A 207480-nucleotide genomic window follows, 5' to 3' on the forward strand; every position below is an offset into this window, starting at 1 on the left:
GCAGCCTGATATACACTTGGCACATGTGTTGTACTTTTGAACAGCTGATGACACCTCTAAATTTATAGTATACATTTGGCCATGACCACATCATTGAAGAGCCCGGGTATTGATCCTCCAGGACCTTGAAATTGTTGAAGCAGCCACGGGAAAGTTATTTCTCTTCTATTGCTTAACTCGCTAACTCTGTCTTTTGCAGCTGGTGGAGAACAAAAAACAGATTTGTTTGCCTGGATGTGAATTTAACGTGTCACAGTAATACTTGTGAAAGCTAGTCTGCTTATCAGATCCATTCATTTTGAAGCTATTTTAAATTTGTTAGCTGTGAAGTTGGGACTACCTGACATTATATGAATTTCATTAAAAAAAACTATTTTTATCATTTTGTGTGTGTGTTTGCGAAGTGTGTGAAGTCCTGGACAGCACCCTCCACTTTGGAGAAATCAGTCGAGACAAGGTTTCAAAAAGAAGTCTGTAAAAAGTAAAAATAACCCCCCTGCTGTGGCCCAGAAAGCATTGCATCTGCCTTATATGGGGAATCAGCATGTAAACAGGCTGTCAGTCACGTACTGGGAAGTCTGCTTTGTTGATGTTGCTGGTCTCTACTCCACACGGATACACACTTCAAACAGTCCAAGAACACGGGTAAGCAGATAGTTCTATCTTTTATGACAGCTGTATTTTTCCCAAACATGAAGTGGAACCTTGATCCTCCCTCTGGGAGACAGCGCCACTGTTTCAGGAACATTTGTAAATAGAAAATTAACATAATAATAAAATAATATTAGCCGAGAGTCAAAAGCACAGTCAGAACTGTTCGGATGAAGAAGAATTTGTTGTGCACAAAATCATAAGAAAAGGAAGTTTAGCAAGAAAACAGACTGAAATTAAATCTAAGGAGTAGTGGACGTGCTGTACTTGGGACATTATTTCCTGATACATTCTGAAATCCAAAATTAGCCATTTATCCTGGGACTAAATGTGTCCAGATGTTGTTGAATGTGCAGATTAAAAACAACAGATTGTTCTTAAGCCTGCTTGTCGTGAGTCATGCGGGGATAGTAACCTCTGAAAGTCTTTCGTTAGAACCATTTAACCTGCAGGACTGTCTGGAGGCACCTGTGACATCCTTTGCTACCTTGGATGAAAACTTTTGGTGACCCCGATTTCGTAACAGTGGAGAAAACTTGTCAAACAGTCAAAAATTATGACTGTCATCTCCAAAAGGCAGTCTGGGAAATATCAGGTGGAGAAACCGGCTGCGCTGACCGCAACGGTGACGGGAAATTTTCAGAAGAGCTGATTGTTTTTCAAAGCCAGTAGCCAGATGATAATGCACTGTCCAGCAGCTGTGGATAGATAAACAGGGCTGGTTGTCAGAACTATAATGGCACAAAGTAATATGGAAATCAATACATTCAATTTTCTTGGGTTATATTCGATCACCTGAATTTTAAAGGTGTCCAAACACTTGACAGACTATCACGTTTGGATAGACTATAGCAGTAACGCTCATGAAATCAAGGACAGATGAATTAACCCCTGCCAGCAACACTAAAATTGAAGCCTAAAAGGTATTTTTTCCAATAACTATGTAGTTAGAGGAATGAGAGATACAGTGCAGATTGTCTTTTTAGAGTTGTTGAAGTTGCCATAAAGGTAGATTTCAAACTACTAACTAAAAATCTATCAGTAATTGCTCTAAAAAGTCAGTACTGATCTAGTCGACTGACCGACTTTGGCATATGTAGGACAAAAAAGAATTTGGTATCAAGCTGATGTATTAATGTGAAATATATTTGACATACGCTTGATATAGACAGATTTTTGGCAGCAGAATATTACTGCTGATAATCTGCAGGCAGTGGTGAGGTGCCAGTAGCCGACTGAGGGTTAGAGCTCATCGTGTCTTTGTGTTTGTTTGATGCCAGGACTGAAGGGATAAATCTAAGTCTGGAATGCACAAATCAGTTGCAGCTCCAAGGTGCTCTTGAGCGAGGCTGTCGCACATCTGAGAAAGCTCTTCAGCTGTGGACAGATCCAGCTCCTGCTGCACTGGACAGCCTCCAGGTGTGGAAGTGTGGGAGTGGGAACACTCCTAAAACCGAGCCCACTGCTGTCACTGGAAGTCTAAAAATAACACTCTTGGCAAAAATAATCACTTCTCTCCTGTTATGTAAAGTCCTTTGAAAGTGATGATAAATATTTGCGTTTATCTGGTAGATTAAGTGTCTCTGCACTTAATTTTCATTGTCATCATGTTCTGTCTTGCCTTCATGAGCACACAGAGCCTTTATGTCCAGCTGAAAAGTAATTATAAAATCTCTTACGCTAGGAAAATAGTTTCCTCCTTTTTTTTTTTTTAAAATCCCTAGAGTGGTGCAGCTCTGCAGCCTTACATGGTGAAATACCAGACTGCTCTAACCCAAGACTAGCAAGACAGAAAGATTCAGAGGGAAAGAAACAACTTGACTCGAGATATTAAAACAGAAAACCCAGCAGGGCAGAGAAAACAGACAGAGCTGCTGCTGCTACCAGTCAGAATCAGAGATTTGCTCTTCAGAGACGCAAAAAGAAAATACTGCACTTAAAACTTTTTTTGTGGTTAAACCTGTAATGAACACACCTGGGCCTTTCTCTAGCAGTCTAAGGTTTTACACTCACTCAAAATTCTCGCTGCACACATACAAAGAAAATATATTTGAGTAGAAGCTTCTGTGTTCCCCAGAGGATGAGCTTCTTGTATTATAGATTTTTTTTCATAAACTGTAAAATGAATTTTAATGCTCTGAAGGACACCCACAGGTCCTGAGTGTTGGATCTGAATGACAGCAGCTCAAAGACAACAACAACATATGCAAGTTTTGACACTTGGCAGCCATCTTGAAATGTAACCTGGCAATTAATTATGAGATATTTTGAAGCATTTTCCAAATTAACAACAGCATGTGTAGAATCCGTCACGGGTCTAACACATAGAGACAGACAGACATTCACACTCACGTTTGCACCTTCCAGAGACTTCAGTGGAGGCGCTTGTGGTTAAACCTGTAATGAACACACTTGTCCTTGAGCAGATCTCATCACCACTGCAGTTATTTCTGTTACATTCTGCTAGCCACCAAAATCAAATAAAGGGCGACAGGTATGCCCATACCTTGCACTTAGGCAAAATACAGCCCACTGGTTGGAGCTATGGACTATTTTAATCCAGGCGAAGATCCCCTAAAAAAGGAAAAAACAAAACAAAACCCAACAATATCCAGAAGACAACAGAAAGTCAGTACCAGGCCTCAGTCACACAGGTAAGAGACTAATCCGAGACCCCCTGCTCAATATTTCCTGATTGTTTGATAAGAGAAATTGGTGATAAAGAGGTATTTAGTGGTGCCCTAAGAATCTCTTTGCAATTGCTTTAGTTGCTTGCAAATTGCTGCAGATTTGTCTGCAAACACTTGTCAACTATTCACAGTGGTAAAACTTTGAAAGTTGCAACTCAAACCAGAAACAGAGATTGTCTCTCTTCGGAGTACAAGTTGCGCTTTTTGATTAAAGTGTTGGTTTCTGTTGTAAAGCACAACATTTGCTTTCAAGGCTAACAGTCTCAATTTCTGGTTTGTCTCACACTTTTCATTGTTTCACTATCACTTGGCGTCTTCCCTGCAAACTTCGGGTACCCACAGCAATCTGCCGCTGATCAAAGTAATGAAAAAAGAGGTTTTAGGTCCAGCGGCTTCTTTGAAAATTTGCTACATTAACAATTAATGATTTCATATGATAATAGTCAGCAACCCCAAACCCCCACTGTCCAATGCACAAGTTTTACCTGCTGACCAGAGATTTCCAGGCAGTCTGAGACCAGTCCTCGGGTCAGTAAACCTAAACGGTAGTAACCAGACTGAAAAGCAACGCACATTTCGGTGCTTTTTTTCCCCCTGAGATGTCACACACTTTGAATTCTAGCCAATCATTTTACGTTTCCGAGGATAGTAGGCGGGTCCAGGTACGTACGTTCTTTTGGAGCACAGCTACAGATTAAAAATACCCAAGGCGAAGCGGTCAAAAGTCTGGCTGTACTTCACAGCAAAAGATGCAAACTCAGCAGCCTGCAACAAGTGCTTTAAGGTGATACTGTGCAAAGGAGGTAACTCCTCGAATCTGACGAAACGCCTGGCGACGCATAGCATTTTTTTAAAAGCCGAGAAATGTACCGTATCTGATAGCTTGCTGCAAGACCTCACACCGTGCCCATCTACTACGGGTGGGTTGCCTGTTATCGGACCCGGAGTTAGCAACATCCCCCAAGAACCCGAAGAGGAGAGTCCTGGCCCCTAGCCCTGCCAGTGTAGCAGAAATGATGATGGATGATGACGGCAGCAGCAGCCGTTCTTCTCTGCGTGAGTCGCTTAATGTTGTTCGTGTGTAATTTACGTTGAGTAGGCTAACCATGTTATTAAATTAAAGCCAAAAAGGCTAAAATGACCAAAGAAAAAGTGGAAAACAGCTAAACATGAGAGGGTTTAAGTTTGTGTTTTTTCCATTGTTTAAGCACTGCTTCCAGCCAAGAGTGATACCATATATGTCCTATAGCTGCAGAAAAGGCTAACATTGTTACCTTTTTACAAAAAAACAGCTAAACATGAGAGGTTTTTGGACAAAGTTTGTGTTGTCCATTCTTTAAGCACCGGTTCGAGCACCATTTAACCACCAGTACTGTTTCAAAAGTACCGGTTTAGCACCGGAATCGGATAAAACCTAAACGATACCCATCCCTAAGTAAACCTGGGCATGAATAACTGCAGTGAACATGAACAGCAGCAATGTTTGTAGGGTTATTGACGTTGGGCTAGCTGGCATACAATGGTCTGCTACCTGGTGTCCTGCTACAGAGCTATAGTTAGGACAATATAAACACATTAGCAGAGCAAAGATGGAGGACGAATGGGAAGTCAATGGGAAGGTTCTGAGGGGCAGAGACGAGTGGCAGGAAAAAGATGCTAAAAACAGACCAAACTTCAGTCAACTTCATCTGCGATGATCCATCTGTCACACCAGGTGAGTCACTAGTACATGAAAAATTCATATACATATTGAGCTATAGGACCCAGAAGCACGGCTGATATGTCATCACTTAACAAGCGGATGGTCCATGTCATCCAAGAGTGACCACTTCTTGATGTGCACAACAAAGCTCCAGTTACTCACTCATCTCACAGCTACTTCACACATAATAACCACACATTGTTGAAAACAAGTATGTAAGTGGAATTCCTGAAAGACTGCACACACAGTGGTTTGTGGATGTTAGCCGAACTGGGAGGATGATGAAATGACTGTGCTGTGAAGTTTGTACTGGAACCAGGAGAAGAATTCTATAACATGCTGTGGATAAGTCTATAATATATACTTATATACTTCATAGAATAAGTATTGCCTAAGCATTCACTAACAAAAGGCAGCTGCCTTTCATCATAGAGCTAATATACATGCTAACTGATTACATATTAGCAGATTTTCCTAGCATTCATTAGGCTTTCAAAACGTTCTTTGTTATTCTGTCAATAAAGTTGTCCTAATTATGCATATTGATGTATGGATGCATGCATAGATGGGCAAATAGAGGATAACAGAGGGTGAGAGCATTTTAGGGGTGAAGAGGGATGGTTTACCCCATCAGCTGTGTTTACACTGGAAGACTTAATGCAGCTGTTGGCGGCTTCACACACATTCTCTCGCTCTTTCTTTCTTCCTGCTCTCTGTTCTCCAGATATAGCCAGCTATGCGGAGAAGCCCACAACTAGCTTTTCGTCAGAGGCCCTGTCTAAGAGCAGGCTTTATCTGATATGGGCTTCTGAGGAACAATGCTAACAACTGACACACAGCAACAGCTCTCTTCTCTGACTCACTCTAACGACATTAACATGTTTCTGAAGCCAAGATTAGATTTCGAAAAATCACATTTAGAAACTCAGGTGGGTTAAAGAGATCCTTGGGTGGTGTTGGGAAAGTTTTCTTGAGCATTTGCAGACAATATATACTCGAATCCTTCGTCACCAGTGGGGCTAAATATGTGAAATGCCTTGCTTTCAATAGCGGATGAAGTACACCTCAAAGATCTTGAAAGGACTGCCAAGCTCAGGTTTTAGCCAAGTTAAAATTAATCATCAATCCTTTACTGAGCAGGGTTGCAAAGCATGTCCTGGCATTTCTCACACAGCGATTCCTTCATCAGTATTCACGCTAACGCACTCAGCCTAATGTGATTACAAGACTGCTCCAAATGCACAGACCACACACACCTTGGTCTCATCTAATTTTAATGACTTGTTTGGATCTTTAATGTCTGCAATTAAGACATGCAGTGATTTTGATATTTAAATGGCAGTGGGAGATGCATGTTTGGGTGAGTGTGACTGTGTGTAGGTGCTGATGTCACATGTTATATATATGAGCTGTCAGCTGAACAGCAAAAAAACTGCGTCATTTAAATACACTTGATCCAGTAGTTTCTTTACATTTTAGTGGTTGTAGAAGGTGCAAGGCAACACAGTTGCTGAATGTGTGACATGATCGGTCCTGACATGAAGGAAGGGAAAGCCTGTTTGAGCCTGTAGGGAAACATGTCAGCCTGAATGATCAACAAATGACACATACAGGAAAGTTCCTGTGATGCATTGATTGTGAAATTCTGAGCTAATGCTGTTGTTAGGAATTGCAATTTGTTCACTGTCAATGCTAATATATTTTCTGAGTATTTAGTATGTTTTTGTTGATCTCTATTCCTCTCTTTGTTATTATTATTATTATTATTATTATTATTATTATTATTATTCCATCTTAATAATTAATATCTGTTGGAAAAAACTCATGTTCAGACCGAATATCTGTGGAAGTTCTGTGTGGAATTTGATACTGATGTTACAGCAGTACACCCTATATCAGTTCTAAAGTTTTACATATCAGGACATAATAAAACATTATCTGGTCCTTTCCTTGAAATGAGATAAATACAACCTGAGATGAACAACAACACCCCTACTGGTTCCATAGGAACTAGGAGGGTGAGCGTTAGTGAATTTCCCATAATGCATTGTGCCACATCTGGCAAATGTCAAACATAGCATATGAGCACAAACACCTCATACCAACCAAATATTCCAGAGTCAAACTGAGATCATCTGCCCAACAAACAAAGCTTTGTCAAAACTGAGTCATGCAAGAGGACAGTGATACCAAGCACAGCAGCAAATCTACAATGAAAGAAAAGAAAAGAATGAAGGTAAAGTCCAGACCTCAACCCAGTTGAAATGCTGTGTGTGATGTTAAGAGAGCTCAATGAAATGAGGCAACAATGTAAAGAAGAGTCTGCTGAAAGTTAAAGACCTGGTAAGAACTAACTAATGTTTTGTCTCTTGATATGTAAAACCTTAGAAGTTGGGTTATTTTTTCCCCCATTAGGCAAGGCAAGTTCATTTATATAGCACAATTCAACAACAAGGTGATTCAAAGTGTTTTACAGAGACATTAAAGAACAAAAACAAATAAAAAGCATGATTTAAAATTGATTAAAAAACAGTAGATAAAATCAGAACAGTAGATAAAATCAGTAGTTAAAATGTAAGTTTTGAAATTTAAGCTTAAAAGTGTGGATTTGGTGTTTTATTCAAATGCAGCTGAGAACAGGTGAGTCTTCAACCTGGATTTAAATAAACTGAGTGTTTCAGCTGATCTGAGGCTTTCTGGGAGTTTGTTCCAGATATAAGGAGCATAAAAGCTGAATGCAGCTTCTCCGTGTCTGGTTCTGACTCTGGGAACTGATAAAAAGCCGGATCCAGATGACCTGAGGGATCTGGAAGGTTCATACTGGGTCAGGAGGTCACTGATGTATTTTGGTCCTAAACCATTCAGAGCTTTATAGACCAGCATCAGAACTTTAAAGTCTATCCTCTGACGGACAGGCAGCCAGTGTAAGGACCTCAGAGCTGGACTGATGTGGTCCACTTTTTTGGTCTTAGTGAGGACTCGAGCAGCAGAGTTCTGAATGAGCTGTAGTTGTCTGACTGATTTTTTAGGTAGACCTGTAAAGATGCTGTTACAGTAATCAAGCCTACTAAAAATGAATGATGAATGGACTAGTTTTTCCAGGTCCTGTTGAGACATCAGATCTTTTATCCTTGAAATATTCTTGAGGTGATAGTAAGCTGACTTTGTTATTGTCTTAATGTGTTTTTCTAAGTTTAGGTCTGCATCCATCACTACACCCAAATTTCCCGCATGGTTGGTGGTTTTTAGGTGTATAGATTGAAGTTCTCTGGTGACCATTAATAATGTTTTGTATTTTTTAACTATATATTTATATATTTAAACTCTAAGTTTCACTCTGAGTTCTTGGCTGGCAAAGTTTAATCTCTTAGCTTTCTTAAAGAGTAATTTTACTCATGGCCTTATAGGCTTATGCCAGCGGGTGTACTAGTGTAGCACATGTCCCACAGTTAAACATGTGTTCAACCCTACCCTGAACCATGAGTGCACAAGGCGTCAAAGACCCCACAGGGTAAATCCTGCAGACGCCATGTTTTTGTAGCCAAAAGCACTGATGTGAGATTGATGTTAGATTTCAGTGATTTTTGATTTGGTTCTTTTGACCTTTTCCAGAGTGTGACTCAGAACATTTGGCTGGAGACACCATAGTGTACATCTTAATCTCATAACTCTCTCAGCCTGCTGAGGCATCCTCAAGCAAAACACTGAATCCTTCACATCCCAGGGATACTGCACCGCTTAGATAAAGAGTTTCCTCCTCAGGGATCAAAAGTCCCACTGAAGAGCTACTAAACTCAGATACCAGTGGTGTCAGTGTTAAATTACTGTGAATCAAAAGCTCCCGATCTACTTAAATCAGTCGTTTAAAACTAGACTAGCCATCATCCATCCCTATGACCCAATATAAAAAATACACTCAGTCTGAAGTATCTATCTGTCACATTGCCTTATATAATCAACAAAGCCACCTCATCTAGCCAACTAAAATAAATCAGACACACTCAACCTGCTAAGAATGACACACCACAAATCCATCAGTGACAATAGCTGGCATCCTGCAGCCATACAAATCCGGCCCACCTAAAGTGACTCAAATGACTTCTAACCGTTGATGGACCAAAAAGGCCAAAAGTAACCACAGCAGGCTACTGTTGTAGCACTAATCTGGCGCACTCATGGTCGGGCATCATACTTTTCAATAAACCTCATAAAATAAATGCTGCCAGGTCTCCCGATATAAATACCCCACAAATCCGCAGCACCTGATCGGCGCTGTCCCCTCTGTCACGTATCCAAAATAATGGTAAATGGCCTGCATTTGTATAGCGCTTTACTAGTCCCTAAGGACCCCAAAGCGCTTTACACTACATTCAGTCATTCACCCATTCACACACACATTCACACACTGGCAATGGCAAGCTACATTGTAGCCACAGCTGCCCTGGGGCGCACTGACAGAGGCGAGGCTGCCAGACACTGGCGCCACCGGGCCCTCTGACCACCACCAGTAGGCAAACATGGGGTTAGTATCTTGCCCAAGGATAATCACTCAAATCCAGTGAGTCCAAAGGACGGCATTCCCTGGAGATACCCGCGGACAATCGCTTAAATTCAGAATGTCCTGGGACACTCGTTCCTCTAAAAATAACGCAAATCCAGTACACTGGAGTTTTGTGCGCACTTGTCAGGCATCTGAAAATGGAAACCCAGATTGGCCTACTGTATCCACTCTGATATCAGGACTGCAGTTTGGATTTTATACAAAGCGCTCGTCTGTGTCTGAAACACAGAAGTGAATTCATCTTCATATTTTAAGCTGGGACACTTTAGTGACTGTTCCTTTCTTACTCCACACATTCGCCCCTGCTCTGTTTATCCCTCCACAAACACACGGCTGTTTTAAGATTTGTCTCATAATCTCCTCTCAGCAATGCCAATAAAACCTAAAATTATCCCACTTTTTGCTTCTCTTTGAGCGCCTCGCGAGGGAAGTTGAGAGCTAAATGGTGGAGGAGCTGCTTAGATTACAAGGGAAAAATAGGAAAGATGATGACTAAACAATCATGTACCACCAGAATACAGACCTTCTTCGTGGCTTCACTTTTCTTGTGTGCTCATACATTAAACAGTGTTTATCTTTGTTGCAGACAAATGGGATTCGGGGCCAAAAACAAGGCTTGTAGTTTATATTTCCAGAAAACACAGAAAGGAAGCGACAGCTACTTTTCAGAATGGGACCCTCATTTCGGCAGGAGTGCACTGAGTCACAGAAACTAGTGAAAGCGCTGATGTCACCACTGATGTTGTTGTTGTTACTGTTGCTAATGTTACTTGGCACTAAAATCTCCTCTATCAGTCTGCCTCCTCGTCCTCCTCTCTTCTCTTCCTTTTTTAGGGAACAATCAAAGATTTTGCAGACATGGTATAAGTTTCTTAAGCACTGGTTTTAGGTAAGACCTGCAAACATCCTTGATATTACAATGACGTGATTCAGTTTAATTTAGTTTTATTTATATAGCAATAAATAAGAAAAAAAAAAAGTCAAATCGAGGTGCTTTATATTGTAAGATATATACCGTAGAATAATACAGAAAAAACTCCAACAGTTAGATGAGCAAGCACTTGGCGACAGTGGAGGGTGAAACTCAATTTTAACAGGAAGAAACCTCCAGCAGAACCAGGCTTCAAGAGGGGCGGCCATCTGCCTCAATGCATTGGTGGTTAGGGGAAGGAGACAGGACAATAGACACGCTGTCGCAGACAGAGAGAGATTATTAATAATTAATGATTCAATGCGGAGCGATTTAATAAACACACAGAGAGTGAAGAGGAAACACTCAGTATGTCAGATGTCTTCTGTGTTTTTAGGTGCTTAGCTATTGCTATTCTTTTTAGGTGAAAGAATAGCAATAAGCTAGCAATAAGCTATCCCCACACCCACCTGTGTGAGTCTGAAACCCAACAAGCAGCAAGCTGAGGGAAAAAGATGCATCTTGACATGTAGTTAATTGACCCAATAGTTCAACAAAAGAAGTCTCTGATCCAGTTTTGAAAAAAAAATCTATTATTACCAGTGATTACAGGTAGTACGTGCCATACTTCCCACAAGCATAACTAAATGTCCTTATCACTGGGCGTCATTAGCGCTCTGTGGGTGTTGTTTCCACTGGTACAATATCGTGTCTTCACATGGAGTCTATAAAAAGACTCTACAAAGGCCTCTTCAAAAGTATAGCAGACCTGACTGAACAGCTCTCTGACAGGGGTTCTCTGAAAAGACTGTCTTTTACTTTCATGCTAATGAAGTGATGCATGATACGTACGAGCCCGCTGAAGCAGAGGCTTAGCTGTGTGGCAGGAAATGTGGGCTGACTCTTCAAACCTCCCCGGCGACTCCCTGCACTCTAAAGCCTCACACTGCACATGTGATGTGCATGACGGATTTATATTTCACTTAATATCACAGGGATCTCTGCTGTTTAGGTCACACGCTCAGAGTATGTGCTTGTCGAAGGTCATGCACCTCTGGGACTCTGGGATCCACTTAAAAAAGGGGCCCAGGTGCTGCAGTTTAAATGTTCTCTTTAGTTTTAGGACAGTCTGTTCATCCCCCCCCCCCCCCATGATCCAAAAGTGATGACCACTCTGGTTTGACGCAGAACAGATGAAATAAATGATTGGCTGCGGTTATTTAAAGTATTTTCATATGATGATGAACTCATCCGAAATGCTCTGATTGGCTGTTGCAATCAATGTAGTGGATTGCGATTGGATGCTGGGGTGTCTAAAGGGGTTTGTGTCCATCTGATGTACAGACGTGTTGGACCGGAGCAGCGGAAAAATAACTGATCTATTTATAAAGGCCCATTTAACGGCAGAGGGTCATCTGTGCCCCTCAGAGGAAACGAGTCAGTCTGTCTCCATCACAAGATCACATCAGGACTCGTGGAAAGAAGAGAAAAGCTGTGTTTCAAGTTGACAACAAATCAATTTTAACCACATATTAAACTGGGAATAATATAACCAGAAGCTGTTTTTACCTAAACCTCTGTTCTTCTTTTATATAAGCAAAACATTTCTACCGTTAAAAGCCTTGCAGAATAATAGATTTAAGAGTCATTAAATCGTTTAAAGTCTCTGGGTTTTAAAAATGCAGAATTTTCCTGTCCGATTTTGCACAGTGCAGGCATTACGGGGTCAAAAGTGTACAAGGAAACCTCTGTGGTTCCAAAGACTGAAACAACCACACACTGACACAAAGTGACAACATGAAACAAAAGCTTGTAAATGTTATTAATATGATTTAAGCCTACTGGTTTCTCATTGTGAGAAGTGGACGCGGTTTTACACCAATTTATTCAGCTACTCACATAAATCCTGTTTGTGTAAATGTATAATTTATCCAGTATTAAAATCATAATACCTTATAGGTTCTTCATGTTTTCAGCAGCTGTTTGTACTGCATGCATGTGTAATGTAATGGCGCCACCCTGTGGACAACTGCGGCACTGTTAGAGCATCACTCTTTAGAGCTTTGTGTATTCTTATTAAAAGCTTTGTTGTCTTTACAGTTATGAGGAAAGATATTAAGTTCTTATGTTGCAAAGCATCAGCAGTAACCGAGCATTTGTCAAACTGTGAGTGTTTTTATGTCATCTTCAAAGCTACATTAATATTAACAGTCACACAGTGGAACAGCTGTGGAAACTGAAAACAGTGCAGGATGCTCAGCTGGCACCTTTTCTACTAGATCAGTAAACAAACCTGGGAAGATTTTTACAACTGCACATATTTTTTCTCAAGCTAGAAAAAGTTTGACAACCGCTGACCTAATTTAAGGTCTTTTCTTTTTGTTTTGTTTTGTTTTCATGGTATTTTTGATAAGCGATACGTGATATTGCTGTTGCTTCTTGTGGTTTTGGCTGACACAATGAGCTGTGCAAATGTTCACAAACGGTGACCCATCATGTTGAATTCACGTTATGTGAAAACATTTTAATCTGATAAATAGTTATGGAGATAAAAGTACTTCTAAAACTCTAAATGCTACTTAAAAAATACTTCAAACAGCAGGATTCAGTATTGGAAAAAAAACCATCAAAAGCAAAAACTGATGACATTTAACCTTGGACCCATTTCCTGTGATGCATGTTCAGTAATAGCTTTTCAAGATGTTATCAACTGACCAAATGTGATGTGCATATGCAGTTTACTACATAGGACGGACTGCTTTTTCTCCTGAGGTCTCGATACAAACTCAAAGGTTGTGTAACTGAGTGAACTTAGACACTGGAGACCAACTTCTTCTTCATTTTGCCTTCCATGCCAACTGATATACTTGAAATTTGGGGATAATTGTATTGCACAAGGCACTGGAAATAATGGTTTTAGGATTGCAACAGTCATTTTGTCAAATCCTGCTTAACGTTTCTGCAAAAAGCAGTTTTGTTCCCACACCAGCTGCATGTAAACACAGTTAAACGAAGTAACAAGTTTAAGTACAAAAAACAAAACCAAAAACAAACTGTCAGTGCTCTGTGATGTGAAACCCACACACTGAAACCAGTATATACAGGTACCTGTTAACCACAAGTGAGAAGTGACATTTTTTACCAAGTAATACTTTTCTACTCAAACGACTACAGGAAGGATTCTCACAGTATGCACACAGAGATGTTTATTTGTCTTAAATACACATAAAATACATCTGATCATAACTGGAAAAAGTCCTGACATTCCTAACATGCTCAAAAAAAGGAAATGACAAGATAATCATGTTTCACTGATATGGCTCAGAACAGGTAGTTATCAAAGAGCTGCAAGAACTGGTATAATGTAGTCGCTTCCTTTGTTATGTGTTTTGAGATAATTGTAGCCTGCACACTGTAAACTACATTACAGTAGTTAAGTATAAAAGAAATAATAGCATGTATGACCTTTTCTAAGTTAGAATGAGACCGGAATTAACACAGTTGACATACCTGTCAAAGCTGAATAAAAGAGGACTGAAGAATTTTAAAGCACCTGTGGTGGTCTGTGGCTTGACAAACCTGAGAGCTAACAGGTGTCTAACCTAGATTTCCCCTTGGTTTGCAGACATTTTTGGGTACAAACCCCAGATTAAAGGAAACATCAACGGTGCTGGGCAGAGAATGTGTAACTACAATTATTTTAGTTTTAGAAAATGTATTAGGTCTTATTATCATAGTAGGCCAGACAAAACCTAATATGAGAGCCATCACTAGTGATGTAGGGTTGTGCATTGTCCGTGTAGCAAAGAACATCCATGCTATATCAGCACAGAATTTGTCCAAAGTGCAGCATGTAGATCATAAATAAAAGTGGACCCAAAATAGACCCCTGTGGAACTCCACAAGAAGTAGCAGCACAGGAACATGAGGCATGAGGCACCACATCACTGATGCCAGCACTGCTTCTCAGACATGTGAAGAAAATATTTTGGTCCACAGTATCAAAGGCTGAACTGAAGTCAAGAAAAATGAAAACAGAGAAGAACCCAGAGTCAGCAGCAAGCAGCAAACCTTTTGAGACCTTGACCTGAGAGTTTTCAGACCTACAATGAGAGCAAAGATCTGCTTTCTATTCATCAAATGAGTCTGCTAAGTCAGCGGTACCCAACCTTTTTTGGACCATGGACTGGTTTATGTCCAACAATATTTTCACGGACAAGCCTTTAAGGTGTTGCGGATAAATACAACAACTAAAAACAGTACCGGTACCAGTAAAAGGAAGATTTATTCATAACACATGGGAAAAGACCCATGTGTCCCATAACAATAAAATCTGATAAAACCATAAATTTCACACTCGAGCCTCAACTCTCGCGGCCCGGTACCAAACTACTCATGGACCGGTACCGGTCCGTTGGCCGGGGATTGTGGACCGCTGCGCCAAGTGACAACAATCTTTTTTGAGATTTCTGGATAAAAATCAAATCTTGAACATAAACTCAGGGGATCGAGAGAGGGTTTCTTCAAAAAGGTAGACTGATATTTCAAATAGGAAAATCCCAGATCACAGAAAGTAGTTTATAATAATTAAAATATCAGAACCAGCTGTCCAGAACACACCTTTTAAAAACCAAGCAGTGCTACAGTTTGACAGGCAGGTGGAAGAATTAGAAAGCGTCATAGCATCTTCCAAGGTTTCTCTGAACTGATTTAAGATTTGGCTTTGTTGACTCAGCCTCAAACTTGGGATGGAATTCTGGAATTTTGTGATTAAATTAATCACTTTCACACTTTACTATGGAAGGACCAACGACTGATTTTTATTGATGGATAGCCTTGGTTAGCGATGAACTGTGACAGACTGATGTTCCTCGCTTCCCTAGTTATGGCAGAAGCAATTAATTTGCCCTTTTGCACTTCCTCTTGGCCTTTCTGCATTTCCTCTTCAAAATTCTTAATTCCTCATTGACATTCCTCCAGAATGGGGATATCAAAACCAAAATGCTTGTTAAATGATTGTTAAACGTGCTTACAAGCTCGTCTGTGGTGAAGTTGTGTTCGCTGTTGCTGAGATAAATGCAACATAACATAAATGTAACTCGAATTTAGTGAACAGGAGCAAATCATTGCAGATGATTTTGGGGTTTTGAGAAATAACTGGAATCTGGAAAGAGTGACATCATCCACACACACATCAGGAGATCACCAACTCAAATGTGTTCCCATCTTCATGGCCGAACATGCTTCCCCTGTTGCGTCTGATTAATAGACTCTAAAGGTTCGATGAAATCAGAGCCAGATTCAGATGATGAAAGGAAACACAGATTGGCATTGAAATCTCTGAATAAGCACTGTCATAGTTTGTCATGATAAACCTGATCTGAAAATCCCCGCAGCAAACCAGAAGTCATCTGTATATTTACGTTTTTTAAAAAAACAACAACAACAACAATGCATTCAAATGAGTTTGTCACACAGTGGAAAATTGTGTTTTTATGTTTTGTTGTTTTGGACCATACTGTGTATTGGTACATAGTGTTGATTTTATTTGCATGATTTTATTGTGATATTTATATTGCATGGTTTTATCCTGATATTTATATTGAGTATTTTAGTGTTGTTGCATAATATTCTTTTAATCCACTGTGGACTGGCTGTGCATGGGACAAATTAGCTGATAGGGATCACATGCTGAGGCATGGGTGTGTCCAGAGGTGGCCTATCAGCTGTGTAAAGACCTTTTAAAAGCAGGCTAGCTGAGCACTGGAGGAGGAATGCTAGACGGCCAACGTGACATGGCGACCCAGTCCTGACAGCAAGGAACAGTAGGAGACAACGCGTGTGATTGGCAGCAGAGTCTCCACTGTCGTTTACTGGTTGCAGCTGGGTTGGTAGAGGGTTGCCATGGCTATAAGCCAGGGCCACTTCTGGGACCATTGTTCTGGCCTCCAGTTGTTATTTTACCTGGCACCAACGCAAGGGGAGCTGTGGTGGCATCGCATGACAGATTCGGGTGCAGAACGCAAGCTGGGCTGGGATGTGATGGGCCCAGTGGAAGGGCAAGAGGATGGGAGGCTCCTCCTCGTCTGCCAAAGACAAGGCTGGAGTGGACTCTGCTCTAAAGAAGGAATTCCTGGCCTGCTGGTGGACCCATAATGAACATGTGGCATAATTATATCAGGGGGGTTTAGTGAATGTAGAAAATGGTAGTTTTATGGGTTTTATTTAGTAGATTTTAAGCGTGTTTTTATTTGTGCTTTCTGGCTGGGAAATAAACTGTTTCCGATCAGACCTGCTTCATCTCTGTGCCCTTGGTATCTGACTCGCTTGCTCCCCCTTGGATTTTAAAGAATCTTTCTTTTTAGCATGACATTCTGGCGGGACCGCTTTAGTGTCTGCGTGTTACAAGTATACAACAAAACACGTAAAAATACAGGATGGCAACATCCTTGCAGCTAGGAAAACAATCTGTGGATGCTTCGTGATTGCACTGAACTTCTTTGCATTTGCCAAGTAGTTGCAGTGAAAAAGTGGCCGCTCAGAGGTTGAGTGTGCAGTACAATCTCTGTATGAACACTTTTGATTGCAAGGCAATTGTAAGTCACAATTCACAATTGTGACTTGGTTCCAACCTAATACCAAGTAAGCACCACTTGCCACCTCCAACATCTTACTGCACATGCTAAAGGATCTGAGCTTCTCCAAGAAACAGTCCTGTCGCCCACTTCTTGTACACAACATCACTGTTGGTCCTTGAATCAAGTTTGTCATTTGTGAGTAAAAGTTAACAATAAGTACCTGTAGCTGGCCACTGTTTCCAGATCCTCACCCGTGGTATTAATGGGCTTTGTTTTTTTCCTCCAGTAGTTAACCACCATCTGTTTACCTCGTTGACATTCAGAAGTAGGTGACTGCAACCACCACAGTGTCATCAGAGAACTTCTGCAGGTGGCGTGTGCTAGTGTTATGCCGGAAATTTGAGGTTTACAGACTAAACGAGAATGAGACCAGTACCATCCTCTGTGATGCCCCAGTAAAGCTAACTAACCACACCAGACAGGGAAGCCCACATTTGTACAAACTGAGGCCTCTCTCACTGACAGTTAGTAACCCAGGAGACAGTAGATGTGGTGACACCAATCCTGAGCAGTAAAAGTGGTTAGATGGTACATAAGGCAGTAGAAACACCCCCAAAACAAGTTCCTCACAATGGCACCAGCAACATGCAGGTGAGAGTGAGCACAGGTAAATAACAGCATCATCCACCCCCATAAGATGCTGGTAAGCAAACTGATGGGACACCAAACTGACCTTAAATTTAAAAACAAAATTCCATAACTTTATTTAACATATTAAAACACTTTTTTAGTTTATAACATCATAATGGGATATTCAATTTCATCTCTAGTTTCATTTCATTTACTTTCCTTACAGAGTGATAATTAAAAAACTAAATTTATCACCCAAATTAGGACAGGACAGGACCTCTTGAACATCTCTAACTGGAGATCACAGATTATATTTAAATATATTTGCTGAGGCAAGAAAACTTAAAAAGCACAGTCTTTGTTCTAAGTGTCACATTTGCTTTGTTCTTTATCTATGAAAGCAGACAAGGCCTCTTGTATCACGCACATGTGATGATGCCATGCTCTGACAGGAAACAGCCTCTAAAATGGAAAGCGGCTGTTAGCTGAATGTGATGAGAATGGTGAAGAAGAAGATGGCTTCTGCTGCCACCATCGCTGTGGTTCTGCTCTGCTGCTTCATCACTGCCTCCACAGGTACGCTACACTTCATCTCTGTATGCTGTCAGGTGTAGTTTTTGCAGACTGAATAATGTTTTAACACATCACAGACACTTGATCTGTTGCTATGTAGCATGCAGTGTTTTATTACTGCACTGCATGAGTAATTCTACTTATTTTTAAAATATCAGTCTTTACATAAAGACATTCGATTCCATAAAAAATACATTTACATGTTGAGTAACATAATCCATGTAGTTTATAGTCAACCACACACAGTGTTCCTCTGCTTCACCTCCATGTGTGGAATCTATAAGTCATGAACTGCATCACTTCACTTCTTCTTAGTTTTACTTTGAATGTTTTGATTATGCAGCTGTAAAACTTTGGCATTTTTCAGGAAACACATTTTCATGCAGGAGTTACAGGGAAGTGGTAATGGTCGTTGGCAGGCATTCAGAGGCCTCAATGGTTCGCACTGTTGAGTACCACTTGTGGTTAAGATCATTAAGGGGCGGGTTAAGAAGAACAAACTGAAGTCATGTTTAGCTTACGTTTAAATGAGCATGGTGGTCAGAAGAGAAACAACAATAAGATGCTGCTGAAACAGCAAGGTTTGACTTTGTATGTCTTCATTATTTTATTACATAAGATGGAAAATAATCCAAAGTGTAAAACAAAATAAACCGAGTTGTTAATTTAGCCACACTTGACTGCTGTTGGCAATCATTCTCTTTTTCTCGTGTTTTAAAGTTAAGCTCGATAATAAGTTGAGATGTTTACAAAACACTCAGAGCCTCGACCCACTGATTAAAAATATGAAATATGTTTAAGAATCATAATTCTGCTATTATAAATGTGTTTACTGATTTTTATTAGTTCTTAATGTTGTGTTCATTAATTGTCACCACACACAAAATGAAAAAGAACAAAAACATTCATATATTTTGGCTGAACTTTGCACTGGAAAACCCAAAACGAAAAACAAAACGAATAAAACAAAATACACCCACAAACAAGCATTGGATAATTAAACAATCAAACCCTGGGACAATTGTATGTTCTTTATAGGACTGTTTTGTTGTTGAACTCTGAGCCTTCAAATAATCCACAAATTGTGGGGGTTTTTTCCCACAGAATGAAAACATTTGTATGATCAAATGATTTATGGATGGTAAACAGTTGGCAGAAAAAGACAAGACGCTGACACGAGTAGGCAAAGACGTGGTAAACGCCCATTTCTCTTGCAATATTTCTAACACCATCGGCTCTGAGATCAGTCTGCCTGTTCAACAAATCTGCTATAAGCCCGGTAAGTATTACTTAATTACTATCAGCTGTACAAATGTTCAAATTTGCCTTTTTCAAATCTTCATGAACTGAAGTAGTCATTGTATTGAGCTCATATCATATTAAGATTCTTTTCTTCTTCTCTTGTTTTATTCCTGAAGTTTTTCCCTGAAACAATGACAGAAATCTGGCTTTTACTGGGTTGTGGAGCAGGTATGTTGTGTCTTCTGTGTAATCCTTACATTTTAACATGTGTGGCATTGCTGAAATGCAGAGCAATTAAGCTTGAAGCAATGAACACAGGATTCAAATACATAAACTCTTTACTTTACATGTCTAATACAATTTATTTTCATCCTCATCAGTTACTCTTCTGATCATCCTAATTGTCATCGTTTGTTGTGTCAGCACCAGACCAAAAGAGCATGTGCTGCCAAACGGTGAGAATTTATTTGTTTATTTTTAGTTATTTTAAAACCACTGCATATAATATGTTAGTTACTTAAGAAGCTTCATTTCAGTCTAATCTTCTGAAAGGTTACTTGTGGAGCTCCCCAAGGTGCAGTGCTAGGACCACTATATTTATATTTAGACTTAAGGTAGCAGGTTAAAACATTTCAGACTGCAGATGATTTAAATATATTTTGAAAATATTGTTAAATTATGGACGAGGCATCTAAACCTGATCTTTCAAAAGACCCATGCTGCAAATGGAAGCAATGCTCTTACTTATTCAAAATGATAACACTTAAATGGAAGGTTTATTTTTTTAAAATTTTACTGACATAATGATTGAGCGGCCTAAAACTGCAGGGTCACATAGCTACAGAAATCACCTCTGTCGTGTCACATAGGATGGGTGGGGGTGTCGGGGTCTGATCCAAATTCCACATGAACCATGTAACTCCAGCACACCACAACATTGTCTTAGTTGTGTATGTTTACTGCAAAGGAGATCAAATTATTTTTATTTATCCTTTTTAAAAAAAAATCCTTTTGTGTTTAGTTGACACAACCCCATCAAAGCCATTTTCTCAGTAATACCAACACTTTAAGAGATGATGATATATTTGTTGCTGATTTTGTACCACTGGACATAATATAAAATAAATCTAATATAAGATTCGTATAACCAAAGTTCAGACGATGTGCAGACGCTTGCAGTGATTAAAAACTGCACGGGGAAGTCATAAGTCACATTTATAGTAGTAGAACGTGTGGGCCGCCTCCCAAAACCTCTTCAGTGATTCCCTTTAAAAATGTCAAACCTAAAATGACACAACTGTATATTTCTGGATTTATAATTCATTTATTATTACAGAGGGTTCTGCTGCTGACACACAGTCTGGCAATGCGTCCAATCAAAGGCTCTGGACCTTCATGAAGATATATATGAATCTCCAGTAAGTGTTCCTCAACCTCACCCCCACCTACCTCAGGCTCCTTCTCCATCAGAGAGGTGATGCTCTGGGTATTTAAAGCCAGTGTTACCAGCCGGAGATCGGACCAGAGCCTCCACCCCAAACTGCTGCTGAACACCTGCAATAGCTCCTGTTGGTGGTCGGTCCACCAGAGATTAATTTTAATAATAATTTCTAATTTAACAGTCATTTTATTTTTTTAATACAAATTTTTGAATATGATGGCACATAAAGGTCTTTAAATGTATGAAATGTGTATGTATGTCTGTAAATTATTGAGTGACCTGTACAGTGATTGATTTACATCTTAAGATGTATGTTTTATCTTTGTTTTAATTAAGTTAAATTAAGTTAAATCATTGTTACTTTTTCTGACATTAAACATAAGTAAACAAGTAATAAAACACAGATTTAGATTTTTTTTAATGCAAAAAAAATTGGATAATTACAAGTGTGCCTAATTTAGCAGTTTCTGTCTATTTTAAAATGTAAACTGTGACGTGTATATAAATAAAATGAATGGGTACACACAAAATCCAAATAAGATTTTGAAATCCATAATAATCTATTTTAAGCAGGAATAAATAACAAGTTAATGTTTCAACTCATTGTTGGGTGTCTTCCTCTCTTGTACTCGCATGTATTAGAATTGTTACATAGGACATTTTTGTCAGCCTCAAAAAGGCAGTTTCGGAGGTGCTTTCTCGCTTACGGCCATACCACCCTGAACACACCCGATCTCGTCTGATCTCGGAAGCTAAGCAGGGTCGGGCCTGGTCAGTACTTGGATGGGAGACCGCCTGGGAATACCAGGTGCTGTAAGCTTTTGCACTTACACACAAACTGCAGAGGGCAAAACCTCAATAACAATCATTAGTGCTCAGCTGGTATTCTTCATGATAACATTTTCTGCATCAACGTCCAAAACAGGGGTAGTTTGAGCTCTGACTCACGTTCAGCTTATCTCAATAACCCATTAATCTTGCTTCATGGGACACCCCGAATCTCCTGAAATTAAGAATACACACTTTACTGGCCACATTACACTCACAGAGGTGTTTATTTTCAATTATTTAAAATAAAATACACTTTCAATTTTACAAAATAACGGTGGAATATTCATTTTCTTTGCTTTTGACAGTGAAAGGAAAAACACCAACAAAAAGGACGCTGTAGCAGTAACAAGAAAAATCAGTTTGTATTATCAGATTTTAAGAAGAAGTCATTTCAGAAAAACATACATTTATATTTTATGTCTAAATTACAAATTATCACCCAAATTAGGACAGTTTGTATTTGAGTTTTCGGTTACCTCTTGAACATCTCTAACTGGAGATTATATTTAAATATATTTGCTGAAGCAAGAAAACTAAAAAAGCAAAGTCTTTGTTCTAAGTGTCACACTTACTTTGTTCTTTATCTGTGAAAGTAGACGAGGCCTCTTGGATCACTTCCCTTCAAAACCATACGTGCGCACGCACGTAAACATGATGATACCATGCTCTGACAGGAAACAGCCTCTAAAATGGAAAGCGGCTGTTAGCTGAATGTGATGACAACAGTGAAGAAGAAGATGGCTTCTGCTGCCACCATCGCCGTGTTTCTGCTCTGCTGCTTCATCACTGCCTCCACAGGTATGCTACACTTCATCTCTGTATGCTGTCAGGTGTAGTTTTTGGTGAACTGTATAAGCAATTAGCTTTAAAATCCAAAGTTTATGGCTTTAATTTCAAATGTTAAGTGTCAAAATTCAAATGTTTTTGAAAGATAAAATCATTTATCAGTGTTTAGCTGCACACAATTTTTTAACACATCACAGACACTTGATCTGTTGCTATGTAGCATGCAGTCCTTTTTTTCTGTACGAAGCTCCCACTAAAAAGCTCCTACGTAAAAATGCCTTCATTTAGTTGTAGTTGATGAACTAAAGCATAAATATAATTATCTTATTTAAAAACTTAGATTCAATTTCATCTCGTTAATTGTTTGTTATTCTGCGCTGTCATTTACCATCATTAAGAGTTTGTTTCGTACTTATGAAATGCAAATTTGGCTTCATTCCTCAATAGAGGACTCAGAAACTGAACAGTGCTGACTAAAAAGAAAAACTAGTTTGTCTTCACTGGACTGGACTTAATTAAAGTTATCACTGTCTTTACATAAAGACTTTCGAATTAAAAAAAAAATCATTTAAATGATGAGTAACAAAATCCACGTAGGTTGAAGTCAACCACACACAGAGTGGGGCGTAGCGCTGCAGCGCTTCACCCCCATCTGTGGAATCTATAAGTCATAAACTGCATCACTTCACTTCTTCTTAGTTTTACATTGAATGTTTTGATTATTTCAGCACTATTTACAGGAATAAGTGATCTTCACACGATGTCAGTGATGCCTTTTGACAGTTTTCTTTGCAGGTCATGCATCATGTTGACTGGTTGTGTTTGAATTTTACAATCTTTACAATTTTTACAAAAAAAAAGAGAAAAAGACATTCTCATATGACAGTTATAAAGATAAATGCATTTTTGTCTTTTCTGCAACTGTAAAGTTGTGAGAGGCATTTTTTAGGAAAGGCATGCAAGAGTCACAGGGAAGTGGTAACGGTCACGGGCAGACGCTCAGAGCTCTCTGGGTTAGAGTCTTGAGAACCGCTTGTGGTTAAGATGGAGAGAAACAGAAAACTTATGGTTAAAATTTTAAAAGATAATGCCTTTTCTCTTCCTTTTTTGCTACATGAAAGGTGTGGGGCAATTACCCACGAGTCACTTTGTGACTGCCTCTGAACAAAGGCACTCAACCAGCTTTGACTAGCGTCTCAAAATTAGTGATAACAAGAAGCTTATTTTCTTGTTATCACTTTGGAAAATATTAATGTTGTGACTCTTGAGCAGACGACTGATATAACCTCTGATTTCCTGTGGGTTCCCCTAATAGAAAATGAAACTGTCAAGTTGTTCAGTGATTGCAAAATCCATTTTACTGAGTACGTCTAATTGTCTTCTCGGTGTCTCATAATCATGAAGAAATGCCATGTGCCTTTAAAAAATATTATCTGGTGCTCCCAACTGACGACAAACTAAAGTTAGGTTTAGTTTATGTTTAAATGTGCACAGTGGTCTGAAGAGAAACAACAGGATATGAGATAACAATCATTGAGCCTCAGTGATCTGTCCTATCATAGACATTTGTCAGCTACACAGCGAGTGTATAAACTTGTTGTAGCGCACGCACAAATGTAGCAGATTAAAAGAACTCAACCTACGCAGAGATCAATCTAAAAACGTGATCATCTTCTACAGTAGTCGACTTTTATTGGGAAGACCAAAAAAGACAAAAACCTTATTCTGAAATATCAGCTGATTGTCAGTGATTTATCAAATTAAAACAACGTATCGAACATCTCCTGATGGGTTTTTAGTAATTTCTTACAAAAAAGCCACTCAGAGACATTTGGATATGCAGGAAATGTGTTTGATGCTGTGCACAAAGTCATTAGTTTTGGTATATTTATGTTTACAGCCTGCTAATGTCCCCTCTAAGTTAGAAATATTTTACAATTTGCAAACAGAATGTAAATGTTAGTGCCTGATACTTTCTTTGTGCATTGTGATCTCTTTACAGCTACTTTGGAAATTTGTAATGTCCTTCAAATGTTATAAATTGACATACAATCATTCAGAGCCTTTCTAACATGGCTAATCTCTTTCTTCATCTTTCTGTTTCAAAGGCTCTCAGGATGATTGTGTGTACGCTGCAACAGGATCAAGCTTTACTGTGCCACTTAGATATAAGTTGAAGGAATCAGATAACCTGAGATGGTTCAAGGACACAAGAATAATCTTTTATCGCAGACAGAAACAGGTGATCACAGGGAAAAATGATGATGTTGATTCAACTGGATCACTAAAGCTAAAACAACTCACCAAAGACAAGTCAGGACGATACAAACCAGAGGTTTACACAGAGGGAATAAATGCGGGGGATTTACCAAGTGTGCATTTGTGTGTATTAGGTAAGTAACAACACATTATACATACATTCATTTTGGTAATACAAATGTACTTTATAGCAAGTGTTCTGTCTGTTTCTATGTTAGTCACACATTTAACCCACAGAAAACTGCTGGTTTATTGATATACTAAAGTTACTGTCTAATTTTGTCATGCAGTCTTATTACTTTTTTAATGTATTATCAGCAGTTCATATAATGTTGATATAATCAAATTTTCTTTACTCAGACCGTGTGCAGAAGCCCAATGTGACGATGACGTGTACAGGCGATAAGACAAGAGTCAGTTTTACTTGCAGTGTTGGTCAGGTGAGGACAATATTTCATGTTTTATTGATATTTCCATGTAGTGAGTCCCTCAAATAACTTATAATTAAGCTGCTGAAGAATCTGTGGACAAAGGTCTCATTTCACCTCCACTGAAACCAAGCAGTTGAACTGTGTTGACTGTAAAATGCAGCTGAAACAGCAAGATTTATGTGCACATATTATTTTAATATATAAAATGGGATACAGCTAATCTGATTTCAGCTGCATTCGGCTTCTGTTGGCAATCATTCTCTTTGCCTCATGTTTTAAAGTTTGATTAATTAAGTTGATTTTAGTTTTTTACAAAAGACACAAAGACAACGACCCACTGATTAAAATGCTGAAATGTATTTAAGAATTTGTCTGTCAAATTATTAATTCCACAGTTAATTGTACAGAGTCACCACACACACAAAAAGAAAAATACTCTTATATTCTGAGCCGTGCACTGGAAAAACAAGAAAAACAAAATGAAACAAAAAACTACACACACACACACACACACACACACACACACACACACACACACACACACACTCTAAGCCTTCAACTAATCTACTAATTGTGTTTTCTCCCACAGAATGAGAAGATTGAATGGTTTAAGGATGGTAAACAGTTGGCAGAAAAAGGGAAGACGGTGACGAGAGTAGCCAAAGACGTGGCAAACGCCCATTTCTCTTGCAATGTTTCTAACACCATCGGCTCTGAGATCAGTCTGCCTGTTCAACAAATCTGCTATAAGCCTTGTAAGTATTACTTGCTGTCGACTCTGCAAACGTTTAAATTTGCCTTTTTCCAAATGTTCATGAGCTCATATCATAATAAGATTCTTTTCTTCTTCTCTTGTTTTATTCCTGAAGTTTTCTCTGAAACAATATTTGGAATTAGCATCTGGGTTTTAGTGGGTGGTGGAGCAGGTATGTTGTGTCTTCTGTGTAATCCTTACATTTTAACATGTGTGGCATTGCTGAAATGCAGAGCAATTAAGCTTGAAGCAATGAACACAGGATTCAAATACATAAACTCTTTACTTTACATGTCTAATACAATTTATTTTCATCCTCATCAGGTATTGTTCTGATTTTGATCCTAATTGTCATCGTTTGTTGTATCCGGATCAGACGAAAAAAGCATGTGCGACTAAACGGTGAGATTTTATTTTTATTTTTTTAGTTATTTTAAAACCACTGCATATAATCTGTTAGTTACTTAAGAAGCTTCATTTCAGTCTAAACTTCTGAAAGGTTACTTGTGGAGCTCCCCAAGGTGCAGTGCTAGGACTACTATATTTATATTTAGACTTAAGTTAATGTAATGGTAGCAGGTTAAAGACATTTCAAACTGCAGATCACTCAAATATATTTTGAAAATCTTGTTAAATTGTGGACGAGGCATCTAAACCTGATCTTTCAAAAAAGCCATGCTGCAAATGCAAGCAATGCTCTTACTTATTTAAGATGATAACACTTAACTGGAGCCTTTTTAAAAATTTTACTGACATAATGATTTAGCGGCCTAAAACTGCAGGGTCACATGCAGTCTGATCCAAACTCCACATGAACCATGTAACTCCGGCACACCACAACGTTGTCTTAGTTGTGTATGTTTACTGCAAAGGAGATCAACTTATTTTTATTTATCCTTTTATTTATCCTTTTGTGTTTAGTTGACACAACCCCATCAAAGCCTTTTTCTCAGTAATAGCAGGTTTTACCTTTTTTCTTACCAACACTTTAACAGAGGATGGTGTTTCTCCAGGTCTGATTTGTAATCTATGCTTATTTTAACAGATGAGAGGGAGCTTTATTTGCAGTGGAGCAATCAAGAACAGGAACAGCCTGATTATTATGAACACCGCTACCTGCAGCAACTACCTGGCAATACCAGCAATATGGCTGAAAACAGCAACTCGCCGAGCAACATCCCGAAACCTGGCATCTGTACACACTGTGGCCTGAAGAGAGACGACTTGAAATAATGCAATCACCAGCATCCAGCCTCAGCTATAAGTCATTTATGTTTTTCAGCTTCGTGTTAAATGGATAAACTGGCTGCACACAACAAATTGGCAGATTAAAGGAAATGACCTCAAATACACAGTCTGAATAAATAATAATGAGCATGTGGTTGACATGAAGTGACTAAACCAGATGTACGAACCTTAATCTGAAATACCAGCTGATTATCAATAATTTATTGAACTAAAACACCATCAAAACATCTCCAGACTTTGTTGTTTTGTAAGTAGATTTTAAAAAAAAGTTACCCAGAGAAAGTGGGACAGACAGGAAGTCGGACTGTTTACATCTTCTGTAGTAACTCAGGCCGTACAATGTGGGCGCCTTTGTAAAGAATGACTGTTTAATCTTTGTGTCAGTACATTAAGAGCTTTCTGCTCTCTTTGCTCCTTGTTTTGAAGGAAAATATGCTCTTCTCGGTGGGAAGGGTTCATGCTGTATATTTGCTGTGAGAGTGAAAGTTCAGGACTTGCGTATTTTCATGTGTTTTTTCTTCTTTCAGATTTAAAGATTCCCACAACTGTGCACTGGACAATATATTTGTTGCTGCTTCTGTACCACATGCTGGATGTATATAAAATCCATATAATCAAAGTTCAGATCATGTGCAGATGCTTGCAGTGATTAAAAAGTGCACGGGGAAGTCATAAGTCACATTTATAGTAGTAGAACGTGTGGGCCGACTCCCAAAACCCTTCCAGTGATTCCCTTCACTGTAAAACATCAAACTCCATGTGCATGTGAATTGTAAAATGTCACAACTGTGTTTGTAGTAGCCTATGTGCATGTGCATGTGTAATGTAATGATGCCACCTTGTGGACATCTGCATATACTGACAGCGTATCACTGTTTATGACTTGATGCATTGCTCAATGATCCAGGTAAGGAAATCCCAAAAAGTTGATTCTGTTCATCTGGACGTAGCGTTGTCAGTGGGAGAAACGTTTCGTCACTCATCCAAGTGACTTGTTACATTTGATCCAGTTTAAATAAAAAATTGAGACAGAAAACAGATTGAGACTCAGAGTTTGCTGCACATAGAGAGAGGATGAGTGCTTCAGGATTAAAGGATGAAAGGATGTGGACAGAGTAGTTGGACAGTACACTACAGGACACACATCATGGAAAAGAGGGATTTGAATTGAACAGACAGCTCAGATTAGACTTCATGGATCTACAGGTTGATCTACGTATACATGAAGTATGAATTCCTCACTCACTGTCTTACTTATCTGAGGAGGGGAAGGGTCTGTCAGCTAATAACAGTCACACTTATTTGATTTCAGTTAGTGTTGCAACTCAAAGTGTTTAGGAAGCACGGGCACATAATGAGGCTAACTTTCTGTCCTACAATACACACTAGAATAACTGTAAATGTCTCTCAGATTTCCAGGTTTTAATAAATAATGTCTGTGTATTTGTTTTGAATATATCATGATTAAACACATAGATAGACAGTTGTACTAGCTGATATTTTGGGTTTTATACACCAAAATATAAGAATACATTATAAACTTATATCAAATCACTGTGCAGACTCTGTGCTCTCGGCCACTTTGACTCTGTCCTGTAATAAATTACTATCTTTTAATAATGATACATTTACTACTTTATCACAGCTAAGTGCTGAAACTACTAATTACTAAATAACTTTATTTTGTACTTTCACATCAAACTGATAACAATAATAATAATTTCGGATAACTTTATCATTTATGGTGGACTTCTTTCCATGGCTACTGTTACCGATAAAATAACTGTTTCACTGGTTTCTCTTGCCTCACACTAAAACGCTAACACAAATGTTAGAAATTTGATTATTTATTTTGTTGGGCTGATTATCATGCGGAATACAAATTTAATAGCATAGAGTAATGTTGAGAGACTGAGTGAACACCCGCGCCCTCTGCAGTTTGTGTGTGGAAGTGCAAAAGCTTACAGCACCTGGTATTCCCAGGCGGTCTCCCATCCAAGTACTGACCAGGCCCGACCCTGCTTAGCTTCCGAGATCAGACGAGATCGGGCGTGTTCAGGGTGGTATGGCCGTAAGCGAGAGCATAACTACATAAAAGACCTTTTATAGCTGGCAAATGTCACACACTTTGATATATATTATTGTGCTAAGCTTCATAGTGTGTGAATGTGTGTGTGAATGGGTGGATGACTGGATGTGTAAAGCGCTTTGGGGTCCTTAGGGACTAGTAAAGCGCTATACAAATACAGGCCATTTACCATATGTTACAGCGAAACATGCAAACCTTAACTGCAGCTTCAAATTTGAGCTGCAAAAACGCTTTTCCAGCAGTAATATCACGATAAGAAGACATGTTCAGTGTTAAAGTGACAGAGGACGATTTGGAAGTCAAACATTTTTGTCGCTTTTTCTAGACTTTCACTTATATATAGAACATAAAAATGTAAGTGCGTACGTGTGTGTGTCATCACAGCATGTTTAAAAAGGCTGTTTCTGTGCTCTTCCCTCGCTTACGGCCATACCACCCTGAACGCGCCCGATCTCGTCTGATCTCGGAAGCTAAGCAGGGTCGGGCCTGGTCAGTACTTGGATGGGAGACCGCCTGGGAATACCAGGTGCTGTAAGCTTTTGCACTTCGACACGCAAACTGCAGAGGGCGCTGATGCTCACTTCCTCAACACCACTTACATCACACCCATTCACATCACATGTTAACATGAGGTGGAACGAAATTATGTACTTTATCTATGAGAGCAGACGAGGCCTCTTCCCTTCAAAACCACACATGCCCACTCACATAAACATGATGATGCCATGCTCTGACAGGAAACAGCCTCTAAAATGGAAAGCGGCTGTTAGTTTAATGTGATGAGAACGGTGAAGAAGATGGCTTCTGCTGCCACCATCGCTGTTTCTGCTCTGCTGCTTCATCACTGCCTCCACAGGTACGCTACACTTCATCTCTGTATGCTGTCAGGTGTAGTTTTGTTGTATTTGAGGGAGTTTTAAATGAGCGATCAGGTTGACATTTCAAAGTTCATGTAGATGCAGTAAATGAGATAAAACGTCAAACAATTGTGCTTCTTTTAAAAAACGGATCATTATATTTACAAATTACAAGTATCATTCACCCAAAAGTGACCCACCAAATAAACTGTAGTAATCCTGTACTACACAAAGAATGAAAGTGTTCATTATTGGACTAAATGAGTAACTCTAATTATTTGAAACATCACACTGCCTCATCATAGTTCTTGTGATTACAGTCACTTGTCTCCCTGTCAAGCAAAAACGTTTATATGCAATCTTCACGTGATGTATTGTTGTCTGTCATCGCTGATGCTTTTTTGACTGTTTTCTTGGTGAGACCATGCATTACTTGGGCTTCATGAAATTAAGCACATTCCCACATGACAGTTATAAAGATAAATACTTTAATTCTTTTCTGCACATGTAAAGTTATGAAAGGGATTTTCCAGAAAACAACATTTCATGCTAAATGAAAGGTTTAGAGCAAGTGGCTCTGAAAAAAGACACCCAACCAGTTTTGAGTAGTGTGTCAGAATGAACGTAGAGGCTTACTTTCTTATTATTACTGAGGAAAATAATCATAAGATGATTGATTTCCTGTTCCCTTGACAGAAAGTGAAACTCTGATAAAGCGACTTAGTGATTGCAAAATTCATTTTACTGAGAACTGTTTTTGCACATTTGGTATATTTGTTTTCTTAGCAATGTCATGATGATTGTCGTGATCTCAAAAAGTTCCAGTCAATCTAAAAGTAGTCAGCTTCTAAAGTAGTCGACATTATTGAGAAGAATGTGAAATATCAGCTGATTGTCAATGATTTATCAAATTAAAACACGATATAACATCTCTATGGAGATTTTGGAAATTCTCACAAAGATATTTGTACATGCAGAAAATGTGTTTACATGCTGTGTACTAACTCAAGCTATGCAATGTGGACACCTTTGCAAAGCAGCGTTGCTCATGCACACAGAAATTAAATGTTAGTGTCTGACACTTTTTATCTGCATCGTGATTTCTTGGCAGCTACTTTGGAAATTTGTAAGAAGTCTGTAGATGGAACAAAGTTTAGGTACAGCCCTGAATTTAGTATGAATAACACAATGTCCTTCAAATGTTATAAATTGACATACAATCGTTCAGAGCCTTTCTAACATGGCTAATCTCATCTTTCTGTTTCAAAGGCTCTCAGGATGATTGTGTGTACGCTGCAACAGGCTCAAACTTCACTGTGTCACTTAAATATAAGTTAAAGGCATCAGAGAGCCTGAGATGGTTCAAGGACACAAGGATAATCTTTCATCGCAGACAGAAACAGGTGACCACAGGGGAAAATGATGATGCTGATTCAACTGGATGAAGACGAGTCAGGACGATACAGACCAGAGATTCACAGCACAGAGGGAATAAATGTGGGGGGAAATTTACCGAGTGTGCATTTGTGTGTATCAGGTAAGTAACAACACATTATACATACATTTATTCTGGTAATACAAATGTACTTTATAGCAAATGTTCTGCCTGTTTCTATGTTAGTCACACATTTAACCCACAGAAAACTGCTGGTTTATTAATGTACTAAAGTTACTGTCTAGCTTTCCCATACAGCATTATTATTATTTTTAATGTATTATCAAGATTATTTCTTGACGGGCGACCGTGGATCAGGGAGGTTGGGAAGCTCATCTGTAACCGGAAGGTCGCCGGTTCGATTCCCGGGCTCTCTGTCCTGGCCGTTGTGTCCTTGGGCAAGACACTTTACCCTACCGCCTACTGGTGGTGGCCAGAGGGGCCGATGGTGCGATATGGCAGCCTGGCTTCTGTCAGTCAATAAGACAAATGTCAGTTTTACTTGCAGTGTAAAAAGTTAGCATAACTCACACTCCTAGTTGTTTAATGTTTGTGGGACCATGAGTTGACTTGTTTTGTTTGATTTCTTGACAGTATATCATTATTATTAATAACGATGCAGGTTGGACATCTGGTGTTGGATTATGCTAAAAATTATATCTGGGCTTCGCAATATTTTATGCTGCTTGTTTAAATTGTGTCACTTACGGTGTGTCGATATAAGCAAATTGGTTAAACGTTTTGAATAATTCAGAAGAACTATATTTTAAATAAAAGCACCACCAACAACCAATTTAAACAACATGAATTAAATGAAAGGTTTTAAAATGAGCAGGGTAGGGATTCTACAAAGCTCAAAGGTCCCATGTACTGAATCTCATCTGCCTCCACTATCTCTGCTCCTTGTAGGTTCACACCTGCCTCCCACACATTCATTTCTGATGTAGATAGACTCCACAAAGTAGTTCAGACAGATTTAAACCTGCTCTGCTGATGTAATGACTGTCTTAAGACAAGATTAAAAATAAAATACCATTATTAGTTACACAAATAGCAGTGGCATTAGCATAGATTAGCTGACATCAAATACACTTGGAGCTTTGAGATCAGTTGCTCCCGATGCATTCACCTCAGTGTGAATGTTAGATAGAAAGCACTTAGAAATAGAAAAAAGTGCTTTTTCTGTGCTGTTTAAAGCACTATATAAGAATGTGTCAGTTTACCATTGAGCTGTCTACAGTATATTGACTACAAAGGAGATCTAATTCTTTCTATTTATCCTTGTGTAGCTGACACAATCCTGTCTGAAAACATTAGGAGATGACCGGTGATTCTCCAGGTCTGATCTTTCATCTGTCCTTATTTTAACAGATTTGAGGGAGCTTTATTTGCAGTGGACTGATGAAGAACAGGAAAAGCCTCGTTGTTATGAGCATCGCTACCAGCAGCAGCCAGCTGTCAACACCAACAAAGAGGCTGAAAACAGCAGCGTCCCACAACCTGGCACCTGGGCACACTGTGATCTGAAGAGACATAACAGAAAATAACATTATCATCACCGTCTGGCCTTAGTGATGAAGTCATGTGATCTGTGCAGGATGCCTATAATATGTTATAATTAAAAAAAATTTAAACAGAGAGCCGTTTCTGCCGCATATATTAAAATAAACTGATATTTCATTCATTATTACCGTAATATTACCGTAAGGACCAGAATTTGTACCATGTACATGTGTATGGAATGGTGCCACCTTGTGGACATCTGCAAATACTGACAGAGTCACTGTTCATGTTTCTGAATATCAGCGATAACCAACTAATTAGGCCTACCATAAATAAAAACAGGGAAGAGGATGAAAAAAAAAACAATTTACAATTTAAACAAAATTGAAGGAATGAATCAGAATTTGCCCACGGCTGAGACAGTTGGTCAGACCTAGAATCTTTGTGTGGTGTGTCACAAGTGGCAGAAAAAAAGAGGAACGATGCTGATGAGAACTTGTACTTTAAAAAACAAACAAACAAACAAACAAACAAACACAGAAGAGAGCTTGGACAAAAAGCAACTAAAAAACTTTTTTATTTTTTTAATTAATGAATTAAAACCTTCACATTTAGACAGAGACATTGTTACTCTGCTTCCTCTTATTTTATAAGCAGAATTGGCTTCATTCATTCACTCATTCAATCATATGACTTTTATTCACTTACTTCCACTTTTGTTCATTTTAACCAGCATGTTTTGTGTTTTTGTCTGAAGGCGGCATGTATGACATGACCTGCTGCCAGGTTAATAAACTGCTATCAGTGGAAAACGAGGACTCCGCAGTGGAATATGTAATCAATAGTTGCCAGAGTGACACTGCTTCTTTCATAAGAAATATCCAAACTTTTATACAGCTGTCTGAATGGCCAGATGTTTTTTTTTAAATTTATACTTCAGTATGTTTATGAAGGCATTTTGAAAACATGCCACCACGATGATCCCAAACAGATCCTGGAAATGACAGTTCAGGAGGCGGATCGGGTCCGCAGTCGCTTCCGCTTTGATAATCACAGTTCCCAGGATCACACCGCCTCCACCCTGAGTCAGAAGAAATCTTTTTAATTCATGATTTTTTTCTTTTTTTTTAATGGATCACATGGACTTTATTAATCATCATCTGCTGTCTGATAGCCTCACTGCAACTTAGGCTTCGTCCACATCCACACTGCTTTGGGTGGGTCTAAACTTTGTGATCACAGAATCATTGTTTTCTAATACGCGCGTGTAAGAAATCGATGCAAATCTATCAACGTTATGTGTGCTGTGAACCCCGAAGACGAACGCGGTCAGTATCCATGATTGCTTTGATAAAGAGGAGCTAAAGAGAGAGTGGGTGAGCTGGGCTGACTTATAACTGCGGAAAGGGAGAGAGAGCGAGAGAGCTGCGCAGTAAATTCCTTCCTTTAAATAAAAGACATTTCAGCTCTAACCACAGTCTGGTCTATTGTTCAATTAGTTCAATTGTTTTTTTGTTTTTTTTTTACTTTCACTTTCTATTTACTGTGTTCGGTGACGTCATCCTCACTCTCTATAGCCAGAAATTGAGGCAATATTCCTGTTTGAATATAATATGTTGGTAACCAAAAGGGAAACTTAAGAACATGCTAGACAGTCTGGATTGCATCAGTTGGCTCAACAATTTCCCGAAAACACATCTGCTTTGTTTGCAGCTGTTTTTGTTTGTTTGATACATTTTGTTCATTTTTGCTCACTTTTGTATTTTTTCACGTCGTTAGAAGGCCTTTGGATATTCATCTACCCCTGATTTGGACTGAGTAACTGTTTGGACCTGAATGTGATGAGAAGAGTGAAGAAGATGTCTTCTTCTTCCATTATCACCGCTGTGTTTCTGCTCTGCTGCTTAGCCAACGGCTCCACAGGTACAAATACAATTTAATGAATCTCATTATTAATTCCTCAGGCTTTATTAAAGGAAAAGTTCATTTTAACTTTTTAAATCGTTCTTTAAGATGCCACTTGTGATTGGCCAGATGTTCTATGTGATTTAGTGATCGTGCAGTTTTATTTCTTTTTCAATTTCTTTTTTTTCTTTATGAGGCTGTCAGTGGAAATGTGCTTTACCATCAAAAAACCTAGAATTTAGCAATAATTACTGAACTAAAGTATCTCTGCTGTCACTGAAGCTTTGCAAAATCCTCTTGGAGGATTGCCTTTTCACATCTCTGATGCAGCGTGATGGCTTTGCCCTTGCTGTTCTTAGGCTCACCACATCCAGCCATGGTTTCTGATTGGCCCGGACAGTGACAGTCCTGGTCTCTGTGACATCACTGATGCACTTTGAAATGTAGGCAATGACAGTTTGTCTGTGAAGGTTCTCAGTCATCTGGGTAATTGCAGTCTAAGGAGCTGGGAAAGAAAAATTTCTTCAAGTTTCTTGAAGACGTTTCACCTCATATGAGAAGCTTCTTCAGTTCTAAGACCAATTGGTGGAGAGTCCCAGATTTAAGCCCTTTGGGGGAGACCCTCAAGAGGGTCATGGACCCCCTATTGATCCCCTACCTAATCACATGATCCAAGGTGTGAAAACAGGTGTAGGTGACGGCCAAGGTTTTGGGTGAGCTCATTGTGAAACCTGGCCCCACCCTATCATGTGATTTCCTGAGGTTAGATGGCCCAGGATGTGAGTGGGCGTTAAGGTGCCTGGGAAGGGATCTCAAAACTGGATCATAGATGGCAGACAGTTGGTGTCGTAAACCCCCGCCTCTGTTCAAAGATGGTCGCTCACAGTGGACATAAATGGCTTCTTTCACTCCTTTCAAACCATCTGTCTTCTCTGTCCAAAATGTGAACATTGGCATGCTCAAAAGAGTGACCTTTGACCTTTAGATGCAGATGGACAGCAGAGTCTTGTCCCGTGGAGGTGGCTCTTCTATGTTGATCCAGCTTGTTGTCCAGGGAGAGCACGTTGGACAGTACGATGGGGGAAATAGCAGGTTTGTGTGAATTAGCTGCTAGCCTACTCCGGATGCCTCCACACTTACCCGTCTTCTTCCTCTTGCACTGCCTGACACGTTCCATCTGTGTGCGAGATCTAGTAGCAGGGCTCGCTGAATGTAGGTGCCTCCGAAGCAGTCCGCAGTCCCTCAGTGTAATTCATAGCTCTTCCGTGATTAATAAAGTCAGTTTGCTTTTCTTGATTTTGAGAAGGAGCTCATGACAGTGTGGGCCTTGTTTCACAAGAAAAAGAGCAAAACAAAGACACTGTTTTGTCGGGACAGAGAGCAGCCGCCCTGTGTGTCCATGTCGGGATAAGATGGTGAAAGATGAACCTTTAGGCCCTCCCTCGATTCAGAGATGGTCTTTCCCTTTTCACGTAAATGGCCTCCTTGACGCCGTGCTCAAACCAGCGTTCCTCCCTGTCCAGGATGTGAACATCCTCATGCTTGAAAGAGTGTCCACTGGCCTGTAGCTGTAAATAGACTGCAGAGTCCGGCCTAACGAGGTAGTTCTTCTGTGTTGTGCCATCCTCTTTGCCAGAGGTTGTTTGGTTTCTCCGATGTATAAATCCTGGCAATCCTCCTGGCACTCAACAGCGTACACTATGTTACTCTGTTTGTGTCGGGGGACCTGATCCTTGGGTGGACCAATTTTTGGTGCAGCGTGTTTTGGGATTTGAAACCCACAAAGATTCAGTGTTTAGAAAAAATGCGTCTCAACTGCTCCGACACTCCTGACACATACAGGATCACTACGAGTCTTCGCTTAGGCAGCGTTCGTCCTTCTCTCCTGGATTGCCTGGAGCTTTCTGGTTGGGGAAACCTACAGTCAGCTGAGACCAGTGTTGGGCAAGTTACTTTGAAAAAGTAATTATAGTTACTAGTTACTACTTCAAAAAAGTAACTGAGTTAGTAACTGAGTTACATGATTCTAAAAGTAATTAATTACTTGAAAAGTAACGATTGCGTTACTTTAAAAAAATGTTTAACCCTCTGGGGTCCAGCTTATAATTGTCCATTTTTAGCTACTTTTCATTTTTGATCAAAAACCAGACAAAAAACATAAAATCAGAGTAGAAAAAGTTATATTTTTTACTGTAACAACCACAAACATGTTTATTGAATCATATTTCATAACTTTAAATGCAAATAAAAATTGTCAATTTTAAAATCATATGCACAAGTTTTGCAAACAACAAAGTTATTTGCATCCATTTAACTTTTACCCTTTTTAAAATAACCATTTCAAATTATTTACATAACCATCAGCTGTTCTGCATTCAATAAGTGTTCCCACACCATATAGAAGAACTCCAAAAAAAAGCCTGATACCTGCAGGTCTGACAGCAGCAGGTGTATCACTCCTGATAGCAGTCGCCTCATTGTTCTGACACACAACACAAAACTCTCTCTCGCTCACTCTCTCACTCACTCGATTGTTTTATAGCTGTTTGTGGTTGTGTAGTTTGTAATGCTGTTAGTCCCATCACTGGGACTGAAGAAGTCACTTGGATGAGTGACGAAACATTTCTCCCAAACAAAACGTTACGTCCAGTTGAACAGAATTAACTTTTTGGGATTACCTGGATGCACTTTTGTTTCTTCTTGACACCAGGTTTTCATTCACCTTTTAAACATTAAAAAAAAAACACCAAGAAGTAATAAAAATAATAATTTCCTTCAAATTTGATGAATTGACATGTAGTTGTTGAGAGCTTTTCTAGCATGACTATTCTTCATTTCTTTATCTTTCAGGCTCTCAGGATGATTGTGTTTATGCTGCAACAGGATCAAACTTCACTGTGCCACTTAGATATGAGCTGAAGGAATCAGATAGCCTGAAATGGATCAAGGAGGCAAGTCTAATCTTTTATCGCAGACAGAAACAGGTGATCATGGGGAAAAATGATGATGTTGATTCAACTGGATCACTAAAGCTGACACAACTCACCAAAGACAAGTCAGGACGATACAGACCAGAGGTTCACAACACAGAGGGAATAAATGTGGGGGGAGATTTACAGAGTGTGCATTTGTGTGTATTAGGTAAGTAAAACACATTATATGTGTATTTATTGTGTTTGTACTACTTCTATCACAACAAGCAAGTGTGCTAAGCTGTCTTAGTCATACTTTGTCATTAAGAGTATTTGGTTTTATTATGACGCCACTTTTCAGTCTTATTAATCAACAGTGTTGGTTATTGTAGAAAAGCATTATCAGCAGTAGTTTATATAATGTTGATATAAAGAAATTTTCTGTACTCAGACCGTGTGCAGAAGCCCAAAGTAACAGTGATGTGTACAGGCGACAAGACAAAAGTCTCTTTTACTTGCAATGTTATTAAGGTGAGTACAATATTTATTGTTTCAGGTGCAATTAAGTTAGAGTACTCTACCAATAACTGACTCATAATTAAGCTGTTGAAGAATCTGTAGTTTGCAGTGTGCATTTCCTCAGATGTTGTTTCAGTGAGGCTTGGGTCTCTATGTATGTATTATTTAATTATATAGGCTGGAAAATTACCCAAAATGTATGAAAAGATTATTATATTTCTAATTTTGGCGAAGTTTAACTTTTTATGTTAGACTTAAAATCGGAACCTTCCAATAAATCCACTAATTGTCTGTTTGTCTACAGAGTGAAAATAATTTTCAGATCAAATGGTTTATGGGTGATAAACCTGTGGCAGAAAAAGAGACTGGCAAGGAGCTGACAAGGCCAGTCAAAGACGTGCTAAATGATGGTTTCTCTTGCAATGTTTCTAACCCCGTCAGCTCTGAGATCAGTCAGCCTGTTCAACAAGACTGCATTAAGCCCTGTAAGTAGTCAAGTCAGTGACACTGGGTTGTGCAAGTATGATGTGCTATCACGTGTCACCTGTCAGTCATCTCCAAATAAATACATTTCTGCTCCTGTTGTTTTAAGCTGATCACAGTGGCATCTGGATCGCTGTGGGTATGTTTCACATCTTATATGAAATGTGGAGGAATTAAACTTCACACAATCATTTGTCTATTTCTAGTCCCACTTTAACATGTCAAACACAATTTGCTGTTATTCTTCACCATCAGGCATTTGTATTTGTTTGGTGGTAATCCTTGTTGTCGTCATTTGCTGTGTCCAGTCCAGACGGAAAAAGCGGATTAAAAAAATCCGTAAGATTTCTTTTCAAAAATGTCGTCTCCTTTTTATTTTGTTGCTGGGTTGTTTTGGCTGGTGTTTGGTGGCAGGGCGTATACTTCACTGAAAGCTCAATAACGTTTCTTCCTTGAGTATTGAGACAATAAGTTCATTTTTCTTTAGGTTTAGCCATTGTAATGAATTTCACAGTGCAGTATTGACATTAGGATTAAACAAACCAGGCTGAGCATGTGATGCTGGATTAGGCTACAGATGACACAAATTATTGTGTCAAAGAAGGAAATTAAGTTTTTAATGTTTTGAGCAGTTTCTTATCTTTTACTACATGGTCAGAAATCATCACGTGTTGCTGAAATGACCTTTTTTGTGACTGGGTGGTCTGTGGTCTGGATTTGATTTCCTTTTTATTTTTTATTTATTTTTTTAAATCTGAGTGACACCTCCAACATGTGTTGAGCTTTTACATTTTGTTGATTGCAAAGCAGATGAAGTTTGATTCTAGCTCATCTTTGTTTAGCTGGCAACACCACATCAAAGCCAGGGTCTTAGTATGAGCAGGTTTTGCGAGAAATGATGAGAGATGATTGTGATGTGAAGACACAGGATGTCTTTTGTCCTGTTTCCCTCCTCTCACCCTAACCGGTGGCGGCTGATGGCTCCTCCTCCCTGAGCTGGTGGTTTCTTCCTTAAAGGGAGTTTTTCCTTCTCACTGTCACTAAAGCTCTTACTCATAGGGGGTCATATGATTGTTGGGGTTTTCTGTTTCTTTGGATTACTGTAAGGTCTTGACAATATAAAGTGTCTCGCATCAACTATTGTTGTGATTTGGCGCAGTATTGACACAACTGAACTGAGCTGATTCTCCCTCTGACCTGTCGTCTATGCTTATTTTAACAGAGGAGGAGGAGCTTCGTTTGCAGATCACTCAGGAACAGCAGCAACATCAGCAGCAGCTGTAGTGAGCTGGCCTGCAACACTCAAATAACTGATCACCACCATCACGACCAGCAGCATCCCAGAACCTCTGAGTGAGACAACAGAAAAAATACAATCATTATCCAGCCTCAGTGCTGAGATGAAACGGTGTGTTTAGGACCCCTCGTTTGTTTACACTGACTGTATAAACTGGGTTAAATGTGCACACAATAATGGAGCAGGTTAATAAACCCATATAGACGATCAGTCTAAACAAGTGCTAATCAGTATTTGATCAACATTGATGGACTCATTTTTATTAAAGACTCATGTGTTACAGTGTTTTTAAAAGATGTGGAAAAACTAGATTATTCTTGGAATACTGTCGTCTACTTGTCTGTGTGGAAAAGCTTGTTCTTGTAAAAATGTGATGACACTTATATTTTGACTTTTTTAACATTTTTTCTACTTTTGTTTTTCCTGTAGGTTTTTTAAAATGTTACCTTTAAACAGTTGTAATTTAGCATAGCATAGCATGGCCATCTCTGTAGTCCTCTTGCTTGTGAACTCTGGGATTTGTATTACAACCAAAGTATCTCAAAGCCATGGCAGTCCTTTACTGTTTCTGTTTTAAACTGCTTGAAAGGGACTGACTTGTATTTTCAGACCTATGAATTCTGCCATAAACATCTGTTTGAAATGTTTTGTGTTCCTCTTCTGTTTGACAAAAAGTTCTGCTTCTATTTTTTTAATCAGTAATACTCTAATGTGAATAATAAGCATGGCCTTCCTTATGAACGCATCAACAGTTCATGTCCTCGGATAGTTTTGCCACGTGTGGAAAAAGTGTATAATTATATTTGGATATATTTTTGCAAAAGGCTGTGATTTTTCCTGCTGAAGTATTTCTTCAGCTTTCCAAGGATTTACCCATGAACTCCTGCAGCTAGATGGTACCAGAAGGTATATTTTGCTATCTGATCACATGGTTGTATAACATATTGACACTGGTCTCACTTCTGCCCTTGGATTCTGTTATTCGTGTTTTTTGTTTATCATTACTGATAAAATAAAGTATTTTACTCTTTTCTCTCGCCTCACAGTTCATTATTTCAAAACCACTACCAGGTGAAGAAAAGTGAAACAGTATTCTCTCCCGAGAAAGCAGCAGCGCCCTCTGCAGTTTGTGTGTTGAAGTGAAAAAGCTTACAGGACTGCAAGTACTGACGAGGACCAACCCTGCTCAGCTTCCAGGATCAGGCGTGTTCAGGGTGGTATGGCCATAAACGAGAGGACAGTGCAGAAACTGCCTTTTTATATGTGCTGTGATGACACACACATGCTTATATTCTTATGTTCTATATATAAGTGAAAGTCTCCAAAAGACAAAAATGTTTGACCTACAAATCGTCCTAACACACTGTGTGCTCTCTGTCAATTTAACACTGCTGAAATAAACGAACGTGTTCTTAAGGTGATGTTACTGCGGGAAAAGCAATTTTGCAGCTCAAATTTGAAGCTGCAGCTAATAAAGAAGGTTTGCATGTTTTTGTTGTAACATATGCAGTTTAGCACAATAATATATATATAGGCTTTTTATGTAGTGGCTCTCTCGCTTAGGGCCATACCACCCTGAACACACCCGACCTTCAGGAGCAGGACTACACCTTGACACCTCCCCTTCCTGTTCTGTATATATATTAACCCCCTCCTTTAAGTAACCTTTCAAATTCAACCAGTACCTCCAAAACTGATACATCACCTTTATTTGTTATGGAATCAATCAGTAGTCCCTGTACCTTACTCAAATGAAGCAAACTAGCCAGCCTGGTAACCCGTCTGCATCATCCAGCTTAAGTGAAACTCACCCTTAAGCCTTTAGCTGTCAGCAATTATCTCCTGCCTAAAAATTCCCAGCATGCTTCACCGCCAGAGCCTCTGTTCAGACCCCGACCAAGTCACTACCTGATTCAGGTTCCCTCACTCTTTCATCAAGTTTTCTCATCATCTGCACTTTCTTCTGATCTCTTTTCCTGGCGTTCCTTTTTCATGTTTGTTGGCACATTCAATAATGCTGGCACTTCATTCAGTGCAATCCCTGACAACCTGATTGAGGTCACGAGCCGCTCGTCATCTTAAGCCTGCCTACCAGTTAGAGTCTTCGACCTTTGTAGCAGACAGTCATCAGTGCTTCTTGGGGATGGGCCATCAGTCTCCTCTGAGGGCTTCTCCATACTGCAGCCTCAGTTCCTGCTCAGGCATCTGCCATTACCAACTAGAAACGCTGTCAAACCTGAATGAGGATGAGGTGTCAGCTGGTGAATTCTAGTGTTAGCCACATTGAGCTGCTGTGGGCAACAAGTTTCTTTTTCTCATATATATATATATTTAAAAGGTTCAAATCATGCATTTTAACATGTCTATACAAACAGGATTTTTGATGTTTGTGTTCCCACACCACCATGCAAACAGGTATAGAAGAAACCAGTTTAATGCAACAAAAACAGGAATACTGCTGTAAAACCATACAGAGGAGTTTTCTCTAGCACAAACAACTTCTGTGTATTTCCCCCTTCTTATCAGGCGTTCAGTTTCTGCAGTAAGTGTTAAACCACACATGAGAAGTGGCATGTTATTGACGACAAACTTGTTTTTTTCTTTTTAAAAACAAACAGCTGCAGGGTACAGTACACACACAGTCCCAGAGAGCCGTTTTTGTCTTAAATGCACATAAAACATTTGGTTGCACTCACACACATCTATATTTCACTCCAGTTAAATTCATTTACCAGTCTTATCATGTTTAACATCAATCTTTCATCTGGGTCCTCTTCCATCACTGCTGACAGCAGGACAAAAACAGTTCTTCGTGCTTGTGTTTTCATTTTGTTCGTTTGTTTCGTTTTTATGTTTTTAGCAGTTTTGAACTTCAACATCAGAGTGAAACCAAGATGCCGCCTTATTAGGCAGAGAGGGTCTAACAAAACAGACTGTTGTGTTCCATTAATGTTAGAGTCTGAGGTAAAATGTATGAACCAAAAGTGTTTTTTCTTACCTTTCATCCTGCCAAACCTTCAGAGGTAAGATATATTTTAATCTTCTCATCATTATAGTTTTGGCCTTTTTAACTGCAGGTGTTCTATTGTACAGAAATGCTGATGTAATAAAGATTACATAACTTTTTCATGTAATACTCATGGAAGTTTTCATTCTCGCTCATTTTTTATATGTAAAGCATCTAAATTACTAAATCCATTTTTACTGGTCTATGGAGGAACAGCATGAGCAGTGGCAGAACTACAGAATGACCTCCAGCAGGACGCTGGTGTGAATGTCTCTGATCAAACAATCAGAAACAGACTTTATGAGGGTGGTCTGAGGGCCCAGTGTCCTCTAGTGGGTCCTGTGCTCAGTGCTCAGCCATAAAGAACATTATGCTGCCTGTTACATTGTTCAGTATGACCAAGTTTGGAGGTGGGTCAAAGATGGTCTGTGGAGCCATATTCATTGAGGGACTGACCTCTACAGCCTAGGCAATGGTACCCTTACTGCCATTAGATATCAGGATGAAATCCTTGGATCCACAGACTGTAGTTGGTCCCGAGTTCCTCCTGGTGCACAACAGTGCACATCCTCATCCTGCAAGCTGTATGCAGACAGTTGATCTGCATACAGTGGGTAAAATGAGTCTTGAACAAGTCACAAATTTTCTAAGTAAATATTATATTTCTATATTTCTAATGGTGCTATTGACATGAAATTAATTCAATTATTAGTCAATCAATTATTAATAAAAAAATAAATTTAAATAAAAGCATCTTAAATTGTTATTTTATCAGATACATTGTCCTCACAGGTGTCAGCATTAGTATCCACAGGCCCTAAAATCTTTGATTGATTGATCCAGTCTTATGACATTTGAGCACATTCCAGTAATCTTCCACGAAGTGAGCAGCTGTTGCTGTCCCTCTTTTCATGCTTTGCTTTTGCTCTTAGAGCTTTCTGGCACTGACACAGTATTCATCTCACAGGCAACGATAATTTGCATCTTGATTAAGTTGGACTGATAAGCTACACTAATATCTTTCTTCAGGGTTAAGTTCAACTCCAGCTGCAGCCTCTGGGCCACTTTACTGTCGGCTATATTGCAATTAGATATTTGTTTTCTTTATTGTAACCAAAGTCATAATGCTCTGCTAGCTGATAGAGATTTCTGACAAAGGCTTTTACACTCTCACCATGTCGTTGGGAACTTTGATGGAAATTCACACGTTCATGAATCGTGTTGTTCTTCTTTAACATTTTGTAGGAATTATCGTTTGCATATCGCCGTCCTCTTGGTTGAGTTTAGCAGCAACTCAGAAGTGGGATAAACGTTGCCTCCAGACCAGCCATTGCGCTGGTTTAGTGAAGTCAAACAAATCAGGTGCATTAACCTTTGCCATTATCACTGCTTGCATCTTCTCCCTTCTGCTTCTACACCTTTGGTGGGCAACTTCTTCTGACACCGTGCCATGAAAAGTCACGGGAACTGCACAAAAACTGCACTAAAACTTTATTACTCTCAGAATCCATAGCCATTCATTCTCACTACAGATGTAATACCTTGTGTAAACTAGGGACAGCTACACTTACAGACCAGATTGTAAACAACACATCACAGCAGTGTCCTGTTTCAACTGAAAACAATGAGGAAACAACAAATAATATTCAACAAATAAAATCAGTTTGTACATTCAGGTTTATGAAAACAATTTAATTCAAAACAACAGTCATTTGTATTTTATAGCAATTTAGCATTTGATTTCAAGGTTCAAGGTTCTTTATTTGTCATATGCATAGTTATACAAGTATAAAACACAGTGAAATGTAGCCTGACACGCTCCTCGACATGTGCAAAAATTGGGGGGGGGGGGGGTGTAGAGGAAGAACATATATATATATATATATATATATATATATATATATATATATATATATATATATATATATATATATATATATATATATATATATATATATATATATATATATATATATATATATATATATACACATACAGTATATACACTGGGTGAATGTGCAGTAGTAGCAGCAAGCAGGTGAATTCTGTACATTAATATGAATAGACATCTGACTATTTTACAGGATAGACAATATGAACATATTTAAAATTAAAGGAATTGAAATGTACATTGTGCCTTGGTTTAGAGTGTCTGGAAGAGAGTCCTGTCTCAGTCAATTATAGATGATGTGAGCGGGCGGGTGTGTGTGTTTAGGGCACGGATGGCTTGGGGATAGAAGCTCCTCTTGAGTCTCTCTGTCCTTGCCCGGAAGATGCGGAACCTTCTACCAGATTGCAGAAGTTGGAACAGTTTGTTGCCAGGATGGGACGGGTCCTTCAGTATCTGCGCTGCTCTAGTCCGGCATCTCCTGGTGTAGGTGTCCTGAAGCGGGGGGAGAGCAATCCTGCAGCAGCATTCTGCTGTACGGATCACTCTCTGGAGAGCTTTTTGGTCCTTCACACAGCTGTTCCCAAACCACGATGTCATGTTCTGTGTGAGGATGCTCTCCACAGCGCCTGTATAGAAAATCCTGAGGATCTTTGGAGAGACCCTGAACTTCCTCAGTTGTCGTAGGTGATACAGGCGCTGCCTAGCCTTTTTGGTCTGGACCTGAATGTGGGCAGCCCATGTCAGGTCTGAGGAGATGTGGACACCAAGATACTTGAAGGACTGCACCCTCTCCACTGGAGCTCCATTGATGATAATGGGCTTGTAGTCTCTGTGCTGACCCCTTCTGAAGTCCACCACCAGCTCCTTGGTCTTGCTGACGTTCAGCTGGAGGTGGTTGTCCTGGCACCACGATGCCAGATTCTTCACTTCATCCATGTAGGCCACCTCATCGTTGTTGGAGATGGCACCCAACACCACTGTGTCGTCAGCAAACTTCACAATGGTGTTGGAGCCATGGGTGGCCACACAATCTGAAGTGTAGAGGGAGTAGAGCAGTGGCGAGAGGACACATCCCTGAGGTGCTCCTGTGTTGATGGTGATGCTGTTGGAGAAGCACCTGCCCACCCTCACCACCTGAGTTCTGCCAGTGAGGAAGTCCAACACCCATGCACACAGACGGCTGTTAAGTCCCAGATCCCTCAGCTTTGTGAACAGTCTGCAGGGCACTATTGTGTTAAACGCTGAACTGTAATCAACAAACAGCATTCGCACATAGTTACCCGTTTCTTGTCCACGTGGCTGAGAGTGGTGTGTAGGACGTGGGCGATGGCATCCTCTGTGGATCTGTTGGATCTGTAGGCGAACTGCAGCGGATCTGTGGTGTCTGGGATGGAGGAGGAGATGATGTTCTTCAGCAGCCTCTCAAACACCTTCATTACTACCGAGGTCAGTGCAACTGGCCGGTAATCGTTCAGGGATGAGGGTTTGCTGTTCTTGGGCACAGGGATGATGGTGGATCTTTTGAAGCATGTGGGGACCACAGACTTCGCCAGGGACTCGTTGAAGATGGAAGTGAACACACCTGCTAGCTGGTCAGCACAGCAGCGCAGCAGACGGCCGGTGATGCCGTCTGGCCCCGCCGCTTTCCTTGTGTTCACTCTGGTTACTATTGAAAATATTTTGGTTATATTTATGTATGTTCTCTGAAGCAAAAAGCCAAAACAAGATGCACAGTCTGTGTTCTGGGTGTGAGATCTGCTTGCTTGGTTTATGAAAGTAGATGAGGCCTCTTGGGTCACTTCCTTTTAAAACCATACATGCACATGCCTACACTTGAACACACACACACACACACACACACACACACACACACACACACACACACACACACACACACGACACTGTTGTGCTTTTACAGGAAATAACACCGACACTGGAAAGTGCTCTTTTGAGCTAAGAGTGATGGAAATAGTGAAGAACATGGTTTCTGCTGCCACCTTCGCTGTGTTTTTGCTCTGCTGCTGCTTCATTGCTTCCTCAGGTATAGTACAATTTACGGTACAATTTTGTTGTTCTTTTTGGTTTATGTTTTAGCTTTAAATTCCAAACTTGCTGGTTATGATATTTTTAAGGCAAAATTAATTAACATGTCATCTTCCAACTTTATAATTCTTCAAGACTTAACAGAGGCGAGATCTGACTCCATATTTATATTTATATTTACATGTTTCAGTACTATGTCATATACAGTATTGGGCAAGTCACTTTGAAAAAGTAATTAATTATAGTTATTAGTTACTTCTTTTAAAAAAAAAGTAACGGAGTTAGTAACTGAGCTACATGATTCTAAAAGTAATTAATTACTTGAAAAGTAACTATTGCATTACTTTTTTTTAAAGTTTAACCCTCTGGGGTCCAGGGTATAATTGGTCATTTTTAGCTTCTTTTGATGTTTCCTCTACATTTCACCTTTAAAAAACTGTTTATTTGCCTTGTTTGGTATCATTCTTTTCAGCACAGCCTCACATGTCTGAATCTACAGTTATGTTTTCATTTTGAAATATTGTATTAACACAGTTGATCTAAAATCAGACAAAAAGCAAACATGTTTATTGAATCATATTTCATAACTTTAAATGCTAATATAAATTGCCAATTTTAAAATCATGTGCACAAGTTTTGCAAACATTAAAGTTATTTACATCCATTTACCTTTTACCCTTTTTAAAATAACCATTTCAAATTATTTACATAACAATCAGGTGTTCTCCATTCAGTAAGATGCCACGGCGTTGTAACGATAGAAATAGTAATTAGTTTCATACCCTGGAGGACGGGGCTGTGGCTCCCCACACTCCCTAGCAGATCGTTACAGGGAGAAACCTTTGGAATGCAAGCATGCTGATCCACACAGGTATGCACACAGGTGTACACACGGGTATTCACAGACGCGGGCTACAGCTTTCTTGGCTGCTGCCTCAAAGCACATTGTGCGCTGTCTATCTTGCGTGCTGCACAATATCGTTTATTATTTAGTATCTACTGATATCTACTGCTAGCTAGTTTATTGTGATGGTGCTGTTTTTTTTATTATGTTGCTCTTTGTTGTTTGCTTTCTCTTCTGTTTTTTTTCTCCATACAGGTGACCCAGGTGTTTTTTTTTTTGTTTGTTTGTTTTTTTTTTCTTTCTTCCCCCCTTCTCACCGTCTCTTCTCCCCTTTGGTTTTCTTTCTCTCCCTCTCTTTCTTTCATTCTTTCTCCCTGTCCTATCCCCCAGTCATGTCTGTCCCGTTTGTAGCAACTGAAAATAAAATAAATTCACAATTATAATAAAGGTCAATCAAATGGACCAATATGGCAAGGCCATGATGATCCACTTGGTAAAATAAATCCGCTTGGCATCTTTCTTGGCCATAAGACAACAATTCTGATGGCTAAAGATCCAAACGGGACACACACACAAAAGAAAAAAAAAAAAAAAAAAGTAATTAGTTAGATTACTCGTTACTGAAAAAAGTAACGCCAATACTTGAACGCCGTTATTCCCATCGCTGGACATATATACATATTTATATATGTACATATATATACTGTATGCTCTTCATTCTTGTTACAGTTGACCACAACATATTACTCAAACGACTGGAGAACTGGGCAGGTCTTTCAGGAACTGTACTAAACTGGTTCAAAACATACTTAGAAAACAGGAAATACTTTGTATCAATAGGTAACTTCACATCTGAGCAGACAAGTATCACATGTGGAGTTCCCCAAGGTTCCATCTTGGGACCCCTTCTGTTTAACATTTACATGCTCCCACTGGCACAGATTATAAAGAACAACAAAATAAACTATCACAGCTATGCAGATGACACACAAATATATATCACAATGTCACCAGGAGACCAAGGCCCTGTACAGGCTCTTGGTAAATGCATTGAGGAAATTAATGACTGGTTGTGCCACAATTTTCTCGAGCTAAACAAAAACAAAACTGAGGTAATAGTCTTTGGCGCCAAAGAAAAACGATTACAGGTCACCAGAGAACTTCAATCTATACACCTAAAAACCACAAACCAGGCGAGAAATTTGGGTGTAGTGATGGATGCAGACCTAAACTTAGAAAAACACATTAAGACAATAACAAAATCAGCTTACTATCACCTCAAGAATATTTCAAGGATAAAAGATCTGATGTCTCAACAGGACCTGGAAAAACTAGTCCATGCATTCATCTTTAGTAGGCTTGATTACTGTAACAGCATCTTTACAGGTCTACCTAAAAAAATCAGTCAGACAACTACAGCTCATTCAGAACTCTGCTGCTCGAGTCCTCACTAAGACCAAAAAAGTGGACCACATCAGTCCAGCTCTGAGGTCTTTACACTGGCTGCCTGTCCGTCAGAGGATAGACTTTAAAGTTCTGATGCTGGTCTATAAAGCTCTGAATGGTTTAGGACCAAAATACATCAGTGACCTCCTAACCCAGTATGAACCTTCCAGATCCCTCAGGTCATCTGGATCCGGTCTTTTATCAGTTCCCAGAGTCAGAACCAGACACGGAGAAGCTGCATTCAGCTTTTATGCTCCTTATATCTGGAACAAACTCCCAGAAAGCCTCAGATCAGCTGAAACACTCAGTTTATTTAAATCCAGGTTGAAGACTCACCTATTCTCAGCTGCATTTGAATAAAGAACCAAATCCACACTTTTAAGCTTAAATTTCAAAACTTACATTTAACTACTGATTTTATCTACTGTTCTGATTTTATCTGTTCTGATTTTATATACTGTTTTGTTTGTTTTTTAATTAGTTTGTTTGTTTGCTTAAATCATGCTTTTTATTTGTTTTTGTTTCTAATGTCTCTGTAAAGCACTTTGAATCACCTTGTTGTTGAATTGTGCTATACAAATAAACTTGCCTTGTTCTAATTTTTTCATCTGATTTTTTTTTACCTTCTTTTCTGTTTCAAAGGCTCTCAGGATGATTGTGTTTATGCTGCAACAGGATCAAGCTTTACTGTGCCACTTAGATATGAGTTGAAGGAATCAGGTACACTGAAATGGTTCAAGGACACAAGTCTAATCTTTTATCGCAGACAGAAACAGGTGATCATAGGGAAAAATTATGATGTTGATTCAACTGGATCACTAAAGCTGACACAACTCACCAAAGACAAGTCAGGACGATACATCCCAGAGGTTACCAATGAAGATGGACTAAATGTGGGGGGAAACTTACAGAGTGTGCGTTTGTGTGTATTAGGTAAGGAAAATAACATCATATGTGTATTTATTGTGTTTGTACTACTTCTATCACAACAAGCAAGTGTGCTAAGCTGTCTTAGTCATACTTTGTCATTAAGAGTGTTTGGTTTTATTATGACGTCACTTTTCAGTCTTATTAATCAACAGTGTTGGTTATTGTAGAAAAGCATTATCAGCAGTAGTTTATATAATGTTGATATAAAGAAATTTTCTGTACTCAGACCGTGTGCAGAAGCCCAAAGTAACAGTGATGTGTGCAGGTGACAAGACAAAAGTCTCTTTTACTTGCAATGTTATTAAGGTGAGTACAATATTTATTGTTTCAGGTACAATTAAGTTAGAGTACTCTACCAATAACTGACTCATAACTAAGCTGTTGAAGAATCTGTAGACAAAGGCCTCATTTTTCCTCCACTGAAACCAAGCATGATTTGAAGCGTGCTGTCTACAAGCATTTACTCAGAGATGTTGTTTCAGTGAGGCTTGGGTCTCTCTTTATCTATTATTTAATTATATAGGCTGGGAAATTACCAAAAATGTATGAAAAGATTATTATATTTCTAATTTTAGCCAGGTTGAGTTTTTTATGTTAGACTTCAATTCTAAACCTTCATCTAATCAACAAATTGTGTTTTCTCCTACAGGATGAGAAGGTCGAATGGTTTATGGATGGTAAACAGTTGGCAGAAAAAGGGAAGATGGTGTCGAGAGTAGCCAAAGACGTGCTAAATGCCAATTTTTATTGTAGTGCTTCTAACCGTGTCAGCTCACAGATCAGTCAGCCTGTTCAACAAGAATGCTATAAGCTTGGTAAGTATTATTTACCATCAGCTGTACAAATGTTCAAATGTGCCTTTTCCAAATATTCATGAACTGAAGTAGTCATTGTATTGAGCTCACATGCTAACATGATACTTTTCTTTTCCTTTTATTTTAAAGCTTTTCCTGAAACACTCTTTGGAATTATAAAAAATATCTGCTGATTGTCAATGATTTTTTCAGTTTAGAAGTTGTATCATATTGTACATTATATTTTTTTGGATAGAGAGATTCAAGTAAATTTTGTGTCCCAGTTTTTTCCTGTTTCTGTTATATCGTTTTAACTCTTTTTTAAGTTTTTGCAGCATTTTCTATTTAATCAGAATCAGAATACTTTTTGGTTACAGTTGCTGCAAAACAATGAGAACACTAACAGACTAAACTAAATTAAATAATACAGTGTATTACAGAGTTTTAAAAAAATATAAGAAATAGCTCTAATATATACAAATAGCTCATTTATAAATATCCAGAATATTGCAGAGCTTAAATATATATGACTGACATTTTACTCTAAACTGTAAAACTTGTTTTTTTGTGCTATGTGCCAATGGGTAGAGCTATTGCACTGTGACTGTTATTAGATGGAGGAGATGTACAGGGCGATATCCACAGGCAGGAGTGATTTCCTGAGTTGTGAAGTGGTGCATTTGGGTAATCTAAGTCTGTTTTTGAATGTGCTCCTGTGACTGGCCAGTAAGTCAAGGAGTGCATCCAGCATTGTCCTTATCTTGCCGACACCACCTGGGAGTCCAGCTCAATACCCACAGCATTACTGAGCTTATGGATCAGATTAGTTTTTTTTAACATGGTTTTAACACAATCACCAAAAACAAAACAAAAACCCCACAAAGATTTTGTCTTATCAAAATCAAAACTTTGAGAAATTGTTTGTATTGTACATATATTATTTTTGCACTTATATTCAAATGTTTAATTTAATTTAATTTAATTATAATAATTTATTAATGATTTATTAATAATTTATTAATTATTATTCTGTCAACTATAATTTATTCTAAAGAAAGACAAACAACATAAATTGCTTAACAAAGATGAGTTGAAAGAAAATCTGAAGGACAAGCTAACAAAAAGCTGAAGTTGTGGTAAACACGCCCATTGCTTGCAGTGTTTCTGCAATCAGCCAGTTTATCACAAATGCTTAAAGCCCTGTGAATATTATGTGGTGTCAACTGTCTGTTGATGGCTAAAATGGCCATTTTATTATACATATCTAATAAATACATTTTTCTACTTGTATTGTTTTGAAGCTTTCCCTGAGGTATGTGACATTTATGTCTGTATTCCAGTGCGCGCTGGAGCAGGTATGTTATGTTACAGTCTTGTTGAACTAAAACACATTTACTATTTTTCACATGCGTACAATTACAAATAAAGTACAATTTTATTCCTCTCTTTCACTGTCAGGTATTCTTCTGTTGGTGATCTTCATTTTCATTGTTTGCTGTATCCAGAAAAAAGCAAACATAATAAAGGGTAAGATTATTATTATTATCATGCTTAATTTTAGTATTATTATTATTACGAGCAAACTCCGGCCTGTGGCACTTTGCATGAAAACACAGACATGTGAAAATATTGTGTTATTGTAATCTCCATTATTACACTGCACATAGTGAGATGTTAAAAAAAAGGCTGTTTATAAAAAAACAAACAAATCACTAATAAAAACAGATGTATTGTTCATGCCACTGCACTACAAATTGTTTGTTAAAATTTATTTACAAACACAACACAATGCAGACTAAGATCAAACTCATAATCACAAAGCAGGTTGAACATGTGGTGTTAGATTTTACTAGACAAATTACTGTGTCAAAGAAAAGAAATAGTTTGGCCTTTGCAATATTTTATGCTGGTTGTTTACACCATCCCCTGCTGAATCACTACATTATCTCAGTGGAGGGGTTTGGGTTTCTCAGGGATCCCAGGGGCTACGTTGTCTTTTGCTTTTACCCCCATGGCAAAGTGGTCCTGGGTGAGGGACAGACAAAGAGTGGTTCAAAAGCCCCTATCAGCAGAAGATCCAGTTCACCTTGGCTGGGATAGGGTTACTGTGATGGCCAAACCCATGGCCACACTCTAAAGTCAGTAACTCTTGTGCATTTTCATTTCTTCCTTTGAACACAGTAACACACGTTTGTGTTGATTGGTTTGGATACATTTGTTCTGTTTGTAAGCGTACACATTTAGTTTACTTATGTATTCATACCAGTTCATTACTTAGTTTTATTTTTGACAAACCTTTGTTTCTTCTTACCTGCCATGATCCCGGGGAGTTGCCAGACAAAAAGTGGTGGGCAGGGTTTGAAACTATTAAATGCAAAGAGGGATAATTGGACCGCACCACCACTTCCTGCTGAAGGGGAGAATCTGTGTTTTCTTTCAATAAAAACAAAGTAGTTGTACTTAATTAAATATTTGAGTTTAGGGTTCAGTAGTTTTGATTTTCTTCTTTGGTGTTTAGTTTATTATGATTGTGTTTTGTTTAGTTACCTCTCATGTCTCATAGTGGTCTGATCAGCCATTATATATAACCTTGTGTGACATTTCATGTTTAGGTCAGTTATATTTGTTTGGGCAGTCAGTTGGTTTGTTAAGTTTGCAGGTCTTTGCCTGAGTTCAGTTTTGTTTCTTTGACCTTTTTCTATGAGATCAACATTTATGACTTTTGTAAATATAATTTTGGGAGGTTAAATAAATGAAAACCCTATTTTTCTAATAATTCCTGTCACTCCTGCTTTCTTCAACTCGGTACATGTGGACCCTCCTGTAGGCCCACCACCTGCAGGAGGTGTCATAGGGGAGTGTGTGCTGGGTGGCGGTGTGTGCAAACCACAGTTTGTCCATAACAAACACCATTTTTGAACATAAGGGTGTCCATAAGTGCACGTGGCACCAGGACACCTAGGCCCCAGGTCGGTGATCTATAAATCCATGAGTTATTTTATAATTGCATCATCAGCTCTGCTGCCGCATGTTCTGGACACTCAGGTGAAGAGAGGTGCTGAGCTTTCAACTGATCACCACCTGGTGATGAGTTGGATCAGGTGGTGGGGGAGGTTGCTGGACAGACCTGGGATGCCAAAACACATAGTGAGGGTGCACTGGGTGATGGCCTCTAGCTTGGGGCAGTTTGCAGTTCAGTGTGAAGCGACAGGAATAAGAATCAGCACCTCCAAATCTGAGGCCATGGTCCTCAGCCGGAAAAGGGTGGAGTGCCAACTCCGGGACAGGGACAACTTACTGCCCCAACTGGAGGACTTTAAGTATCTCAGGGTCTTGTTCACAAATGAGGAGAGAAGGGAGCAGAAGAGCAACAGATGGATTGGTGCTGCAGTGATGCAGACGCTGTACCGATCCATTGTGGTGAAGAGAGAGCTGAGCTCTCAACTTACCGGTTGATGTCCCTTTGTCCCTACTCTCACCTATGGTCACAAGCTTTGGTGAGGAGTTTAGCCATCCAGGAGGGGCTCACAGTAGAGTTGCTTCTTCTCCACATCAAAAGGAGCCAACAGAGTTGGTTTGGGAATCTGTCCCAATATGTCCCAATACTATCAAACTGGGACGAGGCCTTGGGGTAGACCCAGAACACGCTGGAGAGATCATATCTTTCCCCTGACCTGGGAATGCCTTGTTATTCCCTCGGATAAGCAGGAGGAGGTGGCCGTGGAGAGGGAGGTCTGGGCTGCTTTGCTTAGGCTGCTGCCCCCACGACCCGGCCCTGGATAAGCTGAAGAAGACAGATGAATGAATGGATAGTTTACACTATATTTTTTACTATGTAGAAATATATAAACACAACGACGGAAAAAAAAACTATCAATGACCATTTAATTTAACATCTATTAAACAAACGTTTAGTGTAAATCCTCAGTTCTCTCTATCTTTGTTCTTGGGGGGTTAAACAGTGACACTTATGTGAACTATTGAATGAATAAGTGTCTTTCTGGAGAGTTTTCATTGCTCCATTTAAACGGCACCCCCTCGCCCCAACCTTCAGAGGCTATAACCAGCTCTTCACAGTTGATGAGCCTTTTGTGTCTCGTATTTAACATTAGTGACACAAAGCAATCCAAACTCACAAAGCCTGCAAACAGCACCACAGTGTCCATTCTCTGCACTGTTTCTCTAATTCAGATTCCATGTTTTTGCATGTGTCCTTGTTTAGCTGACCCAATATTATCAAATCTATGATGCTATTCATAGCAGGCTTTGCTTTTTACCTAAAGTAGTGAGAGATGGTTGTAATTCTGCAAGTCTGACATGTAATCTTGTGTTAACAGACAAAGTTGAGCTTCCATTGAAGAAGCATCATCATCATAAGCAGCTGGTTGGTAGCGTCCCGGAGCCTGACTTCTGTGCAGACTGTGGTCTGGAGGGAGACAACAGGATATAATGTAATCATTATTCAACATTCAGACTGTTTTGTTTTTCCGTCTTTCATTTTTTTTTCTTCCCGCCAAGTTCATCTTGGCTGTTAGAGCAACCGTTCAAGACTCATGCAGCATGGCTGATGTAATCTTTTTATGATTTTTTTTTCTTTCTGTCTGATTCAAAGATTCCCAGGATGTTTTTGACCTGTATGGTGCAACAGGCAGTATCTTTATTGTTTCTCTGAAACCAAGCTGGGCAAAAAATTGACCTTAAAATGGAAACACAATGATGAGAAAGTCTTTTCACAAAGAAAAGTGAAGGACATGGCATATCCAAACCAACAAGCCTGAAGACAAACAACTTGGGAAACTTTGTTTCAATGAATATGGAAAATTAGAAAAAGAAAATATGACCATATGTTTATTTGTTGTGGGTAGCTAACAACAGAGTAGATTTATTGTGGTTATACAATAAACATCACATTTCTCTTTGAATTTCTCTTTGTGTCAGTCTCAACCATAGATTACAGTGTGCAGTCACCTAAACACTTTTCAGCCTTATCAGATTAGTGTTTTCATATATATGGCATCAATGTGAACATGAATGTATTTTATGTTTTTATGTTTTTGATTTTTAATCTACTCATTAAAAAAAGTGTTACACCTTTGTCATCAGTCTTTATTTAATGCATCATCAGCATTTCTTCATATAATATAATATTAATGTATAAACATTATATAGAGATAATACGATCTCAGATTATGTGCAGAACTCTGTAGTGATGAAGAATTGCACAATAAACGTGATGTGTCTATACCCTGCCACCCACTGGTCGTTTAATGTTACTGTAGATGTATGACGTGTGTCATTGTAATTATTGTTATTTAACCCTGTCATGCATGAATTATGATAACCTCAGTTAGGATATTTTTTCTTAAATCCCTGTAGAACTGCAATCACATAAGTTAGCGCAATATTTTTTTTTGCATATCAAACCGGAGGACTTGTACTTACATCTTATGCCATCAGTTTGTCCTAGGTCACGGTTTCCTTCCACACATATCTTTGCAAAAATTGCATAAAAAGCACTTACATCTTTTTATAGTTGCAGTTCAAGCAATATTTAAAAAAAGACCTGTCAGCAGATTTGGGCTGTAATTAAAAAACAACAACAGAGAACATTTTCTGCATAGATGTCCAAACAGGAGTACTTACACATTTCAGTGACAACATGATGCAGAGTTTGAGCTCTGACTCAGGTTCAGCTTATCTCAATAACCCATTAATCTTGCTTCATGGGACACCCCGAATCTCCGGATATTAACAATGCATACCTTATTTGCCACACGACACTCACAGAAGTGTTTCTCACTTATTTGAAATAAAATACACGTTTAATTTTACAAAATAATGACGGGATATTAATTTTCTTATGCAATTTAATTTAATTTACTTTCCTCTGACAGTGAAAGAAAAAACGAAAAGGACCCTGTAGCGGCAACAACAAAAATCAGTTTGTATTATCAGATTTTAAGAAGAAGTCATTTTGGAAAAACATACATTTATATTTTATGTCTAAATTATTAATAATCACCCAAATTAGGACAGTTCTTGCTTACCTCTTCAACATCTCCGACTATATAATCACAGATTATATTTATATATATTATTTGCTGAAGCAAGTCTTTGTTCTAAGTGTCACATTTGCTTTGTTCTTTATCTATGAGAGCAGACGAGGCCTCTTCTCTTCAAAACCATACCTGCACACTCACAGTGTATTTGTTTTCTTTGCAATGTCATGATGATTGTCGTGATCTCAAAAAGTTCCAGTCAATCTAAAAGTAGTCAGCTTCTAAAGTAGTCGACATTATTGAGAAGAATGTGAAATATCAGCTGATTGTCAATGATTTATCAAATTAAAACACGATATAACATCTCTATGGAGATTTTGAAAATTCTCACAAAGATATTTGTACATGCAGAAAATGTGTTTACATGCTGTGTACTAACTCAAGCTATGCTATGTGGACACCTTTGCAAAGCAGCGTTGCTCATGCACACAGAAATTAAATGTTAGTGTCTGACACTTTTTATCTGCATCGTGATTTCTTGGCAGCTACTTTGGAGCTAATTTGTAAGAGGTCTGTAGATGGAACAAAGTTTAGGTACAGCCCTGAATTTAGTATGAATAACACAATGTCCTTCAAATTTTATAAATTGACATACAGTCGTTCAGAGCCTTTCTAACATGGCTAATCTCATCTTTCTGTTTCAAAGGCTCTCAGGATGATTGTGTGTACGCTGCAACAGGCTCAAACTTCACTGTGTCACTTAAATATAAGTTAAAGTAATCAGAGAGCCTGAGATGGTTCAAGGACACAAGGATAATCTTTCATCGCAGACAGAAAAAGGTGATCAGAGGGAAAAATGATGATGCTGATTCAACTGGATGAAGACGAGTCAGGACGATACAGACCAGAGATTCACAGCACAGAGGGAATAAATGTGGGGGGAAATTTACCGAGTGTGCATTTGTGTGTATTGGGTAAGTAACAACACATTATACATACATTCATTCTGGTAATACAAATGTACTTTATAGCAAATGTTCTGTCTGTTTCTATGTTAGTCACACATTTAACCCACAGAAAACTGCTGGTTTATTAATGTACCAAAGTTACTGTCTAGTTTTGCCATACAGCATTATCATTATTTTTTTAATGTATTATCAAGATTATCTCTTATAATGTTGACATGATCACATTTTCTTTACTCAGACTGTGTGCAGACACCCACTGTGAGGATGACGTGTACAGTCAATAAGACAAATGTCAGTTTTACTTGTGTTTGTCAGCTGAGGACAATATTTCATGTTTTATTGATATTTCATATAGAGAGTTCTTCAAATAACTGACTCATAATTAAGCTGCTGAAAACTCTGTGGACAAAGGTCTTCACTTCTCCACTGAAACCAAGCATGAGTTGAACTGTGTTGACTGTACGATGCTGCTAAAACAGCAAGATTTGGGTTTGTATGTATTTATTATTTTATTATATAAATTGGAAAATAATCCAGAGTGTAAGAAAAGATTAACTGATGTTTTGCACTGGCTGCTTTGGGCAATTATTCTCTTTTCTTGTTAGGGTCACGATTAGTCGATCATGTTTTCAAAAGATTAATTCTGCAGTTATTAATGTTTTCACTCATTTTTGTTAATTCTTTAATGTTGAGTTTATTGCCTAAAGTTCCCTCCAAATAAAAACTCATACATATTTATATTTTTTCAACAAAAAAAAGCCCTGAGAAATTGTTTGCTGAACCTTGCACTGGAAAAAAAAATTCTCACACACATGTGCACACATACATCCACAGATACATAAAATCTATGGATAACAGAACACTCAAACCCTTCTATTACAGGACTTTTATTTTTTACTGGATTTTTGATGTTATTCTTGAAGTCTAAACTTTCAACTAATCCAGAAATTATATTTTCGTGCACAGAATGAGAACAACTTTACGATCAAATGGTTTATGGATGATAAAAAGCTGGCAGAAAAAGAGATGATGCTGACGAGAGTAGCCAAAGATGTGCTAAATGCTCGCTTCTCTTGCAAATGTCTAACCCCGTCGAGGGTCACTGTACTTGTTGTTATGCTTAAATTACTTATATTTGTAGTACGTGAAACACATTTAAAACTTTTTTTGAATAATTGCAGATAATTCAAATGCATTTTGTGATAAGATCTCTTAAGAAAATCTCTTAAGTTATGGACATAGCATCTAAATCTGCTCTTTAAAGAAAAAATGCAAATGCAAGCAGCACTTATTCATTTAAAATGATCTCATTTAACTTCACTTGAACCTTTTTTTAAATTTACTTTTTTTTTTTAAAGTTCATTAAAAAGTTTGCTTGGGTGTATTTGATCTGTAAATAAGAGTGGAGTCAGAATAACGTATTTTCATTTAATATTTTAATTTGTTTAACTAATTAAACATTACATTAAGAGAAGGGGACTCTTCTGTCTGTCCTTATTTTAACAGATTTGAGGGAGCTTTATTTGCAGTGGACTGATGAAGAACAGGAAAAGCCTCGTTATTATGAGCATCGCTACCAGCAGCAGCCAGCTGTCAACACCAACAAAGAGGCTGAAAACAGCAGCGTCCCACAACCTGGCACCTGGGCACACTGTGATCTGAAGAGACACAACAGAAAATAACATTATCATCACCGTCTGGCCTTAGTGATGAAGTCATGTGATCTGTGCAGGATGCCTATAATATGTTATAATTAACCCTCCTGTTATGTTGGTTTCCAGGAACACCAATTATGCTCCTGGGTTAATTTTAACTTAGGCAAATTGACTCATCCAAAAGTGTCAGAAACACTGGCATTGATTATTTTACAATTTTCTTTTATAATTTTGATTTTATTTTTTCGTTTTCTGTAGTGATGCAGATGACATGTGACATCTCTTCTGTTCTGGGTCAGTCAACATAACAGGGTTAATTTAAAATCCAAAGGACTGAGAAGCACTTAGAACTGGGTAGTTTTGTATCATGGGCAGGGTTCTTCCTGGCTTGGCATGAACATATGAATAATAGGTAAAGTAAAATTACGGAAAAAGCGGTTCTGGTAGCTAAACGTCCAGACTGTCCTGTAATTATAAAAATATAATTTGTGTTAATTATAAGAAAGTGTATTTTTTTGCTTTTCTTTATTAAAAAAACAAACAGAAAAAACAGAAACTTTTCTGTCATTTCTTACTTTATTACTTCCATGTAGCATGAATGGAAAATTTGTGAAACGTATGAAAATTCAGTTAAAAGTCCAAAATTTATGCCCTCCTTCACAATTTCCAAAACTATCCAGCGCAGTGGGGCCAGATTGGAGTCTTTTGTCGGCCGAGGTGTGGAGGTGGTGAGTGACAGGAGAATGGCGGCTAAGCTGTCATCCCTGTTGGACAACATCTCCCACCCAATGCAGCAGACTGTGACAGCACTGAGCAGCTCCTTCAGTGGGAGACTGCGGCACCCACGGTGTGGGACGGAGAGATTTCGCAGGTCTTTCCTCCCCACTGCTGTCAGACTCCACAACAAAGACTTTAACTGAACAAACACACACATCCACACATGTGCAATAACACTAAGTGCAATAATCCTTTCTGGCATCGTTGTATTTTTACTCAGTTGTATATAGCATTCGTATTCTATTATCTTATTGTATATTTTTATTCTATTTTATTCTACTGTATATAGTATATTATTTTATTCTATTCTGTACAGTTGTGTACTGTATTTATTCTTATTGTATTCTAATTTTTGCGTCATAACTTTTGCACTGTCCACTTCCTGCTGTGACAAAACAAATTTCCCACGTGTGGGACTAATAAAGGTTATCTTATCTTATCTTATCTTATCTTATCTTATTATAGCCGCGGGCCTTACGTTTGACATCCCTGGTTTAGAGAATTTAATGAACATATCTATCAGATTTGACAACAAGGCTGCCAGACTCAGGCCAAGTTAGAGTCTTTAAACCCTTTATTCACAGTTTCTCAAACACTGGTAGGAGACACCCAAGTCACGTGACCACTACTAATTGAGGCTTTGGCGTATTTTGCGCCAGTTTGGACACTTGACTGCTGTTGCCTGGACTGAAACAAACCTGATGACACGTCAAACTCCCAAAACCTTTAAAGTCCTCAGCAGCAGCAACAAGCAGATTGTAGGCTGTGAAGTCAGTGAAACCCACAGTACCCACAGTACAGTGATGGACGATGCGCTTTTAATCCACAACTTTCAATATTGGCAGAAAAAAGAGGAACAAGGCTGGTGAGAACTTTGAAAAAAAAAAATCATACAAAAAGCGGCAAAAATCTCATTTTTGATTAAAACCTTTAGACAATCGAGACCTTGTTACTCTACTTCCCCTTATTCATCTTATTTTTTATAAGCAGAATTAGCTACAATCATCTATTCACAAGTCCAATCGTGTGACTTTTATTCACTTACTTCCGTTTTTATTCTTTATAAACAGCATGTTTTGTGTTTTTGTCTTTAGACGGCATGTATGACATAATCTGCTGCCAGGTTAATAAATTGCTATCACTGCAAAACGAGGAATCCGCGGTGGAATATGTAATCAATAATCAATAGTTGCCAGGATCACACCGCTTCTTTCACAAGGATTATTTTGAAAACACGCCACCACGATGATCCCAAACAGATCCTGGAAATGACCGGTTCTGGGGGCGGATCGGGTCCGCATCGCTTCAGGTTTCATGATCACAGTTCCCAGGATCACACCGCCTCCTCCCTGATTCAGAAGACACCATCTGATTGGTATGTAGATTCACGTTTATCATCATCATCTTTTTACTTTATGATTCTTTTATGGATCACATGGACTTTATTAATCATCATCTGCTGTCTGATAGCCTCACTGCAACTTAAGCCTCGTCCACATCCACACTGCTTTGGGTGGGTCTAAACTTTGTGATCACAGAATCATTGTTTTTAATACGCGCGTGTAAGAAATCGATGCAAATCTATCAACGTTATGTGTGCTGTGAACCCCGAAGACGAACGCGGTCAGTATCCATGATTGTTTCGATAAAGAGGAGCTAAAGAGAGAGTGGGTGAGCTGGGCTGACTTATAACAGCGGAAAGAGAGAGAGAGCGAGAGATTCCTCTACTTTAAATAATAAATAAATAATATTAAATACAAGAGACATTTTCAGCTCTAACCACAGTCTGGTCTATTGTTCTTTGTTTTTTTACTTTCACTTTCTGTTTGCTGTGTTCGGTGACGTCATCCTCACTCTCTATAGCCAGAAATTGAAGCAATATTCCTGTTGGAATATATTTTATTGATAACCAAAAGGGAAACTTAAGAATATGCTAGACAGTCTGGATTGCATCAGGTGGCTGGACATCTGCCAGCTTTCTGCTTTGTTTGCAGCTGTTTTTGTTTCTGTTTCATGTTTTTTGTTCATTTTTTTGTTCTGTTGTATTTTTTCACGTCATTAGAAGGCCTATTATGTGGGATGGATATTCATGTATCCCTGATTTGGACTGAGTAACTGTTTGGACCTGAATGTGATGAGAAGAGTGAAGAAGATGTCTTCTTCTTCCATTATCACCGCTGTGTTTCTGCTCTGCTGCTTAGCCAACGGCTCCACAGGTACAAACACAATTTAATGAATCTCATTATTAATTCCTCAGGCTTTATTAAAGAAAAAGTTCATTTTAACTTTTCAAATCGTTCTTTAAGATGCCACTTGTGATTGGCCAGATGTTCTATGTGATTTAGTGATCGTGCAGTTTTATTTCTATATTTCTTTTTTTCTTTTTGAGGCTCTCGGTGGAAATGCATTTTACCATCAGAAAAACCTAGAATTTAGCAATAATTACTGAACTAAAACATCCAAAAAGTTTTTACTGGTCCTTTACTGGGGGTAAAACTCCACGAAAATGTTGTATTTTACAGTCAATTTAAAGGCTGATTTTGATATTTTTTGGTAGTGGCGCTGAAATGGGAGCGGCAAATGAACTCAAGGAGTCGGAATGATACATGAAAATGAAGATTTCCTTATTCTCCATGAAAATATTAACATTGTGCCTCATAACAAGATGACAGATGTAACTGCTAATGTCCTTTGATTTCCTTCACACAAAATGAAATTGTTAAAGTTGTTCAGCAACTGAAAAATTCCAGAAGGTTGATTCTGTTCATCTGGACGTAGCGTTTTCAGTGGGAGAAACGTTTCATCACTCATCCAAGTTACTTCTTCAGTCTCAGATTTGTTACGACCGAGAGGACCAGGCTGTGTGTGTGGACTCAAGTGCAGACACAAAGGAAGGCAAACTGATGTGAATACAGTGCTTTATTTACAGTGACTACTTTAATTACAATGCAGGGAAAATATGTAGGCTATGAACTGTGAACTAAGAAACCTATGAACTGTTAACTGTGAAGTCTAAGACTATGAAACATTAAACTCCAGCTGTGTGCTATGACTAGATACAAGAGTCCATGAACAGATCCTGGGAAGGGGGGGGGGGGGGGGGGGAAGGAGCAGTAGGTGCACAGAGTCACTATAATTCAATTCAATTTCTTTATTGTCCCACAAGCAGGATAAAAAATAAACAGAACAATAATATAAAATAATAATGACAATAATAGTGATAGAAAGTCCAAGGACAGTTATTTGCCATTGAGGAGACAAGACGCAGTAGGGATAAAAGAGACCTGGAGTCTTTTAGTCTTCCTCACAGGTACTTTAAAACGGCGGCCGGAAGGCAACAACTCAAACTCACTGTGAAGTGGATGGTTCAAACAATTAATAATAGAATGAGCCTTTCTAAGCACATTTCTATTGTAAATGGCCAAAAGTCCATCTTGCCAGCGCCCTGAAATTTTGCTAGCAGTTTTTACCAGAAGTCCGAACCGATTCTTATTCTTCACCGTCAGGTTACCAAACCAGGCAGCGATACAAAAGGACATCACAGATTTGATAAAACTTCTATAAAACAAAGACAACATCTGAGATGAGACATTAAAAGATCTCATTTTCCTTAAAAAGAACAGTCTTTGTTGAACTTTTTTAGTAGTGGCATCAGCATGAGATTCAAAACACAGTTTATGGTCAAGTACCACACCTAGATATTTATAACTCTCAACGATCCCAATATCGGCAGTTTTAATGATAGTGGGTGATGAGCTATAAGAGGACTTCCTAAAATCAATAATCATGTCTTTAGTTTTTGACACATTAAGTGAAAGGAAGGACTCATCACACCAATTCGCAAAATCATCTACAACCTGTCCATGGCCTGACTCGTCCACCACTAGAAGACTGACGATCACTGTGTCGTCACCAAACTTCAGGATGTGTCTGTTTGTGAAATTGCTGCGACACTCATTTGTGTACAGAATGAACAGAAGGGGAGAGAGGCAGCAACCCTGGGGTGATCCAGTAGAGGAGGAGATCACATCAGAAAATACATGATTCACCCTCACACATTGTGACCTATTAGTCAGAAAGTCTGTCACCCAGCCGACCAGACTAGTGTCAAGCTTGAAATGATTGTAAAGCCTGTCAGCAAGTAAGAAGGGTTGAATTGTATTAAATGCAGATGAAAAGTCAGCAAATAATAATCTTGCAAGGGTGTGAGGGGCCTCAAGATGCTCATACAAGAGAAGCAGGAGTGTGACAGCAGCATCCTCCACACCTCTCCCTGAACTGGAAGGGGTCAAGATGGTGTTCAACATGCATTAAAATCTCCTTCTTAATTATCTTCTCAAATGTCTTCATCACTAAAGAAGTCAGAGCCACGGGCCTAAAATCATTCAGTGCCTTAGGAGAACTGCCCTTAGCAACAGGAACAATGACAGCATGTTTCCAAATCTTAGGTACTGTCTGTAGCTCTAAAGAAAGTGAGAAGATATAGTGAAAAATCCCACTCAGCTGATCAGCACAAGTTCTCAGTACCTGTCCACAGATGTTGTCAGGTCCAGGACTCTTGCTTTTAGTGTGTCTAAAGAGATTAGCCCCCTCTCATCAATACAAATTGATGGGGGAGTGATGGTCTTTTCCTTCAGTGTGCTGGTCTGCCTAGAACAGTCAAAGTTCTCAGAACGAAGGTAAAAACTGTTAAGACTGTCTGCCAGATGTTTGTCAGAGGTAAACCCCTCTAAGGTAATATTACTTTTACCTTTCGTCTGTAGCCCTGCCATTGTTTTCATACCAAGCCAAGCTCTTTGGAGGTTGTTACTGCTGAGTTCTGCCTCAGTCTTATTTCTATACCTCATCTTGGCGATCTTTATTACAGCCCTCACGTCCTTCCTCAATATTCTCATAGTGGGAACGTCTCCCTCGTTAAAAGCAATTTTCCTTTTAAGAATCAGATCCTTAATATCTTTAGAGAGCCACGGTTTGTTATTAGGGAAAGTCTTAAATTCTCTGACTGGAACCACAGAGTCTTTGCAAAAAGAGATGTAGCTACACACCACATCGCTGAGTGCATCCAAATCAGAAGTGCTCTCTTGAAACACAGACCAGTCAGTGCAATCAAAATGGACAATGGAGATTGGACATTGGCCAGAATCATAGAAGGCAGAGGAACACGATTCTTCCTCCAAGTTTTCTTACACGCTGACGCACGCCGCCTTTCTTTCCGCGTTTTCTCAAGCAGCGGGGCTTTCCAAAATTAGTCTTTGACCGGGCAAATAAATCCTCACCAAGAATCACATCTGTCCGAGCATTAGAAGAGTCGTACATAGACAAACAGGACCACTGTAATCCAAGTAGTTCCTCACGTGTATAAGTGATTGTCAGTGAGAGCGAATGACTCCAGGTGAATATCGGCAACAACAATAAAACTAAGGTGTAGAAGATCTCCATCTCGGCAAAAAAAACTTCATAAAAAGTTAAAACCACGGTTAAGAACAGAGTTAAAACAAAGTTAAAAAGAAAAAGAAAACGCCAGTAAACACCTGCTGCAGGTCGCCACAAGAGCAGCGCCCCCTCACCACAGTGAGTCCTCTCCAGAGTGTGAGGCGTGTGAGGCTGAACCCTCTGCCACTTCTGATGGTGTGAACGTGGAAATAGAAGAGATAGACAATCAGTGGAATTCCAGTGAATCACGGCTGGTTGATTAAACTATCATTGTAATGGCTTACGCGTTGCAGGCTAAGGGGGACTAGGGAGGAGAGTGTCCAAAGGGTCCGGGTGAGTAGTGGTCCAGAGAGAGTCCAACAGTCCTGGCAGGCAAGAGAGGTGCCACGATGAAGGGAGTGAAACTAGATAGCTGAAAACCTGCATCCAGGCAGAGATGCGTATTGTTCCAACTTGTGAAGCCAGATGACCAGGCGGATAACTATGACAGAAAGAAAAGACTGTGAGTAGAAATAAAAAAGTTACGGTATCTCACAAGAGCTTGCGGCCTAGCACTAACGCGAGTTAGCTGAAGGTCTGGCAGAGGTCTGTTGGGAGTGCTGGTTTTAAATGCCGGTGACTTGATTGCAGTCAGGTGTGAAGGCTGATTGGAGTTTCCACCTGAAGGCGGAGCCCAGCAGAGTGGAAAAACTCCGCACTTACCCGGACCATGACATGGTTACTGCAGGTTTCACCAACCTTATAAGCAGTAAAGTTGCACAATAACTGAAACTAGCACCACTGAATGAACAATGGGCTGTGAGGTCAGTTCCTTGATCATTAATCAAAGTCAAAGTCAAGTCAAAGTCAGCTTTACTGTCAAAGACCATATATTTACAGTCATATTTTGAAATGACTGTAAATATATGCCCCCATGGCCCTCAGTGTACACTAAAACATCTTTTATACACCACAATTCAAAACTACACAATTATATAAACAGCGGTGTCCAACACAATCCTAGTGATTGTGGGCAAGTTCATGTGCAAGTGGGGGTGGGGCAGTCAGGGAACAGGTGATGGGGGAGGTTCAGAGTTTTGTATGTCTGGGGAATGGGGGGGTTCAGAGGGGAGAGGTGAATGCAGGTCTGGAGTTCATGTGTGTGAGAGCAGGGAGATAATTCAGCATCCTGACAGCCTGACAGGCGAAGCTCTCTCTCTCAGTCTGCTCGTTCTAGCCTGGAGGCTCTTCAGTCTCTTTCCTGATGGCAGAAAACTGAAGAAGCTGTTGGACGGTTGAGTGGAGTCACCTGTAATGCAGAGGGCTTTCCTGATGAGGCAGGTGCAGTAGATGTTCTGGAGGGAGGGAAGAGAAGAGAAGTACCAATGATCCTCTCCGCTTGCTTCGGCAAGAGCCATACCACACAGTGATGCAGCTGGTGACGATACTCTCAACTGTGCCTCTGTAGAAGGTGCTCATAATGGGGGTTGAGGCTCTTGCTCTCCTCAGTTTGCAGAGGAAGTAGACTCGCTGTTGGGCTTTGCTGACCTGTGACGCAGTGTTTTTTGACCAGGAGAGATCTTCTGAGATGTGCACACCCAGGAACTTGGTGCTGCTTACACTCTCCACAGCAGCACCATTGATGGTTAGTGGGGTGTGCAGGGAGTGAGTTCTCCTGAAGTCTATGATGATCTCCTTAGTCTTCTCCACATTCAAGGAGAGGTTGTTGTTGCTGCACCACTTGGCCAGATGGATAACTTCACTCCTGTAGTAGGTGTCATCACTGTTGCTGATGTGACCTGCCACAGTTGTGTCATCTGCAAACTTGATGAAAAGTATATGAAACGTACCTACTCCAGATGCCTCCACACTTACCTCTCTTCTGTTTCCTCTCGAACCGCCTGAGACTTTTCCACTATGGGCGAGATCTAGTAGCAGGGGTTGCTGATGGTAGATGCCTCTGAAGCAGTCTGCAGTTCCTCAGTGTAATTCGTAGCTCTTCCATGATTGAAAAGTTCGTGGATTTGCTTCTCTTGATTATGAAAAAAAAGCATGCAACTGTATGAACATTGTGTAAAACAAGAAAAAGAGCAAAAAAAACACGGGGATACTGTTTTGTCAGGAGAGAGAGCAGTCGCTGTGTGCGTCCACGCTGCCATCTTGATACGAATTAATATGCAAATTCTCATGACCACTTGTCAACAACCACTGATCAATGGCCATGAGTACCATTCACAGAGAGTTGGGAATGAAATACATTTCAACTCCTGTTGTTTTATTCTGAAGCTGATCCAAGTGGCGTCTGGATTCCTGTGGTGGTGTGTATACCACCGCAGCATTGCCTGTGGGCCGTAGTTCAGCAACTGAAAAATGTTTTTTGCATATTTGTCTTGTCTTGACACCAGGTTTTCATTCACCTTTTTAAAGATAAAACATGTAATAATTAAAAATAATAATTTCCTTCAGATTTGATGAACTGACACGTGGCTGTTGAGAGCTTTTCTAGCATGACTGTTCTTAATTTGTCATGAAATTCCTCTTTATTTCTTTGTCTTTCAGGCTCTCAGGATGATTGTGTGTACGCTGCAACAGGATCAAGCTTAACTGTGCCACTTAGCTATGAGTTGAAGGAATCAGAGAGCCTTAGATGGTTCAAGGACACAAGAATAATCTTTAATCGCAGACAGAAACAGGTGATCATGGGGAAAAATTATGCTGTTGATTCAACTGGATCACTAAAGCTGACACAACTCACCAAAGACAAGTCAGGACGATACAGACCAGTGGTTACCAGTGAAGATGGAATAAATGTGGGAGATTTACAGAGTGTGCGTTTGTGTGTATTAGGTAAGTAACAACATATTATACATACATTTTTCTGGTTATGTAAATATGCAAATATATTTCATAACAAGTGTGTTGATGGATCAGAAGCTGTTTAATTTTTACATTTTTGTCAACAGAAAATGTTTGATATTAATATAAAGTCACTGTTCAGTTTGGTTTTGCAAGTTTTATTTATTTATTTTTATTAATACATCATTAGCAGAAGTTCATATAATGTTATTTATTACATTTTATTACCTCAGACCGTGTGCAGAAGCCCAGCGTGACGATGACGTGTACAGACTCTGACTCAGTCAGCTTTACTTGCAATGCTGGTCAGGTGAGGACAATATTTAATATTTTATTGATATCTCATGTTCCTCAAATAGCTACTTATAATTAAGCTGTTGAAGAATCTGTAGACAAAGGCCTCATTTCTCCTCTGCTGAAACCTGCTGAACAAGGGTGGATCTAGAGAAATTTTCTTAAGGTGGCATGGAAATCAAATGGGATGGCAAAATCAAAGTATTAAAAAACAAAACAAACAAAAAAAACGTGTTTGCAGGTGTTACATGTGGTTAAAATGATTCAAATGCAGTAAGTATACACATCTCGTATAAATATAGTCTATAACAGGGGTTCTTAACCTTTTTTACCTCGGGGCCCAACTTATCCACTACAAAGTGGCCCGAGGCCCATTCAGATAATAACACTGTATTGAAAACAATTGATGTTGCTTTTAGTTTGATTTATATGTAATAACTAAATCAAATCAACTTCATTTTAACAGTTAAAATCTTGTCAAATAAACATGATGATGACATGATGCAATGTAATAATCACAAAGACATTCATTCATTATGTGTATGCGAACCTGCAATAAAAACAAAATGCCAAACAGGTTAACGATTCATGCACCAAATCAAACTGCAAATAGAAATTGAAAGGCTCAAGTCAGGGTTAATAACACACAAACATAATAATTAATAATTGAGTTTTACTACAGCTAAAGAGATAAGAAAAGAGGGGGAAATAGAAATTGGATAAATAATGTAGTGATAAAATAAATACATTCAAAATAATTTTCTAATGAAATAAATAAATAAACCGTTATAAAATTTAAGTAAAGTGCAAATGAAAATATAGTCTCGTGTACTGAGAGACTGTGCAGTGGAACTCACTGATGTCTTCACAGACATCTTCAACATATCACTCATCCAGGCTGTCGTCCCCACATGTTTTAAAGCCACCACAATCATTCCGGTTCCAAAAAAGTCATCTCCCTCCTGCTTTAATGACTATCGTCATGTTGCACTTACTCCCATCCTGATGAAGTGCTTCGAACGACTAGTCATGCAACATATCAAGTCTGTCCTGCCCCCCTCCCTGGATCCCTTCCAGTTTGCGTATCGGCCCAACCGCTCAACCGATGATGCCATCTCCACTCCACTCCACTCAGCACTCACACACCTGGACAAAAAAGACTCATATGTTCGAATGCTGTTCATAGATTTCAGTTCAGCATTCAACACTATAATCCCCCAACAGCTCACTCAAAAACTGGTCCAGCTGGGGCTCAACACCTCACTGTGCAACTGGCTGTTGGATTTCCTCACCGGAAGACCTCAAGCAGTACGGGTCGGCAGTAATACATCCAGCACCATCATTTTAAACACGGGGGCCCCGCAGGGATGTGTGCTGAGCCCCCTCCTCTTCACTCTGCTGACCCATGACTGCACTCCATCATATAGCTCCAACCTCTTCATCAAGTTTGCGGACGACACAACGGTGGTGGGTCTCATTAGCAACAGGGATGAGACCGGCTACAGAAGTGAGGTGAGACGCCTGGCCACGTGGTGTGCTGACAACAATCTCTCTCTGAATGTGGAGAAGACGAAGGAGATTGTCGTGGACTTCAGGAGAATGCACACCCAACATGCTCCTCTGACCATTGACTGTGGAGAGAGTGAGCAGCACCAAGTTCTTGGGTGTGCACATCACACAGGATCTCTCCTGGACGTACAACACCACAGCACTGGCCAAGAAATCACAGCAGCGTCTCTTCTTTCTCCGCAAACTAAGAAGAGCAGGAGCACCAGCCCCCATCATGTACACTTTCTACAGAGGCACCATCGAGAGCATCCTGTCGAGCTGCATCACTGTGTGGTTTGGAGCCTGCAATGCGTCCTGTAATAGAACCCTCCAACGCATAGTGAGGGCTGCAGAGAGGATCATTGGTGTCTCTCTCCCCTCCCTCCAGGACATTTACAGCACCCGTCTCACTAAAAAAGCCCTTTGCATAGCGGCTGATCCCACGCACCCAATGCAAAGCTTCTTCAAGCTGCTGCCGTCAGGGAGGAGACTGCGGAGTCTCCAGGCCAGGACCAGCAGACTGAAGGACAGCTTCATCCATCAGGCTGTCAGGAAGCTTAACTCCCTCCCGATTCTGCCCCCTCTCCCCTCTTCTCCTCCATGGTCTCACTGAACTCTGTCACACACACACACACACACACACACACACACACACACACACACACTCTCTCTGACTCACTCACTGGCCTGCACCAGTTACCAGTCACTTTGTGGAGCATTGGACTGCCATTACCTCATAAGACTTTGTTGTTACACTATCTCTTACCGTATATTACTAAATCTCCATTTGCACTATTTGCTTATTTGCACTACTCTGCCTGGTTTACACTCAATGTCATTTACCCTTACTTGAATATTGTATATTGTATATTGCATAGCTTTCTTGTTATACGTAAAATTGTATTGTATTTATTTAAATTTTTACTTTTTAATTATTTTATTTGCATTTTTTAATCACTCTCTTATATTTAAATGTTCATTTGCTATTTCATCTAGGGTTTGAGAGTAACGAAATTTCTATTCTCTGTATGTCCTGTACATGTGGCAGAATTGACAAATAAAGTTGACTTGACTTGACTTGATAATCTGTGAGTGAATTTGAAAGTTGCTTCAGCAGTAAACCTTTTTTCATTGGCAGAACCAGAAGTTACTCTTTATATTTGAGACAAATGAGCAACAACAAACAAGCTGCAACTCCCCTTTTATGCTCACCTCTTAATGAGACACTTGAGCCTGCCTCTGAGACACGGTCAGATGCAGTCTGGGTGGAATAGGGGAAAGGCTCCCTCTCAGAGTAGCTTCCAGTGTTGCTCTGAGTCTGTTTCAGGCTTTGGTCTTGGTTGTGGCCACAATAGAAAATCCCGATTCACACAGATATGTAGTTGTGAATGGGAGAAGGAGTTTCACAGCTCTCAGTGCCAGACACAGGTACTCCTTTGAGACAGCAATCCAGAAGGAGCCCCGGCCCAGTTTGCCCCACTGCAACTTTAAAGTGGTGTCGGTGGAAAGTTCCCGAATCTGGGATTCCAGATGTGAGGGCAAAGCAACATCATTTTAAATGGGATCCACTGGAAATGGGTCCAAAATCCACATGTCCTTCTCTGGGATCCTCAGGGAAACATTCATCAAATTTCTCTGTCAGTGGTGAAAGGTGCTGACAGACAGAGTCACTGATCTTCACCTGAGGGGATTTTTCCAAGATGTGAGACAAAAGTGGAAACATGTCCATCCTCTTTTCCTGGGCCCTCTTAGTCCACAAAGCAAGTTTACTCTTGAAAGCTTCAACTTTGTCTGTAACAAACGACATGCTGCTGTTTCTCCCTTGAAGTGAGATGTTCAGCTGGTTCAGCAGTGAAAAAATGTCACAGAGGTAGGAAAGCTTTGAATTGGCATAATAATGTGCAAGAGGAGATGTTCTCTGCGTAGGAAAAGACCTCATTCCTTAGTTCAAACAAATGCTTGAGGACCAGTCCTCTTGAAAGCCATCTCACCTCACTGCGGTAGAGCAGCTGGACATGATCTGCTTCCATGTCCTCACAAAGCTTGGCAAAACATCTGGAGTTCACAGCATTATTTTTAGTGAAATTGAGAGTTTTCACACTTACATCCATCACCTCGTGGAACTCTGGTGACATCTCTGTTGCTGCTGCTGCAGGGCTTTCACAGTGGAGAAAACAGTGGGTCCGTTTAGCTTCTGGTGCACGGTCAAGAATCTGCCTAATGAAGCTGTGGTGCCTGCAAGTCCTTGAAGCTGCACCATTACTGTACACCCCAACACAGTTCTGCCAGTCCAGGTCGTTCTCAGTGAAACATTCCTGAGCCGTGGCTCGAGTTGGTAGCAGCATGCAAACTGCTGTCCCAGTGATAACAAACACCAGCAGCAATGCACCATTCGTGACATCAGCGGGCTCCTCTAGTTGCAAAGAGAAAAATGGACTACTTTTTATTCTTTCCAGAAGCTGATGCTGTATGTCTAAGGCCATGTCCGCTAAATGGTGGCTCACATTGTTGTTAGAGTGGGATGGTCAGTAGCTTCTTTGCAGCAGCCTCTCCGATCATCTCATGGCACATATGTACAGCGGCAGGCAAAATCAACTCCTCCGCTTTAGTGAAAGACTTTTTACTCTGTGCCACAAGTCTGGACACGAGGTAGCTAGCTTATAAAGCACATTTAGATTCACCAGTCAGTGACTGATCTCTGTTTAATGTTTTAGCTGAGTTTGTGCTTCTGAGAGGAACCACTCTCTTTTACTCGCCTTGATAATTGGAGCATTTGAAATGGACTCAAAGTCCTCTAAACATCTGTTTATAGAGACTTCCTTATCCTGGTAGAGATTTAACTCTGGTGCTGATGAAAGCACTTAGATGTGGTTATGAATTTTGGTTGTCAAACTGCCATTTCTTTCTTTTTGTAATGAGGGGAAGAAGTGACAATATTTACACAGATTATAAAAAGCATGAAAAAGAAAGGAAAAGCAGAGTGTGAGGGAAAGAGATGGAAAAGACTGTTGTCCATATTTTCTTCCACAGAAAGACAACACTGTGAGATTTGAATGGACTAGTGCGGAGACACAGCTGGAGGAAACAGGGGAGATCCTAATAAAAAGAGCTGTAGATGTGGTAAACACCCCTGTGGTTTGCCGTGTTTCTAACCCCATCAGCTTTGCCATCAGTGACCCTGTTATACAAAACTGCTTCACGCCCAGTAAGTATCATGTGCTATCACCTGTCCATTTTTATTTCACTCATCTCCAAATGAAATACATTTCAACTCCTGTTGTTTTATTCTGAAGCTGATCCAAGTGGCGTCTGGATTCCTGTGGTGGTGTGTATACCACCGCAGCATTGCCTGTGGGCCGTAGTTCAGCAACTGAAAAATGTTTTTTGCATATTTGTCTTGTCTTGACACCAGGTTTTCATTCACCTTTTTAAAGATAAAACATGTAATAATTAAAAATAATAATTTCCTTCAGATTTGATGAACTGACACGTGGCTGTTGAGAGCTTTTCTAGCATGACTGTTCTTAATTTGTCATGAAATTCCTCTTTATTTCTTTGTCTTTCAGGCTCTCAGGATGATTGTGTGTACGCTGCAACAGGATCAAGCTTAACTGTGCCACTTAGATATGAGTTGAAGGAATCAGATAACCTGAAATGGCTCAAGGACACAAGTGTAATCTTTTATCGCAGACAGAAACTGGTGATCATGGGGAAAAATGATGCTGTTGATTCAACTGGATCACTAAAGCTGACACAACTCACCAAAGACAAGTCAGGACGATACAGACCAGTGGTTACCAGTGAAGATGGAATAAATGTGGGAGCTTTACCAAGTGTGCGTTTGTGTGTATTAGGTAAGTAACAACATATTATACATACATTTTTCTGGTTATGTAAATATGCAAATATATTTCATAACAAGTGTGTTGATGGATCAGAAGCTGTTTAATTTTTACATTTTTGTCAACAGAAAATGTTTGATATTAATATAAAGTCACTGTTCAGTTTGGTTTGCAAGTTTTATTTATTTATTTTTATTAATACATCATTAGCAGAAGTTCATATAATGTTATTTATTACATTTTATTACCTCAGACCGTGTGCAGAAGCCCAGCGTGACGATGACGTGTACAGACTCTGACTCAGTCAGCTTTACTTGCAATGCTGGTCAGGTGAGGACAACTATGAGTCTGTTTCATTTACATTTCAGGTTTCAGGTCAGAATATTTTTCAAAGAGTTGAACCAATAATTGTGAGTTTGGAGACAAAGTTTTCGTTATTTCAGCCTCGCTGAGCTGCTGTGAGCAGCTGTTCTGTTTTATATGAGGAGGTTATAAAATTGTTTAGACATCTTGATCCTCCAGAAGATTCAACTCCACTTACTGATAAAGACACTGAAATGTGCTTAAAATGTCTATGAAACCACTAGCTCTATCGTCAGCAATACTTTTACTCATGTTTCTTTATTTTTTGTTGTATTTTCTGAGTTCAGACACACAGAGTCAGTATGTAAATCATCAGATCCTAAGAACATTCACACAGAAACTGCTGAATCCACAAGGTTTGGATTGGCGTTTCTTCATACTACACATATGTTACTTAAACCTAATCTCTGTTTAATGTTTTAGCTGAGTTTGTGCTTCTGAGAGGAACCACTCTCTTTTACTCGCCTTGATAATTGGAGCATTTGAAATGCACTCAAAGTCCTCTAAACATCTGTTTATAGAGACTTCCTTATCCTGGTAGAGATTTAACTCTGGTGCTGATGAAAGCACTTAGATGTGGTTATGAATTTTGGTTGTCAAACTGCCATTTCTTTCTTTTTGTAATGAGGGGAAGAAGTGACAATATTTACACAGATTATAAAAAGCATGAAAAAGAAAGGAAAAGCAGAGTGTGAGGGAAAGAGATGGAAAAGACTGTTGTCCATATTTTCTTCCACAGAAAGACAACACTGTGAGATTTGAATGGACTAGTGCGGAGACACAGCTGGAAGAAACAGGGGAGATCCTAATAAAAAGAGCTGTAGATGTGGTAAACACCCCTGTGGTTTGCTGTGTTTCTAACCCCATCAGCTTAGCCATCAGTGACCCTGTTATACAAAACTGCTTCACGCCCAGTAAGTATCATGTGCTATCACCTGTCCATTTTTATTTCACTCATCTCCAAATGAAATACATTTCAACTCCTGTTGTTTTATTCTGAAGCTGATCCAAGTGGCGTCTGGATTCCTGTGGGTATATTTCATATCTTATATGAAATGAGGAGCAATTAAACTTCACACAATGAACTAATTTTTTTTCTATTTCTAGTCCCACTTAAAATGCCAAATACAATTTGCTGTCATTCTTCACCATCAGATATTTGTATTTTTTTTGTGGTAATCCTTGTTGTTGTCATTTGTTGTTTCCAGACCATACAGAAAAAGCTGATTCTTTTTACCTAGAAATGCAGCCAAGGCGCAAGGTTTTAATAAAAATGTCAAACTATTTACAGAACAATCAGGTGTTCTGCATCAAATAAGATGCCACACAAATTATTTGTGCCTCTCCAAAAAATAATTTCTTTCCACTATAAGCTAAAGGAGAATATCACAATCCTGATGCCTGCAGGCCTCACAGCAGGGGTGTATCACTCCTGCTGTTATCCACCTGGAGACAGCGTTTACACTGTAATCTGCCTTTGGTGGCTTTTTGGCTGTGACATTCAGCCTTATTGTTCTGACACACAAAACAAAATTTTTTGTGACTGGGTGGTCTGGGTTTGATTTCTTTTTTTTTTTTTAAATCTGAGTGACACCTACCCTATGTGTTCAGGTTTTAGAGTTTGTTGATTGGAAAGCAGATGAAGTTCGATTCTGGCTCATCCCTGTTTAGCTGACAGCACCACGCCAAAGCCAGCGTCTTAGTAATGGCAGATTTTGCCAGAAATGTTGAAAGTTGATTGTGATGTGAAGACACAGGATGTGTTTTGTCCTGTTTTCCTCCTTTCACACCAGGGTCGGGGCAGATGACCACTTCTCGCTGAGCTGGAGGTTTTTTCCTGTTAAGAGCTTTTCCTTCTCACTGTCACTAAAGCTCTTACTCATAGGGGGTCATATGATTGTTGGGGTTTTCTCTGTTTCTTTGGATTAGTGTAGGGTCTTTAAAATATAAAGTGTCTCGCAGCAACTATTGTTGTGATTTGGCGCCGTATTGACACAACTGAACTGAGCTCATTCTCCCTGTTGTCTATGCTTATTTTAACAGAGGAGGAGGAGCTTCGTTTGCAGATCCCTCAGTAACAGCAGCAACATCAGCAGCAGCTGTAGTGAGCTGGCCTGCAACACTCAAATAACTGATCTCCACCATCATGACCAGCAGCATCCCAGAACCTCTGAGTGAGACAACAGAAAAAATACAATCATTATCCAGCCTCAGTGATGAGATGAAACAGTGTGTTTAGTGTGTTTACACTGACTGTATAAACTGGGTTAAATGTGCACACAATAATGGAGCAGGTTAAAGGAAATGAATCCATACAGGCAATCTAATCTAAATCTAAACAAGTGCTAATCAGTATTTGATCAACATTAATGGACTAATGACTCATGTGTTACAGTGTTTTTAAAAGATACATTATTAAAACTACATTATTCTTGGAATACTGTCGTCTACCTTATTTTCCGCACTATAAGGCACACTTAAAATCCTTTAGTTTTCTCAAAAATCGACAGCATACCTTATAATCCGGTGCACCTTATGAATGAATTCTGGTTGTGCTTACTGACCTTGAACTGATTTTATGTGGTACATGGCGCTCAAAAATCTGTCAAAAAAAGTTTTAGTACGAAGCTATGAAGCTGCACTGCTTGATGGATTGTCGGAGCATTTCGGCTACCATAGCCGGGAGCCTCGCAGAGTAGTCTGGGTCCAAAACTCCGCTTCAGGTCCCAAAGTCAAACGAACACTGCGGCATCACTGAGAGTTAAAAACTGTCTAAATTCTTTCATCTTTAATAAAATGATCAGCGTTGCTGCTCTACCAGTTGTAACAATTAAGTTTGACATCCAGGCATCCATGAAAACAGAATTTATTAAATTTAACAGAGTTAGAAGTTAGCAGGAAGTTAACTCGCTGGTTTCCACCTAAACATGATATACCATGTTCTGAAAAAATGAAAACGTACAGCTCTGCTATCACTTCCAACATAAATGAATTCAGAAAACTACATGTCAAACAGTTTAATATCTATTATTGTGCTAAACGTCACATGTTACAACGAAAACATGCAAACCTTCGTTATTAACTGCAGCTTCAACATTGAGCTGCAAAAATGCTTTTCCCGCGGTAACATTTCGACAATAACCTGTTAGTTTATTACTAGGGGTGCAACGATATTCGTATCGATATTGAACCGTTCGATACAGTGCTTTCGGTTCGGTACACATATGTATCGAACAATACAAAATTTGTAATTTATTTTATCAACTTTCCTTCTGAAGATGCTGTCTGTGTTGAGCGCTCAGTGAATCTGCGTTCGACTACTCCGCCTAGGCTGCACTGTCGAGCGCAGATCCACTGAGCGCTCAACACAGACAGCATAGTCAGAAGGAAGAGCGCAGGGCAAGCTAGCAAGACAGAAGTTAAGCTCTCCTTGCAACATGGACCTCCCCCACCCTCATTCAGATCTGGTGTTTGGAATTATTTTGGTTTTCATGTGACGTATGACCCTGAAGGTAAGCGAGTCATGGACTAAAGTAAAACAGTATGTTGGATGTGCCATGCAATGCTTAATTACATGGGTGGGAACTAGTGTGTTAGCGCAGTTAGCTCGTTAACGTGTTGGCCGTCTAGCCCCATGCACGGGGCGATCGGCGGTAGCTCGTTAACGGAGATTTGCCGTGTTGTGGCGTTAAGGTCATTTCAACGAGATTAACCTGAAAGCACTAGTGGGAACACAATGAATATGACTGCACATTTACACCGACATCATCCTAGTGCAAAGACAAAAACAACAACCATGCTACTAACTTTACCCGAGTCATTTAGACAGCCGTTAGCACATGATTCTCCTTATGGGGACCTGATATGTTTAATATGCTGCTGAGAATATAGCCCAGAAGAAGCGGATAGTATAGCTTTTATTTTGGAAAGAGACATTTCTCTGTAATAAACTCTCTTTTCCAAAGATGAGTGATTCCTCAATCAGATACAGGGCTCGCAATATCGCTAGCCCGACGTCCTGGAGCTAGCGATTTTTCCAGTCGGGCTACCAAAATCTATCTCTTCCCTGCCCGTCGGGCTATTGTAGGAAGGAAAAATATATGTCAATGCTTTTGCATTCTTTCGGAAATGTAGCTGGGTAATTATGTCATTGGCATGGGTGAGCCACTGTCAATATGTGACATATTGAAATCGCGTTTGAATTTGCGCTTGTTTTTTGCTTTCACTTTGCAATCTCGCGAACTGTGTATAGAGAGCGACAGCACTGATCTGTGAGTGATGATAATTTGTGCACCAATTCCTCTGACATCGTCTTATCAATCGTTAGCTTACTATGCAAACATGACAAGTGAAATCTCCCGCAGCAAGCTTAAACATGTGAGAGGTTGATTGCGCAGAGAATCGCTGAGCTTATGTGAGTGCGTGTGTAAAACCAGCAGGATTTATATTTTAGTTCTGCTGAGCCAAATAAGACAGGTCAGGGTGAAGAAGTGACAGCCAAAGAAAAGCTTACCACAAAACGGAAAAGTTATGACAAATGAGACTATAAGGCAAAAAGAAAGTGCAGCTTTATGGTTTCATGGACAAAATAATTTCTGTGGCTGCAATATGACGAGCTAAATAACCAGGGGTGCACATAAGTGGTCCGCAGGTGCGCATTCGCTGTCAAAATAAAAAACACGCACAAGGGTTAGGGTTAAATTTAAAAACTGTACTTTTGAGTTAAAATATATATTTATAATTTTAATAAATGACAAATTAAAAAGGCATGAACATCTTTTTTGTATCGAAAATATATCGAACCGTGACACCAAAGTATTGAACCGAACCGAACCGTGAATTTTGTGTATCGTTGCACCCCTATTTATTACGGCACAGTGTTAAATGGTAAATGGTAAATGGCCTGCATTTGTATAGCGCTTTACTTAGTCCCTAAGGACCCCAAAGCGCTTTACACTACAATGTAGCCACAGCTGCCCTGGGGCGCACTGACAGAGGCGAGTGAAGTTAAAGTGATAGAGAGCACACAGTGTCTTTTGTGGTTCTGGCAACATCTCCTTGCAATATCAAATGGCAACATCTTCTATAATCAACTGTCCTGCTTGATCATGATCAGATCTACAGCTGCTAGTTTTGTAGGTTTTCATTGTGTTAGGTGATGCTCCTTTAAGTGACCTTCCAAATTCAACCAGTACCTCCAAAACTGATACATCACCTTTATTTGTTATGGAATCAATCAGTAGTCACTGTACCTTACTCAAATGAAGCAAACTAGCCAGCCTGGTAACCCGTCTGCATCTTCCAGTTTAATTTCAACTCACCCTTAAGCCTTTAGCTGTCAGCAATTATCTCCTGCCTAAAAATTCCCAGCATGCTTCACCGCCAGACCCTCTGTTCAGACCCCGACCAAGTCACTACCTGATTCAGGTTCCCTCACTCTTTCATCAAGTTTTCTCATCATCTGCACTTTCTTCTGATCTCTTTTCCTGGCGTTCCTTTTTCATGTTTGTTGGCACATTCAATAATGCTGGCACTTCATTCAGTGCAATCCCTGACAACCTGATTGAGGTCACGAGCCGCTCGTCATCTTAAGCCTGCCTACCAGTTAGAGTCTTCGACCTTTGTAACAGACAGTCATCAGTGCTTCTTGGGGATGGGCCATCAGTCTCCTCTGAGGGCTTCTCCAAACTGCAGCCTCAGTTCCTGCTCAGGCATCTGCCATTACCAACTAGAAACGCTGTCAAACCTGAATGAGGATGAGGTGTCAGCTGGTGAATTCTAGTGTTAGCCACATTGAGCTGCTGTGGGCAACAAGTTTCTTTTTTCCATATTTTTAGTTCATAGAGTTATTTGATCATGAGAAGGCTATAATAAAGTCAAATGATGCTTTTTCCAGAGATGGTTGTCATAGTGCTGCAGCTGCACAAACAAGGTTGTGAAATTGTCACTTACTGCCTCACTTTAAGGGTTACATGATTATATATATATATATTTATTGATTTATTGATTTATTGATTTATTTTTTTTTCAGGTTCAAATCATGCATTTTAACATGTCTATACAAACAGGATTTTTGATGTTTATGTTCCCACACCAGCTGCATACAAACAGGTATAGAAGAAAAATATACCCTTACCCCCCCAGGCGTTCAGTATCTGCAGTGAGTGTTAAACCACACATGAGAAGTGGCATATTATAGACCACATACACACATAGTCCTAGAGAGCCTTTTTCTCTTAAACACTCATAAAACATTTTGTTGCACTCACTACCATCTTTGCTCACAGCAGGACAAAAACAGTTCTTTGTGGCTGTTTTAATTTTGTGTAGTTGTCGTTTTAATCAGTTTTAAGGTTACACGTCAGAGTGAAACCGAGATGTCGCCTATTAGGTCTAACAAAGGAGACTGTTGTGTTCCATTATTGTTATAGTGTCGGGTAACACATAAACCAAAAGGGTTTTTTCCTACCTTTCATTGTGCCAAACCTTCAGAGATAAGCTATAAATCTTCTCATCATTATAGTTTTGGCCTTTTTAACTGCAGGTGTTCTATTGTACAGAAATGCTGATGTAATAAAAATTACATAACTTTTTCATGTAATGCTCATTGAAGTTTTCATCCTCGCTCATTCTTAATATCTACAAAATCCACTAGTACTGCTCTGGTATCTGCTCCTTTGTGTAAGGAGGAACAGGATGAACAGTGCCAGAGCTACGATATGACCTCCAGGAGAACACTGGTGTGAATGTCCAAATAATCTGAAACACACTTCATGAGAGTGGCTTAAGGGCCTGCTGTCCTCTGGTGGGTCCTGTGCTCAATGCTCAACACCATTGCGTTCAACTGGAATTTGCCATCGAATACCAGATTTGGCAGGTCTACCATGGGTTCCCAGATAGCAGCTTCACCCGGAGCACATGTGACAGATGTGAAAAGGTCTGGAGAAGCCGGTAACAACGTTATAGCTGTGTCCCAATTCAGGGTCTGCATCCTTCGGAGGACCCGGCCTTCTCGGTCTTCGGAGGACGCGGCCGACGTAGCGAAGTGCGAGGTTTGTGACATGGGACGGTCTAGCCTCCGTCGAGCTGCTCAGGTTGCCTAGTACCATGATACTAATCGCTGGAAACGTTTCATACAGCATTGTTTGACAGAGACATTTTTTATGTTCATTTGTTTGTTTTTATTTGAGCTTTGTTTGATTTGTTGAGTATCTGAGGCTGACACCACGGGACTATAAGAACATGATTGTTGGGCTTCATTTCTGTGCTGAATAGTCATTTTAAGATTAGCTAGTAAATAAAAATTAGCTTATGTTGTTCATGAGACTAAAGTCATCTCACTTTGGTAATGTAAACATAATATGGCCAATATTAAAGTTATTATTATATTAAACTTTAGTTATTGCAGCAGTGAACTTGAACTCCATGTCAAATACTGAGCCTCAGTAAAGATTGAAGTTGCAGTTATTTATATTTCCTATCACCTTAAATCTTCACTCAAAGACAAGTATCTCTGACAGTGTATATATAGATGTATTATATATAAGAGACAAATATTGCTCCTTTATTATGTTGGCATTAGTAAATGTGGCTCAGTGCTTACAAACATGTGTAAAAAGACAATTTACGAGCTGTGATAACTGTTTCTGATAAAATGAAGAGTAGACTGATATATGAAATACAGTGGGGCAAAAAAGTATTTAGTCAGCCACCGATTGTGAAAGTTCCCCCACTTAAAATGATGACAGAGGTCAGTAATTTGCACCAGAGGTACACTTCAACAGTGAGAGACAGAATGTGAAAAAAAAATCCATGAATCCACATGGTAGGATTTGTAAAGAATTTATTCGTAAATTAGGGTGGAAAATAAGTATTTGTTCACCTCAAACAAGGAAAATCTCTGGCTCTCACAGACCTGTAACGTCTTCTGTAAGAAGCTTTTCTGTCCCCCACTCGTTACCTGTATGAATGGCACCTGTTTGAACTCATCATCTGTATAAAAGACACCTGTCCACAGCCTCAAACAGTCAGACTCCAAACCCCGCCATGGCCAAGACCAAAGAGCTTTCGAAGGACACCAGGAAAAGTATTGTAGACCTGCACCAGACTGGGAAGAGTGAATCTACAATAGGCAAGCAGCTTGGTGTGAAAAATCAACTGTGGGAGCAATCATCAGAAAATGGAAGACATACAAGACCACTGATAATCTCCCTCGATCTGGGGCTCCACACAAGATCTCATCCCGTGGGGTCAAAATGATCATGAGAATGGTGAGCAAAGATCCCAGAACCACACGGGGGGACCTGGTGAATGACCTGCAGAGAGCTGGGACCACAGTAACAAAGGTCACCATCAGTAACACACTACAACGGCAGGGAATCAAATCCCGCAGTGCCAGACGTGTTCCGCTGCTGAAGCCAGTGCATGTCCAGGCCCGTCTGAAGTTTGCCAGAGAGCACATGGATGATACAGCAGAGGATTGGGAGAATGTCATGTGGTCAGATGAAACCAAAGTAGAACTTTTTGGTATAAACTCAACTCGTCGTGTTTGGAGGAAGAAGAATACTGAGTTGCATCCCAAGAATACCATACCTACTGTGAAGCATGGGGGTGGAAACATCATGCTATGGGGCTGTTTTTCTGCCAAGGGGACAGGACGACTGATCCGTGTTAAGGACAGAATGAATGGGGCCATGTATCGTGAGATTTTGAGCCAAAACCTCCTTCCATCAGTGAGAACTTTGAAGATGAAACGAGGCTGGGTCTTCCAACATGACAATGATCCAAAACACACCCGGGCAACAAAGGAGTGGCTCCGTAAGAAGCATTTGAAAGTCCTGGAGTGGCCTAGCCAGTATCCAGACCTCAACCCCATAGAAAATCTGTGGCGGGAGTTGAAAGTCCGTGTTGCTCGGCGACAGCCCCAAAACATCACTGCTCTCGAGAAGATCTGCATGGAGGAATGGGCCAAAATACCAGCTACTGTGTGTGCAAACCTGGTAAAGACCTATAGTAAACGTTTGACCTCTGTTATTGCCAACAAAGGTTATGTTACAAAGTATTGAGTTGTATTTTTGTTATTGACCAAATACTTATTTTCCACCCTGATTTACGAATAAATTCTTTACAAATCCTACCATGTGGATTCATGGATTTTTTTTTCACATTCTGTCTCTCACAGTTGAAGTGTACCTCTGGTGCAAATTACTGACCTCTGTCATCATTTTAAGTGGGGGAACTTGCACAATTGGTGGCTGACTAAATACTTTTTTGCCCCACTGTATTCCTTTATTGGGTGAGAAAATCAGACCATGTCATAACTGCTTTAAGTCATACAGAATAGATATCAGAGCCTTAAACAGGCTGACTTCTGCTAAATGGGTCAAACTGGGCAGAAAGTATACAAACACATAACATCCTTATAGAATATGATGTAACACTATAGATCAACTTACCTCAGAATATATAAAGCATATGAGCAATATGATGCAACAAACACAGCAGTGCTACTAATGCAAAAAAAACGCTGTCTCAGTGTGGACGGGAGGCCAAAACGAAGACAAAATGATGCGTTTTCAAACGAAAATGAATTAGTGTGGACGTAGCCTGAGGGAACAATGGGCTGGGAGGTCAGTTCATTTCCCATAATTATGCAAATTCTCATGACACTTAACAGCGTACAGTATGTTACTCTGTTTGTGTTGGGGGACCCGATCCTTGGGGTGGACCAATTGGGATTTGAAACCCACAGAGATGTAGTGTTTAGAAAAATGCGTCTCAAGTGCTCCGATACTCCTGACTCATACAGGAACACTACAGGTTTTCGCTTAGGCAGCAGTTGTCCTTCTCTCCTGGATTGGCTGGAGCCTTCTTTTGGCGCCTTCCCAGCTTTGACAAAAGTTCAGCTGGGATAACCATCTTTACTCAGGGCCTTCTTGTCAAGAGGGCCATTTACATGGAAAGGGAAAGACCATCTCTGAATCGAGGAAGGGGCCTAAGGGTACATCTTTCACCATCTTACAATGCTGTGATTGCAGCCGTTCCCCAACTCTCTGTGAATGGTCCTCATGGCCATCTCGCCCTATGACAGCTGGGATAGGCTCCAGCGCCCCCCGCGACCCTGAAAAGGATAAGCGGAAGCGAATGGATGGATGGATGGATGGATGGCTTTAAAACCAAGTTGACTCTGCAAGTACTAACATCACTAATGTCACATAACTTTGCCGACATGTGGCCAATAGTAATGTTTTAAAGTTCTTCGTTGTCAAACATATGCACATAAATAAGTGGCATAATATTCAGTACTTGCTTTTAAAAGTTTATTCTTCGGCTGCCCCGTTTCAGCCATCCGCCTTTTTTTTTTTTTAAATTATCCACACTCAACGCCGCGCTATGAATTCTGGGATATGTTGGGCCACAAAGGATACACCGACCCATCCTTCAAATTTGGGGAAATGAAGGACGCATTTGGAGCAGTGATGTAATTGGCCAGCTTATGCTGCCTGTAACATCGTTCAGCATGACTGGTACTACCAAACCGGTCATGGCTACAACTGTAGCTTGCCTCCACCAGTGTATGAATGTGAGAGTGAATGAATAGTGGTATTGCAAAGCGGTATTGTAAAGTGGTATTGTTCTGTGCCCCTGTACCAGTTTCCTTTGTTAGAATTCCCACTGCCTTTGTAAATCTAGTATTTCACGTAGTTCAGTATCACTCCTGTTTGCTAAGGTTATTAAAGTCTCATGTTATTCCTCTTAGTTCAGTGTTTTCATAGTTCACAGTTGCATTATGGTCTCCCCCTTGAAAATAAAGTTCTGTTAATTATGCTCACCCGTGCCTCACTGTGTGATCTGCACTTGAGTCTGGTTGTCTGGGTTGGCCTCGGCCATGACTCTACAGCCTAGGCAATGGTACCCTTACTGCTATTAGATATCCAGATGAAATCCTTGGATCTACTGTCAGACTAGTGGGTCCTGAGTTCCTCCTGGTGCACATCTTCAAGAGTATGCAGACAGTTGATCTGCATACAGTGGGTAAAATAAGTCTTGAACAAGTCACCAATTTTCTAGGTAGATATATTTCTAACAGTGCTATTGGCATGAAATGAATTCAGTTGTGAATAAAAATCAAATAACCACTGAAGAAGATTTTATTTTACATTCTGAGTTCATCAGAATTAAATTCATCATACCAGTACCTGTTCTCCAAGTACATCTTTAGTAAATGGACCTCTTAATGTATGTATCCAAAATGAGTTTGGGCATCCCTTTCTTTTAATATTAACAGTTTAATGTTATCTGTGCTAATCGGAAATGTCTCAGATGTACCATTAATTGGCAACTGCACAAGCCATTTTCCATCAGTGCAGTCGGTAACACAGTCTCCACTGTTCCTACAATTGTTGATGAACACATTGGACTGACAAGCTACACTCATATCTGACACTTCATGTACCAATACCTTTTCTCAGGGTTAAGTTGAACTCCAGCTGCAGCCTCTGGGGCTCTTCACTATCGGCTATATTGCAATCACATATCTATACATCTTTATTGGCACCAAAATCACAATAGTCTCCTAGCTTCTACATTCTCGCCAAGGCGTTGGGAACGTTGATGGACATTTGTGAATTTTGTAATGCCTGGGCTCAAACATTTTATACGAATTATCCTTAACATATTGTTTGTCTCTTGGTCCAGTTTAGTAGCAACTCAAAAGCAGGAAAAACGTTGCCTCCAGATCGGCCATTCTGCTGGTTGAGTAAGGCCAAACAAATCAGGTTCAAATGATAGGATTCTATGGCAGCCACAAGATAAATCAGTTTATACATTCAGGTTTATGAAAACAATTTATTTCAAAACATTAATGTATATTTTATAGTAGTTTAGCATTTGATTTGTTGGTTACCTGTTGAGAATCTTTTGGCTATATTTATGTTTGCTTTCTGAAGCAAAAAGCTAAACCAAAATGCACAGTCTGTGTTCTGAGTGTTTGGTTTGTGAAAGTAGATGAGGCCTCTTTGGTCATTTCCTTTTAAAACCATACATGCACATACATACACTTGTATGATGGCACACATGCATATGTAATGTTACTGCGCTTTGGCAGGAAATAACACTGATACTGCAAAGTGGCGGCTCTTTTTAGCCCCGTGTGATTAGATTAGTGAAGAAGATGGTTTCTGCTGCCACCATTGCTGTGTTTTTGCTCTGCTGCTACTTCAGTGCTTCCTCAGGTACGGTACAAATAATCTTATTATTCTGTCTGGTTTATTTTTTAGCTCTAAAATCCAATCTTACTGATTATGATTTTATCTATCTATCTATCTATCTATCTATCTATCTATCTATCTATCTATCTATCTATCTTATATTTTTTTCTTGTTTTTTAAATAAAAAAGTTAAGGTTTTGTAGTTCTTAAGCAATTACAAACACATAATTTGCTTTTCTAATATTATCTGATTATATCATCTGATTCCTCACCTTCTTTTCTGTTTCAAAGGCTCTCAGGATGATTGTGTTTATGCTGCAACAGGCTCAAGCTTTACTGTGCCCCTTAAACATGAGTTGAAGGAGTCAGCTAACCTGAGATGGTTCAAGGACAGAACCATAATCTTTTATCGCAGAGGTAAATATGTGATCACGGGGAAAAATTATTATGTGGATTCAACTGGATCACTGAAGCTGACACGACTGACCAAAGACATGTCAGGACGATACATCCCAGAGGTTACCAATGCAGATGGACTAAATGTGGGACATTTACCAAGTGTGCGTTTATGTGTATTAGGTAAGTAACAACACATTATACATATATTTATTGTGTTTGTACTTCTTCTATAACAACAACCAAGTGTGCTAATGTATCAGAAGCTGTTCCAGTCACACTCTGTGATTAAGTGTTTGCTTTTATTTTAAAGTTACTGTTCAGTTTTATCAATCAACAGTACTTGTTATTATCAGCATTAGTTTATATAATGTTGATATAAATTTTCTTTGCTCAGACCCCGTGAAGAAGCCCAAAGTGACGATGACGTGTATTGAGGCACAAAAAAATGTCAGTTTTAGTTGCAATATTGGTCAGGTCAGTACAATATTTACATTTTATGCTTCATATGTATATATATATATATATATATATATATATATGTGTGTGTGTGTGTGTGTGTGTGTTACACATGTAATGTTTTACTTATATTTACATTATTTAAATTTCATTTTGAGCATTAAGTAGCTTACTCATAATTAAACTGCTGAAGATTATGTAGACAAAGGCCTCATTTCTCATCTACTGAAACTAATTCAAGTTTTTACCTGTGCTGTCAATAAGCGTCCACTCACAAATGTTGTTTCAGCACAGTTTGAGTCTCTATGCGTCTATTACTTAATTATATAGGCTGTGGAATTAACCAGAGTGTAGGAAAAGATAAATATTTTACTAAGTTTAGCCAAGTTTGGCTTTTTATGTTAGACTTACACTCAAAACCTTCAATTAATCCACACATTGAGTTTTCTCCCACAGGATGACACGATCGAATGGTTAATGAATGCTAAACGGTTGGCAGAAAAAGGGAAGACGGTGATGAGAGTAGCCAAAGACGTGGCAAACGGCCATTTCTCTTGCAATGTTTCTAACATCATCAGCTCTGAGATCAGTCTGCCTGTTCAACAAAACTGCTATAAGCCTGGTAAGTATTATGTGCTATCAAGTGCACAAATCTTCAAATGTGCCTTTTTCCAAATGTTCATCAACTGAAGTCGTCATTTTATTTAACTCATATGCTAACAAGATACTTTTCTTCTCCTTTTATTTTAAAGCTTTTGCCCTGAAACACTATTTGGAATTATAAAAATATCTGCTGATTGTCAATGATTTTTTCAGTTTAAAAGTTGTATCTTATTGTACATTATTCTCACAAAATGCTCTCTCAAAGTAACTGGGACGAAAAAGTAAAAAAACAAACAAACAAAGCAAACAGAAAAACTGTGACAAGCTAACAGTAAACAGCCAATAGCAAAGATCTATCGACAGTAATGTATAATATAAATATAGAATCACAGCACAGGCGAATTCTCCATGTCTTTCGAGCATGTCTCAGTGCAGTCCTTCATGTTTTAGTTTCTGTTACTTCTGTAGCTGTTCTGTCATCTTATTGTCTCTCTAGAAAGACTTCCAGTGTTGTGTTTGCTCAGATTTGTGGGTTTTTTTCTATTATATTTTATCTGTTTCCATTGTGTTATATTGAACTTTTATCGATTTATATTTTTGCAGCATTTTCCATTTAATCAGGGTCAAAATACTTTATTAATCCTGAGGTAATTATGTTGTAACAGTTGCTGCAAGACAATGAGAACAGTGACAGACTGAACTAAAATAATTATTACAATATATTACAAAATATAAGAAATAGCTCTAATATATACAAATATCCAGAATATTACAGAGATGAAATTTATATGGCATTTTACTCTAAACTGTAAAACTTGTTTTTTTGTGCTGTGTGCCAAAGGATGGAACTATTGCACTGTGTACTGTGCGCTCGATGGACAAGATGTACAGGGAGATATCCACGGGCAGGAATGATTTCCTGTGTTGTTAAGCGGTGCATTCGGGTAATCTCCTGTGACTGGCCAGCAGGTCAAAGAGTGCATCCAGCATTGTTCTTATCTTGGACAACAGCCGCCTCTCTGACACCACCTGAAGGGAGTCCAACTCCATCCCCACAAAATTACTGGGCTTGTGGATCAGTTTATTGAGTCATTTTGCATCTGCAACCCTCAACCTGCTGCCCCAGAACGTAACAGCACAGAGGATTGCGTGATGGGGCAGCAGGTTGAGGTTTGCAGATGCAAAAATCACTCAATAAACTGATCCGCAAGCTCAGTAATGGTGTAGTCTGTTTGATCAGGGCCACCGTAGCAATAACTTCCTAAGGTCTAAGCAAGTCATTTTTATCCTCGATAGACAAGAATAAATTGTGTCATTTTAGTATTCTTTTTTTTTTTAAATCAGAAACCAACACAAAAACAATATCATTATGTGAATATCCAGGGTGCACCACCAAGAAAAAAATAGATACGATTTTTAAAAAACATAACAATTTTAAAACTGTTTCGCCATTTTAAATTCAACTTGGAAGAAAGAATCTAAATATCAAAACATTTTTTTATCCAAATTTCTGGAGGATAAGCATTTGTGATGGCTGCAGTTACAGCCGCACTGTGGTAATATCTGTCAAACATGAGTGTTACAGAGGCTTACACATAACACTACACTCACATTTTTCTTTTATTAAATATAGGATTTAATTTACAGGGTAATAAAGAATTGGTTTTGGTTTAAATGTATTTACTTATACAATCACATAATACTGTATTCTAAAATAAGTGCGCACATTTTAGTTTACATTGTTATGTATGTATGATTTAATCTCTGTTTTCTGAGTGGCTGCTGCTCCCATTACCTTGGTTGATGAGCTAACATCAAACACGGGAAAGGGGGTGGAGCAAGCCTATATGGAGACCTGCAAATTTGGTCACACCACAATTCTGGATCATGGGGTTAATAAAAAACCCTTTTTTGACTTTAACCTCTGCCGGAGTTCCATCTCAGCATTAACCTGAACTCCTAAGCAGGTTCATACTGTATATGGAAAGATATCAAAAAGCTGAGGTAAACATGCTCTTTGCTTGCAGTGTTTCTGTAATCAGCCAGTTTATCACAAATGCTTAAAGCCTTGTGAATATTATGTGCTGAAATGACCATTTTATCATAAACATCTACAAATACATTTTTCTTCTTGTATTATTTTGAAGTTTTCCCTGATGTATGTGACACTGACGTCTGTATTCCAGTGCGCAGTGGAGCAGGTATGTTATGTTACAGTTATGCTGAAATAAAACACAAATTCACTGTTTTTTACATGCATAGTTCACTGTTGTTTTTGTCTTTCCCCATCAGGTATTCTTCTGTTGGTGATCCTCACTGCCATTGTTTGCTGTACTCATAAAAAAGCAAAAGTCATAAAGGGTAAGATTATTATTATTATTATTATTATTATTATTATTATTATTATTATTATTATTATTATTGTTACAAGCAAACTCCAGCCTGTGGCACTTTGCATGAAAACACAGGCATGTTTGTCAATTTATTGTGTTATTGTAATCTCCATTATTACAGTGCATATAGTGAGATGGCAAAAAAGGCTTTAAAACATATTTATTGTTCTTCTTCTGCCACCGAGGGGGAATCGCTACCTTATCTAGGAGGAGGTGTTTGTGTTTCTCAGGGATCCCAAGGGCTACATTGTCTTTTGCTTTTGCCCGCTGGTATGGTCTTCCATGGCAAATTGGTCCTGTGTGAGGAACCAGACAAAGAGTAGTCGAAGATCCAGGGAGCAGTTCACCCTCCCCAGAATAGGGTTACCGGGGCCCTGCCCTGGAGCCAGGCGCAGAGAGAGTGCCTGAAGGCGAGCGCCTGGTGGCCTTAGTCCATGGGGACCCTCCTGTAGGCTACACCACCTGCAGGAGGCACCGTAGAGAAGTGTGTACTGGGTGGCAGTGTGTGCAAACCACAGTTTGTCCATAACAAACACCATGTTTGAACATGAGGGTCTCCATAAGTGGACGTGGCACCAGGACACCTAGGCCACAGATTGATGATCTATAAATCCATGATTTATTTGCATCATCAGACTGCAGCCATATGTTTTGGACACTCAGGTAAAGAGGGGTGGTGAGCTGTCACCTGATCACCATGTATTGGTAAGTCGGATCAGATGGTGGAGGAGTTGCTGGACAGACCTAGGATGCTTAAACGTATAGTGAGGGTGCGCTGGTTGATGGCCTCCAGCTCACACTGAAGCAGTTTGCAGTTCAGTGTGAAGCGGCAGAAATGAGAATCAGCACCTCCAAGTCTGAGGCCATGGTCCTCAGCCGGAAAAGGGTGGAGTGCCAACTCCGGGACAGGGACGACTTACTGCCCCAGCTGGAGGAGTTTAAGTATCTCAGGGTCTTGCAAAAACACTCTTTCCTATTGGTGGAAAAATGTACCACTTCGACCAATCAAAACATGATATGGCAACATGGCATTTGGTTGTTTAGGAAGAGGGGGAAGTTTTAGGAGCTACAGCTTTACAATGTACAATTCATATATGCATTTCAAGCTACAAAAATGATTTGTTACTTTTTGTGTTTGTTACAGTAAAAAATATAACCTTTTTCAACTCTGATTTTATGTTTTTGTCTGATTTTAGATTGTGCATTAATTATGTTAATACAGCATGTCAAAATGAAAACATAATTGTAAATCCAGACATGTAAGATTGTGCTGAAAAGATTGATACCAAACAAGGCAAGATAAATACTTTTTAAAGGTGAAATGTGGAGGTAAAATCAAAAGTAGTCAAAAACAGCCATTATAGCCTGGACCCCAGAGGGTTAAACATTTTTTAAAGTACCACAATAGTTACTTTTCCTAGTAATTAGTTACTTTTATAATATTGTAACTCAGTTACTAACTTATTTACTTTTTTGAAGAAGTAACTATTAAATATAACTGATTACTTTTTAAAAGTAACTTGCCCAACACTGCACAAAGCAATCCAAATTCACAAACCCTGCAAACACCACCACAGTGTCCATTCTCTGCACTATGCTCATTCAAATTAAAAAATTTTGTATTTTTTTGTAGCTGACCAAATACTATCAAACCTATGGTGCTATTCATAGCAGAATTTGCTTTTTACCTAAAATACTGAGCTATGGCTTTAATTCTGCAAGTCTGACATGTAATCTTGTGTTAACAGATAAGGATGAGCTTCCACTGAAACAGCAACATCATCATCAGAAGCAGCCGGTTGGTAGCGTCCCGGAGCCTGACTTCTGTGCAGACTGTGGTCTGGAGGGAGACAACAGGATATAATGTAATCATTATTCAGACAACAAGCTGTTAATACCTCTACTTTTTTCCTCTAGACCAGTTCATCTTGGCTGTTAGACCCTTCAAGACTTCAATGACTTATGTAATCTTTCTGGCATTTTTTTTCTTTCTGTCTGATTCAAAGATTCCCAGGATGTTTTTGACCTGTATGGTGCAACAGGTAGTATCTTTATTGTTTGTCTGAAACCAAGCTGGGCAAAAAATTGACCTTAAAATGGAAACACAATGATGAGAAAGTCTTTTCACAAAGAAAAGTGAAGGACATGGCATATCCAAACCAACAAGCCTGAAGACAAACAACTTGAGAAACGTTGTTTCAATGAATATGGAAAATTAGAAAAACAAAATGATCTTTATTTGTTGTGGGTAGCTAACAACAGAGTAGATTTATTGTGGTTATATGTTTTGATTTTTAATCTACTCATTAAAAACTGCTACATCTGTGATGCATCAAAAGCTGTCATAAGCACCTTTGTCATCAGTCTTTATTTAATGCATCATCAGCAATTCTTCATATAATATAATATTAATGTATAAACATTATATAGTCATAATACAATCTCAGGTTATGTGCAGACAGTGTTGGGGAGGTTACTTTTAAAATGTATTCCACTACAGATTACAGAATACATGCCCCAAAATGTATTTTGTAATGTATTCTGTTACGTTACTCAATGAGAGTAACGTATTCTGAATACTTTGGATTACTTAATATATTATCATGCTTTTTACAACTACATGAATGTACTATTGCTGTGTGACTTATTACTATTACTGCAGGTTACTCGCCATACCAATACCAACTAGATTTTTAATTCTTAATATAAATGAGTAACAGTAGGTGCACATTAGGTAAAGCTGCACTTTTTGCAGTGATCTCATATAGAAAACTATTCTGCGCGAATATAAAACAGGTTCGTGGCTCCGAACCGTAGTAAAGGGACCTCTGGCTAATACGTTGGGTTCCGTGTTGAGCTCGTAGCCGAAAACTAGCTTTTCTTTGTTGTCTGGATCAACTTTGCTAGCGGGAGCCAGAGAAAAGCTGCTCTAACTGAACTTATTGTTTTGGAGAAAAACATGAACACAGTGTACAGTTGCGTGTTAGCAGCTTACTTACAACTGGGCTACATTCAGCTTACCCATGAGGCTACATTCGTTAGGGCGATGCCTGTAACACTTTGCCTATTGCCTTCATATTAAATAATTTTTTTAATAATCAATTTTATAAATATTTCTTCAAGTCATTATGTGGGCTGTAGGTGACATGGGCCACGAGATTGAGACACAGGCATTAGAGCCTCTTAATGTGAGTTTTGTTTGGGTTTCCACCGACGTGGAATTACCAAAAATAGAGAGGGGACAGCCGAACATATGAAACAGGAAAACACAGCCGTGCACTCCCTTTATTTCAACAAAGTAACTGTATTCTGAATAACACCTTTTTAAATGGTAACTGTAACGGAATACAGTTACTCATATTTTGTATTTTAAATACAATACATGTATTACGTTACTCCCCAACACTGTGTGCAGAACTCTGTAGTGATGAAGAATTGCACAGGAAATTCAGAAGCCACGTTTAGCCCTTTGCACACATACTGGTCACTACAGTGGACAGCTATTCAAAGGCTGTGTGCTTGTATTTGTGTCAGTGTTGATGGTATACTTGCACATAAACCACTACACTGGGCACTGATGTGTCTATACCCTGCCACCCACTGGTCGTTTGATGTTACTATAGATGTATAGTAGCCTACGATACACCTTGGTAGATTCTATGTGCAATAATTCTCATATGCAATATTACTTCTTGTCAATCCCTATATATAGATATATTTTCAATACACGTGTCCATATTTATGTTTCCAGATTGTTTGTATAGTGCACTTTCTATACTGTGCTCTTTGTGCAGTTTTCATTTTTGCTGCTTTTGTCTTGCACTGTCCACTTTTCTGCAATAACAATGCAGATTTTCCACTTGTGGGACAAATAAATACAGATTTGCTGCGTGTGTGTGTGTGTGTGTGTGTGTGTGTGTGTGTGTGTGTGTGTGTGTGTGTGTGTGTGTGTGTGTGCGCGTGCAACATTGGCATTTGTTTACTCAGATCCAACCAAGGCAGGCCAAACCTCTGTGTTACAACCTACAGAAATTCCTGCCGTATACAAAAGACACACATTCGCAAAATATGGGTGCACAAGTCTGTTTTATTTCAAAGTGTTTCAAACTTTACAGCGTTTGCAGACCCAGTGTCCATCATCCCTGCATTTGGCACAGGTGAATTTGTGACATGTTGCACAGGTAAACCTGCTGCGATTTCTCTTGCAGCTCTCTTGCACCTGGCACTGCGTTGTCTTTACAGCCGCAGCAGCTGCAGCAGCTTCAGCAGCCTGCCTCTGTGCTAATATTTCCTTGTGCTGCCTGAATCGGCACAAATTGTACAAAATGTAGGCATTCACCGCCGCCAGGTCCAGCATATTGTAGAAAACTGCTACTGGCCACCTGCGTGTTGCTGCTCTTATGAAATACATCCGCACCATTTGGTCCAACACGTCTACACCACACTGTAAAAGCAGAGAGAGAGAGTCATGAGTATGTGTGCTTTTTTTCTATAGGCCTATATAGCACACATCAGAAGACATTGTAGCACTAGTGTAAAATTATACACACATTCACATACCTTCATGTGGTTATAGTCTGTTATTGTGTTGGGTTTCCTCTTTCTGCCGTCACCGATCGTCACGTCTTGGTGCATGGAAATTAGAACACACACAGTCTTGTGTTTTTTTGGGGGGGTTTAGGTGCATAAATTGTCAAGGAGACACTGCCGCTTTTAAACACGGAAGTGGAGAGTACCTCTCACTGTGCAGTGTCTTTTTCAAATTGAGGAAGTTCACGCCGGACTTTATACACTGTGCCCAGTATTGTTTTTTTGCACTGCAACAGTCTGTGCAACAGTGAAGTAAAGAAATTGACCGTTGTGACATTTCTCCCATCATCCAAAAACGGCTCCATCAGTTTCATGACCACGTTCTCTGCCAGCCTCTCTCCCTTCTGACAACTGGGGTCCTTTCCCAAGTAAGGAGATGCACTGCAGACATATTTGGTCTCCAAGTCAGTGGCCATCCAGAACTTGATCCAAAAGTTGTCTGGATTGGTTGCCGTGTACTGTGTGAATGGGGAATGCAATGCCACTCCTACACATACACAGTGTTGGGGAGTAACGGAATACATGTACCGCCGTTACGTATTTAAAATACAAAATATGAGTAACTGTATTCCGTTACAATTACTGTTTAAAAAGGTGGTATTTAGAATACAGTTACTTTGTTGAAATAAATGGATTACACTGCGGTATTTTCCTGTTTCATATTGTCGCGGGTCAGGACTGTTTGGGTTTTGTTTGACAGCTACGTTCTGTTGTTCCAGGCGGCAGCGTTACGGTTGCCATGGTTACAGGGTGACGCGCTCTCTCTGCGTGTTTCCTGGGTGAGAGAGCGCCTTTTTGTTGTTGTTGTTGTGCTAAGCTAATAGGCAGAATGCTACAGGTATAGCCCTAAAGGATGTAGCCTCATGGGCAGTGTAGTCCGTGCTGCAGGGAGAATGGACTGCCATACACGTTATGTGTCTGTGAGCGCGAGGAGGGAGAAAAAGGAAAAGTACGAGTTGTCATCGAGCAAAAACGGGAGCTGGAAGCATGTAAATAAAATAATAACCACTGCAGCCAAAAAGAGTGCCTGACGAGCCCAGTTCTAAGTAAGCTATTAAGACTCGACTGTACACTGTGTTCGTGTTTTCCTCCGAAACAATAAGTTTCGTTGGAGCAGCCTTTCAACGCCTCTCTCTGTCTCTCATTAGCAAACTTGACCCAGACAACAAAGTAAAGTTATTTTTCGGCTATGAGCCCGACACAGAACCCGACGTTTGAGCCGCAGACCTTCAGTAATAGTAATAAATCACATTCATGTAGCTGTAAACAGCATGATAATATGTTAAGTAATCCAAAGTATTCAGAATACGTTACTCTCATTGAGTAACGTAACAGAATTACATTACAAAATACATTTTGGGGCATGTAATCTGTAATCTGTAGTGGAATACATTTTAAAAGTAACCTTCCCAACACTGCACATACACAGTCACAATGGAACAATAGAAGATCTGTGCTGAGAGTCAAGGAACTCCACTGCTGAATGCAGGAACGATGTATATTGTGAATGTGTGTCTTTCATATTTGCAGGTTAGTCAGTGTGTGGGATATTTTGTAGAGATACGGCAGGCATTTCTGAAGATTGTAACACAGAGGTTTGGCCTGCCTTGGATCTGAGCTACTATGAGTAAACAAATGCAAATGTGCCAGGCCTCACCGATAATGGGTGGTTTGCACAACAAAAGCAGGTGGAGAAATGAGCTGAGGACCTGTGAAAATCTCAGCAGGGGGTGAATAACACCTCGGGACTTGCACCAGAAAATAAAAAGTCAGTAATTCTAGTAGGTGTTGGGTTCAGAGAAGTTACGCAAATTTGCGCAGGTTTAGTAAATCTAGTGTTATTGTGTTTAAATACTGAAAGTACGATTAATAACTTTTAATTGTACTTCCCTAACAAGATAATGAAATTAATGTTAAAACAGTAACTGATCATTTGTTGCAGTTTTAGAGTGACAAAAAGTGCGAAGGATGATTGCTAGGGATGGGTATTGATAAGATTTTCACGATTCCGATTCCATTTTCGATTCTGTTTAACGATTCGATTCTTTATCTATTCTCTTATCGATCCTTATTTTTAAAAAAGGAGAACATTAAGGTCGATTAGCTTAGAACTTTGTTTTATATCGTCTCTTTGAACAAGATAGAAATTTAGAAGTAACATGGCCTTACAAACCCAACAGTGAGATCTTAAGAGATCCACAGCCTACGGCTCTTCAATGGGGTGTCACAGGGACCCCAGGAAAAAAAAAATTGTAAATGTAAAATAATAAAATAAATATTCTTCCGTAGCAATTAGACAAGAATATCCAGTAATGTCCCTGCCTACAATTAAACACATTCACTTACCATAAATCGGGGGCATCTGCTGTGGCAAGTGGGTGTGGCAGCGGCTTGCTTGCACCCATTTGCTACTCTCGTCTGATCTCGGAAGCTAAGCAGGGTCAGTCCTGGTCAGTACTTCAATGGGAGACCGCCTGGGAATACCAGGTGCTGTAAGCTTTTGCACTTCACACAAACTGCAGAGGGCGCTGCCGCTCACTCCCTCTATCAATAATAATAAACACTATTCTTCATGATAAACGGTCAGACAATAAAAACGCTGATTTATCCAAAAAAAATTTAATAGTTATAGTTAATAGCAATATTAATATTAATTTCCCTCGGGATGAATAAAGTATTCTTTATTCGGGCTGTGGTCGACTCCTTTGTCACGTGGTGTGAGCAGAATCATCTGCAGCTCAACGTGGCAAAGACCAAGGAACTGATCGTGGACTTCAGGAAGACCAGGAAACACTTGACCCCTGTTTCAATCCAGGGGGTCAGTGTTGACATTGTGGAGGACTATAAATACCTTGGAGTACACATTGACAATAAACTGGACTGGGCTAAAAACACCACAGCACTTTACAGGAAGGGCCAGAGTCGTCTCTATTTTTTGAGGCGACTGAGGTCCTTCAACATCTGCCAGAAAATGCTGAGGATTTTCTATGAGTCTGTGGTGGCCAGTGCGATCCTCTATGCTGTTGCATGCTGGGGGAGCAGGCTGAGGGTCGCAGATGCCAACAGACTTAATAAACTGATCCGTAAGGCCAGCAATGTTGTGGGGATGGAGCTGGACTCCCTCAAGGTGGTGTCGGAGAGGCGGATGCTGTCCAAGATAAAGACAATGTTGGATAACACCTCCCACCCACTCCATGACATGTTGGTCAGTCACAGGAGCACGTTCAGTGAGAGACTGAGATTACCGAAAAGCACCACTGAACGACACAGGAAATCATTCCTGCCTGTGGCCATCTCCCTGTACAACGCATCCACTTAACACACTGTTTGCTGCTACAACTACACATGTTTCTTTTCCAAATATTTATTTATAAGTGACTTATGTATGTATGTATGTATATATATGTATATATTGTACTATTCTTAGTTAGCGTATTGTCTGTCTTGTCTTAATGTTGGTTTAAAATGGAGCACTGTAACAAAAAATAATTTCCCCCAGGGATCAATAAAGTATTCTGATTCTGATTCTGATTCTGAAAAAAAGACCTGTCAGCAGATTTGGGCTGTAATTAACAAACAAAAACAAAAAACATTTTCTGCATAGACATCCAAACAGGAGTACTTTCAACGTAGCACTCTTAATTCTTATTCTCATGTATATATCTCATGTATATCTCATGCACATATCTTCCCACGTAGCACTTTTAATTCTTATCCCTACTCTTATTTTTTTCCATGTCTATTTAAGTGCTATTTATGACACTATGTTTGCACTGAAGCACCGCAGCAATTTCCTAATGTTGTAAACCTGCTCAACATTTGGCAATAAACCCCATTCTGATTCTGATTCTGATTCTGATTAAAAATTTCAGTGACAACATGATGCAGAGTTTGAGCTCTGACTCAGGTTCATCTTATCTCAATAACCCATTAATCTTGCTTCATGGGACACCCCGAATCTCCTGAAATTAACAATGCATACTTTATTTGCCACATTACACTCACAGAGGTGTTTATTCTCACTTATTTGAAATAAAATACACTTTTAATTTTATACATGATGGGATATTCAGTTCCTTCTTCAGTTTTATTTCATTTTACTTTCCTTAGAAATCAATGAGTAAAAAAACAACAACAAAAACCCCAGCAATGTTTTTCATTTAGTTTAATGTTGAATGTTAATTTAATGTTGAACTGTGAGGGAGCACAGGACAGGATGCTGTAGCAGTAACAAGAAAAATCAGTTTGTATTGTCAGGTTTTAAGAAGAAGTCATTTCAGAAAAACATACATTTATATTTTATGTCTAAATTATTCATAACCACCCAAATTAGGACAGTTTGTACTTGAGTTTTTGGTTACCTCTTGAACATCTCTAACTGGAGATTATATTTAAATATATTTGCTGAAGCAAGAAAACCTAAAAAGCATTTTGTTTTAAGTGTCACATTTGCTTTGTTTTTTATCTATGAAAGCAGACAAGGCCTCTTCTCTGCAAAGCCATACATGTGCACTCACATAAACATGTGATCGGTGGCGGTTTTTGATATGGGTAACATGGGCCATTGTCCTCTAAACACAGTTCATTTACACATGAACTGTGTTTAGAGAAACGGGAGTGTTTTCCCAGGGCACCACAGGCTAGGACTGCCCCTGCATGTGATGATACCATGCTCTGACAGGAAACTAAAATGGAAAGCAGCTATTAGTTGAATGTAATGGCAACAGTGAAGAAGATGGCTTCTGCTGCCACCATCGCTGTGTTTCTGCTCTGCTGCCTCGTCACTGCCTCCACAGGTACGCTACACTTCATCTCTGTATGCTGTCAGGTGTATTTTTTTGTATTTGAAGGAGTTTTAAATGAGTGTAGATGTAGTGAGTAAATGAGTAGATGAGATAAAACATATGAACATTATATTTAAAAATGTCAACAATCATTCACCCTAAAGAGATCCAACAAATAAACTGTAGTAATACTGAATGAAAGTGTTAATAATTGGACTAAATGAGTAAATCTACTTACTGCAAATATCAGACTGCCTTATCATAGTTCTTGTGATTACAGTCCCTTGTTTCCATGTCAAGTAAAAACATTGATGAACAGTTCTATGCAATCTTCACGTGATGTAGTGTTGTCTGTCATCGCTGATGCCTTTTTAACTGTTTTCTTTGTTGAAATGTGCAATTACATTTTTATGGCACTGAAGTTGTTAATTTTTTTTTCTTTTTTTTGTTGCCCGTCCCATTTGGCTCTTTTGCCGTCAGAATTGTTGTCTAAAGGCGAAGAAAGTTGCCCAACGGATTTATTTTACCAAATGGACCATCCCAGCCTTGCCGTATTGGTCTATTTGATTTACCTTTTATTGTTTATTTTATTTATTTTCACTTGCTAAATACGGGACAGACTTGACTGGGGAAAAGAAAGGGGAGAAAGAAAGAGGGAAAGAAAAACAGCCGGGAAGAGGGACGGGGATAAAGGGCAAAAAACAAAAACCAACAAAACAAGCAGACAAAAAATACAAATATCAATCATCTGGATCACCTGTTGAGAAAGAAAAAAGAGAAAACAAGCAGAAGAAAAAGAGAGCAATATAATAAACAACATCACAATGATCTATGGCAGGGGTGTCAAACTCAAATACACAGTGGGCCAAAATTCAAAACTGGAACAAGGTCGCGGGCTAACATTAATATTTATTGAGAAAAAAAATCTTCCTCCAGATTTAAGAATGAATCTCTTCTTATGGACTCAAACAAGTTTTTCTGAAAAACTGAATATGGAACAAGCAAAGTTTAATACTAAACAATATGTATATTAGCTGTATAATACCAGTAGGCCAGCTCTAATAATAATTTGGTATGGCTTAGCGGGCCAAATGTAATTAGGCTGCGGGCCAAATTTGGCCCGCGGGCCAGAGTTTGACACCTATGATCTATGGGAATGTAACAGTAAATACTAAATATTAAACATTATTGTGCAGCACATAAGATCAACAGAACACAGTGTGCTTTGAGGTAGGAGCCAAAAAGGGTGTAGTTTGTGTGTGTGAGCACCCGTGTGTACACCTGTGAGCATGGACGCGCTTGTTTTTAAAAGATTCCTTCATGTAATGATCTGCTAGAGGGTGTGGCGGGGGCCACAGCCCCGTCCACCAGGGCATGAAGAAGGTATGGAGGAGATCAAAACTCCAGACTTCCAGAGGCCCCCAGAACACAAGAGACCAAGGAAGACCAACAGAGGGGCAGCCGCGCCACTGTCCCAGAAAGAGCTGAGGAGAGTCCCAGATGAGGGGTCACTCAGCAGCCGCGGAGCAGAAGCCAGGGGGAGTTGCAGTGACGTGCATTGTTGTAAGAGCCTTCTCTTCTCTTGCTTCATTCCTGTCTGTACAAGTCCCACTTGTACACTCAAACTGTGGAGGGCGCTGCTGTTCATGTTTATGCTGTCTGTTGACATGTTTGTCTCTATTTCTATTTGCTTCTGAAAATGTCAATATCGGAATAAGTGACAAAACAAATACAGAACAAGGGGAGATGAAGTCTTTTTTTTTTTTTTGTACAAAACTGCTCTTTACCGGATAATCTGGCAGAGATAATCCTTTACAGGACAGTTTCATCTTGTAATCAGAAGGTTGCCGGTTCGAGCCCCGGCTCCGACAGTCTCGGTCGTTGTGTCCCTGGGCAAGACACTGCCTACTGGTGGTGGTCAGAGGGCCCGGTGGCGCCAGTGTCCAGCAGCCTCGCCTCTGTCAGTGCGCCCCAGGGCGGCTGTGGCTACAATGTAGCTTGCCATCACCAGTGTGTGAATGGGTGGATGACTGAATGTGTGAAGCGCTTCGGGGTCCTTAGGGACTACATAAAGCGTTATACAAACACAGGCCATTTACCATTTAAAACCTGTTTCTGTAACTGCAGACCTGGCATCACAAAGGACTGAGACCCTTTCCAGGGCTTCCCCAGAGGCTGAGCAACCTACCTCAGCTGACTCTGGAGGCTAAGCAGCTGGTGCAGTTTGTTCAGCCAGCTCCATCATCTTCTGGGGGCTCAGGAGAACCAACACCATCGCCCACTCGATTTCCACTACAACCACCACTACCGCTGTTAGCTCAGCCTGCAGCTCAGGCTTTAAAACACTAGCCGTGTCTAGCTGATAACTCTGCTGAGCCGTCTCAGCAATCATTCTCTGCTGAGAGCTCGAGCGAGTTAACCCAGCCGCCTCCGTGCTCTGCTGGAAGCTTCAGTGAACTCTTTCAGCCAGCTGAGGACTACACCCCGCTGTCGCTGCCTGGGCCGAGCCAATGCCCTGTACAGCTCCAGCCAGTCTCCATGCCTGCTGTTTCTGCTTCTGTTCCTGCTGGGGGTTCTGCAGAACTGCGCCAGTACCAGTACTTTCTACTTTCCCCTAATGCAGATGAAATTTTGAAACTGAAAGCGCAATTTTTCTTCATTTTTTTTTAAAGTCAAGCATGCCAGAAAAACTTTGAGAAACACTGAGCTAAATCTAATTAAGGAGAGATCAGTAGAAGGATTTAAATGTGATTTATTGATGTACAGAATTCAGTTTGAGGTATTTAGTCTCTGATGGCCCATCACAGTGGACTGGAATCACAGCTGTGATAAGGATTAGTCTGAAATCTAGATGCTGGTGTTCGAGATGAAGATAGAGGCTTGAATGTGGCCTGAGTGACGAAGGAGAGGCACAGATAGGAAGGAGGTGGGTCGCACAAAGACGTCTGCAAGGGAGAGTGATAGATGCACAGTGAGATTTAAAGTAGGTGGAGTGGAGGCTGATTGTCCTGAAGAAGGCTGACAGAAAACCGACCAGTGATAATTACAATAAGCTTGACAATGTGGGAAGTGATTTAAAGTTTAGATTAGCTCCAACACCTAGGAAGTAGACAGATGTTTACACCACATGAAATTTTACTTGAACCTTTTTCTAGGAAGGAACTATCATCTTGAGGTTTTGATTCAAATTCAGTCCTCGGGTTATACAATTTAGTGAATTCAGTTACACAGTCATCACATCAATTCCCTGTTAAAACCATGTAATGCCTAATAATTCAATATTTGTTTTAATTTGATAGATACAGTCATCCATTTTCTACCATTTACCCTTGTTTGTCCTTCCTCTTCTTTTGACAGATAGTTTATTCTTCCCTGCCATTTGTGTTCTTGCTTCTTGGCCATGTGTCCTTTTGGATTTAGAAACTTTCCAGTTTCTGCTTCTTCCTGCACACACATGCACTTAACACACAGCCACAGAAAAGAGTCAACTTGTGCATCATGTTGCAGTCTAAGCACTGTACCTCAGTAGTCCTCAACCCCCGGTACCGGTCCGTGAGTTGTTTGGTACTGGGCTGCGAGAGTTGAGGCTTGGGTGTGAAATTCATGGTTTTTAAGGTTTTTTCAGCGGTTTTGTAGCATTATTTTTTTAATCGTTTTTAGCGTTAACTCAGTTTCCCTAGGTATTTTCTTGTGTGTCACGAACTGGTACTGGTTTTATTGTGTTGTATTTATCCGTGACACCTTAAAGGCTGTTCTGTGAAAATATTGTCGGACATAAACTGGTCCGTGGCGCAAAAAAAGGTTGGGGACCGCTGTTGTATCCGACTAAAACATTACACATTCACGGAGATATTAAAAGTTGGCTGTTCTTGTTATAAATTTAGAATACTTAATGCAAACGACCTTGGTCTATGTTAATATGATTTTTTTCTTTTCTTTTTGTTGTTGTTTTTTTGTTATAGTACATTGTTAATTGTTAATTGTCTATAATTTGCTGATCTGTTGATTTTTAATGTGCTTTTATATCTACATGACTGCACGGGTATTAAAATGAAGTAAAAGGTGTACCTCTTGTGTGCAACTGAATTCTTTTCTAGCTTAAAACCTGCCCCCAAAATATCTTTGCACAGCTATGGTCGTCACAGTCCTGCAGCCACACAAACCAGAGTTGTGCTCTACAAGCCATTGGAAATATTGAGTTTTACAAAACTCTAGTGAGGTTGTTACATCCTGTTTTGTTGGTTTTAAGTATTAAAGGATTTTACACCATTTGCTTTAAAAAAGAAATTGCTCAATCCTGCATGTTAACATGTCTATACAAATCAGATTTTTGAATTTGTTTTGCAATTTTAACAGTAAAACAAAAACCAAAGAAAACTAGCCCTGCTTTAAGATCTCAAAGCTGATTGAAGAGCAACTTCTTTGTTGTCCACATTTCTTCTCATGCATTTGGTATCTGCAGTTTCTGCCGTGAGGTGTCAAACCACACGTGAGAATGGCTGTCTTTCTGGCCACCTTTTTGTTTTGTTTTTAAATCAAACACCTGCACAGTACACACGTAGTCTCAGTAAGGTTTTTTATTTGCCTTAAATGCACATAAGAACATTTGGTTAAAGTAACAAATCTGTATTTTTTTTTCTCTGCAATGAAATTCTAATGTTCTGATTATTAATTTACCATCCCTGCAAGTGTTTTGTGTATTATTATTGTTGTTATTCTATGCATTCTCCTTTGGATATGATTTCTAGTGTTCTGTTTTTGTATTCCAGTTTTGAGGTTAGTTCTGTGTCCAGTCTGTTTCCTGTTTTACTTTAAAGGTCAACGTATTCTGTTTTGCTTCCTCTGAATTTTGTCTTCGTAATTGGTGTCAGCCGTGTTTCCCAGATGTTTGCTCTCTGCCCTGTTCCCCACCTGTATTTAGTGTCTGCTTGTGTTCCGGTTCGTTGTCGCGTCGTCCTTCATTCTGGCATGTGTGTTCTGTTTTCATGCCCTGTTTCTAGTTGTCCCAATGTTTTTCCTGCCTGCCTGCACACAGCCTTGACAGCTTGGGTGGTGTTGGCAGCTTGTGACCAATAACAAACATGAACAAGGCTCCTCGCATCAGAATGAGCAATTTTATTTTACTTTTTTCAAATATGAAAGTATAACATAAAAAATATATTTAAGGTTAAATACATAACACAGGTTGAAATCCAGACAGTTTCTACAGACAAATCATTGGTATGAGTGTCATTACGGTACTATACTATCAAACAAACACTGTGTAAATCTTACGTTCATCTTTGCTGATCAATAAGACCAGAAAAGTCATCAAGATATGTAATTGCTGTATATCCTTGCGGTGTGGATCAGTGAATCGATGTCGCGTTCACTCTTTGCATACAGCTTGATTTCATCCATGTTTAGGGAAGTGGCTGATGTATGCTCAGTTCCATAGTTGGTATCCGTAGCCAGTGTTGGGGAGTGACAGAATACATGTACCGCCGTTACGTATTTAAAATACAAAATAAGAGTAACTGTATTCTGTTACAGTTACTGTTTAAAAAGGTGGTATTCAGAATACAGTTACTTTGTTGAAATAAATGGATTACTGCGGTATTTTCCTGTTTCATATTGTCGCGGGTCAGGACTGTTTGGGTTTTGTTTGTGCTGTGGTTCCAGGTGGCAGCGTTACGGTTGCCATGGTTACAGGGTGATGCTCTCTCTGCGTGTTTCCTGGGTGAGAGAGCGCCTTTTTGTTGTTGTTGTTGTGCTAAGCTAATAGGCAGAATGCTACAGGCATAGCCCTAAAGAATGTAGCCTCATGGGCAGTGTAGTCCGTGCAGGGAGAATGGACTGCCATACACGTTATGTGTCTGTGAGCAAGGGAGGGAGAAAAAGGAGAGTGGAAAAGTACAAGCTGTCACGGAGCAGAAACGGGAGCTGGAAGCATGTAAATATAATAATAACCACTGCAGCCAAAAAGAGAGCCTGACGAGCCCAGTTGTAAGTAAGCTATTAAGACTCGACTGTACACTGTGTTTGTGTTTTCCCTCCGGAACAATAAGTTCAGTTGGAGCAGCCTTTCAACGCCTCTCTCTGTGTCTCGCAAGCAAAGTTGACCCAGACAACACAATAAAGCTAGTTTTCAGCTACGAGCCCGACACGAACCTATTAACATATTAGTCAGAGGTCCCTTTACTACGGTTTGGAGCCGCGGACCTTCAGTAATAGTAATAAATCACACAGCAATAGTACATTCATGTAGTTGTAAACAGCATGATAATATATTAAGTAATCCAAAGTATTCAGAATACGTTACTGTCATTGAGTAACATAACGGAATACATTACAAAATACATTTTGGGGCATGTATTCTGTAATTTGTAGAGGAATACATTTTAAAAGTAACCTTCCCAACACTGTCCGTAGCCAGTGTTGTTGATGATCTCACTGAAGGGGTTCATCCACATCCACAAATACGTCAGGAGGATGGCTCCATCCAACCACGTTGTGAAGTGATACACACAATGTTTCTGCTCACAAGAGATGTATTTATTTGACAGTTCTGCACAGGAGACAGTCCGTTCCGGTTCAGCTCTCCCTCCGGCTCACTTCTGCCGTCACTATATAGACAAACAGAAAAGAAGACACTGTCATCACACAATCGCCACCACCTGCGACTCACTTGCCTCCCGGTACCGCCCCCTTGAGCTCACTGCACCACTCCTCCCCTGTAGCTGTGCCATGGACCACACTTCCACCACACACGTGCTCACTGAATACCTCAGGCAGCAGAAACCCAAGAAAGAGGAGGGACCATTATGGAAGGACAGGCTCCTGCACAGTATGTGCCACCGGCAGATAAAGGATGTGGCTGACATCCAGAAGTCTTACCAGTTGCTGTACAAAGCTGGACTCAAAGGACGCACAGAGGCACTAATCATGGCAGCACAGGAACAAGCTCTGAGCACAAGATCCATAGAGGCTGGGGTCTATCACACCAGGCAAGACCCCAGGTGCAGGCTGTGTAAAGATACCCCTGAGACAATCCAGCACATAACAGCAGGGTGCAAGATGCTAGCAGACAGGTCATACATGGAATGTCATAACCAGGTGACCGGCATAGTATACAGGAACATCTGTGCTGAGTATGGCCTGGAAGTCCCGAGGTCAAAATGGGAGACGCCCCATAGGGACGTTAGCATAGGGCTTAAATCTCTCCAGCCTCATTGCCTCAAATCAGCTCCAGGTGAGTGGAGCTGTTGAAGGTATGACGGCCCTGCCCAGGGGCAGATATCAAGGAGACTCAGGAACATGGTGGAGGTTTCCATCCACTCACAATGACACAATGTAACATTTTCAGACCCACTAGTTGGTCTGGGTAAGCTAGAAAATATCTGACCAGTCTTTAGGTTTTGGAGATAGGCACTAAAATGTGTGAGATTATAAGGAAATAGTTGGAGGCTTTGACAGAGTTTGTAGCATTCACCAAATTTGACATTAGATGAGGAAAATGAACAACTTAAAGGGTTGCATTTACTGTATTTTGAAATAAAACACTAATATTATTAGGGAACTTTGCATTCCCTACCCTGGGCTAGAAATAAGTGGTAGTTCCAAACAAATGGAATCCTTCAATAGGACTAAGGCCGTGTAAAGCGAGAAAGTGAAAACTTTTCAACATAAACATACATAAATGAGCCAAATATAAAGTCTTTAGTCTTTAATAAACATTAAATAAGCATAACCATATAAAATAAGGTGCACTGTTTCTGCTCACTACAAACACTATGTATGGTATACACTAACAAGCCTCAGCAATGAGGTCAGGTGTTCTGTGCAAAACACTCATGTTTCAGTCAACTAATGTTTGTTAGCTTCTTACTGAAGGTGTAAACTACATGTAATGGAGAAAATGAAGGAACATTAACCCCAAATAGACAATCAATCTAGACAGGTAACAAGAATCTGATCTATATTAAGTTAGACCAGAAATGCAATCCTCCCAATTGCAAGTAGAATATTAAAACAGAAAGGGGGTGTGCAATGTTTTTAGTTTTTCAAGGTGGGCATAATAGGAAAAGTTTGGGAACCAAAAATATTGCCTCCTACCTTCTCAAAAGCCCAAAGTCTTGGGTTCCATGCGAGATCTCGCAAAAGTTTTGCGGGATCTCGCAAAACAAACTTGGGATCTCGCAAAACTTTTGCGAGATCTCGCAAAAGTCCGTCTTAATTTTTTTTTCTCCCATGTCCCCTGCGGGGCTCCGTACATAATTGAGTGAAGCAGATACACAACATTAAGTTCTCCTTCATTTTGAAAGATTTGGATGGATGCCTACAGGCAGTCGTCAAAGTGCTACACTTGCACAAAGTTAATAACAAGTTGGCCACATCCGTACTGATATGAAGATTGAAGGCTTAATGCTTTATAAACCTTTTGCTTCAAAAGAGGACAAGAGTTTGCCCAAATCCTATTTTTTAAATGAGTCTGTATGACTCAGACTTTTATTTTTGCTCCTAGTCAAATACAAATACGGACATAAGAAGCAACAAGTTTAAGGTACAAAAACCAAAGCCAAAAGAAGACTACAGGTGTGATGTGAAACCCGATAGAAGATATTTGTTTCAAGAACACACTATTCAGTGTGTTTCCTCCTTCTTACCATGTGATCAGTATCAGCAGTGAGATGTTAAACCACAAGAGAGAAGTGGCATCTCATTGCCCAGTGAGCTTTATTATTTTGTTTCAAACATTTAAAGGTGAGTTCACATACGCACATACTCTTAGTTTTTTTCCCATCTTTTTATGTTCATTTCATGTACAAGTCTTAGCCATCTGTTTAAATTATTATTGATTATTCCTGCAGTTTATCATTGTACCTCAGGATCTACCTGAAGGATCTAGGACCAAGCAAAAAATAGAGACTATTGAAGGAGACTGGAGACTTCCGGAGCTTGAATCCTTTAATTGTAAAAGACCTGAGGAATATAAAGGGACGAGACTCCTTTTATATTGATTATAAAATTGAATAGACCTTTTGAATTAATGTAAGCTCATCTTAAAATGTACCATTAAACTAACAAAGCTCTGTGTGAGATACAGGGAAAATATTACATGTTATGATCATTACATTGTGATGCATAACTGTATTGCAACTTCAACTCCAACTTTACTTTGAGAAAACTGAACAAGAAGACAAGTTAAATGTTTTTACACATTTTGAAAAACAAGAGGTTAAAACACCTCTGTTGCTATTTATTCTACATTTTTGTGTTTTCATTTTTGCCAAAATGCATATCATCAAGAAGCCTTACCTCTACAAGAAACAACTAAAACCACCCTTGTGGAAACAAAGCTACAATTAGCTGAGGTTTGAGAAGGGGCTGAACTACTTCAAGCTAAAAATAGGTGTGCACTTTCTGCTGTGACAGTGTAGCAGCACAAAAACAACATCCACTCAGGGAAAAACAAAAGCACAACTGTCATTTATGTGCATGAGTATCAGATCTTTCATCATGTCAAACCTTCTGAGGTAAGAAGTTTAAACTTCTACACGAGAAGAGCTTGTATGTTTTAACTGCAGCTGTTTAGAAATAAATGTTTATGAAATGTGTTCTTCCCAATTTAAGATTACATTATCATATTACACTCAATAAAGTTTTGAATCTCACTCACTCTTAATATGTAAAGTCAAAGTACAAAATCAAAATAAGTCACCTTTTATTTATTTTTCTCCCATGTACCAAAAACAAAGGAGTGTATTTTAAGATTTAAATCGTGTCCCGTTTTAATAGGAAAGCAATGAGGAAACAAATGATAGGATGCTGTAGCAGAAACAAAAAAAGTCAGATTATACATACAGAGTTATACAATATCAGCAACTATAATACTATAATAATAGTATTATAATACTATATACTATATATATACTATTATAATACTATAATAAGAGTATTATAGTTGCGTCACTACAGTAAATCATTATGGTGAAGCAACAAAACTAAAATAGTAGATGTTCTGAGTATGACTTGTTTTGCTTGATTTGTTTTTCATCTTTGGTGTACAGAAGGCTTCTTGTATCACTTGCTTTCAAAAACATACATGCACATATTGTACATGCATAAAATCTGTGATAGTGCTTGGAAAGAAAATAACCTCAGTGCTGAAAAGCAGCTTCTCTGTTCAGCTGAATTTGATTGAGAAGATGGCCTCTGTTACCACCACCGCTGTGTTTCTGCTCTGCCACTTCTTTATTGCCTCCACAGGTACGGTACAGCTAATCTATTATTCCATCAGGTTTTTATCTTAAGCTTTAAATTCCAAACTTTTTCATTTAGATTTACAAGGCAAAAGTATTTTTAACATGTCATCTGCCAACTTAATCATTCTTGAAGACTCCAACATATACCATAGAGGTCTGCTGTCTTGTAACACCTGTAAAATACCTAAAACATGCCATGATGTTTTATAGTTCCCTGTTTCTATATCTGATGATGTGTTGTCATCATAATGTTTCATGGCTTACCTATTTTTGTCATCTAGCTCTTCTGTCATTTTCCACCTTTCTTTCTGTTCAAAGACTCTCAGGATGGTTGTGATGAGTATGCAGAAACAGGCACAAATTTTACCGTGCCACTTAAACACACTTTGAAGGAATCTGAGAACCTGAGATGGTTCCACAACACAACAATAATCTTTAATAGCAAATTAGACAAGGGGGGCAAAGGAAAAGATTTCTTTGTTGAGTCAACTGGATCACTGAAGCTGACAAAACTCACAAAGGACAAGTCAGGACTTTACACCCCTATGGTTTACGATGAAGATGGAACATATGTAGAGGATTTACCGAGCTTGAGCTTATGCATATTAGGTAGGTAACAATAAATGAACGTGCTTGTTAGAGTTTATATAACACGGCTAATCAAATTTTTCATCTGATTCTTCTGTTTTTCGTCACCTTTCTTTCTCTTTCAAAGACTTTCAGGATGGTTGTGATGAGTATGCTGCTGCAGGCACAAGCTTTACTGTGCCACTAAAGCACAAGTTGCAGGAATCTAGTAGTCTAAGATGGCTCCACGTTACAAAAATAATCTTCAAACGCAGAAAGAAACAGGTGATCACAGGGAAAAATGAAGATGTTGATTCAACTGGATCTCTAAAGCTGACACAACTGACCAAAGACAAGTCGGGACAATACACCCCACAGGTTTATGATGAAGATGGAGTAAGCGTAGGGCATTTACAAAGTTTGCGTTTATGTGTATTAGGTAAGTAAAAATAGTTATAGTTATGTATATGTATATATGTATATATATATATATATATATATATATATATATATATATACATATAATGCTAATTATATGAAAGTGGTTTCTGTTACAGATCGGTAATAAAGGGGATAAAGTAAGCTAACAAGGGGCAAACAAGCGGGTAATAATGTGGTAATTTCAAAGTTATTACCACTCTACCACAGGTAATTGAGTGGTAATAACTTAGAAATTGCCACATTATTATGTTCTTGTTTCTTCCTTATTACCGTACTATTACCACTTTATTACCAAGCTGTATGTCCACATTGTTACCCCAGTTTTGGGGCCCTATTACATAAATTTCAGAGTAATATTACTCAACTGTAACCATTGTTTTTATCATGATATTACTTGGATATTACTTGGTTATTGCTTTGGTAATTGCATAGTAATAACTAAGAAATTACCACATTATTACCTTCTTGTTTGCCCTTGTTACTCCACTATGACCCCTTTATTACTGAGCTGTAATAGAAAGTGCTACCACATTTTTTTTTACTCAGATCGTGTGCAGAAGCCCAACGTGTCGGTGAGGTGTACAGACTCTAAGACAAATGTCAATTTTACTTGCAATGTTGGTCAGGTGAGAAAATATTTCTTGTGGTTTACTGATATTTTATTTAGAGTATTTTTTTTCAGACAGTTAACTCATATATAAATGTTAAAATAATTTGTAGACAAAGACTATCCTCACCTACTCTCTCTGAAACTCAGCATGAATTAAATGAAGATAATTAATTATAAGCATTCAAACACAGATAACAACGTTTTATTTCTATTCATTTTTTCATGATGTAGGTGTTTCAGTTAAGGCCAGTCATGACGTTTGCTGTGTTGGGCTGCTGTAGGCAGTTATTCTCTTTTTCTCAGGTTTTTAAGTCATAGCATGAGTCAAAGGACTCAAATTCCACCAATCACCTTTTCACAATTCTTTTTAAAGATTTTTTCAAGTTTTTGAAATGACACTTACTGATAAAGACCCTGAGATATGGAAAAGAATTAAGAATAAGTGTTCACTAATTGCACATTTGTCAAAAAATGTGTTGGTCTGTTCTTGAACTTTTCTTTGGTTTATGTTTTATGAGACATATTCTTAATGACCCTACAGCTCATCAATAAATTATATTTTCTTTTACAGAATGAGAAGAATCTTATGATCGAATGGTTTATGGATGATGAAAAACTGGAAGAAAAAGAGAAGACCCTGACGAGAGTAGCCAAAGATGTGGCAAATGCCCGTTTCTCTTGTAATGTTTCTAACCCAGTCAGCTCTGACATCAGTCTGCCTGTTCAACAAAACTGCTATGAACTCTGTAAGTATCCGGTCTTTAAGTCTGATGTCATTAGCCATGTCTGGGCCCAAACTCCGCTGCAGGTCCATAAGTCAAACGATCCCCGCAGCATTACTGAGAGTTGAAAAACTCTCAAAAACTAAATTCTTTCATGTGATAAAATGATCAGCGTTGCTGCTCTACCAGGTGTAACAATAAAGTTTAACATCCAGGCATCCATGAAAACAGAATTTATGAAATTTAACAGAGTTAGAAGTTAGCAGGGAGTTAGCTCGCTAGCTTCCATCTAAATATGATACACCATGTTCTAAGAGTTTTCTGAAACAAATTCAAACGTACAGCTCTGCTATCACTTCCGACATAAATGAAGACAGGGAAGTAAACAGCAGTGACGTTTGTAGGGTTACTGAAGTTGGGCGAGCTGGTATTTAATGATGTGTTGCGTGATTGCTAGCGACACAGCTACGTTAGCATAATATAAACAGTGAGGCTCGTGGGCGAACGCTAACAAACGGAGGACTTTTTCCACTCAATAAAAATTAATGTGAGGTTCCCAATGGTCGGGGACAAATGCACTCGAATGGCAGGATGCTGTAAACGGACCAAACTTCAGTCAGCAGAACAACTGACATAATCCATCCACAATACAAGGTTAGTCATTAATATACTGCTGCATCGGCTGTAGTTACATCGTAAGGGTTTAAAAACGGAACTTTGAAATTATTAGCAGAAATAAAACCTGAGAGAAGCCGACAGTGATCATTGACTGTTTTTAGGGGCTTGTTGAGATAAAATAGAACAAGATACAAAGCATTAAAACATGTTAAAAACACAACAGCCTTATTAAATGCAGACTACTTTGGGCCCGGAAGCAGGATTCATCACGCCATCACTTAAAGACCGGATTAGGTTATTCAGTTTCAGTTCCAAGTGTCTAAACATTTACAAATCAAACACATTATGCTTACAAGTGCTGACAAACTGAAGTCATTTTCAGTGCATATTTAGATTTGCAATGCTTGCAGATTGTGGTCTAAAGGTCGACAGCAAAATATGGTAGAGCATTGCTTATCTTATTGCCTTTTTTCACCTTTCTTTCTATTTCAAAGACTCTCGGGATGGTAGTACAGTAAGTAAGAGACGCAGGTTTTACTTTAAGTGACTCAGATGACCTGAGATGGCACCACAACATAATAATGATAATAATAAAATGATGATATTGATTCAAGTGGCTCTCTAAAGTTGACAAAACAAAGTTGACAGTACAGTGCTATGTTGTTTCAGGAAGAGAGAGGAAGTGTGGGGTTGTTTACAAAGTTTGCGTCTGTGTTTATTATGTAGATCAAGTTGTCTTCTTGTCCCAAATTTTTGTTTTATGATTCATCTAATTTGTCATGTGATTGTGTGTTTTTTTTTTCTTATTCTTTCTGATTCAAAGATTCCCAGGATGTTTGCAACCTGTACGGTGCAATAGGTGACAACATTGTTGTGCCTCTGAACCACAAGCTGGACAAAGCGTCAGTTTTAAAATGGAAGCACAATGATACAATAATCTTTGAGCAAAGAAAAAACAAATCTCCTAATCCCATATATGTCAAGGGAAAAAAGGACGACATTAATCCAGATGGATCCCTAAAACTGACAAATCTAGATGCAAATGACTCTGGAAACTACATCCCAAAGGTTTACAGTCAAGATGGAGCATTAGAAAGCAATATGAAAATCACACGTTTATGTGTTTTGGGTAGGTGACACCAGATTAGAGTTATTCTGGTTCTATGAATATATAATCTTTCCTTTTGCATTACTATTTATACCTTATCTGGAGCAGAGATAAAAGGTTGCAGTCACCTGAAAACATGCCACTGTGTTACCTTATCAGCTGAGTGTTTTTACAAAAGCTGATATAGTTTAATAATGTATTTTGCTACTCATTAAATGTGTATTGATGAATCGGCATCTGTTATTAGTTCCTGTGTATTCATTGTTTATTTAATAATTTATCAGCAGTACTTTCTGATGGTATTGCTATAATCAAATCTTCTCTTCTCAGCCCGTGTACAGAAACCCAGAGTGAAGATAATGTGTCCAAACAAGTCAGAAGTCAAATTTACTTGCGTTGTTAGTCAGGTAAGAATAATATTTCATGTCTTTAATTTAGATTTAAATGACAATGTTTTCCTCTGCCTAAAATGCTGATGTTAACCATTTTAATTGGATGTAAATTTTCCATGTAATTTTGTTATATAAGTACAAGATAAAATGTTACATTTAACAAAATCTGGTCAAATGAAGTGTACTTGATTGGTGTACATTCAGATTATACCAGGCATATTTTCCTTAAAGTTTAAATTAGCTTAAAGTTTACTGTTAACTTCACCAACTCTTTCAGAGACGTCCTCATCCTCTGGAAGATTTACCTACACTTGCTGATAAAGATACTAAGATATGGTTAAGAATTTATTTAGGAGTGATATTTTCCCATCTTTGTAATTTTGTAATTGTTTGTGTTTACTAATTTCACACACTAATAAAAACAAACAAGAGCACTTAAAGAGTGCAACTCCCCCTTAAGGGCAAGGGCTATACTAAAACTTGGTGTTCTATGATGATGTTATTACAACACCCTGGCGTCAGTCTTCTTGTATTACTACATGCTGATGTCTGACCTTTGACCTTGACATATTACACATTCAATTTTGCATTTTATTATCTTTACCCACATGACTGAAGCAGACTTGGCTGAACTTTGACTTCTATAAGCTGTAAAAACTTGAGGTTTAAGATTAAACCCTGAATGATGCCAATCCATGATTGATATTTTCTTCTGCAGAATGATTTTAAAATCGAATGGCTGATGGAGGGTAAAAGGTTGAAAGAAAAAGAGATGACACTGACAAGAGTAGCCAAAGATGTAGTAAATGCCAGTTTCTCTTGTAATGTTTCGAACCCCGTCAGCTCTGAGCTGAGTCTGCCTGTTCAACAAAACTGCTATGCGCCCCGTAAGTATTTGTTTACTCAATTTCCCTTCCAACTGTCTAAATATTGACAAATCAAATTCATTATGGTTACAATTGCTGACAAACTGGAGTCATTTTTTTGTTTTAGTTTTAATTTTCGTTCAACTTTTGAGACTTTTTAATAATAAAAAATACAAAGTTGCACTGTACTGCAAAGCTGAGTCACTTTTACTACACGTTTATGTGTGCATGGCTTTTATGCAGACTGTGGTGTGAAGATAGAACATATAATTATCCAACCTCAAGTGACAAGTGACAAGGCAGGACGCCCACAGAGTTTCATTTCATAGTCCGCTGTACAATCAGTCTGAAGGACAAACGCTGTTGCGTGTGCACAAAAATTTAGAATAGAAAGGAAACCAACCAAACACAAATCAGTCTATATAGGTAATAACTAGTATTCGAACAGCTCTAAGTGACTAGACCTTTAGTGTCAGACGATATTCTAAAACATCAGCTGACTGTCAATGATCCGTCAACTTAGACATTGTATTATATTTTGCATTGTGCATTGTACTGGACCCCCCTCCACCCCCTCCACCTTTTGACAGACAGTGTAGTCTGTCAAAATAATGTTTAATATTTAGTATTTGCTGTTATATTCCCATATATCATTGTGATGTTGTTTATTGTATTGCTCTCGTTTTCTTCTGCTTGTTTTCTTTTTTCTTTCTCAACAGGTGATCCAGGTGATTGATATATGTAGTTTTTATTTTATTTATTTATTTATTTTTTTGTCTGCATATTTAGTTGGTTTTTGTTTTTTTGCCCTTTATCCCAGTCCCTCTTCTCCGCTGTTTTTTCCTCTTCTTCCTTTTTCCCTTTTCTTTTCCTCATTCAAGTCTGTCCCGTATCTAGCAAGTGGAAATAAAAAAATAAATAAAATAAACAATAAAAGGTGAATCAAATAGATCATTACGGCAAGGCTGGGGTGGTCAGTTTGGTAAAGTAAATCCGTTGGGCATCTTTCTTCGCCTTTAGACAATAATTCTGACGGCAAAAGAACCAAACGGGACAGGCAAAAAAAAAAAAGAAGCATTTATTCAAGTTACAATTCAGATTCAATCTGAGCAATTCAAATTCAAATTTAACTTATTCAAATTCAGTTTCTGATGGCACAGATTTCTGCCCATATAAATCCTTTATTGACATTCAATATTTACTTTGATTGGGCAAACAGAATTAAATGTTGTATTGACGTTGGTGCTAGAGTTTTTGTGGGTTTGTGCATTGGTAAACAGGTTTCTTACGTTGTTGTAGCACGACTTGGCATCAGAGAAAGTGGAATTTCTGTGTTTCATGTGTGTACATGATTTCCTGATCCTTACAGTTGCCTGAGTACTAAAAGAATGTTTTGTCCCAGATTTTCTTTCTCTCGTTTTAACAAAATGTATTTATTAATTTTCTAGATGGATTTTTTACGTCATTTTATAAAGCAATCCTAGGAGATTAAGATGAACCTAAGCTTTTGGATGTACATGTGCATCTATATAGATATACTACTACAGTTACAGCTATGGAGGGCTTATTTTTATTAGCCTGGCAATTAAAGGTGCTTTATATCCAGAGCTGTTTGATCATCAGTAGATCGCTTTGTCATTTAAATTATCCTGATTAAATTAAGAATTTTCAAATTACTTTTGAGTAAAGAACAATTGAATTTGAATCACAAACTACACCAACCTTTTGTCGTGAAAAGAACGAATATGTTAAATTACTGTCAAGGCTGCATTCATTAAAACTTTAATCACCGCTTAAAAAAAAAAAAAAGACAGACAGTGTAGTTTTGTAAACAATCAGAGAAATTGTAGGTAGACAATTTATTAAAATGTTCTGTAACGCTAAAGGTTTGGAAGGTAGCAGTGCTTGTGCTATATGTTTGTATTTAGAGCCAATGCTACCTGCTAAGAAACCTCCTACAGGTAGACTAATGTCAAAAAAAAGCACAGTTTCAAGAAAAATAAGAAAATAAGCATGAAATGTTTCTACTAGGCAGGTTTATACTGATATAACCAGGGGTGCACATAGGTGGTCCACAGGTGCGAATGCGCTTTCAAAATAAAAGACGCGCACCAGCTAAGAAGTTGAAACGCACGTTTGCGTACATAAGATTTTCTGGAGGAGGACAGACATTTGTTTAGAACTCTTTTTTTTTTTTTTTTTTTTTTTTTTTGCCTGTCCCATTTGGTTCTTTAGCCATCAGAATTGTTGTCTGAAGACCAACAAGGATACCCAATGGATTTACTTTGCCAAATGGATCATCGTGGCATTGCCGTATTGGTCCATTTGGTCGATCTTTGTTTTTATTATTTATTATATTTTATTTTCAGATGTTACAGACGGGACAGACATGAGTGAGGGATATGAAAGGGAGAAAGAAAGAGGAAGGAAAGGAAAAACAGAAGGGGAGAGGGACAGTGAGAAAGGGGGGAGAAAAAAAATAAAAATCTCCTGGATCACCTGTTGAGAGAAGAATAGAAAACAAGCAAAAAAAAAACAAAGCAACATACTAAACACAACACCATCGCATTAATCTAGCTAAGTGTAAACAGCAGTAAATACTAAATATTCAATGTTGTTGTGCAGCACGCAGGACAGATGTGCTTCGAAGTAGCAGCCAAGAAAGGTGTAATTTGGGTCTACGAGCAGTGAACACCCGTGTGCATACCTGTGTGGATCAGCGCGCTTGTATTCCAAAGGTTTCTCCATGTAATGATCTGCTAGGGAGTGTGGGGGGCCACAGCCCCGTCCTCCGGGGTGTGAAGCGGGTATGGAGGAGATCAAAACTCCAGACATCCAGAGGCCCCCAGAACACAAGAGACCATGGAAGACCAACAGAGGGGCAGCCGCGCCACTGTTCCAGTAAGAGCTGAGGAGAGTCCCAGATGAGGGTTCACTCAGCAGCCGCGGAGCAGAAGCCAGGGGGAGTTGCAGTGACGCGCCCGTGAGCTCCGCCGGCAGCCAGCTGTGCCTGAGTGACCGAAGGGGCCCAAGCGAGCCCCAGGCTCCAGGCCCCGATAAGCGGCCGCCAAGGAGTGAGCCGGTGTGTACCTGGACGCCCACCCCCAGACACAAAGAACCACCAACGCACCGACACCTGAGGGAGTCCGCCACTGGCAGGGGAAGTGGTGGTGGGCGGAGATAGGCCTCCAAACCTTGGAGGGCCTGAGGTGTCCCCAGAGAGGTGGCGTCTGATACCCAACCTGACATATAAACACAGACATACAGGCACACACAGACACAAACATCCATTCCCCCCCCCCCCCCCCCCCCCCCCAATGCTCTCATATGCACTCACTCCACACTCAACCAACGTGGAGACAGACATAAAGAGCCCTGTACACACGATCACACTCCCCAAGCGTACTCTACGAACCTGGTCTAGGTACCCTTGCCCCTGGAGGGGGGAACTGCACCCAGACCCAGGTGGTGTTACCCTTTACCCTGCGGTGGGGAGAGGCAGACCACCCCGACTCCGCAGCAGCAGGGAGGCCCTACACCCCAGACCGCAGTCGGACGGCCAACTCCTCCTAGCCCTCCCGCTCCAGCAGGCCGCAGAGAACGGGGGTGTGAGAAGACTCCAAACCTCCCTCCACCCGCTCATTGTAGTGTTGATGCATGTGTGTTCTAAGGTGCATTTAAAACCCAGGAGGGCATGGAGCTACCTGCCAAGGAGCAGCAGGTAAGCGTTTAGAACTCTTAAAGATGGACTAAATGACTACAGACCCGTGGCTCTGACATCTGTGGTCATGAAGTCTTTTGAGCGCCTAGTTCTCTCCCATCTCAAGACCCTCACGGCCCCCCTCCTGGACCCCCTGCAGTTTGCATATAGAGCCAACAGGTCTGTAGATGACGCCATCAACATGGCCCTACACTTCATCCTGCAGCATCTGGACTCCCCAGGAACCTACGCCAGGATCCTGTTTGTGGACTTCAGCTCTGCCTTCAACACCATCCTTCCAGACCATCTCCGAGGCAAGCTTTCCCAGATGAATGTGCCTGATCCCATCTGCCGGTGGATCACTGACTTCCTGACGGACAGGAAGCAGCATGTGAGGCTGGGAAAGAATGTCTCGGACTCCCGGACCATCAGCACCGGCTCCCCTCAGGGCTGTGTTCTTTCTCCTCTGCTCTTCTCCCTGTACACCAACTGCTGCACCTCCACCCACCAGTCTGTCAAGCTAATCAAGTTTGCAGATGACACCACCGTTATTGGGCTCATCTCGGACGGGGATGAGTCTGCCTACAGGAGGGAGGTTGAACGTCTGGTGTCCTGGTGCAGCCACAACAACCTGGTGCTGAATGCCCAGAAGACAGTGGAGATTATTGTGGACTTCAGGAAGCACACAGCTCCACTCCCCCCCATCATCCTGACTGACACCCCCATCACCTCTGTGGACTCATTCCGCTTCCTGGGTACCACCATCACTCAGGACCTGAAGTGGGAGCCCACCATCACCTCCGTCATCAAGAAAGCCCAGCAGAGGATGTACTTCCTGAGGCAGCTGAAGAAATTCAACCTGCCAACACGGACGATGATGCAGTTCTACACCGCAATCATCGAGTCCATCCTCACCTCCTCCATCACCGTGTGGTACGCTGGAGCCACTATCAGGGACAAACAGAGACTGCAGCGTGTTGTGCGCTCTGCTGAGAAGGTGATTGGCTGCAGACTCCCATCTCTGCAGGACCTGTACACCTCCAGGACATTGCGGCGTGCAGCTCGGATCTCAGCTGACCCTTCTCACCCTGGACACAGTCTGTTTGACCTGCTCCCCTCAGGCAGGAGGCTCCGGTCCATTCGCACCAGAACCTCTCGCCATAAGAACAGTTTCTTCCCCTCTGCTGTTGGACACATGAACAATAACCATATGACTGTCCCCGCCACTAACACATGACCCTACGCTGGGTCACTGCATCATTCCATGTTTGGCACTGATCACCACCTGCACTCATGTATATATCTTTCTACGTAGCACTTTTAATTCTTATTCCTACTTTTATTTTTTCATGTCTATTTAAGTGCTATTTATGACACTATGTTTGCACTGAAGAACCGCAGCAATTTCCTAATGTTGTAAACCTGCTCAACATTTGGCAATAAACCCCCTTTCTGATTCTGATTTCTGATTCTGATTCTGATTCTGAACAAATGATGAACACACAGAGAGGTGGTGCAGAATATGCCGTGGAAAATCCCACTCTAGTGGACAAAAACAGTCCGCTAGAGTGGTCTGAGATGTGGTGCAGATATATAGTAGCGTTGAAACTATGAAATGCCTAAAATTAGAGCTCTAAAGTTGACATAAAAAAATCATAATTTCATTGAATATTTGATAAATATACTTATAACTGTACAGAGCTTTTCTAACATGGCTAACCTAAAGTTTCTGATGAAAGTTTGTTGTTTATATTTTCTCTTTCAAAGACTCTCAGGATGGTTGTGATGAGTACGCTGCAACAGGCTCAAGTTTTACTGTGCCCCTTAAGCATAAGTTGCAGGAATCTGAGAACCTGAGATGGTTCCACAACACAACAATAATCTTTAATAGCAAATTAGACAAGCGGACCAAGAGGAACACAAGGAAAGACTTCTTTGTTGATTCAACTGGATCACTAAAGCTGACAAAACTGATGAAAGACAATTCGGGACAATACACGCCTATAGTTTATGACGAAGAAGGAAGAAATGTAGCACATTTACTGAGCTTGAGTTTGTGTGTATTAGGTAGGTAACAACCCATTGTAAATATGCTTCTTCTAGCTAAACAAACATACTTAGAAAAAAGGTTGATATAATAATTTTTTCTTTTCTTTTTTTACTCAGACCCTGTGCAGAAGCCAAACGTAACGATGAAATGCACAGGCTCTACGATAAATGTCAGTTTCACTTGCAGTGTTGATCAGGTGAGGACAATATTTAATTTGAGTTCTTTTCAAACAGTTAACACATATCATGCATTTTAGGAATCTGTAGACAATGGACTTTATTTCTTTTGCCCCCAAACCGAGCATGATTTAAACTGTGCTGACGACAACCATTCACTCACAGATGCTGCTGTATCAATGATGTTATGATTTGATGAAAGTTGGGCTGCTGTAGGCAAACATTCTCTCTTCTCATGCTCTTTGATCACATCATTGGGGACGAGGTGTTTACAAGTGGCTCAGACACCACTATACTGCCTTTTCAGAGACTTCCTGATCCTCCTTGATATCTAACTCCACCTACATATGACATGTCTTTCTCAGTTTTTCTGATCTTTCTTGTTTTTCATATATGCTTTGCATATTTGTTCATTTAAACCTTAAGAAAATAATAAATATCTTAAAGTATTTTTACTTTCCAGAACTTCTACACTTTTATTTTTAACTATTTAATTAATATCTTAATCATAATTTCTTCTAAAGAAGGAAAACTATTTGGAATATAAATGGCTTACAACGGATAAAGAGTTAACAGGAAATCTGAAGGACACGCTAACAAAAAAAGCTGAAGATGTGATGAACCTCCCCATCGCTTGTAATGTTTCTAACCCCGTCAGCTTTGCCATCAGTGAGCCTGTTTACCAAGAATGCTTAAAGCTTTGTGAGTAGTATCTACAATTAACTGTACTTTAAAAGATTGAAATGACAATGTTATGATACTCATTTTACAATAACCTTAGATTTTTCTCTTTGTGTTTTACTTTGTAGATGTCGCTGGTGAAAAATCTGGACCAAACATCTGGGTTTTTGTGCGCTTTGGAGCCGGTAGGTTTCAACTTCTGTATAAAGCCCATACATTTTTTATATAAATGCTGAAATAAAATGAGCACATTCTTAATTTTTTCCAGTTTTTTACAAGTAATACAATTTGCTCTTATTTTTTGCACTCATCAGGTTTTTTTCTGTTGTTGCTCCTCACTGGCATTGTTTGTGCAACCAGCCTCACACAGAAAAATAAATATGCAATAAGAGGTAAGATTTATTATTTATGTATGTTTGCATTTATTTATATTACGATTGATATTATTTTAATTTATTTTTAAAATAAAAACCTCTGATCTCAGGTAGAAGCTCAAGGCCAGTTTATGTTACACTTGATGTCTCTCATAACCTCCCAGTCACTATTGTGCAGTACGTAAAGGTTACTTGTGGAGCAATCAAGGCTCATTGTTAGGACCATTTAATTAAATTATTTATAATTAAATTATTTAAATGTTGGGGGGAACAAACACAGTTTCTACCTTTTTCTTTGGATATTTTTTCCCATTTAATACCTAACACTTATTTATGTGTGAGACTCTTAATGTTTAATTTCAAATTATTAATTTGGCTGTGTTGTGATTATTTTTTTAATTATAGGGTTACAGGGTCATTGTTCTCTTAGTTATAAAATCTGTATTTCTGTATCCATGCAGTCTATGGGGCACAGAAATGTAATACAAACGGTTAGATTTCTATTTCTTAACACAGAAACTAAATATCATGCACAGATTGGGTGCAGTAATTTCATGTAAGGTATGGTTGTAATTATCCAGGTGCAACCTGTCTGTGCTTATTTTAATAGACAAGGAGGAGTTTCCTTTGAGCCAGTCAGGAACAGAGACAACAGCAGCAGCAGCAGTTGGTCAGCTACACAAATAAAACTAGAGCCTGACTTCTGTGGAAACTGGTCTGGAGAGAGAGACAAACATTATCCCGTCATCCAGGCCTCAGACAGGCTTTGACTTTTAAATCTTTCATTTTGAAGGAAAATATCTGCAGTTTCTGCTGGGCAGGTTCATCTTGGCTGTAAGAGGACTTTTGTAGCATAACAGATGTAATTTCTCATGTGATTCATGTGATTCTTATTTCTAATTTAAAAACTCTCAGGATGACAGACAATATCTTTGTTGTTGTTTACGTCACGCACTCAGACTATGCGTCAGATCAAAAGTCCTGCCATCTGCAGAATAGAAACAAGAGCGAGGACCATTTGGTTTGAGACAGACCAGATGAAATGTATGACTGCAGCTATTTAAAGGATTTTGATACGATGATGAGCTCACCTGAAATACTCTGATTGGCTGATACACAGATAAGGGCAGCCTTGGCAGAGACACCCATCGAGAGAAATCATTTAACAGTACAATGTGATGTTTGTTTGTTCTGCTGCTGCCACAAACTCGCTCCATCACAAGATCACATCAGGACTCAAAGAAGAAGCCAGAGTTTTTTGTGACAATCAATCAATCAACCACATACTCAGATTGAATTAATAATGCCCAGGAGCTGCTTTCATCCCTGTTCTTCTTTTACATACATAAATTCTACTTTTTAGTCTTGTAACTTAAAATTCAACAACTTCACAATCATGACTGATGTGAGTATAATCACAAAATAATTTCATTTAATAAACAAAATTCCTCAAAAATATGTCTTATATATGAAATATGATGTGATTGTACTTGTGTCTTATTACAGGAGGTTAAGTCATTTTACTGTTGGTCATCCAGCTGCTCACATACAGTATAGTTCTATAAATTCATATTTCATGGAGTATTACAGTTATAATACAATAAGGGTTCTTCCAGTTTCACACATATGTAATGCAATGGCGCCACCCTGTGAACAAGTGTGAGTAGTGTAAGGTACCTTTTTTATATCATTTTGTAGTTTTACTGAATGTAATTTTGAGCTTTTGAAGAAGCAAATTAAGTTATTATTTTGCAAAACATCCGCATTAACCAACTATTTGCTCCAACTACTGGGTTCTGGGAACCCGTTTCTTTTTCATTCTGGAAGCTTCATACGTGTCCATTAATAGTGTTACACTAGACCACATTTGGAAACTCTACCACACAAAAGAGAGAGAGTCTTGCTGTCAAGGCAAACAAAAAAGGGGAAGAGGGGGGTTTGAAAAAGACTGAAACTGTGGGTCAGAATCACTCAGCAGAGAGGACACAAGGATTTTCAGTTGGCACCGTTTCAAATAGACAAGTAAGTAAAAAAAATCCTGATTACTTTAAAAACTAAGGGGCGTGAACTTTTTGCTTTTCTGATATCAGATAACGTGCTGCTGCCTTCTGCGGCTTCTGCCGTCATCAGCGTAGGTGCTTGTGGACAGTGACTCAACATGTTGGAGAATAATTGAATCGATAAAAAGAAATAGAAATACATCAGAAACACAATTTGTTACCCCAAAACAGTTCAGTAGCAGAGTGTCCATGACATGGTAATCACTAAACCTGTTATTAACTGTGACTCATTTACAATAATAGCTACACTAAATGTTGTCAGGTGACCTCTTTGAAGATGAATTTGAATAAACAGTATGCCAATAGTGTACTGATGTACATAATACAGTTTACCATATAGAAAAGATGGAAAACAATATTTTAAAGAACTGCAAAGTTATGTTATTTAGAAGCCAGGCTTACAGGACGTTGCTCCACACTGGGTACAGCAGATCGTTTGATGAACTACAGAGTTTTTATAACTTTGTGAAGGATGTCAGCTTGAACAACTTGACTTGAAGCTATTGAGAGAAAAGGCCTTTCCTCCTGAGGCTGCGACACAAATTAAGTCTTTGGTTGTATATCTGCACAAACTCAGATATGAAAGGTGTCTCCATTTTGCCATCCCTCAGTGGATGGAGACTTGTTTTCACAGACAATCATAGTGCTGCAACTTGGAAAGACCAGAGTTGTGTGGTGCAAGTCACTGGAAATGTTTCAGAGCACCATAGTGAGGCTGTCACATCCTGTGTAATGGGCATGCAAACACAGACCGATGGAGGAACAAGTTTAAGGTACTAAAACCAAGGCCATAAGAAGACCGGAGCTGCTATATGATATGAAACCCCCCTTTTTTAAAGGACACACTACTTCAGTGTGCTTCCTGCTTCTTCCTGTGTGATCAGTATCTGCAGAGAGGTGTTAAACCACACGACACAAGTGGTACTTCATTGCCCATTTGTGTATTTGTATCTTATTGTTAAACATCTACAGGTAGATAAACTCCTATAGCCTTAGAGAGTAAACATATTTCAACTCACAGATCTGCAGTTTGTTTACGACATAATTAGCATACAAATATTTACCGTCTGTTTAAATCACAGTTGTGTCTTCTTGCATTTGTGCACAGAAACCTTCATTTTGAATTTAAAGTCAGACTGAAACTGAAGTTTTGCTTTGCAGTGTAGCAGGGTGAGGGATTTAGCAGTGGGACCCGACAAAAAAACAGAGACGGCTGATGGGGACTGGAGACGTACGGAGCTTCAAGGCTTTTATTGTAAAACATCTGAGAAACAGGAAGTGAAAAGACTCCTTCTTTATACTGATTTTAAAAATTTAGAGTAACCTTTGAATTGATTGATTGATTGATTGATTGGTTGATTGATTGATTGAGAGTAGAAGAAAAGAAAGACTACTAATATTCTGTTATTAATCTGTTATTAAACATTATTAACCTTTTCTCTTGTGTTATGTGATGTGTGAACAATGACCCTGTGGACAGAGTTCATGAACAAAAAAACAAAACTCTATTCAGGCTTTGCAGAGAAGTCCAAGACTGATAAAGTCATAAATTTAAACCAGGAGACACCAGAGAAGACAAACGTGGAAAACAATCAACAGTAAAAAGCAATCAGAGGCTTTAAATACACACAAACACACTGTGGGCCTGTGGGGGCTGAGACACAGCTGGAACTAAACACATCTAAACTAAATCAGGGTAACGAGACAAGAGGAGCAAAGTTAAACACACTACATGAGAGAGAAAGAACTACCATGATCAAACTGGAAGTAACTAATGAGAAAAATCACATGACAAAGAAGAAAACTTGACAACTGAAGGGAATTTGGGAAATATAACTCTAACCACTGACAGAAATAGGAATATACAAATGACCATAAGACTAAACACATAGAAGCATAAGATCAAAAGCAAAAATAAAACATGAAAATTTAAAATCCAAGAACTGTTACTATCAAAAAACAAACTACAGTCAGAATAGTGACCGTTGAACAACAAAAGTAATTCCTGTCTAAAAACAGAATATTCAGGGTCTAAAATCCAGGACAGCGATTGCCCTAATTTTAATTAATTAACATTTAGACATTTAAAAAAAAAACTTTGATGATGCTCACTCACTTCCAGAGAACCTGACAAATCATTTTTGATAAAATGCAGATCACCAAAAAGTCTTAGCTCTACAGAGTTACAGCTAGCTCAGGTTGGTGTCAGGGAACCATGAGCCATGAGCTACAAACGAGGGTCACTTGCCCCTGAGGCAGCACGGCAGCACAAAAACAACATGCACTCAAGCAAAAGCAGAGCTCTCATTCATGTGTATGTTCATGTGTATGTTAGACTGAGAGCTAAAACGCGTGCGGTGACCTTTCATCATGTCAAACCTTCAGCGGTACGATGCTTAAACCTCAACATGATTAGAGTTTTGACCTTTTTAGCTGCAGGTGTTCAACTGGAAATCTCAAATTCAAATCATATGGTGTTATTTCTCCTATTAGATTCACAGTAGTTCATTCTTAATGTCTAAAGTCTGAAGAATACAAAAATATATGTTTAAACTTATGAGCTGATGATGGAGTCTTTATTTTCATTTTCAGTCTCATTTGTGTACTTTTGCTTGAAAGTAATTACAAAAAAAACATTTTATGCTCTAACATATTTGTCACCACATCATTTTTAATATTTCAGCGTTTGAATTGTTGGTTATTTGTTGAATATCTCTAACTGCAGATCACGCAGTATGTTTGTGTATATTTGCAGGAGCAACCAAACTTAAACTTGACGCACTCTCTGTTTTCTAAGTGTGACATTTGCTTTGCTTGCTTTGCTCTTTATCTGTGAGACTGTGAGACCTCTTGGATCACTTCCTTTCAAAGCTGTACATGCGCACACACAAACATGTACGGTGGCACACACACATAAACTATGTGATGTTACTGTGCACTGACAGGAAATAACCTCAATACTGGAAAGCGGCTGTTCTTTGTAGCTGAATGTAATGAAGAAGATGCCTTCTGCTGCCACCATCGTTGTGTTTTTGCTCTCCTGCTTCTCCATCGTCTCCACAGGTACGGTACAAATTATTGTGTTCGTGTTTATATTTTTAGCTTTTATTTCTAAACTTACTGGTTATGTTTTTTTTAAAGTTCAAAGTATCTTTAACATGTCAGTTTCCAACAATAATTCTTCAAGACTCCACAAATACTTGATCTGTTGTCCGTGACACCTGTAAAATACCCAAAGCATCACATACTAGTTTAGATTTCCATGTTTCTGTTTTGTTTATTTGTCAATATATATATATATATATATATATATATATATATATATATATATATATATATATATATATATATATATATATATATATATATATATATCATTGTTATGATTTGCTGCTGCTGAGTATTCTGCTGCTCTTTCCTCTTATTATCATATTTTGTCTTTTTCCTCACTAAAAAGGTTTTCTAGCTCATAAGCCAAAAGAAGATAATAATTTCCTTCAAATATGATAACTTGAGATATGATTGTTGATGAAAACTAGACTTTTCTAGCATGACTATTCTTATTTTTCCACAAGATTCCTCTCTGTTTCTTTATCTTTCAGGCTCTCAGGATGATTGTGTGTACGCTGCACCAGGATCAAGCTTTACTGTGCCACTTAGATACAAGTTAAAGGACTCAGAGAGCCTGAGATGGTTCAAGGACACAAGCATAATATTTGATCGCAGAGGTAAAAATGTGATCACGCCGAAAAAGGATGATGTTGATTCAACTGGATCACTAAAGCTGAAACAACTGACCAAAGACATGTCAGGACGATACATCCCAGTGGTTATCAATGAAGATGGAATAAATGTAGGAGATTTACAAAGTGTGCGTTTGTGTGTATTAGGTAGGTAAAAATACATTGTTTAACCAAAACAAATGTATGTACAAACACATTAACATGTACTATATACCTTTATTAGTCCCACAAGAGGATATTTCATGTTAAGGCTGCCGACCTATTGCACGCAATGGCGTATATTAATGTTAATATACTGAAGCCACTCCTCAGATTTGTCATGCAGCAATATTTGTTGTTCTTTTTTTGATTAATGTGTTATCAGCCTTGCCTAATATAATGTTGATATAATCTAATTTTCTATACTCAGACCGTGTGCAGAAGCCCACTGTGACAACAAAGACGTGTACAGATAATGGACATGTCAATTTTACTTGCAGTGTTGGTCAGGTGAGTAAAATGTTCATTAATTATTTTACTTATTCTTCAAATGGCTAACTCATAATTAAAGGTTTACAGAACCTGTGAAAAAAAGAGCTTCAGTAACCTCACTTGCTTTACTCTGAAACTCATCATGAATGAACTGCAGACACTTGACAACAAACATCCACACACAGACACTGCTCTGTCAACAAGGGAGAATCAGAATAAGAACCAGCCCATTTACCGATTGCCAGAGTGTAGGTAGGTTAAGTTAAATCATGCTGGCAGGCTGCTGTGGATGACCGTTCTCTTTTTCTCAGGTCACAACTTTAGTTAAGAGGCACAAAATCCACTAAATAGCTTTTCTAGAGATTTCCTGATCCTCTTTAAATTCAAGTTCACTTGCTGAGACTCTGATAAACTATCAGCTCCGTGATCAGTAATATTTTCTTTTTTTCCCTGAGTTCAATAAACACACACTCCTTGAAAATAACATTGTCTTCCACAGAATGAGAATATCACATGGTTAATGGATGGTGAAATGTTGGAAGAAAAAGGGAAGACACTGACCAGAGTAGCCAAAGATGTGCTAAACGCTAATTTCTCTTGCAAAGTTTCCAACCTGGTGAGCTCTGAGATCAGTCTGCCTGTTCAACAAAACTGCTACAAGCCCAGTAAGTATAAGTGATACAAATTTATATTCACAACAAAAGATGTTTTGCTCATAATTGATGAAAAACTTTGCATCACTTGTGCATGTGCAGATGTGCATGACTTCTCTGCAGACTGTGGTCTGAAGAAAGAAAACAGGATATAATATAATCATGCAGCATCAGTGAGGAGGTGAAGCGCTGTGTGCAGGACACCTACAGTTTCATTTTATAGACGTTTATCAGCTTCAGACTGAACATCCAAACTGGGTTCAGTGCTCACAAAAATGTAAACAAGTAAAGAAAATCTATTTAAAAATCAACCTGAACAATTAAAAATCACTGTCTGATCTGATGTGACTACAGACCAGGAAGGGCAAAATTTATTATGAAATATCAGCTGATAGTCACTGAGTTGTATCTAATTCACTGTATCTGTTTATGAAGAGAAGCACATTTCCTCACAGATTTTGTAGTTTTGCAAGTATATTGTCACAAAAGGTCACTGAAAGTAACTGGGACATGCAGGAAGTCAGACACTGAAGTCAGACAGTTTACACGCTCGGTAGTCATTCAAACAATGCAATGTAGACACTTTTGCACGGAAGCGTTGTTTATGCTGTGGTGTCCAGTGTGGACTGTCTGCTGTAGAGAGTGTGAAATAGAAAAGACAAGAAAAAAGAAACGTTTCAGGTTAAAATCAATTTTACTGATTTATTTATTGATCAATCGATTTATTTCTGAATTGTTTGTTGTCTTGTGTTGACAGAAATATACTTTTCTGCTGCCTTAGTTTAGATGTTTGATTGATTCTGAAAGTGACAGTTCAGGACTTTTGAAGCACAGTTTTTCATGTTACTCTCTTGCCATTTCTTCTTTTCTATTCAAAGATTCAAACAATGTTTGTGGCCTGTTTGGTCCAATAGATGATAACTTTGTTGTGTAATCAATGTGTATTTAATATTGATGCAACCAAATCTTCTGTGCTCAGTGCAGAAACCCCACGTGACAGTGAACTGTACGGGCGAGTCCGAAGTTACATTTACGTGCTCTGTTAGTCAGGTGAGAACAATGTTGAATACATTTCATTTGATTTCACTATATGTATATATATACATGTATATAAATACATGTATATATATATATATACATGTATTTATATACATGTATATATATATATACATGTATATATATATATGTAGATGTGTATATATATATACATGTATATATATATACATGTATATATATATATATACATGTATATATATACATGTATATATATACACATGTATATATATACATGTATATAAATACATGTATATATATATATACATGTATATATATATATGTAGATGTGTATATATATATACATGTATATATATATACATGTATATATATACATGTATATATATACACATGTATATATATACATGTATATATATATATATATAGATGTAGATGTGTATATATATATGCATCTATATATATATATATATATATATACGTCTGAGCATAATTATGTGTTTATCTGTCGACAAACTCATTTTATGAATTGAATTAAGTGCTCACTTGAGGAACCAGCTTTTTTAATGCATGTATGAATTAGGCTCATATTTGCATGTTTTTATTATGTCAATATATGATAATAAAGGCAGAGTGTAGGGAAAGCAAAACTGATCTCTATTTTCTAACCTGTTTTTACTTTCCAGAACTTCTACACTTTTATTTTTAACTATTTAATTAATATCTTAATCATAATTTCTTCTAAAGAAGGAAAACTATTTGGAATATAAATGGCTTACAACGGATAAAGAGTTAGAAGGAAATCTGAAGGACACGCTAACAAAAAAAGCTGAAGATGTGATGAACCTCCCCATCGCTTGTAATGTTTCTAACCCCGTCAGCTTTGCCATCAGTGAGCCTGTTTACCAAGAATGCTTAAAGCTTTGTGAGTAGTATCTACAATTAACTGTACTTTAAAAGATTGAAATGACAATGTTATGATACTCATTTTACAACCTTAGATTTTTTTACAATAACCTTAGATTTTTCTCTTTGTGTTTTACTTTGTAGATGTCGCTGGTGAAAAATCTGGACCAAACATCTGGGTTTTTGTGCGCTTTGGAGCCGGTAGGTTTCAACTTCTGTATAAAGCCCATACATTTTTTATATAAATGCTGAAATAAAATGAGCACATTCTTAATTTTTTCCAGTTTTTTACAAGTAATACAATTTGCTCTTATTTTTTGCACTCATCAGGTTTTTTTCTGTTGTTGCTCCTCACTGTCATTGTTTGTGCAACTCAGAAAAACCTCACACAGAAAAATATATGCAATAAGAGGTAAGATTTATTATTTATGTATGTTTGCATTTATTTATATTACGATTGATATTATTATAATTTATTTTTAAAATAAAAACCTCTGATCTCAGGTAGAAGCTCAAGGCCAGTTTATGTTACACTTGATGTCTCTCATAACCTCCCAGTCACTATTGTGCAGTACGTAAAGGTTACTTGTGGAGCAATCAAGGCTCAGTGTTAGGACCATTTAATTAAATTATTTATAATTAAATTATTTAAATGTTGGGGGGAACAAACACAGTTTCTACCTTTTTCTTTGGATATTTTTTCCCATTTAATACCTAACACTTATTTATGTGTGAGACTCTTAATGTTTAATTTCAAATTATTAATTTGGCTGTGTTGTGATTATTTTTTTAATTATAGGGTTACAGGGTTATTGTTCTCTTAGTTATAAAATCTGTATTTCTGTATCCATGCAGTCTATGGGGCACAGAAATGTAATACAAATGGTTACATTTCTATTTCTTAACACAGAAACTAAATATCATGCACAGATTGGGTGCAGTAATTTCATGTAAGGTATGGTTGTAATTATCCAGGTGCAACCTGTCTGTGCTTATTTTAATAGACAAGGAGGAGTTTCCTTTGAGCCAGTCAGGAACAGAGACAGCAGCAGCAGCAGCAGCAGTTGGTCAGCTACACAAATAAAACTAGAGCCTGACTTCTGTGGAAACTGTAGTCAGGAGAGAGAGACAAACATTATCCCGTTATCCAGGCTTCAGACAGGCTTTGACTTTTAAATCTTTCATTTTGAAGGAAAATATTTGCAGTTTCTGCTGGGCAGGTTCATCTTGGCTGTAAGAGGACTTTTGTAGCATAACAGATGTAATTTCTCATGTGATTCATGTGATTCTTATTTCTAATTTAAAAACTCTCAGGATGACAGACAATATCTTTGTTGTTGTTTACGTCACGCACTCAGACTATGCGTCAGATCAAAAGTCCTGCCATCTGCAGAATAGAAACAAGAGCGAGGACCATTTGGTTTGAGACAGACCAGATGAAATGTATGACTGCAGCTATTTAAAGGATTTTGATACGATGATGAGCTCACCTGAAATACTCTGATTGGCTGATACACAGATAAGGGCAGCCTTGGCAGAGACACCCATCGAGAGAAATCATTTAACAGTACAATGTGATGTTTGTTTGTTCTGCTGCTGCCACAAACTCGCTCCATCACAAGATCACATCAGGACTCAAAGAAGAAGCCAGAGTTTTTTGTGACAATCAATCAATCAACCACATACTCAGATTGAATTAATAATGCCCAGGAGCTGCTTTCATCCCTGTTCTTCTTTTACATACATAAATTCTACTTTTTAGTCTTGTAACTTAAAATCAACAACTTCACAATCATGACTGATGTGAGTATAATCACAAAATAATTTCATTTAATAAACAAAATTCATCAAAAATATGTCTTATATATGAAATATGATGTGATTGTACTTGTGTCTTATTACAGGAGGTTAAGTCATTTTACTGTTGGTCATCCAGCTGCTCACATACAGTATATTTCTATAAATTCATATTTCATGGAGTATTACAGTTATAATACAATATGGGTTCTTCCAGTTTCACACATATGTAATGCAATGGCGCCACCCTGTGAACAAGTGTGAGTAGTGTAAGGTACCTTTTTTATATCATTTTGTAGTTTTACTGAATGTAATTTTGAGCTTTTGAAGAAGCAAATTAAGTTATTATTTTGCAAAACATCCGCATTAACCAACTATTTGCTCCAACTACTGGGTTCTGGGAACACGTTTCTTTTTCATTCTGGAAGCTTCATACGTGTCCATTAATAGTGTTACACTAGACCACATTCGGAAACTCTACCACACAAAAGAGAGAGAGTCTTGCTGTCAAGGCAAACAAAAAAGGGGAAGAGGGGGGTTTGAAAAAGACTGAAACTGTGGGTCAGAATCACTCAGCAGAGAGGACACAAAGATTTTCAGTTGGCACCGTTTCAAATAGACAAGTAAGTAAAAAAAATCCTGATTACTTTAAAAACTAAGGGGCGTGAACTTTTTGCTTTTCTGATATCAGATAACGTGCTGCTGCCTTCTGCGGCTTCTGCCGTCATCAGCGTGCTTGTGGACAGTGACTCAACATGTTGGAGAATAATTGAATCGATAAAAAGAAATAGAAATACATCAGAAACACAAATTGTTACCCCAAAACAGTTCAGTAGCAGAGTGTCCATGACATGTTAATCACTAAACCTGTTATTAACTGTGACTCATTTACAATAATAGCTACACTAAATGTTGTCAGGTGACCTCTTTGAAGATGAATTTGAATAAACAGTATGGCAATAGTGTACTGATGTACATAATACAGTTTACCATATAGAAAAGATGGAAAACAATATTTTAAAGAACTGCAAAGTTATGTTATTTAGAAGCCAGGCTTACAGGACGTTGCTCCACACTGGGTACAGCAGATCGTTTGATGAACTACAGAGTTTTTATAACTTTGTGAAGGATGTCAGCTTGAACAACTTGACTTGAAGCTATTGAGAGAAAAGGCCTTTCCTCCTGAGGCTGCGACACAAATTAAGTCTTTGGTTGTATATCTGCACAAACTCAGATATGAATGGTGTCTCCATTTTGCCATCCCTCAGTGGATGGAGACCTGTTTTCATGGACAATCATAGTGCTGCAACTTGGAAAGACCAGAGTTGTGTGGTGCAAGTCACTGGAAATGTTTCAGAGCACCATAGTGAGGCTGTCACATCCTGTGTAATGGGCATGCAAACACAGACAGATGGAGGAACAAGTTTAAGGTACTAAAACCAAGGCCATAAGAAGACCGGAGCTGCTATATGATATGAAACCCCCCTTTTTTAAAGGACACACTACTTCAGTGTGCTTCCTGCTTCTTCCTGTGTGATCAGTATCTGCAGAGAGGTGTTAAACCACACGACACAAGTGGTACTTCATTGCCCATTTGTGTATTTGTATCTTATTGTTAAACATCTACAGGTAGATAAACTCCTATAGCCTTGGAGAGTAAACATATTTGAACTCACAGATCTGCAGTTTGTTTACGACATAATTAGCATACAAATATTTACCGTCTGTTTAAATCACAGTTGTGTCTTCTTGCATTTGTGCACAGAAACCTTCATTTTGAATTCAAAGTCAGACTGAAACTGAAGTTTTGCTTTGCAGTGTAGCAGGGTGAGGGATTTAGCAGTGGGACCCGACAAAAAAACAGAGACTGCTGATGGGGACTGGAGACGTACGGAGCTTCAAGGCTTTTATTGTAAAACATCTGAGAAACAGGAAGTGAAAAGACTCCTTCTTTATACTGATTTTAAAAATTTAGAGTAACCTTTGAATTGATTGATTGATTGATTGATTGATTGATTGATTGATTGATTGATTGAGTGATTGTTTGAATAATGAGTTTGCAATACTGTATACACTGTACTGTATAGCATTCAGCAGAGTTATAAAGTGTACTTCATCTGTGGCGACGGAAACTTGCACCTTTTTTCTGAGAGTAGAAGAAAAGAAAGACTACTAATATTCTGTTATTAATCTGTTATTAAACATTATTAACCTTTTCTCTTGTGTCATGTGATGTGTGAACAATGATCCTGTGGACAGAGTTCATGAACAAAAAAACAAAACTCTATTCAGGCTTTGCAGAGAAGTCCAAGACTGATAAAGTCATAAATTTAAACCAGGAGACACCAGAGAAGACAAACGTGGAAAACAATCAACAGTAAAAAGCAATCAGAGGCTTTAAATACACACAAACACACTGTGGGCCTGTGGGGGCTGAGACACAGCTGGAACTAAACACATCTAAACTAAATCAGGGTAACGAGACAAGAGGAGCAAAGTTAAACACACTACATGAGAGAGAAAGAACTACCATGATCAAACTGGAAGTAACTAATGAGAAAAATCACATGACAAAGAAGAAAACTTGACAACAGAAGGGAATTTGGGAAATATAACTCTAACCACTGACAGAAATAGGAATATACAAATGACCATAAGACTAAACACATAGAAGCATAAGATCAAAAACAAAGAGAAAACATGGAAACCTAAAACCTGAGAACTGTTACTATCAAAAAACAAACTACAGTCAGAATAGTGACTGTTGAACAACAAAAGCAATTCCTGTCTGAAAACAGAATATTCAGGGTCTAAAATCCAGGACAGCGATTGCCCTAATTTTAATTAATTAACATTTAGACATTTAAAAAAAAAACTTTGATGATGCTCACTCACTTCCAGAGAACCTGACAAATCATTTTTGATAAAATGCAGATCACCAAAAAGTCTTAGCTCTACAGAGTTACAGCTAGCTCAGGTTGGTGTCAGGGAACCATGAGCCATGAGCTACAAACGAGGGTCACTTTCCCCTGAGGCAGCACGGCAGCACAAAAACAACATGCACTCAAGCAAAAGCAGAGCTCTCATTCATGTGTATGTTCATGTGTATGTTAGACTGAGAGCTAAAACGCGTGCGGTGACCTTTCATCATGTCAAACCTTCAGCGGTACGATGCTTAAACCTCAACATGATTAGAGTTTTGACCTTTTTAGCTGCAGGTGTTCAACTGGAAATCTCAAATTCAAATCATATGGCGTTATTTCTCCTATTAGATTCACAGTAGTTCATTCTTAATGTCTAAAGTCTAAAGAATACAAAAATATATGTTTAAACTTATGAGCTGATGATGGAGTCTTTATTTTCATTTTCAGTCTCATTTGTGTACTTTTGCTTGAAAGTAATTACAAAAAAAACATTTTATGCTCTAACATATTTGTCACCACATCATTTTTAATATTTCAGCGTTTGAATTGTTGGTTATTTGTTGAATATCTCTAACTGGAGATCACGCAGTATGTTTGTGTATATTTGCAGGAGCAACCAAACTTAAACTTGACGCACTCTCTGTTTTCTAAGTGTGACATTTGCTTTGCTTGCTTTGCTCTTTATCTGTGAGACTGTGAGACCTCTTGGATCACTTCCTTTCAAAGCTGTACATGCGCACACACAAACATGTACGGTGGCACACACACATAAACTATGTGATGTTACTGTGCTCTGACAGGAAATAACCTCAATACTGGAAAGCGGCTGTTCTTTGTAGCTGAATGTAATGAAGAAGATGCCTTCTGCTGCCACCATCGTTGTGTTTTTGCTCTCCTGCTTCTCCATCGTCTCCACAGGTACGGTACAAATTATTGTGTTCGTGTTTATATTTTTAGCTTTTATTTCTAAACTTACTGGTTATGTTTTTTTTAAAGTTCAAAGTATCTTTAACATGTCAGTTTCCAACAATAATTCTTCAAGACTCCACAAATACTTGATCTGTTGTCCGTGACACCTGTAAAATACCCATAGCATCACATACTAGTTTAGATTTCCATGTTTCTGTTTTGTTTATTTGTCAATATATATATATATATATATATATATATATATATATATATATATATATATATATGTATATATATATATCATTGTTATGATGCTGCTGCTGAGTATTCTGCTGCTCTTTCCTCTTATTATCATATTTTGTCTTTTTCCTCACTAAAAAGGTTTTCTAGCTCATAAGCCAAAAGAGGATAATAATTTCCTTCAAATATGATAACTTGAGATATGATTGTTGATGAAAACTAGACTTTTCTAGCATGACTATTCTTATTTTTCCACAAGATTCCTCTCTGTTTCTTTATCTTTCAGGCTCTCAGGATGATTGTGTGTACGCTGCAACAGGATCAAGCTTTACTGTGCCACTTAGATACAAGTTAAAGGACTCAGAGAGCCTGAGATGGTTCAAGGACACAAGCATAATATTTGATCGCAGAGGTAAAAATGTGATCACGCCGAAAAAGGATGATGTTGATTCAACTGGATCACTAAAGCTGAAACAACTGACCAAAGACATGTCAGGACGATACATCCCAGTGGTTATCAATGAAGATGGAATAAATGTAGGAGATTTACAAAGTGTGCGTTTGTGTGTATTAGGTAGGTAAAAATACATTGTTTAACCAAAACAAATGTATGTACAAACACATTAACATGTACTATATACCTTTATTAGTCCCACAAGAGGATATTTCATGTTAAGGCTGCCGACCTATTGCACGCAATGGCGTATATTAATGTTAATATACTGAAGCCACTCCTCAGATTTGTCATGCAGCAATATTTGTTGTTCTTTTTTTGATTAATGTGTTATCAGCCTTGCCTAATATAATGTTGATATAATCTAATTTTCTATACTCAGACCGTGTGCAGAAGCCCACTGTGACAACAAAGACGTGTACAGATAATGGACATGTCAATTTTACTTGCAGTGTTGGTCAGGTGAGTAAAATGTTCATTAATTATTTTACTTATTCTTCAAATGGCTAACTCATAATTAAAGGTTTACAGAACCTGTGAAAAAAAGAGCTTCAGTAACCTCACTTGCTTTACTCTGAAACTCATCATGAATGAACTGCAGACACTTGACAACAAACATCCACACACAGACACTGCTCTGTCAACAAGGGAGAATCAGAATAAGAACCAGCCCATTTACCGATTGCCAGAGTGTAGGTAGGTTAAGTTAAATCATGCTGGCAGGCTGCTGTGGATGACCGTTCTCTTTTTCTCAGGTCACAACTTTAGTTAAGAGGCACAAAATCCACTAAATAGCTTTTCTAGAGATTTCCTGATCCTCTTTAAATTCAAGTTCACTTGCTGAGACTCTGATAAACTATCAGCTCCGTGATCAGTAATATTTTCTTTTTTTCCCTGAGTTCAATAAACACACACTCCTTGAAAATAACATTGTCTTCCACAGAATGAGAATATCACATGGTTAATGGATGGTGAAATGTTGGAAGAAAAAGGGAAGACGCTGACCAGAGTAGCCAAAGATGTGCTAAACGCTAATTTCTCTTGCAATGTTTCCAACCCGGTCAGCTCTGAGATCAGTCTGCCTGTTCAACAAAACTGCTACAAGCCCAGTAAGTATAAGTGATACAAATTTATATTCACAACAAAAGATGTTTTGCTCACAATTGATGAAAAACTTTGCATCACTTGTGCATGTGCAGATGTGCATGACTTCTCTGCAGACTGTGGTCTGAAGAAAGAAAACAGGATATAATATAATCATGCAGCATCAGTGAGGAGGTGAAGCGCTGTGTGCAGGACACCTACAGTTTCATTTTATAGACGTTTCTCAGCTTCAGACTGAACATCCAAACTGGGTTCAGTGCTCACAAAAATGTAAACAAGTAAAGAAAATCTATTTAAAAATCAACCTGAACAATTAAAAATCACTGTCTGATCTGATGTGACTACAGACCAGGAAGGGCAAAATTTATTATGAAATATCAGCTGATAGTCACTGAGTTGTATCTAATTCACTGTATCTGTTTATGAAGAGAAGCACATTTCCTCACAGATTTTGTAGTTTTGCAAGTATATTGTCACAAAAGGTCACTGAAAGTAACTGGGACATGCAGGAAGTCAGACACTGAAGTCAGACAGTTTACGCGCTCGGTAGTCATTCAAACAATGCAATGTAGACACTTTTGCACGGAAGCGTTGTTTATGCTGTGGTGTCCAGTGTGGTCTGTCTGCTGTAGAGAGTGTGAAATAGAAAAGACAAGAAAAAAGAAACGTTTCAGGTTAAAATCAATTTTACTGATTTATTTATTGATCAATCGATTTATTTCTGAATTGTTTGTTGTCTTGTGTTGACAGAAATATACTTTTCTGCTGCCTTAGTTTAGATGTTTGATTGACTGTGAAAGTGACAGTTCAGGACTTTTGAAGCACAGTTTTTCATGTTACTCTCTTGCCATTTCTTCTTTTCTATTCAAAGATTCAAACAATGTTTGTGGCCTGTTTGGCCCAATAGATGATAACTTTGTTGTGTAATCAATGTGTATTTAATATTGATGCAACCAAATCTTCTGTGCTCAGTGCAGAAACCCCACGTGACAGTGAACTGTACGGGCGAGTCCGAAGTTACATTTACGTGCTCTGTTAGTCAGGTGAGAACAATGTTGAATACATTTCATTTGATTTCACTATATGTATATATATACATGTATATAAATACATGTATATATATATATATATACATCTATATATATATACATGTATATAAATACATGTATATATATATAGATGTATATATACATGTATATAAATACATGTATATATATATATATATATATATATATATATACATGTATATAAATACATGTATATATATATATATATATACATCTATATATATATACATGTATATAAATACATGTATATATATATATATACATCTATATATATATACATGTATATAAATACATGTATATATATATATACATCTATATATATATACATGTATATATATATATGTAGATGTGTATATATATATACATGTATATATATATACATGTATATATATATACATGTATATATATATATACATGTATATATATATATACATGTATATATATATATACATGTATATATATATATACATGTATATATATATATATACATGTATATATATATATATATACATGTATATATATATATATACATCTATATATATATACATGTATATAAATACATGTATATATATATATATACATCTATATATATATACATGTATATAAATACATGTATATATATATATACATCTATATATATATACATGTATATATATATATGTAGATGTGTATATATATATACATGTATATATATATACATGTATATATATATATACATGTATATATATACATGTATATATATACACATGTATATATATACATGTATATATATATATATAGATGTAGATGTGTATATATATATGCATCTATATATATATACATATATATACGTCTGAGCATAATTATGTGTTTATCTGTCGACAAACTCATTTTCTGAATTGAACTAAGTGCTAACTTCAGGAACCAGCTTTTTTAATGCATGTATGAATTAGGCTCATATTTGCATGTTTTTATTATGTCAATATATGATAATAAAGGCAGAGTGTAGGGAAAGCAAAACTGATCTCTATTTTCTAACCTGTGGGCAACAATTGTCTTTCAGTCATGTTTTGACTTGACTATGAGGTTATTGTAGAGCTAATCATGGCACACTCAAAGTCCCTGAAGTCACTCTTCCCACAGATTTTCTTTCGTCATGAAGACTCTGCTTACAGCAAAATATACTTAGATGTGGTTAAGAATTTCTCTGCCAAACAACCAGCTCTATAGTAGTGACTGTTCTCAGTCATCTTTTTGTTTTATTTTTCTCAATTAATTACAGACACAGGCAAGAAAATGACATTATAAACTACAGTTTTAAAGTAAAGCTGTAATTTTGCAAGTTCAAAAGAAAGATTGTTACAAGCCTTTTTCTGATCCTGACACTGAAACACACACACACACACACACACACACACACACACACACACACACACACTGGATAACTAAATAAAATTTAAAAAAATATATTTGCTGTCAAAATATATTTAGTATGCTTGCTCTTATACTTGGAGGTTTAAAACTTTAGCAAATCCATTAATCGTCTTTTCTTCAACAGAAATACAATAATCTGGAATTTAAATGGTTTAACGAGGAAAACAAGCTGCAGGGATCAGGAGAGACACTTACAAGGAAAACCGACGATGTGGTAAACACTCGCTTCTTTTGCAATGTTTCAAACTCCATCAGCTCTGAGATCAGTGACCCTGCTGCACAAAAGTGCTCAAAACCCTGTAAGTATTATTTCTATCAACTGTCCATTCAAATAGTTATGACACTGACCATTTTACACTCATGTCATGATAAAATCTATTTCTTATTCTCTTGTTTTATTCCTGAAGCTTTTCCTAATGAATTATTTGGAATTAGCATCTGGGTTTTCATAGGAGGCGGAGCAGGTACGTGTCATGTTCTGTGCAGTCGTCAGATTATACTCTGAAAATCATTGAAATCAAGCTTCACATACAAAACCAATGAATTCTCTATTTTTTCCATGTGTAATACAATTGATGTTATTCTCCATCAGGTCTTCTTATTTTGGTGATCGTCACTGCCACAGTTTGTTGTGTCCGGGCCAGACGAAAGAGACGCATATGATAAACGGTATTTACTTATATACTGTTATCATTATTATTTTAGTTCATGTTAAAAAAATAAGCCACTGCGCTAAGGCAGAACATCTTAAAAACTATTTTACTTACGTAAATGACTTAGTTCACCCATGTACAGCCCATCCATTCACCATTCATTGTGCATGTAGGTTACTTGAGGAGCTCCCCAAGGCTCAGTCTTAGGTCCATTAGATTTATATTATTTGTACTTTGATTTTTTTAGGGGTTATGGTTAAGATTACTTGCATTCAGTTCAAAATATTTACATACAGCAGATAATGATTCACTTCAAGGGACTTCAAACTTCAAGTTGCACAGTGCAGGATTTCAATAAGGAGAGATCACTTGAAAGAATTGAACATGATTTACTGAAATGAAGAAATGAATGAATTTGGCGATTAGACTCTGATGACAGAATGGAGCCCCAGCAGTGACTGGATTTAGGACAGGACCCCCCAGTGTCTAGATGCTGGGGGTGGTGAAGATAAAGACTGAACCTTTGATGGAGCTCTGACTGAAGTGTCTGTGAGATGGAGATAGAGAGGAGGTCGGTTGCACAAATTACAGTCTGAAAGGTAGAATAACAGTGAGCAGAGATTTAAACCACACAGACTGGAGGCTGATTGGCCCAAAGAAGGCGAGCAGGAAGTAGATTAGACTAGAGTAAAGAGGACAGTATTGAAATTGACAGAAGAGACTGAACACCCAGAGAAACTGATTACAGATGTTACTTACTGAACTTATGCATAAGCTTCATGTTCACTATTCATGTTGCGGGACATTGTTTAAATGAACATGGAAGTACCAGGACCTGTGCAGTCCCTGGCACAGAAATGTAAACAGTAGCTGAGAGGTGTGTTTCTTAACACATAAAGTAAATGCTGTGTAGCTACTCTAAACAATTGCAGCTGATCATAAGATGTAAGGTAATCATAGCTTCATTTTTTAATTGAGAAGTTGCTGGATTGTTCTGGCACAATGAGTTGGTATACTTTCTTATTAGTAAGCCAGCTTGATTCATTTTTGGGTGTATTATTCACTTTGACATTAAACTATAATAACAATAATAATAATAATAATAATGTTACATCATTAAATAAACAAACAACAAAGTTGGGTTTCTAATTTTATGCCATTTGCTTACATTTGTTACTTTGTTTAAATATGGGGAAGCTGTGACACTCATTTGAACAACATCACTGCGAGTGCGACTGCTTCTTCTGTAAAACTATGCTGTTATCCCTACATTTAAATGACATCTCGTCTCTTAGCTGCTGTCTCATTCCTGCTGTAGCTGGACTGCATGGTTCTTAAACCAGATCTGACAAACAATGCTTATTGGCAACATGCTGAAATAATGATGGTCTTAAAACAAGATTAACAAATAATAGTGCACCAGAGTCATTTTTAATTACATTAGCATTACATTAGTTAACATTAAATACACTTGGAGCTTTGCGATTCTTCAGTTCTGGGATCCAGGGGCCATTGCCAGCTCTGATTGATGAGCTAAATTCTCCAGCACGGCACAACATTGTTCATTCTTTGTAGTATGGCTGCAAAGGAAATCAGATTCTTTATATTTATTCTTTTTTCTAAGCTGACACGGGCCCGTCAAATCCATATTCTTACATATTCTTAGCAGTGGCAGGTTTTGCTCTTTTCTTGTTAAAAACACTGAAAGATGATTCTGCAGGTCTGACCTGCCGCCTATGCTTATTTCAACAGATGGCAGGTCAGAGACCTTTGTTTGCAGTGGACGAATCAAGAACAGCAACAGCATCACCTTCAGCAGAACCACTTGACAAAACCACAATAAACAATATGTTCAGCAGAGTCCCAGAGCCATACTTCTATGCAGCCTGTGGTCTGAAGACAGACAACAGGAAACAGGATACGATATAAACACCATTCAATCTGAGTGCTGAGGTGACGTGGTGTTTGCAGGACGCCTACAGAGTTTCATTTTGATGTTTGTCAGGTTCATTGTGAATGTACAAAGAAAATTATAGATTACAGGAATTTAACCCTAAATAAGTGGGTAATTTAACGATCATTCAGTGATTAGATCAGAAATGCAAACCTTATTATGATTGTCAGTGATATGTAAAACTAATGTATTTTATTACAATATCTCCTGATGTGTAGTTTTGTAAGCAGACCTTCACAAAGAAATATTGTTTATGCTATATGTGTTAATGCTTTTGTTTAGGTCTTTCATTTTGGAGGAAATAAGCTTCAGTCTTTTTTGCTAGGCAGGTTCGTGCTGTATATTGTTAATGAGAGCGACAATTCAGGATTTTATTAGTATCTGTTGTGCATTTTTCTTTGTTCTGATTTGGAGATTTTCATGTTTGAACCACATGCTGGACAAGAAATTAACCTTGAAATTAAAGCAAAATGATAAAAATATTTTTTTCTCAAAGAAAAAACACGATTCCCTCCCTGGGATGATGGCATGGTGCGTCTAAAAGGATCTTTAAAGATAACAAGTCTGAGGAAAAATTACTTGACTAAACTACATCATTGTGGTTTTCAGTGAATACAGAGCTGTAGAAAAGAATTAAGGATTAAAAATTAAGAACAGAAGTGTGTGTTTTGGTTAAACTAAGAGCAGAATAGATTTATTGTGGTCATGTGAATATGAATATTTCTCTTAGTATTCGTCTTTATGCCTCACCAAAAATAAAAGTAATAAGTCTATTCACTTGGAAACTTTTCACCATATTAACTTATCAGCTGAATGTTTTAAATATGTTATACTGATATGTATATGACCATGTTTTTCATCAATTTTTATAATGTTCTTAATATATTTACAAAAATAAAGTGGGCTGATGCATCACAAGTCCCCGTGTAATCAGTCAGACCAAATGTATATGCTCATATATTCGAGTCCCAAGTGTCAAAGAAGTGTTTAGGCAGATCAAAAGTCATGACTCCATGCACTGTTAAACCTCACACTCGAGGTGTTATGTGAATTGTAAAATGTTATGATTGAAACCACTAAAAGGGCCTAACTAAAGGCCTACATCATGCAGTTTAAATGTTCTTTAGTTTTAAGACAGACTGTCTATCACAGACCCCATACAATTCAAGAGGGTGGACCAGCAGACTACATATTACACTAAAATGTTCTAAAGTGTTGGCATACATCTATCTATCTATCTATCTAGATAGATAGATAGATAGATAGATAGATAGATAGACGTATGTATGTATGTATGTATATATATTTAAATATATATTTAAATATATATATTTAAATAAATATATATTTAAATAAATATATATATAAATATATATATATATATAAATATATATATTCAATGAACCCAAAAAACTCATTAATATCAAAGCTGAATGTTTTTGGAAGTAGTTTTTAGTTTGTTTTTAGTTTTAGCTATTTTAGGGGGACATCTGTGTGTGCAGGTGACTATTACTGTGCATAATTATTAGGCAACTTAACAAAAAACAAATATATACCCATTTCAATTATTTATTTTTACCAGTGAAACCAATATAACATCTCCACATTCACAAATATACATTTCTGACATTCAAAAACAAAACAAAAACAAATCAGCGACCAATATAGCCACCTTTCTTTGCAAGGACACTCAAAAGCCTGCCATCCATGGATTCTGTCAGTGTTTTGATCTGTTCACCATCAACATTGCGTGCAGCAGCAACCACAGCCTCCCAGACACTGTTCAGAGAGGTGTACTGTTTTCCCTCCTTGTAAATCTCACATTTGATGATGGACCACAGGTTCTCAATGGGGTTCAGATCAGGTGAACAAGGAGGCCATGTCATTAGTATTTCTTCTTTTATACCCTTTCCTGCCAGCCACGCTGTGGAGTACTTGGACGCGTGTGATGGAGCATTGTCCTGCATGAAAATCATGTTTTTCTTGAAGGATGCAGACTTCTTCCTGTACCACTGCTTGAAGAAGGTGTCTTCCAGAAACTGGCAGTGGGACTGGGAGTTGAGCTTGACTCCATCCTCAACCCGAAAAGGCCCCACAAGCTCATCTTTGATGATACCAGCCCAAACCAGTACTCCACCTCCACCTTGCTGGCGTCTGAGTCGGACTGGAGCTCTCTGCCCTTTACCAATCCAGCCACGGGCCCATCCATCTGGCCCATCAAGACTCACTCTCATTTCATCAGTCCATAAAACCTTAGAAAAACCAGTCTTGAGATATTTCTTGGCCCAGTCTTGACGTTTCAGCTTGTGTGTCTTGTTCAGTGGTGGTCGTCTTTCAGCCTTTCTTACCTTGGCCATGTCTCTGAGTATTGCACACCTTGTGCTTTTGGGCACTCCAGTGATGTTGCAGCTCTGAAATATGGCCAAACTGGTGGCAAGTGGCATCTTGGCAGCTGCACGCTTGACTTTTCTCAGTTCATGGGCAGTTATTTTGCACCTTGGTTTTTCCACACGCTTCTTGCGACCCTGTTGACTATTTTGAATGAAACGCTTGATTGTTCGATGATCACGCTTCAGAAGCTTTGCAATTTTGAGACTGCTGCATCCCTCTGCAAGATATCTCACTATTTTTGACTTTTCTGAGCCTGTCAAGTCCTTCTTTTGACCCATTTTGCCAAAGGAAAGGACGTTGCCTAATAATTATGCACACCTGATATAGGGTGTTGATGTCATTAGACCACACCCCTTCTCATTACAGAGATGCACATCACCTAATATGCTTAATTGGTAGTAGGCTTTCGAGCCTATACAGCTTGGAGTACGACAACATGCATGAAGAGGATGATGTGGACAAAATACTCATTTGCCTAATAATTCTGCACTCCCTGTATATATTGAAGATATGCATAGCTTATTTGAGAGTTTAAAATTGTGTTAGGTAGGATGTAGAATTATTGTAGAGACACTGACACTGCCCTGGATGCAATAAAGCATCTATCTATCTATGCAATAAAGGCCTGAGTGTGTCATGAATTTAGGAGTAGATTTCTAGGAGACCATCCCCCACTTTGAACTGTGAAAGTAAGACAAAGAGAAGTTAATGTTGAGTGGAGGTTTTGTGAAATGACTACTGAGTCCGGTGCCGTCTGTGGATGCCCGAGGAATAAAAAGAACCGGGGTGAAACTGATTTCGTAACAATATATATACACACACATATATGTCTATATATGTGTGTGTGTGGATAAAGAGAGAGAGAGACAGATCATAGTGGGTATCCTGGACCAGCCCTGCTGGGTGATGTTCGGTGTATAAAACCTTTCTAGTCAACTGGGGTTCAAACCAGGGTCTCTCATTGTTGACCAGTCCACATCACACTTCCTGTGGGTGAATTTGTAACCATATACCTACATTAATTTAATAAACGGTGTTGTGGAAGTTTTCCATTAAATAAAGCCTGCAGACGAGCGGTGAGCAGTAGCTAACATCCTTTAATCAAAACAAAGAACAGAAAAACCCAGCTTGGTGGAGCCTGCATGATCTCACTGAGCCTAGCATGGCCCTCAGTTAAATAAGGCAGTACACAGCTGTTTCACACCTTGAGGTTCACACTCCCTTGCTACCTCCCTTGATTTAAAGCTTAAGATAAAGATGAATAAATAAAGTTAATTATTTAAAAGTTTCTGATAATAAACACATGGACAAATAATAAGGCACAGATTACCCAAGTAGTTGTAACTGTAACTATTAGCTCATGGTGGTTGTAACTGGAGGTGAGCCTGTGGCAGAGAGCTGTTCAAAAGTTTTTGACCATTCAAAAGAATAATCTTTATATAAAGGAAAAAGGAAATGTCATTTGCTCCAAAGATTTGACTAAAACAACCACAAACTGGCACAAAGTGACAACATGAGAAAAGCTTATGAGTCTGATTAATATAATGTGGACCTGCTCACTTCTCATCGTGATTTCTAATCTAATTTGTAAAATCAGATGTTATCCACTATTACTAATATAATATCATAAAGGTTCTTCCTGTTTGTAGCAGCTTTTGTACTACATGCATCTGTAATATAATGGTGTCACCCTGTGGACAGCAAGCAAATATGTTTGTTTTTATATCTATTAAATGAAGTGTTGAGTCTGCAGCTACTGTATGAGCAGGAAACAAATGCTGTTCTGTGAGTGTTTTCCTTTCATCGTCAAAGCTGAACTCATATTTTTTACATACATTAACAGTAACACAGTGGAGCAGGTGTGGGCAAGTGTGCTGTTGTTTTTTAAAAAAGAAATTTAATTAAACAAGATTGAAACAGTCGCAGTGACCTCAGCACGGTCAGTTGGCACCTTTTCTATTAGATCAGCGAGTAAGAAATTCTGAGGGCTTTTCTGATGTGTGATACTGAAAACAGGGAAAGTAATGCTTTCCACGCCAGAAAAAGTTTGAGATCTGACATAAATTAAGTAAATGCCCATTTTTTCCATGACGTGCTGTTACCTCCTCATTTGTGGGTTTTGTTTTTTTTTTGGTTTTTAACGACATTTCCATTCGTGTAGGTGTTTATGGTCGGTGGCCCACCATGCTGGAATCACATTATGTGAATGTGTGTTAGTTTGGTAAATAATCAAGCGGATAGATCAAATAAAATAAGTCCCTGCTGGGTGTCAGGCACTAATGTTGGTGTCATTTCCTTGGTGTTAGTGACTCACTTGCTATAATAGCTACACCAGAAGTCATGAGTTGACCACTGTAGTTTGATCGTCACGGAAAAAATAAAAATATCCTTGAAGAGTTTTGGTCTCCGCTTTTTTGTATGAAAGCTCTCTTTTTCCTCATCACACCAAAGTCTGTGAAATCTAAGCAATCTAAGCTGTTTCGACACATTGTTGGCTTCAACGAGCTTGAGTGGAACGAACCACTGGAAACGATGGCTTTGACAGGTCGTGTGATGTGTGTGAAGTTAAAAGATTATAAACCTTTTCCTTCATAATGTGTACAAACCAGAATGTTTTATTTTTGTGTATCTGTATGCAAACAGAGACAGAAAAAAGATTAAGGTACTAAAACCAAAACCAAAAGAAGTTTAGCATTGCTGAATGATATGACACCCAACAGAAGAGTTTAGTCTGGACCAGAGTGTTTTACAGAAAATGATACAAAGAGTTTCCTCCTGTTTCATTTACGACCAGGACCTGCACTGAGGCGTCAAACCACATGTGAGAAGTGAGCTTTAGTTGCACTCTTAGACTTACTTTTTTAGTCAGACATCTACAGGTAGGACTCACGCGTTACACACAGTTAGTGGTCTGAAAGAGCTTTTTTTGTGTCTTAAATCCATAAAAGATTTAATAATGTAATTGTCCAAAAAAAGAGGCTGGAAATGACAAAATGACCATCTTTAAACTGGCACATAAAGCCTCATGTATTTTCTCTCCTGTCAAATTCATGCACACATCTTCGCCCATAGATACCTGCATGTGCGATATGTTCTTTACTCAGCAGCTTCAAATGTAAAAGTCCGAGTGAGATGGAGATGTTGCTTCGCACCCCGTAGAGTTCTAGTGTGATGGGAGACTGGAACTTGGGCATGGTGTCTAAGAAGAACAGTATATTTAAGAACATAAGTCTACTAAAATCTATACTTTCTTTAACACATTAGCATTTTGTGTTTTTATGTCAGAGTAGCTAAATGGACGTGCAGGGGGGGTTGTGATTTACTTTTTATGTGGCACTTTTGTGATCTTTTGCATGTAACCTGCAAAGGGACTGCACATGCAAATAAGATTAATAATAAATAACAATAAGATTTTAGCTGCTACCTTCATCTCTTATAGGAATCGGCAGAGATGGTAAAACAAAAGCGGTCATTGAGTTCCATGGCATCATGGGAAACGTAGGAAGAAGTATTTTTGAAGCCTTACCCACAGTCTGGAGTAAAAATAAACATATATTGTATGATGGTGGATGGTTGTTTTTTCCTTTCATTAAAAAAACCCTCAAATTTGATGTTAGCTTCCAAAAAGTGGACAACAAAAAGATTTACATTTTAAAGTTTTATTAAAATCCAACAGGGACTTAACATTATGAGGGGAAAAGTGTCTCACCTCTGCAAAGATTAATCAATTCAGCATCTTGAACTTTTCCCGGGGACAGGGCAGTGGTGCAAAGGCAACATGGACTTGTGCAAACACAAATGCACAGCTCTCATTTACGTGTACGTGCAGGAGTATCTGCAGGTAAAACGTGTGCAGTGACGGCGGCTGTCTGACCTTTGACCATGGCAAACCCTCAGAGTTAAGAGCTTTAAGCCTCCACATGATTACAGTTTCAACCTTTTAACTGCAGGTGTTTAACTGGAAACAAATGCAGATATAATGTGTTCTTACATAACTTTAACTGTCATATTACATACTCGCTCATGGTTTTATGAGCTTTTACATTTCTCACTTGCTTTTGTTTTAAGTTTTACAATTTCACCTGCTACCCAGATTTTAGCAGTTTGGTGTTTGAACTTCTGGTCACCTTTTGAACATCTCTAATAGGAGATCACAGATATATTTATACTGCTGAACTAAACTAAAAAAAGATGAACTCTGTCTTCTAAGTGTGACATTTGCTTGGCTTGCTTTGTTCTTTATCTGTGACAGCAGATGAGGCCTCTTGGATCACTTCCTTTCAAAACCATATATGCGCACACACGTGCGTGTACGGTGGCACACACACACATAAAATATGTGAAGTTACTGCGCTCTGACAGGAAATAACCTCGATAATGGAAAGAGGCTGTTCTTTTTAGCTGAATGTGATGAGAACAGTGAAGAAGATGGCTTCTGCTGTCAGCATCGCTGCGTTTCTGCTCTGCTGCTGCTTCGTTTCCTCCACAGGTATGTTTCAATTAATCTGTTTATTCTGTCAGGTTAAGGTTTTTATTGTTAAAATCCAAACTTATTGGTTTACATTTATACCATTTTTTTTTTTTTTTGTCAAGGAAATACTCAATTGAACCTCTCAGCCATGGGCGCTACAAAGATACTTATCCTTTAAAAATACCCACAGAATGCAGTAAAAGTCTATATTTCTGTGTTTCTGTTTGAGTCTCTCAGTGGAAATCTATTTTGTGACTGTAAATAATATAGAAAAACCATTAAAACTACTTTTTTTATTTGTAGTAAACTAAACAATCCAAAATATTTTACCAGTCCTTTAAATATGATTATTTTATTGAGGAAAAACTCAATAAAACTAAAGAGGAACTAACAAATGACCTGTAGTAATACTGTTGGATAGGGCTGCTGACATGAGCGAGGGTGAAGGTTTAGTTCCTGCTGAGGTTTTGGGTGTGCAGGGTTTGTTTTATTGTCATTATTATTATTTTTTAAAAACTTGACTCTGCTTTTCTTTTTCTATATTTGCTTCAAGCTTACTTTCCTTTTTGGTTGTGCTTTCATGCACATTCAAAAAAAGAGGCATGTCTTTGATTTTTGGGGGTGAACTGAAAACCTCGGCCATAAATACATCAATGTTAGACAAAAGAAACAGTCCAGAACGTTCTGCAGACGAAACCCATCGCTGCTGATGTGGTAACTTTGGTCTGAGATGGGGATGAACAGGAAGCGATGCAAAGGTGCAAAAGTAGAGGTGACCCATAGAAGCAGCGAGCGCTCAGCGCAGAAAAGGAGCTGTGAGAGCTGAACAATGGAAAGGATGAAGAATTAAAGTCATAAAAAGAGCAAAAAAAAATTACACTCAAAAATGTTTTAATAAACTGAATTATATGAAATTGCATTTATGAATTTTTATATCAATATATATGAACTAATGGGTTATAAGAACGTTAAAAACATAGAATTTTAAAATTTAGTTTACGTCCATCAAATATTGTAATTCTTAATTTATGGTCACAAAACAAACTAATGAAAGTTGTTTCTGATGTAATTAAATCATAAAGATTCCCTTCTGTTCCCCCTCTTTCCTTTGAGCCGTTTACGTTTAAATCATTTCATGTTTATGTGAATAGATCTGATAAATGCTCAACAGGAGGCGAATTACAAAAAAAGTCATTTCTGTTGAACACACTGTGCATCTTATCGTTGCTGGTTTTTAAATGTCACCTTCTGCTGAGGCGTAATGATGGCGTTGGTGTCTGGTATATGCAGCCTTCACACATTCCTCTATTGTTTGTCAGCATGACAGTTTGAAACGGGGTTATGAACTGCAAAAGCGACTTCACCCGTCAATACGGAACAATTCTGTGAATTTTTGTAGAGGAAACAGCTTCTTTAGAGACCAAGTGACTCATTCTACTCATGTTACTGCCATAAAAATGCTTGTGATTGCAGTTCATTGTCAAATTTGAATCCAATGCTTTATATCACAGTTTATTTCAGTTAACATGTATTCTCGTAGGTGGAAGCTGTTGCTCCTCTGCTCTTCTGCAGGATTCATATGTCATGAGTTACATCATTTCACTTCTTCTTGGTTCACTGTGAGAGGTTTTGATGATTTCAGCATGTTAACAGCTATGTCTGATCTTAATACAGTGTAGTGCTGTCTGTTGTTAGTCCTTATGTCCTTTTTTAAATGTTTTTTTAAGTACACATAAAAGAAAAAACTACATTTCTGGTGATGAGCTCTTGTAGTTGACAGGAAGTGGAAGGTATTCAAAGGTTCACATTGCTGAGTCTAACTTGTGGTTTTCTGATTTAGAGCAGAAAAACACTTTTGTTTAAAGTTAAAGAAAACGGTGGTTCTGCTGAAATTATTATTATTTTTTTCCATTTGCAATAACAAAGGTTTAGGGTAATTACTAATGAGCCACTTTGTGTCCTCCTCTGAGAAAAGACTCACGCAGCCACGACTAGTGACTCAAAACGAGGTTTGGCTAGAAGCTAATTTTTTATAATCATCCTGGAAAATATTAATGTTGTGCTTCATGAGAACATGACTTATATAACCACTCATTTCCTGTGGTTCCCTTCACAGAAATTGAAACTGTGTCAAAGTTGTTCACTGATTGCAAAACCTATTTTACTGAGAACTGTTTTTACATATTCGTGTATTTTGTCTGCTCAGCACCTCGTGATCTCTGATAGATTCCAGTCACCTCTTTAAACATTTACAAATAAAATATATTGATGGCAAACCTTTCACCTTTAGCGCATGTTTAGATGAGGATGCCATCGCTGCACACTGTGGTCTGAAGAGAGACAACAGGATGAAATGTAACCATCATCCAGCCTCAGTGATGGAGTAAAGTGATGTGTGCAGGACGCCCACAGAATATAATGTTACAGACGTTTGTCAGCTCAATCAGTCGAAACTAACAATACGTAACTTCTTACTGACATTATGTGACTAAAATACAACTGCTAACTTTATACTGAAATACCAGCTGTATTCTGGTGACTTGTCAACTTATACATTGTATCTGAATGACATTTGACAGATTTTGTACGTTCATGAGTAGAAGCTCACAAAAAGAAGTCACTCAGAAAAACTGGGACATACAGGAAGTCAGAAAATGTGTTAACAAGCTCTGTACCAACTCAAGCAAGGCATTGTAGACATCTTTGCAGAGAAGCAACTACATTCAAGTTCCAGGGGAATTGAGCATTAACAGTACACAAGTCTTTGCTGTAAACTGGTTGAGAGAGTGGTGGGAAAAAAACTATTGAAACTTGATCAAAACCCATCATTAATTTAAGAGCGGTCCATCGTAGTGCCTGAAAAATGCACAGGAAATGGTGTTAGTTCGAAATGAACTACTAACCACACCGTTAATGCTTAATACTTCAATTAGTCACAGTCATGATGTCATGACAACTAGTTTTGATAGATCTGTAGATGCAATGAATTTTTGATTTTTGCTAGTTTAAAACTAGTAAAATTGTAAACTTGCCCTTATGTTAAAAGAATCATAATTTACCTCAGCTCTGATATATAATTGTTCACAGCTTTTGTAACATGACTACTTTATTTTTTTCATCTATTTTTTGTCTTTCTTCACTTTCCTTTCTGTTTCAAAGGCTCTCAGGATGCTTGTGTGTACGCTGCAACAGGATCAAGCTTTACTGTGCCACTTGGATATAAGTTGAAGGAATCAGAGAGCCTGAAATGGTACAAGGAGGCAATTGCAATCTTTAATAGCAGACAGAAACCGGTGACCCCAGGGAAAAATTATGAAGTTGATTCAACTGGATCACTAAAGCTGACAAAACTGACCAAAGACAAGTCAGGACAATACAGACCAGAGGTTTACAACACAGAGGGAGTGAATGTGGTGGGAAATTTACCAAGTGTGAATTTGTGTGTATTAGGTAAGTAACAACACATTATACATATATTCATTGTGTTTGTGCTACTTATATCACAACAAGCAAGTGTGCTGATCCATCAGAAACTGTTTTAGTCAGATACTATAATTAAGAGTAAAGTCTTTGGTTTTATTATAAAGTCACTGTTCAGTTTTATCAATCAACAGTACTTGTTATTGTAGAAAAGCAGTAGTTTATATAATGTTGATATAATCACATTTTCTGTACTCAGATCCTGTGCAGAAGCTCACAGTGACGAGGACATGTACACCTGATAAGACAAAAGTCACTTTTACTTGCAATGTTGGTAAGGTGAGGACATTGTTTATTGTTGTACTCTACAAATAACTGACTGATAATTAAGATGTTGAAGAATATGTGGGCATAAGCTTCATTTCTCCTCCACTGAAACCAAGCATGATTTGAAGTGTGCTGTCTACAAGCATTTACTCAGATGTTGTTTCAGGAAGTTGTGTTTCTATGTATGTATTATTTAATTATATAGGCTTGGAAATTACTGTATGAAAAGATTATTATATTTCTCATTTTGGTCAGGTTGGACTTGTTAGACTTAAAATCTGAACTTTCCACTAATCCACTAACTAATCGTCTGTTTGTCTACAGAGTGAAAAAATTTCTCAGATCAAATGGTTTATGGATAATAAACCCGTAGAAAAAGAGGCTGGCAAGGAGCTGACAAGACCAGTCAAAGACGTGCTGAATGCTCATTTCTTTTGCAATGTTTCTAACCCCGTCAGCTCTGAGATCAGTCAGCCTGTTCAACAAGACTGCAAGTCCTGTACGTATTATGTGTTATCAAGGGTACAAATGTTCAAATGTGCCTTTTTCCATGTTCGTGAACTGAAGTGGTCATTTTATTGAGCTCATATGTTAACAAGATACTTTTCTTCTCCTTTTATTTTAAAGCTTTTCCTTTTCCTGACACACTATTTGGAATTAGCATCTGGGTTTTTGTGGGTGGTGGAGCAGGTAAGGTTTGTCTTCTGCTTAAAATCTTGACATCATATTTGGGGCTATGGTGTGAAAATGCATAAGAAAGCTTCTGTTTTTTCACTCTTACATCTAATGCAATTTGCTGTTATTACTCACCATCAGGTATTGTTCTGGTGCTGATCCTAATTGTCATCATTTGTTGCATCAAGACCAAACGGAAGAGGCGTTTGAGACTAAAGGGTAAGAATGTGCTTATTTAGTTTGTGCATTCATATTTAAAATATAAGCTGCTGTGCTCACAAAATATCATAATACATAATATATATTATTGATATATTATTTACATTTAAATGACTTATATTTTTACTGGGCCAAACAAATCTCCAATTTTTTTCATTTACTTATTCATTTACATAACTTGCCAAATCTTCCATGTCTGTGCCAAACAGCTTGTTCTGCTACTGACTTGTTTTGACCTTTTGTCTTTTTGCTGCTACAAGTGCTGATGCTACAAGTACTCAGGCACTTGACTGTCAGCACCTGTGGACACTGCTACAAAGGCCATGGTGTCTGAGCATATGTGCAGTAGAGCCTAAACATGTGCAGGGACATTATGTATGTGAGTTGAAAGTTTTCCGACAGCACTTGAATCGCAGGGTTAAGGTGTGGAGAAGACACAGAGAATGGTACGCTGATTGCTGCACCAATAGGGTAACAGTTTCTCAGTGACTGTTGTGTGACTGCCTCAGCTTCAGTGCAGAGAGATATTGAGATACGATTCTTCAGTAGTGGCAATCTTTTATTTCTGATGTCTGGGACCAGACTCTTTCCTCCAAGATGACAGTGCTCACCCGCACAGAGCGCAGTTTATCAGAGAATAACTCCAGTGTTTGGGAGTGGAGAGGATGAAATGGCTTGCCTCTAGTCCTGTGCTCAAGTGACTAACACATCCACATTTGGTTGAGGAATAGGATAGAATGCCACAGCAGTGTATGAGCGAGCTGGTGACCAGTATGAGGAGCAGGTGCCAGGCTGTTGTGGCTCTGTATGCTTCTTCTACATGCTACTGAGGCTAATGAGGCCAGTGTTTGTTAAATGAACAACTGAATAAATTGCAAATATGTCTTGTTTCTTCAGACTTCAATCATCCAATCCAATAAATTCTGACTCCAAACAAGAGTCACCTGCAGCTTAAGCTGGTTAAGTCTGTGCATCGTCAGAAAGCATATTCTTTTTTATAACACTAGGTGGAGTTTGAGTCAGGTTTTTATGTGACATGTGTCTCACAGAGCTCACTATCTGTTGAGCTATTCAGAAGTGAGTAAATATATAGTTAAAACTCTCAGTTCTCTTTTTTTGTTGCTGTTCCAAAACACTTTGTGCCACTTATCATGTCACAAACTGAATACAGCAATGCATTCAGTTTGTGACATGTCGTTCTAGAGAAACACTCATATAATACATCCTGTTATTGCCATGGTTTTCTGTGGTGGCTGACTTTCCACTCTTTCATTTACAATGTGCTCCATGTGTCAGACTCTAAACCAGCTCTTATGGGCTGGGTCTTTAAACAAGATGATCCAATAATGGGACATTAATGCTAATGCCTTCCAAGACATTAGCATTAAATCAACTGACACTAAATACACCTGGAAGTTATGGGATTCAGAGGCTATTGGTGGCTCTTCCTGACTGATGATGCTTCAGACCTGTTGCAAGACCATGGAGAGGATCATACTTCACCTTCGCCCACTAGTCGGGAGAGATATAGATCCGCTGAAATTTGGTTACCAGCCGAACATTAGGGTGGATGATGCCGTCACCTACCTGTTGCATCGGGCCTTCTCTCATCTGGAGAGCGCCAGGTGCACTGTGAGAGTCATGTGTTTTGATTTCTCCAGTGCCTTCAATACAATCAAACCCTCAGTGCTAAGGGAGAAGATGCAGGGAGTGGGAGTGGACCAACAGCTGTCCTCATAGATTAGGGTTTGGACATTGAAACGGTGGAGGAGTACAAATACCTGGGTGTTCACCTCAATAACAAACTGGACTAGTCCACAAACACAAATGCACTCTAAAAAAAAGGTCTATGTTGTCTCCACCTGCTACGGCGGCTGAGATATTTTGGGGTGAACAGGACTCTCCTTGGGACATTTTATGACACTGTGGTGGCATCTGCTATTTTCTATGCAGTGGTGTGCAGGAGTGGTGGCAGAGAGGAACAGAGAAAAACTTAACAAACTGGTCAGGAGTGCCAGCTCTGTCCTGGACTGTCCGCTGAAGTCCATCGAGCAGGTTGGGGAGGAGAGGATGTTGTCTAACCCAGCGGTCCCCAACCCCCGGGCCTCGGACCGGTACCGGTCCGTGAGTCGTTTGGTACCAGGCCGCGAGAGTTGAGGCTCAGGTGTGAAATGTATGGTTTTCAGGGTTTTTATCGGTTTTCAGCGTTATTTTGTTATCGTTTTTATCGTTAACTCTGTTTTCCTGGGTCTTTTCATGTGTGTTATGAATAACTCTTCTTTTTTTTCCAGTACGGGTAATAGTTTTATTTTGTTGTATTTTTCCGCGACACCTTAAAGGCCGTGAAAATATTGTCAGGCATCAACCGGTCCGTGGCGCAAAAAAGGTTGGGGACCGCTGGTCTAACCTAACGTCCATCATGGACATCACCTCCTTATGATTCTGCAGGTCTGACCTGTCACCTATATTTGCTTTAACAGATGAGAGGGAGCTTCGCTTGCAGTGGGGCAATCAGGAACAACAACATCATCATCATCAGCATCATCATCAGCATCATCAACATCCAAATCAAAATAATTCTGATCAGCATCATCACCCCCACCACCATCAGCAGCAGCCGGCAGGCAACACCGGCCCCCGACAACATCGCTCTAAACAGCCACGCACCCAGCAGCGTCCCAGAGCGCCTGAGCCCGCCAACGGCCAACCTCAGCCCAGCCCCAGACGGGCTACGCAGGTAGGACACAGAAGCAGATGACACAGAAGTTTTTTTAGACCAAAAATGATTTATTTTTGCTATTATTCTGACTGCTTAGAATGAAAATTGAAAACAGTAACAGTGAGTCATGTGGAAATACATAATTTAGGTCTGATACACCTTTTTTCACTCTCCTTCAGGTTTCCGCTCCAGGTGGTAACGGCGGCGAAGAGCAGCCTCCTCCTCTTCCTCAGCCCAGGAAGAAAACTCCAAAAGCACCAAAAGAATGAAAAAACTTGAGCTTAGTATATGGAAATAATTTTTAATCTTTTTCTTCATCTTTTTAAAAGCTTGTCTCAAACTATAAATCTATCTGATAATGTGACGCTGAAACTTGACCTGCCAAAGAATTATATATATAGATATTGTAATATTTGTATGTATATAACAAATATTGCGTAGATTTCAGATCCTCTTAGATCAGAAAGTGAGTCTACATGAGGAAACAGACTTCTGAAAGATGTGAGATGTTTTAAATGAACAATCAGACTATAATTTTTTTTATTTTCTTAATTTTTCATTATACTTGAGTAAATTATATGTTAAATACAAAGTAATTGTCAAAGTGTACACATTGACATTTCTGTTTAATGCAACATTATATAGAATATTGCTAGTAGTTGTTACTCTTTGCTACTTATTCCATATTTACATCCTAGAAACAGTTTTACATTTTGGGAAATACTCTTATTTTCACGTTTACCGTTTTTTAGCTTCACTGCTGTTGGCATTTGTATGTTGAATACAGAGCTGAGACCAGCAGCTGGTTAGCTCAGTTTAGCTTGGCTTAGAATAGCTTAGATTCAAATAAAGTGGCTCATATGAGAATGGTAGATTTTTTTTTTGCCTCTTAACATTTGAGGCTTTCTACAAATGTTTTGCCAGGTTAAGCAGGTTAAGCAAAATCTGTCAGACTGCATATAAAAGATGATGTAACCAACTGGTTTCTAAAGTTTCTACAGACTATATACTCAAAACAAATATTCTTGGCCCTCACAGCCCAGTAAAGCCTGAACGATGAAATAATTGCCAGAAAATTCTCATTTTTTTCAAACTACAGCGGTAACTGCAAAACAATATATATCAGTTTGCATATTACATTTGGCATTTTTGTATAAAAAAGAAACTGATGATGGCGGTCTCAAAAACTCACAAAAATTGAAGTATCTTAATCGTTTTGGGCTTGAATGGGATTTTTTGAGTGTAGCTTTTTGAAACCAGGCATCATGTGCAAGGTGTGGATCATACTGAGAAACCGAGAGCCACGCCCTAAAGCATACCCTGCTTTATCACCCTGTTTGAATCAAATGGGGTCCATGTTTTACAAACTAAGCATCATGTTATGGTCATGTGTCTTGTGATACGTTTTATCAGAAAAAAAAGTTTCTTCTGAGGACAAGGGAGAAAAAGGGTCGTTTTCTTTTACATCGCTGTAGAACCAAACTTCTTTTTTAAATCAAAAGAGTCGCCCCCTGTTGGCAATTAGGTAAAACTGCAGGCTCAAAGCACCTCTGCATTGGCTCCGCAGTGCAGAAGTGCCTTTAAAGTATCAAACTATAAAATATCAAACTATATAATATCAAACTTTAACATTTTTTAAACCTCAAAAATGTTTTGCTTACTACAAGAAAACTTGCACATTGTGAATTTTACCATCACGTATACATTATGTAAGAGTGGCTTCACTGCCACTGCAGAAACCTTTTCACACAACATAGTATTCAATTTTCAATCTAGAAGGCTCCTTCTTTCTGGACAAACTACAAAAAGAATGTCACTGCAGATTATTTCATTGTGCGAACAGCCTTTGGTGTACATGTTGCAAAAAGCTAAGGATTTGTCATTTACGTTTTTTATTTTGTAATTTTGCTCACCTTCTTATGACTGCTGTCTGCTGTAGTTAACTAAATTTTACTAGAAAGTTAACTATCCGCATTGTTTGGATTGACATGTGCGTTTGTATTTGTATGTATTTGTGTATGTGTCAGTGTAAACTGTGCACAGTGGTCTTTTTAAATAAATGGTGTCGTTATGATTTGCAGTATAAGTTTGGGAGTGAATGTTTCAAACTGCGTCATTTTCACCTCTGCACTTTTCTGAGTGCACAGAGCGATGCAAGCAGACGGTTGTTGTGTGTGATTCATATATCCTGTCTTTTTGCTGAAAATGTGTTTGTGGCTTTCTACATGCAGGCTTAGTGTGTGTGTGTGTGTGTGTGTGTGTGTGTGTGTGTGTGTGTGTGTGTGTGTGTGTGTGTGGATGATTTCCTGTACTTGTCGGTTTATAGCAACAGAAAATTGCCACATTTAGTGTCAGATTCTGTTCTTTCTTCACTAAAGTGATATTATGTTACTGTAAATGTTTTAGTTTATTGTCTGCCTTATCAGGCTTCATTGTGTGTGAACAACAATGACTGAATGATGGGCACGCCCACACAGTGCTGCTGTTCGCTTATTTTCACACCTTCCAGTGCATCTTTACATATTTTCCTCGTGTCATATCTAGAGACATCTAGAGCTGCTGTGAAAAATGCAGGGCCTGCTGCACTGTGGTGTGATCTATGTGGTGCAAAACTGAAAAGAGGAACCATTTTGATAGCTTTGCATTTTGATAATAATTATACAGTCTATGTTCAAAAGATCCACGTTTTAGTTCAGTATTATTTGTTAACGCAAACAGGCCAAATTCCTAGACACATCCCTTCAGCTGCTCATTAACACCGATATCCAGTCTGTTAATCATATGGCACCAGCTCAATGAGACAAACCTGCTGAGGTTCAAACTGAGCATCAGAAAGGACATTTAAGTGACTTTGAACATGCCATGGTTGTTGGCGGCAGATGAGCTGGTCTGACTATTTCAGAATCTGCTGATCTGCTGAGATTTTTCCACACAGCCATCTCTAAGGTTTACACAGAAAAGACTGAAAAGGAGAAAATATACAGTGAGCTGCAATTCATAAGGATGAAAATTCCTTGTTGATGCCAGAGTGGCTCCGTGCAGCTCTGGCCCGGTGTTGTCAAAACCACATTAGTTTGCAGCAAACTGATATCACAGTGGCTATATTAGTAAGATATGCATCGCTGTTATTAATCTATGGTGTGGTGATATTGTTTGTGTTTCTCTGACTGAAAAGCATCAGCAGCATGGACTGACTGGGTTATGATGGTGATGAAAATGAATAGATCAGTAACACAATAAAAACTGAACCCAACAGTGAAGGAGATCGTCTATTTTTTGTGAGCTTTGTTTTACTCGCATGGTTTAAATACAGTGATAAGTGATCATCTTTGATTCATTTCCGTTTTATTTATATATTCTCAAATAAAAACAACAGTTGCCTGCAGGTGCTTTATATTGCAAGGTAAAGAGAACCAGACGATCCCCACTAGAGTGGGAAGGAAAAACTCCCTTTTAACAGGATGAAACCTGAGGGAGGGGCAGCCATCTGCTACAAGTTTGGTAAGGTTCTGGGACTGGTCTCACTCAAGATGACAGACTATAGGACATTACTGCAGGATTTACTGATGTGTTGTGTTGTCTGGCTTTCATGGATCTCAGATCTTACCCAGCACTGTCTGTCATCGTCTCCAAAACACCAAATGATTGAATATTTTATAGAAGAGTGGTTGTTCATCCCTTCGTGCCACTTTTGGAGTCACTGTCGAGGTTTGGCAGTGTGGCAGAGAGGTGTGTGTTGTGGCTCAGCTGCAGAGGGAGAGGTGACGTGGATGGTTGAAGGGGCAGCACCAGGAGAAGCTGGAGAGGTGTCGGGACCAAAGAGGAGCAATATTGTGAGCAGCTGGCACGCTGCTGGAGCAATGCCTGGGAAATTTACATTGTACATTGAAAAGTAATAAACATGAAACCCAGAGCACGGTGTGTGAGAGTGTGTGTCATGTGTGTGTCTTGCATTTATACAGCAGAAAGATTGTGAAGTTAACATAACAAGCAGCACTTTGACAGATTACACAATTGCAATTCACTATTTTGGTTTCCTTTCTTAACCCACCCCTCTTCCTTTTTCTCACTTCCTTTCATCGCCTTCTTCATCTTTGGCATCTTGCGTTCTGTCTTCGCCGCCCATCGTTTAACCGAAATGTTCAGAGGATTGTTCCTCACTTTTAAATGAGCTAGCAGTTCTGGATGGAAATATCAGTTTGCTCTTTCCTTCTTAGCCTACGCCTGTTTCACTGAGCTCTTTAAGCTTTCTAGTCGTGTGAGAGGAATAAGATGTTTAAGATTAAGCACTTGCTTTTGCTTTCTTTCTGGGTGTTGTCATGTTCATGTATGCAGTTTAAAAAAAAAAAAAGCTGTGTAGAAGAAATCATATAGAGCAGGGGTGGGCAACTCCAGGCCTCGAGAGCTGGTGTCCTGCAGGTTTTAGATGTCCTTGATCCAACAGCTGATTTAAATGGCTAAATTAGCTCCTCAACATGTCTTGAAGTTCTCCAGATTCCTGGTAATGAACTAACCATTTGATTCAGGTGTGGTGACCCAGGGTGAGATCTAAAACCTACAGGACACCGGCTCTCCAGGACTAACGTTCCCTACCTCTTATGTAGAGGGTTGCAGTTTCATTCACAAGCAATGTGTAGGACCCGATGGCCTGATATCTCAATGTTGTGTAAAATAATACCTATGGAGTTCCCCTAGTTACACTTTTTGTAAACAAAGGTAAACAAGTGACTTCTTGCATGTGACTCATTCCCACAAATAGTTTGTCATTCTTCAAGTGAAAACCACCAGGTGCAACATGCAAGCTCAACAATTCACACCTTGGATAAAAAATAAGTGAAGGTCACAGGATGGAGACTTTAACATGTATGAACGTGGACATGGAGACCGACCCACATTTGTGTGGGTCGGTCAGCTTGTGTAAATGAGTGTAAACAACACTGGATCAAAAACATTCTGCTCTCTGATGTTTTTGAGGAAATACATGGAACTAATTTCGCAGACGTTGTTCATGATCTGCTGAACTTGAACTGGATCTCCTGAGCGGTTAGCCCTCTCCCCTCACAGCAAGAGGGCTGTGGGTTTGAACCTGTGGGTTGGCTAGGCCCTTTCCTCAGTTTGTGAAGTTACCATGTGACCTGTGCCTGTGTGTGTACACCGATCTTCTCCAGACGCATGCATTAAGTTAACTTACAATTCTAAATTGGCCATAGTTGTGAATGTGAGTGTGGATGGTTGTCTGGTTCTGTATGTTAACCCTGCAGCTGGAGATCAGATGTCCCTCTTTAAGTAGGACTACACAGGATTTTTTCTGTCCCACATCTTGAGACAATGTCCCACATTTTGACTGGCTATGGCTGTGTCCAATGCTGTGTACAGTGAAAGTCACAAGCTACCAAAAAGGCACAGAGTCAAAGTTACACTGTAAATTTTGGTGAATGTGATGGAAACAGGAGAAAATGTGGTGTGAAGTGACACAGTATGTGTGTCATAATTTGCTAAAAATGGCTAAAAGGTCTGCTATAGGTCAAAAAAGGATGCTGAAACTCAAAGACTGGTACCAGACAGAACACCAGCAGTAGGGTAATGAAAGAATAAAGTAGCCAGTAGGTACCAAGACCGGTCTTTGTGCCAGGGGACAGTGTCTGGATGTGCTGCCCTGTATGCATGAAGGGCTTGCAATCATGACAGGGCTAAGCTGGTGTATCAGCAGCGGCGGATCTAGAGAAATTTTCTTAGGGTGGCAAAGAAATCACATGGGGTGGCAAAATCAAAGCCTTTTTTTTCACAAACACACATTCAAATGCAATAAGTATACACGTTTGTCATGTAAATATCATCTATAACTTAATTATTTTCTGAAGCCCACATAATTAAACACTTTAGTTACATAAAACATGTGATTTTATGTACTGTATGGCTTGTATAATAAATAGATATGTAGCCCAATAAGTATAAAATCCAGAAAGCTACACAACATGGGGCGGTTCATTTACAAACACAAATCTAATTTAAGTTTCACACTGTTTTTTGTTAGAAAAAAAATCTAATTGTTACATGCTTAAATTACACAAAATGTCAGAAATCTGCACTGTCATGAACAAAGATCTGTGTTGAAGTCTGTTGGAGGTGCAGCGAGTCCGTGGACCCCAGAGGGTTAATAACACTCACCTTTATTCCATTTCCAGAGTGCAACAACCAACCACCTGTGTGAAATCTGAAATTCCCATGGTGTTGTTCAAAATGTGCTCTGGCACAATCATAAGCATCTTGCTACTGAAAACTAGAAAAGAAGACGGTCTGTGCTATGGGCTGAACCATTTGTTAATGGAGGAGGGGGGTGGAACACTATGCGATATATTCAGTTTTAGCATTTATATTCACTGTTAACTGTAACTACGCTCAAAGTGCTAATGCTATGTTATTTTAACAAACAACACTGTCATATGCAAAACTATGGTGGCACTGTGGCAAGAGATCATTTTAGGGTGGCACTTGCCACCCCATGCCACCCTTCTAGATCCACCCCTGTGTATCAGGCACGCATGGCGAGCTGTGGGTGTATGGTGGTATTGTACCAGGACAGGATTTCACCATATTACCCCCTCACCCCTTCCTATACACACCCCAAAAACCTACCCTGTGCAACAGTTGACTGGGAGAATTGGTCAGTTATTTTATAAGTATTCTGACACCACCAAGGAAGCTGTGCACGCCTCTCGCTCATGTTACAGCCACCAGAGCTGGACACAGAGCTGGCCGCTCTGAGTTATTTAATGTTAAACTAGCTCGTGTTAAACTGGTGGAAGGTTCCTCACTGAAATGTCTGTCACCTAAAGTTAAAAATAAACTGGCAGCATTTAGGTTTTTCTCCTCTTCCTCTTTTTTCTTCTTTCTTTCTGCTTTTCAATTTTCATTCTTGTTCCTAGCTGCCATTCACTTAAACAGAACTATGAATGCCACTTGAACTGTAAGAGGCACGAGTGGGGTCCTTTCAGGGAGGCCAGGTCTCTGCTGTCAGAGACCTGCTGGCACTAGTCTGGGCCCCAAGCATCTGTGTGGTGGTTGACCACAATCCACTGTCTCTCTCACACTCACAGACTCTCTCTCCTCTGTCATGCTGTCACGCATTTCCTGCACTCACATTTGTCAGTGGCGAGAGAGGACCGGTCTTACCTCCAGAGAAAACACGTGGAAATCGAGGGACAAGGAAAAAAGTCGAAGGAAAATGGAAACCTATGTCACTGCACTCACTTTTGGGATTTTCATGCTCAGTAAGAGACACTTCTTTGCTTGGTGGCTAATTAACTCTGCTGGTGCCCTTTTATTTAAAAAAAGGAAGAAAAGAAAAAGTGTGTTTTATAAAAAAAAAACTTTTGCAACTATCGTTATCACTGTGCATTATTTACCTGCTCTGTCTTATACATCTTTATCAGTTCATTTTGCCATTGTAGCTAAACAAGTGCTAAACAGTTTAAGTACTCGCAGGCATTTTTGGTAAATCACTGCAACAGTGTTGGGCAGGCGATCGTTTGACAAGAAGCCAAATATTAATCCCCATTTTGAAGTCTGCCAATTTAATATATCATTTTTGTCTGTGGGTGGACTATCTTTTTTTTAAAAAATTATTATTTAAACAAAAAATAGTGCATTTAATATCCAATTGATTTGTAACTTTTTGAGTGAAACAGAGGTTTTGGTTGGTATGTTGGACTAAGCTGAATTGAAAAGTCAATCAAAGAGATTGAAAATAAATGTCTCTCAGTCTCTGTCCTGTTGTTGTGGAAAAATGTGGAAGAACCACACACAGCCACAACAGCCTGGCTGCTCCTCCTCATGCTGGTCTGGATGCCAGGTGTGGTCACACACTGACCAAGCTTGGCTTCCTGTTCTTCAGCCAGGATTTGTTGCAAGTCAGCCAGTGTGGCTTTCACCTGACTGTCCATGATTAAAACATTGAACATCAGTGTCATTGTCAAACATGTCATTACCTTATTCAAGCTGCTACAGGCCCAGCAAACTTCAATATGACCTCAATGGTCTGTTGTACTGAGGGGCAAATGTATATAAATACAGCGTATTCTTCATGTAAATTCTATTTTTGCTTCATATATAGAAGGATTTTCTTTCATCTTAGAGGTTTCAGAGTCCAACTCAGCCTCCACACATAATTTTTTCTGTTATAGACTTTTAATCTTTTAAAATGTCTTCTGTGTTCTTCAAGGTGGGTGCTCGGCCCGTGTGGTGACGGTGCCTCCTGGTCCATTAATCCGGGTGGAGGGCCAGCCAGTCTCCATCAGATGTGATGTCAAAGAATACACAGGGCCTAGTGAGCAGGTCATTTCCCCAACACACACACACACACACTAGAATTGAAAGAGTTGATCCTCTGGAGAGTATGAGTATTTAGTGTATTACTTGTGGCCAGTAGATTATTAAAAAGCTTCTGATGCAGAGTAGCTGTGTTTTTACTTTGTGTTTGAGGCTATTTGGTTATGCTGGTCCATTTAACAGCTATCCCCCACAACTTACTAATGCTCTGCTGACCATGGATGTGTCCTCTTGCACATGAACACCCCTGCTGGTTTCAGACAATCACTGGCGTATAATTTGGTTTTTGCATAGACACGCGTACCTCGACACAGTGTCACACGCGTGGGGAGCAGATGTCAGGTGGGAATACTTGGCTTATGTCAAATGAGGACCAGGGAGGCACGGATTTGGATGAAGAATATCAAGGAGGAGAAATGTTTAGTTTCATGGTTTATTCTGCTTATAATGTTTGTAATAGCTGCTGTAATTGTCCTTGACGTGATCTGGGAGGGGAAGGGCACCTGCTGCCAGACAATATTCACCTTGGAAAAAGTTAAAAGTGGTTTATAAATTTTTCCACAGGTCTGTTTGTCAGAGGGAGTTAGGCGATTGCTTCATAATTAAAGACTGATTAAGATGGATTCATATTTTCTTGAAGGTTTATTTTAGACCTCACCTTTTGACCGCTTCGCCTTGGGCATTTTTAATCTGTAGCTCTGCTCTAAAAGAACGTACGTACCAGGACCCGCCTACTATCCTCGGAAACGTAAAATGATTGGCTAGAATCTAAAGTGTATCACAGCTCAGGAAAAAAAAGCACCGAAATAAAACACCGAAATGTGCGCTGCTTTCGGTCTGGTTACTACCGTTTATGTCAGAACCGGTGCCATCATGGCACTGGATGCCGGTACCCATCCCTATTCTTTTTAGACCTCACCTTTTACACCTGCATTGAGTTGCTGCCATGTGATTGGCTGATCAGATATTTGCATTAATGAGTATTTGAACAGATCTACCTAATGAAGTTTTATATTTATGATGAAAATGCTTTGATGGTTCATACCTATGAAGTTACAGTATATCTGAAAAGCCTTAAAATATTTTTTTTACCATAGTAAACTTCAAAACAGACTTTATTATATGAAATAGTTTTAAAAAAGGATAACAATTGACTTCAGCATAATATAAAATAATGTGTTTTCCCGATACCTGATTTTTAGCACTATGTATGCATTGGTCAACTTTCAGATCTATGAAGTTCAGCTAAGTTATCTATGTTTTCATTTTTAGTTTCCATTTGCATTTAGATGCACGGCCGATTCTCTGATGTGTGATCTGTTTCTACCTGTGCTGATGCTAGCAGGACTAAAGCTGATCAAGCAGCAGTAAATATGTGAAGCAAGGCTGAAGGATACACTCATAAAATGAACAGAATCATAAGAATATAACAGCACGAGCACTGCAAATGCAACTAAAACATGTTGACATCAAATGGTATGTTATTTGAAATCTATATGAAATAATGACACATCTATGTTTTCCAATTATTATTTTTTTTTGTGTATTTATTTAGTTTTTCCACAGTTGTGTAAATCAGTCTGTCTGTGGACTGGTACAGCTGAAAAGCCGACGCAGCCAGTTCCTCTTCTTCTTCTTCTTGGGTTTTTTCTCTGGCACAGTCTTAGCTTCAGTTTCGAGTTCAGCTGGATTGGTAGTTATCGTTTTCTCTCTGTCTTCTGTTTGTTGTAGAGAGTCATGCAGAGACATCTCAGTTGATGTCAGGGAGTCTTCTCCTTCTTCTTCCTTGTCCTGTTCTTTGGTGTCTTTTTCCACCAGAAGCTCAGATTTTCCATTTGCTGTGTTGGAATTTTGTTCATTTTGCTCCTGTGTGATTTTAATGTAGGACGCTTTGACTTCTTTCAACTCTTGATAAAGAGTCTCTGCTTTCATGTCATGAAGCTCCTTGTTGGAGCAGAGCTGGGATTTAAGCTCACTGATTTCCATGTTCAGTGTCTCCTGGTCCTGCCTATGTTTATCTTCCTGTTCCTTGAGTTGGTGTTGAGCTTCTTGGAGTGTTCCTATTTGCTCTTGTTGAGTCTTGTATTGGGCTTCAAATTGAGCCTCCTTCAGACCTACACAGTCCGTGTGTGAAGCCTCTGTGGTTTGTGTAGAAGAATCCACACACTGCTCTGTGGTAGGGTCGCTGACGTCTTCGTGCAGGACACGAATCATGTCATCCAGCATGACAACTGCTTGGTTGTCCTTTGCTTGAACCTCTGTTTTTCTCGTATCAGGCTTATTATTATCATTAGCCTCCTCCAGTTGCTCTATGAGCTCTTTAATTGTTTCTTCGTGCTGTTTTTTGTCGGCGATCATCTGTGCATGAAGTTTGGTCACCTTAGACTGGTAATAAGAAGCCCTCTTATTAGCAGCTACCAGTTTCCAGTAAAGCTCATTCTGGTGGTTTTGGGAAGCTTGTAGTTGATGCCTGAGAGCAGCAATCTCACAACATGAATCATACTGGACTCTGCCATCATGGGGTATAAATCTGGGATTTGGCTGATGTTGCCACGTCCCTCCATTTGGCCCAGGGTTTTGTCCACTGGCGTTATTCGTGTTTGCCTCTGTCTCCATATTCACGTCGTCCTTTGGTTCTGACATAGGGAGGGATCCAGGGTTTTCCCTTTCAGAGGTTCCTTCAGGGTTTCCTGACACTTCTTCATTTCTCAGGTTGCTTCCATCAGCCACGTTGTTTTGGGCTTCTAGAAGAGCCCGAGCATACGCCCGAGTAATCGGTCGTCTGGGTTCTTCAGCCACTCTTTTCTGTTTTTGCCCCCTTTTTTTCTTGCCTTTCACGGCCACTTCGGTTTGAACTTGTGCCAGAGGACGTGTTTCAGGATTTGGTGTTTGGGGTTTTTTGAGGTCATTTTCCGATCTTTGCAAAACTGTTATTTCTGGGCTCACGACCACTTCCATCTGTGCTTCTGCCATTTTATATGTGTCTGCTTCAGCGTCTGCGTCTCTCTGTGTCTTCCTTATCTTGATTTTAACAAACAGGTTGTTTTGTAGTTCTGCCACCAAAGAGTTGCTATCCGGTTGTTCAGTCTGACGTCACTAGCCGTGTCTGGGCCTAAACTCCGCTGCAGGCCCATATATCAAACGATCACTATGGCATTACTGAGAGTTGAAAAACTGTCTAAAGTCTTTCATCTTTAATAAAATGATCAGCGTTCTGCTCTACCAGGTGTAACAATTGAGTTTAACATCCAGGCATCCATGAAAACGGAATTTATGACATTTAACGGAGTTAGAAGTTAGCAGGGAGTTAGCTCGCTAGCTTCTATCTAAATACAATATAGCATGTCCTGACTGCGGGGTTTTGGAAACAAATTCAAACGTACAGCTCTGCTATCACTTCCAACATAAATGAAGACAGAAAAGTAAACAGCAGTGACGTTTGTAGGGTTACTGAAGTTGGGCTAGCTGGTATATAATGATGTGCTACGTGACCGCTAGCGACACAGCTATGTTAGCATAATATAAACAAGCTAACTTTTTTTCCACTCGATAAAAGTTAACGTGAGTGTTCTCGGTGGTCAGGAACAAATGTAATCGCATGGCAGGATGCTGTAAAAGGACCAAACTTCAGCCAGGAGAACAACTGAGATAATCCATCCACAATACGAGGTTAGTCATTCATACACTGCTGCATGGGCTGGGCTGTAGTTACATCCTAAGCAGTGTTGGGACTAATGCGTTATTAGGTAACGCGTTACAGTAACTACGTTATTATTGTGGTAACGAGCATGGTAACTAGTTGTTATGACAAAATCAGGAACGCGTTAGTCGTTACTGGGATTTAGATAGGCTCGTTACTCGTTACTTCGTGTGGTGGCTATCGCGGAGCTTCCACAGATTCAGTAACATTAGCAAGTGGTGGAAGCCAGCAGGTGGAGGAGGGAAAGGGGACGCAGAAGGAAAAGAGACCCGAGGCGGCCGCCGGTCCAAGTGTGAACTGAACTTCAGGTAAGAAGTTATGACCTGCAGTCTCTCTGGGTCAGATATGAACCAAGTTTAGGTGGAGTTTATTTTCGTTTTTCTGACTTTTTCCGTACTGCGTACTAGCTAGCATGATGGAGTTTCTATACAGCTGGGTGGTGCTATGAAGTTAATGATGTTGAACTTTATTTTGTTCATAAGTTATTAGAGTTGTCAACCGTCCCGTCTGGTATTCAGAGAAAATATTATGCGTTTCTTATTTAGGTGAAAGGGAACAGTTTGTCCCGTAATTCAGCTACAATGAAAAAGGCACAAAGCTGGAGTTATTCTGTGTCTTTGCTGCACAGCTGCCTCTTCTTCTCTCATTCTCCACCCTCCCTCTCCCGTTTCTACTTCAGTCATGAAAACTGATCAATGATCAGCTGATCGTCTCTCTTGTTTGTTTATCGCTCACTTTGCGCCGAAACAGGAAACCAGCGGATGTCGCGCTAAACAACAGCAGTACGTTTAAGCTTGATCAGCTGTTGTTAGAATTTATTTAATATTACTTTCTACTATCAGCTGATGTTTGCTGGAGCCACAGCTGCAAAAAAGCTGCTGGTCATGATATCGGTTGGTATATCTGGTGAGAGGGAAACATGAAGATGAAACCAGGAGATGTCCTTACTGAATCATCAGAGCTGTGATGGAGAAACAGGTTTACCTTTTAGGTGACATGAATGAGTTGAAGGGAAGTTATGAACTGTTTCTGAGAGACAAAAAACACCAGGATCCTTTTTTAGGTAGCTGACAGCTGGTAACTGTGCAGGTGCGGATCTAGCAAAGTTTTGCCAGGGGGCCAGGTAGGGCATTAACAGGGAAAGGTGGGCACAAGGAAATACTTTTCTTTCTTATTCTCATTTAAAATGTCTAGCTTTTAAAAAATACTGTAATTATCTGAATCTTACAACAAACGATTGATAGATTGATGCATATATACCATCAAAACAGTGAACATCACTGTCACAACAGTGTTTATTTTCATTCAAAGGCTTTATGATTTTTCCTATAATGGTGGGCCGGTCTCTAGTCAAAATGTCCGGGCCAATTTTCTGTCTCAGTCCAGCTCTGTATGCAGCTCATCTGCAGTCTGGTGTTACCTACATCTTCCTATTCAGAAGGCAGAATTTCCGAGTTCTGAGTACAATCGAAAGCACCACGACTGCAGTTTTTGTGTTGGATACAGACATTGGAAATCAGTTTTTCGTCAGACGATCACTTTTTGGCACAACACCGGAGGTAAAACAGGTATGATCCATCATATCTGGAGTGTGAAGGTGCAGACATAAATTCAGATATCTCTGGGATGTTTAAGAGTTTAGAATTTCTCTGGTTCATTAGCTTTATTCAGATAATTCAGTAATCACTCAAGATTAGTTCACTAGTACTCCTGAATTCAAAGAAATAGTCAGGGTATTCGGCGCTGTGCTTTCCCACAGGCGAACTCAGGTGAAATGAAAGAAGTATTGGATGCCCTCCTCCTCTGGCACAATGATAACTCACAAAAGCTCCTTGGAGTAAGGAGATCAGGTTCAGAAGTGGTTCTTTCTAAGAACGTATATCTGTATTTATAAATGACATACTAAGGATGAGTAATGCTTAAACAATGAGGAAATTAAGCAGTGAGCAATGACACATTTAACAGTGTGTCATATTTATCCACTATTCTATGTTTATTTATGAGTACAAGATCCTTTTTTTTCTATCAAATAACCTAAAAAATGACTGACTGCACCTTTAAAAATACTAACTTAAATAAAACAAGATAGTCCATAGGAAATAATGTGTGCACTATGTCACTAAATTTATTGTCACTGCAAATGTAAAAGTAAACATAAATGAACCACAGAGGAAATGACATGACTTTGAGGACATATGTGATCAGGTGGAAAGTACAGAAAGCTGACTGATGTCGATCTGTGGCTGCATTCAATGTTGGCCTGTCCTGTATTAGGCATTCAGGATTTTCTTTTATGGCCATTTAGCTCTTATGGCATGAACTTGCTCCGTGCATTATTATTGGCTTTTCTACAGTCTGATATTTGTTTAATAACTGATTGATACAGTGCATCAAATAAGTTGATAAATAAGATGTTAAAAACTTCATCATCATATCAAACATGATCGATTTGGAGCAAGTTTATTTGGCACATGCTGACTGCATTCTAATTGTAACCAGAACAGGAGGCGAGAGCAGAGAACAAGAGTGCAGCAGTTTAGTGAAAGGAACAGGAAAGGTGAAGAAGAGGTGAGCATCCAAAACACGAGCAAGAGGACAGTTTCAAAGGAGACATCACGGCACAATAAAAGCACAAGCTGTAAGAGCAGAGATTCATTCATGTTTTTACTGTTTTTTTCTTTAGGTTTTACTCCCGCTGCTTACAATAAATCAAATATATAGTACAAACAAGAAAAACTCAAATTGCATTGTTGTTCAGTATAGCTCTGTGACTTCAACCTTTAGCTAATGTATAATGTTTGACATTTTATATAAATGTGACTATAAAATATAGTCAATAATATTAAAAAGGTGCTGTTACTGAGTGAAACTTCCAAAGATTTCAGGTCTGGATTTAGCCCCAGTGTTTTAAGATCCTAGCAGCGCTCGTATTTATGGCCACATTTTTAAAAGAGACGAGCTTTCTGGGTGCTGACTCAGAGGGACCACTTTAGTTCATTGAAACTTTAATGCAAGTTTAAGACAATAAACTGGACACGTTTCGAATCAAATTGATAATAACAGAGCTATGCTGGACATAAGCAACTGTGTTAGTGTGACGCCCTGCATATTTGAAGGATTGCAATAAACTTCTGTTCTTACTGAATCTGTAACATTGCCTTGATCTGCCTACATCATTTTTTAAATAGTTTATGTTGTTAAATGAGTTTTGTGTCACTGTGCACAGAGAAAAACTCACCTGATGTAGTGGTAATGCGTTATTCACCACTAGATGGAGACAACCTGGCACAGGTATTTTCTCTACACACTAAATTTCACACTGAAAAGCATTGGTGGGAATTTTTGTTTACATAGTAAGCAAAAGAAAAAATGTCTTGAGGTCTTTCCAGTGTTTTCAAAATTGTGTTTTTCAGATACACGTCAAAATTTCATACAGACAAACACACACACAAAACAACAAAATATGTCAAATTACATGCACGTCTCATTCATTTTTTGAGAATTTCACCACTTTTTGATTTCATGGAAAATAACTTGTGTTATTCATGACATGATATCATTTAAAATAGCTTTGTCAGGCCAGTGAATAGCTGCCACATAAGTATAAATCTAAATCATGCAAGTGTAACATAGAAAAAAAAAACACAAATAGTTGTGCTGTTTGTTCATAATAAATGGGTAGGGGTGTATAGTCAGTAAAAGCCACCAAGGCTCTGCCGAGCTCCAAACCACCTCTGCCACAGACAGAAGCATCAAAAATGTGCGCTGGGAGCTTCATGGCATGATTTCTACAACCACACAAATCTATATGTATGTGGCCAAGAACCTTAGTCCATGTAGGGTATCTTAACACAGTTTACTTGTGTCAGTTAGGTCAGCTAGTGGGATGGCAGAGAGGGCAGCCTTTACATTATTTTATTGTAGAGTGACAGGAACTGCCTATGAGCTTCTAATCAGGCAGAGATATTGACAGAAGGAAATATTTCAAAATAAAAAAAATAATGATTTTTTAAATTTCAAAGGAAATACATTGATGAAAATGAAAGAAGAGAAAATGTATGTGATGTTCCATTTTCCTGAGAACTGATTGGCTGTGATGACTCCTTCAAGTACTACATGCTACTTTGTCCTGCTAGTTAAGCCTTCTGTCTGTTTTCAGGCCTCCTCCTGTTTCACTGACATAAATCCATCACCAGAGGGCTCCACTGACCTGCCTGCTGACATCAGAGCAAACCCCTGTGTCATGTGACCTGGCTGGAGTTGCAAAGCTGGACTCAGACCTGGCCCAGGCAAGTTCTAAGACAGTTGTGGTAGGGAGAGCAGGGAGTATAGTAGAGCACTGGAAGGATGAGGTGGAAACAGGAAGCGTGTAGATTCAGTGGATTTGGCATCCTCCATCTGTCTCCATGCTCTCTTTACTGGCCTTCTAAAAATCACTTCTAAAAACTTCTCCTGTAGCTGTGTAGCTGCTTTTGTTTAAATGTTTAGGATAGCATTTAGAATTCAACTTTACTGTCATTACACATGTCTAAATACAGGGTAACAAAATACAGTTTGCATCTTATCAGTAAGTGCAATAAGAGCAAATATACAGATGTACTACATACAGATGTATCGGTGTGAGGTAAACAGATCTACAGAGTGCTATGAATATATCTGCAGCAGTGGAAGCGTAGCTCTCTGAACAGACTACAATAGTGAACAGTGTAGGGTGACAGCTGTGGGGAAGAAGCTGTTCCTAAACCTGCTGATTTTAGTCTGAAGGCTCCTGTAGTAGAAAAAAAGGCACTGATGGGCCTTCTTGACCAGGCTGGAGGTGTTAGTTGACCAGGACAGATTCTCAGAGATGTGGGTCCCCTAGAACTTGAAGCTGGAGACCCGTTCAACAGCTGTGCCATTTATGTAGATGGGGACATGGGTGTCTGTTTTCTCCCTCCTGAAGTCCACAATGAGCTCTTTGGTTTTGCTGGTACTCAGGAGCAGGTTATTGTCAGACCACACAGCGAGGTGCTTTACCTCTTCCCTGTAGCCAGTCTCATCGTTGTCACTGATGAGACAGTCACCGTGGTGTCATCTGCAGACTTGATGATGGAGTTGGATCCATACCCAGGTCTGCAGTCATAGAGGAACGGGCTCAGCACACAGCCCTGTGAAGTGCCAGTGTTGAGTGTGATGGTGGTAGAGCAGTTATGGCCTGACCTAACATGCTGGGGTCTGTTGGTCAGAAAGTCCATGATCCAGATACAGATGGAGTTGCTGAGTCTAAAAGCCACAAGTTTGGTGATCAGCTTGGAGGGAATAACTGTACTGAATGCTGAGCTGAAGTAAACAAACAGCATAAGTATTGCATAAATATATGAGTACATGTTGCAAGAAACTACATTCCCAGATCACATCCAGTGTGTGTTGGAAAATTTGCAACGATTTTTTTTTCCTACTGGTGATGATCCAGTGGGGCTCCAGTCACTACAGGCTCCCTTGTGGTGCCACAAAACGGACTGCAAAAAAACTTGTGCGTCCATGACTGATCCTGCTGCTTCCACTACAATTCACTTCTGTATGAATTGATCTTTTCATGACTGTTCACTTCGGACAAGCAGGAAACGGAGGTGACGCTGACTTGTGGCTTCGCAGGGTGATTCCCTTTAACAACAAGAGCATGCACACAGTTTGTTTTAGGCCACCATGAATAGCTCACATTGTAAATCACAATGAGCCAGTATATGATACTGTAGCTTCCACTCACTGTGACAGGATGGCTCGTAGGAGGTGATTACACTCTGCTTCATTGTGTTCCAGTTCAGATTAAGGGACAACACATGGAAAGACAGAAACTGGGAACAAATGTTTGAAAAATATTTACTGTTAGAAAACATTCAGTGAACAATATCGATTTTTCTGTTCGGCAAACTTCAAATCTGAGTCTCCAAAAGCCAGTCAGACAATAGAGTTGGTATAAACAGAGAGAGGAGATGATGCTTTTTTTAGACAGAGGAAGGGAAATATTTAGATTCACTTAAAAGGATAATTCTCTTTTTTTTTTAGTAGTTTCCACTTTCGCTTTCTTGCCATTAAGCTATAATTAGCTTTAATTTCACTTAAAATACATGAACACAGAAAAGTAAGAGTGTGATTCTGGCGAAAGATAAAAACTAAAATGTAGCATTTTGAAAGGTCCCTGCTCACGGACCCCTCTGTCTCTTTTCTGCTGTATATGTGCTGGATTATTTGGACTACATTGCATTGTACAGTTAGACTATGATTGTATCTGTGGGGCTTAAAACAATGACATTTGTTCACACACTCACAGTGGATTCATTTTCAAAGATCAGGGAGCACTTCTTTAGGGCTGGTCTGGAGACATTAACTGGCTCTAGGTGACAGAAAGCGCTGTAAGGACTGAGAAAAAACAGGATTAATTTGGTGCACATTATGACAGCTGGGATTTGCGTATATTATGTGTTGAGGTTTTCTCTTTGTGACTGAGATCCTTACTGGCGGTGTATTTGTATTGAGCATTTTATGTCAATTTTATGTCAATTTCAAATGTACATTTTCTTTTTCAACAAAGCAATATTTTATTCAGTGTTTTCTTAAAAGCATTATTTTTATGCATTAACTACGACTAGGGAGAACACATGAGGTCTGAAAATGGAAAATGGCAGAAAATACAAACGGGTAAAACTTTATCCAGCTCCTTTGATTAGTTCTGCACTCAGCTTTGCCATCTATCATTGAAATGAAGTCAGATGCTGCTCACTTTACATTTTCGCTTGCTTCGTCACTTTTTCCCAACACACTAGCTTTTAAATCCAGCTCCCCCGTCCCTCTGCATGATATAGTCCCTATCTGTCTTTGCATGTGATTGGCTGCATGGTGTGCCCATCGAAATAAACTCCAACACTGCGCAGATTCTCAGCAGGGCTGAGGATTTGGCTCCCACATACCACGAACCATTAATAATTGATATATGAAATTATCTCGAGGGTCAAATATAATTGTATAAAACAGCCCTGGTTTAGAGCCTGTTTCTACTAGAGCTGGGCGATATAAGATTTTTTTCGTTTCAGGCGATAACGATATCTATCACGATATAAGCCAAATAACTATTTGTAAGATTTAAATGTGCCGTTGCTCACAAGTAAAATGTGAAATAATCAGCAGCTTGTTTTTATTTAAATATTTATTTCCCATAATAAGTTCAACAGGGTAGATGTACTTAAGGAACATGAGACTTTTTCAGATAAATAAAGGAAAATATTGCAAACTACACAAAAGGCAGCCGCTAAAGCGTTTAAGTTTCAAAATAGAACAAACGAAACAGACGACTAAATTGTCAATTCCACTTAGAAACAAAATATTAATTCTAAAAATAAATCTTAGTTTGTTTTACAGAAGAACAGACAAAACTGACTAACTTTTGTCAATATCAAATAAACTGAGAACTAAAAGGAAATTCTCAATCTCTCCTTGTTGTATAGCTTAGCTTTTCAAACAGTTTTAACAGTTACTTTAGTCTGACAAAAGCCGAATGACGAATTAGCGCTTCCAGTCAGAGACTGAGCATGCACCGGTTTATTGTATTTCCAGACTTGCTTTCGGCACAATTTACAGTGCGCGCTACTCTGTTTTTTGTCAGACTTGAAATAGCCGAAATACCTTCACACTACGGAACTTCTATGGCTCTTCCGTTCGACAATCTCTCCGGCATTGGAACCATCATCTGTTTTCTCTTCGGTAATCTTCGGTCACGCTCTCGGTTGATTTTTCTCTAGTCGGCGCACTCATTTCCTCCATAACCCAGGCGGCACGGCGGCTGGCTGCTTCCCAAACAAACACACGTGCGGCTTGGCACTTGTGCTGTAAGTAACAAGTCACGTGACGTGACGCTGCGGCTGTGATTGGTTCGGCTCTGCACTACTTAATTTGGATTGGCTGTTCTTTTTTTTTTAAGAGGACAAGAGCGGTGAGGCCTATCGCAATAGTTTAATTTTTCTATCGAGAAAAAGTTATTTTAAAAGTTATCGTTCTATCGCCCAGCTCTAGTTTCTACCCAATAAACATTACACAGACCCACTGTATGCTTCACATATGTCTCAGTCTATCTGTGTGCAGTTACCTGGAGGGTCACAAGATATTTTCTCTTCCTTGAAATTTGTTCCACTTTGCCTTGCCTACTTTTAAGGAACGGGGGTGGTAATTAGATTTTGGAGCAGATTTTGACCCATAACCAGTGATGAGCAGCTTTCCTCACTGTCACTGGTACAGTGCTGCACTGATCCCTTCCTGAGAGCCATCTCAATGCAAGCACAAAGAGTTAAGTCAGGAGATTTTTGATGCGCTTTCATTATTTCCTTTAACTAAGGGGGAGTGAGGTCACATTTTATCTCAGGCATGTCACGAATACTGAAATCTGGGCTGACTGTACTGACCACAGCCTCTATGACTTCAGCACCACTGTGTCCTTTACACAAGAGGCCGACTGGCCCACAGATCTTGAAACCTCTCCTTACTGTCACTTCTTGAAGCCTGTTTGCTGCTGTAGGAAACACATTTTATGGAACTGTCAGCTGACTTAGCAATGTTCTGTTCACTCTTTGACACACCCTGCTAATTTCACCCTGCACCCCAGCAGCCTCATCAGTGCTACCTATTGTTGGGTCCACAGTTGAACATTTTCCTTAAATAATGGACTTTATCATTAGCAAAATTTTCCATGGATTCTGTAATTTGTTTGGTTAATGATTGGCATGCTGTGACAATTCCACCTGGAATTTTGGCTTCAACACCTCTGAGTCGGTGTCCATAGAAACTCCACAAGCTTTGAGATTGGTCTATTGTACACGCTGTGGTCATGCCCCCGAGCCGCGTGCTCCCCTGTATGTCCATCAAAGTTAACACTTCTCTGTTTTAGCCATGTTGCCCACTACATGAATCACCTCAGAAATGCTACCAACATTTCACTTGGACACAAAGGCACGTTGAGTTGTGCATAAGTTTGAAATAACTTACTTTAGTTGCTCCTTAGCGCTACAAACACACAAACACAGGCGTAAGAGTTCAGTGCGGCTGCACTCTGCAGGCTGTCCGTGCTCTAAAGAACTCTGGTTAACACACTATCCATTCACTCGACATCCTCATGAATACATTCAACCTGCCAATATTCTGCACATCGACACATCTAGTGATATTAATAAGACAACACGTGCTTACGCTCTTTATGTCCTGGTTAACAATTTGCTAGGTGGAGCAGTTTGACACGACAAGTTCATGTCACTTTTTCCCAATTAGAGAAAAGATTGAGACAAGATGGTGCCGGTGTGTGAGGCTGCTCGTCTGTCATTGCCAAGTTTGTTCCTGTTTATATTATTTCTAACTTGTGTCATCCATGAAACAAAGTCTCTGCTGAGGTATGATTGCCAGACACTACTGGACCTCCAGCCTGTGGTCCATAATATTGTGTCATTTGGAGCTAGTGGGCAGCAACCTGTTAAGTCTAATTGTTGAATGTTGTCATTGTGTTTCTTAAAATTGTAAGGTCTTAGTTCAATCTATAGGATCAAGACATTCCTTTGTCTCTGACCACCTCTCCAGCCACTTTGTGCTGGGGGAGGTTTTATTGCAGATACATTTTATCTGGAAGATCTGATTCTTGTGTGGTAAGCTTCCGGCCCTTTTGTGGCTTCACTGTGTTGTTCATGGTGAACCAACACCATGAACTGGTGTGGGGGAGATTACCATTTTATGACTAAGGATGTTGTTAGAAACAGTTGGAAGTCACGCACACAGAGAGACACACATTCTCACACACTCACTCAAACACACACACACGTTCTTGCTCATGCATACAGGTGCTTACACATACACATACATAGTGCCTTGTCTTAGAACCATTGGGGGGTTTTACGGAGGGAGGTGCTTGTGCTGTGATGTGTACTGTAACTGTCATGTCAATAAAAAGGCTACGAGGACAGCTGCTTTTTTGAGGGATTTAGGCTTCAAGAGCTGATTCTTGACCAAAGCCTCTCCCTCGTTAGCGAGTTAAATAACCGGTTGAAGATGTTCTGTTATGTCTTGCGTTCTTCATAAGGAATAAGTCTCTAAACTAGCGGGGCATGTGGAAACACAGACCCAACAAACCCCTGCCCCCAGTTTTATCGGCAATCCCGGGTTACCTGTACAAAAAAAAGAAAAGTCTGTAACTACTGTGTTACTAAGCCTCATGACTGCTACATTTCTGCTAGTTGTCACAGGCTGGGTCTCTGACCCAGCGCTCTGAGTTCATTTTGTATTTGTCTCATTTTAGATATGTGATTAGTTTGTGTCATTCCTATTTAGCTTTAGTTAAGGAAAGGCAGTTATTATTTATTGTTTCCTTGGTTTCTATGTTTGAGTTCTTGTATCGTTCATCACGTGTTAGGTCTGTTAAGCTTGTGTTGTCATGTCTAGTTTCAGTGTTTCCTGTTTTATTTTGAAGGAGTCGTGTGCTCTTTGTTCATTGTATTTAGTTTCACTTCCCCTGTCCTGTCATTAGGTTCATGTCAGTCAGCTGTTCCTCCATGTGTTCCCACTTCCCCTAATCACCTCCTGTGTATTTAAGTCCTGTGTTTTCAGTGTGTCATTGTCAGATCGTCTGCTTTGTTTGCAAGCCAAGAAGTTGCGTCAAGTTTCCTCATGTCAAGTCTCCTCATGTTAAGTCCATGTTCCTGTTGTAGGTTTTTAAGTTAATTTAGCTCACCCAATTTAGTTTATTGTTAGCCTTGCATTTTGCCTTTTGTTTACAGTTATTTTGCCAGCCTCAATAAATGGCTCGTTTTCTGTTATTCAAGTCATGTTTCACATTTTGTTTCCGTCTGCATTTGGGTCCACCCTTCACTCTACACACAGTCAGCCCTGCTGATTGTGACACTAGTCAGACTCACCTAATGAGATGGCGGGAACAGTTTCTTTTTGGCGAGGTGTCTGATGTCAGCTGGCTGTGATGATGATGATCCTGCTCGAAGCTGCTTTTCCAAGTTTGGGTCAGTTAGTCTTGAGCAGAAGCGGCTCTTTACAAGAGTCAGTTTTGAAGAGAACTGTTCAAAGTAGTACGTTGTCCCAAACAGAGATGCAAATTATCAAACATTTTTGAAAGATTTTGAAAGATTCAATTGTTGAGAAAAACCCAACAATCATATGACCCCCTATGAGCAAGCACTTTGGCGACAGTGGGAAGGAAAAAGTCCCTTTTAACAGGAAGAAACCTCCGGCAGAACCAGGTTCAGGGAGGGGCGGGGCCATCTGCTGCGACCGGTTGGGGTGAGAGAAAGAAGACAGGATGAAAGACATTCTGTGGAAGGCACGATCTGATATCCTCATGTTGGTGTCGTTCCCAGATCATCATACTAAATGTTGTTCCAGGATCAACATTGCAAGTGACCAATCAGAATGTTGTGACGTCATACTTTTGCGACTTCAGGAAAAACCGGCGTAAAACAAAAAACTGTTCTTAAGCTGCGAGAAACCGCCTCTGTCCGCCGATCAACGGACCCTAACCCTAACCGTAACCCTTTAATAAACAGTAAGCAGAATTGATATTGTCCTTGCAACATTGGAATTTCATAAATGCACGAATGGCTTGGCGCGCAAAAGAATAACGTCACAACAATGTGATTGGTCACTTGCAATGTTGAACCTGGAACAACATTTTCATGATGGTCTGGGAACAACACCAACACGAGGATATCAGATCATCCCTGTGGAAGAGAGCCAGAGATTAATAAAAAGTGTAATTCAGTGCAGAGAGGTCTATTAACACATGTTGGGTGAGAAAGGTGGCTGAAAAGGAAATACTGAATGCATCATGGGAATCCCCCCTTTTTTTTCACAAACACACATTCAAATGCAATAAGTATACACGTTTTTCATATAAATTTCATCCATAACTTAATTATTTTCTGTAGCCCACATAATTAAACACTTTAGTTACATAAAACATGTGATTTTATGTACTGTATGGCTTGTATAATAAATAGATATGTAGCCCAATAAGTATAAAATCCAGAAAGCTACACAACATGGGGCGGTTCATTTACAAACACAAATCTAATTTAAGTTTCACACTGTTTTTTGTTAGAAAAAAAATCAAATTGTTACATGCTTAAATTACACAAAATGTCAGAAATCTGCACTGTCATGAACAAAGATCTGTGTTGAAGTCCAATCTTTTAAAAAGGGCTGAAAGACTCAGCGTGGCTGCAGCTTGTTGCTATGTCAGCTTAAATCAGTCATGTGATTTGGAGGTGCAGCGAGTCCGTGGACCCCAGAGGGTTAATAACACTCACCTTTATTCCATTTCCAGAGTGCAACAACCAACCACCTGTGTGAAATCTGAAATTCCCATGGTGTTGTTCAAAATGTGCTCTGGCACAATCATAAGCATCTTGCTACTGAAAACTAGAAAAGAAGACTGTCTGTGATATGGGCTGAACCATTTGTTAATGGAGGAGGGGGGTGGAACACTATGCGATATATTCAGTTTTAGCATTTATATTCACTGTTAACTGTAAGTACGCTCAAAGTGCTAATGCTATGTTATTTTAACAAACAACACTGTCTTATGCAAAACTATGGTGGCACTTGGGGTGGCAAGAGATCATTTTAGGGTGGCACTTGCCACCCCATGCCACCCTTCTAGATCCACCCCTGTGTATCAGGCACGCATGGCGAGCTGTGGGTGTATGGTGGTATTGTACCAGGACAGGATTTCACCATATTACCCCCTCACCCCTTCCTATACACACCCCAAAAACCTACCCTGTGCAACAGTTGACTGGGAGAATTGGTCAGTTATTTTATAAGTATTCTGACACCACCAAGGAAGCTGTGCACGCCTCTCGGTCATGTTACAGCCACCAGAGCTGGACACAGAGCTGGCCGCTCTGAGTTATTTAATGTTAAACTAGCTCGTGTTAAACTGGTGGAAGGTTCCTCACTGAAATGTCTGCCACCTAAAGTTAAAAATAAACTGGCAGCATTTAGGTTTTTCTCCTCTTCCTCTTTTTTCTTCATTCTTTCTGCTTTTCAATTTTCATTCTTGTTCCTAGCTGCCATTCACTTAAACAGAACTATGAATGCCACTTGAACTGTAAGAGGCACGAGTGGGGTCCTTTCAGGGAGGCCAGGTCTCTGCTGTCAGAGACCTGCTGGCACTAGTCTGGGCCCCAAGCAACTGTCTGGTGGTTGACCACAATCCACTGTCTCTCTCACACTCACAGACTCTCTCTCCTCTGTCATGCTGTCACGCATTTCCTGCACTCACATACAGTGGTAAGTGTCAGTGGCGAGAGAGGACCGGTCTTACCTCCAGAGAAAACACGTGGAAATCGAGGGACAAGGAAAAAAGTGGAAGGAAAATGGAAAACTATGTCACTGCACTCACTTTTGGGATTTTCATGCTCAGTAAGAGACACTTCTTTGCTTGGTGGCTAATTAACTCTGCTGGTGCCCTTTTATTTAAAAAAAGGAAGAAAAGAAAAAGTGTGTTTTATAAAAAAAAAACTTTTGCAACTATCGTTATCACTGTGCATTATTTACCTGCTCTGTCTCATACATCTTTATCAGTTCATTTTGCCATTGTAGCTAAACAAGTGCTAAACAGTTTAAGTACTCGCAGGCATTTTTGGTAAATCACTGCAACAGTGTTGGGCAGGCGGTCGTTTGACACGAAGCCAAATATTAATCCCCGTTTTGAAGTCTGCCAATTTAATATTTCATTTTTGTCTGAGGGTGGACTATCTTTTTTAAAAAAAATAATTATTTAAACAAAAAATAGTGCATTTAACATCCAATTGATTTGTAACTTTTTGAGTGAAACAGAGGTTTTGGTTGGTATGTTGGATTAAGCCGAATTGAAAAGTCAATCAAAGAGATTGAAAATAAATGTCTCTCAGTCTCTGTCCAGTTCAGCTTCTCATTAGTCCGAGCGAACTGTACTCCCACTAAGACCAGTTAGCCAACATGAGTTGACATGGTCCCATTAACCTGCTGAGAAGTGATGGCCCGGCCATAAAGATGAGCTGTATTATTATGATCAGGCTCGGCCAGTTCCCTGGTTTCCCTGGTTTTCTCCACAGGGACAAACCAGGACCTGTTCACTGGCATACCTGAATATATGCCCTATAGGAACTGTCCCATTACACATCACATTAGTACTCTGGGAGAGGAGGAAGCCTCTTTAATGTACTTCCCCTTTTACTGTGACCACCAGACTTTCATTTTCCTATCCTGTAACGAGCCATAAAGCGTCTGCATTTTTTCCCTTTTTAACGGTTTCTGTTTTGATATTTTTGAGTGCACCTCCAAAATGTTTTAGTGGTTTTATTTCTTTAAAAAAAAAAAAGGTGCTGCAATTTTGGGATTTGTGTTTGTTCGTTGTTGCAAATCCATCAATTACAAACAAGTGGACACTTAAAACATCTGTTGTAGGTGAAGTTCAGAAACCCTGAGTGGACTGTTGGAGCTGCATCTGAGTTCTTTGACCTGGTATTGCAAATGTGTGAATTTTCTTCACTTTCAAATTTTGTTTTAAAATACTTTGAATTAAATCGGAAAGATGTTGGTGGTTGGTCACATGATAGTAACTTGCATTAGTTGCATATTAGCTTTCATGAGACCAACATGTCAACTATCCATCCCTAATGTGAAGATAAAGACAGCTTAAACTGTAGACTACTGCTGACAGACGGTGAAGGGAAACATAATGTGGCTTTTATGAAGTTTTGTCACTTATGAAACAGAAAACACTCAGCAGGCTGACTCATACATGCACATCGTGCTTTTTCTTGAAGTTGTGGCCAGATTTCTGTTTTACATTTAAAAATAGAAGATTTCTTCTTGCTCTGTAAAAATGCTTCCTCGTTTGTAGACCTCTGCTGACTGCTGAAGCTTAATAATTTCTAACATTAATAATAATAATACGTTTTATTTGAGGGCACCTTTCTAAAACCCAAGGTCACACACAAAGAGAAAAAGACGTCACTAAAACATCCGATTAAAATAGATTCTAATAAATGAAAATATAAGAAACAGCAAAATACAACCACAAACAACAAATAATTTTGAAAAAAAAAACAACAACAATAACAAGATTTGACAGCAAGTAAAATCTGTATTAAAGTAAGTTTGCAATTTCTGAAACCTGTTACATAAAGTCTGTAGATGTAAGAGTATTTTTTATTCTGGGGAAACCTGGATGAGTACACTCCATCTGAGGTCTCCTACATCAAGCACTCCACGAACACCATCGCCACCGACAAATGCATCTGGGGATCTGCCAAACTAAAAACCCGGGCTGATGAGGAGATTTGCCTGCACAGGATGACCCCAGAAAGTCATCAGCACAGTGCTCTCCTCTTCTTAGAGGAGCTCTACAGGTCTGACTGCCACAGTAAAGCCTGGAGGACGCATTTCACCCAGCACCTCACCTGTTTCAAGTGTTACCTCAGCAAGGTGGCACATGAGACAAAGGCCTGTTTATTTCACCTTCGGTGATGTCGCATTTCTAAGGAAAGTGCCAGTGCCAAAACAGCTATTTCTGCTATTGAGCCTTGTTTGGTGTCTCTTTTGTTGTGGAAACATGTGGAAGAACCACACACAGCCACAACAGCCTGGCTGCTCCTCCTCATGCTGGTCTGGATGCCAGGTGTGGTCACACACTGACCAAGCTTGGCTTCCTGTTCTTCAGCCAGGATTTGTTGCAAGTCAGCCAGTGTGGCTTTCACCTGACTGTCCATGATTAAAACATTGAACATCAGTGTCATTGTCAAACATGCTATTACCTTATTCAAGCTGCTACAGGCCCAGCAAACTTCAATATGACCTCAATGGTCTGTTGTACTGAGGGGCAAATGTATATAAATACAGCGTATTCTTCATGTAAATTCTATTTTTGCTTCATATATAGAAGGATTTTCTTTCATCTTAGAGGTTTCAGAGTCCAACTCAGCCTCCACACATAATTTTTTCTGTTATAGACTTTTAATCTTTTAAAATGTTTTCTCTGTCCTTCAAGGTGGGTGCTCGGCCCGTGTGGTGACGGTGCCTCCTGGTCCATTAATCCGGGTGGAGGGCCAGCCAGTCTCCATCAGATGTGATGTCAAAGAATACACAGGGCCTAGGGAGCAGGTCATTTTCCCAACACACACACACACACGCACACACACACACACAGATCAGTCTTGAAGTTCTGTCTGACAGATGGGTTACACTTTGAAATGATGCAAATGGCCACCCTGTGCAGTGGTTTCTACTGTCACAAATATAGTTAGTGAATTATTATTATTTTAGTTTCTTCCTCAAACTGTTGAACATCGTCTACATTGTCAAACGTGCCTCAAAAATGAACTAATAGTGGATTTGTTGTGAGCTTATTTTCAGTTATAGAAGTCAAGAATGTCATGTGTGAGACTAGGGCTGCTCAATTAATCGAATTTTAATCACGATTACGATCTGGGCTTTCAACGATCATTAAAAATGACTGAGCCGATTATTAGCCCCTCCCTCGTGCTTTACTCTCGCGCTGCTCCGTGTGGCAAATCGAGCGCACCTCTCTGCATTTCGAACACCCGTCACAACAATTAAGAGAACCCAAGGGAAGCTCGGAAAGCTAAGCAGAAGTTATTTGGAGAGGAGAGTGACTGCCGTTGGTTGAAAAGAGAGGTAAAAAAAACCTTCAGTGGTGTGTAAACATTATGGGATCGCAGAGTCAGACATCAAGTAGACATAGTGTGCAGAGATGGGCAGTAACGCGTTACTTGTGACGCGTTACTGTAATCTGATTACTTTTTTCGAGTAACGAGTAAAGTAAGGGATTACTATTGCAAAAACGGTAATTAGATTACCGGTACTTTCCCGTAGGAACGCTGCGTTACTGCGTTACTAAAACCCTGATTTTTTGCAAGAATGTCTCATGACAGTGACGTAAGCGAGTGCGCCGTTAGTGACAACAGCTGTGTGCAGATCAACAATGGATCATATATCGAGTGTGGAGAGAGTATGAGCGTGCAGCGTTTAAAGTGTGGAAGTACTGACCTTACTTTGAGTTTGATTCCATAAAAAGTGACAAAAACATTAGTGTCCGTTGTGCGTGGGAAGAAAACTTCTTTTTACAGCGGAAAAAAAACCCCCTAAACTTCCAAGCAAGCACGAGTGTGCAACGATGTAATGGGAAACTCACAAAGAAGCTCGCGGATTCTTCAACTGACCGCGGCACACCAGCACCAGGGTAAACCTCCGCCTACCGTAGTCCTGCTTTACAGGTGAAAATAGAGCAACAGGACCGCTGAGTCTTTGACTTTATTTATTTTCTGTTGTGTTTTACTTGCATCTATTTGAAAGACTGAGTGTAAACACAAAAAATATTTTATTTTATGTGCTGGAATGTGCAGAAAATAGGTTTAAATGTTAAACTAATTTATTCAACTCAGAGAATGTTGCATATAATTAAATTTTTGCTTGATGCATAAAGTTAAAAGATTAAAACTAACAAAACAAGTTTAAAAAAAAAAGACTTTTCCATTTGATTACATTTTGTATGATGGATTATGCAGAAAAAGTAGAATTGGGCTGAAAGATCTATTGCTTTATCACCTTTTCAGGTTGTAAATCGTGTTTTTAAAAAGTAACTAAGTAACTAAGTAATTAATTACTTTTGAAAATAAGTAATCAGTAAAGTAACGGGATTACTTTTGGGGGAAGTAATCAGTAATTAGTTACTGATTACTTTTTTCAAGTAACTTGACCAACACTGATAGTGTGTAAACGTTGCCACGGTGTAGTAGCTGCACCACAGAGCAACACTGCAAAGTTCACTAAACATAGATGTTTACATTTTTCATTTATTTTTTATATTGCAAACATTTGCACTGTTATCAGTATTTGCACACTATTTTATATTATTTTTTTAAAGTCATTATTCAATACATTGTTATTGTTAACCCTTTAAATCCCTGTAGAACCGGAACCGTGTAAGCTAGCGCAATAATTTGTTTTGCATAAGAAACCGGAGGAGTTGTACTTACATCTTATGTAAATGGCCTGTATTTATATAGCGCTTTACTAGTCCCTAAGGACATATCCAGTCATCCACCCATTCACACACTGGTGATGGCAAGCCAGTGACAAGCTTAAGTCATCAGCTTGTCCTCGGTCACTTAATGCATACATATTATTAAAATATGGGCTATAACAGTTGTATTGATGTATAGCAACTTGAAATGCTCCCAAAAATGGCACTACAGCATGTAAAAAAAAAAAAAAAAAGCTCTGGCGGACTTGGTTCTATGGTAGGTCTTAAAGGGTTAAATAAATATCGTCAAATAATCGAGATCTCAATTTCAGTGAAAATAATCGTGATTATCATTTTTGCCAGAATCGAGCAGCCCTATGTGAGACTTTGGTCCCTCACATAAATTTTTATTATTTTTATTATTATTATTGTTTTGGGTTTTTTTAGAAAACATATGCTCCTCTTCTTCAAGTCTGAATGTTGTTAAAAGTTTGCCGTAATATAACATTCACATCGTCTTTGTTCCTCTCTTTTCCTGCAGGATTTTGAATGGAATATGTTAAAGGATGCGAAAGGGCAGAAGACAAAGATAATCTCCTCTTTCGACTCTCGCTACTCCGACCAGTCTTACAGCAAGCGCGTGGCGTCTGGCGACATATCGGTGGTGCGTTTCCAAGACAATGAGGTGGAGCTGAAGATTGCTGAGGTGAAGTTGACGGATGCTGGCTTCTACGAGTGTCAAACACCGAGCACCGACTACGTCATCAGTGGAAATTATATGGCTCAGGTCCAACTCACTGGTATGAAAGTGTGTGTATGTTTAACCATTCTGACCTATTAATACAGAGGTTTAAATCCTGAACAAATGTTAAATTTAACAAATGTCTGATCAAAAAAATAAAAACCTTTAAATCCAGGCACTCATACAGTACATATCTAAGCATACTAGCTTTCTTTGGAAGCCATAAATTATTTCTATTTGCACATAATAATAAAAAACAAAAAATGTTACTGTAAAGTGTCATATACCAATATTATTTGAAGAACTGACGGGTTTCTTTGAGCCATAGTACAAAGCTCTGCTGTGCAATGATGTACTTTACCTTGTAACACTCAAACCTTGTAAAATCAAGTTAAAACTGAGGAGATAGCTTCCAGTTTATACACAGTATCAAAGCATTGTCAAGCGTTTGAGCTGTCCCTATAGAAACTGACTTAATGCTCACAAAGGGGGTTTCCCCTCACCATAATCCACCAGAACTAATACAAAGCAATATCCACGTGCACTCCAGTGAAATGGCCCGATAAGGTCCAGGCCCATGTGCTCAAATGGGACATCCATTAATGGTAAAGGGCACAAAGGCCCTTTTTGTATGACTGGCTGGTTAACCAGCTGACACTCTGGGCAGGGCAAGCGCTATTGGTGCACATCTGCCCGGCCAATAAAATTGAGCCATTATTCAATCTAGAGTTTTGTCATACCCAATGTGATTGGCCACTGGGTTGTAATGAACCACCTGGAAAATCATTTCCCGGCGACTTCAAGGCACCGACAACTGGATGTGTTCCTCCTCTGTGCGAGTGTCTAATCAGTACAAAATGCAGAAATGTCAGCGCTGCTTCAGGGTGCACCATCTGACCATCAATTCTTCTCACCTGGTTGAAGGCTGAGTGTAGGGTGTCAACACAAGACAGCTCCAGTAGAAAATCTTCTGTGGAGTGAATTCCAGGGCTTTCTCCTTCTCCTTCCCAGAGCCGATGTCGGATGACCCCGTATCACCGCTTAGCGCAGGGCAGACCCCGCATGTCCCTATCGGCCGTCAATGCACCCGGACACACTGCCCTATTAATCTACTATTAATCTAATGTAGCTTGCCAGTGTGTGAATGGGTGAATGACTGAATGTAGTGTGAAGCGCTTTGGGGTCCTTAGGGACTAGAAAAGCGCTATACAAATGCAGGCCATTTACCATTTACTGAACCCGGGCCAATCTGGCGTGCGTCAGGCGTCGGGAGCAGCCAGAAAACCTATTCCTCAGCCAGCCACCAGGATGCCTCCACCATCGCCTGGAACGCCTCCAGGAAGGCTTTTTTGAAACACAAAATTAAAAAATGATATCCTAAAGTTGTGGATGTTAGACTTCAGAGGGTCCTTCACAAGGCCCCTTGGGAAAATTGATTGCCCAACCCTGCTGTAGAGGCTAGCTTGGCACGTGCTACTTTATAAAGTCAACATTTTTACTACTAGTTTTTTTTTCTTTTTATAAGATTGTTTGTGTGTGAAAATTTTTTTTGTTTTGTTTTCCCGTCAGTCATTCCTAACACGCTCAAGGTGTCCCCTAAGACCCCGCCCCCTGTCATCGTTGAGGGAAGTGACCTAACTCTCTCCTGCAACGTCACCCGGGAGCTCATCCACCCCACCTACCTGTCTGTCACCTGGTCGGTGAAGAAGGGGACGACGTCAGAGGAGATTTTGACGTTTGGTCCTGAGGGTATGTGGTCACGGGGTCCAGGTTTGCCCAGCGTTATGCAGAAGGAGGCATCCGATTGGTCCCTGGCAGGAATGGAGTGTTTGAACTGGTGATTTCAAAAATGACGATGTCCGATGAAGGAAATTATGAATGCAAAGGGACGGAGTGGACATATGAAAGAGGAAGAAATTGGATAAAAATCATGGAGAGTACCAAAGAGATGGGAACCGTTGCAGTTACTCCTACAAGTAAGAGGACACATGTATGAAGCACTGGTTACACCATTAAAGGCACCATTGCTGCTTTTCTGTTTGAATTACATTTTTCAGACCAATTCTACCAAATTATATGAATACTGGTAATATTACAATTACTATATATTGGAAATAAGCTTCATCACAATTATACATGACCTGCTTGAATGAATTATGATAATGTTTTGGGGGGGGGGTTTTTTCGCCTGTCCCGTTTGGTTCTTTTGCCGTCAGAATTATTGTCTAAAGGCAAAGAAAGTTGCCCAACGGATTTACTTTACCAAATGGACCATCCCAGCCTTGCTGTATTGGTCTATTTGATTCACCTTTGCTTTTATTGTTTATTTTATTTTCAGTTGCTGAACATGGGACAGACTTGACTGGGGAAAAGAAACGGGAGAAAGAAAGAGGTAAAGAAAAGGAGCGGGGTGTTCAATTTGGTAAAGTAAATCCGTTGGGCATCTTTGTTTGCCTTTAGACAACAATTCTGATGGCAAAAGAGCCAAACGGGACAGGCAAAAAAAAAAAAAAAAAGCGGGGAAGAGGGACGGTGACAAGGGGCAAAAACCAAAAAGCAACAAAACAAACAGACAAAACATACATATATCAATCACCTGGATCACTTGTTGAGAAAGAAAAAAGAGAAAACAAGCAAAGAAAAAGAGAGCAATAGAATAAACAACATAATCGCGATGATCTATGTGAATATAACAGCAAATACTAGTGATGGCCCGCTTGAAGCTGAAGCTCCGGTGCGTGTGTCAAAAAAATCAACACACTGCTTCAGAAGCACTGTGCCAAAGCTTGATTCGTTTGGCCAGAGTCACGTGATCGGTGACGTCCGAAGCTTCATTTAGAACGTAACTGCTTCGGTGTCTGACTCCCTGGTTTATAAGGAAGCGAATCATTCGCGGGATTTGTGGAGCGTTTTGATGGTGACAGATAGCGAACCACTGATCATTCCACTGAGAGATTTGGAGCCAGCGAGGAATAGAGGAGGTTCTGTTGTGTGGGAGAATTTTGAGTTGAGTTTGGTCAGTTGGGTGGGTTTTCCAGCTTTGTGTTCTGGCCGTTTGCTTTTGTTTTGTGCGTGTTTATTTTATCTTATAATGGGAAAAAACTTAAAATGTCAAAAAATCTGCTTTCATAGTATAAATATCATTAAATAACTTTAGAAAAACTTCCACTTGACTCTTTACATGTAATGTTGTAAAAAAATATATATTTTATTGTTTAATTAATCTGAAAATGTTAGTCTGCCAAATGTGCAGCAATTTAATCTATTTATTCTCTTTAGCTGATATTTTGTGGGGGCCCAGGTAGACTGTATAACTGCATCTCTACCAGTGTCTCTGCACTCCAGCCTCCTCTGTGCCATGTGAAGGGATTTGCCTTAAGGCAGGAGAAATGATCTCCACGAAAGGAACAGGTTTGGTCACCGCACAGTGGAAAAAATTATCTTCTTAAATAAAAATGAAAAAGAGCTACTTTAAATGCATCATGTTTTTGTTCATAAGCATTTTCCCTTTCCATTTCACAATCAATTCTACCCCAGGTCAAAAATATGTCTAGGAAAATTTCCCTAATATATAATATTATATATATGCTCACAGCAGAAGCATACTCCATAATGTGTTGTACATTATCATATGTATATTATATGTAACGTGGTATTTTTCAATTATTGTATTTACCAACATCAAGGAGTCACAAGCAAAGAAAGACCAAACCATGGCGCATGTTTAAACAAGATAAGATAAGATAAGATAAGATAACCTTTATTAGTCCCACACGTGGGAAATTTGTTTTGTCACAGCAGGAAGTGGACAGTGCAAAAGTTATGAGGCAAAAATTAGAATACAATAAGAATAAATACAGTACACAACTGTACAGAATAGAATAAAATAAAATACTATATACAATAAGATAAAAATAGAATACAAATACTATATACAACTGAGTAAAAATACAACGATGACAGAAAGGATTATTGCACTTAGTATTATTGCATATGTATGGATGTGTGTGCTTGATCAGTTAAAGTCTTTATTATGGAGTCTGACAGCAGTGGGGAGGAAAGACCTGCGAAATCTCTCCGTCCCACACCGTGGGTGCCGCAGTCTCCCACTGAAGGAGCTGCTCAGTGCTGTCACAGTCTGCTGCATGGGGTGGGAGACGTTGTCCATCAGGGATGACAGCTTAGCCGCCGTTCTCCTGTCACTCACCACCTCCACTGGGTCCAGAGGGCATCCTAGAACAGAGCTGGCCCTTCGGATCACCCTGTTCAGTCTCTTCCTGTCCCCAGCAGAGATGCTGCCGCCCCAGCAGACCACGCCATAAAAGATAGCAGAAGCCATAACAGAGTCATAGAAGGTCTTCAGGAGTGGGCCCTCCACTCCAAACGACCTGAGTCTCCGCAGCAGGTACAGCCTGCTCTGCCCTTTCCTGTAGAGGGCGTCTGAGTTATGAGGAGAGTTTACTGGTCAAAATTATTTACTAAACAAATAAACCACATTTTCTTAACCTCCCAAAAATAAACTTTCAAAGCAACACAACAGCGGCTTGTGTAATGGGACGGTCTAGCCTCCGTTGCGCTGATACTGTTGTTTGTCAATAAAGTAAAAAAAAAAAAAAGCCTCTGTTGCGCTGCCCAGGTTGCCTAGCAACCATGATACTAACCACTGGAAACGTGTCATAGCTTTGTTTGACAGAAATGAAGGAGAAAATCTTCTGTTCATTTCTTTCTTTCTTTCTACATGAGCTTTGATCATTCTCTGTAAGATTGAGCTCAGCTATTGAACGGAGTATATTTTAAAGTAAAGGCTTTAAAAGCAAGTTAGTACAAACGTCACTAATGTCACATAACTTTGCCGACATGTGGCCAACAGTAATGTTTAATGTTCTTCGTTATTAAACATTTGCACATAAATAAGTGACATAATATTCAGTACTTAAAGTTTACTCTTCGGCCGCCCCTCATCCGCCGTTTTTTTCTGCAAATTTATCCACACCCATCGCATTCTGGGATATGTTGGGCCACGAAGTCTACACTGCCACGTCCTTAAAATTCAGGGAAATGAAGGACGCATTTCAGGGCCGCATTGAGCAGCCTTTGAATTGGGACAGCCTTCGGCGCGCCGCTGTGACGTAATCGGCCTTGAAATGCGTACTTTAAGGCTGCAGGGGCGGAGCTTTCATAGCTCACTGGGCCCAGGTGTTGCTCATGCAGTCTATCACGTCAATCAGCTCCTGCAGAGCAAAGCAAAGCACAAACCACACACAGATATTTATCTCCTACTTCCATGTTTTGCTTTGTTTTTTGTCATTACTGGCTTCAGAGGCTCTTTAGCATAATGTTAACAAGTTCGAAGGACCTAGCTCGAGTATTTTTTCAGGTAAACAAAAAAAAAAAAGATTTAAAAAAGTGTTTCGAAACACTTCAGTCTTTATTTTTTGTACGACACTTGGACCTGGAATTTTGCATTTTTGTTGTGTTTATTGTTTCTTTTCCCTGCAATTTGAGATGGTCACAAGGTCAGTCATGCCCCAGACCCAATTAATGTATTTCAGCAGGAAATACAGCAGGAAAAAGAAACATCTACACCAGTCTCCTTTTAACATTTCTTCAGATTTTGCTCATGCTTGCGCTTTGTTTAACCATTGACTCTGACCTCCACAGAGCCTGTAATTTTACACAACTCCACGCCGTGTTACATCGTGAGCAGCTTCCTCAGCCTTTATTGTCTCATCATCACCAGTATGTTCATCAGAGAGGAGGTGGGTCCTGTTTCTCCTTTAGTGCTGAAAGGATTCTGAGTGAATTCTGGTATTTAAAGGAGGAAAGACAGTCAGACTGAGTGTTATTGATCACTTCCAAACCTACGCAACATTTTACCACATATTTATTTAACTTCCTCTTATCATAAATGTAATGCAGCACCAATGGGGGCCGGGGGGGCAGCCCCCATAATTTGTTGTCCCCCATTAGTCTGACAAGACTACGTTGGTAATAAATCTAATAAACTTGAGCACAATAAAGAGGAAGACTCCCTACAATGAGTCGAAGCATGAACTTGTTATTTATGTTATTTTTCTCTCTTTTGCCATATTTTTCTAGCAACCTGTATCTGACAGCATATTAAAGCTGTAAATTCTGTTGGTGTGCCACCCCAATATTTTTAATGGTTGATTCAGGTTTTGCTTGTTTTTAGCGTTGAGTTGTCTCTGAATCGGGACTTTTAGCTTTGACTTGTTCAGTGTGGTTTTATTTTTAATCCTATGAGCTGACTTGACTTGAAACTTGCATTGACAGAGAGATGTTGTTGGTCACAGTAACACTCCAGTAAACAGCAGACTGTTTTTGACGAAACGTATTTCACATTTTTCTGTAGTTCTTCAGCACCAAAGTAAAGACAAACCAGGACGTCAACAGTGTAAGTCACAATGAAACCCAAGCAGTAATCTGTGTGTTTGCTGTAGTTTGTTTGTTACTGCCTGTGCTCACAGGTCTTCGGAGTAAATATGTGTACTCTACAGCTAATCTGTAACTGTTAATGAGGATAATGGTGTAGACTGAAATGTGTTCTTGTGTTCAGGAACTGGAAGGTCTGGATACTGGTAATTTCTCCCTGCAGACAAGACCATGAGACAAAGGAAGAAGAGTAGGTTTGCTGTTCTTGTACAACCTAATGTGATTGAAGTATTGAAGTAACAGGATGAAATGTCACAACAAAATTCTTAATTATGTGTCTTTGTTGCTCTGTTTTTTGTTTTATTCCAAAGAAGTAAGCTTTATGTTTCAGTACCGACTTTATTGTGATTTACCATCCTGCAGCAGCATATTATTAAGACGACTTTTACCAGTTTTCAGGTTCTCTTAAGGTTTTTTGGTTCCTTGGGTCTTTGTGTCAAAGACATTAACTCTGTGGATTAGTTAAGATTGTGATGAAGAATTGAAGGAGCTCTCAGTTTATCAAAGGTTGAAAGAGAAACAAAAAAACACAGAACTGATTTTTATTTTAAGCCCCTCAGATGATTACACAATAAGAAACCATATTAACAGAACTATCATAAAGGATCCCTATAATGCAACATCTGTTTTCAGGGCGGAAGCCACAGGTTAGTATTGGAGTGACTGTAACCCTAATTCATATAGATTCATAGATAAATTCTTTATTGATCCTACTATAACATATTAAATTATCCTCTCCCAATCACGTCTGTCATCTTATACTTTATAATTGAATGTATCTGTAAGTAGATTTAGGGCTTTAAATATCAATGATAACATGAGTAAGATTTCTGTATTTCATGTCAAATATAACATTTACGAGAAGCTGAAACTATTCCAGATTATTAACAACAATAATTATACATAAATATTACATGTTAAAAAATATATTTTATTTCTAATCAATAGTTTGTGTACTCATCAAAGCTGCAGTTAGTCAGCTAATCAATGAATAATGAATTTGACTTGTAGAATTCAGCTGAGAGGGGCTGACTTTGACTTTGTTGAGGGGGCCTAAGGGTCATCTGCAGTGCAGACATGCAGCCCCAACACAGTCTGCAGTTTTATCTGTGTTTTTAATATTTAATATCCAAAGCTTGTCCAATTTGAGAAACAGCTTTCAAATCTGTGTGAAATTTCTTAAAGCTGCAGAGGAGCAAGATTTAGTAAATGAACACAGCCAGCCATGTGAATAAATTTGATGACTTTATGGAACTTTTGGAGGCAAAATAACAAACATAAACAAATTTTGAAATGCTATACGCATTTTATAAATGTAAGTAAAAATAAGGATATTAGCAATGATTAAAAACTCTTTAAACAGTTTAAAAGTTGTTTCTTTTACTATTTTTTTCTTACATTTCATTTAATTGTTAATTTTTTAATGATTCATTTATTTCATATTCAACATTTTGAGCATGAATTCTTTGCAGCTTTTAACATTTTGAAAACAAATGCTGCAGCTTTAAGTTTTTATATTGTCGGTCTTGTGTTTTATAATTTGTTTGTTTACACTTCTCAAAGTCCTTTGACCTGTCATGTTAGATGGTGCTTTAATCCAAGTTAATTTGTTCCTATATGAATGTTTGCTTCATTATTATTATCTGTAAAACTGAGTCTTTGTTGTTGTTGTTGTTGTTTTGTTTCCGGATATGAAATCTGTGATTAAAAAAACTCAGTAAAACTCGGTTTGAAGTTTTGCAGATCAGCAAAGAGAAGCAGATTTTGGACATTTCTGCCACCTAATGAATTTAAGGTGAAATACATCAGGGGGGGAAAGCTACTCAATTTTATCTTGATATAAGGAATTATATGAAGGGTAGATATGAATATGTGAATCGTAATTGCTTGATTAAGTGATTTAAAGGAATATCTGCATCTACCTTTGAATGAATTTCTTTAATGGTCTTTAAATAAAAGAAATAAAAGGTTATCTTTAGAATGAAATAAAGATTATTTTTTAAGGTGTGAAATTATTTAAAAACTGTTACAGAAAATTAAAAACCACAGTTAAAGTAATTAAAGATTAAAGGATTTATCACAATTATTATATCTGTGAGATTAAATACAACACATATTAGTGAATGATTTTGTTTGTTTCTCAATCGGGGGGGGGTTGGGTATTCAGTATTTGTAAAAACGTGTTACTGACATGTAAAACTGCTTAAACCGTGAAGAAGAACAAAATCTGGCAGGTAGCTCCATGCCCTCCTGGGTTTTAAATGCACCTTAGAACACACATGCATCAACACTACATTGAGCGGGTGGAGGGAGGTTTGGAGTCTTCTCTCACCCCCGTTCTCTGCGGCCTGCTGGAGCAGGGGGGCCAGGAGGAGTTGGCCGTCCGATTGGGGTCTGGAATGTGGGGCCTCCCTGCTGCTGCGGAGTCGGGGCGGTCTGCTTCTCCCCACCGCAGGGAAAAGGGTAACACCACCTGGGTCTGGGTGCAGTCCCCCCCTCCAGGGGCAAGGGTACCTAGACCCGGTTTGTAGAGTACGCTTGGGGAGTGTGATCGTGTGTACAGCGTCTCTTTATGTCTGTCTCCACGTTGGTTGAGTGTGGAGTAAGTGCATATGAGAGCATGAGGGTGGGAATGGATGTTTGTGTCTGTGTGTGCCTGTATGTCTGTGTCTATATGTCAGGTTGGGTGTCAGGCGCCACCTCTCTGGGGAAATCTCAGGCCCTCCAAGGTTTGGAGGCCTATCTCCACCCACCACCACTTCCCCTGCCAGTGGTGGACTCCCTCAGGTGTCGGTGCGTTGGTGGTTCTTTGTGTCTGGGGGTGGGCGTCCGGGTACACACCGGCTCACTCGTTGGCGGCCGCTTATCGGGGCCTGGAGCCTGGGGCTCGCTCGGGCCACTTCGGAGGTGGGGTGCCCCCGGCCTCTCGGCCTGGGGCTCAGTCACTCAGGCACAGCTGGGGGCCGGCGGAGCTCACGGGCGCGTCACTGCAACTCCCCCTGACTTCTGCTCCGCGGCTGCTGGGCGAGCCCTCATCTGGGACTCTCCTCAGCTCTTACTGGAACAGTGGCGCGGCTGCCCCTCTGTTGGTCTTCCATGGTCTCTTGTGTTCTGGGGGCCTCTGGATGTCTGGAGTTTTGATCTCCTCCATACCCGCTTCACACCCTGGAGGACGGGGCTGTGGCCCCCCCACACTCCCTAGCAGATCATTACATGGAGAAACCTTTGGAATGCAAGCATGCTGATCCACACAGGTATGCACACATGGGTATTCACAGACACGGACTAAAGCTTTCTTGGCTGCTGCCTCAAAGCACACTGTGCGCTGTCTATCTTGCGTGCTGCACAATATCGTTTATTACTTAGTAAATATTGATATCTATGACTAGCTAGTTTATTGTGATGGTGCTTTGTTTTCTCTATTATTATGTTGCTCTTTGTTGTTTGCTGTCTCCTCTGTTTGTTTTTTTTGTTTGTTTGTTTTTTTTCTCCATACAGGTGACCCAGGAGTTCTTTTTTTTTTTTCTCTCTCTTCCCCCCCCTTCTCACCGTCTCTTCTCCCCTTTGGTTTTCTTTCTTTCTCTCCCCCTCTTTCTCTCATTCATTCCCCCTGTCCTATTTATTAAAAAAAAAAAAAAGAGACAAAGGATGAACTGAAGCTCTGCCATCATGTAATGTCGCATACTGCTGTTTCTGATGTCATTTAAAAAAAAAAAAAAAAAAAAAAAAAAAAAAAAAAAAAAGATCTATTGTAGCCCATTTTTTCCTGTCAGAGGGAGGGAGGATGATTTAGATTCTTCTGTAGCTCATAATCAACAGCAAATAGTTTATTCTTTTATTTTGTTCAAGGAATAAAGGAATAAACCATTAATTACCATTAATAAACTTCTTTTTTTTTAATGACAACATTTAAGAGGGTCGGACCAAGTTTAACTGCACATTTAAATCTCTGAGATATTTCATCTAAGAAAAAGAAGTGCAGTTTTAAAAGTACGTCTTACTTTTTTCCACATGCAAGAAATGTTGTTGCAATAAATGAAAAAAAAGTGTCAGCAGGACCAGACGGCATCCCAGGTCGTATCCTCAGAGACTGCGCATACCAGCTAGCTCCTGTGTTCACTGAGATATTCAACATCTCTTTATCTCAGTCGGTGATCCCCACATGCTTCAAAGAGTCCATCATTGTTCCTGTCCCGAAGAAACCCCACCCTGCTTCTCTCAATGACTATCGCCCTGTAGCCCTCACCTCAGTAGTGATGAAGTGCTTTGAACGCCTGGTCAGAGACTTCATCATTTCTTCACCACCAGACACACTGGACCCACTACAGTTCGCTTACCGTCCAAATCGTTCCACAGACGATGCCATCTCTCATCTCCTCCACACATCACTCACTCACTTGGACACTAGAAGGGGGAATTATGTTAAAATGCTCTTCATAGACTACAGCTCTGCATTTAACACCATAATTCCCTCCACACTCACCACCAAGCTGGAGCACCTGGGACTCAGCTCATCTATGTGTCAGTGGATCTCCAACTTCCTAACTGGCAGACCACAGGCAGTAAGGATGGGCGGACATGTCTCAGCCTCCACCACTCTCAGCACTGGAGCCCCCCAGGGGTGTATTCTGAGCCCCCTGCTGTACTCTTTGTACACATATGACTGTGTGGCCACTACCAGCTCCACCACCATCATCAAGTTTGCTGACGACACCGTCGTGGTGGGCCTGATCTCTGATAACAACGAGACGGCCTACCTGAAGGAGATTAGGAATCTGGAGAACTGGTGCCAGAGGAACAACCTCCTTCTAAACATCAGTAAGACAAAGGAGCTGATAGTGGACTTCAGCACTAAGCAGGAGAGGAACTACCAGACCCCCGTCATCAACGAGTGCCCAGTGGAGAGAGTGGACAGCTTCAAATACCTCGGAGTTCACATCACGCAGGACCTGTCATGGTCCTGTCACATCAACACCGTGGTGAAAAAGGCCCGTCAGCGTCTCTACCACCTCAGACGCTTGAGAGACTTCCAACTGCCCTCCAAGGTGCTCAGGAACTTTTACTCGTGCACCATAGAGAGCATCCTGACGGGAAACATCTTAACCTGGTTCGGGAACAGCACCATGCAGGACAGATGAGCTCTACAGAGGGTTGTGCGGTCAGCTGAGCGCACCATCCGCTCCGAGCTCCCTGACCTGCACTCAATCTACAGCAGGCGGTGCTGGACCAAGGCCAGGAAGATGGTGAAGGACCTCAGCCATCCCAACAACAGACTGTTCTCTCTGTTGAGGTCAGGAAAGCGATTCCGCTCCCTGAAGACCAACACAGAGAGACTGAGGAGGAGCTTCTTCCCGCAGGCGATACGGTCTCTCAATCACACCACCACACAGTACTGACCCACACATACAGTTCTTACACACATACTGGACATTCTGGACATTGTTTTCACTTCATCACTTAAATCACTTTAAGCATATTTGCACTGCACAAGACATAATGTGGATTGCACAACACTGGACATTGTATTCTTCATTTCAAGCTAATACTTGTACAGCTGCTGTTATTGTGTATATAATATTTATATTTCTCATACATTCTTACCGGTATATAGTTCTATATTGTGTATTGGTGTATTTTGTTGTACAGTTATTTTATTTTTAACTTTAATTCATATATTTTATCTTATTCTTTCCCAGTTAAATTTACCCTTCATTCTAATTTGTGTTGTACAGTTATTTCATTTTTAACCTTAATTTTTTATATTTTATTCCTTCCTAGTTAAATTTACACTTTTTAATTTTTCATATTTATTTCCTATCTTATTCATAGCCTTTTCCTTTTTTTCCCCTTTAGGTCACGAGCAGTTGTCCAAGCATTTCACTGCATATCGTACTGTGTATGACTGTGTACGTGACAAATAAAATTTGAATTTGAATTTGAATTTGTTTGGGGGCTTAGATTGTATAAAATAAATACAATTAAATATTTCTTAAATATTTAGATGTTTCAATGTTCACAGTGGAGGGATATATTAGCAGGAAAACTTGTAAAATGAAAAAATCTGAATCTGAATCAGAATAGTGTTTATTGGCCAAGTATATGTGCAGACACATACAGGGAATTTGGTTCCGGTAGATGGTGGCTCTCAAGCAGAGCAATGTAAATCACACACACACACACACACACACACACACACACACACACACACACACACACACGTGTCTATATATACACATTACACATACATACACAAAGCTGTGTAAACCAACTATAAATAACGAATCTACTTATATACATAAAATACAGAAATGAATGAGGTGGAATGAATACTACAAAATGTACATAAGGTGCAGCTGCAGTCTGGCAGTGGGAGCAGTGTGACAGGTCAACTGTTAAGAAGGGAGATGGCGAGGGGAAAGAAACTGTTCCTGTGTCGGGTGGTCCTGGTCTGCAGGCTTCTGTACCGTCTGCCAGAGGGCAGCAGATCAAAAAGTCTGTGTCCAGGGTGTGAGGGGTCTGTGATGATTTTCCCTGCCCGTTTCCTGGTTCTTGAGAGGTACAGATCCTGGATGGAGGGCAGGGGGGCGCCGATGATCCTTTCTGCTGCCCGTACAGTCCGCTGCAGTCTGCTCCTGTCCTGTTTAGTGGCTGCTCCATACCAGACTGTGATGGAGGAGCACAGGACAGACTCAATGACCAGTGTAGAACTGGATCAGCAGCTCCTGTGGAAGACTGTACTTCCCCAGTTGTCTCAGGAAGTACATCCTCTGCTGGGTCTTTTTGAGGATGGAGTTGATGTTGGTCTCCCACTTCAGGTCCTGGGAGATGGTTGTACCCAGGAACTTGAAGGTCTTCACAGTTGACACAGGGCTGTCTGATATGGTGAGGGGGAGCAGAGTTGAGGGATGTCTCCTGAAGTCCACTGTCATCTCTACAGTCTTAAGAGTGTTCAGCTCCAGATTGTGCTGACTGCACCAGAGTACCAGCCGCTCAACTTCTTGCCGGTATGCAGACTCATCACCATCTTGAATGAGGCCAATGACAGTGGTGTCATCTGCAAACTTTAGGAGTTTGACAGCCGAGTTCTTGGAGGTGCAGTCGTTAGTGTAGAGGGAGAACAGGAGTGGTGAGAGGACACATCCTTGAGGGGCACCAATACTGAGGGACCGGGTTTCAGAGGTGATCTCCCCCAGCCTCACTTGTTGCTTTCTATCTGTCAGGAAGCTGGTGATCCACTGACAGGTAGCTGGTGACACGCTGAGCTGGGAGAGTTTGGAGGAGAGAAGTTCAGGCACAATGGTGTTAAAAGCCGAACTAAAGTCCACAAACAGGACCCTGGCATAAGTTCCCGGGCAGTCAAGGTGTTGCAGGATGTAATGCAGCCCCGTGTTCACTGCATCATCCACCGACCTGTTTGCCCGGTAGGCAAACTGCAGAGGGTCCAGCTGGTGGCCTGTAATGTCTTTCAGATGGGCTAACACCAGTCGTTCGAAGGATTTCATGACCACAGACGTCAAGGCGACAGGTCTGTAGTCATTCAGTCCTGTGATGGTGGGTTTCTTGGGAACAGGGATGATGGTGGAGCGTTTGAAGCAGGAGGGAACTTCACACAGCTCCAGGGATCTGTTGAAGATGCGAGTAAAGATGGGAGCCAGCTGTTCAGCACAGGTTTTGAGGCAGGAGGGTGAGACGCCATCTGGTCCGGGGGCTTTCCTGGGCTTCTGTTTCTGGAATAGTCGGCTCCCATTCTGAGTGTGTATTCTTAGTTTCAGGGAGGAGGAAAGGGGGGTGAGAGGTGTGGTGGAGGTCGTTGAGTCTGGATTGGGGAGGGTGGGGGTAGTCGTTGAGTCTTGATTGGGGAGGGTGGTCGTTGAGACTGGATTGGGGAGGGGGGGGTGAAGGGGGGAGAGGTGGAAGGTGTGTTGGGGGTCAATGTCTGAAGCAATGTCCCTGGGGAGGGGAGGGTGGGGCGTGGGAGTCTGTCCGTCTCAAAACTGCAATAGAAAGTGTTTAACTCGTTGGCTAGGTCTTTGTTTGCTTCAATAGTGGGTGGGGGGCGTCTGTAGCTGGTGATTTCCTGCAGGCCCCTCCACACTGACGCAGGGTCGTTGGCTGAGAGCCGTTCTTCCAGCTTCTGGAAGTAGATGCTTTTAGCTGCTTTGATCTCCTTGGTCAGTGTGTTCCTGGCTTGCTTGTACAGGACCCTGTCACCACTTCTGTAAGCGTCCTCCTTGGCCTTACGAAGATGTTGGAGTTTAGGAGTGAACCATGGTTTATTGTTGTTGTATGTGCAAAAGGTCTTTGTTGGCACACACACGTCTTCACAGAAACTGATGTATGATGTCACAGTGTCCGTGAGCTCATCTAGGTTCTCAGATGCAGCTTCAAAAACAGTCCAATCAGTGGAGTCAAAACAGTCCTGCAGTTCCTGCTTTGCTGCGTTAGTCCACTTCTTCACAGTTTTGACTACAGGCTTGGCACGTTTGAGTTTTTGCCTATAAACTGGAATAAGATGGACCATGCAGTGATCAGAATGTCCCAAAGCTGCCCGGGGCACAGAGCGATAGGCATCTTTTAGAGTGGTGTAGCAGTGATCCAGTATGATGTTGTCCCTGGTGGGGCAGTCTATATGCTGTCTGTATTTAGGGAGTTCGTAGTTTAGGTTTGCTCTGTTAAAATCCCCAAGAATAATTGTAAAGGAATCCGGGAATTTCCTCTCCAGGGTGGTAATCTGGTCAGCCAGCTCGGACAGTGCGTTGTTCGCGTTGGCCTGTGGAGGGATGTAAACTCCGACCAGCATGAAGGAAGAAAACTCCCGCGGTGAATAAAAAGGTTTACAGTTGATGAAAAAACTTTCCAAGTGTGGGCTGCAGTGTTTCTGTAACACTGTGACATCAGTACACCAACCTTCATTAATGTAGAAGCAGACTCCACCACCCTTTGTTTTCCCTGAGAGCTCTGTTTCGCGGTCCGCCCGGTGAAGTTGGAAGCCCGGCAGATTTAAGACAGCGTCTGGGACTCGCTCACTGAGCCAGGTTTCAGTGAAGCAGAGGGCAGCAGAGCGTGCAAAGTCCTTGTTAGTCCGGTTTAAGAGCAGTAATTCGTCGACTTTGTTTGGAAGAGAGCGGAGATTCGCGAGGTGAATGGAGGGGAGTGCCGTGCGGAATCCTCGCCGACGTAGTTTCACCAGCGCGACTCCCCCGTCTACGTCTTCTCCAGGAGCCACAGAGAGCTGCTGCACCTCCAACTAAAATCTCCAAAAAACTTTCCGGGTTTGTGAAAAATGGATAAGAACTATAGTGAGACGACTGCCTGATGTTTAGCAGTTGATCTCTGGAGAAAGTGATGTGGTCTGAGTGACCAAAAGCGCAGAAAATAAACAGAAACAAGAAAAGTGCGAGAGAGCGCAGTACCGAGGCTGCCATCCGCGGCGCCATCTGGTTAAATATGGTTAAAAGTCCAAAATTTCTGCCCTCCTTCACATTTTCAAAAGCGATCCAGTGGCCAGATTGTAGTCTTTGCCAGGCCAATTCTGGCCCGTGGGCCTAATGTTTGACACCCCTGCCTTAACCCCTACATTTAGGAGATACTCTTTTATTCTTTGGGGTCTATTTTGCTGGAAGGATTAAGCTACACTTCCCAAAATGTTCCCTGGAGAAGGAAAACTCGCTGTGAATCAATAAGAAAAGAGGTTTCTTAGACCTGATGAAACATCTCCATCCTGATTCCTGAAGAGATTATTCTGTTTTAGGGCAATATTACCTCCATCCAGTGTATATGATAGTGATGGGAAATTATATGCTGTGGCTGTATTGAGGGACTTGCATGCAGAAGTAGTGCTGTCCAGGATTTGATACAATATCTTAATGCATTCCTCTGGTAATACTTCTTGTGGACAAGGATACATGCATGTGAGTGGATGCAGGTGACACGTTGTCACTCTTCCAATGAAAAGCAAAAAAAAAAAAAGGCAGCTAGATGCAGCATGCATGAAGGCAGCTAGCTGCTAGAAATCCATGTAAACAATCCTGGATCAAAAACAATGTGCTCTCCAGTGTTGGAGAAGACTTACACATGACATTTGTTAGCATGTACACACTGAGCTTTGGTGTGTAACAGAATGTAAGCAGAAAAAAACCCAGAATATATTTGGAGTTCTGTAATACTCTGTAAGACCAAACGAGTGCACAGTGGATCAGCTGCTGTGTACACAGCCTGCCTCGCACGCTGAAGACACTGTTCAAAGTGAAAAACAACAGAAAAATAAGAGAGACTTTGTTCCAGTGAGATCAGCTGTCACGTCTATGAGTTCTCATGCCACACTTGAATTTGACCTCTTTGTGCAGGTGGCGTGGTGCTCTGCTGGTTTGCACCGTCGCCTCACAGCAAGAAGATCCTGGGTTTGAATCCATGAGCCAGCTGGAGCCTTTCCGTCTCCCTGCACCTGGGTGGCCTCTATACAGATACAAACACATGTATCAGTTGGTGATTCAAAGCTGTGTGAATGTGGGTGTGACTGGCTGTCTTTCACTCTGTGTTAGCCCTGTGATAGGTAAGAGGAACAGTGTACCCTCTCCCCCACCCTGTAAAGTGTCCACACTGCATTCTTAAGACAATATCTACCCGCAGACATGCAAGCGTCCACCATAACCAGCTCTGAGGCAAGTCATGTGGCAGTGGGTGTGTACAGGAGTGTGTTTCAGTGAAATACGCACACATTCTTTCACAGGGAAACACATAACAGTAAGGCTGTGATGTCATTAACTGAATCAATCTGGTACCTGATAATATCCTAGCAGGGTAAAACCTTCACCTTCAGATCATCTACAGTCCCTGGATTTGGTTATATTTTCCAGTTATGTTTCCCTGTTTTCGTCTCTCTTTATGTGTTTCTATCAGTGTTCCTCTCCGTGACCAGAAGGTGGTGTTCTAGCTCCATATTTTCTGAATAAGTGACTTCATACGGTCTAAAACGAATCATAACTGAGGTTGCTGGTCGGAATAACAGTCAGCGAAACCAGAGGTGGTGCCAAGACTCCATGACCTAGTTAATAACTGATAGAGTAGTGGTGCAATAACATAAACCTGCGTGTGTGCGTATGTGTCAGATTGAACAGATGTTGTGCGACAACAGAGTCTCCGGTGTTGGACCACATACAGTACCAGGCTGCACACGCACACTTTAAAATTAGAAAGCACCAACGCAGATGACCTACGAAGTCTTAACCCTTGACCCCAAGGTTGCAAAACCAAAGTCCTCACCTCCTCTTGGCCCCTTGCTTCTTTCTCTGTCTCCGTGCTGTGAACTTTGCCCTGCCCAGTGGCTTTGTGTAAGCAGACAGCATGGGTTTGGCCACAGGACTGTAACTGACAACTGGGATGTGTCAGCGCTGGTGAAAGGGCAGGCCACAGGGAAAATGAAAATGGGAGAAATGTTAGCATGCAAACAAGGCGGCAGGCGTTTTGGAAGGGAAGTACATAGATTTTTGCGGATTCTTTTAGCCTCCAAATATATGCGGTTTGTTCATGGAACTGACTATAATGACCATATTGCTTATATAATAGTAAAAATAACAATAGATTGCCTTTGGAAGACCTGAGGAATCATGTTAACAGTAGAAGTTTCAGCCCCCACCTTCCTTTTACACTTCTCCTGTGGCCTGTGCCATAAATTCCTAGGTGCCCCCCCAC

General features: G+C 39.4%; 8 protein-coding genes, 2 long non-coding RNA genes and 3 other non-coding genes across 20 annotated transcripts; 11 read left to right on the plus strand and 2 right to left on the minus strand.

The window, feature by feature from the left end:
• Nucleotides 1-19407: 19407 nt before the first annotated feature.
• LOC146681824 (uncharacterized) lies at nucleotides 19408-21577 on the plus strand. The gene is made up of 4 exons (XR_014918249.1): nucleotides 19408-19574; nucleotides 19714-19765; nucleotides 19918-19992; nucleotides 20874-21577. It is a non-coding gene; the product is annotated as an uncharacterized LOC146681824 (long non-coding RNA).
• A 102-nt stretch (nucleotides 21578-21679) lies between these two features.
• LOC146681825 (5S ribosomal RNA) lies at nucleotides 21680-21798 on the plus strand. The gene has a single exon (XR_014918307.1). It is a non-coding gene; the product is annotated as a 5S ribosomal RNA (ribosomal RNA).
• A 511-nt stretch (nucleotides 21799-22309) lies between these two features.
• Nucleotides 22310-135796, plus strand: LOC146681826 (uncharacterized). The gene is made up of 33 exons (XM_085448797.1): nucleotides 22310-22607; nucleotides 24704-24988; nucleotides 25215-25294; nucleotides 25875-26040; nucleotides 26155-26211; nucleotides 26364-26441; nucleotides 27085-27270; nucleotides 33929-34005; nucleotides 34112-34256; nucleotides 47104-47226; nucleotides 50161-50451; nucleotides 50675-50754; nucleotides 51098-51263; nucleotides 52544-52597; nucleotides 52701-52769; nucleotides 55580-55687; nucleotides 59716-59862; nucleotides 60123-60158; nucleotides 62741-62857; nucleotides 68613-68900; nucleotides 69143-69219; nucleotides 73782-73956; nucleotides 74318-74605; nucleotides 74847-74923; nucleotides 75696-75870; nucleotides 128602-128889; nucleotides 129152-129231; nucleotides 129713-129878; nucleotides 130846-130916; nucleotides 131625-131802; nucleotides 131928-131984; nucleotides 132114-132195; nucleotides 132788-135796. Exons 1-33 carry the CDS (start codon nucleotides 22526-22528, stop codon nucleotides 132957-132959), a joined length of 4521 nt encoding a protein of 1506 aa, XP_085304923.1. The 5' UTR covers nucleotides 22310-22525; the 3' UTR covers nucleotides 132960-135796.
• LOC146681827 (5S ribosomal RNA) lies at nucleotides 29246-29364 on the minus strand. The gene has a single exon (XR_014918384.1). It is a non-coding gene; the product is annotated as a 5S ribosomal RNA (ribosomal RNA).
• On the plus strand, nucleotides 29796-29914 carry LOC146681828 (5S ribosomal RNA). The gene has a single exon (XR_014918318.1). It is a non-coding gene; the product is annotated as a 5S ribosomal RNA (ribosomal RNA).
• Nucleotides 34184-41319, plus strand: LOC146681829 (T-cell surface antigen CD2-like). 3 transcript variants are annotated; one of them, XM_085448241.1, is made up of 8 exons: nucleotides 34184-34388; nucleotides 34951-35094; nucleotides 37927-38217; nucleotides 38440-38519; nucleotides 38812-38992; nucleotides 39100-39129; nucleotides 39246-39329; nucleotides 40213-41319. In XM_085448241.1, exons 2-8 carry the CDS (start codon nucleotides 35013-35015, stop codon nucleotides 40272-40274), a joined length of 810 nt encoding a protein of 269 aa, XP_085304367.1. In that variant the 5' UTR covers nucleotides 34184-34388; nucleotides 34951-35012; the 3' UTR covers nucleotides 40275-41319. The 3 variants fall into 3 exon arrangements, with proteins under 3 accessions (XP_085304367.1, XP_085304368.1, XP_085304366.1); XM_085448242.1 differs by lacking the exon at nucleotides 39246-39329; XM_085448240.1 differs by having other exon boundaries at nucleotides 39246-40272.
• LOC146681830 (cell adhesion molecule CEACAM5-like) lies at nucleotides 87129-93030 on the plus strand. Its single transcript, XM_085447392.1, has 7 exons — nucleotides 87129-87189; nucleotides 87457-87744; nucleotides 87959-88038; nucleotides 88477-88642; nucleotides 90771-90824; nucleotides 90916-90984; nucleotides 92765-93030. Exons 1-7 carry the CDS (start codon nucleotides 87129-87131, stop codon nucleotides 92878-92880), a joined length of 834 nt encoding a protein of 277 aa, XP_085303518.1. The 3' UTR covers nucleotides 92881-93030.
• LOC146681831 (uncharacterized) lies at nucleotides 111174-112238 on the plus strand. The gene is made up of 3 exons (XR_014917909.1): nucleotides 111174-111243; nucleotides 111350-111640; nucleotides 112189-112238. It is a non-coding gene; the product is annotated as an uncharacterized LOC146681831 (long non-coding RNA).
• On the plus strand, nucleotides 112834-124353 carry LOC146681832 (T-lymphocyte surface antigen Ly-9-like). Its single transcript, XM_085448236.1, has 10 exons — nucleotides 112834-112998; nucleotides 114416-114721; nucleotides 115031-115107; nucleotides 115811-115979; nucleotides 121426-121725; nucleotides 121825-121904; nucleotides 122409-122586; nucleotides 122694-122750; nucleotides 122880-122957; nucleotides 123550-124353. Exons 1-10 carry the CDS (start codon nucleotides 112839-112841, stop codon nucleotides 123624-123626), a joined length of 1482 nt encoding a protein of 493 aa, XP_085304362.1. The 5' UTR covers nucleotides 112834-112838; the 3' UTR covers nucleotides 123627-124353.
• Nucleotides 134146-145216, plus strand: LOC146681833 (uncharacterized). Its single transcript, XM_085448239.1, has 10 exons — nucleotides 134146-134203; nucleotides 137305-137422; nucleotides 137940-138227; nucleotides 138490-138569; nucleotides 139051-139216; nucleotides 140184-140254; nucleotides 141816-141990; nucleotides 142099-142155; nucleotides 142284-142360; nucleotides 144097-145216. Exons 2-9 carry the CDS (start codon nucleotides 137353-137355, stop codon nucleotides 142352-142354), a joined length of 978 nt encoding a protein of 325 aa, XP_085304365.1. The 5' UTR covers nucleotides 134146-134203; nucleotides 137305-137352; the 3' UTR covers nucleotides 142355-142360; nucleotides 144097-145216.
• A 5829-nt stretch (nucleotides 145217-151045) lies between these two features.
• On the plus strand, nucleotides 151046-160600 carry LOC146681834 (uncharacterized). 2 transcript variants are annotated; one of them, XM_085448238.1, is made up of 8 exons: nucleotides 151046-151178; nucleotides 154320-154610; nucleotides 154840-154919; nucleotides 155232-155406; nucleotides 155541-155597; nucleotides 155724-155801; nucleotides 158282-158538; nucleotides 158700-160600. In XM_085448238.1, exons 1-8 carry the CDS (start codon nucleotides 151100-151102, stop codon nucleotides 158787-158789), a joined length of 1107 nt encoding a protein of 368 aa, XP_085304364.1. In that variant the 5' UTR covers nucleotides 151046-151099; the 3' UTR covers nucleotides 158790-160600. The 2 variants fall into 2 exon arrangements, with proteins under 2 accessions (XP_085304364.1, XP_085304363.1); XM_085448237.1 differs by having other exon boundaries at nucleotides 151047-151178; nucleotides 155535-155597.
• A 9583-nt stretch (nucleotides 160601-170183) lies between these two features.
• LOC146681835 (uncharacterized) lies at nucleotides 170184-197830 on the plus strand. Of its 5 annotated transcripts, none has more exons than XM_085448919.1 (10): nucleotides 170184-170856; nucleotides 173048-173839; nucleotides 174708-174837; nucleotides 186600-186712; nucleotides 189136-189394; nucleotides 190906-191312; nucleotides 191675-191728; nucleotides 194998-195095; nucleotides 195710-195751; nucleotides 195914-197830. In XM_085448919.1, the coding sequence occupies exons 6-10, from the start codon at nucleotides 191186-191188 to the stop codon at nucleotides 195962-195964; spliced, it is 372 nt and encodes a 123-aa protein (XP_085305045.1). In that variant the 5' UTR covers nucleotides 170184-170856; nucleotides 173048-173839; nucleotides 174708-174837; nucleotides 186600-186712; nucleotides 189136-189394; nucleotides 190906-191185; the 3' UTR covers nucleotides 195965-197830. The 5 variants fall into 4 exon arrangements, 1 of the variants encoding a protein (XP_085305045.1); XR_014918090.1 differs by lacking the exon at nucleotides 191675-191728 and having other exon boundaries at nucleotides 173048-173186; nucleotides 173775-173839; XR_014918091.1 differs by lacking the exon at nucleotides 191675-191728 and having other exon boundaries at nucleotides 173048-173186.
• A 5727-nt stretch (nucleotides 197831-203557) lies between these two features.
• On the minus strand, nucleotides 203558-205005 carry LOC146681836 (uncharacterized). The gene has a single exon (XM_085448798.1). The coding sequence runs from the start codon at nucleotides 204587-204589 to the stop codon at nucleotides 203558-203560; it is 1032 nt and encodes a 343-aa protein (XP_085304924.1). The 5' UTR covers nucleotides 204590-205005.
• Between the last annotated feature and the right edge of the window lie 2475 nt (nucleotides 205006-207480).

This window comes from Copadichromis virginalis, linkage group LG23 (assembly GCF_057382275.1).
Source record: "Copadichromis virginalis isolate Kocher_CV1m ecotype Utaka linkage group LG23, C_Virginalis_male_GT1.1, whole genome shotgun sequence".
Lineage (NCBI taxonomy): Eukaryota > Metazoa > Chordata > Actinopteri > Cichliformes > Cichlidae > Copadichromis > Copadichromis virginalis.

Bases quoted from the DNA above. Each gene is read 5' to 3' on its own strand.
- LOC146681830 (XM_085447392.1), top strand. From the start codon at position 87,129: ATGGTTTCTGCTGCCACCATTGCTGTGTTTTTGCTCTGCTGCTACTTC. The intron at 88,039-88,476 runs GTCAGTACAATA...TTTCTCCCACAG, and splicing joins TTAGTTGCAATATTGGTCAG to GATGACACGATCGAATGGTT. The intron at 90,985-92,764 runs GTAAGATTATTA...TTGTGTTAACAG, and splicing joins AAAAGCAAAAGTCATAAAGG to ATAAGGATGAGCTTCCACTG.
- LOC146681829 (XM_085448240.1), top strand. From the start codon at position 35,013: ATGAGAAGAGTGAAGAAGATGTCTTCTTCTTCCATTATCACCGCTGTG. The intron at 38,993-39,099 runs GTAAGTAGTCAA...TGTTGTTTTAAG, and splicing joins ACAAGACTGCATTAAGCCCT to CTGATCACAGTGGCATCTGG. The intron at 39,130-39,245 runs GTATGTTTCACA...CTTCACCATCAG, and splicing joins TGGCATCTGGATCGCTGTGG to GCATTTGTATTTGTTTGGTG.
- LOC146681832 (XM_085448236.1), top strand. From the start codon at position 112,839: ATGATCGAATGGTTTATGGATGATGAAAAACTGGAAGAAAAAGAGAAG. The intron at 115,108-115,810 runs GTAAGAATAATA...TTTCTTCTGCAG, and splicing joins TTACTTGCGTTGTTAGTCAG to AATGATTTTAAAATCGAATG. The intron at 115,980-121,425 runs GTAAGTATTTGT...TCTCTTTCAAAG, and splicing joins ACAAAACTGCTATGCGCCCC to ACTCTCAGGATGGTTGTGAT.
- LOC146681835 (XM_085448919.1), top strand. From the start codon at position 191,186: ATGACGATGTCCGATGAAGGAAATTATGAATGCAAAGGGACGGAGTGG. The intron at 191,313-191,674 runs GTAAGAGGACAC...TTTTATTTTCAG, and splicing joins CGTTGCAGTTACTCCTACAA to TTGCTGAACATGGGACAGAC. The intron at 195,096-195,709 runs GTGGGTCCTGTT...ATTTTTCTGTAG, and splicing joins GTATGTTCATCAGAGAGGAG to TTCTTCAGCACCAAAGTAAA.
- LOC146681833 (XM_085448239.1), top strand. From the start codon at position 137,353: ATGAAGAAGATGCCTTCTGCTGCCACCATCGTTGTGTTTTTGCTCTCC. The intron at 139,217-140,183 runs GTAAGTATAAGT...TTCTGTGCTCAG, and splicing joins ACAAAACTGCTACAAGCCCA to TGCAGAAACCCCACGTGACA. The intron at 142,156-142,283 runs GTACGTGTCATG...ATTCTCCATCAG, and splicing joins TTTCATAGGAGGCGGAGCAG to GTCTTCTTATTTTGGTGATC.
- LOC146681826 (XM_085448797.1), top strand. From the start codon at position 22,526: ATGACAACAGTGAAGAAGAAGATGGCTTCTGCTGCCACCATCGCCGTG. The intron at 25,295-25,874 runs GTGAGGACAATA...TTTCTCCCACAG, and splicing joins TTACTTGCAGTGTTGGTCAG to AATGAGAAGATTGAATGGTT. The intron at 34,257-47,103 runs GTCAGAAGAAAT...GTGCTTTTACAG, and splicing joins TCACACCGCCTCCACCCTGA to GAAATAACACCGACACTGGA.
- LOC146681836 (XM_085448798.1), bottom strand. From the start codon at position 204,589: ATGCTGGTCGGAGTTTACATCCCTCCACAGGCCAACGCGAACAACGCA.
- LOC146681834 (XM_085448237.1), top strand. From the start codon at position 151,100: ATGAGAACAGTGAAGAAGATGGCTTCTGCTGTCAGCATCGCTGCGTTT. The intron at 151,179-154,319 runs GTATGTTTCAAT...TCTGTTTCAAAG, and splicing joins CTGCTTCGTTTCCTCCACAG to GCTCTCAGGATGCTTGTGTG. The intron at 154,611-154,839 runs GTAAGTAACAAC...TTCTGTACTCAG, and splicing joins TGTGAATTTGTGTGTATTAG to ATCCTGTGCAGAAGCTCACA.